The sequence below is a fragment of the Rhinolophus hipposideros genome (assembly GCF_964194185.1).
Source record: "Rhinolophus hipposideros genome assembly, chromosome: 11".
Classification (NCBI taxonomy): Eukaryota; Metazoa; Chordata; class Mammalia; order Chiroptera; family Rhinolophidae; genus Rhinolophus; species Rhinolophus hipposideros.
Genome location: NC_138057.1, coordinates 43,810,414 through 44,098,771, shown reverse-complemented (window position 1 = coordinate 44,098,771; position 288,358 = coordinate 43,810,414). Strand labels below are relative to the sequence as shown.

Below are 288,358 nucleotides of genomic sequence, written 5' to 3'. Positions count from 1 at the left end.
ATAGTTTAAAATAATATAAAGAAAAGGAAGGGAGCATATGAAAAATAATCACCTGTTTAAGTTACCTACCTGTACAAGCAATATAAGCAACTGTAAAAACTATTTAATTGCCTACATAAATAACTATTTCCAGCAAAACAAAAAAAATTCTAAAGTTACATTCAAAACACTATTTTGTGAGTTAAAAATCACTATAATATATTTAACATATATAAAATTTACATTTATGTCAATTATATTTATATTAAAACATATGTTTACAAGTCAAGTACATCTTTTATACATACTGCTTATTATGTGTTAAGACCCTTTGTGGTTGAAGTCTGTATAGGCTGTGGTTAGATTCCCAAAGGCCAGTTCTAGCCCAGGCATTCAGTTCAGTTCCCACCTGCTCCACCCAGGAAAGAATGAGAAATTTTATCCAGAGCATTTAAACCAGAGGCTCTGAACTTAGTGGTACCAGACATAGCTGATCATTGGAATAATGCAAGAAGCTGAAAAGAGGGTGATTACTGTGAAAACTTTCAGACTAAACAGTTTTCTCACAGTCCGTTCCCTGCTTGCTTTTCAGAATGCTGGTGGGAAGTCTCTTAACCTGCCCCATGCTAACAGGAAACTGGAGAAATTTAGAAGACCCAATGAAAGAGTCAGAAAACCCAACTAGAAAAAACCACCAGATGACAAATCCCCATCACACCCTAGAGTTTCCATTCACCTTTAATGCCTTATTCTTAAATATGATCAGTTTGGCCAGAGATCACCAGGGTTCACCAACAACAAATACGAAAGTCCACGACCAAAACAAATAAGAAAAAATTGCAGAAAAGAGAGAGAGAGAGAGAGAGAGAGAGAGAGAGAGGAACTCTTAAAAATATATAATTAAACTTTCAGGACAGTAGAGAAACTCACATCCATGCAAAAAAAAGAACAGAATGTTATTTTTAAAAAAGAACGTGGAGAGAATATTTTAAAAAAAAACCTCATAAATAAAAATATAACAGAAAAAAAAATGTATAATCTAAAAACTTAACCTCCTGTGCTCATTTTCTCAGAAATCAACTGGATGATGTATTCCATCAAAATAAAGAAATAAATTAAAAATGAGGAGTACATGTCAGATAATTCATGTTTATCCTCTTTTACATCAATCTATTTATCTATCTAGTGTTTTATGTACTATCTTGCAGTAATGATATCATACTTTGCATACTGTTTTATAACTCACTTCTGTCACAAGACAACACATCAAAGTTCTCTCATAGCAAGTGATACAGATTTATCATTGTTTTTAAATCCTGTGTAGTAAGGCTTATAAACATTATTGCATTTTATTAATCCTAATGTCATTTATATACATGAAAAAATCGTAGCATATACAGTATGGAAATATTTTGAATTGGGCCTCCTGATGGACTTGAATGACTGGGGACACAGGGAGCACTGCAATATCTCTGCTCCATGACTTCCATGAGCCACACGTTGGAAACTACAACATTACAGAAACAAGCTCATTAGCCTCAGGTAGGAATAAAAGTCTCTTAGTCATGTGAGTCATTTATTCATTCAACAAATATTCATTGAGGACCTACTATGTGGCCAAGCATAGTGCACCTTAAGGTAGTAGGATCTACACGACAGCAAGGCACTGTGAGCACCTTTGGGCAGATGGAAATGGGGGTAGAGATGGGGGTTGAAAAAAATGAGCTAAAATAAAAGCCAAAATAGAACTGTGCGAAACTTTTGTGAGTTGGACATTTTACTAAGAGTCAACCAACCCTGCTTGAAACTTACCACGTAGCCACTGAAATAGCTATGGAATTCCCTAGACTTCCTTTCTTCCTCAGAGGAGACAAGCATCGGTTTAGGGGAAACCTGGAGAGAGATGTGCTATTGGTTTTTGTAAATGAGACCCCATACGGTCATGGGTTAAAGCCAGGATGTCTATAGTTCCTCTGTAAATGTTTTATGTGCAGTTGGTATCATCACTAATATACATAGAAGGAGTTCTTTTTTTATGCTTCCCCAGATGTCACTAGTCTCTTTTTAGGGAAAACTTTACAAAGTAAATTCAGGTGACAGAGCATGGGGTAGGGGGGTCGGCAATGTGGTAAGAGAAACTCTCCAACTGACAGTTACGCTTTTGGAAAATGTTATGCCAGACCTGGCCACAGTCCCCAGACAAAATGCTTTGAACACATATTTCTCAGCAAGATAAAAAAATCTGTTTTGCTTCCCTCAAAAAAAAAAAAAAATCATGACATGTTTATTTTGACAAGTGACAAATAACATCTTATGATTAAAGCAGAAATTTATATATATGTTCCTGAGAATAAATTGTTCAGGATAAAACATTTGAAATTTTTTTTAAATGTGCATCTCAGCCTCATGTTCCTTATTAAAAATGTTGCTAAATGTCACAACTGTGTGCCTTGATGAGGTTAGGCAAAAAGAGGAAATTACCCGAAGATGCATTAGGAAAGGATGATAGGGAAAGTGTTGATTTACTCTGATGGTTATAGAATAAAATAGAAGTTGGAAGCCACATTCAGAAAAAAAAGGGGGGTCCTGTCTATTTAAATGAGTTACCTGAGAAAAAGATATTCAGATGACTAGAACAGCATTTAAAGTAAGAGTGACTACAAGGATTGAGAGGTGGCAAAATTTCATGATGATAATTTGAATTGAAGTCACTCTTAACTGGCTGACTTACTGACCAAAAGACACAATGAGGGCGTAGAAATCAGATCCCCATTGGACAGATATTTTTATTCCTTGAGTGATTTCTGTCCAATGGGGGTCTGACTTCTGTGCCTTCATTGGATCTTTTGGTCAATCAGTCAGTCAATATACACCACACAAAGCATTTTATTTAATCCTTATAAATAAACCTATAAGCTTTAAGCTTATAACCTATAGGCTTAGTGTCCCCATTTTAAAGGTAAGGAAAATAAAACCAGAGGAGTTAAATAAACAACTAGTTCACTGGATGGGCCAAACTCAGAAAAGAGCCATAATATACTGTCAGCTTTCTTTCCCTTGCCTACTGACAATATCTGAAGCAGATTTCATAGCTTTCCAGTCATTTTTAGAGTTACATTTTCAGGTATTAGGAAGTTCAACCCAACAAAAAAATATAACTCAAAATGAGCTAAAGATTTAAATGTAAGACCTAAAAGCATAAAACTCCTAGAAGAGAACATAGGTGATAAGCTCTTTGATATGGGTCTTAACAATGATTTTTTTGGATATGACACCTAAAGCACAACCGCAAAATTAAAACAAGTGGGAGACAACATAAAATTAAAAAGCCTCACATAGCAAAGAAATGACCAAACAAAATAAAAAGGCAACCTATGGAATGAGAGAAAATATTTGCAACTCATATATATATCTCATAAGAGATTAATATCCAAAACATATAAAGAACTCTTACCACTCAATTGGGAAAAATAATACTACTACTATAATTTAAAAATGGGCAAAAGACCTGAGTAGACATGTTTCCAAAGAAGATATTCAAAAGGCCAACAAGTACATGAAAAGCTGCAACAGGTACATGAAAAGGTGCTCAGCATCACTAACCATCAGGGAGCTGCAAATGAAAACCACAATGAGGTATCACCTCACTCCTGTTAGGATGAACATTATCAAAAAGACAAGGGATAACAAATGCTGGCAAGGACGTGGAGAAAAGGGAACCCTTGTGCACTGCTGGTGGAAATGGAAACTGATAAAGCCACTATGGAAAACATATGGAGGTTCCTCAAAAAATAAAAATAGAACTACACTTTTGGGTATATATTTGAAGGAAACCAAATCACTATATCAAAGAGATATCTGTACCTCCATATTTTTTTCAGTATTATTTACAAAAGCCAAGACATGGAAACAACCTAAGTGTCTATCAACAGACAGATGAATGGATAAAGAAGATGTGTTTTTTAGCACCATATATATATGGTGCTAAAAAAGCATATACTTTTTAAGAAAGAAAAGAACTATATTAAAATTATGCTGATGGTAACCACTTTGAGCACCTCTTGTGATTGCAGAAGTTAAATGTGACTTGTATTCATCTTTTGTTTTCAATATATATTGAGTATTACAATTTTAATGCAGTTTTTTCCTTTCTTAAAATGTGTATACATTTTTGGCACCATCTGTATATTATATAATAGTATTCATATGTATATGAATTTAGCCATAAAAAGAGAAGGAAATCCTGCCACTTGTGAAAACATGGAAGGACCTCAAAGGAATTACACTAAATGAAATAAGTCAGATAGAGAAAAGACAAATACTGTATGATCTCACTTATATTTGGAATCTAAAAAACAAAACGAATTCTCATAGCAAAATATAGTTGTGGTTACAAAGATGGATAGGAATGAATCAGATGAAGGTAGTCAAATGTACTAACTCCCAGTTATAAGACAAATAGTTCTGGAAATATAATGTACAGCATGGTGACCATAGATAACACTGCTGTACGCCATAATTGAAAGTTGCTAAGAGAATAAATCCTAAAAGATCTTATTACAAGAAAAAAAAACACATTTTTTTGTAATTATATGAGATGAATGTTAACTAAACTTATTATGGTAATCATTTTACAATATATGTATGTCAAATCTTATGTTGTACACCTTAAACTTACACAATGTTATATGTCAAGTATATCTCAATAAGACTGAAAGAAAAAAATTAAAAATTAAATAAAAAAAGAAATCCAACTCAGTCCAAATCAAAACTTCAATCTCTCAACCAATTAAGAGCTTCTCTCCTCCTGCACCCCTAATGCTAACGTATAATTTTATAGACCATGAGTGAAGAGGGGTAGGTGGCATGGTGTCTTCCTCTCCTTCATCTAACGCCTCACCTATTCCTGCTGATGGCTCTAGCTCCTTCATGGTCAGGAACAGTAGGTGGAATAAGTGGTAAGGGATCAAAAGCTTATTTTCTTAGTTGATGCTTTTTATGGCTCTCTTTTAAATGTCTAATGACCTTTGCAAAACAGTCATCAAATTCTGGCTCTTTTATGGGGTGCACTGTAAATGTTTCCAAGTTCTCCTCAGAGGCCTCCCATTGCACCACTCCTCAGGGCAGGGAGGCCAAGTGCAGGCTGATCCCTTTTACTCCACCTCAGCTCCTGCTCTCTGTACAATTCATGCAGTCTTTTTGTGTTAGGACTTCCTCATTCCAGCAAACACTCTTCCAGGACAGGGTTGTTCTTTCTAATAGACATCATGCCTGGCTCTCTTGTTAATAGTCAATTCGGCCCCCAGGAAACATTATAAATGCTTGTCCGGCAAACAAAGTGCATGTCTCTCCCTGTCTTAGCCCAGATTCCTCAAGCGTAGGGCCTGAGACAGAGGCTTGCATGCGGGTAGTTTACTCGGGGTTATGATCCCAGGGAACAAGATAGAAGGAGAGGAAGACAGAAACAGGAGGCAGAGCCAATCCAGGTATGCTTCAGCAAGTTGACCCCCATGCAGGTCAAGAATGGACATCCTGGCAGGACAAACTACAGACCTTTAGAAAATGCATCTTTGAACTAGGGGGTAGGGAGAACTGAGGACAGTAGAAAGTATTTATGTATTGTTTTTCATCCCCCATTTGACAAAGCATGGCCTCACTCATACTAACTCCCCACAATTCCAAGCTGAGTTTAAATGAGTACAACACCACTATCTCAGAGAAACCCTAAGGCAGAAAGGCAACGCTATGCAGGTGGGTCCGAGGCCAGACTCTGTCTTATTGGACCTGCAGGAAACAACAGCAGTGACTAGAGAAAGAAGAGAATTTTGAAGTGATGAACGGGAGGTACTCAACATACTTTCTCAAAGCCTTCTCTCCTTTCCTGGATGCTAAAGGATGAAATCATGAATCTCATACAAATATAAAATGAATATATGCCAAAGATTATCTTTAACTTATTAAAATAATGAGGGAACAAGCGATAATGTTAGAACTAGTTGAAAAGAAAAACCAAAGTTCAGATTCACATTTAGGCCCTTAGGAATATTGAAATGAAAAGAATTTGCTTAATTTATATAAAACTGGGTTCTTTGGAGGAGAAGAGGGAGGAATCAATTGCATCGCCTTTAGACAAAATTCAGTTGCATCTCTGTGAACAAGAATAATTTGTATTACTATTGGTTTTCTATAATTTACAGAGTTGTAAAGTAACTTAAAGGAAATGAATGCTGCAGACTCCAAAGAATTACATAACCAAGAAGAATGTTCTAGATGAAGCCTAGCTTCCATTGAAAAAGACCCAGTTATCTTTTTTGCCCATTTCGGTCTTTCACAATTTTTCTTGACAAGGTCATCACAGGATATTCATTTTTTTCTTTTTCACATTGGGACATAGTGAGCACTTTATTATCTTTTTTTTAATTTATTGGGGTGACAATTGATAGTAAATTTACATAGATTTCAGGTGTACAATTCTGTATTACATCATCTATGAATCCCATTGTGTGTTCACCACTCAGAGTCAGTTCTCCTTCCATCACCATATATTTGATCCCCCTTACCCTCATCACCCACCCCCCAACCCCTTACCCTCTGGTAACCACTAAATTATTGTCTCATCACAGGATATTCTAGTCTTTGTTTTCCCATATGCCCATCAGACATTCTGCCAGGAATTCACTTGTGTCCCAATGCTAAGAACTAAAGGGTGAATCTCTAAGTCCAGGATCAGCAAACTATGACCCACAGGCCAAATCTGACCAGTAGACTTTTAAAGATAAAGTTTTATTGGAATGTAGCCACATTTACCTCTTGTCTATGACTCCTTTCACTCTGTAACTGTGCAGTTGAACAGTTACAACTACGATCTCATGGCACACAATGGCTAATATATTGATTATTTGGCTCTTTATAGAAAAAGTTTGCTGACCTCTGCTCTAGGTAAACAAACAGCAGGATTGTAAAATGGCAATTTTCCTTCAGATGGCCCCTATCTCTACGGTTTCCCAGGATTTGAGGTGAAGAAGAAAGTATAGGAAAGACCTCCTGGCATTTTCTAATCCTGTTTATACACTTCAAAGAACACTCTTCTTCTCTACCACATTATCTAACTTTCTTTTATAGAGACTGGAGCTGGGCAATAGGGGAAAGGAGTTTAAAGGCTAGTTTTACCATTTCCTAATTAAGTCTACAGAGAAATGTCTAGACTTCTCCTTACGAAGTATGGGCACTCACTACCCATTGCCTTCAATTGTGAGCCTTAATTAAAATTCCAAGATCACAGGAAAGGTCTTGTTCTACATTCTGTCCCATCGTTATCCCAAGACAAAGCTGCTTCTAAACCATTAGGGCCAAGATTCAAATCCAAGTCTGACCCAGTTCAAAGCTTGTCCGGCTCTCAGGATAGGCATGATTCACAAGTTTAGAGCACTTAGGGACTCACCTTACATGATGCCATGTACATTTGAGAGCCATTTTGCTGCTATTTTAAAACACATTGGATGTGACAAGAGCCCTGGGGTGAGAAAAAGTGTTTTAGGCAGAATGCTTGATCTCTCCTTGCTGCTTCCCCCACTGTTCAGATGGGAGAGGAGCCATGGGTCTGCTCCACACCAGCCTGGCAGAGGAAACAGACATCTGTCTCAGGACGGTATTTCTTACTCTTGATAGCAGCCAGGAAATGCTTTCTGATCCAAAGGAAAAAATGTGCCTCAGCTAAGAAATATGAGATTAAAATTCAAGCATATTGAAACTCAATTTTGAATTAAGTTTTTTCCTTTCGTTTTTTTTTTTTTTTTTTTTTTTTTTTTTTTTTTTTTAAGAACTGCTTAAACAACAACAATGAAAAAATTTCACATTGCTAAAGCACCAGGTAGGGTATTTCTGATTAAGTCTTGAGGAAAAGCATTCAGAAGCCAATTAGTGGAAGGTGAGGGTCAAACCATACCATTGAAATGCAGCATCTTCACAATCATCCATCTCATCTTTTCTTTTCAATGCACAGAAAAATAAGCATAATGCTTTCCTTTTTTCTTTGGTTATAACAGAAGAATAAGAGACTCTGGCTTTGAGATAGTTGTTTTATGGCATAGGTGGGGATTGTCAGTCTGACTATAAAGACTGGTTCTTGGGTTGACATTTGGAAACCTTAAATTGTTTCCCTCATTTTCTGTGTAGGTAGGTAATCCCTCTGGTTATTTTCACTTGGGGAGGTCAAATGTCATGTTTCACGCAATTGTTAGGATGTCTTTGCTCACTCTTTCTTGAGGCATTGTGAAAGAAAACAGTCTAAGGATACTGTATGTAGTTTGGCATTCATAATACACTGGAAAAACACAAAGGTTTCGGATTCAGATTTGAGTTAAATACTGGCTATTTCATTTACTAGCTGTGTGATCTGACGTAGATTGTTTCACATCTTTGAACTTTAGCTTTCTCATCGGTGAGGTAGGGATAATAATCACTTCTTAATCACTATGTTTCCCTGAAAATAAGACCTAGCCCAAAAATTAGCCCCAGTTAAGATCATCAGTCAGACGAATGCATTTAGTACGTTATGACGATGTTCCAGAAGAAGATGACATGACTGTATTTGAATAAATGTAGATTGTTGTACATGAAAAAATAAGACATCCCCTGAAAATACAACCTAATGCATCTTTTGGAGCAAAAATTAATATAAGTCCCAGTCTTATTTTTGGGGAAACACAGTATGTTGTGAGATTTAAATAACAAAGATCAAGAGAATCTTAGCACAGAGCCTCACACATGGTATTTCAATAGGTGTCGACTCCCTCCCATGCTGTTATACTCAGAAGTTATGCTTCACAGAAATTTTATGAGTTCTGATATTGCCACCACGCAAAGATGCACTCCACTATATGAATCTCTCCTGCCTATTTTCTATTGCACCCGTATCACAGATACATTTGTGTTTCTCCTCAGCTTAACTGGCAACTTCTTGACCAAGCAATACAAAAGAAAACTCAAACTAGCTGCCTGCGATAAAACCCATCACTAGGATTGAGTGTGGTTTAATAACTGGCCTATAAATAAATCTTTGGTATTAACATACCAGAGATCACCTGAGGAGAGAGTGTGATGCATTTGAAGATAATCAGTAATGACTGGTTCTAGCAAACAGTAGAACATGGATATAAGAGATGCTAAACTTTGTAAAAGTTAAGCACTCTTTGTGTGTGTAACTGACCAGCAGCTGCTTTGGTGGAAGATAGCTTCAGAACAAAGTCCTTTGGTACCTTAAATTCAAAAGGAAAAGGAGTCCGAAGTAACATGACAATAAAAAATTAAGAACATTCCGAAAGTCTAGAAGCAAATAGTCTATGAGAAGATGTTGTCTGTTTATTTTGATATAGATGGACTTTTTTATTTTTAAGATAAACGGGGGATTTGTTTTTTTAACAACATTGGTGGGAATGTTCCTTTCAGGTTGATTTTTAAGGTCCTCAGTAGATTGAAAGTAAAAGCTGTGTGACAATTTAAAATTTGCTTTTCTGCATCTTTCCAAACCAAATAATTTGGCAAATTACATTAGGGTTAGAATTTGCTGGAAGCAAGAATGTCTTTATATGTAACCCAAAATAAAGCACAGTCTCTGCCCAATATAAATATTACCAATGATGTCTGCTTTCAACTGCATGAATGATTTTGTAGTATTTTTCCGAGTTATTCCTCTGGAAAGTCCCTATTAACATTACCAAATAACTCCAGGCCAAGAAAGAAGTCAATCAAGATAATCTAAAGTCCAGAATCCTGGCTCACAGGGATCCAGTACAATCCGTAATGTATAAGAGCCAAGTAGACCAGAGTAAGATGACACTTCCTACTTCTTTCCCTCCTGGCATCTGTCTCAAATAGGTTTTCTGCCATTAACAGCTGTCATCATAGAGGACTTCCCAATTGCATCCTACCCCACTGCTATATGTGTCAAAAGAGAAAATTATTTTCTCATCAATCTTGCTACCCTAATACCAAGATAAACACATACTCTTTCCAAGTTGAGAGGTAGGAAGTCTGCTGGCTCAAGCTGTTAACCAGTTACTCATTCTTTCCCAAACACTCATCATCTTCAGAACACATATTTTATGTTAATGTAAATTTATACAATAATATTTGAATTTTGGTGGTGATTACTGCCAGTTGAAAATAAAATTCACAAGCATAAAACCACTAAAAATGTTAAGCTATAACTGTGTCCTCAGCTCTTATAAGAATGCTTGGCATACAGAAGGCACTTGATAAATGTTTGTGGAGTTAATGACTATTCACAATAAATAACAATTAAGCCAAAAGAGGGGATAAGATTACATTTGGAGAATGTGGGAGAAAGACAGGGAAAATAAGGGAAGAAAAAAGGACGTAAAAGGAAAGGGAAGAGGGCTTTAGAAGTAATTGTGGAGAACACCAAAAAGTAAGGGATAGATAGAGCAAAAAGAGGCTACAAAAAAAACTAAGTAGGAGAAGCCAGAGAGATAGAGATAAACCTCAAAAAATACTATTATGTAAACATTAAACTATTTCATGATAGCGTATAACATTTTCCTTTTTCTCACCAGCCTTTTTCTTTCTTTCTCTAGTCTTCTTAATACACAAATGGATTCATTTTCAATTTGAATTTTCATTCTGGTCATTTGTACAAACCAATTTCACATAACCATAATTGCTTTCAATAGTAAAAGGACATACAGTAAAATAGAATTAATTCCAATAGAAGCATTTTCTCTCATATTAATAAAGATTAGATAGATAGATAGATAGATAGATAGATAGATAGATATAAGATACGTCAATGGCTTCATTGATCCTTGACAGTATCGATTTCATTTGAATAAAGTGAGAGTATTCCAGCAAACACTTTCATGTCTTAGAAATCGCACAGCATTCCTTTTGTATATTCTATTGCTTGAAATGGTCACAAGCCCACCAGATTCAAGAGTAGAAAAATTAGACTCAAGCCCTTGATGGCGCAGTAGAGGGTCCCGTTGTGGAAGAGAGCAAGGGACAAAAGATACTGTTGTGAGCATCTTTGGAAAATGCTGTCTGGCACAGTGACTTTCTGAGGCTCCAGGTGGGGTCAAAGTTCTGCGCCATGTGTTGCTACAGGCCTAACCCTGCTGCCTTTCCCTGGGAATGCTCCTTACTCCTGGACCAAGAATTCTTCAATTGCCAGATTTTCTTGCTGAGCTATTATATTCAGTACCATCAACTACATTCCTCAATCACTTAGGCTCCTGAATTTGATAAGAAAAAAAAATATTTGTTTTTCATGTCCAGGTCTTATGGAAGAGAAATACTGCCATTAGCTAAAACTCCTCCTAAACACAAGAGCACAAACTCCAACCCACTCCACTCCAACCCCTGACGTGATAAGCCGTCTTTTCCTCAGAGCCTCATTCTAGAGTTCTTATTATTGTCCTCAGCAAAATGTACTGCTAAAGTTTCATGCCTTTTCTCTCTCCCAGCTGAATCTCCCTTGAGAAAAGAGATGATGCCACGTTCATCTGTGTATGCTCAGGCCTAACCCTAACTAATCACTTCTTTCTTGAAAATCAAACTGGGGTAATGTAAAAAGTCAGGAAATAGAGACAGAAAACCTGGATTTCTATCCTCGCTCTTCAATATACCAGTAGGATGACACGGACTAATTCACTCAACCTCTCTGAGCCTCAGTTTTCTCATCATTAACACGGAGATATGGCAGCCCAACCTGCCTATCGCACACAAGGATTATTTTGAGAATTGAGATGATAAGTTACAAATTTACAGGGCATTACTTTCTAATAGTAGTTTCTAAATATAGATCTTTACCCTTTATTGTGAAAGCTTATAAAATTTCAGTACTTTGCACTAAATATTCTCTCTGCTCCATCAAGCATACCAGACTCAATACACTGTTGACTTTGAGGGTTTAGGATCATAAATCTAAGCTACACAGGAATATAACTTCTTAAAAATGCATTTTAATGAACCAAGCAAGCGTTTAACCCAGATATATACAGTGGTTGCTCCATAGAATATGTCAATTTGAAGCAGAAAAAACATACCTAAGTAGATAAGCAAGGATTCCTAAGGAGCACGAAAAAAAGTGCATAGCAGAACAGTGTGAACTTACTAACAAACTATGCAACTTCTGCCGAAGGTTTTCTTCGCATGTTGTGCTTAGAGTCTTCTTAAAGCACTTGGCAAGAAAACACATATCAGCCCTCACTCAGTGTATCCTTTTTTCAGAGAAATAAAATAATTCACCCTTCAGTCAATGAGTATTTGCTACTTTGAAAGCAATGAAAATTAAATCATGCTAATAGTCTCTCTTCTTTCAATCCTTAAATCTCATTTCCACAAAACAAATATTTATATCTAATAAAAATTGTGAGGTTACTGTATTAACAAGAGCAGGAACTAAATTCTGAATATTCCGCGCTAATATAGAATTGGTATGATTTCTCTCTAGGGAAATTTGCAACTCAAATGTAAGAGAATATATGATGAGTCAGATGCAATTTTTGTATTCATTATTTCTAAGGCAAAGAAAATTAACAAAATGTAACAGAAAAATAAAGATTAACTAATGTTCGTGTGTGATTAGTTTTCATACAAGATTTCCAAACCAATCTTAGCTCTATCAAGGGGCAGTGTCCTACTCATACTAACATGTACCTAAATCTGTAAGGAAACCAGCTGAGGAACTGGATTTCTGTCTCTAATGTTAATATGGACCAGAAGTTCCCAGTCCTCACAGGGAACTAAGGAATGTAGACTATCGCCAGGTGATTCAGATGGTTAAGCAGGCTTGGAAACCATGACCTGAGTTACGTTCCATTTGCCAACTTCTTCCTGCCACTCCTTGCATGTCTTTCAAATTCGCTAACCCCCATTTGGCTCTGTGCCTCTTCCTGCCAGCTTACCTTGTCATTCTTACAAGTGATTCTGGCACCATTATACCCCACTATTCTCAGAGTTAACATTTATGATTTTGACTCTTTGAGACCATGAAAAGCCAAAAAAGGTGACGAAATTTGTCATGTTGCCAAAGCAGGAATTTGAATCCTCTGAAGTGGAAAGTTTTATAAGGGCAGGAGTTATTTTAGCAAGGGAATATGCCCACTTCTTAGCTTTACCTGCAAGCAGAAACCAAGGTTCTCAAAAAATGTCAGTATCTACTGTTAGTAATGCAGGTGAAGAGAGCCTGAGAAGGAGCATTATGAGTACAATGGTCCTTAGCCAGAAAATAGAAGTTGACAAAACAGCCCACATGGTAGGTTGATCGCATTACTAGAACCATCCCTAGATCCTTGCTCTTTGCCATATAACTTGGCAAGGCCTCCCACTGTGGGCAGGGTGATCTGCTGTGCCCCTCCACTCTGGGCTCAGCCATGTGACTTATTTGGGCCAGTAAAAGAAAGTATAATGTTGCCAGATTTAGCAAATAAAAAGTACAGGACATCCAGGTTGAAAAGAGGTATGATGGTTCCAAGCCTAGGCCAAGTCCTTGCATATTACTTACTCTCTTTTGTGCCTCTATCTACCTAGCTACCCTGTTATAGGAGTATATATATATATATATATATGCAGCAGAGCCAGATCCCCCCCGTCACTCCAGCTGAGGTCAGCCTGAATCAGCCAAGACTCACTCAATCTCCATCCAAGTGAGCCCAGCCAGATCATCAGAACCATCGGACAGGTTCCAAAGGACTCCCTGGAGCATGAGCAATAGGTATTGCTACAGATAGGCCACTGAGATTGTGGTTGCTTGTAATGTAGCGATGTCATATTAATAGATAGCCAACATAGCCCATAAAGGGAAATATTATGCTATAGTGGGATTTGTGAACTTGCTGACTAGAGATTGTCATTAGTGATTTCCCATTAAATGCCAATGAATATGCATCTCTTCCTTCCCACCTCATCCTGTACATTGAAACACTGGGAGTGGGAGGGTGGGGGCGAATCTTATTTTCTATTTTTCTATTTTTCTATTTCCCCCCCTCACGGAAATGAGCTGAGACCCTTCCTACTGTCCATTAAACCTTACTACCTCTACCTCTACCTCTAAGAATTGGGTAGAAGTGCTGGCATCGCCTAGGGTAATATAAATAAAAAGGACTGATCCCAATAGGCTTATTCTTCTGTGGCTTCTGAAGTTGGCAGGCCCCAATGGCATACCTAATATCCCTGGGCAGTGGCAGAGTAGAGCCACATACCTAGCCAATCAGAATCACTTTGGTCAATATGTGCAGCAGCACAGTAGGATTGAATTCTTCCAGCCTCAGCATCGACTGGAACAATGCAGCAGATACCATGTAGTGAAGTGAGTGTAGTATAAGACGTTCACCTCCATATACAAATGGACTAAGGAAATGGCTTCGGGAACTTATCCTACGAATCTTGAAGCTTTTGGCCAGACCAAAAATATAAAAGGAGATCAGAGAGGGTGGAAAAAAGGAAATTGGCAAAATTTTCTTTTTTCCTTTTCTGATTTATCTTTTCTCTACTTTTTTCTTTTTTTCAAGAAATGTTGCTATGCTATGAACCCCCATCCTTCCTTTTGTGAAAGAAAGGTGGGGTATCACTCTATAATCAAGCATATAAAGTGATAGACTGGTAAAGAGAGTTTTGAGGACCCCCTCAGAAAACTTTGAGGCTCATTGGGCAAAAGATCCTGAGAATCGATGGGAACCATGCCAGAGAGAGGCCCAGCTCCTCTTGTGTTGGCTACTGCCTAATAGGGTAATACAGAAAGTGAGGAGACCTCAGCAGAAGGAGTTAGAAGGGTATCACTGGATACATATGGGCTGAGGGAGGAGTTACAAATGACCAACTGAAATAGAGATGAATCCACATAGGTAACGGAAGCTGCAGGAGGAAGAGCTCATCGGGGTATCTCAAAGAGCCCAAAAAAGCAGCCAGGGAGAAAAAGTCTGTTTGAATCATCAGCAACCTAACTAATCTGGGCAGCTTTAGGCCCAGCAATCACAAGGCTTCCAGCCTAGAGAAAACCATAATGTTCCCTTCTTCTATCTTTGATCTTGACAAGGAACTACAGGTAAGGAAAGTGTGCCAGGAGGACAAGGTGAGTAGAGAGGGGAGCTAAGCAGGGAGGGGCAGCTGAAAAGGAGTAAAGACTGAAGGATCATACTTGAAGCAGATCAGAGATGAAGGAAGGCAACGATTGAATGCTGTCACATTCAAAGTTTGATTAATATCTTTGCGGTGACATTCTAATTACTGAACTGAGATTGTGTCTGCAACCTAAAGTGACCTTGAAGTGTCTTTTACATAGGACTAGAGGCAAAAGTGGTAAGATCTGCCAGAGTTGACATTCCAGCGCAGGGGAAACTAATCCCACGGAATCGAGCTTAAAGGTACGTTGGGTGAAAGGTATGTTGTGTTTTGTTTAAGTCACAAGTGATGCTTGTTGAAGCCTAGTGTTCTAATCTTGAGGATTTATACACATTCTCTCCAGTGTTTTGAGACAATTAGGAATAGGTGGAATTTTTTTACTTTCAGTCACTGTATCATGGTTGTGATGAAAAAGAGGCTGTAGAAGGTGAGAATTATTAGGGACCAACAACATTGGGGTCTAAAATATAAAAAGTTGACTGAAAGGACAAGGGGACATTTTTCACCTCCTTCCAGGTTCCTATTCTACTGACCACATGGACTGAATAAATGTGTCCACTCCAGCCACCTACTTCCAAAGACCTCTCTTCTTAATATCAGGATCTAGAGATTGTCTAATTATTTCATTTAGCTAGGGACATTACAGATATAGAACATTCCCTAGGTTTTAAAACATATGGAAAATAAATAAAGTAAAACTTAGAACATTACTGTAGAAAGAGAAGAAGAATCCTGTTTTCACTTTTAATTTTTGAACTATGGGGACCTGTCCTTAAGATATACAAAAATGATCATAGATTATCATTTGAAAACAGCAAAGCAAGCTTTGCCTTGAGGCTGTTGAGGCTAATCCCCAACCAGCTGGTATTAAAGGTAAACTGTTGCTGACATTATCCCGTTATCTCCTCTTGCTGTACAAGTCCAAGCCTGGTGGCCAGATCAGAGCCTACCTGGCAGGGAAGAGTTCATCTCCAGACTAAGGCTAAGAGAGGGGAAAGGAGGAGAGCAAGCCTGCTGGAACCCAGAGAGCCCTCCAACCCCCACTAGTAAAACTCTCTAAAAAGCAAAGTGGGTCCTAGTGAGGCTTTTAGAGCATGCATGGGGGCAAGGGGGCGGGGAGTGGCTATTTAGTTAATCTCTAAAAAAAAGCAAGAAGGACAACTGGACTATCCAGGAAAAAAATGAGAAGGATCGATGGTTTAGGGAGGAAATATAGTTGACCCTTGAATAGGACTTTGAACTTCACAAGTCCACTTATCATGAATTTTTTTTAATAAATATTGTAAATGTATTTTCTCTTCCTTTAGATTTCCTTTTCTCTAGCTTGCCTCATACTATAAGACTATAGTATATAAAACACAAAACATACAATATATGTGTTAATCGACTACTTTTGTTATCGGTAAGTCTTCCAATCGATAGTTGGCTATTAGTTAGGTTTTGGGGAGGTCAAAGTTATATACAGATTTTTGACTGTGCCCCTAACCTCTGACTTGTTCAAGCGTCAACTATAGACCTGAACTGGCTTGGTGTAGAAACATCCAGACCTGCAAGTGTCTCTCCCCCCTTGGAGGGCTCATCTATAGTTGGCTCAATCCACCACAGAAATCTTCAGGTTTTCAGAAATGTTTGATGTTCTCAGTTCAACCTGGACTATGAAAAACTTTTAATCTATTTCAACTCAACAAGAAGTTATAAGCATACACTTTGCACAAGGCACTGTACAAGGTGATAAGGAAGCAACAAGGATTAAGGAAACATGAATCCTACTCTCGGGGAGCTTTCAGTCAAGGTAAGACATGAACACAAATAATAAAGACAAATACAATAGAGTTGGGTGCATACTATAATACAGGAAGCACAAAAGAGAGAAAGATTAAATCCAGCTCAGCACAAGGGGAACCAGAAAGCTGGGGAAGATTTACAGAAAAGCAACCTCTGAGATGCACATTGAAGGGTATAAAGGATTTCCAGAGGTGGGGGGAGAGGGAAGTGAGATGGAAGAACCCGCTACACTACCTGAGGATAACTGAAACAGTAGCATTTCCAACCTGCGTTGGACTAACCCATCGTAAGAGGACAAATGGGCAGAATTCTTGAAGATCGAGGCATTGGGGGGAAATTGGAAACACACAGTGTGTTGTCACTAAGATCATGCGTAAGAACAGAGCAGGGAACCAGGCACTTGCTGCTCCTTCTCCATCCTTTAAAAATGGGGGAGGGATGAATCAAAAAATAAATCAAAAATAACTAAGCATTTCTTTGGCTCATAATGAGCTAGCCAAGTGCCACGCAGCCTAATTTCCTGGCAGTCCTCTACTACCCCTATAGTATAAACCAGCTACTATAAAAACAGCATGGTGACAACACTTGGATTAATAGCCTAAATTTTGAACCACTTGTCTTATCAATTTCACCTGCCCTCCACATCCTAGTTTTCCAATGTTGTCTGACAGCAATCTCCCAGTAATCCCAGTTTCTCATTCCGCTGCAGTAGTGTAGGTGCTTTGATAATGCCATTGCCGTTCATCCAGCACTTGGCTCCAGCACTTGGCTCATCCAGCACCTGCTCATGTCTGCAGTCAAATTTCACACCAGATTCTATTGAGTTCAAAGGGCAGGAGTGGATCTCAAACGCAGTGTGAGAGCTACTACCAGCCTGCCCGCATTCTTCCTCATGGTCAATAGAGTAGTTGCATATTAAATTCCATTTTTAATCTCTATTTGTAGTCATGACAGAAGATACAATATGCCATTTGGAATTTGCTCCACGGGGATTCAAACTAAATGGGCTATTGAAATTCCTTTTAAAGAGTCCTCTGACAAAGGATGCATGCGGATGCCTTTGCTTTGGAAGGAAATGTGGAAATGTGGAAATGTGGTTCTGTTTCACAGAACCACAGGCCTGAGGTCAGAGACCAATAAAAGATCTGAAAACTACAGGTGTCCCCTATAAACATGACCCTTCAGGCCGCCTGCGCCATGGCATAGACGGGTCTACCATCAGTGACTTTCCATACTCTCTCCTTGGCTATTTCTGCATTGTCTGTTATTGTATGAAACAAACATGTTAATAGCTTAGTAAGCAAATGGTTTGGACAAGATCATTTAGGGGGGGAAATCCCTAGAAACTGCCACCTTCAAGTCAATACCTATACAACTAAACTGGCTTTTAGCAATAGAAGGGCAGGAAGAAAGCTAGGCCTCTCTTTGCCTCAGTTTCTTTCTCTGTGCAGCAGGGATAAAAATGATGCCCACCTCACAGAGGGGCTGTGACAAATAAATGGGTAAAGATCAGTAGAATAAACCAGTTAAGACCATGGCACGCAATAAGCACTCAGTAAATGTGCACACAGGGAGACTGTGGCAGCCTCAGATAGAGAATTAATACCAAGCACCCTGCAGAATGCCCTGCCTGAGCAACATGGAGCGATGGAAGCTGGACAGAACCAAAACCACATGCAGAGAAGAGGAGGAAGACTTTCTAAAGAAAGAACTCCTCTTTAGTAATAGCTCCAGCTCTTTCCTCACATCCAAACCCACTCCTCTGAGCCGTTGCAGTCTAAACCACAAGTGTGGTTATGTGGCTTTTCAAATGACCACAAGCCCCACCAATCCTTTCCGGGGCTTAACAGGCATCTTAGGTTAGCCCATGCTCTGTTTCTCAGATCATAATCAACAAGGAGACATCGGAAGTTGGGAGGAACCTCACGCCAATCCACTTGTACACCTTCAGTGATGACTCCTGAACAGAACTGTATCAAGAGAATTTCGCTCTAACCTTTCTTCTATAAGGGAACACACACCAACAAGCATCCTTCGTGAAAGAAAACTCAACATTCTAAATGAGTTGCACTTTTCAACCCCTCTCCCCTGATTTCCTAGGGCTCTGTTGGGGACTGCTATAAGAGAAAAGAGAACAGAATTAACCTTGCAGTGTCTCCACCACATAGCTGACTCTGCTGAGCAATCTTCTATCAATTAATGCAACTAAACTTCACAACAACATATAATTAGAAAATCTCTAGATTTTGTTACTAACTTCCATTTCAGCTTTCTTAAGTGAGTCTGGCTTTTAACTACTAAACAGAACATATGGTAATTCTTTAAAAAGAAGCGTGGAGACTACACGAAAAAACAAGCAATCCTATTTAAAAAGGGACAGAGGACCTGAACAGACATTTCTCCAAAGAAGACCTACAGATGGCCAATAGACATATGAAAGGATGCTGAACCTCACTAATCATCAGAGAGATGCAAATGAAAACCACAATGAGGTAGCGCCTCACACCTCTCAGAATGGCCATCATCCATAAATCAACAAACAACAAGTGTTGGTGAGGATGTGAAGAAAAGGGAACTCTAGTGCACCATTATTGGGATTGTAAATTGGTGCAGCCACTACGAAAAACATTATGGTGGTTTCCTCAAAAAATTAAGAATAGAATTACCACACGACCCAGCAATTCCACATCAGGGTATTTATCCAAAGAAACCCCAAACACTAATTCAAAAAGATATATGCATCCATATGTCCATTGCAGCTTCATTTACAACAGCCAAGGTGTGGGAGAAACCTAAGTGCCCAATAGATGACTGGATAAAGAAGAAGGGATACATTTATACAATGGAGAATTACTCAGCCATAAAAAAGAAGGGAATCTTGCCTTTGGTGACAACGTGGGAGGACCGAGAGGGTATTATGTGAAGTGAAATAAGTCCAACAGAGAAAGACAAATACCATATCGTCTCACTTATATGTGGAATCTAAAAAACAAAATCAACAAACAAACAAAACAGAAATAAACTCATACAGAGAACATTTTGATGGTTGCCAGATGGGAAGGGGTGTGGGGGTGAAAAAAGATGAAGGGATTGTGGTGTACAAATTGCCAGTTATAAAGACAGGGCCAGGAATGTAAAGCACAGCATAGAGAATATAGTCAGTAATATTATGATAACTATGGATGGTGCTAGATGAGTACTAGACTTCTTGGGGTAATCACTTCTTAAGTTATATAAATGTCTAATCAGTATGCTGTATATCTGAGACTAATATAATATTGTATCAAAACTAAAAAAAAAAAAAAAAGATGTATAGATGTATGGAGACTAGTCTGAGGGGGAACCCCTAGTGAAGAGGTTTCTGTTGGCTCCTGCTGACTCAGTAGGGTCATGTGCACATCCATTTTACAGATGAGGAAACTGAATCTCAGTGAGGTTAAATGATATCTGAAGACACATAGACTAAGCTTGCACACCAGGAGCATTGAGACAACTATCTGTCTGACTTCAAGTTCAAAGTTCTCTTCATTCCACTTCATTGTCTTAAACTCCAACAAGCATCTATGCTTCGTGCAGCAAATAAACAAAAGGCAGAACAGAAAGCGGTTATCAGAGCTCATATGCTGGGGTCTGTCAGGCAGAAGAATGCAGGCTGAAAGCACTTGGCCTGTGGTTAGGTGCAGTTCTACTGCACATTTCTGAAGCAGAGAGAGGAATTGTTTGAGTTTTTCTCGTGTCTGCTTTGTCCAGCATGTAGATGGAGGCAGGAATGGGCCGGCAACACAGTGGTAAGAAGGAAAAGCAACACTTCAGAAGCGACTCTGAGGGGATTTTCTCTGCTTCTTTCCTCCAAGTGGAGTGCACTGTAGTTCAGGAACCAACACAGGGAACCCAGAAACCAGGCAAGCAGAACCCTCAATGCAGATGTACGTTTGTGTCTTGAAGAAGTCCCTAGGGGACTCTGATCAAGTCAGAGCTAGGAGTAGAAACCCCCAAATAAGGCAGCCTTGGTTGAGGAGCCCTGGAAAGAGAACCTCCTGCTTCCCAAAAGCAGAGTGAGCAGAATGGACCATCAGGCAGATATCTGGACAGAAAAGAGCCTGTAGGTATAAGAGTTGTTTGGATAGTCTTACATTGTCTGTATTTATGTATGGTTTTCCCTCTAGTAATTGAATTTCTTTCTATAAATTTACATTTAGAGTGCTGATATAAGATTTTCCCATGCCTGCCTATCTGGAGAAGACATTCCCTGGGAATGCAAGAGAAGATAATAAACCTGAACTAGGGGACCTGATAGAGGTTCTGAATGCTTCACTTGTCCTGGCATAATCCAGGAGAGATGGTACCCAATGCTCTTCTCAAACTTTGATTTTCTTGCCTGGTGTGTGGGCTTGGATGCCTGCCAGGGCCCTTCCTCCTTGTAGAGTGGCAGCATGAGCTGCAAATGAAAGTGGGGCTGCAAAGCTGGTGAGTTATGTAATTGACTGTTCATGAAAAATGTACTTCATGGATTCACGGATAAAGAAAGATGCCGTATTCAAATCCAGAAAATCTTCCTGAAGAAAAGCAAGAATATAGATCATTAAAGCAGTTTTGTTTTGTTTTGTTTTGTTTTGTTTTGTTTTGTTTTGTTTTGTTTTGTTTTGTTTTGTTTTTAAAGAACTCATAATGAAAAGACACCCCAGATGAAAGGCTGGTTTCTCCTGTAGGTGCTTTTGTATTTTTCTGTGTTATTAGAGGTGAAAGCTGTTAGGTATAAAACCTGGCCTACTTCAAAGCTGGAGGTCTTGCCTTAAGGCATCATAATTATTTCAGTTCCAACCTCCTGTGGTATCACAGCTACAATGTAGAAAGGGAAAATGCCTCGAGTTCAGATTTATTTTAAATTACGTTAAAAACATACAAGATATGTTTTTAAACTATAAAGTACGCAAGGTATGAACTCTAAAATGTGGAAAAAATATGTGTCAGAACGATGATAAAATGTAATGGGAAGAAACACGGAAGGCTTGATCTTGTGCAAACTGGAACACCATTTTAATTCCATTACTATTTCTTTAGAAAATGTTTCTTTGCTATTCCTTCAGGTGATTCATACTGACTGGTAATGTCAAAGCAGTAGTAACATTGAAAAAAGAACGTTACACTGAGAAAATTCCATCTATTTTATTCAGACCCAGGATGGGTGTTTGAGCCGGTGTAACAGGCGGATTATGTGAACATTGAAAGTAATTTGGGCACAGTACTATAAATATGTAAGTGAATGTCACTACTTCAAACTATTTACAGATTCAGCAATTATTAGATATTCAGTAAGTTATTTTGTAAAGAGATCACTCTTTTTGTACAGGCATTATTACTTTAAATATATCTGAATTTTCACGTACTGAGATTTTCTACAGTGAGGCAGGACTGTGCTTTTGATCATCTTCTTATTTCTGATTGGCTTGATTTTTTTTAAAGAGTCTTGTACAATTTGTGCTGCTAGTATAAAATGTAAGTATACGAGAACTGACCCTGTAAGCGAGAAAGAGAATAAATTGGAGGCCACTGGGGTACAATTCGGTATATTAACTTACCCCTGATTTAAATTTTAACCTAATAAAATGAAGTCACAGCTGGGTGGAGAGAAGAATGGTTTCCTGCCAGTCATTGTAGCTGCGGCATCAGGAGAGAGAGGAACCACTTGCTCCCCAGTGGGTAATACCATGGGTGGAATGGTTCAAGTTTCCTTACCTTGCACATTACCACAGACACACACAGGCTCAAGCCCTATCACATGATTTAGAATAATAGATTTAGTTGCGGATAACAAAGATCCAAAATAATCGGGGTTGAAAGAAAGCAATTTATTCGTCACACATAAATGGATAATTCCAGACTATCTGACAATCATTTGTCTGGGACTCAGGATGTTTCTAGACTTTCTCTCCTCCATCCCTGGAAAGTGGCTGCCATCCTCATGGTCCAAAACAGGGAACCTACAATCATTCCGTTTCCTAAAAAGTATTATAAAAAAAAGTCTGTGGAAGGAACTTCAGATTGTTATCTAATATCTAGTCTCCCTTTCCAAAAAAATGGAAGCCACAAAGCCGGCTGGAATAAAATTCCATTTCCAGTCTCCATTGCAGCTGAACTTCTGGCTAATGCGTGAGGAAAAGAGATGTGTAATTTCCTGGTTGTATCATTAAATGCAGTGGCAATATAATACTTCTTCTTCCCTTTCCTCCATCCGGGACAATGAGGTCAAAAGTCACTGGGACCCACAATGGAGCCATTACATCAATCTTAACCTGCATTTCTTACATTATGGCTTTTTACAGGGGCCCAAGCCCCACTTTTCTAAGCACGAGTGACCAATAAAGCTGGTGCTCCTCGAAAAAAAAATTTTTACATGGGAGACAAATAAACTTCTATCTTTTCAGCCCTTGTTATTTGGAGTCTCTGTTAAATGCTACTAAAACTAAAGCCTACCTAATACACTCTTCTTAAGGGAAATCTCATGAAGGGAGAAAGGTCAGTATTTTAATTTATTGGGGTGCAATGGTTAGCTCCAAAGCCTCACCGAGAGCCCTTTCATTTGCACATTTAATAACATTTATCTAGCATCTGCTATGTTCCAGGCCCTTAAGGCAATGCAAATAAATGTGCCCTGATCCTTCCCTCAAGGAACTTAATATCAAATAGAGGAAAAAATTAAGGGAGCCAATGTAACTGAATGCTAATATGCCAAGCACTGCTGTAGTTGTTTTCACATGTTTCATATCATTTGTATCATTTACATCTCACAAAATTTCTGCGGAGTCTTCATTTTATAGATGGAAGCTCCCAGAGGTTACAGAATTTTTCCAGGACTACACCTATAACAAGCAATAGGATCAATATTTAGGTTCAGATTTCTGACTCATGAGTCAACTAGTCACCAGGCTGCTTCTTGGACGTGTATTCAAAAAGCAAGAATGCAAGGCTCCATGTGACAGGCACTTCAAATGCTTCAGCTGATAGGTAACTAACTTCTCTTGAGAGGCCACCTACCATCACAGTTTCCCAATATCACTATGTGTCCTGTATCAAGCATAGCTTGTCCTTCCCCTTCTGAAAGGAAGAGTAAACCAACTTAGGGCCACCACCCCTACATCATGGGCACTTGCATTTCTAAATCAGTTTATCTCACATCCATATTGCTTAGTTTGGCACATTATTTAATTTTATTCAAATGAAATCTTATCTTCTAGAACTTGCTTTTCAATCTAATGTTATGCTTTTAAGATTCATCCTTGTTAATGCATGTCACTATAGTTTATTCTCTTTTTCTGCAGTTGTGTGAATACAACAGTATGAATTTATCTCTTCTATAAGATGGCCATTTCAGTTTCCTGTTGGGAATATTTGCTATCAGAAACTACACCTCTTAGTGTGTTTATCCTAGTGCACATATGCAAGAATCTCCGTAGGGCGTGCACCTAGGAAGGGAAATGCTGAGTTGTAGATATCCACATGCTACACTTCACTACATAAGATCAAATTGTTTTCCAAAGTGGCCATACCAATTCATGCTGTCACCAGCTTGTGTGACAGTTCTCTATTCATCGTGTCCTCACCAACACTTGGTATCATTGGCCTTTTTCTTTTTTTTTCTTTTTTTTTTTTCCCCCCAATCTGGTGGGCATACAACCGTATCTTACTGCAATTTTAATTTGCACTTTCTTCAGGGTATACTTTCATCCCATGTGAATTCAAGAAACCAAGACGAGAAACCATTCAAAGCGATTTGCCATTCTTAAAAAACTGGATACACGCCACAAACCAAGCCGCTTCTTATAGAAGAGGTCAAATAATTGCAAAAGGCCAATTATTCATTTTTGGACCTTAGAAAATACCAAAGGACTTATGCTACTGTTTGTTTTGTAGGATAAACAGCTATTTCTTAAATGGCTCCTTTTAGGGGGTTCGTAATATTATCCACAGCCATGGGAAAAGCAAATACATTTCAGAGAAATTATAAACATTTCTTTTATCTTACCAGATAGAGATTTAGTATAAATCCTAATGCACCCACTTGGCTGTACAAAATTTATAGCAGATGAAGAGTTTGAAACACTTTCATGTAAACAATCATAGATTTTTTTCCCCAAAGGTTGCTAAAAGGCTGTTTCACACTCTTTGTAAGTGGGGAGCATCTCAGAGTAAGAACTGGTTCTGGATAATATCAGAATTCATTCCCCACTAGCAAAGCAGCTCCATTAAGCACTGTTTTCATCTCTGAAGCCTTTACTTTTATGTAATATTTACATCATTGACACCTTCTGTTACTGAATCCCTAATATAAACAAGAGGTGTAATAAGCCCTAATGTATTTTAACAAGATTTTAAGAGATGTGGCTATGGGATGAGGATAACCAAATGGAGTACAGATTAAAGCAAAATTTTTATAACACCTCAATCTCATGTGACAAAGACAACTGTATAATTTAAGTCCAGAAGAGAAACATTCTCCTTGTGTTTATTCATCAATTAGAATCTGATGGACTCCAAATGTCAACTGACCAGCCAAATTCCTTAACACAGCCTTTTAGCAGAAAATTAGAAACTCATTTCCATTTAGAAGAGAGACATGAAAATAAATTTACTTTGCTCCATAATATCTGCATACTCATGGCAACTGTGAGTTTCATGAACCACAACAGTAATACATGAAAAGCAAATCTTTGTAATTCAACATCTTAATGCAATAACATGAGATGATCCATCCATGACTAAAATTTTTCCTGGCTTATTTCAGCTGAAAAGGGTTATTTGAAAGTGTGTTTAGCAATTGCCTGACCAATCTAGATGGAAGGGTGCTTTCTAATTAATTCTCATCTCCATAGTTCTATTCCTTGTGAGGCTCTGTGGTGCTTCACGGCAAAGATCCATGAGTTCCAGGCAGTAACAGTTATCATTCTGGATGAGGGAGGCCAGTGTACTGAGAGGTATGGCTTAGATGAGAGCTACTCAAAGTGTGGTCCATGGACCCGTGTTAACCATGAATTCTCATTACAACAATCCAATAGGAAAGGTATGCACGTAGAGAGTAAATGTTTAAAACTTTTATTGCAATGGACATTGCTGCAACACTCCATGGAGTGATTGCTGGATTTATCTCGCTAAATAGGATGTCTTATAAAAAACGGGTTAGTGACAAATTTGAAACAAAAAAGTCTTGCCCTTTGCCACAGGTAGTTTGAGAAGTCCTGGTCTAGGGGTATTGTTAAAATGCAGATTCTTAATCACCAGCTCCAAGCATTCAGACTCATTAGATTTGAGGTGAGGCCTCAATCCGTATTTCTAACTAGACCCCAGGTGATGCTTGTGTTGCTGGTCAGAACGACACTTTAGGTAGCACAGATATAGATCAAACCGAATGCAATATGCTACCCGTCTGTCACTGATGGCTAACAAACCTGGACATTTAAATTTGGTGGTCCCCAAATGTAACACCGTTCAGATATCTATATTTGGCACTTTCTGTGCTTTTAGGAGAATACAGAAGTGACCATTTGTCCATCTCAGAGTGTTCTGCTCTTCAAAGTCTTTCCATGATATCACCTTCTACCCTCTTAGAACTGGCATATGATGACATTCTCCTAAATTTTTACAGCTTCCTCTTTTACTACTTGAAAGGTTTGCCAATGTGTTAACAGTGTACAGCAAGCATCTTATGACCACAAGACAATGGCAATGCCTTCTGGAAATAGACATGGATTATAACTGGCCATCTGTACTGACCCAAACTTTTAAGACATACTTATAAAAGAGGGGAAAGATTTGATCTCGGGAACTGAAAACCAACAGTGCCTACCATCCAAGCTGCTCAAGTAACTTGATGATTCATCTGAGTTTCTTTGTTGCAGCTTTTGGAACTCCAGACAATTCAAGTTCTCTTCAAAATGAACAGACCCTAGCACTTAGGAATTAACTGTCTCTGAATGCAATATTCCTCACCTTTTCTCCTTCGGTGACTATCTAGGAAGAGCAACCCAGCAGCTCCTGGGTCTCTTCAAGACTTCCATTAGCAGCACTGCCATAGAAATGCAGGTGCTTTCTGTAGGGGAAATTCCATGGCTACATCAATTACCACAGGGTGCCACAGACTTTTAGAGACTAAACTACCCTTTCTACTGAAAAAAAAAAAAAAAAAGATGAATTCTCAAACGGGACCCCTCTAACCATCCATTTGCTCAGCTGCAGTGTATGCCTGTTGGCCAATTAGTTAGTTTGATACACATTATTTGAATCAATGCCTTAGAATTCTGGGAAGGGAAGCACAAGTTAGAGAGCTGCTTGTGCATGGAAAAAGGATTGGTGTCTTAAGAGAAAAAAAATGTTCTCAAGAGTCTAAGAGGAAAGATCCAAGCTGTGAACACATTAAAATTATAACTAAATTATATAACAATCAACCTGAAAAAACTATCTGAAGTCTAGCCAAACAGAAGGCTATACCTAAAAATATAAAAAAAAACCATGTCGAGACTGGTTGGAGGGACAGAGATCTGGAATGGGCCCCCAACCTCCCTGTGGCGGTTGAGAATCAGGAGGAATATCTTGGCCGTGGAGGTTCCCCTTGGAGGAGTGAGGGACCCAGTCCCCCACACCAGGCACCCCAGCCCAGAGTACTGGTGCGGGGAAGAGAAACCCCCAAAACATCTGGCTGTAAAAAACAGTGGGGATTCCGACTATTCGGGTGGGATGAAAGGCTGTGTGAAACCCAGACACCCTCTTAAACAGCCCTCACACAGACTCATTCACTTACAGGCACTCACCTTGAGCTCCAGTGGAGGGGAGGTGACTCTGGAAGGCCTCAGAGACATACAGGGGGCAGACTGAGGTGTGTGTCTTCAGGGGGAGGACTGGAGGACAGTCAGCAGTTTTTCAGTGAGGAGTCTTTCTCCCACGCAGCCAGCAGGCAGGCACCATTTTCCTATGTTGAGACCGCCCCACAAACCAAATCTGAAACTGATTGGCCTGATGAGCTCCACTACTCCACCCTGCTGATTCAGCTGGGACCCTGCCCTACCTAACTCCCTCAATGCTGGAGGCAATTTCTCCTCAAGCAGCCAGGTCCTCTCACATTGCAATCTTTCTTGGAAAACGATCAGAGTCCACAGGCCCCAGGAAGGCAGCAACTAGTTTCAGTGTGCTCTGAAATTTTTCTGAGTCACTCCAGGCTCAGCACTGGTACCAAACCAGAGTCTACATTAACCTGGTGACCACAACTCTTCCCACTCTAGTGACTCCCTGAGACCCTGCCTCACCCAACTCACATACTGCATGAGGCTTTATCAGTTGCTGAACCTTAAAGGAGACAACAGGTGGTAGCAGGCCTGCGGTGTCATGACTTTTTGTGAGTTACCTCAGACCTGGTATTGGTGACAGATGTCCTTGGTTCACAGCATGCCCTCTCCTACATGCCTCCAGGTTTAGCACAGGACAGGTAGCAAAGAACCATGGATTACTTTGTAGCTCCTACCAGGTCACAGGTAGTGGCTGACCTAAGCCTGCACTGGAGCTCCTCCCAAAAGGCCCCAGAAGCAACATACTTGGATGTTGGCTTCAGACTATAGCAGAGCACTGCCCAATTAGCCCCACAAGTGGCACACACAAAGGGCAGTCTCAATAGACACCTGAGCCCACTGGGGTAAATCATTCTCAGTGGGGTAATCTTCTTGCACAGCAGCCCATAAGCTGTAGAAAAGGCCAAACACCACAGCCAGTCAGCTTGAGGGTCAATCCAACCCACTGACATTCCAATAGCAGTCAAGGCACAACGATAACAGGAGAGCACACATAACCCACACAAGGGATAGTCCTGGAGCACTCAGATCAGGTGACCAGGAAGACTGTGTCACTGGACCCCATACAATACCTATTACATAAGAACACCTGGCCAAGACTGGGAGACATAGCATATCTGCCTAATACATAAGACACAAACACAGAGGGGCAGCCAAAATAAGGAAACAAAGAAATACTACTCTACAAAGCAAGGCTATTATTTAAAATCAAAGGACAAATACAGAGCTTCTCAGACAACAAAAAGCTAAAGGAGTTCTTCATCACCAAATCAGCATTACAAGGAATGTTAGAGGGACTTATTTCAGATGGAAAAAAAAAAAAAAACCAAAATTATGACTAACAAAATGGCAATAGCCACTTATATATCAACAATTACTTTCAATGTAAATGGATTAAATGATTCAATCAAAAGACATAGGAGGGCTGAATGGATAAGAAAACAAGACCCTTACATATGCTGCCAACAAGAGACTCACTTCAGATTGAAAGACACACACGACAGAAAGTAAAGGGATGGAAAAAGATATTTAATGAAAATGGAAATGAAAAAAAATTAAAAAGCTGGAGTAACAATCCTTATACAAGACAAAATAGACTTTAAAACAAAGCCTATATGAAGGAACAATGAAGGACACCGTAATCCCACTTCTGGGTATTTATCCAAAGAAACTTAAAATACTACTTCGAAGAGATGTGTGTATCACTATGTTCATTGCAGTGTTGTTTACAATGGCAAAGATGTGGAGGCAGCCTGGGTGAACATTGGTAAATAAATGGATAAAGAAGAGGTGGTACATATATACAATGGGATATTGGTTGGCCATGGAAGGGAATGGGTTCTTGCCATCCACAGCAGCATGGATGGACCTGGAAGGTACTGTGCTGAGTGGAGTGTAAGACAGAGAAAGACAGATACGATGTGATTTGACTTATATATGGAATCTAAGAACAAAATTAACAAACAAAACAGAAACAAACTGATAGATACAGAGAACATTTTGATGGTTGTCAGATGGGAGGGGGGTCAGGGGTGTGGGTGAAAGAAAGAGAAGGGATTAAGAAGTACAAATTTGTTGTTACAAAGTAATTATGGGGATGTAGGGTATAGCATAAGGAATATAGTCAATAATATTGTAATAACTATGTATGATGTAGGATGGGTACTAGATTTGTTGGGGTGATAGGTGGGAGGGGATAGGGGTAGAGTGAAAAAGGTGAAGGGATTAAAAAGTGCAAATTGGTAGCTACAAAACAGTCATGGTGATGTAAAGCAAAATATAGGAAATATAGTCAATAATATGGTAATAACTGTGTATAGTGCCAGGTGGGTACTAGCTAGTCAGAGGGATCAGTTTTTAAATTATATAAATGTCTAACCACTATGCTGTACACCTGAAACTAATATAAAATAATATTGAATGTCAACTGTAATTGATAAACTTAAAAAGGGGGGGAAAGGGGAATGGGAATAAGAGGTCCAAATATCCAGGCATAAAACAAATAAGTCATGGGGATGTAATGTATAGCGTGGGGAGTATAGTCAATAATATTGTGATAGCATGGTACAGTGTCATGTGGTTGCTGGACTTATGGCAATCACTTCTTTAGGTATATAAATATTGAATAGCTATGGTGTACCCCTAAAAGTAATGTTAGCTATATTTTTAATAAAAATCTTGAAACAAACAAACAAACAAATGAGTCAGAAAGATTGAAACTAAATCTCTAAATCGAAGCCATTTAAAGAAAGTTATGAAAGACTACGTTTTAAATTTTGAGTATATACCAATTGCTGTAGTTCCTTTACTTTGATCTAGGTTCTACTAAATATCTGTGTATGCACCTCTATGCCTCAGTTTCCTCATTTGTAAATGGGGATAATAATAGTACCTACCTCATAGAGTTTTGGTAAAGGTTAAATGAATTAATAAATGTCCAAACTTGAAAATATTTCCTGGTACATAATAAGACCTACAAGTTTCTTAGAATCTCACAGTTACAAATAATCCTAATGATTATGTGCAACCATATCCCAATCCCCACCTGGTAACTTGCGTCCCCTACCCTAAACGTTAATATTATCCATGCTGGGATATACTGGAAAGAGCTAGACCAATTCTAAGTCCAATTGACATGAGTCATATGTGTAATATTAAATATCTTAAAGTAAAAAAGAGGTGAACAAATTTTAATATTTACAAATTTAAGCCAATACATCTAGAATATTATAATTTCAAATTTTCATCAATATAAAATCTATCAATGAGTGATTTCACATTTTTTTCACAATTAGTCTTTAAAATGTGTCTATTTTACAATTATGGCACATTACAGTTGGGATGCTAAATTTTCACTGGGAATATTTGATAAGTATTTTAGATTTCATAAAATTTACAGTTGAAAAAGTAGATTCACTTACGCAAGTTGTTACAAATATAATTAAAACTTTTCCAGTAACTAAACTGAGTTTGGCAATAACTGAATTGAATCAGTTTTTTTTAATTTAAATTAAATACAATTATAAAATCAGTTTTTCAGTCATACTAGTCATATTTTAAGTGCTCAAAGCCGTATGTGGCTAGTGGGTATCATATTGGATGGCATAGGTGCAGAATTTGAAAACAGAAAGGACTGTCACTTAATCATATGTTTTGAGACAAGTTTTTTGACTTGTCTTAGCCCCAAGTTCCTGATTTACAATTTACAAATTTACTAATTTACAATAGAAAAAACATAATCTCTACAATAAATTATTTTATAGTATTAAAGGTAATATACTTCAAATGCATAACACAGTGACTAATAAATTGTAATAGGTCTTTAATAAATAATGACTACTGTTTCCTTACGTAAACTAAAGGTATCAATATACTCCACCCTTAAAACTCCAGCATGTATATCATTAACTACAGTTCCTTTCTCGTTCCTTCCTTTCTCTTCTCTTCTCTTCTCTTCTCTTCTCTTCTCTTCTCTTCTCTTCTCTTCTCTTCTCCTCTCCTCTCCTCTCCTCTCCTCTCCTCTCCTCTCCTCTCCTCTCCTCTCCTCTCCTCTCCTCTCCTCTCCTCTCCTCTCCTCTCCTCTCCTCTCTCTCTCTCTCTCTCTCTCTCTCTCTCTCTCTCTCCCCCCTTCCTCCCTTATCTCTTTTTAGATAAAATGTACATATAGTGAAATGCACAAATATTAAGTGAACCTTTGGATGAGTATTGACAATGCATATACCTGTGTAAGACAATCTCTAAGAAGATATAAAATCCCAACCCTCACCATCCTGCTCCCTACCCCAGGCAATCATTGTTCTACTTCTCCCATATAGATTGCTTTTCCCTTATTTAGAATTTGAAGTAAATGGAATTATACAATATATAGTTTTTTTTGCATAGGGCTTCTTTCACTCAGCATGTTTCTAAGATTCATGCATGTTGTTGTATATTTACTCCTCTTTATTACTGAGTGGTAATTGTGGCTATTTTTAATCAAGAGAACTCCTGACCTGACCCCATCCTCCAAGCAACTCATTCCACAACTCAAAAAATTCTTCATCCGGTCAATCCAACACAGATCTCCCTTAAGCTTCTAGCTTTTGATGCTTGCTTAAACCCTTAGAGTATATGAAAGTTCTTTTTCATATGACATCCTTTAAAATTTATGTACAGTTAAGAAGTTTTCTGAGCCTTCCACGGAGAAGATAAAACCTTCCTGATTCCTTCAGTTCTTCATACAACAATATTTTAATATTCTTTCATATTCTGGTCATTCTCTGTGTACATTCTCAGCACAATTTGTAATTCATATTTATTGGATATAAATGTTTGTTTATTGGGTATCTCCCTTATTGAGCTGTAAGTTTCGAAGGACAAAATCATATCTATTATATGCATCAATGTACACCTAGCACCTAGTAAAATGCCTAGCAATTAGAAGACCCTCAACAAATATTTGTTGAATGAATAAGTGAATATACAAAATAAGAAGGAATTCACTTTTGAGCATGTTGAATTTTGTCTATACATAAAGGATGTGTGGGACAGCAGACGTGTTGGGGGTGGGGTGGCAAGCAATGGAGCTTGAAGAAAACACTAAGAGATACACCTCAGGGAATGCACCAGCAAAATGCACAGGCTTGATTCCTGGCCAGAGTATAAGCTTGATTCCATCTCCATCCCTTTTCCAGTGAGCCAAAGGGATAGTCTAGACCAAAATCTGAAGTTTCCCTTTAAACCTAAAATCAGTGTAATAAGCTGGGCCCCCTGCTTTTATTTTCCAACAATCACTAGGGCTCCAGAACTAAGTAGGACACTGCCCTCTTCTCTTTGTTCCCCAAGTCCAAATGTGAGAGAGAATGTTTTACAATATTGATTTGTTTTGCCCTTTCTGTATTTTTCTTTCCCCACTGTCAAGCAGATAGCCAAACCTTTGTGTTTACTTCCTTACTTTGGAGGAGCTGTGATCCATAAAAGTAAAGATTGCCTTCAGACAACTTGACTCTGGGGCTTGTTTTTCCAGAAGCACAGGATTCTTGAAAGAATCATTGTGGGGATGGGGAGGGAGGGGGGAATTTGAAGCTTGCTAAAGGAAACAGAAATACTTCTCCCAGACTGGAAAGAGGTTAGCGTTAGCAGACCCTCAAATAGTGTGAACCACACCTAGCTCTCCTAGCATCTTGTGGGTGGCAGGACCTCCGAAAGGAATGGCTGTGGGATCCCGGAGAGGCTGGACTCCGACCACCAGGCTCCAATAGCAGTGATGACAAGTCCTAGCTCTGCCAGGAAGCTTGTAGAACTGCCTGCCTTCCGTGAGTCACCTAGCTAGGGACCCACGATTTCAGGGGTCAACCTGATGCCCTGAAGTGAAAGAGCCTTTTTCTGATTTCTGTATAAACTTTCTGATTTGTTCTATGGCCCCAGAGAAAGAAAGAGGAAGAGAAGTCCAACCTCATGTCCTTTTCTGTAATGACTAATATTGGATTTTCCTGCTCTTTAGGAGAGATGGAGACTCAGATAAGAAATAATAAGGATATGTTATACTTATTAAGCACTTGAGATTATGCAGTAAGATTCACAGGGAAAGAGGAGAGAAGAGAACAATAAGAGGAAGAAATAAAGTCACATAAAAGGGAGAAGGGAATAAAGAGAGAATGAAGGGAAAGAAGGCAAATATGGCAAGGGTTCAAATAGAAGCCCACATGCCATAGATGTAGATAATTGTAAGATATAAAACAAGTTAACCAACGGCTAAATAATATATATTCTATGCCCTTCCTTGACGAATAAACATTCACAATGGTAGAATGAACAACTGTTTGAAGCTATTGTTTTTGTATGACTAAAAGTCAACAAACTCTCAAAGATGACTGGATTTAATTATTATTGTCTGGTGTTTTCTTGATGGGCTAGTAATGTTTGATAAGTTATAAAATAACTCATTAATTCATAACTGTATTCCATAAAATTTGCTTTTCTTGCCTTTGTTTCAGCAACACTATGTTATAATCGACACTTCCACATTACTTTATATCCTATTGACAGTAACGCTAAAATAGACACGTTTTTTGAAATATTATTAGTTCACAGGTAATTTTTTATTATTAATTTTATATGGAGAACATTTGTTATACTAAAGCAGTAGTAACTGAAGTTGTTAACAAAATTCTTTTATATATCATGCTCAAACATTGTATTTGATTTGCATATAATAGATTACTGTTACACAAAATATTATGAAGTGTTTTAATTTCAATATACAAATTGTCATAATTTCCACCATCATTTGAAGCAATAGATAGAGCCGTATAATAATGTAAAGAAAAACACTTCTCACATTATATTTATATCTACATCCATACAGATTTAGTAGTAATTGGGATTATTTTAGAAAATGTTCCTAAGATTCCATGTGCTAGTGTTCTGAGTACTGTGCTAACTTGTAAATACCTCTGGAACTACAAAGAGAAATAAGAAAGTGGATGCCCAGCACTACTGGGAAATATGCGATCACACGAGATTCTATCACATTCACACTATCAGAGAAAAATGATTTGACACGTTAATTAATTTGCCTTTCTCTTACCTAAGCTCTTCTGATACTCAAATGTTTCCCTACACTCCTAGAGTTCTCTCTGATGTAAACAGCAGCCTTATAGCCTATAAGTCTTCAGGCCATTTGGATGGAGCCACTTTCTTGAGGACAAAGGGCAAGGATAGTGAAGTATTTCTCTGGTGCCTGAACGGTGTTAGTTCTAAGGTGAATGTGTAGGGTAACCCTGTCCTAGCACTCAACACTGGATCCCATGGGACAGAGGTGCCCCTGTGGTCCTCAATCTGTTTATGTCTTTGTAATAAGTGGAACTCTCTAAAACATGAGGCCAGAGATCGACCCCTTTTGTCTGGCCTAATCTCAATGCTGAGGAGAAAGGGTAATGAAGAGCAGGAAAGACATAAGAGAAGGCAAAAGGAAAACAAGTGAGAAAGAATCTCAAGCAACCTCCCACACTCGCAAGAAATTAAAGCTTCTGACCTAACAGGCTCAGTCAAAAACACTCTTCAGCTCCAGAGCACCCAAAGAAAAATCTTCATTTCACCTGTTAAAAAACTTCTCTAAACAAATATATGTATATATGTAAATGTACATATTTTAAGTAACTTACATAATATATAATTAGGAATTATAAATATATAGATAGATATTTCCTCTTCTTGCTTTTCTATAGCAAATGGGACTTTCTTCCCAGTTCCTTGTGCTTTACCCTTGTTAGAATCTCTCCACTGATAGAAATTTGGGGAGTATAGGTATAGGATAGTGGACATGATACACATCATATTTGGCATTACTGGTTCCCAGATTTAGGATTTTAAGGAACACTAGGACATTTTTTATATAAATTTAGAAATCCATACAGAATTGACCATTGGCTGAGGGGGAAAGGCAAACTAGGCCATTGAAAATAACTATCAACCATCTATAATTTCCATCAATTCATGAAAAAGACACTTCTAATACACACATAGTCATGAAGACCATAAACTCAGACTAAAAACCATTTAAGTTGATAATTTTTAAAAATTTATTGATTATTTATCTATTTGTTTGTTAATTTGTTCATTTGTTGTGAAGATGTGGTCAAAGCTTCATCAGGAACAGGATCTTGTTCTTGCACCAAATTTGGGCTCCAGTGCCTGGGCCAATGAAGCTGTTACAAGATCTCTGCAGAAAGACACCGCAGAGCTATGATACTACAGGACATATATTTTTGGTGAACAGATTGGTGAAGAATTTATTCCCAGATTGATAGAAGTCTAGAAATCATTGAATATCATTCATTGCCGTGGCTTCAAAATATCCCTGTGACGGTGGTCCTGAAACATCAAGCCATCAAGATGTTTTTGGCTTATTTAGACATTAAGGCCTAAGAAACACATTAGTATATCCATCTAAATGGAACCAGGGACTAGGGAAGAAGAGAGAGAGAAACATTGCTGTGAGAAATATGACCAGGTGAACTTGCACTCTACATCACAGCTGGATGACAACAATCCTAAAGGGCTGAGTAAAGACTTTTGCTCTCTCTGAAAACTGAAAGAATCACAGAGTGCTGACAAATGGCATACAATCCCCTCTATAAAACTGGAGCCCGACTACAATATGCGTATGTAGCCTCTCAACAGAATTGCCAGAGTGGCTGATCCCTGAGTTCCTGTTGCTCCTTCTTAGAAGTGCAAAGACATTAAGTCATACCCCAGGCTACATGGCAAAGGCTCACTGGTCTCCTAAGACAATCAGGCTCTCAGTGCAACCCATGGCATGCTTTCCTCATGGAGGAGCAGGTGAAGCAGCTGATCATGAGCTGTCAAGCTCAAGTTGGGTAGATTGAACACACCATTGATTGGTGATAGACTTTGGACCAATCATTTCACTTCCCTGAACATTCATTTCTATGCACTTAAGTTTGGCTGATGCCACCTACATAATTGTATCACTGGGGGAATTAAATAAAATGTTGTAAATGCAGTAACTTAGTCAACAGATACTATTATCTCTTTTCTAATGATTTTTTCTGTTTGAATACAAGCAACACACAACCCTCCAGAATTTTCTCTAGACTTATCATCTCATAAAATGACTATCACCATCAAAAAATAAGGAGGAAAAAGATATGCCTGTCATAGTAGAGGACGAGTTTTCACCAACTAGCTATGGGCAGCCCTGATGCTCTGGCACTCCAGAACTCCGCTGGTCTCTGTGACACTCCAGCCAGCCTCGAGTCCTAACCCAAGCATAAGGATTACTGCTACAGGAAACATCCCAACTTCTCAAGAAGCACATTCAGAGAATGGTTATTTGCCCTTTCTTCCTCTGTCCCTACTTGCCAGCTCATGACAGCTGAGTTGTCCTGTCAAATACACACTAACTGCCTTCATACACACACAAAATCAAACGGAAGCTCCTCCTCTGTGGCAGAAACCAGATTCCTTCTATTTATAAGCAGCAGCCCAACAGGCAGGCTTTATTCTGTAACTTGCATTTCTCAGCAAGCTTTACCAGAATAGAGATGTGTTCATACTTTCCAGTCACCCAGATTGCCACTTCAAAAAGAGAGTGATAGACAAATCTGGTGCAACCCGTTTATAACATTTTCCCATGTTTAACTTCCAAATTCGATAGTCTTAAGCACAGTTGCCAAAAGCAAATTTTTTCTGAACGTAGTATTTTTTTCTTGGTCTCTTAGTAAATGGTAACTGAATTTTTTTCTCCCACTGTTTCTTCTTAGAGGCCAGGAGTTTTTCACTCCCGGTCTGCAATACCCTGCCTGGGCTATCACCCAAATGGCTTTCACACTTAAAGTGAGAAAGAATTAAGTGCTTCTGCAATTGAAAATGGATCTGTCTGCCTTGGAGTCACAAAGCTCTCTTTACTGAACTATTGCTTTGAGACTCCAAAACCAAGTGTACCAATGAGCCTACGAAAGGTGCCAAGAAGATAAGTAGAGAATGAAGAAAATCCCATTCTTTCTCTACCTGGAGCACATCCAAGTAGTTTTTCACCTAGTTTTTACCTCCTAATGTTTTGGGGGAAGAAATTTTCACAGCTGTTCTCTGGTTTTCCTACAAATGAGGTTAGCACAACTTCAAAAGTTTTCATCTTTATATCATTTCCACACAGCAACAGTCTAAGCTCGTTGCTGACCACATTTTCATAACGAGTTATAAGAAGAAGATTTTACCTGTGCTTCTAATATGTATGGAATTTATGTTAATGACAGGAAAAGGCAGTTAAACTGATCTCCATCAATGATTATTCTCTTTGGAAGTCTAAACAAATCTCTTTATATCTCAAAAGTATCCTGTATTCTGTATATGCCTTTTGCAAAGCAAGCTTACCAAGGGGAAGGAATATTTGAATCAATTTTCCTTAAACATCTTTACCTACTTCACTAAGCATTACTTACTGTCCTGTATGTCCCTGGAACGGTAACCTTATGAATCCTAGCTTTGTTTAAGGCTAGCCTTAGAGCTGTGGATGGTGACCTAGCAAATCTTTTAGGAGTTTGCCAATTTGTAAAAAATGCTGTATTTCAGTTCTTTGTTACCATGTTTTCTTTTTTAAAATTGTAAATGTTCAAGTTGTCATTTCCTTTAAGTGTTTCTCCTTACATAACTTCTAAGCAAGCCTAATGATGTTTTTCGAAAGCAATTTAAAAAATTCAGTGGGGATCAGTGAGGCCACAGAACAGTAGAAAACTAGAGATAAGATCTATATTTGAAACAGAAAGGGACAGCCCTGAAAATCATAGAGTAGTCAGTTTAGTTTTCATACTTGGAAAACACTAGAACAAATCATCAAAAAATCAATTTGCAAACACCCATACCATCATAGAACACTAGGTAATAATCAACATTGCTTTGTGAAGAACAGTCTTGTCAGAACCATCTAATTTCCTTCTAAAACAGAGTGACAGGCCTGGTAGAGCAGAGGGATGAAATAGATGTAATGGAGCCTGAATTTTACAAAGCTCTTGATTCTGTCTCCCATGATATGCTCATCAACAGATGACTTCAGAAGAAATCTGTTGTAAAGGCTTACTAAAAAGCACAGGTCTCAGCATCTCAGCATTAAATTGATGGGTGGGGGTTTGGATAGGATCTATTTGGTATGACATTTGGCCCAGGAATGAATGGCTCTTGGACGGTTTACTAGGTTCATCAATCCCAAATACAATCCTAGCACGTGCTCAATCAACACTTGCTCAGTAAAAGAACGACGGGTAGGATATCACTGTTTGGTGAGTTAACATGACTCTAAAATTAATGGATAGGCAGAGAGCAGCATATTAGAGATGAAGAATATTTGCCCCTACCTATAAAGAGCCAGCTCCCTATGGGTACCTGGGACATTTAAGGTGAGGGATTTACATTGTTTGGGATATATTAGTTCAAATTATTTTGACAGGTTTTATAAATATGCAGAAATAATGGTATAAAATTTATTTGGGGGAAAATCAAACTACACAAACAAAGTTTATAAACTACAAAAAAGAATGGTGTATGAAATGCTGGGTAAGTGAAAGATATGCCATATCCTTAAGACAGCTTGGGATAAAAATTTTGAGGATGATTAAGTGATATAAGGAACCAGCACATAGGAGACTGGCTTGGCCACTTGTTAGCTGTACATCTTTGGGTATGTTATTTAACCTTTCTCAGCCTTCCATGTTCTTGTACATAAAATGGGCCTCCTAACTCTTATAGAGTTGAAATCAGAAATGAGATTTCACATCATGTATATTCATACTCACATATACAACGTATTTAGGTATATAGTTACCTCCCCGGTTAGGCATACTGTAGGCATGTGATAAATATTAGTTCCTCACTTCCATTCACGTGCAGGGACGTACATCTCAAAGAAACAATTTATAGTGAATGGATGCAGTAACACAGCTACTAACTTCCTATCTTCTGTCATCAATCTGAAGTCACCATTAGCCATCTGATGGTTTACCCCGTTTCTCACCCCCCACCCCCAGTATCCATATTTTAGACACCAAACTCCATCTAGTGTTTGGCTTATAACATGGAAAACAAAATAAAATTTTCTGGTGAGAATCTATGAGGTTGTCTGACCAGTCATTATACCCCTTCCCTTTCTCCAAGGCTACATGGCTGTGTCCATTTGTGTCATTTACCCAATTCTCTATTGGCACATTTGCTCATTGATTTGTAAAAGCTACTTCTATATAAAAACATTAAAGCTTTACCTGTCATATATGTTGTAAATATTTCATACTATTTTGTTATTTGTATGGTTGCTTGTGCTCTTCTCCATAAGAGTGAATTGAAAGTTAAAGGAAGAACTAAAATCCCCATTCCTTTTTTTTGAAAAATAGTACTATAATTGCTCTTTCAGGGAATTCTTCAAGGCAGTAATACCCACCAATTCTTAAATATCATTAAATTATTTGAGTATAATCAGAATATAATCAACACTGACATTTTCTTTAACCATCTAAAATCTCCAGATTTCATTTAACTTTCTACCCTCCCAGGGAAGAATAGTGCAGCTACCCTCTAAGAGTTGACCGTTTTTTGTTGTTTTTTTTTTTTAAGATTTTATTGGGGAAGGGGAACAGGACTTTATTGGGGAACAGTGTGTACTTCCAGGACTTTTTTCCAAGTCAAATTGTTGTCCTTCAATTTTAGTTGTGGAGGGTGCTGTTCAGCTTCAAGTTGTTGTCCTTTCAGTCTTAGTTGTGGAGGGCACAGCTCAGCTCCAGGTCCAGTTGCCTTTGCTAGTTGCAGGGGGCCCAGCCCACCATCCCTTGCGGGAGTCGAACTGGCAACCTTGGGTTGAGAGGACGCGTTCCAACCAACTGAGCCATCCGGGAGGCAGCTCAGCTCAAGGTGCCCGGTTCAACCTTAGTTGCAGGGGGCGGAGCCCACCATCCTTTGGGCGACTCAAGGAGTTGAACCAGCAACCTTGTGGTTGAGAGCCCAATGGCCCATGTGGGAATCGAACTGGCAGCCTTTGGAGTTAGGAGCACGGAGCTCTAACCGCCTGAGCCACCAGGCCGGCCCAAGTTGACCATTTTTGTGTGAAGGAAACACTCACGTACTTCAGTATGCTCTGTCCAATACTGACCCCTTTCCATCTGACAACTCTTCTTTCTTCTTTCTAGCAGGTCAACTTCCTTGGTTATTTTTTTTTTTTTCCACAATAACTAAAGAAAGTCTTTGGATAGTTTACTCCTTCGATGTTAAAAAAACTAAGCAATAAAAACCCCAAGAAGTTACAGTTATAGGATTACTAAGCTTACAGAGAAAAATAAGTAGTTATGTCTATAAATGAACAAGTAACCCTGAAAGTCATTATTGGTTTGATAATAATTTGGAGGGAGATCAGAAATAAAAGGTGATGCAAAGAAAACTAAATAATGGAACTGAATTAATGTAGGAGGAAATATATCAACAAGATCCAAGTTACAGATAGCCTGTGTACTAGATATTTATTGCTATATAACAGATCAACCCCCAAACTTAATGTTTAAAGCAGCCAAAAATTGATTATCTCACAGCTTGTCTGGGTCAGAAATCCAGGAGCAGCTTAGCCAGGTGGTTATGGTTCCGGATCTTTCATGAATCTACAAAGTGAGACCTGGGGCTGGAGGATCTGATTCCGAGTTTACTTACATGGGACTTGGCCAAAGGCGTGAGGTGATTGCTCATCCCATGGGCTCCATAGGGGGCTCACAACATGGCAGCCGGCAGACTGAGTGGTCCAAGAGAGGGAGGCAGAGCACAACAAAAGCCACAGTGTCTTTCATAAGCTATTATAACCTAATACGCCATGACTTCTGCACATCTATCAATTACACAGATCAATTCTGGTACAGTGTGGGAGGGAGACTACACACAGGTGTGAACACCAGGATGCAGGATCTCAGAGGCTGCCCACTACAGCCCATGTCCAACTTACAGTCGTTGTTTGTCTTTAGTTCTGTGCATCTTAATTCTGAGGATTCTGTCCAAGCCTCTCTTCCTCTCCTACTCACACTGTCCTTACATCAACTCCTCCATTCCTGTGGATTCTATTCCAGTATGAATACTGAGGACTATCTCCTCAGCCTAGATGTTGTCCTGTGGTTCCAATTAGTATTTGTGCTTTCCTGCGAGACCTCTTCATGTGTATGTCCAATACTAAATGCCACTCCCCACTGCTCCCTTCAAACCTCCTTCAGGATGATACCACCATCCTCCCAATTGCCCAAGCCAGGGACCTGGGCTTAATGCCTGACTCCTCCCCCAACCGCCTCCTTTGGTTGGCCCTGCTCCACCTCCTTCCACTTCAGGCTAACAGAACATACCAACCCTGGCTGCACGGGGGTGGGCAGTGGGGTCTGGGCTGGCGCATTCAGATTTTCTCTCCCAAGACTGAGTTCTGAGTAAATATATCTGAAAGATGGGAAATGTTTGATACCAACAAATTTTTTGGTGGCCCTCTAGGAAATAATGGCCTCTTGGGCTTTTGGAGACTGAAGAGATGCAGTTCTGTGCTTCCTGCATCCCCCGCCTGCTTATTCAGTTTGCTCTATGATCCAGTGACCTAGCCTCATGGCCTTCCAAGATATCCGACTTTTTTGTTTGTTCTTTGAAGTTTTCATGCTCTCTGTCACCTCTGGGCATTTGTACTTGTTTCCTCAGACTGAGTTTTCTCCCATATTCATAAACTCCTTATCTGACCAATCTCTACACATTCTTCAGGTTTTGGCTAGGATGTTACTTCTTCCAAAAGCCTATTCTGATCCTACTTTCCAGAAGCCGATTCCGACCCTACAAATGAGCTATGGTCCCTTCCATGTGCTCCTAGTGTTCTGAACTCCCCCAGCATACTACTTATCCAACTACGATTCCTCACATGAAGTCCTAATCCATCCTAAACTCTTGGCGGTCAAGGACCGACTCTGTCCTGTGCATTTCTGTATCCCCAGTGCCTAGCACAGTTAAGATTAAGCGTCTTAGAAAACACTGGAATACAAACTGAATTTTCTTTTTAAACAGTTTCCTTGATCTTCTTTGTAAAAAGTTGTGCAAATTTTCCTTTTTTAACAGTTGCCAGCCTGCTTGATTATTGCCATACGGCAACTTCTACCGAGGATACCAAAAAAATGTATACACATGACTTGTATTCACCTTTTGTTATCGGTATATGTTATTACAATTTTAATATTTTTTTTCTTAAAATGTGTATAATATTTTTTTGGCACCCTGTATACATGTAAGTTAGTCAAACAATAGTTGGGGTAGAAAATACACACTAAAAATGCTATCTTATCTAACAGCATAAAGGGAGTTGGATGAATCAGGGGAAGAGCTAACATTTCTTACTGCCTGCTGTGCCAGCCACTGGCCTTGTATACAATCGTTACCTCCAAGGAGAGGGTGAAGTGAGCAAGGTGTCAGTGTTTAATTCTGGACATAGTGATACCTCCCTAGACGGTGGCAGATTTCATGAAAGACCTTTCAGGGACCAGATGAACAGGATGATAGTTTTCCAACATCCCTAAAATATGACCCTCAAAACACTTAAAACACTCATAGCTGCTCAATTCTCCTCCAGGGACACAATTATAGTCTTGTCTAAACAGCTCTGCATCCCTCCACGGGCTCTGGCAGCCCCTGTTTTTCACAGGAAAGCAATTCAGATAGTAACTTAACTGGTCCAACTTCTGTGATGAGATCTTAATTAAAACGCTACAGAGTCATCTCTCTGAATTCCCTACGAGTTTCTTTCTTGGCGGTGGAGAGAATTGACCTTTGTAATACAGCTGTGTGATATTAAGCACTCAGAGTACATAATCAACTGTCCCTGAACTAGAGCAATAGATCAAAATGCCTTTGTGGACCCAGAATAGAGGCTCCCAGGATTTCAAGCAACCTGTGTTCTTTGCCTCACAGCTCAGTCTACCCTGTGAGAAGGGTGTGTTACTTCAGTACAATTTTAACATGACTAAACAATTCTGTTTTAACCACCATGGTTGGGACTTTATGAGATCATGAATCAAAACACACACTAGTAATCAAAGAAAGTCTTCCTGTGTGACCTGACTTTCAAACAAGGCTATTCATGCTACAAAGGGCTTTTCAAAACAAACAAATAAATAAAGCCAAAACAAAATACACCATTTTATCAAGAGTAATTCAACTACCAAGAGTAATTCAACATTAAAAAAAAAAAAAGTTAACTACCTTTAAAGTTTGGAAGAGAAAGAAACATGATTAGGACACTTCCAACCGAAATTGAAAGATAGTTTTGGTGCTACATGTTTTTTGCTGATGTTTTGTTATCATTAATGTATATGGCTTTTAACAATGCCTCTTGTCTAAAGATTAGACTTTTAGTGAGATAAATAGCATCGCCAAGAAACAAGCTTCTCAGAGCTGATGACACTGTAGCAAAACCCAAGTCCATTATTTTTTTTTTTTTTAAAGAAAAAGTATGGAACTTTGGGCACCATGAAAGTAATTTTCGGTAACTAATTAGAGGAAGAAATGCAGAGAGCATATGAAATAGTATATGGGAGTGAGACAGAGCAGTATAAAAGAGGACTCCAAAGAAACATTCTGGGAACCTTGTTCTAGTCATTGGCTCTGGAATCAGACAGAGCAAACTCCTGTCATTTAATTCACTTGAGCTCTGGGGATCCACTTTCTCATCTGTAAAATGGGGATAACAGACGTACAAATGCACAAATCCCTTATTTCCAATTCCAGGATGGAAAATTCAAAGAATACCAGGTGTTTGTGGGGAGAGAAATATCGTTAAAATGTCCATATTACCAAAAGCCATCTGTAGAGTCAACGTAATCCTTATCAAAATTCCAATGGAATTTTTCACAGCAATAAAAATAAATGATAAAATTCATATGAAACCACAAAAGACCCTAAATAGCTAATGCAGTCGCGGGGGGAGGGGGGACAGCTAGAGGCATCAAACTTCCTGATTTTAACCTATACTACAAAGCTACAGTAATTAAAATGGTATGTATGGTACTTGAATAAAAATCAGATAGACCAAGGGCCTGATAGAATCAAGGGCCAAGAAACAAATCATGCATATATAGCCAACTAATACATTTGACAAGGACCTAAGGATACACAATGGGGGAAAGACAGTCTTTTCCATACATAGTGTTAGAAAAACTGGGTATTCACATGCAAAATAATTAAATTGGACCCCCATCTTACACCACTTACAAATATTAATTTGAAATGAATTAAACACTTACATTTAAGACTTGAAACCGTAAAACTCCTAGAAGAAAACAGGGAAAAAGCTCCTTGACATTTGTCTTGGCAATGACATTTTGGATATGATACCAAAAGCATAAGCAAGAAAATAAAAAACAAGTGGGAACACAACTAAAAAGCTGTGTGCACAGCAAAAGAAACAATCACAAAATGAAGAGACTCTAATTTGCATTAGAGAAATGCAAATAAAAACATATGGAATGGGAGAAATATTTGCAAACCATACAAGGTCAGACAATTAAGTTTGTGAACTTGTTGCAACAATGTTGCTAACCTTTTCTGATATCAGAGGGATTATTCATTATGAATTTGTACCAACTGGACAAACAGTTAACCAAGTCGACTATTTGGAAGTGCTGAAAAGGATGCATGAAAAAGTTAGACGACTTGAACTTTTCGCCAATTCATGGCTTTTGCATCATGACAATGGCACCAGCTCACACGGCACTGTCTGTGAGAGTTTTTAGCCAGTAAACAAATAATTGTATTGTAACACCCTCCCTACTCACCTGATCTGGCCCCCAATGACTTCTTTCTTTATCTGAAGTTAAAGGAAATATTGAAAGGAAGACATTTCGATGACATTCAGGACATCAAGGGTAATACGACAACAGTTCTGATGGCCATTCCAGAAAGAGTCCCAAAATTGCTTTGAAGGATGGACTAGGTGCTGGCATCGGTGAACAGCTTCCCAAGGGGAGCACTTTGAAGGTGACCGTAGTGATTTTCAGCAATGAGGTTTGTAGCACTTTTTCTAGGATGAGTTTGTGAACTTAATTGTCAGACCTCGTACACCAGATCAGGGGTTAGTCAACATCCGAAATATATTTAAAAACTCACACAACTTAATAGCAAACAATCTGATTTAAAAATGGGGAGAGGACCTAAATAGGTATTTTTCAAAGAATACAGATGACTTATAGGTAAATAAAAAGATGTTCAACATCACTAATCATTAGAGAAATGCAAATTAAAACCACAGTAAGCTATCTATCACCTCCTACCTGTTAGAATGGCCATCATCCAAAGAGAAAAGGGAACCCATGTGCACTGTTGGTGGGAATGTAAATTGGTACAGCCAGAGTTTCCTCAAAATTTATTTAAAAAACTACCTTATAACCCAACATTTCCACTTCTGGGTATATATCCAAGGAGATGAAATCACTATCTTGAAGAGATATATGTACTCCCATGTTCATTGGAGCATTGTTTATAACAGCCAAGATATGGAAACAATTTGTGTCCATCGAAAGATGAACAGATAAAAAAGTGATACACACACACACATACACAAACACACACACACACAATGTAATAGAAGTGAACAGTATTTAAGCTAAACTGCTTTGGGGCAAACAGGCATTGGACTGAATTTCTTCAATTAATGAGAAGTTGTCCTATAAAGAAAACTGCTCTGCTTGATGCATGGTGGTTCGGGACTCTCATTTCATCCCGTGATGGTTTCTGTCAGTGTCTTTTCTGGTCCCTGCAGTGTGGGGCTGGGAGGAAGGGTGTGTGCTAACCGGACAGTTTTCTTTGTGGGAGCCAGCCCTCGTCATGATCACAAGCACTACAACACAATGCTCTACCTTTGACTTTGTTCCCATCACTAACTCATTCTGCTTCTTCCCCACCTCCTATAACAAAAATCTCTAGCTCAACTCATCGTTTCTGCCACATGACACACAATATGGCCAGGGTAGCACCTACAGTACTTTTAGAAAAGGCCGTGGAATATTTAGTAAAGATCGGGAAATGGCCAACTGCTACCTAACGTTGTTTCCCCAAAAATAAGACCGGGTCTTATATTAATTTTTGCTCCAAAAGATGCCTTAGGGCTTATGTTTAGGGGATGTCATCCTGAAAAAAGCGTGCTAGGGCTTATTTTCTGGTTAGGTCTTATTTTCGGGGAAACATGGTAGGTCTGGGGGTAGAAGGCTTGAGCCATTAAAATTAAAAAACATCTGGGCATTAGCTAGGACGCCACCTAAACAGAGTCCAAAAATTTACTGCCCAAATTCTCAAAACCCAAATACCTCACAAATATCTTTTAGTGTGTGTGTTTATTTTGCTGGGCCCAAGTCAAATAAAGCATGCCGTTTATGGGAGTTTAACTCTTCTTCCAAAATAACATAAAACTTGTTAGTTCTGGATGTTCTCATCAAGCCACAATGTGAAGTTAATGGGTGAGGCTCCCTGCCTGTGGCAAGATGCCCAGTGTCACCAGGGTCATGCCTGGGGAAGCCCACTTGCCCATGAGTGCGTTTTTGCCTTGTATGTACCACGTTCAGTTCACAGTAGGGACGCACATCACAGGAAGTCAAAAGACAATTTGTCATGGATTTAAGGAGTTTTTGAGAAATTCTGCGATGCCAAAATTTCCAGCTTTTGTGAAACCGAGGCAGAGACCAGGGAGGTGCAAGGGTCTGGGACACCCCTATTCCGTTTTTCTTCCCATCTGCCATCCTGGACAGCAGGAGCAGGCACAGACTTCTGATGGCAAGTTCAGAGCCCTGGGGTTCGGGTCTGCTGGCCCTCCTAGGGAGGGGAGGAAGTTTGGGTAAATCACTTTTTACTTCCTATCCTTTAAGTTCAGTATTCTGGCACCCAGCCTGTCTAGACCTGCTGTGAGATCAAATGGGACTTTTGTGAAAACACTTGTGCTCATGGCTTTCCTCTGGACTACAGGCAGCCCTGTGGGAATTCTCCTTCTCTGCAGGCCAAATACCTAAGGTCCCAGCTGAGAATTTCCTTCCCTGGGGAGAGGTAAACTAGACCAGCTCCCCCGCTAATTTTATTTGTGACCCAGGATTCTCTCACTTTCTGCCAAAAGCCCAAACACTAAAATAAAGCGTTAGCAGATGCTTATAACTAGAGACTTAGCTCCTACTATTATGATAGCATCACTGTGAAAATGTTCTAATACATGAGAGGTTTTCTGATGTGCTCCGGTTATCGAAAATAAGCCATTTCTATGATCAGTTCTGAATAGAAGTCTGAACTGAAAGGCCAATAATGACACTTAGCTCAAAAGAACAGGGAGGGCTGCTAGCCACTGCGGATGCCCTAGTGAGAAACTGAGGGGTGGCAGATCCGAGCTCATTATTAAGTGCTACTCTACAGGGTGCCCCAGAGCTGGGTGACTACAGAAATGAACATCCCAGAATGAAAGTCAAAGAAATAACTTTTTTTGTATCAATGTCTTTGTAATTTCGTAATTGCTTACTAATGCTGGGCAAGGAATTCCAGTACAGATGTCCTTACAACTGCCAAAAATGATCAGTTGACAAATACACTGTTGCACATTTTGTTTCTGTGTTTTACAACCCTAGTGCAAGAATGTACAGACCGAGGATGCAAGAAGTGGCTGAGTTGACAGCTGAGGGCGTCATTGGTGACCTCACTGCTTATAGTCTCCCACGGCACGGATCCTTGGTCCAGAATGTTGCTTTCTGACTGTGAGGTGTCAATTTCCTTTACTCTTGGCTGTGTTGTCCCGGAATTTCAAAGCTGTGTGAGATGGTCTGAAACGGTTTCGGACTATCCCATGGCTGTCAAATTCCAATCACCTGCAGATGTCATAGGACTGCAGTTCAAGTTTTGGCAGACGCTATTCCAGGACATGGCTCACCTTTTGTAGCTCGCTGCCCAAGAAGCCACCGTGCTAAATAGTGGCCCAAAAGTGAGATGTGTATCTGTAGAAACTTGAAGATCTTAAGAGATTGTTACTCTACATTTGACCTGTCAGTCTTCAAAAGGTCTTGATTACTTCTTTAATCTTTCCCCCCTTCCCCAATTTCTTGGTAGTTTTATATAAGTCAATCCTTCAGTCCTACAGCACTCTGTTCTTTCATTGGAACTAAATTTTCCTTGGTGCAGGATGATTCCTATCTTTGTTCTTCCGACTCTGCAATACCACACTTGGAGTAAAACTATGGTAAACCAAGTTATAATTACATCAACTACATCAAGCCTTCTATGCAGATCAATTCAGGCCTGAGATTTACACCTAAGATATAAAAATCTAATCTGATAAAACTCTGACAATGACAGGAAATAAGATCCTATTTGTTTAAAAAAGGTAGGTCTATTTATGCATTCATCTTAATTTTTAATCCAGTACAACAAACAAAACGATTTTGGCTCTCTCTAAAGAGAACACTAAAGGGCATGACAGACTTGACCTATAAGGCACCAAACGGGAATTTGAATTTCTTGAAGCAGGCACTCTTTCTGAAAGTATAAATGCAGTATCATACACATGTTGTACTCTTTGTGCCACAGTGATTTTTCTTTTCCTCTAAGTCTCATCACTTTTTAAGGAGTTTTAATAAGGATACACTGATATTGAGGTGAGAATACTTTAAAAACGTCATTATCTGATGGAGCCGAGCTCACAGTACTCACATTTGAAGTGCTTCTCCAACCAACCCCACTGGTGAACACTGCTCAACTCTTAGCACAGAGGGTCAATACCTCTTACAGCTGATCACCGAGCACATTCCAGACCACCGTGGGGCTCCCAACTCCCAGCCTTCTACCCAGTGGAGCCTTCAAATGGCAAGTTTCTGAGTCCCAGGTATTTAGTTCTTTAAGGTCCTCCTTCTGCTGAATCTTCACATCCAACCAGTAGCAGTCCAAGAGGCTTTGTGTGTTCAAATGTGTGGGCTGACTCTACAGCAGCGTTGGTCCTATAGAACTTACTCTGATGATGGAAATGTTCTATAAAATCGTGTCATCCAATACAGTCGCCAACAACCATATGTGACTACTGAACACTTGAAATGCCACACTAACTAGTGTGACTGATAAACTGAATTCTTTATTTTAATAAACGTAAAAGGCACAAATGGAGAGTGGCAACCATATTGAACAGTACAATTCTAAAGCATCCAAGGCTTTGAGTAACATGACAACTTTTCGATAGGTACTTTTATAAACCAAAGAGGCACTCAATAAATACTTGGTAGCAACCTGCCATTGATAACTTCTATCCGTTGTTCCTTCTAGCTCTTCTCAAGTAAAAATAAAAACAAAACTAAAATAGCAACAATAAACACTCCACATTAGGTGAACACTGATCTCCCTTGAAAAAAACTAGTAATTTTTAATAGCTCGGAGTGGCATAGTCCAAGATAAAAAAGAAACTAACACCAGCAAAACAAAGAATTAGAAATAAGCATACTAGAAGTTATTTATGTTTAATGCTTAAAAGTCTGAATGCACAAACAATCTACCATTATAGAAGTACTGGTGGTCAATACAATGCATTAGAACTATGTACAATGCACAGTTTAGTATCAAAATCTTTCTACACTGTAGAGTTTTACGAAACTGTTAATGACATCAAACACTAAGCACTTAAGACACCATTGTTTTTTCTGCTACCACATTAGGAACGTCAATGGACAGTCCATTTCAACTTGCAGCATCCATCCATTTCTAGTATGAAATTAAGGAATTTTCTACTTACACAATAAAGTTTATCTACACGGTTCTCTTGATTCTGATCCATAGCAGCAAAGGCACTGTACATCAGCAGATCCACAGACTTAAAAGATTTTTAAAGCATTCAAACAAAAAATAATAAAAAAAAAGGGAGTCACATATCATAGTTTAACAGCAACAACAACAACATAAAAGATAACACAATGTTTCTGGCACAATGGCACAGCCTGTGTCCATTTTAGGGACATCCAACTAAGACATGGAAAGAACCGGAGGTAAAGAAAGGAAGTCCTCATCCCAGGTGAGAGTCCATTCTTTCTGGTTTGCAGAGGGAGGTCCTTGCAAATCCTCCACTGTTGTCCTTGTTTTGTAAAAGACTTGACTTGCACAGCAGGAGGAATCTGTGCGGTTTCCAAAGAACATGCCAAAAAATAGCCCATAATCTCTCCTAATGACAAAACTGCCCAAAGATAAACATCTCCCTTTGCAAAGAAACGTGGCAAAAATATCCAGAAGGGATTAAGTTCTCTCTTTGAGGCCAAATTTGATTTGTTCATATGTCTATACTACAATAAAAAAAGAATTAAAAAACATTACAAAGACACTTATCAACAAGTCAAAAAGAAAAAAAAAAGAAAAAGAAAAGTCCAATTACTTTTATCGAATATAATCTAAAGCTATAGATATATTGGTTAAAGTCGTCCAAATAGACTCAAATGAATATGACGTGGCCTGTCATAATTGTTCAAACTTCCGAACATCTTAAAAATAAGTAGAAAACAAAAACAAAATCTAACACAGCAACATATTGCTTCCATATGTAATTATACATTTCACATCTCTATACAGTCATTAGTCTACATTTAGTGACATTTTTAATCAATTATTTTAAACTTTCCTATCCCCACCTTTGCCAAAAAAAGGGGGGGAGGGGTATCAAATACAACGCTTCCTCATTATCAATGCAGGAGCAGATAGCTTTATTTAGTCGGTCATTGTTAGAAAGCCTTCTTTAAACAAAATAAATATATTACAGATATAATACATAATTAAAGATTCCGTTCACTGTTAAGTATGGTTATTCCATGTTCTTCCAAGTAGATAACTGAAGATTTGGTATCACAGGTTCTTAATGAGTATTCACAATTCAATAGCAAGGAGGAAGTGAGGGGAAGGAAAGGGATTAAACACCACAACTGCAATGAGTATTTGAAATCCTTGGTTTTAGATGCGGGAGGCTGGGGGGAGGTGATAGAACAAAGTGCTACAAGGAGAAGGAGTCCAGTTAGCATGAAGATTTGTCCTTAATAAATAACTTCATAAACCGTGGCCTTCTTATCCCCAGAGCCAGTGACAATGTATTTGTCATCCACAGAGATGTCACAGCTGAGCACCGATGAGGATTCTTTGGACTAGGATAAAAACATATGAACACAAATGTTAAGTACTGAAAGACAAAGCCATGAATACTGAGAGGCAGGACTGGAGGACTTGGGGCAAAAAGAAGCATGACATGTTCCATTGACCAAATAGGAGTCCAAGTGAGGAAAGGCGATCTTGGCACTTCTTTAAAGTGTATGAGCAGGTGCCTTCCTCGGGACACCTCACCAAGTTAGTCTGCAGCCTCTTGCACCAGGGACTTCAGGTGCCAGGCATGTCAGTAGTATGAGAACCTCTGCTGATGAAGCAAGACCGTATTTAAAATCCTATTCTCTAGGTAGTTAAGAGGCACGTATTCTTAATATGAAAACCTTGAACTTCACTCAGATGTCTTGGATTTAGGTGGAGCTGCGAGACACCAGACAAGTCACTAAACCTGTCAGAGCCTCGGTTTCCTTACAAAGGCAAACAGATAAAGACATCTAACCTGACTGCCCCCTCTAGAGGGTTGCCGTTCGCGGTCAAGTGAGGTCATTAATACATGGGTGAGAGCAGCGGAAGCTACATTTTTGACAGGGAATGGAAAAATATTTCTAAAATAAAGCCTAATTTTACCCTGTGTGAAAACAGAACACAAATATGCTAGTGGGGAGGGGTTCAATAGTTAGAAAGAAAAGTGTACTGTACTTCGAGCCCTGGATACCTTGTTCAACTGCACTAACTACAAAGAGTTCGCGGTTAACTTTTAACTGAATTATGCTAACAAACTAACAAACATACACACACAACATACAAACAAACAAAAAACCCAAGGATTTTAACTAGGACTCTGAACACTTAAAAAAATGAATGTTTGACATGCAGCTGCTAACCTACTACCAGTGTTTCTCAAACTTTTTTGACTGTAACCAATCTGAATATATTTTAATTTACAATCCAGTATATACCTAAGATATAATACTTATACTGACTACAAAAGATGGACTATAATATTTTTATTTTTCTCAAAGGTTCTAGTTGGGACCATCTAAAAGGCTGTGACTCACAATACACAAACCCCACTATATTATAAATTTCGTGACAGTAAGAATCAGGTATTTTTGTCCTTTTTTGTATCTTACACAGTATTTTCACTCAAAATATGTATTTTTGGATTCAACTGAATTATAATCTACTCTGTGACTTAATATCACTTGGTCAAGAAAACTGTAGATGTTACATTATGTGACGTTAGTCCTAAAAAAAGAACAACACCTAAAAAATAACATCCTACATACAGAAGATTAAAATGACAAGTCTTTTTTAACTCGCCTAGGAAATTCTCCCATACTATTATGAGAGAGAGGACAGAGACTGTGTGTGTATATCATATCTACAATCTGGTTCTCCTACAAATAATTTCACAAACTACACCAAGTACCACTGAGCTAATAAGAAGAATAGAAGTTTATAAAATTAATCAAGATTTATTGAACTTTTCCATAACACTCATCTTTGGAAATAACAATACTACGAATACTATTCAGCAAAATGCTCAAATTTTAAGTATAAAAATTTAAAATAGGCAATGCAAAAAAAAAAAAAAAAAAAAATCACAGAGACATCAAACGTCTATCTACTCCAGCGTATAAAAAGGCACTGAGGGATGCGAGCTGGTTAGTGCAGCGGGCACATCTTGGCTCTGGGCTGAAAGAGGACTGGAGAAGATCCCCAGCTCCACAGCTGTGGCTGTGACGTTAGCCTCCCTCAGGCACAGTTTTCTTCTCTGTGAAATGGGAATACTAGCTCCTATCTCCTAGATGCTTACGTGTATTAATAATCTGAGAGAAAGCACCGAGAGAGTTTTGTTAAACAAGTACCACACAGTGAGCACACGGTAAGTGAAGCTACTAAACAAGGTAAGTGTTACCTGGAAAATACTGGCCCCATAAGGTGTTCTCCAGGCATTCAGAAGGTTGTCCTTTCCAGTGCTTACAAACCATTTGCCTACAGGAAGAAGGTTTCAAAAAAAGCAATGTTCGTTGTACTTTGTCAGATACCCGAGATTTGCTTTCCAGAGTATCAAGCTATTCACAGAAATCTCATCAAATTTACAACAAACAAGAGTTTCAAAATAAAGCCCATTCTCCTAGGCTTAATGTGTCATTTATACTTATGAGAAGGGCAAAGTGGGTAATGAAAAAAATTACATGGCATTAGGGAAGTGGGCATGCATAAAGAAGTAATGTTATTTGGAAGAGGGACATGTTAATGAGCTAAAGGACCTAACTTCAAATGAATTAGCAGAAGGGTGGAAGGAAGGGATGATTCAGGGTGAGAGAAAATGGACGAGAGGAACTGCTTACCACAATGGGCAAACTTGAGCGACAGCACACAGCTCTCATGAAGATGCAGCTGGTATTTATCTGGCTTGGTGACATGGAGGACTTCCACGTTACTGTTCTCCATCCCCACTGCGAGCCACTCTCCGGTTGGGCAGTAGCCCAAAGAGAAGATCTAGAATTAAAACAGCGGCAGTGATGGTGACTACAGGGGACACGCTTCCTTTACCTGGGAGGTACTGTTTCTTCTGGGAGACTACTTAGATTATGAAGGAAATCAAGATAATTGGAATTGTACAGGAAGAAATCAAAGTCAAATACATGGGTGATCCCAAAGTAATGAGACAGATCTCCACAGTGTAATTTACTAATCAGTTATGTAAAATTCAAATATGTGCAGATGGACTTTTAAATAAAAACCTGCTAAAAGCTTATAATAAATGAGATTTTTAATCCTTTAATAAAATATATACTATTGTATTTTGACAGAAAACAATGAAATTTTCAGCTATCTGATCGAGGTAAAAGTGACTTCATCACGTGGTAAGGGAATCACTCCTTAAGTACACCACGTATTTCCCAAAACCATGTCTCCTGAACTGTCACCGGCACGGGGCTGCACCTGGGAGGTGAAGTCGTGCTGCTGCAGCTGCCGCCCTTCGCGCAGGTCCCAGGACCTGACCGTGTTGTCCAAGCCGCCCGTCCAGAGCTTGGTGCCATCGTTAGAAATGTCAATACAGCTGGCCCCATCTGTGTGGCCCTGGAATTGCCTGAAAATGTCAAAATGGAGGTAAAAGTCTTTAAAATCAGTTTTTAGGTGAATTCACTCTAGAATGGCTCAGCAATCAATTTCATTGAAGGCCTTATTTGTAGATTTCATTTTGTTGTATTATGTTTTCTAAGTATTCAAAGTAATTAGAAAGCATATACGTAGAGAGATTAAAGTTTAACTGAGATGCTGAATTTTCTGCACTTTTTATTTTTGAACACTAGAAGTATTTAAAATGACTCTTATGCTAAAACACTATGTAACTGATGGGAAAAAAATCTCCAACTGAAATGAACAAAATAAAACACACAGCAACATGTATATGAACTAATCAAAGATGTATTCTGAGACCTATTTTATCACTGTGATATGAAGGAGAGAATTTAAGGAGTATTTCCTGTCTACAAAGCTATGGGGCTGGGCACAGGGAGGAGAAGCCACTCTGTTGCAGGGAGCAACAATGCAACTGCAGGTGGCTGTGCAAGACCAGAAGGCCACGCTCTCAGGAAAGGCACATGGCACGGACAGAACCTGAGGGTGACTCAGCAGCACCAGGAGCTGGTAAACTGTGCAAAAGACACTGAGGGGAAGAAGGGATTAGAAGTAGTTCCTCGTAACAGCCTTACTCAAGAGGAATGAAAGTTTTGTTTTTGGACTCATATACAGAGCTCAGTCCTGCAAAATATCTTACGGACAGGCAAGGCAGTAGAGTCCTTTTCTCCTTGCACATTCCTTCTGACTTGTAGCTACACTTGATTACAACCTTCTCACACCATTTAGCGGATCACACCTCTTGTTTCCTGCTCTCAGGTGCTGACATCTGGAGACTTGCTTCAGGGCTTTACCTATCAACACCAATCCTACACAATCTCATTTCTAAACAGACATCATAGTTATGTCTATCCATCCTTAAAGGCGGGACTGTAGACAATCCAGACCTTTTCAGGGTGAAGAGCACCGAACACAATCCTGGGTCCATGGTAGGTGCTCAATAATCGTTTGTTGAAGGAATGAATGTGTCAGGTACATACAGTACCAAGAATAGCCGCACGTACTATTAAACCTCTCAGTGAGTGTCTGTGGACAATGGCAGTGTGTTAGCAAGCACAGATGGCAAATTATAGGTGTTTAATGAGCTCATGAGGTCATGGGAACCTCATGTACATTAATTATGTAAAAGTGACCTCAGTTTTTTAAAACCTGAATTGGTGATGCTCAGTATAAAGTCAAAAAAGAAAAAAAAAAAAAAACACAGAGAGAGAGAGAAGAAAAAGAAAATTACCCCCTCATTTAATAAAATTCAAATAATGCAGAAAACAAGATTTTACATTAATAATTTGTTTCTGGTATCTTGAAATGAGCCTGTTCTTAACAATTTTTTAGTAAGTTAAGCATATTTCATCTTTCAGACATACACACACACACACACACATCTCTGGCACACGTGGTAAAACCAGCTCTTCCTCTCGCCCTGGTGAGCAGCCTGCTGACCCACCTCACCAGCGTCTGGTTATGCAGGTCCCACACGGCAATGTTGCCGTCGCTGCAGCAGGAGAAGCAGACCTTGGAGTCGGGGCTGATAGCCAGGGCATAGCAGGCGGGGGCCGAGGACGTCAGCTCGGCCTTGATGCGCGGGGTGGGAGCGGCCAGGTCCCAAATGGACAGAGTGCTGGCTTCCCCTCCCACAATCAGGGTGCGACCATCAGGCAGCAATCGGCAGGAACGGATGTAGTTATCCCTGTTCTACAGAGACAAAAACCATCAAGAGATTACTCATGAGGAAAGAAAAACAGCATTAACACGAGAGCAGAAATCCATAAAAGTATTGTGTTCCCTCCTGGTTTTAATGAGCCATTTTTACTTATGACAATGATAAAGTAGATTAATGCTAGAAAATTACATGAAATTAGAGAAGTACTTAAACTTGATCTACAAAATTTAGTGCTAAGACATTTAATCTTACTTAGCACGTAAAGGCAAAGACCTAGACCCCCCTACCACCACCAAGTCAACCAGCTGCCTTAGCCACCTGGGCAGCCCCCGTAACGCGGGGATCGCCACGCGGGGGCGTGGTATGCTCCAACTGGCAGGGGAGGTCCTGCTACTGCTGCCCAAACTACCGGGGGGTTCAGGAGACCTCATGGTCTCTTCCATCCACCCGGTCCTCCATTACCTGGCTCAAGGGCATCACGGGTTTTACTGATTAAGCAGCAGCACCAATTAGAGGCAGACAGGATCAGAGAGTGCTAAGTGACAGAAAGAAACAATTTCCTCCCAGTTCATGAGGTTATGTTTTGGACTCTGTGTACATTTGTTATGTTAAACTGACCTAGCTTCGGGCTGCAGCAAAAATCCTACTGCTGGTCTAAGAAAGAAGATCAAACGGAAATTTCCTAAATAACTCAAAAACAGATAGCCATGAAGCAGCTCAGGGGGTGTCTAGTGTTTGCCATGTGAAGTATCAAGTTACTCTTGTCCCCGTGACTAGTTATGATATTTAGGTGACCTCTCACAGAAACCACTGTGGGCTCTTAAGTTTTCTTCCACTCCTTTATCAGATGGGAAAACAAGTGGTTTGCCTGTTCCCACGCGCTGGGCAAGCTGAAAACTGTCCTGGTGCACATGCCTCGTGAAGAACGGGATAATTCCACCTTGAGGAACTGAAAGAAGACACGCCTCCTTGTCAGCACTCTAAATCTCCAAGTGAAAGACCACAAACCGCTGAAAACAACTACCCACTTGGGATCAATACTGCGTGTTGCTCGTCTATCCAGGTCTCTTACCATCCCATCCTATTTTTTGAATGAAGGTCTAAGCCCTGTCCATCCACATTTACTCACCAGACAGTCGAGCTGAGAGACAGGGCTCTTATTGCCGGGGTGGCTGATGTCCCAGACCTTGACGCAGCCCTTCCCTCCCGTGTACACGTGTCTCGTGGGGTTGCTGATGGTCACTGCACACACCACCTCCCCGTGGTTCAGGGTGTTGATCTGGCGAGCGTGCCGGGGGATGCCAGGTCCGATGAGGGCGTCGGGGGGGAAAGGGACAGGCTGCATCTGACCATCTGCAGTAACGTGGAAGGAGTATGCTCTAAGGCAGTAGAGAGGAGAAAAGATAGGAAGAAGGGAATGTGAAAAACATTACTTAACTGGTCAGCGTAATGAGATAAAACAAAAACATTCTCAGTGATACTTAAGATTTGCAAACAAGTCAAATGTGCCTAGTATAGTAGAAAGATCATAATTTTCAGTCATACAACTCCAAACAAACAAACAACCCAATTAAAAAATGGGCAGAGGACATGAAGAAACATTTTTCTAAAGAGGACATACAGATGGCAAACAGACACATAAAAATATGCTCAACTTCACTAATCATTAGAGAAATGCAAATAAAAACCACCTCACCTCAGTGAGATAGCACCTCACCCCAGTCAAAATGGCTATCATCAATAAATCAACAAACAACAAGTGTTGGCGAGGATGTGGAGAGAAGGGAACCCTTGTGCACTGTTAGTGGGACTGCAGACTGGTACAGCCACTATGGAGTTACTTCAAAAATCTGAAAATGGAACGACCTTATGACCCAGCAATTCCTCTCCTAGGTATCTATCCAGAGAAATCCAAAACTCTAATTTGAAAAAATTTATGCACCCCTATGTTTATTGCAGCACTATACACAATAGCCGAGGCATGGAAACAACCAAAATGCCCATCGGTAGATGACTGGATTAAGAAACTGTGGTACATTTATACAATGAAGTATTACACAGCCATAAAGAAGAAAGAAAGCTTATCATTTGCAACAATACGGATGGACCTAGAGAACATTATGTTAAGTGAAATAAGTTAGACAGAGAAAGACAAATACCATATGATCTCATTTATATGTAGAATCTACAGAAAAGAATAAATGAATGAACTAATCAGAAAGTTTGAGAGACACAGAAGAAAAACTAAGGATTTCTAGATGGGGGAGGTGGGGATAAAGGGGAAGGTTAAGGGATTAGAATGCATAATCGGTAACAAGATTGCCACGGGGATTTGAAAGTCAATTTGGGGAATGTAATCAATAGTGTTGTAAAGATTCTGTAGAATATCAATGGACACTTGTCTCATTAGGGAGACCACCTCAGGGATGATCTAGATGCCTGATCACTACACTGTACGCCTGAAGCTGAACAATAATGAATGCCAACTACAATTTTATACATATTTATATAGTTACAAGAAGTGGAGTACAGCATTAGGAATAGAGACAGTGGAAATGTAATGTCTGTATGCGATGTCAGAGGGGTAATAGATTGGAGAAGGGGAGTTATCACCGTGTGAGGGATATAAATGTTTATTAAAACAAACAAACAAACAAAAAACTGAAAGACCAGCATTCTAGGACACCCCTCTGCCCTGGGCAAAAATGAGATGGTCCAGAGGGTAAGGGGGGTGGGGGTGGGAGATGAGGGTACGGGGGATCAAATATATGGTGATGGAAGGAGAACTGACTCTGGGTGGTGAGCACACAATGGGATTTATAGATGATGTAATACAGAATTGTACACCTAAAATCTATGTAATTTCACTAACAATTGTCACCCCAATAAATTAAAAATGAGTAAACAATAAAAAATGAGATGGTCCGTCAGCTTTGTCAGAATGTAGCCTGCTATTACTAGTTAGTAAGTAAACAATAAATGTTGCAAAAATAAGTGAATTAAAAAAAAAATAAGTGAAAATAATTAAAAAATAAAAATCATTTCAGAAAAGCAGTGGATCATGAGACATTCTGCTCTGAAACCATTATAATAATCTAGAATTTAAATGAATGCTAAGTAGTCAAAAAAAAAAGAATCTGCTTTGTGCGTCACTAATATGATATCTTTCAAAGGCTATTCACCTAAAACCAATATTCGTTTAAATTTTTACTATCCTAATATTAATCATGGCTTTATTATGTATACTTTTTGGACTTGTTGGATGCACAGAATATTAATAAAGCTCAAAGATAAATAAAAAAAAATGTCAGAGTCACAGATCTATGATGAAATTTCAGGTCAACTCTTCACTAGCCACTGTGTGACATCAGTAGTTACTTAGCCTCTCAGAACCTTTAAAATGGAGAGAACGCTACCTATACTTCACGAAGAACTAAAACAGCCAATGTTCAGTATGGTACCTACTTCTGCAGGGCACTCTGCAAATTTGCACTGCCTTCTACTTTGGGTGATTCAGAGGCCTGTGATGAGACTTTTGCCTAGAGATCACGCCAATAAATGCCTTACTAATAGAGATCAATAAGCCAAAATCACTAAGCTTTAAGGAGTCTCCAGGTCTAGATGGTGAAATGGCTGATGTGAGACACACACACACACACACACACACACACACACACACACACACACACACAGTCCTATGAGACTTGACAAAACAAATTCTAAATGGAAGCTGAACCTGAAAAAGTATCCCATGTGACTCCCAAAGACCCACCTGTGAGTACCTATCAGCAGCTCCATCTCCAACTCATTTCCAGGGAAAACCCCCCAGTTGTGAAGCATTTGGTTCCAAATGAAACTTAAATTAGAGCATCTCCCTTAACAGACATCTCTATTCTTAGGGCACTGAAGTCAGGGAGGGGACAACGAGTGAGGCTTTTATGAGACATCTGGAGGCAGGAGATGTTAGCGGTATGTGGGAGGGAGCAGGGCCTGTCCTGAGGGTATCACAGGCATAGCCCATTTGGAAATGATGTCATTCTGCTTTGGCATGGAGCTTTGGAATGTGCTCTGTTTATGGAAGAAGTTTACAGAAGACATACCAAAGGAAAGCATTTGTGGGTACACAAAGGATAGGAGCTTGGGCCAAGCTGCAGAGAAGTTTTAGAATCAAATTACAGCAGTTTATGGTTACTTAATGCAAAAATCTACAGGCTACTCACATTCATCAAAATTCAGCCCATTACTGATTGAGGAGCTCCATGAAAGATGAAGCAAGCACATGGCTCTGAGAGAGGTAGGCACCAGACAATGAGGGCTTTCTCTTTCTCTGTGGACTACACAGAAACACTCAGAACTGGGTTGTAAGAGAAAAGCAGTATGTCAGAGGTGGGAAGCTAGGAAGACAACAGATGTAAAGTATTTCTTTGGTCAAATCAATAGATTTGGACGGACATTAGACGTGGGACCTGAGAGAGTGGTACTGAGGACGACTATAAGGTTTGGACCCCAAGTGACTAGGTAGACTGCAGTCCATTAGAAGGTGACAGGTAAGCATAACCGAAGTGTACACATGTCAGGAGGTAAACAGTTTGGTTTTCTTCAACTTGAGGGCATGGGGAACCCAAGAGCACATCCAGAAGTTAAGCACTGTGATTCAGGAGAGAAGTCAGGTTAGACAGATCAAGGTCTGGTCATCCACAAAGAAGTGATAGTAGAAGCTAAAAAGAAGAAAGAATAATCCTGGAGCAGAGCACACCATGAGTACAACAGATGCAGAAACTAACAGAATGCTTACATTTAAGGAACCTCTAGCAAGAACAGTCAGGGAGGTTGATAACCAGGAAGAGAGGATAAAGTGGAAAGGGGAAGTGGGGGAGGGATGGGAAATGAAAGGGGGAGGAGGGAAGATGGTTAATTACATAACAACTTACTAAGAGATTCATTCATTCAACACACATTCCCTGAGTACCCCTGAGTACCATGCTTGAGGGTACAACAGGACTGAGGATAGAACAGAAAGAAAAAACCCACATACCACCTGTTCTCCTGACGTCATAGGCTACGGGGGAGGGCGGGGAACAGGTGGGAGGAGAAGCAGATTCATTAGTGAGATATTCACATAAATATTAAAAAATGTCAGCTAGCCTATGCTATGAACAGGGCTCGTGCCATGGTTCTCTGGGATTTTGACAGAGTGAGAAAGACAGGAAAAATGGCAATGGTGCTGCGAGATGAAGAAAGGGCATTAACTTCCTAGGTAAAGTAAGAGAGACGGCATGAGGAGGATGAGTACGGCAAACTGAAGGCCAGAGTCATATAAAATGCTTGTTACCATTTAGTCGGAAAGTGTTTATTAAATGCCTAATACGAGCCAGGTACTATCAGGTGCTGTGGACTCAGAGGTGAGTAAGAGAGGCAGAGTCCCTACCCTCCAAAGCATACATCCTACAAGGGAAAACATACAACAGATGCAGAATAATAAGTAACTTCAATGGTGGTTAAGTGCTGCCTCTCTCTTACACTCACTCTCACTTTTTATTTTCAGATAAACGAGACTAAAGATGCACAGAGAGGCATGAGGTGGCGTATGAGCTGACACCTGAGGGACAGGGGCCTTGCACATCTGCCAGGGAGAGGAGGAGCAAATGCAAAGGCCTTGAAGCAGACCCATGGGAGAGGCCCGAGTGCACTGAGGGGAGGACGACAGGCAGAAGAGAGGCAGGGGGCTGGTAAAAGAGCCTTGCAGGTGGTGATGAGGAGAGTGATGTTATTCTGAGTAGAATGGGAAGTCACTGAAGACATTTCTGCAGTGGAGTGACATGATTCAGTTAATGTTTTAAAGGATCATTCTGGTTGCTGGGTGAAGAGTGGATTGTAGGTGGCAGAATGAAAGAAGGAAAACTAGTCGGGGGGTTAGGGCAGTAATCTAAGGGAGAAGCCTGTAGCTGGGGCTTGGGAGACTGTGAGAGAACTGGGAACAGATCTGCAACTGAAACAATCAATCTGGCAAGGGGGAGGTAGAGGCAGCTATATTGGGTGGGACATTCGGATTTCTAAGGTGACCCAGTGAGGGATGATGACAAGGTCTTCTTTGTGAGTCTGTAAGAAGATAAAGTTGAGAAGGGCACAGGTTCACTAGAGATGATGCGGTCCAAGTCCCAAGACAAAATTATTGGAAGGCTGACCTTGTGAAACCAGAGGTACCCAGGGTGATAGCAGGCTCTGAGGGGAGGAAGACCCTAAGCCAGTGTCAATTTTTTAATAAATTGGGGAAATTCCTCCAACAAGGTAGAGGAACAGGTACAGTCCAATGGCATAAGCCTGAAAGGTGCTTTTCATAAAAAGGTAGAGTTCAGTTCTACAAGGCACTGGAGAAGTGGGGGTTAGGGGGAGACAGTCTTTATCATCCCATCACTGAGGATTGTGGGTGTGAAACAAATGAAAGGGCACTCTTTAGAGGGCTGCAGGTGGAGGGGTCCCCTCAAGAGAGAGCCAGGTGTCAGCTCAGGCAAGGAAGGGAAGTAGGAATGCTTATGGAGAAGGCTGAGATTCTGAGGGATGATGACCAAGAAAAAGGCTAATTGTATTAGCAATTAAGAGGTTATGAAGACTAAATTTTAAAGGAAGGGAAAGAAAGGTTATTTCAAGTTTAGATGGTGTTATACATTCTTAATGATAATTTACTTGAAAAGACATCCTTTCTCTCCTCTCTATAATCACTAATGGTTTTTAAAGGGCCTAATAGTTCAGAAACCAGACACATAATTTCGTTCGAGGTTTTCAATAGGACATTCTTCAACTCAACCACAACCACCACTCTGTGAACACCTACTATGTTCCTGGAACTCCCTTATTAAGAATTTCAAGTGCTTACTTACATTAAGGACATAATGTGGCCCTGTTTGCTGCAAGTATATGTAAGATACTCAAGACTGGAAAAAGTACAGCTAGCACATACTTATTGTCAGATGTCAACAAACTCTTTGATGTGTACACAGCAAAAAGGATTGGAATGAGCAAAGTCAACCTTTCTAGCAATCAAAGAAACCCAGGCTTGAATTTAAAGAACTATTCTTTTTCTATCCAATTAAATGCATCAATAAGTATCTCCTATCCACATACTCTGTTATGTGTCAGGCTAAGGATACAAAATCAGGTAAGGCACTGGCCTTGCCCACAAATAACTTCTCGTGTAGGAAGTGTGATGAGAAACATACAGAAGTGACGATTTTTCCAGGGGGAAGATGCAAAGCATAAAGTTTTGTGGTGGTTCAAAAAGCTTATGCCTCATGAGAGACACGGTCCTCGAGATGGATTTTACACGATGGAAGGATTTCACCAAGGAGGGAGGAAGACGGAAAAATGATTCCAGGGGGTGGGACTAGCAGAGAACAAGGGCTCTCTAAAAGAATGAGGTGAAATGATGTGGGTAATTTCTCAATAGGTTTTAATTCAGGGATTCATTTATTCAGAAATGACTCCATAGTCAGGGGTTGGAAAAGCTGGCCAAAGCATATCTGGAAAACACACGCACACACCTCAATATAATGCTACAAAAGGGAGGGCTTTAAATGCCAGCCTAAGAACTTCACAAACAGAATTTAATTTTTTCTGTGGGGAGAAGGGGTGGGATATTATTGGAGCAAAGCCATGCATAAAATAAATTTGGTAAAAAGGAGTATGAGTAATAGGAGGAATAAAAGACAGTTATTTAAATGATCTAGATAAGAGGCAATGGGGTACCTGAATTAGGCAAAGGGAAGGTTAACAAGCCAGATATAGAATTCTGTAGGACTCAACTTACGAGAAGTGAGGAAGGAGCCAATAATAACTGAGTTTCCGATTTCAGGAAAAAAGAAACAATACTAGTAGTTACTGAAAAATGGGCAAATAGGAAGGAAGATGTAGTGTGGGGAAGGATTTTGTGACTACTATTGAACTGGAATATGAAGTGGAAGTAATATATACTTCAAGATGCCTAGCTGAGATGTCCAGCAAATAACTAGAAACACAAGGCTCGAGGGAGAGGGTACGGGGAAGCCAGAGCAATACAGTGACCTGCCACACGCGCACGCACACACAGAGGTACAGCTACTAAGTTCTAAGAGTGGCTCTCTAAGGGAGAGGGTGAAGACAGAGGGAGTTTGGAATTTCTGATAGAACTATACTTCAAACAATCAAGGCATCTGCAAATTGTTCTTTTTAAAACATGCACATTGAAGTCACTTTATTTGGCTCATCACCTTTTGTTGAAAATCCAGCTTAAAGAAAGTCCTTGGCCTTTCCTCCTCCATTTTATTTACCCTCTCTAAGAGGCCAAATTCTGTAACACTACCCATATCTTTCTCATACTTTGCAAAATCTTCTCCAAGTTTTTAATGTCTAACAAGACTGAACTAGATTTTGAGTTCACAATTAAAAGTCTGGTTATCACACTTTTTAAAGCATGATAGAAAATTAAGTTCTAAGCAGCATATGAACCCACTAGTAGGTTAGCCAGTCAAAAAATACTGTTGAGGGTTTTCTTATGTCAAGCATTCTTCCTATTTTGAATAATCTTGCTTTATAAAAACAAATAAATACAACAGAGAAAGATTTCTAAACTGTGAGCAGCCTAAAACCCATAAACCTGAGGTCTTACGTTATGGCTGTATTCATATGCCATAGCCTATAATACAATGAGTATCATGATTTTAATCGAATAGTTTCATACTATTTATAGAGGCCTCATTTAAGTAGCAGGTGAGGAAGAAAGTCCAATTTTGGCTTATGTTGAAATTAAACCATGTTGTCATTCTAATTACAGTGAGCGGAACCTTTGCTAATTCACCAGAACAGACAAGAGGGCCCAATGTGAATTATCAAATAAATGTATTTTATTCATTACTTTGGAACATGCATTTAATTATAACTTTTGATACTATCTAGCAATTCATTATGTAAAAATAATTAGGACAGAGATGCTCAACTCTTAGGTCTTTCTGGAGCAAGGCAGTTACTTTGTGCGTGCATGTGGTGGGGGAGACCTTAAGATGATTTATTATGTTTTATGTTCTAGCACAAAAAATAGTTTTTATGTTGAAATATATGCACAACATAAAGTTTCACAATTCTGTATAATCTGAAGAACCACATAATCATTATAATCATGTCTTCTGTAAAAATCTATAATGAAAGTATATCACTTCTATATGTGTAAATTAATGTGAATTTATATGTCTTGAGGCCCTGTTATATAAAGACATAACAGTAACAGGAACATGGAGTCTAATTTATTACATCTAATCTTCTTGGGGCATTTCTGCCCCCTACAATACATTCAATTGTATAAGAGGCTGAAAAACTGATAAAACACCAGGGCAAACTGAACAGAAAATAATGCTATAGTTGACTGAATAGCCACCGTGTACTAAACATATAACATATTGTCTTATTTTATCCGCACACCTTCTTGTCAGGAAGTGCCAGCCCAGGTTTACAGATAAGCAGACTGAAGCTCACAAAGTTAAGAAACTGCAGTCACTCTCTTTCTAGTTGTCAACTGGCAGAGTCAGAATCAAACTTGGATCTGTCTCACTCCAAAACCCATATTCTGTGGACGACACCACACTCTTTGGGATTCCTGGTGTCATTTGTCACCTGCATTAGGTGTGACTCTATCATTCTCAGAAACAAAAATTCCCAGCTATCCTCCAACCCTCCCAAAAGTATCTCAAAATGTTTATAATGCTTAGAGTCAATAGGGGAAAGGAAGGGCGCTCAGCTCAAAGCTCGGAAGCACCACCTGAATGAGACCAGCTGTGATTCTACAGTGGTTCAATTGGCCCAAACTCCCAAACCAAGGCTATCACTGCTTCTTTAAGTACACCTAACACAGGTTCACGTCTTGTGGCCTCTGGGCAGCAGCTGAGGTGAGAAGCACTACCTCATCTGCCTTGGTGGTTATACGTAGCTGTGGCGCAACTGCTGACTCACTGAGGACCGTGCAGTACCTGAACATGGGGTGACGTCTCTTCCCTAAAGGAACCCCTCCATCCCCACAGCTTCCTACGGGACTTGCAGGTGTTTGAGTTATTTGATTAATCCTTTGATCTTGTTATTTATTCTTGCTTTAAATAAGACCAAACTTTCACCTTCACATACATCACACTTCTCAGTCAACAACACTTGTCAGTCAGTAAAAAACTATTTGCAGAACACACACAAGTACACAAAATTTTATGATAACTGATTATACCTTCAACTCTCAAGGAACTCAAAGACCCTAATTTGCCTGGCCTCCACTATTAATGAGTCAAATATTTACTAAGCAACTTGACTATGGAGGCAGCATTGTGTCTGATCCAACAGGGAAGTTTAGGGTAGTTTGTAGCGAAGGGAATTACAGAAGGAAGAACAAAGTTTGATGCCCCAGGTGGAAAGGGAAAGGTCAAGGTCAGGAATGATTAACACTGAGGGGCAGGAAACATCGAGAAAGAGGGCACACAGGAAACAAAAGGGTAACAACTACGTTCTGAGTGTATAGCAGTGAATAAACAAACAATGGGAGGTCAGAGAAGGGCAAGATTGGCACATATTTTCTCTCTTTCTGTCTCTCTCTCCCTCCGCCCCCCCCTTTCTTTTTTTCATTCAATAGGTACATATTGTGATCAACTATAAACCATTCTAGGCACTGGAGCTAATTCTATAACTGAAAAGCAAAGAATTCTTCTGCTCTGCTATCGTGGACCTTATATTCAAGGGGGGAGAGGCAGATAATGGCTAGAGACAAGTATGAGAAAGGCAAGGCCCAGAAAAGAACGGTGATGGGAAGAAAGGGAGAGAAGCATGCTACTTCAGATATGGCTGTCAGGGCAGAACACTTGTAAGGGACATCTTAGCAGAGACCTGAAGTGAGACAGCAGGCCACAGAAAAAGTGTGTAGGAAGAACCAGAAAAAGCAAATGCCCCAGGCAGGCAAGCTATTGAGAGAATGGGATTCAGCTGCTATTGAGGGTCCAGTTCAGAAAGCAGAGGGCAGGTGAGAAAGCACTAGAGATTGAGGAAACAGCATGTGTACGGCATATATAGTGACAGACTGGATGCCAATGTAAAAACCAATGAGAATAAAAATCACATTTGACTAATAAGTTGGGAGAATCTGCAGGGACGCTTCCCAAAAGAGAGGAGAGAGGAAGCAAGCTAGGATTTTTAAAGGAAAACCCAGTGTTATTTTACAGTAAAGTCTTTGGGAAGATGAGGCCAAATAGCAGAGAGAACTGTGCATAGGTAGTAATCAAAAGGTACACTGGACTGGAATGAGATATGGTGAGCTGAGAATGTACGAGAAGAGGCTGGAACAACGCATGGTTGTGTTTTGCCTTCATGACTCAGGGGAGCTGTGAATACAGGGACTCCAAACATCCGGCTCACAAGACAAGAAGCCAACTGAGCAAGTCACCTTTTTCGGAAACACAACGGAGCATAAAACCACACTTCTTTCTTTTCAGCCTTTGAAGTTTGGTATGTCTTTTTTCAACATGCTCAAATTTTGAGCATCCAGGTTTGCATATAAGAGGGTTTCTTTCAAGGCAATAGAATTGCCTTGAAAACAGTAACAGACATACAGAGAAAACCTAACTGCTGGAGATGCCTCAGCAATTTACATTTCCATATTAGAAGCTCAAGATTTTAAATGGAAAACACAAAACCCCACCTCATTACCTCTTTACTTAAGAGAAAATAGAAAATGCTTTGCAAGGGAAAAAAATGCAAGCCATGGGGACTCCCCCTCACTGTCTAGCAGTGCTCAAAGTCTAAAGGGCCAGCAAGGGCCCAGGGCCTGACACAGAGGTACTCACGGTTTTCCTCCTGGAATGCCTGTCAGGTTTGGAGGTATTGCTGGCACGCGCATGTGATGGTGTGGGTCAAATCCAACCTAAAATTTTTTTCAAACAAAACAATAAAACCAGACAACAGTTACATTCATTCATTTTATCCTACTCAATATCTTTTCTAAAACCTGGGAGAACAGATCCTTCAAAAACCATGTTTCCCCGAAAATAAGACCGGGTCTTATATTAAGGTTTGCTCCAAAAGATGCATTAGAGGCTTATGTTCAGGGGATGTCCTCCTGAAAAATCATGCTAGGGCTTATTTTCTGGTTAGGTCTTATTTTCGGGGAAATATAGAATTTTAGAAATATATACAGAAGTATTTATTGATGAAATGATGCAATGTTTATGATTTAATGGTACCATAATTGGGAGTGGAACATACATTAAAAATATACTAATAATTATTCATGCTCATGTTGGAAACAAAGCATTCACTATATCATTATACTATTTGCTGCACTTTTGTAGGGTCACAATTTTTTTAATGGAATAAACTATAAAGAAGAAATTCCCTCAGTTTACAAAAGAAAATGGATCTCAATATAATTACATATAATTTAACTTATAAATACACACCATATCAATACTTCGAATTAACAAACCCCATTAAAAGAATATGTATGACAATCCTCCGTGCTCTGAAATAGTTTTCTTTTATAAAACCCCACAAACGTACCACTGGTGATCTTCCGTAGGCGGCGGCGGCGGCGGCAGCAGCTGCCGCGGCACTCATCTGTGGGGAGATGTTGTGCAGCCCTGCGTAGGCAGCTCCAGGGCTGGTCAGCTCTCCATTCATCCCAGTGTGGGGCACTATCCCAAATGGGGTTGGATATGGACAAGGAACTGCCATTGGGGTCCTTAGGCTTGAGGCTACAGACCGAAATGGAAGGAGGAAATCAAAACAAGAACACAGGAAACAATAGTGCAGTAAGACACTCTTATATACATTAAAAAATAGGATCAGTAGTTTAAATTAGTTTGTTTCAATATTCTCAAAAGTCATTCAAGCCTTCATCAAGGGTCATTCATTCAACCTTATTAAATTGAACACCTACTATGTGCCAGACGTGGTAGGTGCCAGGTGCTTGTTTAGGATTAAATAACTTTCTGAAAAAGCCATTTAGTGCTGGTTATTAATAAATACTCTTAATGGACTGCACTCTTTAAATTGCTTTAATTTCTTTAAAAACAAGCAACATAAATATGTAGACAAACTTTTCTCTTACTAACCCAAAGGGTCGACGCCTGGCGGTTTTCCAGGTACAGGCCTCAGTCCAGGAGTGGAATTACTACCAGGGGTGGGTGCATCGGTTCGTGGAGTAGGGGTATTGGACTTTGAAACAGGAGTAGTAGATTTTTCATTCTAACAAGAGATATAATACACTGGCAATTAGAACACAGTTTTAACAATGATGTTGAAAAACAATGGTGTTTAATAACAATGATGCTTGACATTTAAAAAGGTAAAGAAAGGAAAAAATGGAAAAGATTCTTTAGCTTAGGCCTTTATTTTCATTAATTAAAGAGAGCTGGGGGTGGGGGGGGAGAGTTCCCTGAGACCACAAAACCAATGTTCAGGAGGACATAAACTGAAGCTGAATTTAGAGTAGAGTAGACCATTTCCAGGACACTGGTTAGTCGGATGAAGGCTGAAATATCATGCATCCTGACTATGACCGCCACTTGCTGGTGGCTTTGATTTAAATAAGACTGAGTGGCTTGAGTTGGGCTCCTTGTGGATTGCTCAAGTCACAAAAGACTTCCTGGTTAACAGGTCCTCTTAGAGACGATCCAAGCCTGAATTGTCCTACAGATCAGCACAAAGCAGTTGCCATTACAACAAGGCCAAAAGGCCAGGAAAAAAGAGAAAAACTTAATCGGACTCTCTGTCAGACATATCCCTCTGATTTGCACACAAACTGACGAATTTTCTTTCCTTAGCTGTGATTCAAAAGGTTATTGAAAAACTGAATCTGTCTTTTTTGTTGTTGTTAATGTTATATTATGGTGTAAGGAAATAACTGGTGAGGAAAAAGGAAGGCACATGATACAAAAATGGAATTAACTACAAAGCCACAGAAGAAGGGGTTATAGGGAGATTATCCTGACTTGCAAACAGTTACATTTTGCGTTTGTGTGTGAGTCAAGGTAGATTTTTATAAATGACAGATTCCTTTTTAGATAGGAAGGGAGAATCATTGCAATCATACATAGCTTGGTAATTCAAACAAAACTCGCAACTAAATCACATCCAAGCCAAAAACTAAATTTACCATAAACCACAGCTGACAACACCATCTCTGTAACCCGTGTGTACTTCATCTTCACTAAGACACATTTCACTCAATTTCCCCATATTCCTCCCCAAGCCTTGCAAAAAGACTCACAAAACAAACATCCATCACTGACAAGTAAGTAAACGCATCTGTTCCAAAAATATTTTTGTCAATTAAACCCAATTACCAAGCATATACACACACTTGGAAATAAAAGTCCTATAGGAAAATGTAAAAAATACAAAATGAAAAAATAACAGTCAAACCCAACCATCCTGAAACAGGGAACACTAAAAAAGATGGAAAAGAACTGCTTACAAGGCTAAGTTCTTTGGATTTGGAGGAGGGAGTACTGCTGGAGGACGCGATCGACGCCGGGCTGATCGGAGCATCCTTCTTGAGCAGGCGCGTCTTGTCTAGGCCATTCTCTCGTGGGGAATGTGCTGGGCTCCCTCGAGGGGAAGATGGATCCTACAAAGGAATATCTCAGGTATTAATGTAGCATACACATTCACAATGCTGGAGTACTTGGGTGTGGACGTTTCTAGCCGAAAGTAGTTAATAGGTTAGAACTGCAAAATATTCTGGAATAGATAAGACTCACCAAATTGCTGAAGAAAATATTTGGCATTGAGATCAAATAAAATACTACAAATTTATAGTATTTATCTAAAATAAAAACAAAAATTACAACTCTACAAATGTGCAAGTCACTTATCAATGAGATCTGTAGGCGAAGCACAGACATTTGGTATGCATTTATGGTTGGTAGTAAAACACACGTGTGCATCACAGGAAAAGAATAGCAATTGTAACAAAAGGCTCATTCACATGTAAAATCAGTAATACATAAAATTTTCAGGTAAATAAAGCGTGCGGGTCCTTTTAGAAATTAAGAAAACATTGTGGATGCTAATTGTTAGGACACTAGTCATTGTTAGAGCTGGGTAAGAAGAGGAAGTTAAATGAGCCATAAACATACCTCATTGGAAACGTCAACCACCAAGTTGTCATCACTCTTCTCACCATCGCTGTCCTGCATCGACAATTGACAAGTATTATCTCCTCCCCCAGAGGAAAAAAAAAGCCAGATTTACCCTAGATAAGTCCAGACTAATCCCTCACATCTTATAAAATTGAACTGCATCAAGAGTACTAAACACTACAGTGTACTATGTTCTTCAATCCTCATGATGAAGTTCTGAAGTAGGTAACATGATGATTCTATTTTACAGTTAAAAAAATTGAAGCTTATGACTTCCTTGATTCTCTCAAGTACCAGCTGCAAACTGACATGCCCACACTAACCCTGCCTACACATGGATGTGACTCGTTCTGTTAGCATTTTTTTAAAAACTGGGTAAATAGCCACAATTTTTAAATTGGGAGGTTTCACATGGAAATTCTAATTTTCAGCCTTTTTTCTGAGATCTACAGTCTTGTGGGGTACCACAATGGAAAGCTGAGTGGGGACTGCATGCCTCCGTATCAGTCTTATCTAGCTGGCTCCCTTCACTATGTGACTGGAAGGACCAGTCACTGAAGAAAAATGAGTCAATCCGTGCCAGGGATATCCTGGATGTCTCTACAAGTCGTATTCCACAAAACTTGCTAAATTGCTCAGCACAGGACATTTTAACAGGCTTTCTGTAATTTTACACTTTTCCTTAACATTTCTGGCTGACCACAAGAAATTCAGCCACCTTGAAATATATGGAGGGAAACAAATACATCTAGAAATAATAATATGGAACACAAATCTTCTATTAATATTAGTTGCCAGGTAAAGCACTCTGTTCTTGCTCACGGATATGTTGCACACTCACGCACACACACACACAGGACTTTGGCTAGCCAACTAACATGGCTCTAACTGCAATAAAAATTTTCCCCTAGGATGTTATCTTCTATTCTAGTGTTGGTTGGTGATAGTGAAAGGGTAAAATGGCTATTGATAAAAAAGCCAGGTAAACCAGCCTCCCCCAAAGCAAAGGTGAATGAACCTACATAACGAGCTGCAATTTCCTTTTCTTCTGTTTTCTGCTTTTTGCTATCAGAGGAGTAGTCTGTGGAGTTCCTGTGCTTCTCAGCACCTCGGAAACTGGCTGACGGGGACACCGAAGAACTCTGAAAATAGAAAGGGAAGCAGGGTTGAGAAATGATCAGCCATTTAACAGTGTGATTCTTTAATCATTTGAGACTTTATCTACTTTGTGTTCATTAGTACACACTTGCAAAGCTGTTAAGAGGAGACGAGAGAGAGGAGAAGAGGAAAGGGAGAAGAAAACAGAGGTATAGAGAAAAAAACAAGGAGAAAAAGAAAAAAAGGAACGGGGGAAAAATGAAAGAACAAGACAGAGGAAACAGAGATGGGACAGAAGGAGCAGAGAGATAAAAAAGGAGTTAGGAAATAGTGTAAACCAAAAGGACAGAATAGGTTTGGTCTAAAGGAGATGTTTATATTATACTATTGATGCACCTTCAGAGAGTTGAGAAAGAAAGCAGATACAAGAGAAAAAAGGAAGGAAGACAGGCTATTTTTTTTCCTCAAGTTTGCTGGTTAATGGGAAGCTAGTGTTTCAAGCCTCTACAGAGAAACTGAATTATTTAGAGTCCAGCTTGAGAGATAATTAGTAATTCCTCAATGAAAAAAAAAGGAGGTACTCTTTCAGAATTACTTAAGTACCCCCAAAATGGAGATCATGCGACACAAATATCTTATTTACAGAATTGTGCTTAGCCTTGTACCTTAAGGGCCTGGGAGATGCACAGTAGAATGTAAGAACACAAAACAAGGAAAACACACACACACACACACACAAACTCACACATACAAAAATGCACTTTATTGCTTTCTGACTTCTAGAGTTATCATGAACCTGCTCCTTCGTATCTCTGGAAACCCAGGAACCCCATTAGGACCACAGAATGGGGAAAGGTGGTCCCTGCCTCTTGGGATCATGGTAAGGACGATCTGTATGGGCTCAAGCTACGTCTGTCATCTCTGCTCTCCCAAAAAGCTCTCAACACAGAAAACAAACACTGGTGACAAGATCTGAAGCATAGAGAACGAGTCTGTCTGCTGTTAAGGCCAGGTGGTTACTGAGTACATTTAGGTGTTATGAGAGCTTAAAACCATGGATATAGAAGTGATGAAAGTTGGAACTAACCTTTGGATTTGGCTAGTGACTCAGTTCCAAAAAGACCGAACAGAAGGTTTACATAAAGGTGAAGAGAGTATAAGAGAGGGAACAGGGCCGGGTGCAGGGCTAACCAGCCGAGGGTGGGTTGTAAAAGCCTGAGGAGCCAAGTCCCTCAGTAAGGCACCAGGGCAAGACTCCAAGTACTAAATTAACCCAGCCTGTGCTAGGGAAGGGCTGATCTCAGAGGGTAGAGGAAAAAATACTTGGAGATAAGAAAATAAATTCTATGAAGAACAAGAATCACCAGAATATCTTTGCCTGGCATTCAAATCAATTCAGAAAACTGTTCATTAAGCTCTTCCTCATTTATAACTTTATTTATCTAAAATTAATACCTTGTACTTTTTTTCCCTTTATCTTAGTCTGTTAGTAATAATTAACTTGTATAAAGATACACAAAATTTCCAAGGGCCTTTTAATTAACTATGGGAGGCAGCGTGATTGCCAGAACTTTTGGCTATATATTCCGTTTTACTTCCATTGATCCAAAGTGATAGGTTCTCTTTTGTGGCTAAACTTTCAAAGCTTGTTGTGAGAGGAAAATAAACTTTTTCCACATCTGTGTCAGTATGGCTACCAAGAAATCACCCCCTAGTGGTCAGCTGTCCTGATGGCAATTCCACCACCAGCTCTAAAGTCAGGGGTGGAGGGTGGGACTTCGGAGAAGGAGAAAGATGAGATCATGACCAGTGAGTAGGTTCCCACTGATAGGGAGGGGCTGGATACTTCTAAACCCTTCCTTCATGTACCAGTGCCTCTTGCTTTTATATGAATACTCTACATGTATACACATTGTATACTATCCCTACTTAAACATATCCTGTGACTATCCCTACTAAAACATTCGCCATTCAGCTTAATGTAAGAAAAGATGGCAGGCATTTATTTAGTAAGGCTGAAGACTGAATCAAAACATTAGAAGCCAAACAATTTTAAAAAGTGGATTAATTCTGGACTTTCATATATCTCCACTGAGTTCCATTCTTCATTCCCAATGTGTAAAACTTGGTTCAATGCCTTTGCTTTCACACCATGACCCAACGCAATCAGGTGTTTATGACCATTACTGCATTGAAATCATGCACACAAACATCATCTGTGAGCTATTATCTACTATATTTAATACCAGAACCCCATATCTAGTTTCTCCCCCTCCAGTCTATTCTCCACATTTCTTGGATTCATATTTCCTAAACAGAGATTCAACAAATTGAATCCCTAAAAAGTGACAAATGGTTTCCCATCATCCACAGAAAACAAAAGCCCAAATTTCTGAGTATGGCTACTTTCTAAAGTCCTTCATTCCCTGTGGCAAACAAGGGTCCTGGCCTTGTCTCAGCACTATGAGCTTGTTGTTCTTTCCTGTGCTCTGTGTATTTTCATTGCATCTGTAGCTTTTTTTTTCAGGGTTTGCGAGAATGCCCTTTCCCTGAGTATCTTCCTTTTGAAATCTCATTCTTAAGAACCAGCTCTAATATCACCTTTCAAAGCTCCTTCAGATTCTGTCAGGCAGAATTAATCACTCATTTGTCTTTGTTCCCTTAACATTTTGCTCACCCAGTGAGTAAAGCACTCACAACCAATTTATGGCTATTTGTTTGCAAGGCCACTTCCCACTCCTGGGTTCTTGGGGTGATAAGGACCCCTGGCATAGTGAGTGGCATAGAACTGCCCAGAAATGTTTTTGAACATAATGACTAACCCCCCCCCCCCCGGCACTCCTTAATCTCAATCCAAAATTCGTATGACACATTCTCTTTCAGAGGGCCTCTAGGCTGAACAGTTCAGTTCCATGGGAAACCATTCACTAAAGTAAAGTAAGTAAGACCAGAATAGTGGCACCCCTTGGAAGTGGCAATACGAAAGCTCTGCCCTTTTTTCACCTTTACTCCTTTACCTACTTCTAGATGCCTTCATCCTACTAATTTGATATTTTATAGAAAGAAAAAAAACTGAATATGCATGTGTATGATTAACAAATCTCTCAGCCTTTTGATTCTGATGCACTCTACTGAAAGTTATTTCCACTCTGTCCAAAACGAAAGACTGATTTTTAAACAATGAAATACTTTCTTAAAAATTAATAGTAAATGGTAATGCTTATTTTGACTTTTATGCTTATTTATTGGTACACATATACATATAGTTTTACTTTTTAAAAAACTGGCTGTTTCAGGCTCTATGGGCAATATTATTCGTGAATTTTACTGTAGAACAGTTACATGTTGGAGTTTCCTGGTAGAATGATAAAGTAGTTAATTATCAGTGGCACTTAAAGGTTAAGCTGAACAACGGACACTGGGGCAATAAGCAGCATTTTAATAACATAATTGCTCTGCAATCAAATTGGACTTGGCACCAACTCTCGTCATGAATGTCATAAGTCCACTGTTCTGCCACTGGAAGACCACTTGGATCTTTGCTGGGCATGTGAACAGGAGGAATTACATAAATATTAATAAAGACAAAGTCACGCTTTTATAAGAAAAGCTTAGTTTTATTTCTTTGTTGTTATTTTAAAAGTTTAGCTAGGTTAGATATTTCCCTGGCTTATTACATAAGAAACTTATTGGAGCTGCATCATGACTGTATAAATCTACAAATTTAGAAACATTAAACAAATCTTTTCTCATTACAGTTTGATCATGTAAATATACAGCAAATTTATAACAAACAGAGAGTCACAATCAGAAGTAGTAGCCGAGCCAGAAAGGGCAAAATACCTTAAATGTGAATGTCTAGTAAAAATCTCTGAAAAATAAAGCAATAACCTAGAAGTAACTTTTTAAAAAAGCTCTGTATTTGTAAGAAGTAAACACGTGTATTAGGGTATTAAAAAAAAAAACAAGGTAGATGTTCAATGAAAGAAAAAGAGGAGAGGAACAAACAAGGAGAAACCAAGAAAAAAATATTAAAATTTGTAAGTCTTATTATATGAAAAATCCTAATTGCTTTGGTAGTAAAAAATAAGTTTTAAAAATAGTTATTCCTAACATTAAAATCATGTTATCTCAAAACGAGAAAAATTTTAGATCCTAGTTTGAAATCCAATCTAGACTTTATTAAGGGTATTTGACCAAGTCAGCTGGAAAACTGACACCTCCAGCAATCTAAAGGGCTGGGTCTGCCTCTTTCGCTTTCCTTCTCTGCCACCTCAAGATCAAAGATGACCATGTATGAGAAAGAGTTCTATAAAGTATATTATGCCCCCCCCAAAAATAGAGGGGTAGTACTGTTATAATTAGCTAATTTTAATAAGAGGTAGCCGACTTTACTAGCAGGCAAGAGCATCTCTCTAGAGTCGGAATGCCTGAGTTAAGAGTGTAGAGTCTTCCACTTAATAGGTGTGTAGCCTTGGGCATGTTGCTCAGTGTCACTCAGCCTGGTAGTCAACGACACCCTTCCCTCAATTGGGCTGCTTTGAGGACTAAATGAAAGAATCCACATAAGGTACAAGGTACAGATCCAGGCAGATAACTGAGCCCTCTGCAACAGCAACTCAGCGTTATGACTGTACCACATTCTACTTACTACAGACCTGCTGTGGATCTTCTATTTTAAGCCTCACATAAGGAATATGCTAGGCATTTGGATAGCACTGTCCCTCAATATAGATATACAGAAGGTCCATAATGATAGGGTTTCAATAGGCTGCTATTAACCAAAACACATTTCCTATTGCAATCACAACAGGTTTTGGTTCAATACTGCAGGCTATAAATACCACCTTCACATTGAATTGTCTAATTTGATTTCAAATGCACATCAAGCTAATTCAGCTTTCCACTGGCATAGGTGCAGTGCTCGGATGCCCTGCCCACTAACAAGATTCCAACCAGAAAGAATACACTAAAGCTCAAGCAGACAACCAAGATCGAGAACTCTAAAACTCATTCATTACCATTTGTTGGCTCATCAGCTGTGGCCTTCAAACAACCCATCTACTTGGCACCAAAGGGTAAATTCCTTTTCAAACAGATAAAGGGGATAATGATGGGGCAGAGGGCACCATGAAAGTCTGGCTGAGGTGACTGCAAGTCCTGGTTTGTTCCCGCTTTACAGTGCTGACCAGGCCTCTTTACTCTCAAAACCAGCCCAGGTTAAAAGAAATTATACTGCTCTTCTACCTGTAGTTCATTCAGTACAGGAATTAATTCAAGTCAGGAACCATTCAGGGGGAGTTTGGTTATGGCGGTGGGGGTGAGAGGGCGGGAGATGGCAGGCTCCAGAGCCCTGTAGACTCTTTATTGATGCCATAACTTCCATCATGATTCCCTCTGCAAAAGACCAATACCTAGAACAGAAATGAAGACCGGTGACTTTTTTGAATTCAGATAGGCCAAGGTACTGTTGGAGATCAGCAGGGACTCAGCCCACCCCTAAGCAGAAGGGCCGTCAGGAGAAGCCCACCAATCGTAAGTCATCCAGAGTCAACTATGGTCCTACTCCTGACAGCATTTCAGGCACAAAATTCTTTCAACCAGTACACTTACCCCAGTAAATTTCTAACTGACATTCTCTTATACAGTGTTACACACACTGTAATATATTACAATTTGTATGTTCCTGTTCATGGAACTCTTTTTTTTAAATGATAAAACATTTTAAAAATGTATTATCTCATTGATAAGGGAATAACCAGGAGAGATGGAGAAAATAATCCTCAACCAGGAAAAATTAAATGTAAGAACTTTACAATAAAAATTCTTTGGTCAAAATGTACATGTCTTATATACTGACTCATAACACATGCAAATTTATGTAAATTAGCTTAAAATTTATTACATGATAGTGGTGAAATACCTAAATATGGTAGGGCTCTGAGCCAGTCACTGATGTCAGCCTATTGCTCATTACGGTAAAACTTTTTAAAAATAACCTGCTTGATTAAGGAAACCATTAAAAACACAATCTGTATATAACCCTCACAGAACTTGCTTTTTTCAAATTAATATAAATCAAAATTCACCTTCAAAAATGACTGGGACTTTCTGAAGACCTGCCCTTCTTAAAATAAGATTTAATATAAACTCCATATAAAGTAATGAGTCTGTTCTTAATAAATGTTTCACCTTTATAACATGTCAAGAACAACACGCTCTTTAAAATGTTCTAATGTTGTCTTTGTCTTTCAGCTTCTCTCCCAGTAAGAGAAATTTGGTTTGAGATAAAGAAGGAACTGACAGAGGAATCGTTAAGAACTGGTAGAGCTGTGTCCACAATGGCCGTGCTGTGGCTACTGGAGTCAGACAGCCCTGGGTTCAAGACCAGTCTGTACCACCTGCTGAATGACCATGGACAAGTTAAAGACCCTCTCCCAGCTTCCGGCTCCCCAGTGGGTAAAACGAGGCTAATGAGAGTGCTTCCTCAGGAGGCTGCTGTGAGGCGGACAGAAGAGTGCACCCTGCGAAGCACATGGACCTAGCACTATGAAGAGCTACTGCTCTTCGGCTAATGTGGAAAAACCACCACGCACTCTTAACCCACTAATGGCTGCGCTCACTAAGTATTTACTGAACACCCACCAAGTACAGAAATACAAAGATGCATGAAATATACACCTTGCCCTCCAGTAAGGGTCCACTATCCGTATTAACTTAGTATACTGAAGTCCTACATATTTTTTTCCTTCGTGCAGTAGAATATACAACACTTCAATATTCAGTCATTCATATGTTTTGTTTCCACAGCCTCAGTATTATGTATTACTTGGTCAGGATAAAATGCTGTAATAATTTATAAGGTATCAATAAAATTGATTTTAAATTAGAACATTATCTTAATGTCCTCTTGGGGTTTCTTGACTGTTATTTCCTCTTCCTGGAATAAAGAGGTTGGCTCCACCCCAGAAATTTCATTAAATACAGTTACTTTAGCTGGTGAGCTGAGCTGCTGGAACATGATGTTTTGACACCAAAGATACAGGTTTAATTCTTGTGTAGCCACCTTAGTTTCCTCTCTTGACAGCCAATGACTGCATGTAGTCCAAACTGTGGGCCATAGGAGGAAGGAACTGGGGGAATCAGAGGGGAGACAAGTACACCCCCTCAAATACGTACCCTGACCACTGATGGAGAGGAGAGCCCAAGCACAAACTAAATTAATCAAGTAGTTATGACTCCTGATTATTAGAGATGGCAGAGTATTAACAGTCTCCTAGAAACTATAAAAAAATGTCCAAGTGCACACAAATAATAACATTCCTAAGTGCACTTGTCCTCTACCAAGAACTCTTTTCCCTCATTCATACAGATTCTATAAATCTGGTATGCTATGTTAATTATAGTCACATGCACTCGCCCCCTTCTTCTGGGAATACATTTTTCAGTATAATACCTATAAAATATATCCTAAACCATTCATTCACCTATTGCCTTATAATCGATGCTATTAAGTCTCACTGCTGAAAATGAATCAGTTGAAAATGAATGAGTTTGACTGCCCTAAAAAAAAAAGTGGGGGGGGCCGACAAATTTCTTTCCTGAGTTTTCTGGGAAGGTGTACTGGCTTTAGATTTATTCTTGTACTGTGCTCTGTTCTTGAATGAAAATATCAACATACTTCTAACAGCTGCTTTGAAAGAAGCTGAAGTAGGATAGCTGCTCAGAGGAAATAAGTGACTCAGCTTTAAGACTTGGCAAGCTGTACCTTAATGGACCAGAATTCTCATTTAGTAACTATTAAAATTTATTGGAAAAGAAAGTCTTTTCATGTTGCTATTTTTTCCAGTAAATTGTTTTAATCTATCTGAAAGGCCAAACATTTTTTTCTTCCAAAAAGTGTTAATTCCAGAGAATATATATATTACATATTATGTACGCAAATATACTCTATACAATATTGGATGGTAATTCAAAAGGAAACGACAGTATACTAATTTGAAGGTAGGTTGCCTAACAGTTTTAAGGTTGCTAATCCTTAAAAATTCCAAATCTTCTTCATACCACCTCAAAAGGGCAAAACAGTTTTCAGGGATCACTTAGCCTATTTGGCCTTAAGGTCCTTTATTAAAATGTTAAGGTGAGTTGTACTCTAGAACAGAATTAAACTGACAAATGGAAATATAATGTGAGCTACATATGTATTTAAATTTTTTCTAATAGCTAGAGTTTTAAAAACTAAAAATAAAAGACAGGTAAAATTATTTTTTAATCACATATTTAACCCGGTGTATCCAAAAATACCATGTCAACATACAATTGATACAAAAATTATTAATGAGCTATTATATTATACATTTTTTTTCAGTACTAGGTCTTGAAAGTCTACTGTGCGCTTTACACTTACAGTACTCCTCAATTTGGACTGGCCACATTTTTGGTGCTTAATAGCCACATATCACTTGTGGCTATCATATTAGGTAACAAAGGTCTAAAAGTTCTTTAATTCACAACAGAAATCAATATTCAGTTAAGAGAAGCATCGAGCACTTTATAGAAAGTACAGGTCTGATCTGGCTGCTGCCTACCTTCTCCAGTCTTAGCTGAAAGTCTCTTTCTCAGAGTGCTGGACACTCCATACTCGTTCACTACTCAGTGCAAGCTTCTGCCAAGAACTCTTTTCCCCAGACTCTGAGTGGCTAGCATCTTTTCTGCAACCTTTAAATGCCACCTTCTCAGAAAAATCTTGTTGGTGATGCTATCCGAGATTCCTCCTGGAAATCTCTAGAATAGTCCCTTTTTCACTTCCTAGTATTTTTATCACAGCTATTATTTTGGTTATTTGCTTTTCTCTCCTACTTGATTATAAGTTCCAGGAAGGTAAGGACCATGCCTAGTTTCATCACACAAAAATCCAGCACTTGGTTTGGTGCCTCAATTAATGGCAGCTGAAGAAATGAATGAGTACAAAACTTGATCTGCTCAGACATTAATGCTATGCATGTCTTCCTTGTTCCCATATATTGTCATTATGTTGAATACATATTCCTAAAGGACATGTACAATTATACCTTATTTCTTTGTATTCTCAGCACTCAATACAATGACTGTCACAGTCAGAAGAATAGTTTTGTGTGAATGTGGGAGGGGAGAAATGCAGGTGCATGTATGAAGGCATACCAAAGGAGGGAGGCAGCCTCCCAAAGTGGTACTTTTTGAAAAAGATATAGTGGCAAAACAATTTTCCGAAAAGATAACTCTTGAAAAGATATTAAGAAGCAGTGCAAAAAAAAATAAAACTGAAACAAAGGTCAGAATGGTGTCAGAGAGAAGAGGGTAAAGGTGGGTGCCTTTTCCCTGTTTACCCCCCTACCAATCAAGGACACAGCCCCCGCCCCCATCAGCACCAGGCTTCACCCCTGGATGGGCATGCAAGGAGTATTTGTTGTAGAAATGTATCAAGGCTATCAATTCTTTTTATTCTGAAAGAGATAAATCTTCAGCATAAGGGAGACAGTTTCAACTGGTTACCCCTCTTTCTTATCTCTCATCATATACTCATCAACTATTTATGACTGAGGAAAAACAAATCTTATTCAAGTCTGACCATTGAAAAGGCAGGATTTAAATGAATCCTGCCTGACCCACCACCATGTGAAGAATGCAGCATCAGCAGTTTTTCTGCGGCTGATCACTTAGAGAACAGATCCCTGAGGATCTCCTGGAAATGTTTATCCCTCAAGGAAGTACCTGGTAAAAGGAAAAACCCTTAGTGCTTACTTTTTTTTTTTTTCTGGATAGTAAGTCAGGTGATAAAAGAAAAAGCCAAATATAGGGCAAATACTTTTTTTTTAAGCTTCACATTCATTGATTTTTAAATCAAACGACTAGAGCTTTATGTAAATTTTTAGTATGTAAAGCAACATAAAGCATTAATGTTAGTTTAACAAAGTGACTTCAGTATACTGAGGGATGAAAACAAATGAGACAGATACTTAGAGGCATAATTCCAAATCGTTCCAAAGAAATGATTTCAAGCAGCTTTCACTTGACAACTGTATCTAAAGATCCAGGGGTCTGACAAAACACGTAAAACACTGGAAGAACATGTTGATTTACCAAGTGTGTGCCAAGATTACTCTGGTCTAACCAGGAAACAGCATTCCACTAACTAGGGCTAAGATACTGAAAAGGGAGTCAGGTCACGGTTACATCTCCCTGCTCCCCTCAAACGATCATAGGTCAGAGAGCTAAATTATAAGGAAACTACTGAAAAGATCTCAGAGCTTTGTCTACTTGCCATCCCAAGTAACTGTGAGTGCTGGTCTGTAGCTCCTGCTTCTCTGACTTTTCCCTCCTCCGTTCTCCCCACCCCTCACGCTGGCCCCCCGCCCTGCTAGCAATACCTCTTGTCAATACTTCCTCCTGCCGGTGGCACTATGGGCTAAAGAGGTTGTTGACCCTTATTCTAACATGTCCTTTTAGGTTAATTACTTTTGTATACTCGGTGTACCCAGTGACATTTAATCATTATAGTGCTACTCGGGTAAACAGAACTGAATGGAGCCAACTGCAATTTGGCATCGAGCTAAATGGTGCGGTAATAGCAGCATGCTGAAAATGGACTGGAAGAAAATACTCTCACTCACCACACTGAGAAACGAGGTGAATACCATTCGATCAATCACTATTTTATTAGAAAGGAAGGACACTAGCTCAGTGGTAGTACGCTTTGTTATTTAATACAAAATATGGCTGGAAGGACATCCTGCACTTTATAATGTAAGGACAGTCTTTTGTTCACTGAACGAATGAATGGAGACAAAATGACTTTTGTGGTGTCTCTCTCTTTGCATGTGTGCACACACACGAGAGCACACACACATCCCATCACAGGACAGCCCTTTGCTAACACAGCCAACAGTGTATTATCTTGCTAGTCTTGGTTTATAAGCGTGCACAAGCATCTAGAGGCGGGAGGTCCCATGACTTAGTGTGTACAAGAAAGCATCCAGCAGCACAGGATTAATAAAATGTCATGTCACAGACCTTTGAGCCACTGACAAAGTTTGTTAAAACAGACACCCATGGCCTTTTTCCCACTGGGAATGGTGTGGGTTGGAAAGGCCATTAAGCAGACTTCACAGAGCCAGGCAGATGGTAATTCTGTGGACATACTTTCAATACTATAGTTGGTAGATGGACAAAATGAAGCTTTACCCCTGTATCTCAAGAACAACAGACTGAGCAAAGTCTCATGTGTGAACCAGTTGAATCCTGAGAGTGTAACTGAATGGCTACTTTGTTGCAAGGCGCTAGACACCACAGACACAAAGGGCATCAAGCACCACCAGTTTTACAGTGGTGGGGTCTAAAGGAAGTGAATGAAGTAACTACGGGGGCTCTAGAGCGGGTACTCTGGTTTCAAATCTCAGGACCAGGACTTATTAACCGCATATTGGCAAGTTAACCCCTCGGAGGCCTCAATTTTCATACCTGTAAAATGAAGATAAGGATATGTGTCCTACAGGATTGTCATAAAGACGAAATGAGATAGCTACATGAAGTGGCAGGCTGCCGTTAGTATTTATTTCTGGAATCTGCCCTAGAAGGCAAAGGCCAGGCCTCTAGCAGCAACCCTACCCAATCCGGGGCAGCAGGAGGCCCTGCAGCGGCACTGTTGCCAATGTCTCCTCTGGGCCTTCCTTTGGAAGAGGTCAGTGGGCACTTCCTCAAGCATCAGATTCTGGGGAAAAGTCACTCTGTCCAGATTCAAATATTTCAGACAGCCTACTCTCCAAGCTAGCCATCTAGCTGCCTTCTTGGCTTGGTGCCTCTCTTTCAATGTTCTGCTCTTTTTCCTTATTTGTAGAACTTTCGTCAAATGCACTTTTTAGGATGACCTTGAGTTACCGTGACAGAGTGAAGACTAGACTTGCAACCCCAGCTTCACTAGAACTTGACAAATGACTCTTAAGTGAGTGAGGTATCAGGACTAATGGGGTGAGGGAACACAGCCCATACCCCTTGTCCATAAAGGAATGCTATCAGTTGCTGAACTAAGTCCCATCTACGTGCCAGGCAGTCTGCCGGGCCCTAAGGCTCCGACTCGGAACACAATTAAAAAGACTGATGAGGAGCCTGCCCTCATATAGCACTGGTTCTAGTAACAGGACATAAAAATAAAGTCACTTAAGTTATTATTAATAAAATTAATAAAACAAAATAAGTACAAGTGACAATGTGGTACAAAGGCAATAAACAGGATGCTAATACTGAGACTAATGAGTGACAGGATGGTCATGGACGGCCTCTTCAAAGGAACGGCATTCAGGCTGATGTTGGAAGCAAAAGTTGAGATCAACCTTTTGAACAGCCAGGAGAATGCTGCAGATAGAGAAAATGGCCTGTGCAGAGGCCCCGAAGAAGGGGGAAACTAGCAGTGATACTAGAGAGGCATAAGGGCTGAGTGCCGGCTGTGCAGGGCCCAGCAGGCCATGGTGAATCTGTGTTTCTTCTAAGTGCCACTGGGAGCAATGAGATGACACGTGTTCTAAATACCTCCCAGGAGGCCTTCGAAAAGTTCTATGTGAGATGGGAGCCAGAGTCAGAATAAAACTTTTAGAAGCACTTTAGAGAAGAAAAGATTATGTTGCCTACCTCCACCCTTGGTAATTAAAACCAATACTAAGTATACAATATAAACCTTACACGTGTGCTAAAATTAAAATACCAAAATTCTGAATCAGAGCATCAAAACTGAGCTGTCATCACTTTTGATGTCCCTGTTTTACTAGTGCTGTTAGCGTGGGCTTCAGTGGGCTGCCAGGTAATAGAGCTTTAGAGGAGAAGCAGTGATGGGGGACATGATGGTGTCTAGGATTGGACGGGGTTCTGGAGAAGGAGAAAGAGGATGGATCTGATAGAGATGTAGAGGGACAACCAGTGACCCATACAAATATATGGATGTGTGTGCACACGTTAAGTATGCACGGGTATGTGTAAATATCTACCGTGTTTCCCCGAAAATAAGACCTAGCCGGACCATCAGCTCTAATGCATCTTTTGGAGCAAAAATTAATATAAGACCCAGTCTTATAGTAAAATAAGATGGGGTTTTATATAATATAAGACCGGGTACAATGTAATATAGTATAATATAATATAAAATACCGGGTCTTATATTAATTTTTGCTCCAAAAGATGCATTAGAGCTGATGGTCGGGCTAAGTCTTATTTTCAAGGAAACACGGTATGTATGTATATAATTAGAATGGAATCAAGTTTGTCAACATACTGATGTCATCTTCATGCATCTGCAATCTGATACAGGTTCTTACTGGAAAAGGAAAGGGCAGGAGTCTTAGGTATCCCACAAGAATGCTCCCAACCTGAAGGGGCTCATGGGACCTGCATCCTCCAGGTTTATCACAAAAGGAAACACAACAGGGAGGTTTGGAACTACTGATCTCATCAACCTGATTTACATTTCCACAAAGTGGTAGACCAGGCATTAGAGGTAGATGCTAAAGAATAAATGCTGATCCTCACTAAAAAGGAACTCATAAAGGAAAGTAAGATGCATTTCTGTGATCCACAGAAAACTGAATTATAAGAGCACAGGGAGATATTAATAAGAAAGAGTGCTCTCAGGTTCCAAGAGAAGTGGGATTTATTCAGAGACTTCCCATGAGAGACACAAGCCCAAGAACTGCTTGGCATGGAGGAGTAAACACTGTCAGGGCCCAAACATGGACTGCGGCATTTCAGGCACGTGAGGAGACCAGGTGAGGCTTTGAGGAAATGGAGGAGTAAGGCACAGAGCAGCAAAGCCCCTCAAAGGTGCCCTGTTTCTGGGATGGGTAATGGGCTGGGATGAGACAAGATGGCAGGTTGCAAACAAAATTCAAGGACTGGGCAGTGGTTCTCAACCCTGGCTGACTGTCAGAATTACCTACGGAGCTTTACAAAATAGGCCCACCTAGGCTCTGCCTGACTCTCCTTGGAGGGGTGGGGCCTGGGCCACTTTACAAGCTCCCAGGGGATTCTAAAGTTGCAAACGTCTGATCTAAAGCACACAGAGAATCAGCAGGCACTGCGATTGCTGTCAATCGGAACTCCTCATCAACTAGAACCTCCTACCAATTAGCGACATGTCACCTGCAGCCCTTTCAGAGAGCACAGTTAGCTCAATAGCAGTGACAGCACCCCAGACTTCATCTACCTGTGACTGTTCCCCTCAAGACAAACTACATTTAACTGGTAAGAAATGACGTATTTCAAAATCAAAGTTTGGAGCTGGGAGAGAGAAAAAACTCAATCACAACCATGTCACAAGATGAGGCAAGATACTCTTTACACCTTTCTGAATGCCTGAATGTGGTGTTCCGATGTGTGACTCTACAATGCTGACAAAGGAATGTATTTTCAGTGCCGTAATTAAAACAAGAATCTCAATAAAGTGGGCATTACGAGATAATTGGCCATCCTCAGGTATTAAGCAAACTGTGGTAAAAGCCAAGGATACTCATCGCCAAGGTCAATTACAATAATTGCTTATCTGAATTACATTATTGCTATTGTAAACCCCACTTGATTTAGAAAAGAAAAAAAAAACTATAAAAACTGATCTAACACACAGCACAGGGAAATGACCTGCGAAGGAGTTCTTGTTGCTTGACTACTGGTCATTTAAGAATTCCTATAATCATCTTCGTAGCGCCCCCCACTCCCTTTAGGCCTATCCTTTTAAAATGTTTCCTCAGCTTTGCAGTCTGAGTTTATTACGGAAATATGCCTATCAGACGTCAGAGAAGTAAGTGGCCTAGAAGGGCAACATATTGTAACACAGGGAAATGGAATGGCTCTAAACTAATAAAAACAGGGGTACAAGAGAAAAACCAACGCCCATTCTCTGTGAGTTGCATTCCAATCCAGAAACGGAGTCAGTTATGCTGGTTTATAGCTTGTGGGAAGATATTTCAGCTTCCACATGCCACCGTCAGCCTGTCTACATTAACACCCAGACTCGAGTAACAATGGTCAACCAGAAGAGAGTCAGGAAAAGCTTTGAAGACCAGAAGAGAGAAACAGGCATTTTAACCTTCCTTTGGGTAATTGGAATGTGTCTGGCAATCGAAGAGTATAAAAGTTCTTTTTTAAGCTGTGATTAAACGTCAAGACTTTGATGTTTTATATGGTATTTTCCCCCCAGTAATTAACTGCACTAATGAAGTTAATTAGTGGGGAAGAATGCTGTATAAAACATCAAAGTCTTGATGTGTAGTGTCACCATCAGTCCAACTAAACAGTAATAAAGAAATCATTTCTTAAGCGCACTTATGCATGCTCAGCACTTCTATTTACAAGCTCAAGTTGTATGACAGGAACATTTTTCAAAATATCCAAAGATGCTTTCCACAGTGCAATGCAACTGCACTGACAGCAACAACATACCATTTAATATAGTGCAATTAAGTGGCCAAGAACGCCACATAAAGCAAAAGAATTGAGACATTTAATCATAGTTAGGAGGATGGTTATAAATCTACCATTACTGTGAGATGAAGAAATGGAGGAAAACCAAGGCAAATAGCCACAAGAAGAACTATGTAACCCGAAGGCTAATGCTAATTATGCATTAGATAGTGGATTTAGCTTCAGTCTGAGGACAGAAAAGGGGGGAGGAAGCAAGCTATGGAACTACAAGAACTGCAGACAGCAGGTCCTTTTAAACACTATGGGGAGGCACCAGGTGTACTTTGCCCTTTCCTTTGGAACACAGTGTGCAGGGATGGTAACAATACCAGAACGTGAAGACCAGCGAGCGGTGGGCCTTCTCAATGTGAAGGTCACAGCTACGAACAGGCTCTACCAAACAAGGCAGGCAAGTTCTCATCTTTAGCTAGGATGAGAGAAATCACTTAGCCTCTTGCTACACAAAGGTGATCCACTGTCCAGCAGAATCAAGATCTCCTGAGAGCTTGTTTGAAATGCAGCATCTCAGGCCCTACCCTCCAGGCCTATAGAATTAGAATGTATATTTTAACCAACATGTGTGTTTTTTATGCTCATTATAGGTTTGAGGAGTACCTGTCAACTTCAACTTCCTCACTGTGTATAGTAAAAAACCTGACTCTCGAGGGATGAAATAACTCATCCTCCATCTAGTAATGCAGGGCACACACTGGAAGACAATCCGATCCTCTGATTCTACCAGGCACAGGAAACGATCCTGGATACTGTCAACAGAAAACAACCTGTATACAGAGCAGCAAAACAGTCAGGGGAATGACAACAGGGCTTGCTTCACTAGGTCTGACAGATCTGAGTTCAAATCGATTTGACCTAGGCCAAGAACTCTATCAAACATGTACGAAATGAAAACTTACAAATTCTGTAAATATGAAAGATGAAAAGGACATTCAAATGTGTGGAAAAAAAAACCCAAAAAGTTTGCAGGAAGGAAAAGCGCTGCGGTCTCCACTTTATTTTTTTCGAAAAGAGACAAGAGAGAAAATGTGGCATCCGTGGGGCCACCACATGTGACTACAGAGGACGAGGACTGCACAGCTCTGGGAGTGTGACTGCTGCCGCACCGCTGCACGGGGCCAGACGTACTCAAGCCCGGGAGGCAGTGAGAAGCATGGGAAGGCTTGTTGCAGCATGTAAGGCTGGATCCAAAGGGCACTTAGGATTCAGGAGGATGAAAAAAAAAGGAACACGAATGGAGGTAGGCTACATAAAAGCCAACTGAAGTAACTTCATCAGAATTGTTAATCAAATAATAAATGTGTCTCTCCCCAATGAAATGTGAGCTCCATGAGGGCAGACATTTCTTTGTCTTTTTCACCACTATATCCTCAAAGACTAACTACAATGCCTGTACTTGGCTAGCCACGGAATAACATTTATACATAACAGTTTTGTGGCTTATATGTCGACGGTCACTGTGTTTAGTTAGCATCATAGAGCAATTACTACATTGATGATGAAACAAAACTGACAGATAAACTTAATTCTTGGGAGCTACATCAGTTTCCTAGGACTGACGTAACAAATTCCTACAAAGCAGGTGGCTTAAAACAACAGGAACTGATTCTTTCACACCTCTCCAGGCTAGAGATCAAGGTGACAGGCAGGGCCATGCTCTCTATGAAGGCTCTAGGGAGGAATCCTTCCTGCCTCTCCAGCTTATGGTGGTTGCTGGCAGCCTTGCATTACTGGGTTGTGGCAGCACGACTCCAATCTCTGTATCTGTCTTCACATGGCCTTCTTTGTTTCCCTCTCAGTGTATGTACTTCCCCGCCCTCACCCTCACTCCCAGTAACGGTGACAATGCCACTACAGTGTCTTGGCAAAGATTCCTTCTAGATGACTTTCCCACCACATCCACACAGCTTCAGTACCAAGGTAGAGGCATGGCTTTTTTCATGTTAGGATCCCTATACAAAAGTTCTCCCACCGACTTCTTATTTCTTTCAGACTCTCGCCTCATCTCCACCTTTGAAAGTACTAAGCAATTCAACCTGTAGCCCTTCTCCAAAAGAACAACATTCATAACGCAAAATGATGACTATGACCATCCCAAACATTCTCTGACTCAAGACCTTGAATGAGTGAGGGCAGCAGCAAACAAGGTGTGACAGACTCACAAAAACATCCCTCAGGCAATGTATGGGGGGGTCCTTTGAGACACAGGGATACTGGGTTGAGGATAAACTAAGAGTACATGAACTTTTCCTTTAAAAATTAAAAAAAAAGTTTTATGATATGCCTAAATGATGGGAATGATACATACATTTTCTTATTTACTTGAAAGTCAGTATCTGAAATCAATGAAGTCTCAATTACAAAGTCATTCTATATTGAAAATACTCTTTGGTTATGTATAGGCAAACGCAAGACATTTTTAAAAACTCAAGCGACCGTAGCTGAAAAATGAAAATCCTACTCTTATATCCTAATATTTTGCTAAGTAGTTAAGTGTGATAATTGACATTCAGACATATGACCTTCTGTTCAATTCAAATGAGTTAGCTTTAGATATTTTGTGACGACTATTCTTGGAATTTAAGTACCTCATAATAAAATCCATCTTTTGTTTTGCTTTTGTTTAGAAAAGGCTTAAATAATCTCTCTAAAACAGTGCTCTGGCAAACACTTTTAAATTATGTAATTCACCAAGTTCAGCGCTGCTGGTACAATCACTTTCAAAGAAGATGGCTATAATACATTATCATTACAGCTATACAATCCAAGTTGAATTTTCTTTGGCTGAATTCCTAACATTTTAATGCTGAAATTGATCTGTTTTAAAAACATCATGTGAAGGGTTTTTAAATACCATACATGCCCAAGCTCTTTATTTTAAATGCTTTAGAAATGAGCTTGCATAAACAGAAAAAAAAAAATCTGTTCTCTAATCTAGCATTAAGCGTATTTTAAAGAACAGGCATGTTTCCAAACAAACTACTGCAATATACAAAATACCCAGCAGGGATGAGGATAATAATGCTTCTTATGTGGGTTTAGAACCTAGAGAAAGCTGACATTTCATCAAAGTTGTCTTGGAAACAATATTCTTAGCATTATTTAAAACAGAAGAGGTGCATATTTGGGCGTGGGCTATTTTTCCGGAAGCAGTGAGATTGTGATGTATAGTGATGAGAAATGGGAGTATGTAAGCACGGAAATTATGCGAGGCATTCACAAGAACATGGGACCCCCATGACTCACATGCCAGGCTACAATCCAGTTTCCACTTGGGCAGATTTTTCTTTACCTAAAAGAACACTGTACAGATTGACTTCAACAGTACCCACAATTTTTCACACTTCCCTGTATCTATCTACATTTGGCAGCACCCTGCCATACTGATGCTAGACTTGGTCATGTAACTTGCTTTGGCCAAGGACACAGTAACAAACTTGATGCAAAGAGTAGCTCTCTTGGACTCTGCCACTGCCCAAAGAACAAGCCTGCTGGGGGGGTAACAAGAGATCCCTCAGCGAGAACTAGGTTATCCGGACTGAAGACATTCTAGACCATCCAGCTGACTGCAGACACATGAGCAAGTGAGTTCAGCCAAGATCAGTCAAGCCCAAGTTCAGGTAAAAAGACTTCCCCCACAGTTGACACAAAGACTAATTAGATGTAACAACTAGTTTTCATTTTATACTGCTATGTTTTGGAAACATACTAAAGGTTTTTTACAGAGCAATTGCTAACTGATACAACCATTTAACTGAGATTATACACTATAGGAATAAATGCTCCTTCACCTTTTTAAGTCATACATATTGCAAATAGATAAAAACAATGTGTATTAAAAAGCAAGCTCATTCCTTTCTCAGCCTCTTGACTTCTCTAATATTTTAAGAAATAAATCAACATAGTATAAATGAATTCATTATTGTTTCACTAATACCAACTAACAGTTGAAAAGCATTCTGTAATTTTCAAATCATTTCCACATGTATCACTGTATTTGCCCTCTCCCAAATTTTGTTAGGATAGTATTATCACCACTATGTTAGTGATGAGTGAACAGAACTCTGTGACTGCTTAAGGTCCTACAGCTAGAGAAGTAAAGCTAGTATTAGAACACAGGTCATCTTACTCTATACTTCAACTGGTTTTCACTAATACCCTAAACACATAATAAGGATACCACAAGGTCAGTGAGATTATTCACACTTTATCAATTCATGGAGTAAAAACACAAGACATAAAAATTGCATACTAATATAACTGAAATGATGTAGGAAAAAATAGAATGTTTCACAGTATGAATCCTAAATTACATTGATATTCCAGGATTACATAATTTAGGTATGTATCTTAAGTTTAAAAATATCCTTTCTTAAAAAAAAATATATATATTTTCCCAAGTCAGTATTTTTCAAAATATTCTCAGTATTCAAACCGTGTACACAATTTTGTGCATCAAAGAAATGTTGAAGATAAAAGGACCAGAGTAACGATGCCTTCATAAAATTAGAACAGGCACCATGGAAGCTCTACAATTGGTTTTCTCCAGACTTTATTATTAAAATAACTCTCAACTTCATGTTTATGATCAGCTTAATTCTACGTCTCATCTTCATTTAAATTTCTTCCTGAGGAGAGTTTTAAAAGAGCATCTTTTGGGGTTATCATTTCATGAAAAGTGCCACCTAAGCCCTGGGATGGGGTCAATAGACTCTTGAAGCCAAAAGACAACAGGCTGAGAGAAGGAAATAATTCACCCTAAAGAATAGCAAGGAGCAAACTGGGAGTTAAAATCAAAGGTTGGCCATCTTTTTCTATAAATGCTTTGGCAGTAATCACTTTAGGCTTTACATGAGGCCTCTGTTGCATATCCTTGTTTATTTGTTTACAACCCTTTAAAAATGTAAAAACTAGTCTTAGATCATTAAAAAAACACACACACACACAAAAAACACACCCAGAAAATGGATTTGGCCTATGGGCCGTATTTTGCCCAGCCCCTGATCCATATAACTACAACAGAATGCAGTCATTCCTACATTTTGTAGAATTTAAAGACTATCACCAAACCTACTGTATCACAACTGTCCAGCATTCTCTCCTCAGCGTGGACCCAAGAGCGGAGTGAGGAGGGTCTGCGTGGTATCATCTCCAGTTCCACACAGGAGTCATTTCTAAGATGCTTGAGCACTTTGATTTCCATAACTTTAAATGCAGGGGAAAGGTCATAAATTGTCATCGGATAACTTCAGTTATTAGTCAACTCAATTTCATGGCTTAACTTATGCCTAGGATATTAGGCGGGAAATTTTTGGCCGACTGGTTTGAAGTAGACCAGGCTAAAGTTGCCTGAACGGTCTTCTCTCCCTGCACTGATGTATTCAAAAGTGTAACAAACGGCTACTATAACAGAGGTACCCAGACAAGAATACAGAAATCTTCAAAGCTGAGAAGGACAAGCTCTTTGCCCTCAAAGAGTTTTGTCCGGGAAAAAGTTAAGAGATAAAGTTAAGAGATAAGATAAGCATACAAGTTCCAAGGGTGCAATTAAAGACTGCATGTCAGAAAATCCTTTGAGGCCAGATGTGCTTTGGAATTCAGTATTTTGAGAATTTAAGAAAGGCAGTTATGATGCATTTACTGTGGCAGGGTCTAGAATAACACTCCATAGTCAAACATGAATATTTCTATAGTCAATTCAGTTGTTACCAAATGAGATGCAAAAAAACAACAACAAAAAAACAACAATCTGTTTTTAGAACATTTTGGATTTCAGTGTAATGGATAAGGGATTGTGGGCCTGCCCAGTATCTTAGAAGAATCTGAAAATTTGTTTTATCTATCTCCTTTACAATAGTTTTAACTTAAGAGAATCAAAGAATGCAGTGATTTCAGATCCAAATTCTAAGCAATTGCCAACCTCTGCTGTACTACCTGGCCTTTACAGTACCAGATCTTTACGACAGGCTGCCTGAGACACCGGTGAGGTCACGCGAAATAAGATTTGACTCTTTGTATCATTTTCTTATGCTACCCAAGAGTCATAAGAAAACAAATCAGATTTAAAAAAATACATCCAGGAGATAGTTAAGGAATCCTTGGAAATTAGGTAGTTATGGCTTTCTTAACAAATTACCAATGAAATCACTAAGTACCTGTGGCTATGTGACCTTTTAGAAGGGCCGTCTTAATGTGGTTATTACATCAATTCCCAAGAGGACACTCCAGTATCTGATAATAGTAAAGTTAGAGATCTTCTGACCTTCTCAGTATGTATGTCCTGCCATTCTGTGTGGAAAGAGTGTGCCCAACTGACCTTTGCTTCTGCTACAACACCCCATACAAAGCAAGCCCCTTATACAAAATCTAACAAATATATGAAAGCTATTTTTATTTGTACACCTAAACATGAAGAACAAAATATATTGTTCATTGAATTGGCAGATGGCAAGTTCCTTCCGCCACAGTAGAGAAAGTACATTCAAAACTCATTCTAATTCATCAATACGCGTATATAACTTCCCAAGATTGAATCTTAAGTTTTAGATGTAGACACAAGTTTTGAGAGCTCCTAGTCCAACTACTTTGATGTTAGTACTAAATTAAAACAAGTGAAGCGACTTGTCTAAAGTCGTATAGCTAGTAAGAGGCAAAGCGAGGTTTAAAACAAGGTCTGCATGTGGTTGCCAATTGAAGCTGGCAATGGAACTCTGTTGATAAACAAGGACAATTACCAACATAATGTACAGAGATCATTGTTTTTGACCTTGCTACATTAGGCTTACAGAATAAGATTACAGGAAACAAAGGTGCTAATTATCAGAGAGGCAGTATCACATACATAACTGGATGAAGCTAGTCATCCCTGGATCTACGCAGCCTGGATCCTTGATAAGACTGCATAATTTGTTTTCTGCCTCATTATAGTTCACATACATCCTACCAATTTCTGTAGCAGACACAAGGACTGTATTCATTATTAAATAGTTCCCTAAACTTGTATACAAATTGCATCACTATTTGTTTTGTTAAGTAGATACTGATTTGATACTCAACTTTATACATAAACACAAAAAACACAAAAACAAGTTTTACTAAGAGTACCTGGTAAGGTTAACCTTTCAATAATGTTCCTTCTGAAGTTTCTGAGTTTGGTAAATGTAAAGAACCTCTTACACTGCCCACTCCTGATTCTGTAAGTTTAGAAGCACCCACAACTGGACCACATTTATATAGGTATAAAATTAATGATAAGCTTACAAAATTCGGAAGCAGGATAGTTTGAGGATGTCACATCTTAAAACTTTTAGGATAGTGCAGACTCAATGTAAGTTTGTTTCCAGTAAAGAAAACACAAAGTTAAGTCTATCAATGGTTATATATAAATTCAAAATGCAGAAGTGTCTCACAAAAAAGCTTTATGAAGAAGTGACTATACAACAGGTAATCAGGACCTGCAATTATCAATTAAAAAAAAAAAGTTAAAGTTCCCACCTACCAGGTCATCTTGTTCCTGCTGTTATCACAGTCCAGTACTTACAGGTAATTAAAATTAACATCTTGAAGGAAAAGAACAGACTAAAATGACCCAAGGCACAGAAAGCGCGTGGTCCAAATGCCTGGTCCGCAACATGTGCTCCAGATGCTATAGTCATCTAGCTGTTACTATTACTTCTACTGTGCATGCATTCTCAAAAGAACAGAAAATCATGAAGATGCCACAAACTGAATTAATCTCAGGCACTACAACTCTTAGCATGTAAAGAGTGTTCTGAATTAGCCAGAATAGCATTTTAAATAAATGATAGGAGCATTCATTGAGAATTGACTGAATGCCAGACACTTCACAAGGTACTAAGGTACTTTACACACATTGTCTCATTTAATCTTATAATGACCCAATGAAATGGATATTATTACTGTTGTCATTATCATTATAAAGAATCTAATTTGGAAAAATTGACTAATTTGCTAAGTTCTTTATCTCTAGTCTATGAAAGACTGTGTTTCGAACCCTAAATCTATCTAATTCCAAATCCACTCTCCTTCCATTATACCACTGTTTGATTCATGGCTAAAACCATCATTCTCACAGGAATTTGGCCGGTGGGGGAGAAGGGGAAAAGGTAGGGGAGAATGCACCTTCAAACACACAAAGTAAATTAAAGTATCAAAAAAAAATATTTGATTTACATGTCTGAGCTGAATGTATAGAAGAATAACACCACCCAGCTCTAATACACTGGGGCTTTTGCATAGTAAAGTGCTGCTATTAAATAAACAGAATTCTTCATAGGGTTTATAATGTATACAATAAATTCTAGGTTCAGAAGAACCCAATGGTCATGCAATCTGATGAGAAACCTGAGGCTGAGAGAATAGAGGGCATGTCCAAGGTCAGAGGACGGTGAGGATCCCTGAATCCCAATCCAGTGCTCTTTCTACTATACCCTTAGTTGGCTTCCCCCCCAACTTCTACATATTCTAGTTTAAAAATAATGAAACACTCACTGAACCAAGACAGTTTCAGTGGTAACAAAAGCAATAATTTACTTTATCTGTGGTGCCCTTTGCTAAAAAGGCCCTGGGGAGCAAAACCGGTGAAGAATCCCATTAATTAAGAGTATCTAAAACAAACATCAGTGGCAATTAACAAATCATCAAATATGACAGTAGAATAAAATGAGCCTAAAATAGGTTCCCTTATTGCCAGGGCACTGTAGCTGTAAGAGTCTTGCGTCTCGCCTGTGATCCAATCACATTAAAGTGGCTTGTATAGGATTCTAAGATGTCATAGCTTTCACCTCACTTTAGCTCCCTAATGTATGCTGAAAATTGCATTTAAAAGAGAAGCAAAATGACACATCAGGGTGGCTCTAACTTTTGTGCTAAGTTAACAAAAGAGGAATCATGAAAATGATGAAGCCCCCAGTCGCAAATAGCTGTTTGGTAACTATACATCTGGATTTACAGGATAGCTTGGTAGCATGCTTTATTTTTGTTTTAAATAAAGGTGGCTTGTTAAATGTAGAATAAATGAGATTTAATTTTTATGTCTTAATTCTTTTCAAATGGATTCACAAATCGGTACAGAAATGCTTTTGTCAAGCTATGGGGCCTAATTTGGTATTCGAAAAGTATAAATCACCATCATATACAGCCCTCAACTTAATTCTTCAAGTTATGCTCAACAAATTGATACAGCACTGGAACCAAGCATTCATTCCTCTGTGACTCCCACCTAACTAGCCTATCTGTTCTATTCTAAAGGTACTTAGTTGTGGGGTCTTTCCTCAATCCATGTCATAAATCTCCAAAAGTCAGCTGACAGGATCAAAAGCCAAAACACTGAACGCATGAGCATTTGTTCATCAATTAAGGAAGAACAGAAAGCATAAATAAATTTAAAATTTGTAAATTATTATAACACTTAAGTTAGGATATATTATCACTAAATGTAGTTAGTGGTTATTAAAAAACAAAAAAAGGAAACACTACTACCCTTGCTTCTCCATGAAATAAAAATGACACCACACTATAAAATCCACATTAGGGAATTCTATTATTGTAAGAGTATTCCTATTAACCTCCAGCAAACTGATGAGGCTACAAGTTAAACTCTGTCAGAGTTTTTAATCTGCATAAATTTTAATTAATCAGATAACAGATTCTGAGCTGTTAAGAGGAGGAGGATACATCTGCTAGATATGAGACATTTAACATAAAAACACACAAGACTGTGTGATGACATTCCAAAATGCTGTGAAATAAAAATGGCCTCAAATCACCATTTTGAAGGTACACAAAACAGGAACTACTAAGAACACACGCCAACTCCTCTCACCATGAGCAGCTTCTACTCTAAGAACATATGATAGCTACCATCACACAAACGAACACACCACAACAGCATTAGTACAGACACACACAGTCAGCATATATTTCATTTGTATTATTATTTACATGACAGACAAGAAAAGGAAGACGCTCATGTACCATTTATTAACTGACTTTCTAAGTGGCAAGCACTTTGCTGGGTCTCTAATCCTCACACTTATCCTATACCAGTAAGATCCATCTAGATGAGGTTTAAACAAACGGACCCTCCTGTAGAGATGAAGAGGATGGGCTCTGGAGACTTAGCTCTAAACAGCTCATCTGACAGGCTATATTCTGGGTGACAGGGGGTAAGTCACTTAGCCTGTGGTGTCTCACTTTCCTCATCTGCAATTTAGAAATAAAGATAAACACCACCTTAGTGGGCTGTTATGACTAAACAGAAGGATGGCTGTACGGATCTGGCCAGCACACAGAAATGCACCCTCAGTGCTAATTATTTTTATTATTATTATCCAAGGTCACATAGCTAGCAGGTGGCAGAGTTGTCTTTAGAACCCATGGCAGTAGCTACGGAGTGCATGCTTTTCATTCTGTACTAAGCAGCCTTCTAGCCATTTTCATAAACATGGAGAAAAGCAACAGGCCACCTCTCCAATTTTCTTATCAGGGAAGAGAAGCCTGAGGCAAGTGTCATGTGAGGGGACTAGAAGAAGGTGAGGGCAATTAAGAGGAAGATTCCAGGGTGACGGGCCCAGGGACAGCCAGAGGCAGGAGTCACCAGCCAGAACTGCTCCCTCTACAAAGTCAGCGTGCTGAGAAAGGCAGACACAGCCAGGATTGGAAGCGACTGCCACCAGGGCCCAGAGGCAAAAACTACTCCCATGTGATGATGACCATTCACTACAACAGTGTTTTGAGTTTTTTTTTTTTTTTTTCACATTTACTGCATTTGAACAAGTTGAGGCCTGTGGTTTTGGTGGCTGACAACAAGTAAAATGTAAATTTTGCTAATATTTTAACTTATTTTTAGGGGTAAGTTCTACATGAAAAACTTTCTAAATATGAAAAATAAGAGAAACTAAAATATGCAAAGCAGGGAATCAGATAGTAGCTTTTCATTTGGGTGGACTCCTCACACAAAAGCAAATACTTCAATCTGGAAAATAATTTGTAAGGGAAACTACACTTTAAAAATGATGTAGTATATTCCAAAGGTAAACAATTTTGAAGTCAATCCACGTGTATGGATTCCAGGAGGTAAGTAAAACCTCATGGAAAAACCTCTAAGACTAACACACATTATTTTGACTTAATGGAATCGGGTTCCATTCAATATTGTTTTAAGTAAGTAGACTATTGGTTGGGGTTCTAGAAATTGTTTGGTTATAGGGATATTTTTGTTGTAATGATATTTGTTGTAATCAGATTTGATTTGTACATCGTCCAAAACAAATGTTTTGACAACCACAAAAAAATTTCAGGATCTTAGGCCAAAGAAAACTAGCTCTTTTAAAAATTTCATTCCTTGTAAAATGTGCAATGAAAAATGTACAATTCTCTCTGATATTTATTCTGAATATTTCAGTGAAGTAGCCTCCATATTTCTGAAAGCCAAAGGCAGATAATTCATAGCAGGGTTTCTGAAACCGTGCCCTTTTCACTGGTTGCTGGCATTTAAAGCATGTTTTCACACATCTTGCAGTGTTCTGGGACTATCCAAATTGATTGGAATTACATTTTTAAAGCAATTTTAATTGAGTCCCTGGGCTGAGACCGTTCTACAACCCCACCTGCCCTCACTTGCACTTGTTTCTTTAGCAGAACTCTAATTGTGGCTACAGAAAGTTTCCACTTAATCTAGTCCTTCCTCTTAATGAGTTTTCTGAGCTAGAGAAATGTATAGTCCCTTTCCTTATATTTTAAATAAATCTCTACAAAGAAATATTGTTGTTTAGTTTTGATAACCAGAGAATCTAAAACCCTCTTGATCAGATTCCAAACCTGAGCTAACAGCACTCCCAAAGTGGCATCTAAGATATGAGAAAGTAAAGAGAAGCTAAGACCCAAGAATTCTCAAGCACAGTCAACCCCACAAAGTCTTCTTGGGTCTCCGGTGAAGATGTCACTTTTTTAAAAACAAAGGTTTGGTGGTTGGTAAGAATGGGCTGCCCCAAATATAGCCTGGTGGTTCCCAGGTTCTGTGTCTCAGAAAACATCATCCAGGAAGATGGCTCTAAACACCCAGATGAGTTAATTGTCTATCAAAAGAGTCATGTGAAAGACACCCTTCTAAGGCTTTGCCAGACCAGCACTGGCCCTTGTGGGCAGCTGAAATCCTATCTGCTCAGGTGCCCTTCACTGCCCACTCCCCGTGGGAAACATGGCTATGTCAGCACACTCCCCTAGAGGGCAAGCACCACCCCATGCCCAGAATGCATCTTGCTGTCCAGAACTCTGGCCCTTTTGTCATTCCTGTTAAGGAAATGTGGAATATGCTAGAATCCTCTTGATATGACTGAGTAATGTGAATTTGCATTCTGGGCACCCTCTCCTGATGACAGGAGGGTTCCCTAATTTTGTAAGCCATGGGAGACAGCTTACGCAGAGCACTTGTCATTAAAAGGGCACACACCAAAAGATAAGCAAAGGAAGGTCAAGTGGTACTTCAATAGCCTAACAAGCATAGGCCATACGAAATCTTCCAGACTGACATTTTTACAGAGAAACTGAGGCTAACCTCTACTCAAAACCCAGCAACCAGGAACCACCCTATGGCTACCTGTCTCTTCTCAATATTCACTTCCACGAGTGAGAGAGCACTTGTCGAATAGGTGTAGGGGCACTTCCTTGTCCTTACCCTCCCTTGCTGGGCCCAGGCTGACTGTCCCCCAGAGCACCCTAAATACTGCAAATGTCCTTTTCCCCCAAATTCACCCCTGCCAAAGCGTATACCAAGACTGCTTGTCAATGCCTTGTGAAATTCTGTTAACTCAGCCTGAAGAAAAAAAACAAAGGAGCTGCAAATAAATCAGTATTATAGTACAGGGATGTGTGTTCCTTCCCCAAACAGCCAACCTTATTGACAGGGATTAGGCGTATGAGTAGTAAAATAATGAAAAGCAGCAAGAGTCTCTCCTGTTCCACAAGCATCTATTGGGCATACTCTCTCTCCCCACACAATTAAAGAAACGCTGGAATTGTTACAGTTTACAACACTGATGGGAGAAGTCCATTTTACAGATAATCTGACATAAAAATAAAAGAGGCACTTTCCAAAACGCAAGGCATGCTGGGACCACTGTCCGCAGGCCACTCCTTCAGTGTTTGCAAGGCTAGTTAGCAGCAGCTTCTCCTCCCAGCAGAAGCAAATGGTGCCAGCACAGCGGGGGGATGGCTGTTAAAAGGAGGATTTAGATTTAGACTGACAGGAACCCACAAGGTTCTCCCTGTCTGATCTCCAATTTCATCTATTATGAGTGGCAAGTGGTTTTTGTTGTAAAATACATAAAAGTCACGTTCTCAGCCGAGGTTGAACTATCCCGAAACACGAAATCCCCTTTGGAATTAAATATGTGCTCAGATAAGCTAAAGTTAATTCTCAACCATCTGCACGTACAAGATCCATTTCGTAGATTTTCTTTTGCAGCAAAATTTTAATCCCAGAATAATTTCCCCCATAACCCAGCAAATTTCTAGTGTGCGTCTTTCTGCTGCAGAATGCAAGTTAATTTAAATATTAAACCCTCAAAGAAGAAATGGAACTAAATTATTTTCAAATTACCCATATTGTGTACTAAAAAATAGTAAGAGTCACTGAGCGAGCACCTACTAAATGTCAGGCACCTTTGAAAACTTACCTTTACCATCCCCCTGCTAGAGTAAATAGAACATGAGAGAAGTAGCTCGCCCAAAGTCACAGGTTGGTAAATGGCAGAAGGCACAGTCTAAACCCAGGTCCCCTGACTCAAGAGTTTGAGTTTCTAACCCGCATCGCAGCACTGCCTTTCACCTGTGGGCTGGCTAGAGTTCACAGCATGTCGCATGCACAGATGTGGACAGGTCCCAACACACACCAGCTTCCCAACATTAAGCAATGTGGTTCAAACAGAGTGTACAAAGAGCCACCTTGAGTCACCCTTTACAAGCATGTTATTTTAGCTTTAAGAGCACAGCTAACACGAATACCTGCTTGAGCAGTGGGAAAGGAGGAGGAGGGAAGACTGCGACCAATCTATCAGTAAAACAGGTCTGTTGCAAAATATGCTTACCCTTGTGGCTCTGGCCACTGCCTGAGGGGTACAGTGAACCAAACTATTTGTCTTGGCCTAGGTCGATTTCTCTTGAACTCGTTCCTTCCACTTATGAGCCTTTTATTGTGTTTTTGCCTATGGTCTCTCATAATTTTGGAGTCCTGCTCAGTCAAGTCTGTGGAGTCTCGGTCTCTTTTCTTCTTCTAGCTTGTTAATGATGATAAACTCCTTGCTTATTGTCTTTTCAAGTTTTCTAACTTGTATGATTTGCCCACCTCCTCCTTTTTAGAGGACTAAACTCTGGAAGAAACCGCAACTGCTCAGTCAAACAGACACTTTTATCCCCACTCAGTACCCGTCCTTTCAGGGGTTTCTTCCTTGCGAACTTCAGCTCTAGATCCCCACACTCGATCAACCTAGTATTAGAATAAGCAAACTATCACATATGAGTTGAAACCTGGGGAGCATTCATTTTGCATTTCCTTTTAGAACACTGCAGAGCAGTTTTGTGATACACACCTCTATTTCTGTTTACCCATAACGTCTGTTTACTCACCTCACAACTGATTACTAGTCTCTAGGACTAAAGATGCGGCAAAGATTAAAACAGTCTACCATTCCCGCTTTTAACAGGAACAGAATATGCCTATACTTTCCCACTATAATTCCTTAAGGTTTGGTCATATGAGGTACTGGGACCAAAGAACAATGACACAGATACAAGTCGTTCTTTCTGTCACTAGTAGGGGCGGGGAATCCACCAGATGAGGTTGGAGAACAGAACACAGAAGGGGAAGCACCAGCCTCCTCCTTGCTCCAACACTGGGTAAAGGAGTACTGACAAAAGAAGGTCCTACTGATGGTACCCAGAGCACTTCGGACCAAAATGGGAGATGGAATACAAAGACATGGTTTAATTTCTGCCATTCAAATCCATTTTAGTAAACTTTTCAACTATCATATCATTGAAATGTACTGTCCCAGAGAGCATTTAAACTTCCAAATATAGTTTGTCTATCCCTGCCCATGTTTTATAAACATTTTTCTGGTCTCACTATGTATTCCAAGTCCATTACTTGCCAAGGAAGACAATTCTATGAAGGCATTTCTATGACAGTTATTCCACCTATTGCATTGTGGCAAGTTTTGCTGGTTAGAGCTGTTCGACAACTCCCACAGACCTGTTTGGATGAATTGTTCAGACCTTTCTCTGAAGCCTACACCCACCTCCACTGACCATCTACAACCTACTCCGCAGCTTTTGAGTCAATACTCAAAGAAACTTTCACTTGAAGAAATTTTAAAGGGAGAAATATGCATACAATCCTCAACCAATAAGACTTTACATATGGGTTGTGATAGGGAAAATACATGCACAAATGAAGCTTGAGGAAGGACTAAATGCAAAATGAAATCATCGAGCAGAAGGACAGCGTCTTCTCCGACACTCAATCATTTTCAGTCACACTATGTTGTCCGGTAACCTGCATTGATAATTCCTCATGAATAAAATGCCAGCATTATCATCTGCAGCTATGTTGTTGACATGCTTTTGCTATTTCACTAAAAATACCATTAATTTTCTGGCTTCACAACAGCTGAGCTACTCTCCATTTGAATATACAAAAGAGTATTTTGTTTAAACTGAATTAAAAGCGTTCCGGTAAATGACTTCCGTTTTGCCAGCTATACTATTTTAGCATATACTGTTTTTCTTAATCCTCCCTCCCTCAACGCCATGCCTGTCATCTCCCCAAGCCAAAATACTTCCATTAAAAATGTTTGTTTGTTTTTAACTTGGGGAGGGGAGACCCAGAAACTATTTCTGTTACAGCATGCCTGGCCAGCAAGACACCTGAAGGGCGTTAAGTATAATATGGCTTTTTTAAGGTTATAAAACATGGTGGCCTCTTTAATTCTCTCACCTCTTTGAGCCAAGGTTTATAAACAGGAACTATTTTCCAGTTTAGTGCCTGAAAAGAAAACAGCTCTCCACACACACACATTCTCCCCCGCCCCACACCTTCCATTTCCCATCTAGATAAGTTCCACATCCCCTATTTAAGTCAGACTGAAAACCACTACTCCTGCCAAGCCCTCCTGGCATCTCACCACTTTATTTGTTCCCATTTGTATCTAATGCTTTTGTCAACAGTTCAACAAAAGTCAAAGCAAACAACCCACTGCAAACACTGGGGGTAACAGCAACAAGCATGAATCCTTCACAATTATCTGGCCCAGCTGCTCCAAGCTCGTCAGGGCTGCTTTCATTTACAACAATGTCAACAAAAGGCTGAAACCCAATAACTAGATGGGTCAATACGGCCACTGTATCCCTTCTGGAAGGGGAAACACTGAGCTCCTCCTCTGCTGCTTGGGCAAACACGTAGAGTAATTCAGTCAGATGGACAAGTGCTTGTCTAATCATTTGTTATGTGAATTATTCAAAGACTTTCCACGTAAACTACTAAACAGGGCTCTTCAAATAGTTCTGTGACAATTCCAGCTGTCCAACTGCCCATGCGGAAGCACATGAAAGGAACAAAAACATGAAAACAGAAATCATGACCCAAGTTAGTTCCCAGTGATAATCTTTAGTCTAAGAGAGCCAAGTGTTCACAACTAATCCTTTTAAGTCTAACCTTGCCTGGCACTGTCACCACAGGCCCAACCTTCACTATGGACCAGACTGGGTTGGGGCCAAGCAGAAAGCCACTAACTCGGCTAACAGAACCACACACACCAGGCCATCAGAACACACAATCATGGCCTTCTATCATCTTTTACCTTGTTCAACTTTTAAAGCTTCCCCCCTCCTTTTCACAAGCACCGCCAGGAGTCACAATGTGTGTCTATGATTTTTAATGGAGTATTTTCAAAGCACATTTAGACATGTATTAACAAGCTACAACGCACAATTTAAAAGTACCTGTTCCTAAAGATTATATTTTAGAACCTCAATTCCCTGGCCTAATTTTGATAAAAATATTAATGTTTATTTTAAAAAGAATTATTTTGAGATGGAACAGATGAAAATTCCCACTTCTCTTTTTTTTCCTCTTCGATGTATGTACGGCTTGTGAAATCATATACAAACCAAATAGCCTGGTAAGTGGGATCCCTGACCTGAGTCCAGGCCCTCATCCAGCTAAGCCCTCCTCAGGACCAAGGGGATATGCCCACACGCACTCTCTGCCCACCCACTTTAGGCCACGAGCTGGGTACCAGGACCCTGATATTCCTTGCTCAAAGGCCCAAGTTCAGGGTTCACCAGTCCTCTTTCTGGGGCCTCCCAGTGGTAGACTAAGCTGTAGGTTTGAGCATACCTAGACCTGAGGGCAGCTATTGGGGTGAAATAAAGCTTTGAAGTGAGAAACAAAAGATGCCTGTGTGAGGATCACATGGTTCCACCAATGAAAGGCAAGGGGCCTGAGAATTTAAAAATCCAAACCTGGCCTTTCAAATCATGATGTGTATTTATTAACTGAATTTATAACTTTTAAATACTTAGACATACAACATGAGGGCTTCTACTTTTACTCTTTCTCAGGCCCCACAAATGTTAGGGATAGTCCCAACAGGAAGGTGTCATGTACAGTTTTGGGAACTCCACCTTTTGAGATAATTCCTACCACCAAATGTGCCACTACAATGCTGTGTATAAGAAAACCGTGTGAGAATTTTGTTTTTATATATCCACATATCCACAACAGTAATGAAAATACTGATTTTATTTCCATAAGTACTTTACAAGAGTTAAAACGTTAAAAATAAAATTCAAGGATTATTGTTTGCCAGGCTGGTATATACAGTAGGGATAAAAAAATCTGAATGCTAGAGACCTTTTGTCTTCTAGATTATTTGTATTCTCTTTCCTTTTCCAGCCTTCAAACATCCAGATTACAAAATTACTGCATTTAACACACTTTGTCAAACACAGATGAAGGAAACAGTAGAGATTCAAACTCGTTTCCTCTCCTCACTATAGCCAGTTTACTCACTGCCATTTATTACTGTGGAATTTTTACTTCTTAACACATCTAAGAATTTTTAGTTTTGGTCATAAAGAATTGTGCTTTCAGAAAAACCAAACAAATACTAGTCCAGGACATGAAAAATACAACTTGAGAATTCTACTCTTTCTAATGGTCTCTAATAATGCCTGTAACTCTTGTACTTCTGAGGCTGGCTTCAAGTACCAAGTAGAAAGTTTGTACTCCAAAAAAGAAAACTTCATCTGAATAGAAATGGGCTATTTACTGACAGCAGCAAAAGAAAACTTTTTTTTTTTTTTTTCAAATCAGAGAAACCACCTGAAAAGCAAGTGACGGGGTTCAAACACCCACAAATCCCACGTTAATATTTTGTTTTGCTGATTCCTACAAAACACAACCTGAATGCCAGTAAAAAGCACACCATCCAGACTTGGAGTCTACAGAATGCTGCCACTAGTGTTGCTGTCAGTGTTTGCTAAAGGTTCCGTATTAGCATGTATTTGCACATCAGCCCTGGCAGCTTCCTGGGAAGACTGCCTCAGAAGCTAGTCCTCCAATCATCACAAACTAGTTTTATATGCACATTTAAAAAGAATTCAGGACTAACTGGAAGCTCAGAGAAATGAAGAGGAACAATCCATTAATATATTTTACTCTACTCAGAAGGCAGCATATCTCAGTTCCATACTTTAATAGGAAAACAATTTGAGGGAAGGGATTGTATCTAATCTTTACTATGCACCCCCAAGGACGTGGTGCAGGCCTATTTGCCCTCCAGCTGCCAAGTCAATACCTGCCGACTAACTTTAAATATTTTATTTAGACTGCATTGCTCAATTTCAAGTTCATCTATCAACACCAATAGGTTTCCAAGTCATGAACCATTCAAATAATTTTTGGTTAGTTGTCTAATATAAAATCAGGAAAATCACTCAGCTACAAAGGTACAGCTATGCCTTTTGAATATCCAAAGGAAACATGTAGGGATCGACAAGTAGTTCTTCTTAAATGCCCCTCAAATTAATGACAATCAAGCAAATCAAATGGACTAGCATGGAGCACACACTTGTCTTAAAGGCATTTGTTAAAGAAATTTCTCACCCTAAATATTAAACACACATATTACATCTACCATGAGACATTCCATATGTAATCTTTCTTTCCTCCCCGGGAAGGAAAGAGGGTTGACGCTTAAGGAAGAATGCAGAAAGAGAAAAAAAAGGGGGGGGGGCAGGAGAAAAAAAGGAAGAAAAAGAGAAGGGAATTGAAAATGACAAGGGTGAGCAAAACAGTTTACAAGTGGGCATCTGGCACTGACAGGAGGAAATGAACACAGTCTGTAGAGTGGTGCAGTCTGGAGGGAGGGGTGCCAGTTTGAAAATGGGGGAGGGGCGGGTAAGGGGAAGAACTGAAGACAATCCTGTTAGGAGTGCGTGTGTGTATAGGGGGCGCGGGGGTAATCAAGGTATTGCTCCTGGATGCTTTTCTTATCTAGTCATAGTCTGTTCTATTCTCCCAAGGGCAAAACTGTCACCAGCTTAGTTTACAATTTCTCTAAGTAAAGTCAGACTAGGATACTACCAGATTTTATTATCAAAACAGATTCCAGCCTAAGCATCTAATTCAGAAGTCTCATTCAGTCTAGTCCAATATGCTTTGGTTATAATCCCTGGGGTGGAGACTGGGCCTGGAGCTGAGGCAAAGGTGTGGAATAACTCAGAGACCTTTCAAGTCCTGCTAACTGTGGTATAAACACAAGTGACTTATTTCTAAAGATTATTTTTTTCAGGGCAACCCAATAAAGCCAATAATGCTCAGATTTACTAGAAAATTTTTTTATTCATTTCCCCATGCACCACAAAAGTAAGCTAATAAAGTCCCACTGAGAGTGCTATGGGGCCAAATCCCTGCACTGCTGAATGCACTACTAGGATAAATCTCCCTTCACTTGCCATTCTACCATCCACTTTAGGGTAAGGCCCTGGGGAACTGCTCCAGATTACCCCTCCACACACAGTGGCAGAGGCACAAACCCGAGTGGCCCAATCAGTGCCAAGAAAAGAACAAACTAAAAAAGATTAATTCACAGATGTTCATGCATTTCACATACACTGTGTCCCATGGTCCGTTGCTAGGGCAACGGGAGACCACCAGTGTGCGCTTTATTGGCTTTATGAAGTGTGTCTCAGGGACCACAGTCCAAGAAATGCTGCATAATAATAGTGTGGCTTTTCTGAAGCCTTGTTTTGTGTTTTTCCTCATTTAACCTTCTGAGTATTGTAAAGAACATCATTATGCATAGCCTTCAACCCCACCTCGCACTACTCACTACCACCACCACCACCACACCATCACCATCTCCAAACTGCCTCAATTTTCTATCTAGAAACATGAAAATGCATCTCCTGGAGGTCCATTTTGGGAAGAACCATGTCAAACTTCTCAACCAGTTCCACAAGGGGAAAAACAACCTACCACCATTGAAAGGTCACTGCATTAGTGCAGCCGACTGTGTCAACCATGCCTGAGCAGTACAGAAGCTGCAAAACCAAAATACACACATGCCCCTTGTGTTGTTCGCATCAGGAGGAACCTTGCTTTACACCACTGGAAGTAGGTTTTCAGCAGCTGAAACAGCAGACCCAGCAAGCTCCTTATCAGGCCCGAGTCTCTCCCTGTCTAACAGAACCCTTGGCCACGATGGGAATGTTCTGTATCTGCACTGGTATGGCCATCACCACAGCCTCATGTGGCTACTAAGCACTTCCAATTTGGCTAATGCAACTGAGAAACTGGGTCTTTCAATTTTATTTCCTCTTAACTAATTTACATTTAAATAGCTTCCTGTGGCTAGTGGCTACCATACTGGACAGTGCAGTTTTAGAGAATTACCAGGTAATCATGCAGAGTTTAAAAATTCATAAAAAGCTGTCTCTTCATACTTAATAGGTAAAAATGTAACTCCAGGTAATGTACACAGAAAGGTACTCAGGACCAGGGCTGCTCGCCATGCCCGTTCCAAACAGCTCTGGGCATTCGGCCTCATCAGCCTGGTTCTTCTGTCCAGCAGTCCCTGGGATGAAGACTGACTTCCCTTCCCGCCCCCAGGGTGGGAGGTTAAAATCACAAATGTCACAACTCTCAGAGCAGTAACACAGATCAAGTGGTAATCTAAAGGGAAGGGGTAGCTGAGGCAGGAGAATACCAATACTGGCTGGCAGGGGTGAGCGGGGATCTGCAAATGAAGAGGAGAAAAATAAAGCCAGTGAATAGATCAGTAGAAGCAACAGCTTACATTCAGATTCACAGGAGAAAGAACATACCGAGACAATCATTTCCTGGGAAAAGCTCAAGCCTAATGAGAATTTACTCTGCTCCTTTATGTGACAACCAGCCCTTTTGTGGCAAGGGCTTCCTGACTGACAGAAACCCTGGGCCCCTTAATAGGATTTCCATATTATTTCCAACACCTGCCCAGAAGTTATTTGTTTACATTGAAGGAGGCAAGATTCTCAAATCAGACATCTGCTTCTAGTTCAGGCATATCTTAGGAAACCATCTAGAAAGCAGCTTTGTTACCATGGTGACATTTTTATTTTCCTCCTTTAGTTGGCTCAAAACATTAGCATTTCCAATTTTATTTTGTTGTTCAAAAGGCCAAATGTCGTTCAAGAAAACAGAAGTTTAAAAAAAGATAAATGAATGGAATAATCAAAAATTTCTAGAATAATTAAAATGACCATAAGGAAAAATAAATAAAAATGAGGTGTTATTCTATGGCCCTACTGGCTTGGCTTCTCTCATTGGGTGGCATCACTAAACCTGTTTACCTCCCCCACCTACTCCCCTTACATCTCAACACTGAGCAACTACAAAGCACTCATTTCAGAAAAATGGTTCAAGAATCCTTAGGGTGTGATACAAGTAAATAATGAGTCTATTTCCATGAAAAAGACTTCCTCATGCTCACCCTATCGCCATATCTTATAAAGTTCACTTACAACAAGAATACTTAAGACATTTTAACTTCCACCTCACTGCCTGCAATTCAGTCAAGGGGAGGGTGGTGAAGGACAGGAAAGTAAGTGTAAGCTCTTTGTGAACACTTAGTGGTTGAAGAGGGGATGGAATATACAACTGTAAGGGAAGAAAGGCAGACTGCACACGGGTGGATTACATGCATGTGTATGTTGTTTTCCATTTCTTGTGAAGCAAACCCAGGAGCATCACTAAACCTAGAGGAGCGGGGAGACGGGGCTTAGCCACCAATTACAACTACCACACAGAAACAAGAATTAAAGTTATAAAACTACTAGTACTTGAAGCTTAAATGTTTTTTAAAGCTGTATAATTTATTACACACATTAGTAAATGGATTGGTTTTGAATAATGAATCTGACCAACTTAAATACTTTGTTCAACATTTAGTTTCAAAGTAAAACAACTAAATATTCATTTCTAAGACAAAGTTTAGATTTGATAGGTCTAAACAGCATTATTTAATCTTGAAATATACTTTCATCTAACAGCAAGCTTATTCAAAATAATTACTCAAGAAAATAAGAACGTAGTATGCAGCACTCAGCAAACTTCCCTTCTAATCTTCTTTCATGTAGCCCGAATTCTGTTCAATCCTGTCCCAAGACAACTGCCATATTAATAATTAGTAATAATAATGACTTCTCTTCATGTCCAAAATTACAACCCTTGTTAGTGGTGGCCCCAACATATAGTCTTTAACCCAGCAGGTTTCTAAATTATATCAGACAAAATGTACCAGGTTGAGAGAATCACAGAATAAATGATTAAAGAACGCAAGAAGTGAGAGTATTAAGCTTCCTCCTGAGTGACTTTATGATTTTTCCAGAGTAGGTTATGGGAAATTGTTTATCAGATAATAAAAAAGATAGTGAACGATTCTTTAGACTAATTCTTTTGGAGGAATTATCTACATTTTGAGAAATAAATGCTTTTGAAATTCAAGTGTCAGTTACATATTAGAAACTTTATGGTGTAATATTTTTGCAAGAAACAAAATGCATTCTAATTAAGAAAGTTAAAGACATTAACAATCAGGATAAAAATGTTTCTCGTGATTAAAAGGGTGAGTTTATGGTAGAAAAGAATTGAACCACCTTTGCCAAAAATCAGCTGGGCAAGACAGACCCCACAACCAGCCCGCTCCTGTTAATTAATATTTGTTCTGCTTTGGTGATCCGTGCAGGAGGGCACACAAACAAGCACGTCTGCTCTACTCACATCATTAATCCATTCATGTTCACCACCTGAGGACCAGCTATGCCCTAAAGATATTTACTCATCTGTTCGATAAACAAACAATTAAAACATATTTTCTGGAATTAGGGCACCTGTTACATTTCACACAGCTTACATGCCTAGAGGCAAGTATCAATTAACACTGAACAAATTAATGCATCATAAACCCATAAAGTTCTTGATTGTTCTTTGATAAGGTAATTCTAGTAAAATACATGGTAGAAACAAATACCTCTACAAAGAATTAGTAACAGTAGTATCCAAATGTTTAACATCACATTACCATCTTATTTCTGAAAACTGAAGGAATTAAACATTAAATGCTTGAAAGGAATGCTTTAAAAATTAAACTATTCCCTTATAACCCAACACCCAAAATGAAATATCACCATTATGTTTATTTGGCTAATGCTATGGCCAACTTTTGCTGAAACATACTCTTTGTTATACGATTTTTATTGTAGAACTCATTTCTAGGATGGGACTGAATAACACAGGAAAACATCTACATTCCAAATGCTTAAAAAGAAATGCCCAGAATAGCTTTGAGATCCACTGACACACAGCTTACCTAAAAGGAGAGACAGGATTTCTAGCGTAGTCAGGATTTTCCTAATTGTATTACAATTCCCTTCTCAAACTAATACTTGATTTGCCCTTCTATGTAGTTCCATAAAGATTAAGATTGTTGCCCTCAAGTAGTTAACAATTTAGTAGGAGAGAACTTGACTGTTGGGGAATAAATCATCAGGGACACCACCAAAGGGAAATAGTTGTACCTAATATATTTTTAAAATCCTACTAAAAAAATGTATTTTAAAAAGCCTATCTTAAAGAATACTTATGTTTGGAAAGTAGAGTTGGATTTCAAATACATCTTAGCCTGTGTTTAAAGGTAAAAGGATAAAAAAAGAATTCCATTTATTGATTACCAGCATATATTTTTAGACACTTCACTCTCTTAATTATTGGTAAATTCATTAAACTGTTCATAACATAACCAACATAAGAAGCCTAGACTTCTACCCACTCGCCCATCATGAGAAAAAAGACTTTTCCTGATATGAAAGCATTCGTGACACTGCAAGGAAGCACAGAGACATTGAAATAGGGGCCGTTCTACAAGAAGGCTGGCCCAGGGTCTTCAACAAGTCAGTGGCACAGGAAACATTTTTTAAGTGAGAAAAGGTCTTAGATTAAAGGAGGCCTAAGAGATATGACAACAAATGAAATGGATATTATCTGAATCCCATTTCAAGCAAACCAATTATTTGAAATAACCCAAGTTTGCTTATAGACAGAGTATTAGGAAATATCAAAGAATTATTTTTAATAAGTGATTAAAATTATTAGGGTTACCAAAAAAATGTCTATTATTTAGAGAAATGCTTTCATTTTACTTACTGAAGTATGCAAGGGTAAATGAATGCTATCTGGGATTCGCTTTAAAATGTCTCAGCAAAGAAAGAAATAGATAAAAATGTTGTCAAATATTGATACCTCTTGTACCTGGATGCTGAAAAGATTAAAGATCTTTGTGTCATTTCTATTTCTGAGTATGTTTCAAAATTTTAATGACAAAGAATGAGACAAAAAGCTTTCCTTTGAGGATGGCATTGGCTGTATCACTCTGGGCAGGGCCTTAACACCTTCACCTTTATTGGCGTAGGAAATAAGGAGAAGCGTACAATCAGCTACCTTCACAGCTGCAATCTAAACTATGAGCAACACATGCAGTGGGTGGGGAGTTGGCTCACATCAGTGGGGTTGAGTGGGTACTAGGGATCCACCTTATTTTTTGCTAGGTTGGAGTGTCCACGTCACAGCCCTTACCTAGATAGCTTCTTTTCTCAGGTTATTGATGACTGAGAGGAAAACAGGAGATCATGCAAGCCTCACTACAGTTTAGTTTGGTGGTGGTGTCTTCCTCCCTCCCTACTTCTCTCTTCCTTTCTCTTATACCCTCTTTTTAGTGTTGTATCAACTTCATCTATTACATTTTTTAATCTAGCCTTCTATTGCTTTATGCCTTGCTCTTTCTATAACGTGTCCTTCTACAGTCTACAGTAATACAAATTTCTCCCACCAAGCTTTCTCCCAAAGGGTAAAGTTACAAACACTGCTATCTCAAACAGGTGAATGGGGGCGACGACGAGAGTATTAAAACTGCCCTGGCCTTATGGTTATACCTGTCCTGCTGGCCCCACTTTCCTCAAGTGGTTTCGTTCTCTGCTGTTCGCCCATATAGTACATGCCGAGGAATTAAACATATTAAAGGCACACTATTTTCAGACTGATATATTCCTTGAAACAGGAAAAATGAGGGTGGGGGTCGGGTGAACCATGTCCTCCTACAGGTCACACAAGATCCTGGAACAGAACCTTGACCATTAAATCTTGATGTACAAAGTGAAGTGCCAAACAGAAGCAATCCTTCTGTTGATTCAGGCTAAAAACCCACTTTCACCTGTAACACCCAACTAATGAGGGCAAAAGTGCTTTCTTGGCCTGAAGCATACACTTCACTTTGAACATAAAAAAAGCTTTAGTCTAATTCTCCATGAGTAAAACTTTAGTGCCAACAGAGAATAACCGAAGAGACAAGAAGAAAAGCAATGAATGATATTTTAGTCAGCTACATAGAATAAACACCAAAATATAGCTGGGGCAGAATAAACAGGCATTGCCTTCGATATAACTAATGAATGATCATTACGAAAACCCTTAAACAAAAACAAAACAAAAAATCCTAGCACATACACTCAGAGAAAAGCATTTAACTTGAAAAAAAACCTATATATGTAAATTTTTAAAGTACACCATCCGTATTTATTATTATACTAGCAAAAACTACAATTGTGTGAAAAAAACCCAAACATAGCACTTGGCATTTTAAAATGGTACAGTGTTTCTGGAGTAACTAAAAATGATCATACAGTTGGGAAAGACGTTCCAATGAAATAATAAAAATAAAAACACCATCACTTAGCAGTAAAAAATGTGCTTATATTTTACCAAAAAAAAAAAAAAAAAGGCAAATCCTTCATAGGTCTGACATGAGGAGGTTGTTGCATTCAGAATAAGAAACAAGAGGACCATGTAGATACATAAAATGAAATTATTAAGCAATAAACCATGCACAATATCAACTTGGGAGAGGTCATAGGGCTCATCTATAGCTGTGATAGTGAACTTTGCTCTTTATATTCAAGCTGGTCTAGATTTCGGTGCCCATTTTTTGTTAAAAGTTATTATCAGAACGTGTCGACATTTGGGTTAATTAGACTAATTTCTCAACCTCAAATTCCTCCCAAGCTTTAGGCAATTTGTCCTTCACAGCTCTGCATCATTACCCTCACTGCAGCCACTCAGATGAAAACTGAGTATTGAGAAGAGCCAGAAGACTCCTCTTCGTGAACTGGTACCTTCAGCAACTGTGAAGCAACCGGCAGTAGGTGAGGATGCCTGTCTGCCGCCACTTTGGAGCCAACTAACTTTTACCTCTTAACCCTCAGTGAGAAGGAAAGGCAGGGGAAGAAGGTATCATAATCTCAGAAAACCTTTCCTTGGTTTCACCTACATCTTTTCGAGGGATGGGAGCAAAAGTTCTAAACAGTCCAGAAGACTGTGAGAAAGCCCCCACTCAGGAAAAAAAAGGTAGGAAGTTATTTTGGGGGCCCTTTGGAGAGCTAAATTTGGGTTTTCCACACTATCACTAAGCACGAGAGTGGGTCCTAGTCTGTTTCTTGCCATTTTCAGGCCCCAAATCTGGGGCTTTACTCTTGGGCACACGCTGTCGCTGATAGCCAAGTTACCAGCGGGTGTCAACAGCCCTAGACCACACACCATTCTTGTTTCTCATCACCAAATAAATTGATTCTTGGGACCCCACAGTGATTTCTCCTTTAGGTCCATATTTACATTCTCCACCCTTGTTGAAAAACTTCAGATACAGGTCTGCAAATAACAGGCTTAGGAATGAACTTGACCTCTGGAACTATAGAAAACAAGATCAATAAAGCCAATAACTTGTGGTTTAGTGGCCACAGAACTTCCGAGGGGAGAAAGAAAAAGGAGGAAAAGGCTCAACACCTTAACAAGAGATTTTCTTTCATTTTACTTGACACCTGAAGGAAGCACCTTAATTACCTGAATCTTTACATTAAGTTTAAATTTGTATTTTATGAGCTATTCTGAAATCTGCCCTGTTTAATAATCTGTAACGTCAAGAAAACATTTTAAAGTCTCTCTGACAATTAAGCCCATGCACAACCTTGTATAAATCAAAACTTTGCTACCATATCAAAATGTTACACTGGGGCTGTATAACATTGCCCACATCCTCATTACATGCAACACTAATTACTACCAGCAGATTCAGAATTTTCTGCACATTAGAGGCTTTTAGAGGAGCTATAAAAAATTTCAGGCACCATTAATTTAAATTTGTATTGAAATTTCCTTTTGACAGATGGCCAAAAATTACTTATTATTTAGAGTACCAGAGCTGCCTGTTTGCACGTTAGAAGAGGAAAGGGAAAAATTAAAAGCAAGAAGGAAATTTATGTCACGTTCATTACCTGTTAAATGTTAAGGAGCATTATCCGGCATGAATAAATTATTTCATACAAGCCTGACTCCAGCTGCAGGCAACTGGCATGCTCTGGCTGATAAAAACCATCTCAAGTCACACAGCAGACAGTCATAAAAAGCCCCTCTTAACCGGGAACCACTTACAGGAGGATGAAGACGATGCATGGAACAAGCAACTAGCTGCTTCTCTGAGCATCACAGAACATTTATGAAAATTAGCGAACTATTTCCCCTTACAAAGCCATAGGACAGCTCCAAACCTGACACAACACAACTTCTCATTTGAGAAGAGTACTCCCCCTCCAAAATCTATTTATGGTTACAATTCCATAATAAATCATGGCAATCATCCATCTCTATTTCCTTTTTGTTTTTCCCTGGCGTCTAGCTGTGTAGCTATTCACTCCCAGACTCATACTGAATGATTACAGATGATTTCAAAATACACCCTACTCTGACGTAAGGGAATACAAAAGTGTGCACTAGAGTATAAATATTTTCAGTCTTCTGAGAGGGAGGCAGGAGAAGAGGCTTTTTGTTTAGTTCACTGGCCCGCCTAAAGGTACGGATTTATCAGAAGGAAGGGAAGGTTTACATTATGGCCTCAGAATAACTAGACAGGCTTTGCAAAGGCTGCTATCAGCTAAGCGCGGTCAGTGCATTTACTTACTACTTTGCAAGTACACATATGTGGAACACTTCCTACACTTTAGAATGCTTCTTAATCTAGGTATTGATATGCATATTATGCAACAAAATACACAACTATACATGTATAATTAAATCACTCAATGTGTGAAGTTGCAATTATAAATGCTGATGACATTTCTATGGGTGTGCAGATGCCCTTTCAAATTACAAAGATTCTTAAAGGGAAAAATAGATACGCTTAATTTTTAGTTACCATTATTTAAGGGCTTTGGAGAAAACCCTACTTCCCTTTTACTATAAAATGACACGGAATAAAGAGGCATTCAAAGTAACAGCACATGTGGTCCCAGGGGAAGATAGTAGTCTTCATATACACAACCTCATTAAAAGCTGCAAGAGACACAACTGCCTATGTTCCCAAACATTGTACTGCAAAATACAAGGAAAGGCATTGACTGCATCGCTGATTTGGCCAATGCCTGAGAACAGTCCTTTCCTTCTAATCTATACAAAATACAATGGCATATAAAACACACTTATGCGTAATACAGTAGTACATTTACATGGTGTCTGGCTCCAAAGTGATCAAGTAATTTTCATATTTTATTAATGTCCTGCCATAGGAGCCTGTCTTTCTTGTTTGCTGGCTGTATAAATCCTTAGCACATCCCATTCAGGCGTTACACAAGCATATCCAAATAATGAGGGCCTGAATACTTTTCCTCTTTCCTGACGACTTGTCTATAAAGAGATAAAGGAGGCAGGTAAGACAGATGCCAAACCCAAGGAGAGTAACTTGCTATCCTGGAAACCAAGATATTATTAAATTTAAAAAAAGTTATTTTTGGTGAAGAAAATGCTCTTATACAAGCCTTTTGATAAAGAGGTTTGTAGGATGAAACTACTTACCAAAATACAAGACTAATGTGCATTTCCTTACAAACCAATTTACTTCCTTTCATTATTACTTATCTTATATCCAAAGCCTAACTGAAGAAAAGCAGTTACTCTTTTTCACGTGGCAAGACATAATAAAATGAGCAATGCAAGCCAGATCTTCTAATTTAATCGTGGTCTACAAATCTGATTCTGATAGGAAAATGGGACTGATACTTGCAAAAATCTCAACCACACAACTGAAAGTAATCCAAAAATACAGTGAACCACCATTTGGAAAAGCCCACCAAATCATTCTCTAAATCTTGAATCCATTACTAGATATATTCAGATGATTCTAAACCCCTCGAAGAGATTTCTTCATCTGTGAATTTGAGTCCTACCTTGATGGAGTCTCTGTCTATAGGCAAAACAGCAACAACACACGCAGATCATGTGGTGGGGAGAAGAAAAAAAGAAAAGTACTTGTTAGTTCACATAAAATCACACATTTATCAAACCTGATCTCTGCTAAATAACAAGAGGCACAGATGACAACTTTGCAATAAAGTTAATTATTAATAGAACTTGATCAGACTCACAAAGCGCCCATCTACCTTTGACACAAGTTCAGAAACCAAAGATGGATATTCCTATTATAAATGTTCCTTATCAACTTTCCCACTTATAAAAGTGTTTATAATTATGCCTTAGCTCTGAACCATGGTATTAAGATAACTGATGACAAATATTACAGTGCTTCCAACATCAGAGATGGGAAATTTATTTTATGTGATAAGTATCATTTACCTAAGATTATCATTCATGGTAGTGACACTGCAACAGGAGTAGATATGAGGTTTTAATTATGAACCACACCCTTCCAACCAAAGAACCACCCAAGTGCTAAGTAAATTCCCACAAAGGAATGCTGGGAGAGACTTTTTAACTTGCTTTTCTGTCATTAACTAATAAAAATTATTAGCAAGCACCATATAAGCATATAGTCACATTAAAAGGTCTCTGCACCATCACCTGCTTTAGTGGAGAAAACCAATCTAGAAGGAGCATAACTGGCCCTTTAATCAATTAAGTTGCATTAACAATTGTGTTCTTATCGGAAGAAATGAGTTAATTTCATGCTTCTAAACAGACTGGGTGAGAGAGGTAGTTCAACAAACAGATTTCACTAAATTGAGCTGTACTTTTCTCAATTACTAAGACTACTGAAATTGTTTTCTTACCTGTGAGACTTACTGCACTATACAGGCTGATCTGATTTATAAATAATGATTCTGTCAAACTATAAAGTGAGCTTTAAATCAGTAAGTCTTTCACCAAAATAGATTCGGTCAAAATTAGCTATTAATGTCATTCACTATCTCAAACTCAGAGATTCACGGGATTTCATTACTGATTTAGGGGAACATGGGAGGTAGCAAGGGATCAAAGGCAATAACCAGAAAACAGAACACTCTGCCACTGGGAGAGCGTTAACTCTTGCCAACCACTAGGGTATCTACCATTTGGCAAAAGATGGCTTCCAATAATTAATTTACCTTCTGGTGGAAATCCTTTGTTTAGTCGATGATAAAATCAAATCCAGAGACAGAATAATCAAAATGGCATCCAGAACCGACCTTCAGCAGCAGGTAGGTAGTATCAGATTTAACATCCGAGAGAATCACTCACCTCTTTGGTGATCATTGTCATGGTGCTTCTTCTCATCTTTAATTGGAAGATGGGACTGGCCTCCCAGGGCACTGGAGAGGGCCAGTAGGCCGGCACTGCTACCAATGGGTGGAATGGCAGGGGGCTGGAGCCCTGAAGGGTGTGGGGTCAGAGGCACTGGCAGACCATGTCCATGTGATAAATGCTGGGCCTGGAGTTGTTGCTGCTGTGAGAAATGATACAAAGATATTGAACTTGTTCCCTGTATCTGCCCCCCCAAAAAACAGAGAGAAAAGAGGTGCAAAAAGATCATGAAAAACCCAGCATCCATGAAGGAAAGATATATTTCAAGTGGGAGGACAGAGATGTATAATGGAGAAATGCTCTTTTTAACTTAGATTTCAGGGTTTTGCAAAGCACAGTAAATACTTAATTTTTAAATAGTGAAATTATCTAACTTTTAATAGCTGAAATTCACATTTCTTTACTAAAGCGTCTGTATTTTGTTCTCCAAAACATAAGGCCTTGCTATCATACATTTCTAATCAAAACATATACGTGACTAACTGTTAAAGCAGTTATGTTGAACAAAAAAAAGCTGAAAATTGAGAAAATTAGTGTTAAACAGTTCTCCCAGAACCGCTGCACAGCATGCAGTGAGAGTTAATTTGAAAGAGAAAACCTGAATTAACAACCCAGAAAAGGAAACTGGTTGCAGCCACCGTTTTAAGCCCTTTAAGTGTCCTCAGCGGTACTTGAGCAAATTACTAAAGAAAATCTAATGTAGCAAGGCTTGGGTCCTCCTGTAGGCTTGCTCAATAATGCTGAAATAATTGGGCACTCTGTGCACGTTTAGTGATGCTCGAATGAAAAGCTAGAGGCCTGCCCTTGTACTCTTCTCCAGCGGCCGCCTCTGTGTTGTGACAGGTTTATCTGAGTGGGACTGTGATGCATGCACCAGTAACTGTGCTGACAAGAGTTTCAAGTCATTTTTACCAGCACACTGGCAACACATGGAGAAAGCCCTCGAGAGGCTGAAATGGGAGTGCTTGACCTCGGCAGAGGCAGAATCACGATGCAGGCTGCATCAGGCTTGGCTGTGAGCAGGCCTTGCTGCCTCTTCTAGTGGCAGGGGGAAGCAGGGAGGTGACAGAAGGATGTCAGTGAGTATGTCCCTCAACAGAAATCCCTTCAAATTGAGACCCTGCTTAACAACATTCTTTGAAAACAAGTGGTGAGAAATTCTCTTTTGTAGTCATTGTATTTCAATTAATGCCTTTAAACAAATCACTTTTCAGGCCCACCTTATGGTAGCCACAGTCTCTTCTATAATTTTCTAAGCAGGATTTCACATTTTTTTTTAAAAATAGCTTTTTTAAAAAAATGTGTAGGGTAGCAAATTCTGCTCCCCTTCACTGGTAAGAAGGATCTTGGAATGCTTTTATTTTTCAAGAAAGTACATCAAAGAAAAAAGCAAGCATTTTTTTCTCCTCCCCAAATTACTTTTATCTTCTTCTTCTCCTTCTCTACATGTCTTCCTGTGTCTGACTATAAAAGCTGAAGTATAGCACTAATTATTAGCTCTTTTCTCCAATTGACCTGCACCTATTTCCTAGCTACATGCACTTAAAATATTGTCATAAAACACAGTACTAACACTTATAAGTCACGTTTTACACACATAAAATGGAAAATCAGTGCAGTGGTCTAGATACTCCACCAACCAAAGCTCCCCAAAGTCTAAAGCACTACCTAACTGGATAGTTCAAAATAATGTATTTCTAATCATTTGTGTGGCCAAAATCATGTTCATGATTCTTTAAGGTACTGTTATTTCATTGTGACCAAAAAGTATGAACACACAATCATATTTTCTAAATGTGCTGAAAATAACATCTATGAAGAAAACACGGCCTTCAGGTAAACATATGGTAAATTTATTTCAAGACCTTGTTCAACTGAAATTGCCAGGAAATTGCTCCAATTCTCTTTCTCCTCTAAGTCACCTAACACTTAGTGTGTCGGACACATAGCTACTTTCTGTCTCAGATCAGAGTTCAACTGGCAAGGATTTATTAAGAGCCTGCATGCAGGTATGTCTCTCTGATCACCTTTCCGACACTCTCAAGTTTGTGAGAGTCTACGTGTGACACAAATCCTAGTTAATTGCAGGTACTGAGACATTCACATCATATCTGAGCAATTAAAAATACATATGACTATTTCTTTAAATACTAAAAAAAGAAGAAAATAACCCTCAGCCAAAAGCAGTACCCCTGATGATCCTGGTATTTCACTTTTAGTTTTCTCTCACAGGACAAAAGTAAGCACTAACAGCCTCATTTCTCCATCTGACCAGGAACTTCGTTCAAGAGTAGAAAATATACCCCTAGTCTGTCTGTTGCACATGCCATTCAACGTGAACACTTCTTGGGATCCTTACTTGAACTCTATTCTACCTTAAAATAGCTCTAACACTACTTTGTGTCTCACAGGAAGGAGGGTCCCCCTTTTCCCTCCCGGACCTGCACAAGCTGCATCCCGTTTTCTCTGTTTCATTGCTCAGTCAATTCTCCATCTCTCTCCCATCCCCAGTTGTTGTCACTGATTTTGACCTTCTGTTTGCAAGCTTAATACCAGTGTCCCTAGCATTTTGAAATGAATCAGCTATCCAGTGCCCAAAGAACTTGAGGTAGCATTTTTTCCAAGAAGGAAAAACACTATTTTATTAATCACTTTTTGTGTCCTCCACTGCCCCAAACATAGTGCCTTGCACATAATTGGCACTTGATAAATGTTTGTTAACTTTAATTAAAACCACCTTCTTTTGCCCTCTTCAGCTACTTCCCTGTATGTATATATAATGTATCCTTCTCTTCGCACAGCCAAACTTGTTTAAAAACCGGAGTAAATTTGCTGTCTCCGCTTAACACCACCACCACCACCACCCACACCCACACCCACCCCCCCCCACACACACACCCTCACTCCTTAAGCCCCTGTAATCAGGTCCACCATTCTCATAAAATTGATGACCTTTAAGTGTCCTGCAGGAGACTCTGCTCGCTGTACCATTTGTCGTGTGAGGCGGCCTGCCGGGTCTCTAGTCCCGCTCCCCACATAAGAATGCAGGATGTGGCTAGGCTAAAAAAGAACACCCACGGAGCCATAGGTAGGGGAGTCACACCACTATGGTCTCACTGGAGGCTGGAGTCACACGACCTGCAACCTGCCATCTGCTTCTCTGCCTGCCAACCACCAACTCGACTCTCCACTCGACTCCCGACTCTACTCTCCAGTGTAGCCACGGTAGTTCTATCAGGGGCTAACTGGTAACAGCTGATGGTCAATTAGCCACAGCTAACGGCCATCTACTACCTGAGCCAGCACCTTTCCACGTGAGGCCGAGAGCCTGGAAACTGCTCTCTGGGGCTCTGTCCCCACAATTAAGAAAACAGTATTTCAGTGCTCTTTCTGACATATCTGCAACGATAGACAGCATATCCTCCTTGAAAACTTTCCTCCAGCTGCTTCAGTAACACTGTAATTACCACAGTGTCTCTTTACCTCTCTGAAGCAGTCTGTTAAGATTTCCTTCTTGGCTTTTTCTACAGCTGCTCACTAAAGAGGAAGAGTCCTAACCGTTTGTTTGCTCCTCTTCCATGCTCCAGTACTCTGGTCTAACTTCTTGCCAGACAATTCTACTTGGCAGTCCAGCATCACCTGATAATGAAAAGGTTTAACACAAATCCTCTAAGTAACTTCCACTGGGTAAAGTTATCAGTCACCATCGATTTGTTTTCCATCTGTGCTCCTGTATCCAACATAATCACTGAATCCTATCAATGCTCAAATAATTCCTTGTATTTCTACTGCCACCATATTAGACAGACCCTTATCACCCCATACTTTGATTACCACAAGTCTCCATTAGCTCATTTCCATTCCAATGAAACTATCCTGCATCACCACTGGCAATCCCCACCCCCCCAAAAAAAGTCATGTCATCTCCCATCTCTTAGAACTACCTCTCCATTACTTATCTAAGTAGAATTCACCCATCCCAGCTCAGCTCATGTTTCACCTATTCTGCCAAGACTTCTCCAAACATCCCATGTGTCTACGATCTTACAGGACTTCTGTATCATTCACTGGCATAGGCTGCCATGTAAAGGTACTGTTACTCATCTTTTTGTGAATAAGAAGACCTGACTTGCTAATGAGATTGTGAGACTGTTGAACAAAGAAACCAGTCTCTGGCCTCTTTGCACTCTTGGCATCTAGAACACCACTATTTAGTCAGATGGCCATGTATTTAAAGCGTTTGATGAATTAAGTTTCTACTAAATATGAAGAGTTCCTTATATGCCCTTTACCTGGTTTCCATAAATGTTAACATATAACCATAGAATTTGTCAAAATTTAAAAATTAACATTACTATTAATCAAACTACAGATTTTATTCAGATTTCCCTAGTTTTTCTACTAATGTCACTTTTCTGTTCCAGGATGCCACGTGGCATATAGAGCGGTTCTATTTTTTCACTTTTTATTACACCAAATTACAAAGCTCTTTCAAAGATTTTATAAATGACAACATCCAAATTACAGCCAAATTGTTTAACAGAATATGCCTTGAATTTAAGTGACAAAAAAGGGAGGGAGCTACCATTAAAATAGGAGCTACCTATTTTACTAATCATCCATTATATATACACACCAAATATAAAACAAAAACAGTGTACTCACTAGTGAAACTTTTAGGAAAATTTTTATCAAGTGTTTAAAACAAAGTTATAAGATAAAATAAGAAAAGTTATGAAAGGGTAGGATAAAACTGCAAGACAGATAAACTGAAACACCGCAGTAGGTTTTAAAATGTTTATACCAATAAGAGAGACTATTTGTACTTAGTGGTCATTTTTAAGCTTCTTTGTAAGTTCATAGCTTAGAAACTATCCTAGCAGTAGAGTGGCAGATGACAAAGAATTGATAATGACTCCTGATTAGTCAGTAAAACCAATGTAGTAGAGCTAATCTTTAAGTAAAAACATGTCACCAACAGCTCAAATGAACTTCACCCTTTCCTCTAGTTTTAAAAAAATGGCATTAATTTATCAAATTTCAAATAATGTTCAAGAATTCAATATAAGAAAAAATCTCTATCAAGTATTCTTATCAACAGAGGAAAACTCAAAGCAGACTCCCTGCAAAAGGAGTAAGGTCTCTCTGGATATTATGCAAGGAACTGAGTGTAGCGTCACCTAATGGATTATCCCACAATACAGGGAAAGCTTGCTGATGTTTCCCTGTAACTTTAATGCTGTCCTCTGATCTTTGCCCCATCTGTGTTCATTACAGAGCACCTAACCTGCAAAGCTTTACTATTTTAATCTATAGTCACACTAAGAAACACAAAACCTTACTTTTTAAAGATGGAGGAAACGAAATGCATATTTAGAGTATATACTTCAACACTGATTTGTTACTAAATAATTTAAGATAAATCACCACTCTAGGTAATAATGATAAACCAGCAGCTGTAAAAAATGTTGACTTCAAAAGAAAAAAGGAAACTATCAAGCCAAAGAATCGAAGAGGAGGGCACAGACCATAGTACCAACTAAAAATCAAAATAAAATACACTCTATGTAACTATAACTGAGAAGCACCTACAGGTGCGTATCTTCGAAAAATTCTTCTCACTCAGATTCCTAGGCCATTACTACTTTTGGGTGCCTTATTTCATTAAAAAAGAAAAAGAAAAGCTCTCCTACCTCAAACTACAATACTAAATAAAAATCCGTTTTCCTGTTCTCTTGATGGGCTACTCAAGAGGAACATTAAATGGAGTGAACTTTAAACTTAGGCAAGTAAATGCTCCATTAAGATAAATTAATTTGAAAAATAGCCAGTAACGATTTCTGAAAATATACAGCAATGAGATGGTAGACATAGGCACAATTCTGTTAATAGCTTTTTACTGGAGTTTCTATAACAAAGAGTTATTTCCTTGCAATTTCATATTTGTAAGGGGGTAGAAAAAGGATCACTAGCAAATCAAATTTACAGGAAAAGTCTTTTAAAATGTCTTCTGTCCTCAAAAAGAGGAATTCTTTTTAATAGAATGTCCCCAACTACTTGACCACCAGGGCCTGACAGGCCAATGACCAAGCAGGAACAGGGAAAAGGGCAGAGCTGCAATCCACACATATCCTTAGCAATTCTGGACAACTCTGTCCGACTGGAAACTGAGCAGAAGTTTTCTTTCCACCACCCTTCATTACTTGTACCATGTTTCCCCGAAATAAGACCTAACCAGAAAATAAGCCCTAGCATGATTTTTCAGGATGACATCCCTTGAACATAAGACCTAATGCATCTTTTGGAGCAAAAATTAATATATGACCCAGTCTTATTTTTGGGGACACATGGTACGCTATCAACAGCAGAAGAATCGTCAAAAAAAAACCAAAAAACAAAAAACATCTTTTTTAGAAGCCATGACACCCAGTAGCAATGAGCACACTTAGCGTCATACCTTGGTTTCTTTAAAAATAAAAGTGCAAGGTGAGCAAGGAAGCTATGGAGACTAATGGAGACTGAGAAATAGGACAACATGCCAATTTGAAGGGGTCCTCACTGACAAAACATTGGACATTTTGAGCATCATAAAGAATAATAACTAATAGATTGTAACACATTTTTAAAAGTTTCCAAGAGTGGGGTCTATGGTACCCCAAGAAAACAGGTGGAGCTGTGAAGCGTTCTGGGGCCAAGAACTATAAAATGGCTCCCAAATCCATAACCATTCTTCCAACCAGCTGGCCAAGCTGGGTGCACTGAGCATGTATGTGTGCCCAATCCAACCAGGAGATACCCTACTAGGAAAGAAGTGCGAGAGGGCCTAGACTTTGTGAGGGGCCAGGAAAGAGGCAACAGACTCTGAAATGGAGCCACAAGCACAGGGGGAGGGCCCAGGAACAGGCTGGTGTCTAGTCGTTGGACTGTGAAGATGCCCTTTAGTTAGGACACTGCCTGGGGGCTGGGCTGAGCCTGAGAAGTAAGATCCTGGACAGCATTCAGAGATGCATCATAGTGAAGCTGCATCAGAGCTACCTGGCTGGAATCCTTACCACTCATGTGAGCAAGAGTCAATCACTTAACTTGTCCAGGTGTCAATTTCTTCATGTAAAAAGTGGGAACAGTTATAAACTCTACCTCTCTAAGGATGTTGGAAGAATTACAGGAGGTTGTGCACATAAAAAACCATTAGCACAGTGCTTGGGTTAGCACAATAAATGGTGGCTGCTATTATTGGAAAAAGGTATCCCGAACTTCGTATCTCAGTCACACACACACACAGGGTGAGGGGAAACAGAAAAAGCTCTTCTTTACAGAATAATGTTAATTTAAAAGGAAAAAGTTTAAAATTTACCACTTCACTACTCCTAAAGTATTAACAGCATCAACAGATACTAAAACTGCTGGGTAAAAAGTTTTGGGGTAAAAGTTTTGGAGGAACAGGTTATCCACAGTGTAAAACCCCAGATTACCTAGCTTTGCCAATAATATGATACAACTGGAAATACACAACACCACGTAGGTAGTATTTTCACTACAAATACTTAACCTGAATCTACATAAGAAAACAATCACAAAAATCCAGATTGTGGGACATTCCACAAGACTGGCCTGGAATTTTCAAAATGCCAAAGTCACAAAGTAAAACAGTTTGGAGACTGTTTTACATTATAGACTAAAGAGACAGAAAAACAAAAGCATTTTTGAATGCGAGTCCTAGATTGGGGAAAAAGTTCTATGAAGACAAAAGGGCCACTAAGGACATTTTGTGGGCACTTAGAAAAATATGAATATGAACACTACATTGGATGTATGGATGTGTTCATTGTATCATGCTTACACAGGAAAACACCTTTGTTCATAGAAGATGCATGCTGATGAATCAAGGAGTGAAGTGTCATCATGACTGCCGCTTCCTTTCAGTAAGTTCACCACAAAGAAATGCATGTATGTTTGCGTGCATGTACACACATGCAGATATCAAGCAAAGGTGATAGAATATTAACTGGTGAGTCTAAGTGATGAGTCCAGTGTTTTATTCTTCTTTCCACTTTCCTGTACTTGTGGGGTTGGGGAAAATAAGATGTGCCCTTCTAGCCAAAAAAACTGGGAGTTCTTAACAAGTATCTACCAAAAGCTAAAAATGAATATGTAGAAAGAAACAAGAAAACAAAGGAATGAACTTTTCAAACTAAACTTATCTGTAACTCATTCCTGGTGCCTTAAAACAGGTTTACTACAGGGGAAAGACCTGCCTTGAGAGATTCCCAGAAAGATGATCAGAGCAAGGATGTGTCTCGCAGCAAAACCACAGGTCTCTGTAGTCCTCAAGGTCCCTGGACTGGTGACAAGGGGAAGACAGGTGACAAGCCAAGAGAGCAAATCCCAGGAGTCCTGTGCTGAGGAGTCCATTTCCTTAACTTGCAGTTTTACTTATGAAGTCGTAACAACAAGAAAAGAAGGGGGAAGGGGGAAATCCAAAAAATTTGATTTGTTATATTAACTCTCCCATCAGAGAGCCTGTTAGCATTTTTTCTGAATTGGTCCGAAGTTTACTAGGAAAGGCTTTCTAAAGAAATAAATTAATAAAAATACAATTTCCTGGAGGCCTGTTTAAACAATTTAATTTTTCTCAGCGATTTGAACACATTATCCTACTGAAACCAATGCTTCTATTTTGTATCTTACTCAATAAAGTCACCACGCTAAGGGATCATGCTTAGACAGACTTTCTTTAGTTACTTCAGAGTACTTAAAAAAGGAAAGCTGCATTTAAAAAGCCTATCTACTTTAGGCTCTTCAGTAATCCTGCGATTGACCTTAGAACTTTAGAAGCAGAATGCACCTCAGACGACATCAAGGACATCAGGACATCAAGATGAATTGCTTTCCAACATTTTCACTACAACTTATGTGTTGCCCATGTGTGTGCATGCACGTATGTATCTGCATAAAATGCACATGTAAATGAAACAAAAGTTTGAGTCTAATCATCGATGGCCAATGATTGAATCAAGCATGCCTATCTAATAAAGCCCCGTAAAAATCCAAAAAGACAGGGTTTAGAACGCGTCAAGGTTGGTAAACACTTGGAAATTTAGGGAGAGGGGCACAACGGGGGGATAGTGAGCCCTTTCCTCACACCTTGCCCTCTCCCATCTCTTCCAACTGCCTGTTCCTTTTATAATAAACAGGTAATCTAGTAAGTCAAATGTTCCTCTGAGTTCTGTGAGCGGCTCTAGCAAATTAATCAAGGAGTGTTAGAAGCAGACAACAACCTGGACTTGCAACTGGTGTATGACGTGGGGGTGGAGGCACAGTTTTAGAGCGCTGAGCCCTTAACCTATGTGATCTGATCTATCTCCAGGTAGACAGTGTCAGAATTCAGTTGAACTATACAATACCCAGCTAGTATCAGAGAATTGCATGGTGGTGTGGCGGGAAAACCCCACAGTGGAATTGGATGCGTAATTTTATAGGCCAACAGCAGCCTGTGTGAGGACCAAGATAAGGTCAGTGGGAGACTGTATCAGCATCAAGAATGGAGCACAAGCCCCCACCATCTAGTCCTGTGGTGTATACCGGCTGCCCTATCAGGACCTTTCTTAACTAGGGACATCTTGCCATTGAAGGTAAGCACTCATCATAAGAATCAATAGCGATAGCCACTCTGGGAAGTGAGCTTTGAACTGAAACCCAAAGAATCAGAGTACCACACAGAGAGCTGGGAGAAGAGACTCAGAGATGAGAGAAAAGCAGTTGCAAAGGCCTAGAACAGAAAAGGCCCTGCAGTGACCAAAGAAGAAAAACGAAGTCTGGTAGGAACCCAGTGAGCAATGGAAAAATGTGATAGACTGTAAATATTATGGGAATCAGATCACGATTTTAGACTTTCAATGAAGAATAATAATAACTTTAGGATGTGGCGAGTGTTTTTGGTTTTGTTTTGTTTTTTAAGGTGGACTTTTAATTTGTTAACTGTTAATAAGCTGGAGCATAATTATTTGTTGGCTATATGTGCTATAAATATCTTCTCTTGCTTCTGGCTTCCTTTTCATTTTCTTTAAGACAGTTTTTGATGAACAGATGTTTTTCATTTTAACTGAGCGATATTATCAATCATTTTTCTTATGGTTTGTTTGAGCTTTCTGTGACCCATTAAAGAAATCCCTTTCTACCCCAGGATAAAAAAATTTAAAAGATCTGTCTTTTTATGTTTTTCAGATTGACTTCCATACATGATGAGACAGGCAGATCTAATTTCACTTTTTCCTCAAAAATAACCCACTATCCCCCTGGTAATATTCACTAGTGTCCACCTATTCCCCAACTGATATGCTTGTCCCTCTCATATACTGAGTGGATATGTTTGAGTTCTTTATTCTATTTCATTGGCCTACATAAAGAGTAATAAGTCTTTGAGCTAGTGTATTATATAATTTAAAAAATTTTAATCGTCAGCCTGCTGTGTGGAGACTGGATATGAGAGTGGACAGATGAAATGAGTTTAAAAATAATGATGATGACTTGAGATTAGGGCTGTGGCACTACAAGTTGCAAAAAGTTGAAGGAGTTAACATAATTTGAACCAGCACTGAAAAGACAGTTATAGACAAAGAAGGGGGTGAGAATAACCGGAGGAATCCAGGATACCTTGTAAAGCTGACGGTGAATTGGGTAGATGGCTGTACCATTTACTCAGATGGGGCAGAAGCGAGGAGGAATGGGTCTATAAATACAATTTTGTTTCATAATTTTTTTAAATTAATACTTCCTATAGAGCAGGTTTTAAGTTCATGGGTTTAACTTTAGACTAGTAAAGTTGTATGTTAAATGAAGACAAACAGAATGGAAAGAAATTAAGTCATACATAATCCTACCAGCCAAAGAAAACTAATATAACGTTGGCCAAGTCTGTCCAGTATTTTTTTCAATGCATATATAAGCATTTTTAAACAAAATGACATCATGCTATCTTGTAGTTTAAAATGTTTCTTCTTTTCCTATTTAGTGTGTATCAAAGAACACTTTCCCATATCCCTAAGTAATGAATGTTTTGACTACACCATTCATAATGCCTGCACAGTTTATGCCATTGTACAGATATATACTGTATGAGAGTTCACCTAAGTGATCCTCAATTATTGGGTTAAAGTTTAGGTTGTTTCCAATTTTGATTTTCTTCCGTTGTGTGTGTGTGTGTCTCTCTCTCCTCTCTCTACAATTCCTCTGCAAGTTACAGAATGCCCAAATAAAAGTGGCCTAAATAATAGGGGTTTTTAATTCATACATAAGTGGTTGGACAACTTGGCAGTACCAAGGTTCTGGGTTACCATCTCTCTGATTCTCATGGCCTCTCTCGTACCCCATTTCTCTCATCACAAGATGGCTGCCATGGCTCCAAGCATTAACTCATATCCTCACACAACCATGTTCAAATACAGAAAAGTGGGTAATTCTCTCTTTATGTGTGTTTCAGTTAAGGAGAGAGGTATCTCATTTCATCTCACTCTCCTGGACAGGGTCATATGCCCACAGCTCAGCTGTGAGGAAGGCTGGAAAGAGCACCTGGAATGTTTCAGCCTCTGTAAGAAGGAGGTCAGCTCTGCCAGCAAGAAGATACGCCCCCCCCCCCCAAAGCCTGCCTTTACACTTATCTTTGCTCAGAAGCCATTCTGGGGCTATAAGCAGAAGGAAACCCAAAAGCAACCTGAGCTTTCAGTCGAAGTAGACAGCAGCTTAAACTGTTTTCCTCCCCTCAAGTTTCTTCTCCCAGATATTACTTTGTGAAGAGCTCTGTCTGCAAATTGCTTTGGGTCAACCCAGAAACACTCTGGGGGAATAAAATAAAAATACAATGTGACTGCCACTTTGCTTTGGGACCAGTGATTCTGCCCCTGTTGGTCACAGAAGACAACCTGGGCCAAGATAAACTCCACTTTTTTTATGAATCTACCAAGGGGGAAAATGTACGAGCATCAGAAAGGGCAGACCAGCTGTAGAGCTATGCTAGAAAGGGCTCAAAAATGTGCCATTTTTAGTTTTACTTAAGTCTTTTCTGGGAATCGGGGAAGAAGGGGGTTAGCTCTAACTCTTGCTTATTAGGTCAAATCACTATTTAAGTTTGCAATATTACTATATCCCATGAAGTTGTTATTCACAAGATGGAGAAATGGAAGCAGAGGAAAAGGCAATGAAATAATTTCAAAAACAGGACTCCCTGGAATATATTGGCAATGCCTATGGTTCTAACTTATTTATGTCCCTTGACTGGCATCTGGTCAGGCCTTTTATTGTCCTCTACTAGTCCTTCCCCTTCCTCACCCACTGCTGCCTTCAATTAGCTTACCCTCACTTTTGCTTTTCAATGGGTAACTGCTATCCCATTTGCCCTTGTACTTGGTTCATAACTTTATATAAACATGATTTCTACATCTATTGGTCTACCCCGTCCCCGAAACCATGAGCACCACAGAGGCAGAGACCAGTTCTTAGTCATTGTTGTATCCCAGAACTTTAAAGGATGCTTGTATGAACAGGAAACCAACAAAAGAACAAGTATACTGAAGGAAATTTTACTTGTCTGTCTTTTCTTTTGATATGACTGTAACGAGCTGCTTGGCTCCAGTTAATTCTTCTTAATATAAGCATATACCAAGCAGTCATTACCATTAATTGTTAGTTAAAGCTGGAAAGTTTAATGTGGCTAACTTATTTTCCATACCTATGATGATATGAACAAAATGTAGTTTTGGTATTTGGTTTTGTTTTTTGTTTTTAACCCATCAGTAGTTCAAGAAACATCCCCATCTCCTAGGCAATATTTAGAAACAAAGTCAGTAAACCGCTGATTTCCAGGTTTCTGAACAATCATCAGGCAACATCTCCTTATAATGTTACAGACAGCTTTTGGTCTATGTGTATTCCACCAAATATTTTGTTATTTTGTATCTGGATCTTGCATAGTTCTATCTTGTAAGGCACAGACAGGCTCAAATGTATTTTTGTGTCCTGGGATCCTTTGTGAATCTATGACTAAAATTTCTTCTCCAGGAAATGCACCTATTCCCTACCTGACCCCTCCCCCACCCATACACTTAATTTTGCAAACATTTCTGGGAGCTAATGGACAGCTTAATACCCAAGCATGAAATCTGAGAAGATCCACGGACCTAGGTCTAAAACATTTGCCTTGGTGTTTCTGACAACTTTTGATTTTTACACACAAAAGTAAGTTACAAACACACAGGAAGAAGCATAGTATGACATGAGTCAAGAGTATCCAAGCAATGTATGGAACTAATATAACTCAGATAATTTATGCTAACCAATTAATTAGTATGGGCCTCAGGCATACCCAATTTCCAACTCCCTGTTGAGCTCTGGACACTAAACACTGGACCATCATATTAGTGGACAGGGATAAAGAAAGACGAACATGTTGAGGGGACAAATAAGGGGCAAGTATAATAGAATGGTTAAATGTGTGAGTTCTGAAGTTGGTCTAAATTTAGATCCCAGTTTTGCCACTTTCTCTGTGTGGCCTTCAGAAAACTACTTATCCCTTCAGAGAGTTGGTTTCTTTATTTGTAAAGTTGGGAAAATAATCCTACCACCATCCACATGGGGTTGAGGTGAATATTAAACAAAATAATGCATGCAAAAATTCTTAGCACAGTACTTGACACATGGCATGTACTCAATAAACATTTGCTATTTTTAGTTACCTGTTTGGGCAAAAGAATGTAGCCTGGGGATACGAAAAATCTAAAGAAATAACTGACACAAAGGCTACTAAGTTAAAAAAAACAAACAAAAAACGGTGTAGTCATCAAAACAAATATATTTATAAAACCAATGTTAGAAAACTAGATAGCATTTCAGCTCCATCCCTGTACTCTACCAGTGAGAAAACTTTTAAATGAAATTCCTAAGACCATAATATAAGTGACACCCAGGATTGTGTATTTTCTACCAGTCTGTGCTTCCTCTCAATCTTGGCTCAAAAATTGTGCTGGGAAAAATCCAAATGGGAAAAAGCTCAAAATAGAGTATTTGTTCATTTAACACATATTTATTGAATGTATCTTTATTAAATATTATAAACAAAGTATTGCATGTTTATTAAACAAATAGTTACTGAGTACTTATTGTACAAATATTTATTGAAAATGATGAACTACATGCTGTTCTAGGCACCATGGCTATAAAAGTGAACAAGATCTCACCTGCTAGTGAAAGCAAAGTGACACACACATAAATACGTGGTAAATGCTCTGAGGAAACTAAAACAGGCTAATGGGACAGAAAATGACTTGGGTGAAGGAGCTACTAAATGTGCCAGACAGGGAAGTCCTTTCTCAGGAGAGGACATATGAGCTGGGACCTTAAAGAGCACATGAGGAAGAGTATGTCAACATAGGGAGGATGAGTGTTCTCAAGGTGGAATAGCTGATGCACAAACCCTCAGTCAAGATGCCTGGGGTGATCCAGGGACAGAAGAAAAACGCCAGTGTGGTTGAAGGACAATCAAATTAAGAGAAAGAGTGGTATGTCAAGTTGGAGAGGTGGGCAGAGGGTCAGCTCACACAGTCTAGTAGGCCATGGTACGATATCTAGACTTCATTCTAAGCAAAATGGGTAGCTATGAGAGAAAGGTTTTAAGCAGGGGAGCAATAGCATCTAGTTTATATTTTAGAAAAAGAGCTCTATGGCTGCTGTGAGTGGAATGAAGTATAGAAAGACAAATGCACAAAGAAGAAGTCTTACAAGGAAGAGGCTGCTAGAGACAGAGGAGGGAGTACCTGGGACCAGGGGGTGATGGAAGGTACACTCACCCCTGAGAACAGTTTGGGGTCAGAATAGACACCATTTTTGACATAAGAGAAAGTTTCTTTATTTTAACTTGTATTCTTTCCCTTCATCTATCAGTCAGACTATAGACTAATAATAGTAAGGACCTGAGTTCTGAGGAGTTCTGGAAAGAGGGCAAGAACAGTAAAGAATAAGCATGAAATGAAATGGAAAATTATCAATAATGATAGTCACAGAAATAAAGACAGTGTGCCACTGACAAAAGAATAGACAACAGTTTGATGGAACAGAATAGAATCCAGGAATGGACCCACACATATAGTCAACAGTTTTTCAACAATGGTACAAAGGCAATTCAATGGAGAAAAAGACACTGTTCAACAAATGATGCTAAACAACTGAATCGGATGTCCATCTGGAAGAAGGAAGGAAGGACGACGGCCGGCTGGACAGACGGACAGAAGGAACTCAGCCACCTCTCACACCATGAACAAAAATTCACGCAAACTGGATCATGGGCCTAAACATAAAACTTCCAGAACAAAACCTAGGAGAAAATCTTTGTAGTCCTGGGTGAGGCAAAGATTACTGAAAGACAAAACCAAAAGTAAGACTCATAAAGGAAAAAAAAAAAAATCATAAATTAGACTTCATCCATAACTGCTCTTGAAAAATTACCATTAAAAAAATAAGACAACTATAGATTGGAAAATATTTGCAAAATATATAAATTAATTATATCCAGAATATTAAAAAGCTATCAAAACAAAAATAACAGAAAGAATGAGGTAAAGACACTTGTCAAAGAAGATATAGGGATGGCAAATAAGTATTAAAAAAGACACTGAACGTCATTGGCTATTATGGAAATGCAAAAAACATGAATACCACTATCCATCTATCAGAAATAGCTAAAAACTTACAATTCCAAACGCTGGTGAAGATGTGAGCACAGTTTTTCTCCCATATATTAGTGAGAATGAGAAACAGTAAAGTGACTTTGGAAAACAGTTATGTCAGTTCCTTAGAAAGTTACACAGACTTACTGTAATATAGAAACTCAGCAACCCCACTTCTAGGTAATGACCCCAAAGAAACAAACACTTATATTCACTGACAAAAACCTGTATGTGAACAGCTACTGGAGTTTTATTCAAATTCACCAAAAAGTGCAAATAAATCCAACTATCCTTCAAGGGATGAATGGCTAAACAAACAGTTACAGCCATACAATGGAATATATTAACCAACTATACAAAGGGTCTAACTACCGATACAGGCAACCAAACCATGCACTGTGCCAAATGAAATGGGAAAACTCAAACAGCTACGTAGTGTATATTCCATTTATATGACATTTTCAAAAAGGCATACTCTGGGACAAAAAGCATTATGGGCGGTTGGCCCAAAGACTAGGGTAGGGAAAAGAACTGAGTACAAAGAACAAAGGAATTGGAAGTGGTAGGGTAAGGCGGAAGAGAGAGATTCTAGAGCTTGACAGTGGTGTTAGCTACATGACTAGATTCAGTTGTCAAGACTCATAGAACTACATACTAGAATGGGTAAACTTTACTTTATATGTGTGTATATATATATATGTATATATATAAATTATACCTTGATAAATCTGACTTTAAAAAAGGATACAGAATATACCAATAATGAATGTGTACTGTTAGATTCCTAATTCCAAATATCTACAAGTATAAAAATGTGCAAATTTGTAAATGTATGCAGCCTCATTTTTATTATGTTTTCTATTATCTGTTTTTCTTTACTCTGTATCCTTGGAAAATAAAGTCACATTGAAATTAAAATGCGGTAATTAAAAGTTGATTAGGTGTACTAAAATGTAAAAGCAGAAAGTTTATAGCTATCAAAACCTTAATAAGGCTTAATGTAATTTGAAGATCATTTCAGAATATATTTCAGAAAACATTTAGAAATATCATTTAAAATGAAAATAAAATGCACCCCTTTAATAGGATTTGTGAAGGTACTCAAATATTTGCTGAATGAATGACTACACATAATCATTAAATCATCCTTACTGTTCCTAAAAGGTTTTAACCTTTTTTGCAAAGGTCCTTAAAACCTGTAAGATTACAAATGCATTTTTAGGTAAAAATATGCCCAAACTGATTTCTTATGAGGAGGACACACGCCAACAGCCCTTAAAACTTAGCTTAAGTCATTAGTCTTCTAGCTGCCTGTTTGGGGTGAGCCTGTCTCGTCCCTCGCTCCCAACTTTGAGGGGTAGGAGGCAAGCTGAATCTACTAGGGAAAAGGTCTGACTAAATAGTAGTTAGTGATGCCTCTTATAGGAACACAACTGGGAAGAAGTCAGTAAGAAAATTAGAAAAGGGAAAGTAGAATGGAAAAAAATAAGCAAAATGGAAAAAACAAACAAAAAACCCACTAACCAATAAAAAGGGATAACAAGGTACAAGCTTGCCAACTGCCTTGAATGTAGTCTGCTTTTCTGTGTGATATTTCCATTGGGACCCCTGGACCCCTACACAGGCCTGGTGTGAACAAAATGCAGACTCACAGATCTGGGAAACTGCTTTCTTCTTAGTAGAAACCCAACGCCCACATGCTTTAAATTATGTCAGATGTACCCACCCAGACACATTCTGCAATTCTTGTAACACTCCACTGTGTGCTTAACTCTCTCCTGAGCTACAGAAATGCATTTATTAGGGAGAAGGAGGGAGAGAAGGGTTCCTTCCCTCAACAGAAAGCAAAATTGTAGCACTCCATGTTAGCACAATAAAAAAATATATATATATCACACACACAAAAAAACCCACTAGCTTCTAGAAATTTCTTCTAGAGAAACTTTGTCATAGAAATTAATGGAGTGCAGAACATAGGACAAATTAGAAATTCTGTTCTTCACCTAGGTTTTTTAGGGAGTTCTGAAGTGGAGCCAGAGCTAAAAAATGACTTAAATATATGAGTCTTTGTTATGAGAGAAGGGAAATTACTGCCTCTTAGAGCCTCATCGAATTGTAGCACAAAGATTACATTATGACTCCACCACTCAATAACATTGTCTCCTGATCCACAGTAAATGAACCAGTTTTAAAAAAACAAAAGAGGTGAGGTGCAGGCATGCCAACGTAAGATACAGAAGGTGCAGACTTATAATGTACAACTGCTCTGTCTTATATAATCACAGCTTTATCATACTTTGTGAGAGCAGGTAAGCAAAGCCCTACAATTAGAGAAAACCTGACTTCTGCCCCCAAACCCCATCCCAGCAAGCTTTGTACAGCATGAAACCAGTGGCCAGCATGTTTTCCAAAGCCCTTATGCTCAAGGCGTAAAAACAGTAACAAGTATAGCTGGAAAAACAGTAACAAGTATAGCTGGAAAAACAATCTCTGATAAAACACAAATCTATTTTACAGCTCACTTTTAAGTTTATTTCATATAATATACATTTAGGAAACAGTAATAGCAACCAGTTGGGAGAAGAACAAGAAAGGGAAGATTACTTATAAGTTTATTAAGATTTATTTTAAAAATATAAACGTTAGCTGTTACAGAAAATGTTTCATGTACAGAACTCACATCAGAAAACAAATCATGATTCTAGCATAAGATGAGCACAAACGCCTACCTACACCAGAAACACCCCCTTACAGAGCTTGAGGTCTATGAAGTCCAATCCCAAGTGTCTTAATTCCGCCACAAAAGCGCAGGGACAGGGCTTGGCTGCAGGTAATTTTGAGAAATGAACCCCAAACAGGAGTTGGGGCCTCGGGACAGCGAATGAGGGAAGAAGGGAAACTCAAAACAAGGATGGGTTCTTGATCACTACCCCAGGAGTTCATCATTAACATGGGCACTGAAGCTCCACTCTGCTGGGACACTTGGTGAAGGAATGTAGAAAGCACCTCAAAATTTTCCACCCAAGGGACAGCAGGGGAGCATTCCACTGACAATTGTCAGCAGGACCAGGATTACCCCACTAGGTGGTAACTCCCTCACCTTTCAGAGCTGCATATTCATAAGTGAAGGGTGGGGTCCCACCAAAGCCCCACAAAAAGCGATAGGGAATGCAAGTATTTCACAGTGTGGCTGGGCAGAGCTGTCAAGCCATGGGCCACATGTTGCTATGGCAGTGGCTAGAGAGAAAGGGGTATGAGGTGGGGCCAGAAGGACGACACTGCCCAAAACAGGGTAACAGCACAACTACTGCAAAATTAACAATCTCTCTGGAAAGTCCTTTATTAGCAAACACAGAAGAGATGAAAATAAGGCTCTTGGATACTTAATGCATTTTGCTTTTATTAAAAAAGCAAAGTTATATTTTTAATTTATTTCAGTTGTGTGTTGTTGGAGGCTGTGTTATAAGAAGGGGAAACACAGAATACACACGTTTTTACATATGCCCACATATTTATATCTTTCAGTTTTTTGCCTAATGCTAATTATTTTTAAAAGTCTATAAGGGAAATTACCACAATCGTCCATCTAAATGCCTCTAAAACTTAAAATGGCAGTTTTGAAATCTATAATGGAAAAAGAGGAACATATATTTGAAAACTGTCATACTGCAAAATCCTCTGCCAAAGTGCCAATCTGGAATGTGTGTATATAAGTGTGTATGTGTGTGTGTGTAAATTTAATGGCCAATCTTATGACAAGGACAATAAAACAAAATGCTAAGAGGAAGAAGCAAACCCCAAAGGTATTGTCTTTCTTTTTTTAAAGTAACTCAAACACATAGGATAGTAAAGGCAAAGTCATTTAAATCATTTCCTTAGTAATACAAGTAATATTTAAATAGATTTAATAGTGCTGCTCCAAACCAATGAATTATGGGTTTAAAACCTATTAAAATGTAATGTTTTTTTCCTGAGCTGAGAGGAGAGAGATTTAAATCCACTGAATTTTAATATTTCAGCTTGAGCTGCAGGAGGTAGAGAAAGTCCAAATGAACTATTCCATCAGCACCATTCAAGCATGAACATTTTAATCAGTTTTACTTCCTTGGAGTTCTCTAACACAGTTTACGCTGTCATTCTGAAAGCACTTAACACAGAGAGTGTGAAAAACCACCAAGGCTTGTTATTGCCTTCACAATTGATGGCAAATAATTTTGCAGACTTCCTATCATTAAAATGTCACTGTTAAAAATTGAGGTTCAGCATTTCTTGTGCTAAACTGCATTTTCCTACAACACCATAGCATACCTGTTCTTAAGGATTTTTTGAAAATGCATTATTTCTATTTTTTTTTCTTCAAAGAGTTAGTTTAAAGGGGGGGAAGGGGAGGCCTGTCCAAAGCAACCCATTTTCTATTTTTACAAGCCAAACATTTTCTTTCCCCATGTTCATAGTAACAAAACTTTCACTGCTTCTTGGTAGCTTCTTTGGTGAAATTTCATAAGATTCCAAGTCAGCCTCCTTTATTAAGCATAACCACATTCACACAGCATGTGCTGATTATATAGTGTAATGGATTTAAAAAGCATTTTAAGATAGTCAGATGACTCAATTTAATAATACAGGAAATGAAAACATCATTTCTAATTAGATCATATTACTGATTTAAAACTACAATTTGTGTGTTGTTCCAACAGTGCGATCTCGCAGAGATTCTAATTTAAAAACGCAGTGGCTAGTAGGACACATGACAAGATCAAACGAGATACACGACATTCCCTTAGCTCATTTGGGGGAACTCCAGGAAATCTGCAAGGAAACATGAACTGCAACCAATTCAAAACAAAACACAAAATACTAACTATAAAAATCATCACGGGAATTTTCCTGTTTTTTCCTTATAAATAAAAGATAAATGATATTTAACTTATTTCAATCTATCAACAGTTTTAAACTGAACATGACCTGTGAAAGAAATCATTATAACTGTGTTTCATTCCATTAAGCACAACTAGCTTATTGTCAGGAGAACAAGCCGACTCTCCAGGTTTCAGGCTCACTTCAGCATTTTGCATTTAAACGGCATGGATCACTGGTTTGGCTCATTTACCAATGAAGGTAGAATAATATTGCAGAGTTAAAAAGGTGCTTCATCAGATTTCATTAAATCTGGGAACATTTGCACTTGTCTGGATGGTGTGCATACATATAAAAAAGATACATATGGAGCGATAAATAAATGAAGGTCGGCAGGGGCTTAGATGGGGCCTTGTTTCTCCCAAGGAAAATTTTCATTCCCTTGGCGCAGAAAATCATTGCCAACTACATTTTAAGACTCAAGTAACAAAAATCGAAAATTGACCCTTCATCAGTTCTAGAAGCAGGTCAAAGTACTATCACCTCACAACACAGCCATGCCCAAGGGCACACAAAACAGCAGGTGTGTTGAAAATTCCATGTTACCACTCTGCAAACGACTGGACACAAGGCACTACACCAAGGTCGAGACAAAGACCAAACAGAAAACAGCATGAGCAGAAATGCATGGAGTTTATAATCCAGCTCTTTCCTTCTGACTTGGTTTGTGGTTCCCTAAAACTGTTGCGTTTGTTTTCTACTTCTGAAATCTAGTTTTTCAGAATAGTCAGATTACGTGATTTTGACTCCATTTTCTGCTCAGATACAACTAATTTGGAATTTCCACCAAACTATGGCACATGCTGCTTTGAGAGCACGCAGCTCTACTGAGACAGTTCTTCAAATAAATTTTGAGGTCAAAAAATTAAATTAGCTTTATTTTAATAATTAAATCCATATATATGCAATATGTCAGTTACTCGGCTACAGTCTAATAAATCATTCTTTCCCTGAGAAAAGGCAATCCACCATCCCATTCAAAACAAAGTATATAAAATGAAATAGACATAAAACAGTAATAAAATGTACTTGATGTGATGAAGGAAGGAAACTTGTTCGGATTTTTATATCTTCCCACATATTTTTAAGCAACATCCAACACAAAACAATGTGTTTTTTGATGTAGATTAATCACTCCACTGTACAGACAGTAACTAATAAGACTCAAAAAATAAACAAAAGAGCATTGTTTTCCTAGAAAAAGACTTCCAACCAGAAATTAGGTAGGAGGGCTACCTGTACTTTAGCACTTCATACAAACAATAAACACTAAGCCAGAAACGACCCTGCAAGTTCTTATCAGACCTCACTGCATCTATTTTCTCTCCAACAGCAGACAGTGGTAGTGCCTGACAAATGTAGGTTGTATCCCCAGTGACCTTGGGAGGTGCGGTGACCAAAATACATGCCAAGGAAAATAAAACAAGTTTCAAGCAAATGCTGCTGGTATTATACATGTACACTAACTTTAGAATTATAGCTTTCTCAGCATTTACAAAATTTCAATATACTTCTATTTTCTGGAATTTATGAAATAAAGACTAACTGAAACGTATTCATCTCTCATCTTTCCCCCACCCTCCGAGTGGAGAAAATGTATGACAAACGAGTCTACATGGCTTGTTCTGATTCAGATTCAGTCTCTTCTTTCCAAGGGGCACTTCTGAAGAAATAAAGGTTACTCTTTCCCATTTGTTGTCTTCTAATTTACTACCAGTATTTTCTCATGGTCAGGCAGACACAAAATAGAGCTCAAAATAACCCATTAAGAAACAAGCTACAATCAGGCTATTGCTGCACCACCATCGGCAGTCATCCCAGAGTTCTGATTTCCTTGTTAAAAGACAGAGGCATAATTGAAGCAATATCTTCACTTCAGATTGATTATCAGGCGACCCTTATATGCATCTTCACTCAGCAATTTGAATTTTAATGAAAGTAAATGAAATAATTAGCATTTCAAAGTGTGTTTGATACACTAAAGGGAAAAAAGAGAAAAGACTTGTGTGTATAATCTATACACAAAAGAAAGTATTTGGGAGGGGACAGACAGAGGCAAGAACAGTTGTAGTGTCTTCATTACAATAATCTAACTGCTTGTACCAGCTATACAGAGATGTGAAGATTGTATTCTTTTCAGCTAAGACTCCTTGCTTTTATTTGTAAGTTTTTAGCACCTTGTTTTAGTACTTGTTACCTTAATCTGGGAGAACAAAACTACATGTAGTGTTGGAATGACTGTCCAAACCCATGGATTCCAGCAGGGTTTCTATGCAACATTAATGCTACTATCACCAGCAAGGATTTTCTAACTGGGCCACTGGTTTTTTGAAAAAGTATATAGTTCATCTGCTATTTCCACTAAAATGGACACTAGCCTGTAAAATCACTCATCACAGGGTAGGAAGAGTAGCAGGGAGATGTGAAAATGCACATTTTATTTTACTAAAAATGACAGTAAGATACTCTGTATTTGAGGAAAGATAAAAGCAATCAGGTCATCTTAATATCAGGGCAATCTGTATCTTTTTTTCTGGCACAGGTTAGCAACAGAAGCTGATTGCAAATGAAAGAAATTATGAAAACTATCCTATCTCCATAGGGGAGTTTTCAGGAGCATGTCACCTTGAATTGGTGAGAATGTGATCCAAAGTTTCTGAAGTAGCCATCCAATTTTACATGAGATTAAAGGCAAAGGGCTTAATTTCATTTTGTGGTGCTCTACTGCCTTTTGCCCTTCTGATGGAATAAAATTTCAAAAGAGAGAGTGAGAGAGCTGATGACAAACACCAAGATCAGAGCTAAAATGGAAAGGCCACGTACCCCAATGATGGCGTTCAGTTCTGCCATGGTCACCTGCTTGGCCCGTTCCACAGCCTGCACCACTTGTTGCTGGTGCTATAAATGAAGATCAGAAACAGAATACAATTATTTGTTTTCTAGTCAGTCAAGAATAGCTTTTCCTAACATGTCTTCTAACTTTAATTACATGCAAAACAGGATTGAGGGGTCTCTATATTTCAAAGAAAAGCCCCGGGGTGGGGGGGTGGATGACTGAATATCTAGGATACATTTGGGTCTGTACTGCTGAGAAGTGACTGGGCATCCAACTGTGTCCCCACAAAGGATGGATGCTCCCTTAAAACTGGTAGAAGCAGCTGAAATTTTACTTTCGTGTCAGTAGTGCTCTTTGACTCAATGTCTTCCCACTAATACTAACAAACAAAATAACACAACCTTTTCACCTGCTTTCTTTGTACCTCCTTTTTTCTGCCATCTCCATACAAATTTTGAAAATATTTCCTAGATATACTTATTTTGTAAATTTCTCCTGATGTTAAACACTAGAAGGACATACAGAATTAAACGTTTGTTTCTTCTGTAAATGTGAGATGTGTTCGTATTTGAATTCCTGTCATGAAGGGCTGCATATTTAAGATAAAAAATGTACAACTCTTGCTAGCAGTAAAGTTTAAGGACTTCGGGTATTTCTTTCAAATGCAACAGAAAAACGAAAACCTAGAAGTTTTAAGTTATTTTTCCTTGGGAAAAAATAGAATAGGCAGTATAGGAAAATTCCTTTATCCATGACTCAGTTCTAAAGAGAAGGAACAAGAACTGATATTAGTAATTTTTGTAATATTAGAAAAATTAAAAAGCACAAAAGTCTCCACATGGAGGCACTCACATCTGGACATACACAAGTGCCCCTCAAAATATAATTGCCAACTAAATACACTTCAACACTCTAGTGTCTCAGAGAGTAAAATTTGATCTAAAAGGGGTCTCTTTGGACTTCTTTCAACTAGGTTTAGTGAATGAAGAGCCAAAGAAACTACGCCGTGAAAACAGGCCTCAGCTACCATAAGTAATGTGTACAAAGAGCTAAGCCATCAGTGAAACAAGATACTCCCCTTGAGCTGCCTGGTACTACATTCCAAATGGCGCAAATAGTTATTTAGATTAACTAGAGTGACCACCCTTTTTACCTGCCAGCTGGGTATGGATAGTGGGGGAGGTGACGTGGGAAAGGAAATGCCTTTTATCAAAAGTTATCTATTAATACATATAGTGTTTTCACCCTTGATTTCCTAACAGAAATTAGTATTTTGTGCCTACAACTAATGGCAAGAAAAATGTCAACAGACCACTGTATTTGAAGTTTTTAATAAACTCTGAACATTAAATATATTTCTGATTTTTTAAATTGTACGAGTTTCAAAACAAGGGCTTAAGAAGCAGTCCCAAAGTCTTTATAGATATCTCCGTCCATTCTCTTACTCTTTAATAAAATATTTGCCAAAGTGAAATAATTCCTTTCTCTCTTTCTCTGACGAATGTAAAAATCTTAAAGATTTATGAAACCACTAGAAGGAATAGAGGCACAGTCAATAAAATGACCAGTAATAGTTTTCCCTTAAAGTCAGCCTGACCATGTATGTTTACTGAGCACCTACCATGTGCCAATTACAGAGCTCGTCTTTAAATTTAAGGCAATATAGTTGTGAAAAACTGCAGTACTTGTAAAGCAGAGAAAAAGACAAAACATAGGACAACCCTGGGATTTATCTAACACCCAAAGTGCGTCTATGGACAAAAATGTTTATGAATTTCTCACCTTTTACTTTCAACAACGAAATTGTTGAAATTCAACAATGGCTGCTCAAAACTTCCAAGAAATTGAAAGCCAAAGGACCGCATGTACACATATCGAACATGTACGAGTATATCATTCATTCTCCACATCCCACATGTATATCATTGATTCCCCTCCTGCATCCATTCATTCAATAAAAGCTTTTAAGCTCTTAGTCTGCACCATTTCTGTATATTCTCCATATTACTGTAATATCACCTACTTTATATTAAGTATTCAAAGAATAGCTCCATGAGACATAGATGCAGAAAACACATCTAGTTAGGGCCTTTCTACCATGAAGATCGATCAACTCTTGCTTTGTAAAGTGGAGTCCAACTGCCAATATGGGCAAAGATGCCTTAGGCAGTGGGGGTAACTTTCTGGCTTGGCATTAAAAATGAAGTGCCTTTATCGAAAAATCCAGAAATCTAGCTAGGATTTGGGATCAGTGGACGGTAACACTGACATCTGATGTTCCTACAAAAACTTGTTAAAAAGCTAAAGTGACAATTGAAGTCATGATTCAGCTCCTTCCTTTTCTCTCATGGCAATCGCCATGTTATGCCATATCTGAACTTCACCGGTAGTTCAGGATTTTACTTCCCTATTTCTGTTTACAACTGTGAATCATCTGCTGTTCACTGGCGTTTTGAACAGAAGGTCCCTAAGGCAAAGAATGCCTCCTCCCCTGTGTGCTCTGAAAGTACCAGAAACACCCTGACATTCTTCACTCAGCCACACAGTAACATATCACAGACTAAAGAAGCATTCACCAGGTAAGGTGTGAAAATTAAAACTCAGAGAAGGGGCAAATGAAAAGAAAAAAACAAAAATGAAGAAGCAGCAGCCCAAAGTACTCTCATAAACTGACCCAAAGAAGGGTTTTTTTTCCCATTTTCAAATTTTAACAAACTCTGATTCAGAAAGTACAGCAAGTTTTTCACATCTTCTTAGTAACACGATAGCTTTCTCATTACGCCATCTCTTCCCTTTTTCTTCCCCTTCTCCATCTGTTCCTCGCCTCCCACTCCACCCTACATCTCATTTCCTCACTCACTTCCTGCTTATCCCCTCTGCCACCTCACCACAAGTGGTGACAGCCACTCTAGACCCAGTAACTCTGCAGAAGTCAACATTCCTATGGCTTCTCTTATTGTTCAAACTGCTCACTCAGATTATAAATTCCTGGTTTTAACTTTCCACCAGCACCACCAAATAAAATGCGGCTAGGAATACGTTAATAAGTAAAAGGTAAGAGACGAGCCGTCTAGCTAGGATTTGGGAGGGGGAAAAAAAGCCCAATTATTTATTCTTTAAAAAATTGTGATTTATAGTTTTTAAAGAATTCTTAAAAAAAAAAAAAACCACCCTACATTGTGGTTATAGTTACACAACTCTGTAAATTCACTAAAAATCTTAAACGGTACACTGAAAATGAGTGAATTTTATGATGTATAAATTATATCTCAATAAAATACTGTGATTTAAGGAATACAAGCATGATTGGGAAAAAGTCAGTAAAATGAAATTCTATACATTGTCGCTTGCCTACTCACTTTCATATTATTTTTTTTAATTTGTTCAGGAAAAGTATTGAAAATATAAACAATATAAGCTTGTAAGTCCAAAAAAACCTGCTGAAAAACAGACCTAACAAAACACAAACAGGTGTACAATAGGTGTTTAATGTATGTGTCTCAGAGGAGGTTATAATGGCAATATCTGTCATGCAAATAGATGTGGTTCTTCTAATAAAAATAGTAATAATTAAAAAGAAAACTGCAACAAGTTAGAATTATTTTTAATAACTCCGCTTATTGATAGGGATAGTGAAGGGGTAGTAAGGGCAGAGACATAAAATGAAGTAGGATTCCTACAATGAACATTAACGTTGCTGACATGTGGAAATGAAAAAGTGAACAAGAGATAATGGCCCCTCCTCACAGACCTCTCAGACATACTGGAAAGTAGGATATAAAATACCAAGGGAGGTTATAGAAGGAAATGGCAAAACACACTTCCTGGGGCATCATTTTCTTATTCATTCATTCGTTCGGCACCTACTGTGCACAACTGTAGTAGGAACTGAGATGAGAGCAAGGAATAAGACATTCCTTGAGTAACACTCAAGAGGCTCTGTAATTACAACTGGAGGACAATCCACATGAAGAAAATTACAGGATGCTATGCAACCATTTATCAGGGAAATATCTAATGGAATCTTAGGGCTAGGGGAAGATACTCTAGGGAAGCTGACCCAACAACTGAGACCTACAGCATTTGTAGGAGTTCTGTGAATGAAGCACAAGGAGAAAAGAATTCAAGGCAGAGGGAACAACCTGGGTAAGGTCCCTGAAGGAGAAAGGAGCATGTCTGTCAAGGAAGAAGAAAAATGTGTGGCTGGAGAAGTGTAAGGTAGGCGAACAGTTTGGAGAGACAGGCATGTTGGATTTTGAGGGCCACCTTGGGAATGGCAAGATGCACATACCAAACTCTTTAAAGTGGAAGAGGTATTCAAAGAAAGAACAACAAAGGCAAGTGCATGGAGTAATCTGAGTGTGGCGTAGATGTATTATACTAGAACCACATACTAGTGGGAAGTGAAATCTGTAACGCAGGAGGAGGCCAGAGAGCAGGGCTTCACACAACATGCAAAGAAGTTGGACTTTACCCTAGCAAGACATTTTTCATTAAAAATGTTTAAGCAGCTGTGTGCTATCAGTTCATTTTAGTAAGATGGACCTGGGTATAGTAAGAAGCTGGGTGGCAAGGAAATAAACCAGTTAGGAGGGAGAACAGAGTGCTAATGTAATATTCTAGGGTGAAAGATACTTAGGCTTGAACTTGGACCAAATACCCTTCCTACTAATAGGAATCAATAGCCACATGCACAAAAAAAGCCACTCAGAACTAGAAAGGACCTTTAGAAATCATGGGACCCAGATACCAAGAGTCCCCAAGCACTGTAACAACAACCAACACAAGACTCTCCATATTTCCAAATGCCTACAGATTTCTAAAGGCTGCCAAGCTAAGTGGAATGGGATGGTGGTACTACAGTACCAACCACAGGCCAAAGGCCATTAGTATATCCAACAGATGAATCTCGTCTTATACCCTAAAGAGGAGTCAGTCAGTCCCTGCTTCATCACCTCCTCTGAAAGGGAACTCATTACTTCATGGATAAGTTTTTTCCATTCAGGGATGAGTACAAATCTAGGCAGGTAACTTTTTCCAAGTGGATTCCATTTTTCTTCTATATTCTCCTCCATTGCAGTGCAATTCAACTATTTAAAAATGGCATAATAAATGTTTTCAATTTTCTCTATTCCAGGTTGAATATCCCCAGGTCACTGGCTCTAGGCCACTCATCCTTCTGGCTACTTCACTGGTCACACTCAATGTAACTAGACACAATATTCCAGGTACAGCTGAGCAAATCAAATCTGAGTTTGTCATTCCATGTCCTTAAGTAAGGCAGGCTAAAATCTTACTGAGCCTTTTTTCAGCAACTTTGCTAAGTTTATTGACACAAATAAGCTTTAAATTTAACCCAAGCTCCTCATATCAGCCTAGGTATTCCAATAAATGTTACTTCCACAAGAAATTAGGTATTACAAAACAAATGAACAAAAAATCCACCAAATTTAATTTGGCTAATACCTGGTAAACTGCAGGTCTTCTCTGAGCTTCATATCTTAGAGAGTGAATACTTATGCAAGGTTTTCCAAACAACTGTGGCTACGGAACATGAGATTAAAGCTCTTGGGAATACACCTTGGGATTTGGGCTTGGCCTTGCCTTCTCCAGTCTCTCTCATATGGGGGACAAGGCATTCTTCACAGATATGTCCAATAAGCTCTACATGTCTGTGCTTCCCAACAGAACTTTCTGCAATGTTGAAAATGTTCTAGATCTGTGCTAATAATAGCTACATATGGGTGGACACTGAGCACTTAAAATGTGGCCACTGTGACTGTGAAATTGAATTTTTAACCTTATTTAATTTAAAATAAATTTAAATAGCCACATGGTAGTTATGGCTAGTATATTAGGCAATATAGCAGCCCTACTTAAAGTATTTTAAAGCTTAGCTCCAGCAATAAGCTAACCACTACTTAACTGAAAATCAAAGAAATGAGTCAGTTTCTCAGATACATGTTAACTGCTTTAGACACATACATGTAGGATTGGCATTGCTGCTTTTGGAAGGAGGCCCACATTTAAACCTGCAGGAAAAAACTTCCACCTCCTGAGAATCACCTTTCAGTGGCTGAAGGCAAGCGGTCCATAATGCCACCATAAGGATCTCACCAAACATCCAATTGTCACCAAAACGTATAATCATGTAGAACAAGCCAATTAGTCAACCGTGGAACACGGGACAGGGAAAAAAGGTATTTTAAATGACGTGTCCTGTAAAGACTGCTGACATTTCATGAAATCTCTGAAAATGGTCTTCCAGGTGTCACTGCACACTTATCAGGGGATCTCTGGTGATTTCAGCCAAGTTCCCTTACATCAGACCATGTTAGCACAAGCCATTGACTCCTTACAAAGTTAACAAGCAATAAGACAAGTTAACCTGATGCCATTATGAGGCGAGAACACTGCCACCAGTGCATGTAACCACTGTATTTTGTTCATTTCCTCCCTGAGGCACAATATGAAAGTGACTGGTCACATTTTTCAACTTCCATTTTACAATTATTCTATACATGCAGAATGTGGTAATTCAGTACCATATTAACCCAAGTGCCAAATAAATAGCATTTGAGATATACCCATATCTCATAATGTAGAAAGGGTATGTTTTCCATCAAATTAAAAGGACCAAATTAATGGCATGTCCAAAATAGAAATTCATGTATCATTTGATTTGACTAGCTATTCTAGCCTATTAAAATTAGAATTTATGTAAAGGCATATTATCATGATTATGTAATTGTGTCTTATTTTCTACCATTAAATGTAATGTTGAACACCAAAATAAATCTACAGAATTCTGAAGAAAGACACTAACTACTTGGTGCTTTGTTCATTAGAAAAGCTAACAGGGCAATAAAAAACAAGTTTTGAGTTTAAATTTGCACCAGCAAGCATTCAAGTTGGAAAGTTCTTATGCCTAAGTAAGTATAAAAGTAAAAGGCTTAAAATTTTCACTAATTTCCCTTTTATACTCTAAAACTTCTAATGATCAGAGAACTATTGTTAAAGGTGGTCAAAAGAATGATCTGAATTCTTTATTTCATTTGTTAAATCAATATTTACAGATACAAAGAACAGCTGCTCACTAATAAACCCAGGCCTCCAAGCTGGGCTCCACCAGGACTCTGGGAGGACCAGTCCATACACAGGGCTTCTCCACCAGCCTCTAATCAGCTTTGCTTCCTCTTAACTCAAGGAACAAGAAAACCTAGCCATGGAATTATAGGAGTGGGGGCCGAGGGGTATATCCATCTTCCTCAGCACTGAAGCAAGTTATAACAATCTCCTGAAAACAAGGTTAAGATGAATGTCACTTCTCCAAACATAATGACTTAAACGTGATGAATTAAAATATGGGATTGAATAAGTGGGGAGCAGGAAGCCACTGGTCATAAGGAACCAGTGTTCTTTATAGTCTTTCACTCTCTCCAGTAAGGACACACATTTCAGGTTACTTCAGGCTGTGGTTGGGAAATGATTGAGGTTCAAGACATGAAAATGGATCAAGTCTGTTGTACAAAACAATCAACCTGTGCTAAGTTTTCTGATGTTTTAAAACTCCACAAAACAGTGACTTACCCAATATGTCTTTCATGATTTCTGGAGGAGAGAAACAGTCAACATTTTTTATCCCATTTTCTCCTGACCAAGGACAATATATATCACAAGAATATGTCTGAGATGGGTGAGGGGAAAAGGACTAAATTAAGACTTGCAAAATGTTCCCCTCATAAGAGATTTCCTTAACAATCACTTTTTCAGTTTCAAGTAGCATTTTTCTTCCAAGTCTACCACAAAATAGCGTAAGTCTATGTGTGATCTACTATACACCATCCTTGAATGAAGAGGTAGGTGTCTTCAAGAATCTTTGTATTTTTTAAAATACAGCTTCAAACATGAGGTGTGCATCGAGACCTAGGTAGCCCACAGGACCTATAACTGTTCATCTGGGTTCCTTTCCACCCCTTGGGAATGTATGAATGATAAACAATAATTGATTGGTGTTCTTTTCCTTATAATTCAGACCTTGCAGGAGATTTCCATTCATAAGAAATATGCATTATTTTACATTTTATGTGCTAAACTAAAATACGAGTTGTGATTATACAGTTGGAGCTAGAGTTTGTCATATAAAGCCACACCATTGGTTCAATATGACTTCCCTTCAAATCAACACTGGCAATAATAATTGTCCACTATTTTTATTTTATGCACAGAGCTCTGTCTAGAAGAAATTGGTCATTGTCCCCTGATACCACTCTTCCCACATTAGTATGAGGGTTAGGTGAGCATAATGGCCACTCGGCTAAGATTACATTTCCAAGTCTCCCCAGAAACTAACTGTGGGCAGGTAACTACTAGGCGTTGGCCACTGCAGAGTGAGCAAACATATGAACATCTTTCAACAGCATGCTCTTTGAGGAAAAAAAAACAAAAAGCACATGCCCTCTTTCTTCTTCCTGTAGGCTGGAGAGAGAGATGATGGTGCCAGGGATGATGAACATCAATACTAGAGGAACAGGAGTTCACAGCATCATGGAATCACCAAATTAGCTACAGCTGCTTCTATGCAAACTGTCCTGTGAGACACAAATGAGCTTTTAATCTTGACTAAACCACTGTTCCTTTGATCTATTAAAGGAGCCAAATATCCAGCTAGGTTCTTTACATTGTCACAAATCCTCATATAATAACCCTACATTATTACCCTATAACATACCTATAGTGCAGGTATGCAGTGCAGGTTTCCCATGACATGGGTGAGGAAACTGCAGAACAGAAAAGTGAAGTATTCTGCCCAACATGACAAAAGGAAACAGGTGGCTTGAGCCAGGATTTGGTCCCAGGTCTGCCTGACCTTAGGCCTTATCACACTGCCTCTCACATAACGTAACTCTTCCAATGAACTCTGCTCCTTGTTAGAGGAACAACAAGTTTCTGAAAAATACAACTGCACTCTGAGGAAAAAAAGATTTTCAACTATAATGTAATAAATTTTCACCTACAGCCTATTAGGGATTTTGAAGTTCTCAAAAGTCTTAGAATACCTTGTTGATCACCATGAAATATAGCCTGCCTATTTCAAAAATAAACTATTTTATAATCTAGAGAATTAAGAGTACAAAAAACACAACTGTCCTCCAAATCAGGCCCTCACCTAGTGCCCAATATTGAATGCTTAATCTATTAAGTTAAGACAATACTTACTGGCTTGCCAAAAATATAAAGTATCCCCTTCCTTCTGAAAGATAGTCTGTGTGGAACTACCTGCCTGCTGTTGGAAGCAGCCCCTGGAGCTGCAAGGCCTAACTAACTTTACAGGAAGACTGCCAGTCAGCTCACTCTGAAATATTACCTTGAACTCTTACCAGTTTTCACTAAGTCCTTCCTCTCCAAATGTCTTGGGACCCAAAATAAGCTGGAATAGAATCTATTCCCAGAAAAGGGAAAACAAAACTGGCATTTATTATCCCAAGTGCTTTATAATTTAGTACATATAATACACATTATAAATATGGGGTTATTCTCAGTTCTATAGGGCTGTTAAGGCTCAGATAGATCAACTCTCCCAACATCAAGCCGGTAAAGAGACAGAGTTGGTCTGATTTCAAATTAGCAGAAACACTGTACCTTGCTGCCAGGGTGTAACAAGTGACACATAGTGTTCAATATACATTAGAATCTCCTTAAAGGTATGTTCTTGGAAGACGGGGAGGAGGGTATTGGAGACAAGTTGTACTTACTGGCATCCTTCAACTTTCCTGAGGGCTGATAAGGTCTAGTTTTATAGACCATGAGGTCTACAAAAGCTATATCCTGAGATCACTGATGAAGAAAAGAGTATGTCCACATAAACTACTTGTACAAACACAACTAACTTCAGCTAACCAACCAGGTATATTCTGAAAACAGGCAGTCCCCAACAGGACTGACAAGTTTGCTTTTCCTGGTAGCTTTGTGGGTAAAACACAGACCCCATCCAAAACCACTGCTCCTTGTGAAGTGGGCGTTACAGGTTGAGCACCTTGAAAAACTGTCACTTTACAGATCTTTCCTTGCTGGTTGGGGAGAGACAGGTGTTTGCTAAATGGGAAAATTAACTTGTGGAGCTAGAAGAGAATCACTTTGGGGCTACCTACTGCCTCATCGAGATTCTTAGCTAGTGTCAACCCTGGGTTCAGTTTTCATTTACATTGTCCCCTTGTATCAGGACATTAGAGAGGAAGATAAGCAACTCTGAATCTTCCAAAAAAGCAGTGACTAAAAAGAGGAGAAAGGGCCGACTCCAAGTCCTCTCACAAGGAAATTCGGAGCCTCACACAGCTGCTGCAGCTAGCACTACTGCTACTCAACATCAGGAGGTGCTTACCATGTGCTAAGCTGCACGGGTATCATCCCAAGTAGTCTTCAGTGATCATGTGCATGCCATGCTATTATTAACCTCGCCCTACAGATGAGGAAACTGAGGCTTAGAGAGGCAAATCACTTGCCAGAGGTCACCCAACTTACCTCAGTTACAGTAAGCCACGAATTTGTAAAAGGGAGGCCAATACTTAACCAAGATCCAACTGTCATCATTCTGGCATCTCTTGCTTATGGGAATGCCAACGGGAAGCTGAATATTTATAGTTCCCTTCTCTACAAATGAAACCCAAAGTGGGATAGAGAAGAGCTTCCCACTTACTACTTTGAGATTTTCCTTTTAACAAAGAAATCTGAGGATCAGTGTTTACCCATTCCTAAAAGCCAAAAGAAAGGGGAGGGGAAAAAAAACTTTAGACAGGTGAGAACTCCCTCATAAGGTTTCTCTAAATTCTGATATTAGAGATCCTATAAAATTTTAAAACTGTAAGTGATAGTTCCTCACTTTAATGACAAGAATTGGCAATAATTTTACCTACAGCCTGGGACTTTGGAAGTTGTCACATGTGAGCACCGCAAGCACATCATTAAAATATATATTGGTACAGTTTTTTAAAATGTTAGTGAAATCTAATAGAAAAATACTTTTTTGTAATTGTTATATACATACACTCCAAGTACTTTTGAGCTACAAGATACAACTTATTTCTAAAGAAAAGTCTTGCAGTTTAAACCAAATTTAATAGTTGTCATTCAGTACTATATATTTTAATTTTACAAAATGTGTACAACTAGACACAAGCGACATTAAGCAGGTAAGTTAATCAGCACATGGGGGCTAAATTAAAAACAGACTTCATCTAGATGTATGTAAATTTACCTCTTGTTCCTGTCAAATTACAAAAAATCCCTCCAACCAGAGTCCTTTAAGCTTATGCACTAGTCTTTGGGGAATGTTTTCCTTTTCTCTAAATACGATCATTTAATTTTTAAATAAAAACATTTTAAAATAAATTCTAATGCCACAGCTGCCGTTTTGGCAGTGAGACTGTCACACAGAGAGCCGGTGTTAAAAGATCAGATTAAGAGCCTTCAGTCCTGGCACCAAGTGATGCTCGCAGCCATGCAAGAGTGATTTTCCATGCCTCTGAAGAGACAGGAAATAGAATTCATCTTCCTCTAATAACCCGCCTCTTCCCCTCCCTCCAGATCACGGTCCATCTGGCCTGACGGCCTGACGGTAGAGAGGCGAGGAGTCTGATGCTCACAGAATGCTCAGAAGAGAAAAGAAGGCTGGCAATGTTCAGACACAAAACATCAGAGAGGACTGGATTGGACAGGAACAAACATGTCTGTGGCCCACACATTAGAAGATATAAACACACCTTAAGAAACTAAAAAAAGAGCCGATTAAATCCAAAGTAAGCAGAAGCAAAGATATACACAGGATCACAATTTAGAAAACCATGACATAGGTCATTCATTACACCTGAATCAAGGATTTCAACCAAGAAATATCAAAAGTACCGGGGAAGTAAATAGTAAGAAGTGAGATTATGATGCCTCCCCTTCCGCCTAAAGCAGCAAAGGAGCTGCTGGTATCTCCCCATGGCTTTCCTCGACAGGGTACAACTTTCTCAGCCAATTAATTCCAGTCCAGTCTTGCTCAGCACCACCGCCATTACACATTCTGTTCCTACGGGGCCTGCTCACACAAACAATATAACTCACATGGGAAAACGACCTACTGGCAAATCAGCCCCAAGACCTCCTTTCACTTCTGAACATAACCCCACAGATCCTGCAACAATGCTATGGGAAGAAACTGTCCAGTGATTTTATATAAGGGTCTGTGCCTGCAGAGGCCTAAGTTCTAATACTACCCCCCAGGGATAATTCAAATGTCCCCCTCTACCTTGGGCTATATTTTAGCATGGTTATAGTTCTGTGGGTTACCCATTCTTCCCATTCTCCATCTCCATAAAACAGCTGCTTCAAGTAAGAAGAAACACACACTGGTCTGGAACAGGCAACGGGCAGCCGGGCTTCCTAGAGAAATTCAAACAGACCTCTTGACCCTCCTTCACCACTCCAACTAATCTAGTCACAAGCAAATCCTCAATAGAATAGGTAAATGGGGATATAGTGGGTGGTGGTTTTGTGGTCACAGCTAATGGAGGAGAAAGACAATACATCCTTTGTTGTTTGTGATGCAGAACAGCATTCAAGGTCAGGATGTTTACTTGTGAATATGAGCACGCCTGTGGGATATGCACCTGATGAAAGGCACCCATAGTTACTGAAGTCTAACCCAGTTCAGACCAAATAGAAAGTCACATAGGAATTCACATACCTATAAGGCCAAATAAGAAGTCACATAGGAATCCCTATCTCTAGAATACACACGCATGCTCAAATACCAGCTGCTCACTAACGTCAGCTCATGCCCACTGGTAGGCAGGTGATGGAAAGCTTTCCTGAAAAGCAGTGACACCACATACTTAAAAGAACCAAAGGGTAGGAGGACAGTGCCTCGGTGACTTCTTTCTATCCCACAACACAAAGCACTGTGGCTACAAGACATGCAGATGCTCCTTCCATTAGTTAGCTTCTTCCTTCTCACAGCTGATTTTTCCTGAGCAATGAAGGATTCAGTAATCCAGAAGTAAAACTATCCCTTTCCGGCGCACTTGCCTGAACTTCGTAACTACCAAAAGCAAGGAAGCAAAAAAGAAAAGAAAAAACCATGAGGCTTCCATGTACTACATACGCACTTCCTCCTCCCAACAGGCACGTCTGTGGACAGTGTACACTTTTCACAGGCAGTGAGAGGGAACGCGCGGGAGCTGCACACAGAGCCTTGCCAACCCACGAAGTCCCCAGTATTCAGAGCACTGGGTCCACTGAGTCCACCTTGCATGTCTGTTCCCAAACGCACAGGCAACATAAAGACGTTGTCAGGTAATAAGCAACTTTTTAAGAGCAGCTAGCCAAAAGTTACATTAGTTTGTTTACTATGTAAAGCACTTTCTATTCGACATGTCTTCTACCAGCTTTTAATGCCCAGTGACACAAGTGTAGGACAAGCTCTTGTCTTGGGAACAATTTTTCAGCTATTAAGATGAACTGTCATTACTCTGAGTAACACTACATCGTCCAATGACAGCAAAATATTTTTACAACTGAATTTCACTTTGCACTTTAGAAAATATTCCATTATGTACACACGATTATATCCCACTGAACGTTAATAAGGTGTAGAAGTTGGAATGCGAACACTGGATCTTAGATATGTGCAATATAAACACCAAGAGACCAACAAGGCCAAAGAGTCAGTCCCACAATCCCTTTTCTGCAAAACCACTAAAATGCCACCTTGTAGCCTAGTGCCCGAAACCAACTGCCTTACCTCTTGGGACAGAAAAGGAATGACTTGTGCACAGATGGCATTCAGCCTCTTGACAATCTCTGCCTGCAAAAAAAAGAAAAGAAAGCAATAAAGAGAACAGTCAGCTGGTTACAAATTCCCGAAATATTAACAGGATGATATTAAAACACACTTTATATTCTGGCTGGCATATTTCCTAAGGAAGAGGAAAACTCTCATCAGCAAGCCCATTAAAGGGAGGCAGTGACAACAGTGCCACATTAATAGCACAATTTATTAACCACAATTCATCTTAAAAAGTCAGCCTTCAAGCAAGCACCAGGACAACATAAAAAGAAATTTCATTTTCATGACTGAAAATCAGTTTTCGAAAGCCTTCAACAGGACCCTTGTTCATTCTAATGTGATTTTTTCTAACACCTTGAGTTTTTAGAATTTAGATAATAAAGACACATTCTTCCCTATATCCTAACGTCTCTCAAGCAGTACTCCTCGACATCTGTGGCCTTTCCTTTAAACACAGGCACTGGGATTTTAGAATCAAGTTCCAACCTCCCAAAATAGCACCCAACCAACCTCAAAACGTTGGAGAATTGCATGTTTTCTTCAACCATCAAAATTTCCAATTGCATCCCACCAATTCTTTCTGTGTGCAGAGGTTTAGAACATGCTAAAATCTTCCTATATATACTTAGCATACGGATGCATACGGAGACTAGCCTTGGGAACATTATCATTGTACTATAGATCTGCGAACGTCCCAATAATGCCAGAAAACAGAGATTGTTCTCTAATATTTTTTCTAAGTATAGAAATTTTACACCAATAGGATGTTACAGGAAGCAAGGCTGGCCACACTCCTATGTTTTCTTTTAAATGCTACCCAAAGCTTCACCAATGTTCATCTTAATTTGTATTATAGATGGCTCCTTATATAGACTTTGGCATGGGACATGTAAACACATGGTTTTTATACTAATACATACAAAATAGCTTTTATTTTAATAATGAGGTAGGCAAAAGGAGAGAAGTGTTGAGAAGCAGAAAACATAAAAGCAATTACTATTCTTGAGACACTCTTAAAACAAATTCCATCCAGGGTCAGTTCCTCATTTTATAAAAGGACAAAAATGCTTTTTCTTGCTAAGTCATTACCAGAATGACAGCGACATTGTGCAATCTAGGTTTCCTTCTTTCATCAGCAACCCTTCTGACTTTTTGTAGCTATGCAATCTTTTAAATGCCAGCACCTTAAAAACTTTGCCAGCCAAGAGAAAACAAATTCACCATGAAGTTTCAAACCTAAGCTTTCTATTTCAGTTCTGCATTCCTAACAGGATGGACAAAAACCCAGCACCAACAAGCAGCAGTGAATAAGGACCCAACTGTGCTGACCTGATTTAATTTACTCCACTGGCCCCATGGAGCATTTAGCTATCCTTTAAGAATGCTTAAACCACCATGAAAAGCTGCAATGGCAATCACCAAAAACCACTCTCCACCTGGACGAACATACCACAGTGGTTATGGGGTGAAATTCCAGTGTGAGCTGAGAAAATAGAGTAGCATTCACCAGGCTGAAAGCACTTGTCTCAAAGGCATTTGGTTGTTAAGCTTTTTGTGGAGAGAGGTAGAAGGAGAGAGAATAAAAGATAATGAGACACTTTGGGGCAGACCAAACTGATGATTCTAATGCTTAGAACCATCTGCCAAGCATATTTTTCTCATTATGTTGTTTACATAAATAAAATAGTCCCTTGCTGGAGGGTTGAAAAAATGTGTGGGCACATAAGAAAACTGAATTCTTTAGTTTCCCTACATAATCTAGGTAATAAAAACTACTCTAAGGAAACTTACTCAGCTGGCAAAATAAAGACCAAGAGGTACTGATTCAGCTTCTTTATCTTTGGACCTAGGCTATTTTAAGTCTGAGCAACTATTTTAAAAAAAAGTTATTGTCTTAAAAATAAATGTAGAAAAGTTGTTTTTATTGATTCATGTATGTTAACACACATATGTAACAGAAGGGGGGAGTCAGGAACGGCCCAAACTTTTTCTTTAAAGGGCCTCCTTTTGTTTAAAAGACTTCTTAATTTCTTTAAGTTGTCATGCCAATGGATTTTCATGGTCAGGCTAATTGGCAGCAGGGGGGGTGGGATGTGTATATGATTTCATAAAATTAAGCAGGTCATTCCTCACTTTGAAAGCTAAAGTTGCCTCGGAAACACTGGCTGCTTCCGTGGTCATCTAATTTTGCTTCTTTTGTCCCACAGGACCCAGCTTTAGAGAGGCATCATTTATTTACAGGCCTTTCCACTGGGCTTCAGTGATCAGCCAATAATACTGTGGACACACAGTTCTAATGGCCTATGTTTTGAAACTGAGTCTAATCTAATGGCATGGAGCCCAAACTCCTTTTCCAGCACAGCCATTAAAGGATGTAGGTTATTGCTGTTGTCACCATTGATATTTGTCATTGTAATGTAATTAGGGCCCTAAAATGATGCATTACAGCCCTTGGCACAGCTTCTATTAAAATCTTTTCTTCTGCTCACTGAACTGCGACCTGCTTTCTGATGAATAACAGACAGACAGCTTTAGGGTACGGAGCAGATTCATCAAAGAAGTATTTTTCAGCTTTGGGGAAAGGGGAAAAAATGGCAACCCAGGAGGAAAAGCACTAGGGGAGGAAAAGCCACAATACACATTTGAATTTCATCTGACCACTTGAAATTCTGATTGCGTCTGATGAATCTTGCTTAGACAATATATTCCCAGACTTCGAATCACATGGTTAATCAGGGCTCTAATCTGCTATCCATCAGCCTATGCCAGAACTGTAGCTTCCAATCAGATTTATAGGGGATGGGGCTCATGCATCCCTGAGCAAGTATGTTCACGTATAGACCACTGAAACAGGCAGAGAGGCTGAAATGCTGCTGTTAGGGTCACTAGATGCTATCACGGTATTCGATGCTTTATGGACACTGTTGTCATTGTCTTCAAATGCCTAGGATATGCCCAAATAGCATTAACGGCCCCAATAAAAGAACAACTGTTCATGTCATAATATAACAAAGATTGTTTATGCAGCCATAGTTTGTCAAATACATGAACAGTTTTTACACTTGTACTACATCTTCCTTTATGCATCAAAATATTCATTAAAAATAAGTTATACACATATTTTCCCACCTTCAACTCACTACTAGTCTACTTCTTCTTTCTACCATTTTCCACCTCTATGCCCTTCTTCAATAAAAAGAACCAATAAAAATGATATCCCCAATAAAAAATGTTTGAGTAAAATATTTTAGAAAAAGGTCCACTTAAAAATGGGCATTCTATGAAAACCCCTTGCCTATGCACTCAACACCTGGCACATGAATGCTGACAAGCTAAGTTCAAAGTGGTGGTGGCTAGTGGACTTGTATGACCAGTTAGTAATCAAAGAGAAAAACACCAAGAAGAACCTTTTATCCCTTTGTTCTTCACACTCCAACTCAAGAACCACTGGACAATTTATTAACTACCCTGCATCACGGGAAAGCAATGCCATGCATTAGAAAGAATGCCACAATTCAATCACTAGATTAAAAAAAAAAAGTAACAAAATACAAGCAACACAATATCAAAAACATATTTTCTTTATCACTTATAACAAATTACATTAGTCATTTAAATAAGACAAAAAACTAGTTAAGCACATACTTATATTGAATTACAGCCCCTCTAATAGTCTTAATATAATAAAACCTAATTTTTATTTAGATTATTTCCGCCTATGATTTCCTTAAAAAATTAAACAAATTTTATTTAACCACATAATAAACTTGAGAGAAAGTACAGATGACTTTATTTTAGTAACCAAAGAGATGTATCAAAAGCAACGGTTGGTTTAAAAAATGTTTCTTGGAATCTTTAGTCTCTCATTAAAATAGGAACAACTCTATTACATAGTAGTGTTGAAATAAAACAGAATAACAAAACATTATTAGAAAACCGTTTCAGCAGCCAACTGAAAAAAAAAAGAAAACCCAAACAACTATAGTTTCAGAAAAACATTCTTGAATAACATTTCACGATTAATTTGTTTTCTAGCAGTTTCTTTGCCAAAATCTTTCCTCAAAGATGAATCTATTTATTTTATTACGTGTTTATCAAGAACATAACACCCATATAAACACTTTTTTCTTATTCTGTCTGGAATCTTTTTTGGAATAAGGACAAACAGATCTTGTAACCCCCTTCTTCACCCTCCTTTTACCACTATAGGACTGAGACTAATTTCTAATTCAATCAGAAAATAAATCCATTTGATTTGTTCATCAACCTATTCCAAAATTTAAGAGAAATAGTACAACTTCTGGAACTGATACTGCCTGCCCCTAAATTAAAAAGCCAGCGGACTAATGAGAAATTCTTCCCAACTTAATAAAAATCCAGAGTAAACATAAGGAACAATATTCAAGTCGTACTATTTCTCTAAAATGACAACTATGTTTTTATCTTGTCATCAAAATTCTACTTTGCAAAAGAAATAAGAATATGTAACAGAATAAATTGTATGTGTTAAAAAAAAAAAGCCAGACTGGCATAATGCTTAGAGTTTTAAATCAAAAGTACTGTCAGCATTGCTAGCAAGTTGGTAAATCAGGTGCCTACGTTTTTCTTTTTTTTTTAATGCAGGTGCTTATTTTGCACAAAATATTTTCTACTGCTTAACAGAACAATAAAATGAAGTGATAACATATTAAGAATCAATTTAATAGGACATCTATCAGTTCCCTAAAGGACGGATTCAAACTACCGAGACTTTTTTTTTGCAAAGCATTAAGACTTTAAAAGCTCATCGTCCTACTTCCTCCAAAGAGCCAGAGGTACTGTCTACAGAGTGCTCAATTACTATTACCTTGACACCATACCTGGATGATATGAAAGTGCCAATATCTGCCCCTGCAGGAGTTAGACTAAAGCAATGACTCTACTAACGTTAATACCTCCAGCAATGTCAACTGGCTTTGTGTAGGAACTCATGTTTATGCTCTTTTCCTGCATGCTAAGTGTGCTATAAAGTACCCAGTCAGCAGGCAGTTCAGCTAACTGCATACACCGAAGTGCTCCATTTGTCCGTCCTAACAAGGTATCAGGTGCTACAGTGGGAATATGCAGGGCAATGTCCTTTCCCAGAGGAATCACAGTACACCTCCATTTCATGAAACTTCCAATGTGTTCCCAAACATGAAGTGGTATTTTACCGAAGCATTTTCACAATGGTTAGAAAAAAGTACCCCTTTCTCTCACCTTTTAAACTTTTTAGGTCTTTAAGAGAAATCACAGATGTTTGCCTATTATTATACCTACATCTTCTGGGCTCTGGTTATTGTGCTTCAATACTGCTCCAAATGTTAAGAGTGATGTATTATCAAGGTTGAGAATATGATGATCATTGTGTCTGTTGTCCAATTACTCCTACAAGGTCAAATCATTTCAGTTCTCAAATAATCACGGTTATACGCAACTCCACTAGAGGAGTGGGGCAAGGAAAATGGAAAAAAGATGGGAGGGAAAAGTGGAATGTCAGGAGTAGGGCAAGAAAATAGCTTTCTCCAGTGAGAAGGCTGACGTTAAGTCAGCCTTCACGGTACAAGGTGGGGCTGCTCAGAGACCCTAATCACTCTGAGTACTAAGACACCTAAGTTCTGCAAATGCTCATTTCTTAGCACTCCTGGGCTAGTGTGTCACAGCAAGCCCTGCCAGCTACTTTTTTATTTCTCTTCGGACTTTCCTCTCGCCCTCTCTTGCTCGCTCTCATTTGCCCCGCTACTCTTTCCTACTGATATAAATGTGCAATTGCCTTTGAATGCTGATTCACAATTACACTTTTTAGTACTGAGCCATAGTGAGGGGACAAATATTCCTTGTGCCCATAATAGGTGAAGATCATTCGCGCTGAGTTTTTCCCAACATGATCTATGTGATTAAAATGTATGTGCGAAATACCTAAAGACTGAGGAAATTTGGATATTGGAATAAAATCACAAAGAAAAAGAAAAACATTATCTTCTGACTAAGTTCTCATCAAGGATACCTATCACCAGGAAAGCAACAAGTCACCTTGCATACACTGAAAGAGCCATGCTATGTTTCCGTCTATTCTCTCAGGTTAAGCTCAAGACTTCCTTGTCTCTTCTTCTTGTTTATCTCCATTTTTCAACAAAGCTCCAATTATATCCACATTCCTCCACGTTTTTTCCTCTTGTCCTTTCAATTCTGGCATGGCCTTCCTCATCCCAATTATATAAAATTTCAATTCTTTGAAGACATCATTGCAAAGATACCCTTCTATCCCCTTAGATTATGTTCTCACTTTGATAAATAACCAGCTCTTAGTAAAACCAAAGTTTTACTCCTCTGCTGTTTGCACTCGTACTGGCCAAACACTTCCATTACCAACCAGGTCCAGGCACCACAGACAAGTGAACCCGTGGGTCCTGGCTAGAGCACAAAGGGGGAGAGGAGAAGAAAAAGTCTGACCCTAGCATCAAAAGATGGGAATGAACAAAGCATGGCAAGTATGAAGGAGCGCCCCTCCGCCTGGAACTGCCTTGCCCAGATCTTCCCACGGCTATCCCCTACTCATCATTTCAGTCTCAGCCCACAGGACATCTCCATGGACATCTTCACTCACCATCCTCTATGACGCCCTCTCCCACTCTGGCCCATTACAGTCTTTTCTTCACAGCAATTATAACCATCTGAAATTAGCTCACATATGTTTTTGTTTTCATGAACTAGAGTAGTGCTTCTCAAACTTTAATGTGCATACTAATCACATGGGAATCTTGTTGAAATCCAGCCTGGAGTGGTGCCTGAGAGTCTACGCTTTTAACAAACTCCAAGGTGATACTGACACTGTGGGTCCACAGACCACACACTCTGAGCAGCAAGGTTCCAAAGAAGGGTGGCTCAATGAGTGCAAAGATATTTTTTTAGTCTATAGCCCCAATGCCTGCTATGTATAAGACACTAAAATATATTTGAATGAACAGTTCAGATAAGGTGATTGGAACTTCCTGAAATTTTCTGCAAGCATGCTAAAATTGTTTGGGAATAGTTAAGGCAAGACCTGCTTATACTCTGCTTTGGTTTGTTTACCTTCCCAACACACATCTTTTATGGCATTTAGGATACAAGCTACTCAAAAAGAATAATAAGTAATCACAGTGGGCCCCCCAAAGAAATGCAAATTTACTCTGGACAATTCTTGACTGACAATAAATGATTAAAGCTTCCATTTTGAAACCTTTGCAAGATACGTTGTAAAAGAGGATTTTAGAAATATGATAAAGGAGATGCCACTCAACCTCCTTCCTGAGATTACTCACACCAGATTGCTGTCACCTGAACCACTGAGCTGGGGTAACTGTAAGACAACACACTGGAAGGGCTCCTTGGATGCTGTTATGGTAAAACTGCAAAACGGTTCCTCCAGAGAGAACTAGTGGGATGATTCCAACAACCCAAGGACATGTACCGGCATCCCTGGTGTCACAGAAAAGGGCAGTTCCTGATAATTCGAGGTGTAGTGGTCACAGAAATTATACACTCGACCACACAAGCAGACCTGTTCACACTTATCAACCCTGCTCAACACCTGGATAGTCAGCGTAGGCTTGGGGAGCCACGGACACAGCTGTAGTGTGAGGATTCATAGGGAGAACACACCGTTCAAATCCCTTCTGAACAAGGTCCAAGAATTGCTACAGCTCCACATGTACGGGATCTTACGTTCGTACGGATACGTACACTAAGCCCCTCCCCACCATCTCTGACAAACCTGTTTGCATATTCACAGTGCAGGAGGGTTCTAATAATTAGAAGTTTTTACCTAGAATCTACTAATTCCTTGCCATACTATATTGTATTGTATTGATATATGTGTGTGTGTGTGTATGTATGTATTTCTTTGGTCATTGGTGCAGTGTACCCCACACACAAAACAATCTACTATTGTTCACTGATTCCTCACCCAAACCCTTTTAATATCTCACACAGGTGTGATCCCTGTACTCTGGGAAAAAATGCCTATGACAGGCTGGTTAAGAAATTAAAAGAGAAAGAAGTCCCATACTACAGACTTAAAGCTCTTTATAATCAGAAAAATAGCATTTTCTCTACAGTCAGGCTCACACAACTTTTGCTTGCTTTCTTCTTTAATACTTTACTAGGCAGGTTGAGAAAATTAAAGGTATACAAAACTATTGTCATTGTAGGGACAGAGTCCCAAAGAACAATTTCCAGGCTCTCGACCTCACATAGAAAGGTGCTGGCTCGGGTAGGAGATGGCCATCAGCTGTAACCAGTGAGCCACTGGCCACTGATGTAACTGCTTTGGCTACGCTAGCAGAAAATGGGGGCTAGCAAGAAGATGGTGGCTGAGCTAGCAAGAGTGGATTGCAGCTAGCAAGTGGGGTTTGGTGGGTTGGCAGAGAAGCAGACTGAAGACTGCAGCTAACAAGTGGGGTTAGCAAGAGTGAATGCCGGATTGCAGATCGTGTGGATTCTACTTCCTGTGTCTCACCTAGCAGCCAGCGAGACTGGGGAGCAGAAAGACTCCTCGTTGGGGTACTGGTGGATGTTTGCTTCTGTGTCTCAACCAGCTGCCATTGAGAATATAGTGATATTGTGAGGACAGAGCCAGGAGTGCAGTTTCCAGGCTCTCGGCCTCACGTGGAAAGGTGCTGGCTCAGGTAGTAAATAGCCATCAACTGTGATTGGATGGCCATCAGCTGTGGCTAGTTGGCCGTCAGCTGTAACCAGTGAGCCATTGGCCACTAATATAACTGCTGTGGCTACTCGAGCAGAAAAATGGGGGCTAGCAAGAAGATGGTGGCTGAGCTAGCAAGCGGTGAAGTGTGGACTGCAGCTTGCAGAGAGGTGGATGCCACCAGCGAGAATATAGTGGTATGACTCCCCCATCTATGGCTCCGTGGGTGTTCCTTTTTGGCCTCACCATATCCCGCGTCCTTGTGAGGGAAGTGGGAGTGAGTCCCTGCATTACTCATGGCGCAACAAGTAGGGTATGGTGGCGGCCCAAGCTCTCTGAAGGGCGGTGGAGCAGTTTGTGCGTATGAACACTCAGTCTCGGGAAGACCAGGAGGAGCGGCGCTGGGAGCAGGAGAAGACATGGACGGTTCTCCGACCAACGTAGAAGGAGTTGTGCAGCTGCCGGAGACCTGGACCCCTGTGGAGGGGTGGGAGGATGTGGACGGTTCTCCAACCAGCAGAGGCCAGAGAAAGTGTAGGTCGTTACAGCTGTGGGGGCTGGGAAGTGCTTGCCGAGGCAAAGCAGATGCGGGATTTGTGATCCTAGGAGGAAACGCTTGCTGAGTCCTCGGTGAAGGAATGCAGGTGAGGTCAAGGTCGTCCCTCACCCCCAGGTTGGGGAGGACTTGGAGCCCTAGCCCTGCGGAGAGGGCACACGTTGTGGGGCCAGTGCACAGCCCTGGTGAATGATTGTGGACTATGGGGAATTGAATAGGGTACAGAGTAGGACCATATGGGGACAGAGCCCCAGAGAACACTTTCCAGGCTCTGGGACTCACGTGGAAGGGTGCTGACTCGGGTAGTGGATGGCCATCAGCTCTAACCAGTGAGCCAAACAGCCCCTGATGTAACTGCCGTGGCTACCCTAAAGGGTTGGTTGGTTGGCAAAAAAGCAGACGGGCTCCTGTTTCCTGTGTCTCCAACCCAGCCGCCAGCGAGAATATAGTGGTATGAACCCCCATCCATGGCTCCGTGGGTGTTTCTTTTCGGCCTCGCCATGTCCTGTGTTCCTGTGCAGGGAGTGGGAGCTGAGGCCCTGCGAGTCATCTATTTTTGCTCCTGTTTCGTATTCCTAGTTACTTTTAAAATGTTTTTCAAACTTTTAATTAAATTGTGCAGCCAGTTTAAAATATTGAAACACATCTACATGTTTAAAAAGCCAAAACCATGTCCATTCAACAAATATTAAGCACCTAGTATTTATCAGGACTATTTTAGGCTGAAAGGAAACAGCGGTGAATGAGACAAGTTCCTGCTGTCATGGAATTCACATCGTATGGGTGGGGACAGAAGCAAACATATAAGTATAGAAAGAGGAATTTCAGATACTGAAAAATTCTGAGAAGAAGATAAAGCAGAGGGTCTAAGAGCGAAGCCAGGGGCAGGGGGTGGGTATGGTTTAGATAAAATAAAGGAAGGACAAATAGAAAAGTGACTAAAAGCTGAAATGTGGCTGGAAGCAGCATTGCCCAAAGCAGGTTCTATACCAAGTTGGCAGATTTAGTAACAGGTATTATATATATATCGCGCTCCCTGATCAGATGACCTCACAGTGCTTAAACAAAGTTAAATGGGATTCTTTCTTGTTGGACATCTCAAGAGCCTCTCATTTGATAATGTTAGTTATAAATCTTTGGAAAGGAGCACACAAAACGAAGTACTAATCAAACTGCTTTGACTGTAAAACCTTTCTTCTCAAAGCTCTTGGAGGAGATTGTATTTCATGGGAAACATGGAGCTAGTCAGTGGTTTCCAGGCCTGGCTTTACACTAGCATTACTAGTGGGTCTTTCACAAACATCAATGCCCAGGCCTCACCCCAGACCAATGAACTCACTCTTGGAAGGTAGAACCCACATGTCAGTATTTTATTTTAAAGCTCCCCAGGTGATTCTAATGTGCAGGCAGGATTGAAAACTATTAAGCCTGAGCACAGGATGCATGCAATGAAAAACAGAGTGGAAAATAAGGACAGAAGGGTTCACCGGGGTCAGACTATGGAAGGTCTTGAATGCCACGCTCAAGAGCTTGAACTTGATTTGCAAGGCAGCAAGGACCTATCAAGGACAATTCCTAGGAAAGCTATGATAAATACCAGACAGGAGGTTAAGACACTCCAGTGCATTTCTGCCCTCCACCCCCCTTTCTTGGCACTGATTATATTTGAGCGGCTGTGGAAGGACAGAAGAGATTTATAACCACAATACATACCACAAGAGGAAAGATGGAGGATGAAAGATAATTTCAGAATAGGAACAATATGAATTCCCATAGCACCACAGACTTGGGAAATTCAACAAGATGCTTTCATATATTGGCTCATTCAGTCACTCCTACCCTAAGCTAACAGCTATGGTAGAAACAGCAGTGAATGCCAAATTAATCTGTGCCCTTGTGTTTACAATCTAGTACAAATGGAAATAGCACAGTAACAGATACCATGTGACAGAGGAGCCCCCTGGAGAAATGAAGGGTGAGGGTGGCAGAAACCCCTTCTGACTGAAGTCATTACAGTGGCTTTGGGGAGAAAGCAACACGTGAGCCATATTAACTCCACAGTTATCAACAATTGTTTACTATATTGTCAGGCACTGTTATTACAGTCTGAGAAAAGAGTAGGGAAATAAGACAGGATTTATGGAGCCCATAATCTACCAAATGAGACAGAGATTGAAAGGAAAAAAAAAAGAAAAGGACACCAAAATGTCAGGTATTTTTAAGTGCTTAGTAGGGAACTCTCCTTCCCCGAGTAACTGAGGGTGAAGTGAGCCTGCTAGATAGAGAAGGGCAGGGAAAGAGGGAAAAATATCCCACACAGGATCAGGCTGCTGCACCAGTGGGAACAGTGATGGCCTAAGTTGAGGCTGAAGAAGCAGATCCAGAAGAGCCTAGTGTACCGGGATTATCTCGGCCTAGGTTAGATCAGTGAGTGAGGCGACAATGGCATTACTTACTCGTAGTGAGATTCACCTTAAACATGGTAGCTAAGGGTACCCATCATCATCATCCTAAAATTCCTGGAAAGCTCCCTCTGTGCTAGATTTCACATAAACTCAGAACAACTTTAAGATGATTACTTTTGTCCCCAATTTCCAGATAAAGTGAAGAAAGAGTAAGGTGGTTAAATAATTCACCATGATTAGATGCTGCAGAGAAGTAAACAAACGCAGGGGTAACCGGGAGTAGATTCCAAGAGATCAGATGATTGACTGGGTGTGGTGACTGAAGGAGAGGGAAAGGCAATCATCACCTGCCTCTGGGTTTCTGGCTGGAGAAATTGGGTGGATGCTGCTGGCATTTCCTGAGATAGAGATCACTGGGCTATGAGTAGTAGGTGTGGGGAGGAGGATGTCATTTTAGAACATGATGAGTTTAAAGTACCTGTGAATTCTAAGTTACACACCATGGTCTCAGAGGAGACACTGGGCTACAGGAAAAAATTAGGGGATTCACCTACTTAGCAGAGTGGACAAAATCATCTAAGTAAAGGGTAAAAGGAACAGAGAAGAACATAGAGGCAGGTTGGGAATACTGGCTGGATTTCCAGGAGTAGAGAAGAGCCTCTAAAGCATGACCCAATACAAACATACAGAAGTGTACCCTGAACTTCTTAAGCCCAGATAAGGGAGCAGAGAAGGCAAAGGCTGCAGCCCCAGCCATCACCAGGAGGCTAGCATAGCAGTACATGCATAACAAGTGTCTGATGAAGTGACGGGGAGGGCAAAGAAAGGACACATGCTACACGGAGAATCAAATACCCTGTGACTCCACTAGATCTGGACAACGAGAGGAGGTAAGAAATCCACGATTCCAACATGGAAAGCCTGAATATGATGCTCCCATTCGTTAAAATTAGAAAGTCACAAGGTTCGCTTCGAGGTTTGTTTTGAGGGACAGTTATGGAAAGGCGAGGGAAGAATCCAGACTCCAGTGACAAAACATTCTGAAAAGCAAGCAAGATATTGTGAATGATACAAATGTGGAATCCCAAATCCCAGGCTGACTCTCTAATTACTAATCCAGCTGAACCATGGCTCTAAGCAAAGCCCTAAATGATTTGGGACTCCATTTCTACAACCATGAAATGGGAAGAATAATAGCTGCCCCATTATCTTGTTGGCAGAAGTATTTATGAGGGCAGACTTATGAATAAAATCCCTTAAGGTAAGTAGTTCTGTTCTAAGACAGAACTGAGATGAGAGAGTGCTACAAATTGAGTAGCCGTGTTGTTAGGTATCGATTCAAGCTTAGGGCTCTTTCTGTCTCAATTAAGAAGGCGTCCCTCACTGGGGTGGCAGGGAGACGGGGGTGTGGGGAGACAGACTCTCTGGCACAGTAATAACAGAGGACAGACAATGCCTCCCAATTGATTGGAAAGAGAAGTGAGGTCACAGGCCTGGACCCAGAAAATTTGCTATTTCTCCGCTTTCTTGAACTGTGACCCAGAAAAGACATTCTTAGTATTTATGTTTCGCTACTGGCAAAGGCTCTCTCTTCCTCTTTTCTTGGTAAACAGATACTTGTCCTGGATGCAGTAAATTTTATATATAGTAGTAAAGAATAGCAGGACGGGGAGGGAGAGGAAGAGAGGGGGAAGTCAGGATTAATTTCAAAGCTTCTTGAAATTATTTCAAAGTTTCTTGCAATTTAAGATTACAGAATAACAGTTATGTGAGATTTACAGAAAAATCTTCTTTCCATTAGGTAGATGGTGAAATGAAAACAAACATTCCAAGGAAGTTATTCAATTAAAAATTCAGAAGTACTCAGAAGAATCTAAACCAGTTTTGCATTAACCAAAGAACTGCTGTGTCTCTTAGAGCTTCCTACTTGGGAATATGTGTGAACCGTCTTGACATATCCCTACCACCTTGAACTTGATCTTACCTTTAACCTAACTTGCTTTAGAACTTACCTTTTATTTTTTTAGGGTATATATTCCTTTGTTTTATGAACTTCAATTTCAGTCTATTCCAAACTTAGAAAACAACCCTAGTAAACCTTTTAATTGATTAAATATTCTAAAGCAGTGTTACTGAAAGTAGTTAATCACAAATTGTTTTCCATCAGCAAGATAATAGGCTTGTGTTGGAATTAAATCAACTGCTGTTTAGTTCAGTTAAAGGGTTTTTTTTTTAATTTTTTGCCTTTTTTGTTTTGTTTGTACAATTAAGACACTATCCTTGAAGAAGTAGTGTAGTGTGTTGAGTTACAGTCTGGTACAAGCTCCTTATCGTATTGCCCACCTTTTAAAAACAGTTCACACCTGCTGAAGTACATGGACCACACTGAGTAGTACTGCTCTAAAGCAACTATTCTTACTGCCTGGGACTTCACAACAGATGGTAGGTATATTCCTTTTGGAGCAACAAAATTCTACCACTGCCCTATTACATAAATGGTACATTCCAGGATCCCCTGCCTAGCTTACATTGAGAAGCTAAGTATTCACAGTTACACTTAACTACTTAAGGGTCTGCAGACACTCCAGCCAGGGGTTTTCGCACTTGAAATCATGCTGCCTGCTAGTGTGTCACTGTGCTACAACAAACAAAAATAAGGGACTACAGTTGTAAACAGTATTTTGTTATTTCTAAATGACAAGGTTAAAGAAGAGAATGAAGAACGTCACAGCTTAAAGATGTTTGTGCTTCTCCCACAACAAAATACACTTTAAAATTCGAGTTTTGCTTGCTTTAATTTGTGTTTAACAAATTTTCTGCAGAGAACATGCTCAAATGAGAAACCAAATTAAAGTAAAATGTACTACTTCATGATTCTTTTTGCCCATTTATCTAAAATATTGCTCAGCAATTAGAAGTCAAGATGGGCAGGGTGGCCATTGAAGGATGTGAAGAAAGGAGACAGAATTTGAAAGTATAAGTACCCGTGAGAGGTCTCAGTGAGGAGAGGAGGGAGGTATGAATGTGCCCCTCTTCTCTATAGCAATGCACCCACCTATGGGCCACCACCAAAAGCAAGGCACCATTAAAATTACCAGAATTTGCTGAATTGTTTCAGAAACACAATGAAGAGGTTATGCAGATACCACACTATGTATCAATCTTGAAATCCTAAATTGCGGGTCTCAATGACGTCTCAATGACGCCGCATGTGGGTTCCCATGCGCTGCATAAACTACACCATGGAAATAAGAAATAACAGAAATGGAAGAGACTGTGGCGATCCTTTGGCTCCAAACTACTCAAACTGTGGTCAGTGGACCAGCAACATCAGCAACACCTGGACATTAGAAATGGAGAGTGTCAGGCACCACTCCAAACCTGCAGAAATAGAATCTGATTTTAACATGATTCTCAGCAGCTTGTATACACACTAAAGTTTGAGAAGCACTGCTCTAAGTTCAATCACCCCTGGAGCTTTCTGAAAACACTGAGGCTTCAGGTTAGAGTACCCAGGAACCAGCATTTTATAAAACACACTGATCCAGTCCTGTCCCCTTTGTTTTATGGATGAGAAACTGAGACTAAGAAAAGTTAAACGATTTACCAACATCACAGGAAGTTACTGGCTGAATATTAAGAGTAGATCCTAAAAAATATTCGGGATTGTGTTGCCTATAAAAAAAAGTTGAGGAAACCATAGTTACCAATAAATGAAAATCAATTTAGAAGATCAAAAATTCATTTTACTGTATAGTGTGTTGTACTTTTATACTTTTAAAAGAAATAGACATATTCGTATTTATTATGTACTACCCTTTGAATCTTAACCTGTTATTTTTCAACATGGGGTAAGGGGGACATAATTCTCCATCAACCACAACACAGCTGGTAGAGACACAGTGAAGCCTCAGCCTTTGGCCCCTGCCGAGGTCAGCAGTTAGGTCCGAGTGGTAGGACCATGGGCGATTCTTTCCCTTTCTTTCGCTTTCTAACATTTCTTTAATGTGACTATATTACTTTTTTTTAAGCAAAAAAATACTAGTTTTTAAAGATCTCAATTTAACTTAGGTTGAAAAGCCCTATAACAAGGACAATCGTTGTGTTCTGATTACAAGTTTCCAAAAGCAGAGGACTGATATTTAGCATACCTAAGACGAGAAACCTGCCCCAACTGCTGACCCTTTTGGTGGTTGATGATTATGTCATTACATTTAAATTGCCCATAAATTGGCAATAGATACATTGGTGTGTGGTGGGAGGTGTGGGTGGAGTGAAGGAAATTAAAAGCTGCGGTCAGACTTGAAAAAAATACTCCATAAAGCAACGTATGTTTGTGACAGTTGAAACAGACTGCATGACAGACAGCAAAACCACATTTCCGCATTTTTTTTTTTGTTTTTTTTGGAATGGATCTGTGGCTTCATGCCACCAAGCAATATTTTGGTTTACCAAAATGTACTCTATGGCCTTTTTAATTTCATGTTTACTTAACTCTCCTCACTATCACTGCTGTTCTTACTCAACTACAGCAACTCCAGACAAGTGTCTAAAAGGGGGGAAAGTTTAAAATACAGAATATACCTCACATTAGGAAAAAAAGGAAGAAAATTAACCACACACATACAACTCACAATGACTAAGAGCATCCACTGTAATTCCAGTATTTAGCTCATACATAATGAATAATGAGAATGCGGTATTTCTTTTGAAGCATAGTAACTTCTCAAGATAATTACAGATTCAGCCTCATATTTACATGACATTTTCACACAAAAAGAACAAGTCATCACTAACCTATCCATAGTTCTTGGCTAAATGATATACAAATTAAAAAAGAAAAAGAATGACTGGAGCAAAGAGGTTCCATAGCTGATGAATAATTTAGGATTCTGTGACTATTTTTAATGTTAAAAAAACTTTAAAAGGAAAAAGTGAAAAAAATCTGATGACTGGCCAACTCCCTATTATATCTATATAAAGGTAATGGCAGTAATCAAGCAAAATGAGTAAGAGAAACACTCCCATAATACTGACACAAAGGTCAAATACCTTCCTTAAAATCCTAAGTTCCTAAAACCACAGCCCACAAAGGGCTGCCTGGCAAAGTCCATTGTGGTCTGGGTATAGAATAAAAGCATAAAAACAGATCTTAATGAAGAATCCTAGAGGTTCTTGGCAGGAACACAGATTTGGCAGGAGATGAAGGAAGGTGCTGATGTGAACACATGATGGTGAGAGAAGCAACAAACTCAGTTTCCTTCCTTCCTCCTCCTCCTATCACTCTCTCCTCCCTAGGCACTTCACCCCCTAAGCATAATCAAGACTAAGTTTCCCCCTCCAACGTCTCTTTTCCTATTAATGGTGCTATGATTCTGCCAGTCTGCACTGTCTTAGGCCTTTCCCGTATGCATTTCCACACCCCTTATACCATGAGCTGCTGGCTCACTTGGGTTCCTCCTTTCCAGCCCCAGGTCACCTACTCAGCCCTCTCTCCCTCCAGTCATGTCCTTCTCCACTCAAGTCATTTCAAACCAACATTTACTGAACACTTGCTGTCGGACCCCATACTTGCTGCTGAGAATTAAGCAAATTAACAAAACAGACAGGGTCCCTTCCCTACCGTCTGATTAATCTTCCCTTTGCTTTCCTTCAATAGCCCATGTACTAGAACAAGCATTCAAGGCCTGTTATTAGGTTGGTGCAAAAGTAACTGCATGTTTTGCAATTATGTTTAACCTTTTAAATCATAATTATTTTTGTACCAACCTAATACAATGCATCCCAAACCTACCTTCTGAAACCATTCTCTCCTCTACCATGCAATCAAGGTGGAAATGGTAAGCACTGCCTGAACATGAACAGCATTTTCCTATCTCTGTGGCTTCCACTTGGAATCCTCCGCTTTCCTTTCTTCCTGTCGCAGTGATGACCTTGAGGTCAGACTAAAACGTCCCTATATCCTCCATAACGGCATCCTTAATCACTCCTGAGCCAGAAAAGACTTCCTCTTATTTTACTATAATATTTTACTTCCTTCATATAAGATAACTTATTTTAAGTCATAATATAACTTACTTTACTTCCTTCATATAAGACCCGGTCTTATATAATGTAAGACTGGGTCTTACATTAATTTTTGCTCCAAAAGACGCATTAGAGCTGATTGTCCGGCTAGGTTTTATTTTCAGGGAAACACGGTATGCTTGACCCAGCTTCTCCTAAATCTGAAACCTCATAAATGTAAGAAAAAGGCTTACAAGGAAGTAAAGCTGTCATCTCCACATTCCTGGGACTTAAGAAGGGCTCACTATAACTTTTTAGGACACAGTTCCTCTATTAAGAAGCCCAAAAAAGCATTTTGTCTCCCCCAACCTAGCCAAAAAATGTTGAAGCAAGTAACAGTGGTACTGCCACCATGCTTTTTATTGGTCACTTTTGGAGAACTCTATTTTTTGAGGTTAACCGAGACAGACATATTTAGAGGTAATAAGCCACACTCCAAAACAGTTCTATGTCCCCCCAAAAATCAAAAGCCTTTAAAATAGTCACCCACATACAGAGCACAGCACAATGGAATACGCAGGCAGGAAAAATAAGTCCAAGTAAAACTTATATTCACTGATCAATGCCCATTTTTCAAAAATAAAATGAGCCCATATTCTAGACTCTCACGATACTTAGAAAATTCAAGATTCCATTTTGTTTATTACAATGTGATCAGGACGAGACAAAGACAAGTACAATGCACTCTGCCCTAACGGTGAAGCTTAAGGGAAAGAGCAGGACTACTCTGCAGCAGGATCTGTCTGCCCTGATCCCTTAGCTGGGGCACATTAGATCCAGGTGTCATGATGAATTCTCAGGTGCCCAGTCCATCAAATACATCTCGGTACTAACCAGGTCGGTGTCCAGGAGACTGGCTGGAATAACTGAGAGAGTTCAGCATGGACAAGGAAGGCTAATGAAGGCAACATTTCTGAAAAACTGTTACATCGAAAAGAACTAAGACATTCTGAGGCCCTCAATGGGTAGCCAGGACAACTGGGCTTCACTTAAAGCAAGAAATTTCTGCTAGTCCAGTCAAGAAAAAAGTCTATCACTCTCCCTTCTTTAGGAAAAAGGTGGTTACAGAAGACCATGTAATAGCTTCATTCTGAACTTGAAATAAGAACCTACTACCACCAACTCTACTCTGCTCATCATCATGAGAAAGGGAACAGAAAACCTGAAAAGACAAGTACAGTTTGACAGGTTCTCTCAAAATAACATAATTAACTAAAAAGCCAGACAAGGCTGATTCTTGGCCTCTACCCATTAGATGCCATTAACACCTCTAAGTTGTAACAACCAGAAATATCTGCAGACACTGCCAAATGTTCTTGAGAGAAAAGAACTTTCCCAGTTTGAGACAACTGGTCTAAAGAAAGAGTTCTCAAACTCCTTCGTCTGGGCCCCAGTTTCCTTACTGGATCAGTGAGCGCTACAGACTCTTCTCCCACAGAAAAAGGCACACAATTTTGCATATAAGTTCAAGGACTATGTAGGTCCTTTAAAACCCAGCCAACGACCCCTTATTCCCATTCTGACCCCGGGTAGGCACTCAATGGTTTTCCAGTCTTCTGGACATTCCCATGTGATTATAAAAGTACTGTGCCTGTTTGAGAAATTTCATGATCAAAAGTATAAAAATATCCATAGGCTTGTAATCAGGCCATGAGCCAGCTGTGTACTTGTTGACACACACATACTATCTCACAAACCCACACATACTATGTGTGTGTGTGTGTGTGTGTGTGTGTGTGTGTATACATACACATATATATCAATCTATCTGTATATAGATAGATATACTGTTTTCTCCAACCTGGACTAATTAATCAATTCATGGCCAAGTACATGGCTCTGCAGCCCTGAACTACCCCCTTAAAAACTACCCCCAAAGCATATTTCCACTCAATAGTTACACTGGTAAAAAGTCCTGAAGCAAAAAGTGAAGGAACTGTGTTGCAAATGAAAAACTGAATCTGAAAACCAAAGCTATTTCCCCTTATTTAAAGAAAAAAAAAAAAGAAAAAAAAAGTGTGCCTTCTACTTGTAGACTGGTGAAGCAGAGCCAGAGCACGTGCAGAGTGCAGAGGTCTGGCAGCTAGGTGGAGAACGCTGCTTTAGTTAACGAGAGGAATGCTCTCTTCCTCACCAAACCAATGGAAAACTATACCACGCTTTTCAAAAAGGACTAGCAGCAAAAAACTTGATCTGAGAATTCAAAAAGCATTTTTTTCTGATACAAATGTATAGCTGAAAGGAGATCCACTATTATTTGTAACACTTAAGCTCACTGGGTACAGAACACAGTGGACTAACTTGGTACATTTAAAAAAACAAAAACAAAACAAGTTTACCATATTAAAATGGTCACATAGGAGGCAGGTGTTGCCAAGTGGGTCAGAACATGGGCTCTGAAACCAGATGGCATGGCAATGAATCTTCCCTCTGCAACTTGCCAGTCATAAAGCCCTGGGCTAATTTCTTAGCTTCTTTTTACCTTAGTTTCCTCATCTCATACACAATGGGGACAACCAGATCCCTTCCTCCAACGTTTATGAATTAAACTAATACATTTGAAGCACTCAGTGCATGATTGGTACACAGGAGGTGCTCAATAAATGTTACCTTATTATCATTAATATTCACCAACGATACACATACGCCAGTCTGTAACTACATGTCATCACTGTATACGCTCTTAGCCTAAAAACGAACATTTAAGATGTGGCCATGCCTGTGAAAGAGGCAAGCTACGTAGCACATGGTTCTATCGTAAACCACTGGCAATGTTAGGATTTTTTTGCCGTCTACAAAGCCTAACTTCTCAAAGGAAGGTTCTTTAAAAAATATTACTATTTCCTCATATATAAAATTGATTCTAAACCTTAACTTACTGAAATGGCATGCCCTCTAATATCGGCCACGAAATTAGGAACAGAGCTTTTGTTAACGCTGATCATTTTTAAATCATATCATGCAAGAGCTGAAAGAATAAATCATCGTCTGGAAACAAATCCAATCCTAATTTTTAAAAATGCCCAATCACCAGCTCAAGGACCTGTGGCAGAACTGCGATGAGAACTCCTAACCTTGGATTGCCCTCCTACGGAGGCCTTTTTTCCTGATCCTAAAGCCGAGTCCCGCACAGAAACAAAGCTTACACCAGGGTGGTCAGCACTCAAACGTAGAGTGCTGTAGGAAATACAATGAAATGCAAACTTAAACCATTCCTAGAGCTGTTCTAGCACTGATTCATTCATTTCCTCTACCAAATATTGTTTTAGGTGCCAGGGATACAGCAGTAAGAAAACACGTCTTCCCTTTAGGACTTACACCTTAATGAAGTGCAAAGACATCTCTACTATGTCCTTGAATCATCAGCTCAAAAAGGCCAAGATTAAACATTTTCCTTTTCTTTTATTTGCCTATGATTCACTTATTATGAACCAAGTTGAAATGTCCAAACTTTCCCTAAGAATCCTGATGAGACAATACAAGAAACCTGAGGACTTTAAGATCTCAAGCTCATTATAAGCCAATTTACAGACATGCTTTTTACTCTGGGTGTCACAAGGTAAATGTTAGCTAGAGAAACTGACATATACATTGATTCTGAAAGGGGAAGTAATCCTAGGAGCTAAACAACAGGTAATTAACTACTACATATCCCTTCAACACTTTGGGAGAAAACTATTGGATTACATTATAATTCACACAATTTCAGAAGTTGTATGATTCGATTTTCTAATATAGGCCAAAGGAAAAGCGTAAAAACTGACCACTTTAAAGAAGCACTGGTATACCGTTTGTGTGTGTGTGTGTGTGTGTATTTTATGACATGTTTTACAATAACTGCTCTAGTTCTGCATCAACATTACTTTAGCCTATATACTGGCCTTAAGAGAATCAGTGAATTAGGAATCATCCACTAATTAACTGTGGGACTTTGTCATTTAACACCTGAATTATTTTATTCATCCACAGGATGAGGGAAATGCTTTAGCAACATTATCAGGACTTAAATGATAAGAAAGTACTTGGTAAAACATAAAGGTGTGTGTCTCCATTTCTATTCCTGGCTTCATTAGGTTAATTTTAGACTTGGAGAAGGAGGGGGGGGGGGACTCTGAAAATAGGTGTTAAAAAGGACTTTCTGTGACTAAAAAGAAGTGATATGAAGTCTCAATTTTTGTTCACTAGGTCATAAAAAATAATAGACTAAAACTAAACAGTCATCTTAGACCGAAGGAGCTCAAAGAGATCTTGGCTTTCACTTACACTCTAATTTTAAGCTGAGAAAAAGAGGTCCTGAAAAGTTAAGGAACTCAGCAATACCACACAGCTGGTTGCCAGCAAGGTCAGAACTAGAATCTGAACGTCCGGACTCAATCAAGTATTTTGGGGGAGGTAGTAGGGTGTGCTGGTAGTACAGTATGCCAAACACAGCATTTGGAATGCGGCAGAAAAATTTATCATACCAGTGATCTGAAATGGAATCAAACCTAGGACCTGTTTTATTGACTGGCTGATCCCCAAGAAGTTATTTAATTTCTCTATGTCTCAGGCTCCTCATATATAAAATGGAAACAATACTAAAATCTCATAAGGCTGTTGTGAAAATAAGTGAAATATTACCCATACAATAAGCTCTCTAAAATTGCTTGTTATGATTATTACTATTACTATTTCAACAACACTATTCCATCTCCACTAAAAAAACTAATATATCTTCAAAGTTCCTTGTCCCTTGAAAAGAACTAGAAGCTTGCATTTTTACTGATTTAGAGGGAAGTTAGCTAAACATACCACAGTGTAGTTAAGATCAGTATCTCCCCACACTCACTCTAACCACATGCATACTGGCCTATTAATAGTACAAAAATTCTTCATATACACACTTAGTAGTGATAGTGACGATAAAACTGAAATTTTAAATTCAGTTAGGAAGGATTCATGTTTGCATCTTTAAAAAGGTGGACTCCACATGCTAAAATACACATACACGTATTCTGCTTCCACTAGCCTACCTTGCTTTCAAAAAGCACACCAAGCTCAGTGGCTTTTATGTTCCCTTTCTGCCTGCCATTTTTCCACACAAACTTAGCAAGTAGGCGCCACAGACCTAGCTAGGCTTGGAAGTTCTGCATTTGTTATCCTGCAACCTATATATGCCCTTGAAAATACCAAATCACACATATTCTTGGCTAGCTCAATCTGAATGCAAGTATTCCCTCATTCAGCAAATATTTCATGAGCACCTACTCTGTGATAGGCACCATTTTCAACATCGGGCACACGGCAGAAAACAATACACACACCTGTTCCAGGGGAACTTACGTTCTAGCAGGGCAGAGGAGACTGGCAAGACACAAGTTTATATCGAGTACAATGTGTTTGCATTGTACACTTTAGGAATCCAGAACAGCTGGGTTTTTTCAGCGCTTCGCTAAAAGGGGATCTAGGTTTCATGTTTTAACTTGCGCATCTTAGCCTCCCTTTGGGCAAGGCCCAGACATAGGAATGAATGGTAGAGGAAAGAAGTGGGAGGCTCTGTACTCATACACAAACACACAGATCCAATCTCTAGCTAGAGATGACACTGTAACACTTCCTAGATCGCCAGTAGCACCCCTGTGCTCCCCATGCTGCATAGTCAAGAGCATCACAGAAACAAGAACACTATTTGCTGTTGGCAAACAGCGTGGTCAGTGAAGGAAGCCCTGGAAGGGAAGTAAGAAACCCATTTCCTTTTCTGCCATGGACTCTGGCTACGTTGCAACCTCTTGCCTTTCACAGACCTGCGTGCGCCCTGATCTCGCTGCCTGCATGCTGATCCTCCAGTACTGTGACGCTGGGCTAGTCTCTTAAGCCCTTAAGCCTCAGTGTCGTCTGTTCAAGAAGGCCAGTGGAATGACACTACTTGGCAAACTGTCGGGTACTCCACGGACAGAAGCTATTTAAATAAATACATGGATCCAAGCTTGCTACTTGCTTTATAGGAACATCAGGAAGATTAAGGAGAACATGTAAAACGCATTAAGATCTCTGTAAAGAAAGAGCACTGGTGTTCATAATTTATACAATTGCTGTTCTTTCCAGTTATGTTTCCTTGCATTTTCAAATTCTTTAACCAAAATAATCCAGACCAGAAGCAGAATACATAGTTAGAAAATAGTTAGAAAATAAGAACAGAATTCTAATTAGAATAATAAGTAAAATAAGCTTGCTGAAAAATCAGAACGTCAATATCCATCTTTCTTCCCGCAAGCTCTCACTGCCTCAGTTGCTGCAAACACCAGGTCACTGCAGGATCCGAGGCACACCATGGCCAGTGCGGTTGTGGATGGAGCCCAAGTCCGGTACCAGGCCAACAGGCAGCCATCCTTTCTTTCCATGAAACGCAGAAGCTCCCTTCACAACACAAACTGTGACACATTTGTGGGCAAAATCCTCACAAATGATAATGTGACCCACTCACCAGAGGACAGAGTACCTAGGGGACTTCAGAGGGTATTTCTCTTCTGCTTCTTTCACAATCCAGCTAAGAAAATCACACCTTAACCTTCACCCCCCTGGGTAGACTATGGGTTACACACTACCGCTCTCTGAGGAACGTTTTGGCTTGGTGGTAGAGAAATAGCAAGAGCTTGGCATAAACGCTGGGTCAAGTCCAATGAAAACAGAGAGGGTATACACATTTGTGTTGATGAATGCCAGTTAAATCCCTCTTTACAGATATAAAACAACCACCACGGACAGCTGTTACTAAGGCAAAGTCAAAACAACTCTAATGTTCGCTTTTGACTGTAACTTCTGAGGTCCTTCCCTCTTAAAGGAGAGCAATTTCAAGAACACTGCAGTGCACTTACTCCAAACAAGTCCAGTCCTAAGCCTTGCAAAACGTCATCATCAGTGTAAATACTCAGCTGCCTACACCTCAACGTGCTGCCTCCTACTTCTCTCCAACAGCCACACTCGCCAAAGTGATGACACCTTAACCACAAGACCACTGGATGTGCTGCCACTGCCGGAGTGTTTGCATTTTCTAAGAGAAGGTATGGGGAGGGATCAACGGAAAGTACCTTCTAAATATCATGTCCCTTTCATTTGCTCCATAACCAAATATATCACTGCTGTCCTGTAATGATACATCAGACTATCCAGTCACATCAAAGGCAATAAAAAATGTTCTCATTAAAAACAAATACAAGTAACTTCTAACTGTATACGAGTATTTTAAACATTTAATTCCCCATTGACTTTACCTATTCAATAGTGCAAAAAGAAAAAAAAAAAAGTAGAATTCTAGAAAAAGGAAAGATGAAATGAAGAATGTCAGAATGAGAGGCCGGTGTCTGCAGCACTATCTAGACTTCACTGAGGTTGCAACAGTCTACCTAAAGTCTTGTTAGTTTATTAGTCCAACTCAGCTTAAAGGGATTTTACTTAGGCTACAAAGAATTTTGCCCAGCAAAACAAAAAATAAAAATAAACAATATCTAGTAGGGAGTATACGGCAGTAAGAAGGAAATATCTCTTTGTTTGAATGCTGCAAAGAAAATCTTTTAACCGTAAAAGCAAAACATTTGCCTTCATTTAAAAGTTTGAGTTGTGTGTGATTTCCTGCATCTAAGAACTTCTTTCTGAACTACAAAGAGGCCACAAAACATCACATTTTCCTCTCCTAGCTTCCCCCTTCAAGAACCCACAAGCTGGTGATTAACAAACAGCCCGTTGTCTTCAGGCATAGTTTTAGAAGCCACAAGGAAAAGATAAAAGTTAAATGGAAGAAGAGCAAGTTTGTAAACAAATGAGAAATAGGCTGCCCAGGGAGGAAGCAAACCAGATCATGATAAGCAAACAACTCTCCTTGCCCCATTTGTGGGAGACTCCAAGTGAAAGAAAGCAACCCCTGCCCTCTCATCCACTAAAAGCAGTCCGGACAGAAAGTCCAGGACAAGCCTTCAGGCCCTAACTCTATCTAAGCAGGGCTGTAGAGAATACCTCCACACTCCAGGAGTTCTGAGGATGAGCCTGAAGTTCGGTGACTCAAGGAAAAACCTAAAGACTATCCCAGTCTCCCAGGGAGCTCCCCATTCCAGGAATGAACTGGGGCTGAATCTCCAACCCAAAGTAGACCTATGTGCTAAGAGACATCCTCCCAGGTAAATTCATCTGAAGTCCTGAATCCACTACCTAATAACCATATCACCATGTGCAAATCTGATCCTGTTTAATCATCTTTTGATTGGACATAATCCCTTTCTTAGGATCATTGTGAGAACTAAAGAATTCTGGCAATGTGCCCAGATCAGTGTGGCAAGTATATGCCAGATATATAATAAACATTCGCTTCCATTAAAAGGAAATTCCCATTCCACTCCACAATCACTGCTGTAGGTGAAACACCTTTAGATATTCTACGAGACCTCAAGAAAGAAAAAATTAAGAGCCCAACATGCAAGAAAAGGGGGAAACCTATGCCATCCAGAAAACACTCCTAATTATGCACATTCCCTGACAGGTCAAATTCCTCCACCAGATCTGCTTCTCTTGAAGGTCCTGTGACAAGGAAAACAACAGCTCACTGGGTCCTGCCAAAGGCACTGCCACTTGGTATCAACTATCCTAATGCTAGATCCTCTCACAGTTTTGCTAATGCTAGATCCTCTCAAAAATTTGTAACTTAAAGTCTACATATACCTTGATTTACTAAACAAGGCTGAAGTTGGCTTCCTATCCCCAAAATGTGCAAATCAGAAAGGCAGGGTAGAAAATAACACTACCAATAACCTCCACTTGGTCAGTATTCATTGTGGAATATTATCAAAATATGAGTAATCTTAAATTAGAAAAGGTGGCTTTATACCTTAATGAAAAACTCAAAAACACAAATAATCCCCCCCCCCCACACACACACACACACACACACGATCTCCTAATTGTATCTGGAGTTTTTTTGCAGTCATCAAAATTTCACTTGTAATCTCTTAGATTTTTCAGTCTTACTGGTCTCCATTCACTGTGCAGCCCCTCTAGATTATCATTTTCCAATGTTTATACAGCAAAAGAAAGTTTTATCAGCAAAATTTTCATTGGTTTATTAGTTACTTTCAGCCAGAACACCCCAGCTTTGACAATAGTTCACTTTCATTATTATACAAGAGCTCAATCACATCCATTTCTGAAAAACATACTTAGTCACCGCCTAAGAATACAACAGACACATTTTTGCCTACATTCTCAAACACCACTCCTCTATCTGCTACTCCAATTCTAAGCATATACAATCTAAGACAGGAGATAGGCAAGAAATGACTAACGCACAAAACAAGTTTTCTGAGAAATCTGGTCTACACAGAACTTTAAACAAACTGACTTTCATTGCAAGCACTGTCCCCAAATAAATTTACTACACCCTAGAATCAAGTACACTCAAGGCTGGAATGTCATGCCAGTCGTATATTACTTCAACCTCAATAAATCTCTTTCTATTCTCTAAATCCTCAGCTGCTTTCTAAAATGGTTCACGAAAAAGCACCAACCTAATTAACAACAGCTTCCTCTGCAACTGTGGCCTTGATTTCACTTATTTACACATTAACTGCAGCCTCCTTTTGGCCAATCCAGTCTATTCCCTGTACCATGCCGAGCCTTTTATCTGCCCTGGACAGCATTTTCTCCAGCAGATGAAGTAGATGCCGATTGATTTGCTGTCGAGCATGGTAAATTAATAGCAACAAATTGCTGAGGGCCCGTCTCGCTGCTCCACCATGCTTCGGCAGTTTTGCTTTATTTGCTCCATGATGGGCAGCAGTCGGCCTCTTCAAGTCAATTTCTTCTTAACAACCTGCAATACTTTTCAATGGTGAAAATAGAGCTGTTCCTTGTAAGTCAGAAATCAATATCCTATTGCCCTTAGAAAATGCTAAACAAGCAGTATTGGCAATCCACTTGGTACTAGAGGGTATCAGATATAATGCAAATCCATACTGCTTCCCTCCTTGTAGTTATTACAGTTTGCTAAAAGGTTCCTAATGTCATTTATCATCATTTACCATCGACCAGAGAGGCTATGATTATGATATCCTATCAGTTGGCAAGGCCCTTTCATTTCTATTCAATTAATATTTTAGCAGCACTCAAATGGTTGTGGCCCAAGTCTCATAATAAAATTTACATGGCTTGGAGTGAAACAGGAGTTTTCTTGCTCTGATTAAAAAATAATAATTTTACGTATACACATATATACATGCATACACATTATATACATGCATACACATAATATATGCATTTACACACACATAAACACAAACACGTATATATAAATATGCAGTACTCATTTCTTTTAGGTACTAACTACAGATTTCTAAAATGTTCTAATTTCCAAAATTCAAATGCTAAACTAAATTTTTGTAGAAGCAAAGAGCGCTTCAGATTACAGAATATTAACGATGAAGTAATCATGAGATGTTCTCGAAATGTGTTATGTTCACCTCCATTTACAGTTCACATTGGATGAATTCACATACTACCTATTACTCCTAATCTACATCCAATATTCACTTTTTAAAGTGGTAACTACTGCTGTCAGATTAAATCAGGGCAGTCTTCTTTAATTACAGCATTACAGGTGAAGGCTGGGAACAAGCAACGTTTAGCAATGTTATCAAATGCATGCATCACCCTGTTCTGCCCACGGTCACTGACCCATTTAGAAGCCACTCTGTATTTATAAAGAGGGAACAATCAGCAAAAAAAGTAGCAAGTAAATGGTGGGTCAACTATCCCATCCAAAAAAAACCAAAAAACCCCACACTTAGGGAAATCCTTAGGGAATAAAGGCCAATGTTCTTTCATTTTCAAAAACTCCCTTATAAAGACATCACAATAAAACATATGCCTTCCAACCATGTCCCATTTGTCATCTTCACTTTCATGCTAGAACTTAAGACAGTGGTGAAGCACCAGGTCACACTATAGCCTAAAACACTCCTGTCTTTAACTTTTCTGGGTTTTTTTTCCCAGCTTCATCTGCTCAGCTCTACAGATCCTACTAAAGATTACCAAAAATTAGATTCTTATTTTATGCTCTAATTCCATGTCATGTCACCGAGTTCTCCTTTAAAAAAAAAAAAAATCAACTAATTCTACCAGACTAATGCTATTTACTCAGTTACCAAAATTTAAATTAATTATGTTCTCAAACATAATTGTTAAAAATTGGCAACATTCTGCAGGCTTAATTAAGATTAAATCCAATTTACTAAATGTACTTTAATTGGTACTAATTACATTAGCTTTCATTTCAGAATGACAAATTCCCCAAAGGTTTCACTTTATAGTCCTCTATCAGAATCAACACAGGGTGACTGACGATAAGCATCATACAGAAAGGGGAGGGGCCATAATACCGGACCCTGACCCTGTTTGTCACTGCTCTGTGCTTTTTATCCTTTTATCAATTTGCTAAGTCACAGAGTCATGACTCCATCACAGCCATCATTTTCTGTTCCAATGAAAAATTTCTCTAAAAATAAATACGCTGTGGCTGGCAGCAGCCAAGAAGAACAGGAGCATTAACCAAAAAATACACAAAGGTTTCAAATATCAGGGCCACCAATTACTAGGGTACTTCCAAGGACTCCGGGGACTCCTACTCTTGAACCCTTCAGAGACACAAATCTAATAAGTGAATAAACCTAACCCGATCTTGAGAATGAGACCCAATTATGCCGCAGGGCAACTTCCCTGCATTATTGCTGCTTTCCATTACGAGGGTATCCAGCAAGTGCATCTGGAAGAGAGGCCAAGAAGAACCAAGGCTGTCTGCCTAGGAAAACAAATAAAGACAGATATGCCTCTGTGCTTAAGGGGTAAAAGAAAGAAAATATAATAAGTAGGTGGTTTTCAGGCCTGTCTATATTTCATAATGTGATAAACTGCCCTCAGGATTCTTGATATGATTGAATTTAAAAGCAAGGAAAAAAAAAGGGAAAATGTACTCCATTCTCGATTTTAAATAGATGGTATCTGAAGTCAGTAGGACAAGATGACAGAATTACAGAGGTATAAAACGTGTAAAATTAAGGGATCTCCCATACAGCCTCCCCCAGCCCCCCACCAAAAAAAAAATACAGCCAAATACTACAAACTCTGTGCCTCTCTGAACAGTAAATGGTATAAAGAGATCTGTTATGTTAAATAAGATACAGGAAAAAAAATAAAGGGACATTAATCATCTGATCCAATCTTTAAAAAGAAATCAATTAATCTTGGGTGGGGGTGAGGACAAAAAAAAAGACATGCACAAGATCCAGGCCTAAAAACGAATGTAATAAGGACAACTAACAAACAGTATCTCTCATGTAATTTATTCCTGTAGGGTAGAACTAAGGGAAGTCCATCCATAAGCCTGATGGATTTTGTTTAAGCATGAGATATTTACATTATTAATCTAGACAGAAATGGCAAAGATGCCAAAGTAAAAAACTTAATTTTAACACAGAACAAACTATATTATAATGTTAATACTGACATAACCAAATAAATACACTTAAAAAAAAGTATCTGAAACAGACAATCCTCGGTGTAAGTAATGACTTATTTTTTCCGCAACTTTTTCAAATACTGCTTATCCAATCGTTTTATTATCTAACAGTCATGTTTTAAAGCTCTAGCTCTACTATGTGAGTATATTCTGAACATCCATAAAGGAATCATAAGTAGTAAAAGCCTAATAATATGTGGTCATATTTTTTAAACTTAGAAGGTAATGACATCCACCATGAGTGTAATAAGACATGAAAAGCATTAAGTTTTCCCTTGTCTTTTTCCAGCAGGTAAACACATACACACCTACTCTGAAATGCTTGAGTCAGACTTGAAGTACTTTCCCTAGGCGATCACTAAAAATGAATGCCTCCTAGAGGAATTATTATTGCCAAATAATATTTTATATATATGCTATTTTTCTATCTTGGAAACTCAAACCATTTTATTCCGTCTCCTTCCAAAAAAAAGGCTGTTTGAATCATACTTCTCAATGCTTTCTGACTAATGATTATCCTTTTTTTTTTTTTTTGGCTGAACTAACTGCTAGATTTCAAGATCCTGTGTTGACCTTATCATATCCTCCTCTCAGGCTCATTTACTTCGTACAAATTTGGGGAGTAACAGTTACAGTGCCTGGTAAGATCCAACTAAGTAGGCTCGGGGGACCAGTATAAGGATTTTACATCAATTTCTTTTCTAGTGCCACAAATTTCATTTTGATCCTCCCAGCTGACCCTCTATTCATTCTTTTACACCAAGTCAATGAAGGCTCCACACAATTTACAGTTATCCTTTTTAATATTTTCCAAGAAAAGCTCTTTCATAAGACAAGTTTGCAATGCCCAAAATGCATAAATTAACTCTATCAAAAGAAAAATAAGAGCTATTTTAAAATTTAGCATCCTTTTTTTACAGTGTACAAAGTTGAACATGCACTGAGACATTTTAAATCACATTTTTAAAATTATAAAAATAAGGATACTATGCAAAAAAGATGGGGAATCACATGTAATTCTCTCCACTAGTCTTTTGAAATGCAGGTAGCCACAAAAATAAATGTGCAGAATAAAACGTAAAACATACAATTTTCTTTCTAAAGTGCATTGTATTACTGTCATTTAATATGGTTATAAAGAAATAAATAACTCACCTGCTTGTGCATTTCTATATTCAACCCATAGGACATTTCATAATACTGTCAAAGAAGGAAAAGCAATTATTTCATATCTTTCGTCAATCTCCCTTGTTTGTTCAAAATTCCCCCAAATATGTTTAAAACAAACATAAAAGCCTCATCTAAACCCAATATCCATAACACCTCTGCTGTTAAATCAGGAGGTATATTGTACTACTACCGTTAGCCTAATAAACTAGCAGCCTTAAGACAGACTCCAAGAGAATAACTCACAAAACTAAGAAAATCAAGTTCAAACAGAGCATTCTTAACATCTCCAGTTGTCTTTATACATCAGAAGCAGGTGAATGAAAAAGATCTCATGAAAATGTGGTAGCATATGGACTAATTCCTGGGCACAGCGAGCAAGTTAATGGCAAAATGTGTCTCATACAAATGCTGATGCTTTGAAAGAACTGTTCCAAAAAGTGATGCTACCTCCGAGTTCAGTTTCTCATTTTCAGTGTACTGCTAATGTTCATACAGTCAAAGGGGAAAGGCCTGACAGGAAATGAATGAGCTACTCCGGAGCCTTTGTGAACAAGCATAAAAATATGCTTGGTAATACTTCTGAAAATGCAGATCTGATTTTTTTGGAACATGTAGTGTAACTGGCATTACAGAAATTCTGTGAGAACAAATGAGTGTATACAGGAGACAACACTCCTCAAACCAATGTAACACTATAGAAATTGAAAATACACAAATACATAGGCGCTACTAACACAAAGAGGGAAATTTTAAATAGGTATCTGGTGTCTTTTTGTTAGCCATCAGTATAATATAATAATCAGTATAATAACATAATAATACCCATCTTTAAAGAAATAAAACCCATTGAAATGTTAAGTTGCCAGAAAAATTGGTTAAAATGGTTTAGAGCAAGAGCAATAAAACAACAAAGAAAACCACTAACACAAAGATATTTTGCTTGTGGCTCTAAACAAAACATAAATGAGGTTTTGTGCTTGTTTTTCAATCTGTACAAACAAAGCACAGAAAATTATACCCCACTGTAGCTGAACTTTTTGAAAATTCTTATCAAAGCTGGTTGTCACGGGCAAGTTATACCATCCTAGAATTACAGGTTGCTAATGGTCACATTCTCACAACCCCAACTGCACTGGCACTGACTGGGAGCTATCCCGCAGCCTCCAGCAATATGAACGTATTCTTCTTGCTTTTCCGTATCCCCAACTAATAGACACGATGAATCTATGACAGTTTTCTTACCATGACATAATGCCGCTGCATCTCAGTCTTCTCACTGGCGAGTTTCTCACATTCCAGCTTCAGGCTGTTCAAGACATAAAGAAATCTAAGTACAACAGAGATCTTCTTGACTTACATCCTTCAAATGTAAATTAAACACACATTATTTCCCTCTCCTAAATCATCACCTACAAAATGCCTAATCAACTGTCTTAAACACCACCCTCATTATTGAAGTAGAAAGGGGGGGGAGGGGTGATTGGAACCATCCTAGACTTGCCCTTTCAATAAGGATCAAATGTGGGGTTTTGTTTGTTTAAAGAAAAAAGAAACCCTCTAGCCAATTTAATTCCGGAAACTCATCCAGAAATGAATATTCACTAAATTCACTTAATAAAACAAGAACAATAAAATCAATAATGTCTACATATCCAAACACAACCAAGTCCCCCAAAATGTCACAAGGGAGTTTTTTTTTTTTCTTTAAATGTTCCACGAAGAGACTAATGAAAATATGAATCAAGCACAGCTTATGAATGATGTCTCATTTTTTCCCTCCAAAACAGAGACAAGTTGAATACCACCACCCAGGGGCAAAGTGTGGATTGGGTTCAGTGGCTTGTTTTGGGTCTTGCATGTATGAAATAAAAACTACACGTCATTAAAAAGCCAACGAAAGAAAAATATTTCAAAAGCCCTCCACGCCTGACGATCGTTCCTAAAACAAAAGCATTTTTTTTCAGCGTAAAAGTAACGAAACCGCTCACTTGCGACTTCCCAGGGTTCGCAGCTCTTGTATTCCAACGGAATGGCAGAAAGAAGTGAGGAGGAATCAAGCCCGTAGTAAGAAAGAACCAAAGAAGTCAAAAGGCCCCAGAATCTTCCCCCACCTTCCATTCTCCTGGCCCCAATAAATCAATACCGAAAGTTTGGCCTCAGCGTTTTCCAAGTCTTCCTCGGTTTCGATTGTTCTGCCTGCCTTTTCTTTTTTTTCTTTCCTTTTTCATTTACGGCAGAAGGGGAGGAATGGTTCATTTCTTTACACCTGCCCCAGAAAAACAGGCCTCGACTTGCCCTTTCTGCCCACAAAGAAAAATGATAACATCTCTGTGGTGGCCAAAACAAAAACAAAAACAAAACACGGGGGGTGGGGGTGGGAGTGGGGGGGGGCGGGCACGAGCTAAGCAAACAAGAGGATCCGCTAAAGTCAATATCGTTACCTGTGGTATTGAGCCTGTAAAAACTGAAACTCTTCCTTAATCCGATCACAGGACTCGGAAATTGTAAATTTAAAGGGTTGAGCAGGCTGATGCGGTGCCTAAAGAACAATAAGATATTTAATTAGCCCACATCACAGCGAGGCAAGGAGAGAGAGAAAACACCCCGCGAGGAGCTAGCGGGGGCAGGGGATTCAGTGCAGGCGGCAAAGAGCGACGGGAACTCCTGCTGCCGCCCCACCTCGCCGCACAGGCCGGCAGGAACTGGTTTCGGGGTGCCCCGGGCCCCCGCGTCCCCCTCCCATCCCCGGGGTCGGGACCCCGCTCTCCGCCCCGGGCGCGGCGAGCCCACTCCCTCCCCACCCGGAATCGAAACTGGGCCGTCGGGGGGACTCGCGCCATGGCGTCGGGCCGTGGTCAGGCTGGGGGCAGGCGGCACGCGGCCTCCACCCTCTTCGGCCGGACGGCTGGCCGGCTGGCTCGCGTGTCCCCGGAGCCCGCGGCGCAAGGGGCCGGCAACTCGCACTCGCCCGCCGCCGCGGGACCGGCCGCGCCGCCGCCGAGGGCGCCCTCCCCGCCCCGGCGCGGAGTCGCGCCTCTTTCATCGCTCGCCACCCCCCCCCCCCGGAGTCGCAGCGCGGGGACGGCTCACGGCTCCGCGCGGCTTCCAAGGGCTTCAAAGACAACAATAAGAAAATGGCTACAACTCAATTGCCTCTCCGCACCCCATCTCACAGAGTGCCACCGCGCCGGGGGGCGGGGGGCGGCCGTCCGCTCCCCGAGCGGGACGCGGGTGGGAGCCGCCCTCCACGCCTCTGCGGCCAGAGACGCCACTCGGAGCGCAGGGGGCGACGCGGGGAATCCCCCGGCACCCGACGCGTCTGCGCCCCGCCGCCCGCACTCACCGGGTGTCTGGTCTGCGGGTACATCTTGCTCAGATCGCGAATCATCCAAACCGATTTACTTGGCTGCGCTGGGCAGAGGCGCGCGGCTCATTTGCTTTAATGGCCCCGAGGAGGAGGCAGCGGCGGTGGCGGCCGGCCGGGTCCGAGGGGCGGCTCGGGCGGTCCCGGCCCCCGCCGGGTCTCGCGTGACGCTGGCGGCAGGAACGCGCGGCGGCGGCGGCGGCTGGGTGCGGGCAGCCGGCCCGCTCCGCATTCCCCGCGGGCGTCACTGGCCCGCCGCGGGCATTGTCCGGCGCGCGTCTCCCGCGGCAACGCTCCGACGTCCGCTCCGCCGAGGCGCGTGTGCCGAACCCGGCGCCGCGTCCGCGCAGCTCACCCAGGCCGGGGAAGTGCTAGCTCCGCGCCCCAGCGCCCGCCGGCAACGCCGCCCGCCTGCTCGCGCTCGCTCGGCGTCCCACTCCAAACTTTTTTTTATTTGTCTTTTAATTGGTTGGTATTCCTCCGAATGAATGATCTCTCTCTTCTTTCCTAAAAGCAAACACAAACTCCTTTGGTTCGGAAGAGGTCTCGGCGGTGCTTTTTGGTTTCTCTGGAGATTTTTTTCACTTCACAGCAACGATTTTTTAAAAGGCACCTTTTAGCTTCTTTTACCACATCATTTCCTTATTTTTCTTCCTTCCTGTTTTCTTGTCTTTTTTTTTTTAACCCCAAATTGAAGGGGATTATAAAAATAAGAGAGTGAAACGCTTGCGGCTTTTTTTTTTTAATTCTCTCCCCTTTCAAACTCCGCGAACACCACCTCAAAATAATATACAAGTGTGTGAGAAGGGGAGGACGGCAGCCAACAGCCCAAAACACCCGCTCAGAACAGCTCTAACAACACGCTCTGTGTAGGTGACTTCTTTGACCAAATTTAGCATCAGCTAATCATTAACATTCTGATACATATTCACAACCGTCCGTGGAGAGACCGCGGAGCATCCCGGGAGATGTAGTGCGCCCCTGGCGACCGCGACTGAGGATTCGGCCAGATTGACTACAATCACCGGCCGGCCACGCGACCGCTCTGGGGCACTCTCCAAGCGCTCCGCCCACCCCGGGCGCAGCAGGCGTCTCCAGCAACCAATCAGAGATGGCTGAGCATTAATCGCCGTTCTGTGTTACTGCCCATCATTTCACTGCTGACAAATGGCGAGCCAGTGGGGAGGAGCCGGTCGGGCTGGAACCCACGTGGGGGCCGGGCGTCCTCTGTAGCTCGGACCAATGAACAGAACGTAATGTGGTTGGAGGAGGCGGAGCGGAGATGGCCCGCCCAAGGCGGAGCTACGCCTGAGCGGACGGTCCTTAGCGCGAGCGTTCGAACCGTAGAAACATTTGTTCAGCTGTCAATCAAAGTAACGTGGGCCTGGGAGAAGCGGCGGCGGCGGCTGCTGCTGTTGCTGCCGCCCTGGCTGCCTCTTCAGGACTGGGTGTTGGTGGCAGTGGTGGCGGCAAAATAAAGAGGGTGGAGGGGGCGGTGAGACTTCTGAGTCTGGTCCTCCCACCCAGCCCCCTCCAACCCAAACACCTCGGCCCCTTGCTCCGCGGCCGCGCCAGGAATGCGGACTAATTAGGGTCCAATGTCTCCTTAAAGAGACAAGCTCGGCCTTGTGTAACGCGCCGAAACCCCTGTTGAGACAAGAGAGGGAGGATCAGGCCGATCCCACTTCGTTCAGTTCACATCAATTTTACGCGCGGCTGGAGCCGGCATAATTTTCCGTGTGAACGCGGACTCGGGCCCCTGTTCTTGTTTGGAGCCGGAGACAGAGCCGCGAGACGCTGCCCGGGGCGGGGGGCGGGGGGGCTCCCCGAGCCCCGTGAGGGCTGCGATGGCCATTTAACCCCGAAGCGGAACCGCCTCCCGCCAGCAACTCTGCTCAAAGAAGCGCCCCAAGGCGCTGCGCCCCGGGGCCGTGCGGGCCTTAACGGCGGGGTATCCGCGAGGGGCGGGAGGCCCGGGGCAGGGGTCGCCGGATTCCCAAAGAAACTTTCTCGAGGGGGCCATCCTCACCCCGTACACTGTCAATGGGTCCACACCAAAGCAGTGACAACTGGGGGCCAGCCCCTGCGCTAGGAAGAAAACGCCCCTGTGCGCCCCAGGATGCTCCTTCCCCCTGTTCAGGAGGAAAAAGACTGTTCCTCTTTTTCCCTCTTTTTGGAGGAACAAGTCCAGTTTGTCGCGGGTGAAATGGGCAGGGGCCACGCGTGCCACGAGAGATGGCGGGTCGGCCACCGCAGAGACAAGGGCTGGGAAGGTGGGGGAGGTCGGGCGGCAGAGATGGGGGGGCGGGGAGCTTAGGGAGTTAAGGCATCCTTAGGGAAGGGGCTAAGGAGGTGGGGGACGACTTGGTGGCAAGAACAGGCGACCCAGGGCAGGCAGCACCTCCACCCTTAGTCCTCATCCAACGGGCAGCAGCTCCTGGGTTTAAGGGGAGGCCATGCCGCTCACACCCTTTCCCAGTGAACCTCTGAGCTTTGAGGGAGGGAGGGTTTTGGAAAGCGACAAAAGTCAAAGGGGTTTGGCTAATTTAAGAGTCTGGGTTTTGGACGTTTATTTCTGAGTGCCCTTTGCCTAACCTAAGGGTGCGAGCGGCATGGCCTCCCGTTAAGACCCAGGAGCTGCTCCCCGCTGGATGAGGACTAAGGATGGAAGTGCCGCCTGCCCTGGGTCGCCTGCTCTTGTCACCAAGTCCTCCCCCACCTTCCCGCCCCATTCTTAACCACACTTCTTGCCTCAGTAGACAAATCAAACAATGACTTAATATCCAACTTAGCACATTCTATGGGCCTTTCTGTGTTGGGCACTGTGGATGGCTGGGGCAAAGGAGGGCTATGGTGGTCATCACCTTCCTCTTTTTTTTCTGTTTTTACTAAAATCCGTAACTAGAGTTCACAGAATGTTTCAATTAAGCAAATATCTTCTCCTCCATCCCCCAAATAAGAAGATGGAGGACTCTGGACAGTTTTCTGTACCTCCTCAGTCCATTCCCCACACATGGCTGTTGGGCACCTGAAATGTGGCCAGTCCAAAATGAAATGTGCTATTAAGTACCCATAGACTAATTTTGAATAGTACACAAAAATCCAAGTGAAACAGCTCAATAATTTATAATGATTACATGTTGAAAACTTCTAGTATTTTGAATGTAATTGATTAAACAAAATAAATTAATTTTGTCTATTTCTTTTTACTTCCAATACTAGAAAACTTTAAGTTACTCTATGTGGCTTATATATTTCCTTTGGACAGCGCTGTTTTGAAACATTCCCAAGAACCAAAAGGTAGAAGACTTGAGTGTTACCATTTCTGCACTAGGACAGTACATTTATTAAGAACCCCAGCAAAGACCACATTTTATTCTAGTGCTGGTTATTTGCTGAATAGTTTGTTAAATCACCCACAGTGCCTCTGTAGGAAGTTCCATGTTATCTGTTCTAGACAGAATGTTAGCAAGTTCCATGAGAAGATGGACATGGTTGTGTTCATGGCTGCACTCCAAATACTTAGAATGATGTCTGGCACATAGTTGGCACTCAGCAAATGTTTGTTGATGGCATTATGAGTGAACACCACGTTGTGTCAATATAGAAAGCTTCCACATTATTTGGGCCATACTCTTGAAATTATGTGCAGCCACTTCGCAGGACGGAATGAGAATCCTAATAACAGAACCTGAAGAGCTATTGAATGGGTCATGGACATAGGGAAAAACTTTGCTCTCTTAGGAGATATCAAATAGCTTGTAGCAGGAACATTTCTCCTAAATTCTCTCTACAGTCGGTGTCAACAGAAGAGTGGCTAGAGAAATCAGGATGTTTATTTTTTTATTAAGTACAGTTTTAAAATACAGCCCTTGGATGTTTCACATTTTGCCTCCACAGCAGATCTACATAATTCACAGTGATGTCTCAGAAAGATGTCAAGTGAAGCAACCAGTGGCTCAGCCTGGGGCTCAACACAGAAAGTGAATGGAGCTCATGGCTGCTTTTGTCTCTTCTGCTCTCTGCTTCTGCTTCTTTCATTGTGCTTCTCACAAACTGATGAGCCAAGATGTGAAGTCACTTGAGGCTTGTCTTATACCAGTGGAGAGCTCCAGAATTTTCATGTGGATGGGGCTCAGCAATAGCATTCCTGTTAGAAGCTAGGCCTGGTGATTCGTATTTTAAAGTGATATATGCAAGCAATCCCATTCTTTTCACTTAGGTGATATGTTATAAATCATTTATTCTTCCATAGAATATTTATTGAGCACCTAATATGTGCTAGGATAAGGGAATTTAACAGTAAATGTGGCTATTTTTTTAATGTATTGTCTTTCAGCTCCAAATATATCCTCTTTGCCTGCTGTGTGAAAATGTATCTGGGCCTTTTAAATAGTTTCCTCTGCCAATTGGTACCAAATATTTGTCAATACAGGGTGCTGGAGACATTATAAGAGGAAAAGGTTATGCTTCTTTGTTCTAGTATGCAAGCCAGGCAGGTTCCTACAGCACAGGCCGCCATTAGTAGCAACCTACAGCCCACAGCTTCCCTAAGTGATTTTGGAGTTGAGTGCCTCTGATGAGACATCTCCCTGAACACTCCTGGTACCCCAGCTTTCCCTGGCACCCCAGGGGACAGATTTCCAGTAAGTTCTGGAGAGTGGATATCTGGGAAGTTCCAGAAGGCAAATTCCAGCAGGGTCCACCTGCCCCTCAAACTAGATCTGGATTTCAGCCATAGGGTATGTGTGGGTCTTGCGGAGGCTCTTTCCGGATTCTGATCTCAGCCTTAGGTTTAACAGCTGCTCCTTATATATGCTAGTTCTATATTCTTTAGGATTCTCTCTACCTCTTATTCACCAATCCTTGTTTAGTTCCATTTCCTGTCATAGTTAATAATTGTTTATATTAAACTTTCCTTATTCCAATTACTGTGTGCTTTTCCTTCTAATTGGACTCAGAATGATACAGTAAACAGCATAAGCAAAGTCTCTTCCTTGGGCTCATATTCTGATCGAGGAAGGTAGACAAATAGTTGAACACGTAGCAGCATAACATAAAGGTGGTAATATGTGCTGTGAAGAGAGATAAAGCAGCAATGGGGTGACTAGAGTGTTGGAACTCGTATAGATGGGAGGTGGTGGAAAGCTTCTCAGAAGAGGTGACAGTTAAGCAGAGGCCTGAGTGCTAAGAAAGAGCCAGCCATGGCAGAAATCACTGAGACGCAAATTTCAGGTGGATACAAAGGTCTCATCTAGGGAAGTGTTGGTTAAAGTAAGGATTTTTAAAAGACTGGTGTGTGTCTAGGTAAAAATAGTGTAAGATCAGGTCATGGCCACATCTATGGGTCAACATCACGTGGAACTTCTTACACCTGATAAAGGCATTCATTTTTTTTATTCTGAGTGTAATGGAAAGCCATTGTGGAGGGAGGAAAGACTGTAAGCAGAGAATGATAGGATCATTACAAATATGTGTGTGGTTTATAAGTGACCTTATTCACACTTAGCCTAAGATTAAGAAAACATCCATTTCCATGTTAAAGAATATCTATTATTTTTATTTGAGGTAGCTGATGAAGATTTTGGAGGCACACATGCCTATGATACTATCACTGCCTATCCCTACTAATAAGTGATGGGTAAATTTAAATTTGAACAGAGGCCATCTATGCAATCCAGAAATTTCAAGATGTGTTTTAAACATACAACTAGAACAGCAATGATCATAGAGAATCAAGCACATGATCCATTTCTAGATCAGCAATTGACTTGCTCAGTAACTGACTTGTCACCACTCTCCCTTCTATGAGAAGATGGACATAACTGAATAGCATATTCCTTATTTTAAAAGATTTAGTATATCAATGTCAAAGAGAATGCCACATTTCTGAACTTGTCTGGTGAGACAGAGCCTTATCTTTGCCAGCTGTCTCTATGTTTAGTGGTGGAGATTGCCAAACTATCTTTTTATTGGGATTTCCCTTCTTAACTTGATGGATAAAAGGCAAGTGGAAACCCATTGCTTTTTATTGTGGGGGGTGGGAGTGGGAGCTGCTTGATTTGGGAGTAGGGTGGACAAATTTACACAGGGACTAAGGAGGTTTCTGGAAGAAAGAACTTTATTAAAATGCTACATTTGTTTGAACCCCTCGAGATAGTCCCTAATTAAGTCTGTTGGCAAGAAGGAACACTGAGGCCTTTTTCTTCCTTCCCATGGGTTGGGGTGCAGACACTGTGGGGTGTGGAGTGTTGTCTAGAACTCCCCATGAAGTCAACAGGAGAATGTACTGGTGACTGGGTTCAGCATCTGCTGCTGCAAAGACAGGGACTTGTGGGTTCTTTCTCATTCTGAAAGGACTCTTGGTGGAAGATAAACATCCCCTTCTGGGGCTTTCTTATCCTGGCACTACCATGTTTCCCCGAAAATAAGACCTAGCCGGACAATCAACTCTAATGCATCTTTTGGAGCAAAAATTAATGTAAGACCCAATATGATATGATATGATATGATATGATATGATATGATATGATATGATATGATATGATATGATGATATTAATTTTTATATTAATTTTTGCTCCAAAAGATGCGTTAGAGTTGATTGGTTAGGTCTTATTTTCAGGGAAACACGGTAATGAAGTGCTTTGGGATAAATGGCTGAGTGTGTGAGGTTGATAAAGGTCTGTATAGGACCTCTGTCTTCAACAGTCACACCTATGTCAGCAATCATCCTGAATGTCTGAGAGATATCCAGGGCTTCTGGCTCGTCTGAACAATTAATTGTCTGAATATTTTAAAGGATTTGTGAAGTTTTTGTACTCCAAGCATAAAACAAACCATATTTAAGTAATACATTATTAAAATGACCCTCTTGCTGGAAAAATACTCTTGTTATCTTTACTTTCCTTGACTTTAGAAAGGACCTTTAGAAGATTTTACTTTTCCATTTCCCTGCCTTTAAGCAAACAAGGTATTATTCCCATTTCGAAGATTAATCAGCTGAGGCTCAGGAAGAAGTTACTTGCCTGATGTCATATAGCTTGTCAGTACTGAAGCAGAGAGAACTTCTCCTCCCGGCTTTTTTCATCCCTGTATAAAACCACCAGTGGGTAGTCAATTAAAGTATGCAATGTAAGCACCACCCAACTTACCTGCATGGTTTACTCCTTTTCAAGCAGATGTTTTATTGTTTCAATGGAGGTGGAGGATGAATCAGGGAGATGACTCTGTTGCAACTGCCACTGGGCAAAATCTGCACCTGAGGATTCCCAGAGCTGCGGAGAGCAAACCTGGCTCCCTCCCTCCCTCCAACCCCCAACCTCTGAGTCTCTGAATGTGTAATAAACTCAGTTCAAGAGAGATGAATGGTGCTTAAGCTCTGGTCCTTAACTTTCCAATACCAGCAGGGTTCACACCTATTCAGCTGCTCTCTCCATGCCTTCACACTGGTTCCCACTCCTGCTAACTATCACAACAGCCTGCAAAGCAGATATTACAGGAGAAAAACTGGGTATTTACTTTCTGAAATGGGTGGCATAGGAATGGGGTAGGTGTAGGAAGGTATAACTAGATACCACACTGCTTTGCACGAGAAAATAATTTATGTAAGTCCAGTATTATTTTCCCAGGGATGGGGGCTCACTTCATAATCTACTATGATCTGGTTAACTTTGGTTATTCCCTTAAACTTTCTGACTTCATCCACATGATCTTTACTTTCACGCATAAAAGAGGTGTGATCTCTAAGTTCACCTCCACTAACTGCAAATATTTGCAGCTCTGAAAATGTTTCATTTTATAATTTGAGGGTTGCATTGGTCATGGAGAATGAATTTTGATTCAAGATCATCTGTTAAACTTGATCACTTTTTTCTTTCCTCCTTTTTAATACGTCCAAAGAAATGAACCCTGGAATGAATATTATTTGGGGAAGGTAGAAGCAGGCATATTTTGTTGGAAATTGATTAGTCATCTTAGAAAGTGATCAGAACTATAAGTATCTATAGTCTTGATGTTAGGTGTGGGTTGCCACAGCTATAATTTAATTCAAGACTTGTCCTCAGTGTTATGTAGTGTTATGTAGCCTGCAACAATTCTGGTAAATCACATGACTTCCTTTAATATAAACCCTTATAAAATAATGTGAATGAGCCATCATTCATAGGGTAATACCTAGTCCAGGGAACTACTACTTTTTAGAAAAGACTATAATATTCTGGGAAATTTTCATTCATGGAGACACCCCCTGCTTCCACTGCTTGGTTTTATATAGAACAAGAAGTGAATGTTTTTATTACAGATTTTTATTAAATATGTTCACAAAAGAGACCATTTGATGCCTTATATCTATATGGACCACAAGTGTTTATATAGGCTGTCACATATTATAACATCTGGTAAAATGTAAAGGCACCAAGAGATAAGAAGGATGTGTATTAAAATCCCCGTTTTATAGAATATGAAATGGATGTTCAGAAAAACCAATGACCTTTTAAAGATTATGCAACTTGTAAGCAAACAAGTTGGAAATCAAAGCTGGGCTTCCAGATTCCATTTCTTTCTACTCCACTAGCGCTTCCTTTTAATGACTTACATCAATTATAATGCTTTGTGCTTCACAAAGTATTTCTACTTGCCTCTTCTTTCCTTACAAAACCCTGTTAGGTAGGGAGAGCAAGTATTGCAACCATCTTAGAGATGTGGAAAACTGTAACACAGAGAAAAGTGACCGATCTAACTCCTCTGTATACATATAGGTAGACATCAACTCTATAATCTGAATTTATATGTATATCCATATATAATAACAAATATCCTAAATATATATACAGTTAGAAAATATATTAAAAAAGTATTATCAGTATAACTCATACGTCAGCTCATTGGAAACCCTTATCTTCCAGCCGGCTGGATTCCTTACTCTTAAAACTTTCAACAGGAATGATTCGTTATCAACCCATGTTCAGTAAGAGACCCAACGTCCTTCTTAGTAGCTCTAGGGATTCTGGAGGGACTCTATTTCTCTGAATCATCACTGGCTGTGATCTCTTGCTTCTGATGAAAGCTTGATCTCCATTCAATGCCTTCCACTTATCTGTCCCTTTTCCACACCAGGCTACTCTTTAGGACATTCTTTACTTTTTCTTTTGAAGTACCCTTGACACAAACTGTGTATGGTGAGCACTTTTATTGAAGGTTTGGGTGATGGAGATAGTAGTAAACAACTCAGAAGGGCGAAAAAGGAAAGTAGACTATTAACCATCCCTGTCCCTTGGTTATCTCCATCCCCTTGAACTGCTTAATCATTGACACCACCCAGCTTTGTTCAGTCTAGCAACTCTCCTTCCCTCATCTCCCCCCATTTCATAGGAAAGATCCCAATAGTGTGGTTGGCATACCTTTCCCAGTACCATTACTACTGTGTAATGATTTTACAGTTTAGGATTGATTTCTGAATCTAATTTTTGCAACATCTATATATAAAAGAGAGAAATGCAGAAATTCTCATTCTCCATTTTCTATTTGTACTCTAAACTGAGTCGCTTTGTATAATTCATCCACTTTTTATAATTTAAAAATAAATTAAGGCTTTTAAAAAGGGAAACCATGCTGGAAATAATCTTATAATCTTCAGGAATGACATTCATCAAGGACTTAAACAGCAGCATAGACTCTTTTTCCTTTGCAGGCTTAAGAAATTTGGCACTTATATTTTCTTGAAAGGAAATAGTTTGTTTTTTAGTCCTTGGAGGATTTTATATTCTTCAAAAATTGTAAGATATATAATTAATCATGTAGAAAATGATTTATTATGATGGTGATTGTCACGTGTAAGTATAATTTAATAAGACATTGAAAATGTAAAATAAAGAATTGTCAAATATTTATTGCAAATTGTATTTAGAAACATTTAGATTTCTATAAAGCAATGAATGTTCTCTAACAACTTGCTCCCAAAACAGTAAATGTGAATCATCTTGTAAAAATTAGATTCAGAAATCTACTTTAAGCTATAAAAATGCTACATAGTAATAACTGTACTGGCAAAAGATATGTTAACAGTACATTTTCTATCAGTTCTAGAATGTTTACAATAGCCTAACATAACCAACCATATTAACACTAAGCTTTTGAAAATTCCTTTTTTCTTGAATGAAGTATGTTAGTCACATACATTTTTGAATTATTTATGCAATGCTTAGGAAATTTTATAATCAAAGTTGCATCAAAGTAAGTTTAATTAAATTTTTATTATCTGTAAAGCTACTGCATGCACAACTAGAACTTTCCTAATTATTAAAACCAAATATATACAGTCATAGCTTAGGGAGGAAGAATTGCCAAATAAAATATTCACTAGTCAGTTCAACCGGAAATTTAAATAGTGATAAAAAGGGGTGTATAATTTTGTTTTTAACATTTTCAGTATCAAGACTTAGGGTGTTGGAAAGCCTCTGATTTTTATTATGAATCTTGCTTGACTCATGGCCTTCTGTTATATCCTAGGAAGGACTTGTATTTATCCCACAGATAGGTTGCATGCAATCAACCCCATTGGTAACTAACTTTTACTGAGTATGCCAAACACTGTCATATTAATACTGTCTCATCTTCATTTTAAATGTAAGTCCATGGATTCTTGGACAGGTTCCCTAACTTGCATAAATTCACGCAACCTGCAAATTGCAGAGTAAGATTCAAACCCTGCACTGTTTCTCTAGAAGGTTTTTTGTTTGTTTTCATGGAATAAGCTGTGGTTAGTAATACATTTTATATATCTCTCTATGCTGAGGGATCTTCTTTAGAGGAATTTTGATAGGAACCAGTGAGTCAACAAATAGTGGCTAATTTTATATTTCCTCTATTGAACAAGATTAAATCCTAATTCATTCAAATTGTTTTCATGTTCTAATGAATGATCAAATGACCCACTCTCTAAACTCATGTTTTTATTTTTTATTGATTAATTCTCAGCAGAGGAATAACCACTAAAATTAATGTTTAAAATGAAGAACTAGGAACCATACTCAAGTAACTATTCAGAGCCGATTTCAACATGCTACCCTGGGAATTGAAGTATTTTCCAAGTTTCAAGCATGGTAACATGCAAAAACTCTAATCATAAAGGAAGTTATCATGACTAGCAGATACTGACACAGAGACACAGACACATAATCACCCCTATGACTATCAACTTTTGATTTCATAGATAATTTCCTGCCCTCTGACAACTGTCCCCCAACCTTCCTTTAATTACAGAGGAAAATTGATAATAATAATAATATAGTTTAATTAGCTTCATTTCTTATATTTAGACCAATAAACAGTATTCTGATACACTTATTTTGATTAGATGAAAAATAAGGAAAGCAAGAACAAGGCTCCGTATTGTTTGAGAAGACTCTTGACGCATTTTAGGTTGACTGACTCATAAAGATCACTTTTCTCTGCAAGGTTCATTTGAGATACCGTGTTTCCCCGAAAATAAGACCTAGCCAATCAGCTCTAATGCGTCTTTTGGAGCAAAAATTAATATAAGACCCGGTCTATAATATAACATAAGATAATATAATACCCAGTCTTATATTAATTTTAGCTCCAAAAGATGCATTAGAGCTGATTGTCTGATTAGCTCTTATTTTCGGGGAAACACGGTAGTAGTCTTATGTAAAAACGAAAAAAAAAGGAAAGAAAAAAAGAATATCATATTTATAACTGTTTTCTGCTAACAAACTTCGATTAATGAGAGCTATGAATGTCTGAAAAATCAAAATTGTTATCAAAGTCGAGGACAAGAAATAAGCTGAATTCAAGTGTTTGTTTTCTGAAATGCAGCTGAATACATTGTCCAGATAGTACCACGGAAGGCTGAAAGCAAAACACGGGTGGGTCTATCAAACAATCCCTGACTCTGTTTATAACAACTGAAGCTGTGCCTTTCATATCGAAGTCCCATCAGAAAGTGGAGGGGGGAGGAAGAGATAAGCCCATCAGTGAAATAGTAGTTTTAACAACAACCAGTTACTTCCTGCAATCAAAACCATGCTAACATGTGGCTTGTTCAAATAAAAATTGCTGGACTAGAGCCAAACAAGAAAAAAGTAATTGATAATGTGGTTTTTCAGAAACCATCCATCCATCAAATGTGTCAGTCCTTCATAATACTTTATTTCCCTTCTGAACAAAGATCTTTAAAATTCATTGTGTGCACTTAAAAACAAAGTGTCCTTGTGCTGGTTTATAAAGATTCTCTTTTAGTTTGGGTTTGTTTTGTTATTTGATTACATTCCCTCCCATCCTGCATTTTTTTTTTTTTCCAGATAGTTGCTGGAAATTTCTGCCATTCTTAAACAAAGCATCTTTGTGCTGTATCAGCTTGCATTTTCCTTGGATTGTATTTTGGATGATCCAAGCCTTTTCACTGACTTCAGCACTGGAGTATTGTAGCCACGGCTTTAGTAAGTAGACTGTAACAAACAGATTCACTGGCCCTTTTTGTGTGTTGCATCCTATTAACCTGCTTGTGGGAAATGCTACTCAGAGTAAGGCACAGAAGTAACTGCAAACAAGGGAAAAGCAGATGAGGAAATACTGGATCATACTTGCAGCTAGAGAAAGCCATAATAGTTAGTTACTAGTATAAAAAAAAAAAAAAACTTCCACAGAATCTTTCCAATAGATGCAGAAATCTTTTAACTAAAATGTTTGCAAAACTGATACTAGCGTAGCTCAGCATCAGTATCCAAAAGAAATGTCTATAATGTGAATTTCAGCAACATTCACTGACTTCCGATCTTGATAACTTCCATATTAAAGACAAGCATACTAGATAGTTGGTCACACACACACACACACACACACATTTTGGTAAAGATACGGTAAAGATCACACTTTAAAATATATATTTAGAGAAATATGATAGTTTCCCTGAAGTTATGTTTTAAGTGATTGTTATGTGATTAAAACCCTGCAACTGAAAATAGGACAAATAATGAGGTTTTGGTGAAGAAAAATATGAAGGAGAAAATCTTTGTGATTCTGTAAGTTTTTTACTTCTTTCAGCTACTGATTTACAAATCAAGACAATCATATTATGAATCTCTTTTGTATACTTCTACTATTGTCAACTGTTTACCTGCCAATGACTTTAGGTTTATATTAAGATTTTGTTTTCAATGTCCCGGGACAGGCTAGCCAGCAGAAAGGCCCTTAGCAATAGTTGTTCCTCGTGAAGCCAGCTAAATTCTGGCCAGAGAAACCACTCCTACTACCTCACCAGGCATCTCAATAAGGTATCTTTTCAAAGACTGCCAGAAACAAAAATCGTTAGTGGCAACACCAATCCCCTACCTTAAAACAAGTTCTACCCCTGGAATTTCTCTTTTGGACTGCTCCAATATAATAGTTTTTAAAAATGTCACATTTATATAAGATAATAATAACAATTTTCATGTGTAACCTCTATTCAGCCTATGAGATACTAATACTAAAATTGCAAAAGGAATAAAATATTCGCTCCTTATCCAAAGATTACAACACAAAGAAATACAAATATATATAGGGCTCCAGGGTTATTTTTGGTGGGAGAGATATTATCAGTTTGGAAATGGCAAAGAGGTCAGCTACTAAGTCAACATCCACAGTAGGTCCCTTGAAAACAGGAACTAATTTAGTTTTTCTTGTGTGGGAAATTGCCAAGAAAGTCAATGATATAAATTCTGTCTTCAGAGGTCCTCACAAAAAAACGGCTGTGGGAACAAGTGGAAATATTTTCATCCTTTGTTTTTCTGCTAGAATTTACTGCAGGTCAATTTTGGCCATTGCTCCATGCTAGGCCTTGTGGAGAGGTGAAAATAAAACGAGATAATTTTTTTCTGTGGTATTTTAATGTGCTTTGTTTTTGTTTGTTTATTTATTTTCTTAAACTGAACTCCTCCCCATTTTGCCACAGGCATCCAAAAAGCATGTTTCACAGAAGTTTAGGATTTTTAATAAGCGGTTTAAAAAGAAAAAAAACTAATATTCAACTTCTGGTATCCAAAAAGGATTTTGTCACAAGTCAATGCAGTCTTGAAATCCAGGTTTTGCTGAAACAAAAAGGATTTTCCAAATTCATCATGTCATCGTTATCAAGAGCTAGGCATGGCTGAATAGATGAGTTTCTTCTATCGCGAGGGGAAGCTAGGCAGGGTAACTTGCTGTCCTGGGATAGCAGAAAGATGCAATGACAGGAAATGAAAAGCCCAAAGCTTATTCCTCTTGGTCTGAGGAATTGTGGAGAGAAGGAAGTGAGAGAGGACGGTTAGTAGTGGTCAGGCCCAGTATTCATTTTTCTTCTAAAGTCCAACTTTCAGTGGGCAGGAACATATGTTACATAAATAATTCACATTTTAATGTACACATTTTTTCACACTTTTACATCCCTTGAAATCAATGCATCAGGATGTGTCATAGCTTCCTAGGCACTGTTATTTTCTGTTTTAGCAGTACATAGAACAATGGTAAATCTTAAAATCAGTGACATCTTCAATTCAATGAAATGTGCTAAGTTGAGGGAAAAGGTGAAGAGAGGGACTTCTGTTCACCTTTCCTCTTGGGGCTCCATGAGGACAAAGTCTTGTAGATGACTCTCAGCCACCAAGAATGGCCACAGCAATGTAAACATACAGATACCCCAAAGTGAGGCAGAAGGCAGACCTCCTGAATCAAATCTGTTTCTCCGTGGCATGAATGAGACCCATAAGAACCAAGGAGAGTCTGGAAAGTTAACAGAGTCTGATAGGAACTTTCTAGAAGCAGGGCAGGCACTGTGTAAGAGGCAGCAATTGAGGACTGTCAGGCAGGCTGGCTGGGTCAGGATCCAATGGGAGTTCTCAGCACCAGCAAGAATGAATAGTGGGCTATGTCACCAAGGGAATGACCAGCTCCAGACCAAGCTGAAAGAAAAACTAGCCCCAGGCTAAAGGATCAGTTCCCAGAAGAACCTTCAAGAAGGAGAGTCACTAAATGTCTGTGGATATTAGTTTCTGGGCAGCCCAAGCCTTTGTAGCAGACCCCAGAAGGATCCAGGGTGGTGAACTTTGCTCATTTGGGACCCCGTCACCCCACTCCCACTACAAAACCACAGAAACCCCACCTCTTCCCATGTAGACAGAGGCTATCTAGGGAAAACAGGGAGAAAAAGCAGAAATCTGAAAGACATAACATTTCTTCCAAAATAAGCTGAAAATTAGGTAGAGAAAGTGTAAACGTTAATGAAGAGGATGAAATTTTATCGGTTGTTAAAATAAATTTAATTTTTCTTGATGCTCAGTTAGACATTTATAAAGGGGATCAGTTAATAGAAAAATGAAAGAAACAAGGCTTTCTATCAACATCTGATTTACACTATAAGTGAAAATGTGCCTCCAGAATACCAGAATAATAAAGAGACTACTCTTAAAAAGTCTACAATCTAAAGTGATACTATGAGAACCTATATAAATATAAGGTACCCATCGACCTGAGTCTACGAGATAGACCATATTTCAATTATGTATAAATTAGCAAATTGTTATTCTATGGCCTGTATTGTAATATTAATGGTATTTTAATTGAAGCAAAGGATACTGTCATTATTAACATTGTTCACACATCTTAATAGTATTCCTTGATCCTGGTTAAGAATGAAGCAGATACTGTGGGTGGATTATTAGCATTTAATAATAAAATATATGTGAACACAGAAGTATCAGAGTTGGAACAAATCATTGTCTCCTTGTCAATGGCCATTTTCAAGAAACAATACAAAATAGCACAAGAAAAAAATGTGCATATGTCAGAGACATAGGGATAAGTGCCTTTTGAGAGCCTGACAAGACAAGCATAGAATGACTTTGTCAGAGTTGGTAAAGGATTGGGAGAGGGCTAGAAATGGCACCATGGTTCCTTCTTGGACATGTCAGCTCAGTGATTTGCCCCTGGCATCTTAAATCATCCCTTGTGGCCCCCTGATGGCTGTGCTTCAGGGAGAGGAAAGCAGGGGGCACCTTCCACTCTCCCTCTGGAGTTGAATACCAGGGTCTCCCCAGCCTCAGCAGGGTCTCATCAGCTACTTGGAAATGCTTCCTTGGGTGCTGAGTATAACCGACTTTATTCTTCCTTCTGCCCAAGACTCCAGATTCCTACAGCCTTCCTGCAGCCCCAAAGTTGGGGGATGCTGGTCAACAGAGTCTCTACCAAGTAGATGGACCGTTTTGTCACAATGAGACAGAACATATTGAACATCTCTTTTACTGCAAATGAATCCCCTCTTTAGAAAACTGGGCTTATTGACTAAAGACCATTATCACGGTGAGGCCCAATGAGAGGAAGCAGTTAAACACGCTCTTTTTCCCCTTTTGTGTTTATAGCTGCCCAGAAATGAACATCAATATTTAAATGTCTGAATTATCTTAGGCTTGTAAAAAACCAATTAGCTGTTCCCTGGGCTCTGTGTTTGGGGCTTCTGCAAGGCAGAGTATGGGACTGTTTAGCTCTTGTGGTCAGAGGCAGGGAACTGAGGAGAGGTCGGAGTGGCAAGGGTCATTGCTGGGTTAGTGAAATCTCCTGGGACCATCTATCCTAAAGGGGCAGGCCAAGGTGGGGTCAGGAGTCTGTGGCAGTCCTTCGAAGGCTGTCAGGAGGGACCCAGCGGGACTGCTGGCAGTGCGCGGGACACTTGGCCAGCATAGCTGCATCACAGAAACATATCACAGATTGGAGCCTCTCCTTCTTGGCAGTTTAAGGCCACCTCTGCCTCCAAGTAGAAACCTCTAGGCTTATATGACCTTGGTCAGCTATAGTAATTCTGGTTCTTCTTCTGAAGAAAGTCCTCCTCTCCAGCCAGAGCTTGTATGTTTGTATCAGAAAGTAGGGTCCCATCTTCACACTTAGCATATCTTCAGCAGGAACATCTTTCTTGGCTTGGGGCAGAGGGAGTGGATCATGGGAACCACTGCTCGTGTTCATTAGGAAGGTTTCCCATTTCCTTAGTGGTTCAGATTCCCATGGTCTCTAACTCTCAGAGGGATGTGTTATTGTCTCTTTTGTACGAGATTTTTTTTCTTTTTTCTGGCAGACATCACTAGTTCCCTACCCAATATTCATTCACCCTTTTCTTCCTTACTGCGCTCTTTGCCCTGGGTCTTATTTTGGGGGAAACACGGTACTAATTGAACCCCATTTCTGTTTGTGGAAACAAAGGACCCAGCCCCTGGTGGGATACATGCCTTCCCAACCTCCATGGCAGCTGGAGGTAGTGAAAGAAGAGTCAGTGGAAGCTTTCAGGGTGATGGTTTCTGGGAAAAATTTACCTGCCTCATTGAACAGGACAGAGGCAGCAGGTATGGCTCTTCCTGCCTTGACCTCAGACATCCTGTCTGTAGGTGCAGTGGGATCAGCAAGTGGCTGATTAGAGTCAGAAGAGTTGCCTTCCACATTTGCATTTATTTAACAAATATGTATTGAGCGCTTACTACATTTGTAGCTCAATGCATCAGATACAGACATGGGGTCCATATTCATTTCTCCTATCAGGTATTGCATCACCCAGGCCTCCTTGTTTGTGATAGAAATTACTGGAATAAATACATTAAAATATAAAACAAAGTGAGGAAGGGGATTCATAAGAGATACTGGATATTGAGAATTTTACCCGGGGATTGGAAAAACGTGACTTAGAAAATGGAAAGAAGACAAGGAGGGAGGCTGGGCATCAGAAGGCACAGCCATGGTCACCCTCAGGAATGGTCAAGTTAGAAGCAGGTCAAAGCCACCATCACAGGTCCCGCTAAGGCTGTGGCCACATCTGCTGCTGCTGACTTCCCCTCACATTCTAGAGCCAATATTTCAGAAGTAAGCGTCAGATTCTGTTGAGCTTTCTCACATGACTGCACACTGGCAATTTCAGAAATGAGTGGAAGCAGGATCTGATGCCTCCACTCTTGCCCTACTTTTTGCAGATGAGAGTACTGGAATCACCATTCTGCCAAGGTCACACTCCCAGTGCCCAAGGGCAACTCTCAAGAGATTGGAGCAACATGGGAAGAAGGATCAATGTCAAGTAGCCAAAATAAAAAAAAGTGCATGATTGTAAAAATAATTTACATACAGTATTACAGTTTTCAAAGTGGAAAACAGTAAAAATAACTTTCATACAGTCTTTTAAGGGTTTCAAAGTCTGATCTTCACAAGACTGAGATACAGGCAGAGCAGGTATTATATCTGAGCCACAAAAAGATGAGATTATTTTTATAGAATATAAAGTGTTCAATTATTATCTGACGTTTTATTCAAAAACAAAAGAGATCTGTAACCATCCATATGTGGCAATTTCAACTGGGGATGAGTTTAGCATACTTGGAGTGCAAACAAAATTTTCTGTCAACAATATTGATTTATATCTACAAATGAACTAGTTTACTAGAAAGTGAAGGTATTCTATTTGGAAGTTAAAGTGATTATTTTTCAATAAAATTCTCAAATTTTATTTCAAATGCTCATCAAATCCTCGAATTCTTATCTTGTAAAGACAAAGCCATATTGCAGACCTGATCTTAAGCTTAATTGGTATAGAACAAGGATGGGGAAACATGACATATGTCTTGATATTGTCTTCTCTCTTGACCTTTGCAGACACAACTAATTAATCATGGTGTTCTTTCTCATAGGGTCCAGACATGGCCTCAGAATCTCTCTCAAGGCAGCACTGAAAGCAGCCCCTACCAATAAAACAGAATTGGCAACCCTAGAGGAGCAGTGTTCCATACGGAGTTGTAGGAGTCAGGGATTTCTTTTGTTTTTCCAGAATGTCGATGTTCTGGGAAGAGCACTATCCTTCCTCTGGAAAAGTCTTCCAAGCATGTGTTTTAAATCCTGGGCTGTTAAGCAGATTTGAAGCTATTGGTTAAACTGTAGCCTGTGGTCTTTTGGAATTCAAGCCCCATGTCCATCAAGGCTAAACTGTTGAAGGATGTGGCAGAAAAATGTCGTGATAGTAGACTGTAAAGGCTTCCTCTTAGGGCATTCAAGATGGTGCTGAGAGAAAAACGTGCTTTGCCCATGTTGAAGGCAGACCCGTAGGAGAGAAAAATGGCTTTGATAAGAGAATCCCTTTTTGTCCCTCAGCAGTAGTGCTGTACTGCTGAAGGTCTAGCATTTATGCAAATTGTAAAAGTCCATTTCTCAGCCTAAGCTAAAGTGGGGTACTGGGGAAAACATAGGAGTATTAGGAATTTTGATCTCTCAGGCTCTCCCAAGCATTATCTGGGGCAAGGGAAGAGATTAGTTTTGCCCCCCCTTATCTACACTCCTCCACAAACATAAGACAGAGGAAGACATCTAATTTTTTAAGCTAAGACTAGGCAGATAGAGGCTAGAAGAAAAAAGTGATGCTAACGTTTAGTTCACATATCAGGCTGGACCACATTTCTGGCACTGGTGAATAGGCAGTTACGATATTGCCAGAAAAATCTCAAATTTGGACACAGGACCCAGTGAGTGCTCACGCCCCAGGGAAATCTTTAGGCTTCTAGGTCTGCACCAATTATAGGTGAGCTGAATGGTTGAGGGGTTCAAACTTACCAAAGCCTCTGTCCCTTCTCTTGGGGTTGCTGCTGAAGAAAATGGAGGAGGCAAATCACCCAGCTGGCAGAACCTGAGCTACCAGATTGGCCAATTAAAGAGCTCAATATACTGCCAGGGAAACAATTCAACACTTACATGCCAAAGAGACCTACTAAAGTCATCAATTGTCTTATTATCCCTGACCAGCAAGATTTTATTTATTTATTTATTTATTTTGATGAGGAGTGCGGGAATCATCCTCCTGCCAAGGTCACATACACATAATTCCTGAGGGCAACTCCCAAAGGTAATTGGCACAGTCTGCGTAAGGATCAATAGTAAGAATCAATGCTGGGTAGCATTTGCCCCTGCATGTGACTTCTCTATCCCCAATTTCTAAGTAGGAAGCTTTGATTGGCATCATCTCAATTTTCTCTCACCATTAAATATTAATAGTAGAAAAGTCACATTTGTACCTAATGGATACCAACAGACATCATTCTGTGATACTGGACATCCACCTATCTGCATTGCGATGGGCTGGATATATCTGTGTTTATGTGTGGGATTATTGCATTTCTAAACTGGTGGCTACATTGGTTATCTATTTCCACAAAAATTCTATGAACATACAACTACAAAATTTAGTGGCTTAAAACAACAACAATTTATTTAGCTCATGAGATTGTGGGTTGGTTGGGCAAGTCTTCAGTCTTGGCTAGGCTTGATTGATCTTGGCTGAGCCTACTCATGTGTCTATGACTCAGCTGGTGGGTAGCTGGGGGCTGCCTGGTCTAAAATGACCTCACCTAGAATGATCTGGCTCTGCCTCCAGAGTCTTTCATTCTCTGTTAGACTAGCCTGAGCTTGTTCTAACGGTGGTGGGGTTCTGTTAGAAAGGACAGAAACCTAGGCTCAGAACTAGCTCACTGTCACTTCTGTCCTATTCTATTGAAAATAGCAAGTTATAGGCCAGCCCAGCTTCAAGGGGTGGGAAAACAGATTCTATTTATTGAGGGAAGTTGCTGCAAAGCCACATTGTAAAGGGCATAGATAGAGGGTAAAATAGGGAATTGGAGCCATTTTTGCATTCAGTCAACCACAGAGGGTTTGGGGAAATTATTTAACTAGGAAGAAGGTATAGGAGAGAACTAGGTGGCCAAGAGAGGATAGTGGTGGAGATTTGTCTCTAAGATCTGCCCAGCACTCTTCTGTTCTTTTCCAATCAGCACTCACCTCCTATCTTCTTAGAAATGCTTATTTCAACCAAAGGCCTTACTTAAAAGGAAGCTGACATTTTCCTATTGACGCTGCTTCCTTGGCCATAGTGACGGGACAGAGATGAACACTTGACTCCACCTAGGTTAATCAGAGTACCCCATATCTTGCCTTACTGCTTGGTCTAGTTATGGATAAGGCCTAATTCAAGCTATTCAAAATGCTTCCACAGGTGAGTGAGATGAGAACCTGTGAATCTAGGAATTGACATTAGCCATGGCAGCGTGGGCAATATAAGACTGCAACAATGAAATTGACATCCAGAGAGAAGCAGAGAGGAAAGAAGGAGAATAAAAGCTTGGGGGTGTTCCGGTTTCTGGTACAGTTATCCCTGAACAATGCCATATCTGTCCTTCTTATCAGTTGGTTTGGGGAAATGGCTCTCTCTCTCTCTCTCTCTCTCTCTCTCTCTCTCTCTCTCTCTGTTTCTCTCTTTTAAAATAATAACTCAGTTGGAAGTTGGTCCACTGCAACTAAAAGTAGTCTACTATTAAGTGTGTTTGGGGTAACAGTCCTCCTGCCCTAAAGCATCCTTACATCCTCTTACAACCATGACGTAGGCAAATAGAGTTGCATTTTTCTCTATTAGCAATTCATTCCTTGGGTTAGGAAGGTGTATGGATTACAATGAACCATACACTTTGGCACCTCCATATGTGGCCTGGGAAGTCTTCTCACCCCTGACCTTGCAAACCTGTTTTCAACTTTCAACACTCAGCTCAATGTCACCCACATTTTGAAGCTTCTTTTCTTCTTTGTCTGCCACCTTCAAATAATTGGACCTTTCCCGTTTGTGCTCCCAAAATACTTCAGATATATTTCTAGGATACTACTCATATATCACATTCTATGCTTGCAGCTTTATATGTGTGTTTCTAGTTAAATTATGATTCTTTCCTTTAGGTAGACATTAAAAACAAAATCTTACTGACTTTTGTATTCTTGGGGCATAGTATTGCATTGCATTTAATAAAACTGCAAGTATTCTAAAGGTTAGTCCATTAAAACTTTAAGCCATTAATATCTTAGCTTAAATTTGTTGATAAACATTGTTTAAGAACATAGTCATTCAAGCACTGGTAGTTCTAATTCTTGGCTGCACATTAGAATCACCTAGGGAGCTTTTTAAACATATTGATGCTTGAGCATCACCCCAGACCAATTAAATCAGAATTTCTGGGATAGGGGCCCAGGCATCAATATTTTTAATAGATTTCCAAATGGTTCTAATATGCAGCCAGGATTAAGAACTAATGCTGTATATGTGGTTTCTATCTGTTACAAAGAGCCAGAGTTGAAAGAAAGATTTCATCTAGTTGGAAGGAAGCCTTCACGAAAGCCATGACTTTCAAATTAAATCTTCATGAATGGGTAGAATTTCAGTAGGGAAACATAAGGGTAGAAAATGTAATCTGTAAAGATGGGGAGTACCAGCTACATAGGAAGTGGTACATCCAGCTTATCTGTAGTGTAGGGGTATAATGAGAGATAGTATTTACTGAGTATTTACTCTCTGCGAAGGATTTTACAAACCTTTCTCAATTAATCCTCACAATTACCTTCTGAGGAAAGAACTATTTTGTGGATGAGAAGACAGAGGCATAGACAATTGAAAAATTTGCTTAAGGTCATACCACAAGCTGGAAATGGATTTGGGGCTTAAGCTTAGATTTAGGTTGGTCTCCCAGCCAATGTATACAACCCCACCCCAGTATGGGAAGATGGGCTGCACCTGTTGGCAGCTACCTTGTTTCCCTGCCTCTGTTTTCTCCAGCTGAAGCTACTAAAGGGCTCATGTGACAGGCTCAGGACCATCTGAGGACTTCTTGAGTAAGTATCAACAGGGTTAGTGCATTTCGTAGTAGTTTATGTTTTCCTGCCAGGCTTACATGGTTGTTCTCCAGAATGAGCTCTGGTGACCCAACCACATGGATAGTTGGCTTCCTGCAACCAACCAGGACCAATGCACTGAGGGAAACTCACCTAGCCTTTGAGCTTCAATGTCACTACTATTCCTTTTGATCACCAAGCTTTCCCAGAATGATGTCTCTGAAATACTTGTTTTATGTCTCTAATCGTCCATGTTTGTTTTACTCTTGATTTTAGAAATGCCCACAGAGCACTGTTCCCAGACACCACGATTGTTCTCTCCCAAGCAGGTCATGGCCTTCTGACCACTTCCCACAAACTCCTATTTGTTCTTTCTCCCAACTCGCCTCATGATGCAAACCACATACCTGTGCCAGCCAAGGTAAGGCAGAGACCAGATTGTGCCTGTCAGGCTAAGTGCTGAAGAGGCATTAGTAAATGTTCTTTAACAGGAGGGTATTAGCTTAAAAGAAAGCTCAACAGTGGGGCTTTTCTAGAACTAGAAGGTGAGACTAAATATAGTTTACCTGTATTTAGTAAATATAGTTAGGAGATATTTAGAACTTGTTGCCTGTGACAGAAAACTCAGTCTAAACTCATCTGGGCAAAAGAAGGATAAATTAACTAATATCAGTGACTAATATCAGTCCAGTACTCATATCTTCAGGTATGGTTCGATCCAGGGCCTCCAAACAATGTTATTAGTTATCAGTTTCTCGGCTTTGTCTGAATTACATTCACGTCTTCCTTCGTGAACTCCATGTAGGTGCCCTATAGCAATAAGATGCTATCTATCATCCTTAATGCCAGTAGAAAAGACTCTTTTCAGTACACCTTCTTAAGTCTCTGAATTAACTGTGGGTGGATTAATTTGGGCTTATGCTCATCTCTAAACCAATCAATGTGCCCAGAGGAATGAAATTTTGATGTGAGGGCAGGAGCCCATCACTGAATGAATCAGCATGATTAAGGAAATTCAATGCTTTGATAGCCTAAGCGTGATCCATCTCAGCACATGATCTGAGATTGGGGTTGGGGTAACTTCCCAAAGGAAGTGTAAAGTAACCTGGAAAAAAACAGACTGGATACAAGAGAGTCAAAAACAACAAACAACCACTACAGGAAGATATTGCAAAAATCCAGGTCTGGCCTAAAGTCTCTTCTACCATGTGTCAAGGACGGATATAACAAGATTGTCTTTAGCAGCTTACAATTCACACATCTGCACGAGTACAGACTGGCACACAGCCACTAGACAAATCAGATCAGTTTGGAGCCAATGAATTCTTTCTCATCTCTTCTGCGAAATATGGTTTAAACTATGGGGGAGGGTGGTCCAAGCTTGAGGAAATTTACAGCAACATCTCAGCCTTCCATGCTAATGGATATCATGGATAATTGAATCCCACTGTTAACCTCAATATGTCATCTTACATAAACATTTTAATTTCATCACCAACCTTTTTGTCAAAGCTGTTAACAAGTCACTAAATTAGCTTACTGAAGGGTTCCATTTTTACATATTTTTCTGGACTATCATCTGATAAATAGAAAAATGGGCCAAGCAGTGCAGAGTTGAAGTATCAAGCCTCAGTAATTTATAATTGTCTATTTATCCCTTGAGATTCCAAAGTGAGAATCGTTATTTCTTTATAATGTTTTAATGTTTTGAGCATTAAAGACTTTATTTGGTTGGTTTGTTTGATCAGTATGTTTTACATGTTAAGCTAAAAGTAGCTTAACATGTTAGTAAAGCCAGTTTACACTGTCAGATGCAGTGTGGTCATATGCACATTATACAGTTCTATCACATTTTCAGAATTTCATTGCATAAAGCTGACATGGGACAAGTTTAAGGCCTACGGCAAAACCATTTTATTAGAGCTTTGTATGTAGGACTTTAATATAGGTTCAACAAAATGATTAAACTTTGTTCCCAAGAATTCACAGAAATCATTTAGGAAAGGGAAGGACAAATAGTCTAGTTTAGATGGAAAGGCACAGAAGAGACATTTGTGAATGGCAGAAGCCAGCAAGTAGACGGAGATCAGTTTAGAAACTTTTTCATCTGAAATTTCCCCTCCATTCACCGTACCTCTGATGTCTTTTTTTCTTGTTGTTTCTCTATCTTTGGTGGTCTTGCATTTCATTTGATTCGTTTTCAAGCAAAACTTTAAAGAACACCAATCATACTTTCAAAAATTTTTTTTAAAAAAAGTGTATAGTCCACTGTTTCCAGAAAGAAAGAGAGAGTGGTAATACAGGGCTTAGAATTTGGGGCTTTGTGGTCTGACTGCCTCCAAAACCACAGTCATTTATTTCTGGTGACTTGACATGAAGATGTTAACGAATTTACTTTAGCCTCAATTCTTCACCTGCACAATTTTAAAATAGAGACAATCAGAAGGCAGGAATTAATAAGAGGCACAGGAGGAGACTTTTGGGACAGATATGTTCTGTTCCTTGATTTTGGTAATGGTTTGATAAGCATATACTTATGTCAAAAACATATCAAATTGTACACTTAAATATGTGCTATTTATTGTATTTCAATTTTAACTTTATAAAACTATAGAAAAGAATGCTGTTTTGTTTCAATCTCTGAATTTTCTATTTTTCTGTGAACTCTTCAAAATAAAAACAGAATATAAGAACAATAACAACAAAAATAATAGTACCTACTTCATATGTGCTTTGGCACATAGTTAACATTTAATAAGTGATAGCTATCATCATTATTATCATCACCATCATCATTCATTTATACTTCGAGTAAAACTAAAGTATCTTTTTTTGGGTGGAAAGTTTAGAAGTCAAGAGAGTCTTAATGAGAGAATAAGGGGGAATATACATATATATATTAGATCAGAAGAGATTTTTAAACAAAGGTCTCAAGGTCTGACTGAGATTTTTTTTATTTCAAGATCCATCAGCCCTTACTATTATTGTAAAGGAGAATGCAGGATGTCTTGGAACATTTTATTTCAGCCAAGCAAACACAGCATGAGCACTCTCGTACATAAGGAGAAATAAACATATTGATTCAGTGCTCCAGGTTTTCAGAAATGCCTTTAGTCATGTTTTTCTTCATTATCATGAGCCTGAAGCACTTAGCATGAGCCCTCATGTGAACCCACATGGAAATACACAGATCCCATTCCTGCCCTGTGGTATATCCTCTTGTTCTACTCTCTGCCACTTATCTCTCCAGATCCACAGTCCACCCTTCTGTATCCCTGCTCTGGGCCTCAGACACTGATGTACTCCACAAGCTTTCTTTGGCTTTGGCTGGGATCTATGATTAGGATTTATCAGTGGAAGATGAGAGGGCATGTGAGGGTGGGGTATCTATTCCTTGGGCTCTGCCAGCCAGCTGCCTTCCTTCTTTAGTGACCCTTTACATTCAGTTGCCCAACCTGAGTCCCAGGGACTGCTCCATCTTTGTTCCTTCAGGCCCAATGATGACAACAGCTCTCTGCTTACTAGCCCCCAGGACTGCCCTAACCTTACTGGTTTCCCTAAACCCTGTCCACACCTTTGTAAATAGTCTATTAAACCCTCCTCAACCATTCACTTTGGGTATGCCATCTGTTTCTTGCTGAGTTTCTTATCTGTATGGCTTAGTCTTATATACTACATTGACAGAAAGTTCTGATCAATCAACATTTTTCCCACTCTAACATGTTAACAAAATTTACGAAACAAATGATATTTTTCCAAGTCTCATTGACATAACTAGTTTCCATAGACCCATCAGCAAGAGCTGTCTCAATAGACTTATTTTAAATAATATAATGTCTACTAATAGTGGAAATACAAAATTAGCAGAAATATTAATAACAATGCTGGAAAAATACACTTATGATTTCATCATCCCACATTCTAAACTGCTTTAGTTTTCTTATGTCTACTTATATGAAAGATACACTTTTGTTTATTATTTTTTCCACATAACATTATATCATAAAATTTCCCCAGATTCTTACAATTTTAAATGTTTTTGACAAAAATTATTTTTCCATTGAGAGCATTCAGTGTATCTTCTTTGACGTTTTTCCTCTTACTATCAAGAAGGTTGCAAATTATTTTTATTTTGGGATTGGTATGAAATTTTATTATAGAACCAAACATGTTAATTTGGAAACAGGTTCAAAGAACTTGGTATTGGACTCAGATCTCATAATTGGAAACAAATTCACACATATCAAATTTCTTAATTAGCACATGCCAAACTGTTTTTTGTTTTCATTGTTGGAAGTAACTTCACTGATATTAAGTTTTTATGCTGCTGTAAACTCATCTCCTTATAACCTTTCTACCTGATCTCACATGCCATTCTATTTTGTTGAAAAATTCTGCTACACAACTGTTAGAGCAGAGTGGGGAAAATGATTTGTGAAAACTAGGCCCAGGAAGTTCAAATCTGAGCCAGGAGAAAACAACAACAAAAAAATTTCTGGAGAGAAAAATGTTTAGTCATCTTTCATACAAACTATATAGGTAATAATCTAGTGAGATTAATCCCTTCTGCTGGGTTGAATCACAAATTATTTGTTAGTGTCTACCAGAGGTGCCAACAAATATATACACAGGACTTGTATTCATCTTTTGTTATTGGTATATATATTGAGTAACAATTTTAATACCATTTTTTCCTTTCTTGAAATATGTATACATCTTTTTGGCACCCTCAATTTATTGAAGATCCTGACCCTGTGTTCAAACTTTAGTTGATGAAAGTTTGAAAGTTCAAACTTTTAAATTGGGAATAGGTTACATGATGGTGCAGAATCTCAAACTGATACCCATGTATTTTTCTAGTAAGTAAACATGTCTCTAAATTAATCAGGTAATACTGAGAAATGCTTCTCCAAGGTGTCTAATATGCAGCCACAAGTTTGGACAATTTTTCTTTAAACATATAATAAAAATTTGTTTGCAGTAATATATCCTTTACTAAATGTCTTAAAATAATCACCACAAGTGTGACTATTATTGTGACTATTATTTTTTCAAATCCTCTGTTGTCTAGACCCTTCAAAGAATGGTTTGTGGACCAGCAGCATCGAGATAATCTGACAATTCATTCAAAATGCAGAATATCATGTCCCACACAGACTTTCTGAATCAGAATCTGCATTTTAACAAGCTTCCCAGGTGTACATTAAAGTTTAGGAAGCAGCAAGTGTACTCCCATTTGTCTAATAAATGAATAAATGTGTTTCTTATTTATTTTCAGACATTTGAATCATAGATGCATAAAGAGATTTTAGAAATGATCTAGTCCTGCATTTCCCCTGCGTATTCCATGGAACACTCATTTCATAGACTGTCAATAGAGGTTATGCAGAAAAATTTTAGGAAATACTGCTGGTTAAATAATGCAAATAATTTTCTTTACTACAGGATTTTCCAGAGTCTTTAATAAACTTCTGTGCATTGTGACTCTCCAGGGAGGGAGGGGGAATACGATTTAAACAGTGAGTATATTGCAAACATATTTGAATCTAGAACATTATTTTTCACCAGATATTGGATAGGACTAATGTATACTCTGATATATTTTGAAAATATTTATCTAATTCAATCCCCTCATTTAACAGATTTATAGTCTTTATTTTCATCATCTTATTTGACAAAGATGAGTTGATGTACTTTAAGATCTTACTGATTTTTCAATAAGATGTGACGGCTACTGTGTTGGTTAAGGTTATAAAAAAAAAACAGGCCCAAAATGTAATGGCTTGCTCACATAAGAGTCCAAGGTTTTTCTGGGGTGGGAGAGTGGGTGGGTATCAAGAACTGTGAATATCTCAGATCTCAGCCTACTTGCAAGCTCACAAGTTAGCCTACCACAGTTTCATGGAAGCTGGCGGAAAACACAAAACATCTGGGTCAGAGACAAATGACTTTACTACTCATGCTACAGCAATAGGGTAAGGTTCAGGTCAGTGTCATTTTACCATGTCCCCCAAGTTTCACAGGGGTGATGTGGAGTGCCCTGGTGAACACTACACATAGAGTGGGCTTGAGTCAAACCTAAGGATCCTGGAGCTTAGGCTTCCCTGATCGTTTATAGTGAGCTGCGAGCAAAACTGCACTTTGCCCCAGAGGAGATATTACCTGAATTATATTGGACAATAAAGAAACCTGTCCTTTGCTTCTAAGGAGACACTCAGTCTGTCTTCTAAAGCTGTTCACTACACCAACATCTTTGAAAAGACAGTCTGAAACAAAGGCAACCAATGCCTGTGTTCACAGGACATATGGAAACATGTGAGACCCATGGAGAATTGTCTCCCAACACTTCTGGGGTGCGAGAGTAGGTGTTCTACTACACGAAGTTATTCAGAGATCCAGATTGATGGTGACTACTATGTTCAATAGATGGCTTCTAATGTGTGTGTGTGTGTGTGGGGGGGGTCACACCTGGAAGGGGAAAGATTTAGAGGAGCATAGGAGCATGCGTGAGAGGTTTTATGAGGCAAGCTTGAAAGTGGTGCACACCATTTCCTAACATTCCGTCCACAGAACCTGAATATGCCTGCACATCACTGTATAGGAGGATAGGAAATGTAGCTGAAATTTATGGCCCCAAAAAGGAGGAGAAGTTTTGGAGGACACTGACAAATCTCTACCACATTGCTGGTTTTGATAGTGATTAAGCGACAAGTTTCTCTGTTTTTATCTCAAGTAAAATGAATAAATATATACATAAATGCCTGGGGTGGGGCATTATATTTCACAAACTGAAACTCGAGGGAGTTATATGGCTTACGTGTGTGACTTGATAAACACAGCTGGTTAATTAGCTGAATTTGTTCAGATCTTCGTTCCATAGCACTTTGACCTGCATCAAACATGCAGGCTTATGGGACCCTTTTGTATTTTAAATGGTCATTCTCTAATTATCTGATTTTCCTATTTGAAAGTTTGATTATTGGGATTTCTTAAATCACTGCATGTCTATATGAATTGTTCATTTTATTTAAAAAATATTTATTGAGTCCTACTATGACAGACTCCAGTGGTGAGTGGGCCCACCCTCACAGAGCTAACACTGAGGTGATAATTCATGATATTTAGAATATGGTTGACTTTTCAGTGTGGGAGACACTATATCTACTTTATGATATAAGACATTACAGATGGATTCCAAATAATTTACATTTCTTATTCCCAACTTACATCAGATAGCACAGACTTTACAGCTTTTAAATTTCTTGACAATCAGTTTATAGCAAGATTCCCATTGTATTTCACACAACAACTAACTTTTGAAAACAAGTCTTATTCATTACTTCTAGAACAAGTAAGTTATTACTATTTTGTTGTTGCCTTTGAGTTAACAGTTTTTATTATGTTAAAGAGCTTTATTTCAAGTCTCAAAACAGATTGGAATGTTTTTAATAGAATTTTCATTCACATGTTTTGATTTATCAAAACATTTTATGTTGACTCAAAAAACATTTCTTTCTGTTCCCTAGAGAAGTCCATAATGTACTCAATGCAACTTGAACATCAGAAATATAATGCAGTCAAGTGAAAGAATAAAATTTAAGAGAAACTGTTGGAGCTTTGCTATTTAAAAGAAAAATCTGTGTTTCTATGTTACATTGTGTGTACATATTATGGAAATATCTGAAAGCTACACAGCACCCCATGCACAAAACCATTGTTTATGAACAAATTTATGTATATATATGTATATATGTATATATATATATATATGGCAGTTTATAAAAAAGGATTCAATTTAAACTAATAGTACATGAAGTAAGCATAACCTGGCATGTTGCAAAGAGGTCCAGCTCGTGAACCTCAAGAATCAGGATGTAATCATGATGGTGCTTAAAAAAATCTATACAATATAAACATTTGTATAACATTTTGTGGTTGGCAAATCTTTTTTCCCCCCCATTTAACAACAAGTAACATTTATTGAGCACTTACCATGTGCCAGATGTGGTGATTTCATTTAATTTTTATAACACCTGTATGAGGTAAGTGTTTACTGCCTCTTCAACACCCTACTCTCCAACCTCACCCTCTCAGGTGATTATAAGGTCAAGTTGACCTGATCCACTGACTGCCTGGATCCCAGACTGGGGCATTAGGGAGAACTTCTGCCTTCTTTCAGTGCACCGTTCACAGATTCGGACTTGGATCTAGTACATGGTACTGATTAGATGGTGGAATGGGTGAGGCAACCTGGATACACGTCACATTATTTTCAACTTCTGTACCTCACTAGGGTCAACGGGAGAATTAAACAGGCCCACAATTTTCCTCAAAGTTCTCAGACATTTCACGCTTAGATTTACATATTTTACAGACCTCACAAAACCCCGTTCTTATTTTGTTGCTTCTTTTGACTTCATCCAGCTGCTGGCCCAGAGGCAGTCTGTATTCCCTGCCCTGTCTGGGTGGTCTCCAGGGCTGCCTACTTCCATGCCCAACTTAGAATTGCACATCTGCGCCTACCGTTAACCTGTCATTATAAGACAGGAAATGGGTTTCAATTCTTCGCCAAATTATTTGACACCAGTGCATGTCATCTTGGGAAGTAACTCCAATTCTATTTTGTTTATGATTTTTTGTTTACTTCCACATATGCAAACTATCTTCCTTGATCCAAATTGCACAAAGACTGAGGTACTTACTTCCCATATATCCTCACTTTTTTTCTTTTTACCCCCATCCTTGTACTGTTGTTTTTAAATACTATCCTGATTTTCTTCACTTATGTTTGCTTATTTTTCAATTCCCATTGGACCACCTTTTATAGTACATAGCTTTTCTCTTTAGCAAATACTATTATATTATATTAATTCTAAGATGCATTTTTTTTTTCACATTTTTAAAACCTCCGAAATCAGCCTGCATCTTATGGTGGTTGCAATCTTACAATTAATTGCAGCTCTTTTAAAATTTCTTAACGGAACATAAAATAATGGTGCATTTTAAGCAATTTTTGTCTTCTTAGGTTTGATGAAATAAAGTGAATGCTATCATAACAGATAAAGTGTCTACAGTTTAGAGAAGTCAGTCAACTTGACCAAGATTATGTACCGTGACAGGTGAAGCTGGGCGGGGCTTGTCCCTGAGCAAGCACTCCTAAGCCCTTGCTTTATTCTCTGCACTACAGTGGAAGAAAATGAGGTTTACAGAAGCAAGTTGACTTGCCCAAGGGCACCAGGCTGCCGTGACATAGAATTAGTATTTGAATCCAGAGCCCTTTCTCTTTCCACTGCAACATACTGGTTGACTCTATGACGTTGAAGGTCACTTACATTCTCTAGTCCTCAGTTATACCATCTTAAATTCAAGGATTTGGCTTAGAAAAATCTCTAAGGTCCAAGCAACTTTTAATATTATGATTTAAAATAGAGCCAATTCTATTTTCTTAATGTTTAAATATTCTAAAAATACTGTCTCCTACAGGTAATATGAGCATGTGGTACAAAATTTTAAAGTAGCAAAGAAAATACATGGAAAAGTAATTTTAACATTTCATGCCCCAGTCACTTAATTTTACTCCCTAGAGGTAAACACTGCTACACCTCTCTTGTACATATTTCAGAGACATTCTATATATTTGGATGCATATAAAGTAAACATACATATATATGTTATATATATGTATGTTATATATGTTATATATATGTATATAACATATATATACGTAACATTTTCAAATGATCAACCATGAGTTCACATAGATATCTCTAATTCCAATCCCACAATACAGGACTCATTCCAGTTTTCTCCCTTTTCAAACTTGTAACTCCCATCTCTAAAACAATCCTTAATCTATTTCTTTATTTGATCAATTCCCCTGTATATAACCAATCTTCTGGGCCATCATTCCTTTGTTTCTTGTTCTGTTGAAATACCCTTGCCAGTTATTGAGAGGATCCGAAAGAAAAAAACAGGACAGTCATTCTCAAAGCCTGGTTCCTAGATCAGCAGCCCGATGTGGAATCTTGTTAGAATTGCAAATTATTGGCTCCACCCTAGAACTACAGGATGAGAATCACTGATTCTATGATTTAATGAACCCTTCAGGTAAATATGGTGATTCGAGAACCACTGAAATAGGAAAAGCCCCTGGCACAGAGTCTAAGTGCAAACGTAGTAACTACCTTTATAAGCATGTTCCTTCTTTGTTTGTTGTCTTCCCCTGTTTCTCCTACTCTGCCTCTACTTTTTCATTATTAGAATATATTATGTTGCCTTCTGTCTTCACTGTTGTAAAGAAGGAGGGCTGAGAGCAGAACTTGGACAGAAACTGGGTTGTCACTATCTACTCACACCTTAGAGGCCTTGATATTCACCTCCTAATGCTTTGTAAGTCTCCAGGACTCCTGTTAAATGCCACCCCACCCAGCCATACATTAACAAGCCAACTCCTAAAACCCCAAAGGAGAGGAGCTAGAAGCTTGTAGGAAGAATTGTTCTCATTGTCTGGCAGATCCCATCTGGATTTGTGACATTTCCTCTTCTCTCCAGCTAGGTATCTTCCTAAATAAAAAAGTATCTGATCCTGTCACTCCTCTATTAAAACCCTGAGTAGCCTCCATAAGATTTTGTCCTTAAGATTCCACCAAACACCTTTATGCAACATGTAAGGCAATTTCCTATGTGATTCCAAAGGACCTCTTGAGCTTCATGTGTCACTTCCTGTATAACCCTCCCCTCCCTCTCAGCCCCCCACAGTCCTCTCCCCACCCCCAACACATATAAGTACACGTGCTCAGGCTGGACTTGGACTGGTGGGAAAGCCAATGGTGACATAAGGCTTCCTAATGGATGTTACCCTTGATTGAATCATGAAGAACAGAGAAAGTATTCTAGGCAAGAGAAAGAAATTTGTGAAACAGCATGGGGAACTACAACACGATCTTATGGGGATTATCTCTAAAGTGTAAGTTATTAGGGGAAGTGTGACTGAAAAGCAGGCTCAGGGCAAATCTTTAATGACATGCTAACTAAGGCACACAACAAAAACCAATCTGTGCACGCATATGCAAATTTCAACTCAATGCCAGGTTAGATTGTTTTTGTTTAGGTCTTGGATAAAAGTAGAATTTATCATTTCCATTAAATAGCTGGAAAAACTGAGATTTTACAATGGGATGTTCACACTATAAAATATTGAGTACATGCTTCAAGTCTTCACTGTTCTCTCAACCACTGCAATGTTCTGCATCCAGGCTTTGCCTGGCCCTTTAAAACCCACAAGATGGCCTCGGGGTTTTGAAAATTAATTTGGGGAACATAATCAATAATGTTGTAAAGATTTTGTAGGGTATCAGATGGACACGTGTCCCATTTGGGAGACCACCTCAGGGAAGATGCAGATGCCTGATCAATGCACTGTACACTTGAAGCTGAACAATAATGAATGCCAACTACAATTTTATATATATATATATATATATATATATATATATATATATATATATATATATATACTTACAAGAGGCGGAGTACAGCATTGGGAGTGGAGACAGTGGAAATGTGATGACTCAGTGCGATGTTAGAGGGATAGTGAATGGGCGGAGGGGGGTCCACAGTGTGAGGGATATAAATGATAAATGTCTAAGTATTACTTTGTCTTGTGCACCTGAAACTAATAAAAAAAAACACACACACAAAAAAAACAAACAAAAAAAACACTCATAGACACAGACAATAGTTTAGTGGTTACCAGAGGGTAAGGGGGTGGGGGGTGGGAGATGAGGGTAAGGGGGATCAAATATATGGTGATGGAAGGAGAACTGACTCTGGGTGGTGAACACACAATGGGATTTATAGATGATGTATTACAGAATTGTACACCTGAAATCTATGTAATTTTACTAACAATTATCACCCCAATAAACTTTAATTTTTTAAAAAATGTAAAAAAAAATACAGAGGTTGACTTCAAATTTGAATTATAGCTCTAGATTCAACTCAAAACCTTTTCACTGAGATCCTCTATTTAGAGGAATTTCTTTTTTGACCATAAGAGATTTATTGCCTTGTAATGGAGTCTTAATTGTTTGTTATTATTTATTCCTTAACAACACTGGCTAGGAATAGTCTGAGTTTTATACATTTATTTATTTTGTGTATCTCCTTAATAAATTCTTAACAGAGAGCCTCCTCTGTCTGCACAGCTGGTATCAATATCCACAAAAGGCCATTTATGCAATTTGTCAGCTCTGTAAGTGTCAATTTCCTAGAGTGGGTGTCTTTAGTGGCCTCCACTTATGTTAGAAAAATTTTTATGAATGTATTTGCTTCGGAATTCTTTTCTGAAAATATGTGGAAAAAAACAACCTTTGAAAATAATATTGTGTTTTTGAAGAGATGCCTGTTTTTCTCCATCTTTCAGGAGCTTGTTGACAAAACTTACATATAGGGAAACACAGTGAAACCTTAAAGTGTAGGAAAAAACAGAAGTCAAACTGCCAACTGGGTGTAATTGAAATGACCATAACAATGACAATACTAATCAATATAATATTAATAGCAACAGTAAGGCTAATAAGTGATTTTAGTGAAATATTTAAAACTTTTTAGGTGTTTCCATTCCATGTTGGCAAAAATTTTATATATATCTAAGGGGGAAAATGGTTATTAATTCTTTTTGGCTTTCATTTAAAATTTTTCAATATTAAGACATATCTTAATTTGAAAAAAAATTTAATTAACATCAGCCTGCTAAATCTCTCAAACTTTCATGTCCTTTGAAGGAAAAGATTATGGTTGTGTTCTAGAATCAATAGAGCTTACTCTACAGCAGCAAGGCAAAAATAAATTGTTGAATCAATGAGTGAAAATATTATTAAACCAAATCAGTCAACCTAAAAATACTTTCAGTAAATATTTCATCACTTTTGCATTGCGCACTCTATGTCTTGGAACATGGCTTCCATTTAAAATCAGTTAAAATCATTTCTATTTTTAGATATTTATTTTACAGATAAAGTGGACATGTGCAAAACAGTATAAGTATAAGTACTTATACTTATAAGTACTATAAGTACTTATACTTATACTATTTATACTTAAATAGTATAAGTACAGAACAATCTTGCAGCATAGATTGTAATAGTCTAGGATTGAAGCAATCTAAATATCCTTCAATAGAAAACTAGTTACTTCCACACAATAGAATACGATGCAGCCATTACAAAGAATTGGCATCTCGATACAGGTATAGTTTGGAGATATTGTGGGTTCCATTCTAGCCACTGCAATAAATCAAACATCCAATAAAGCAAGTCACACAAATGTTTTGTTTCCCAGCACATGTAAAAGTACTGTTTACACTGTACTATAGTCTATGAAGTACGCAACAGCATTACACCTGAAAAATGTAAATACCTTAATTATAAAATACTTTGTTGCTGAAAAATGCTAATCATCATTTGAGCCTTCAACGATTTGTAATCTTTTCACTGGTGGAGAGGCTTAATTTGAATTTGTGAAAAAAACATTCTCTGTGAAGTGTAATAAAATGAAGCATATCTGTATATCACTAAGTGAAAACAGCAAAAGAGTGTTTTTGTTTTGAAACAGTCTCAACTCATAGAAAGCTTGCATGGATAATACAAAAGTCTTTTTTTCTGACCTTTTGAGAATAAGTTGCTGACATAAATCATTTAATGTATGTTTCCTTTAAAAAAAAAAGGGGGGACATTCTCCAGCATATCATTAATACAAATAGAAAAATCAGGAAATTAACATCAGTATGTTCCTGCCATCTATTCCTCAGACTCCTTTCCAGTTTTGTTAATTGTCCTAATTAATGTTTTTATAGCAAAAGGATCCAGTCCAGAATCACGCATTGCATTTAGCTGTCTCTAAGTTTTAGTATCTGTGCTCACTCCCGAACAATTCCTGTCTTTTCTTCACTTCTATGATCTCGACACTTTTGATGAGTGCAGGCCACTCAATTTGTAGGCTATCCCTCATTTGGGCTTGTCTGATGTGTCCTCATCATTAGATATGGGTGACACACATTATGCAAATTATTCTTTTAATTGCATCCTATTGGGTGGAACACGGTTTCAATTTATCTCATGGCTAGATGTTACCTTTGATCCCTTGTTTGAGGTTATGTATGCTAGATTTCTCCACTCTAAAGTTATTTCTTTTCTCTTTGTAATTTGTAAGTATGAATAAGGACAGAGCTAGGATATGTGTATATTTATTTACATCTACACGTATTGTGTAGTTTACTATAGCTTTAATAGAGCACAGGTTTTGTATTCTGACAAAGCCTCAGTCTAGCCAAGTATAGAAGCCCTGTTTTCCTATCCTCTCCTCACATATAGTATCTAAGAAATTAAGCCTCCCAATTCTTTCATTTTCTTGTTCCCATGAAATTTTCCTCTTAATTTTGAAAAATCTGCATCTTTGGAAGAATATATTAAAGCAAGGACACCTAATGGAACAATGAGCAGGCTGTGCAAAGATGTAATACTCGTACACCCTCAACAGATAATAGAACCCTTAGACTTTTCTAAATATACAATTTTATAACATTACACATAGTAGTCTCTCCTTCTAGTAGTGGATGTTGCCTACCTAATAATCATTCTTGACCCCTATCTTTCTTGTTCAGGGAGAGAACAAAGATCTGTGGATATCTGGGAAGATAGGATCATACCTTCAGCCCCTACCCTCAATCAGCCCCTGATTGCTTTATGTAAGCCAAGGTGACTTTATTCCCATTGGACTGTGATTGGTCTAGGAGTAGGTATATGACTCAGTTCTGGCCAGTGGGGTGTAATGGGAGGACTGGTAGGGAGGATTTTCCTTCCTGAGTAATATAATACAAAGCTGCTTGAGAAAAGGGTCTTTGAATCTCCCTTCTCCCAATGTAGATAATGCCTGAAGTCATAATACCCTTTTACAATTTCAAGGAGACAGCAAGAGGATAAAAGCCAACTTTCAAGAATGCGAGCATGAAAAAACAAGATCCAGGTTCCTGATTCATTGTTGAGCTGCTGACTCAATGCCAGCAACCACGTACCTCAGGGCTTCTTGTTATAAGAGAAGAATAAAATGTCTATTTGTTCCAGTCTCTATAAGTCAGGTTTCTGTAACCTAGAGTCAAACTGAAGCCTTTCTAACTGAAAGCCTGATTAAAGACCTCTTTTCTATAGTCCCAATCTCTGCTAAGAAAAGACCATTGCTAGTATTATATCCTTCACTACAAGACAGGAACTGGAGAATTTAGAGAAATAGGTAAGGGATTTCTTTAGAAAGGCAATGAAGTAAGCGAAAGTACAGCTCAGTGTCTATAAGTTAGTTTTGTGTTTAAGAAATTGAATAATGTATTCATTTTATCTTGTAGTTACATAAAGAAACACCTAAAGGATAAATACACACATAGTCAAATAACTAAGGGGCAGGGCAGGGCAGAACAAGGTGAACTAGGAATGCTGTCGGAATGGAGAATAAAAACTGAACAGGAAAGAGAAGAATAAACTTGTTATGGAAAGTTGTATTTACAAAAAAGACTTTTTTGTGTGTGATAAAACTCTATTTTGGCTCTCTTTACACCACTTACTGGCTGAGTAATTTTGGGCAAATCCCTTAAACTCTCAGGGTCTAGTTTTCTTACCTACAGGATGAGAAGTCAACAGTTTTCTAATTAAATCTTTCATTTCTAAAACTATACAGTTCTATAATGTACCATTCAATATCATTATATACAAAGTTAAATTACTAAATTTTATAATTTAAATTATTCCAGTTAAATAGTTCTAACTGGAAATTCTCACCTGGACAACTTTATAAGTTAGTGGCAGCACCTTTGGCAACAATGTAGGTATGGGTCAGATTAAACAATTCTGACTTGTTTCCATTACTAAATGTTAAGCTATTTATACTACTTAACATGGCAACCTACCTTCCCCTCCCTTGTTTGCTATTCTTGATTCTCTTTTCTCTACTTTTTTTCTCCATAGCACTTGTGCTTTCAAGCATCCCCAACAATTAACTTATTAATTATGCACTGTCTTAATGACCTCTCTCTCTCCACACTAGAAACTTTGTTCTTAGTGTATATCAACTACTCGGTATAGAGTAAGCACTCAACAAATGTTTGCTGAATGAGTGAGTGAATAAGTCATGGTAGTATACCAGACCCATTTAAATGTCAAGCAAGCTTTCACTTATATTTGGGAAGAACAACATAAAAGATAGTAAATCATCAGTTTTCACATTTGGAAAGTTGGATAGTTTTTCAGGAAAACAGTCTTATAATTTGTTTGTTTGTTTGTTTGTTCTTGGCTCATCTTTTAAAACAGAAAGCTATGGAGTAAAAGTTGGGATCTCAAGAACTCAATAATAGAGACCAAATCCAGTAGAGTAGTCTGTTCAATATTAGTATTAGCCTAAATGTCCTTAGTGCCAAGAGCGTGTGGATCTGAGAACGAGTCATTTTAAGATTTTACTCCTAAGACTCAGAATTCAAGAGCTCCTGACCCTCAAAGACAGAAGCTCAGTCCTTCTGTTTTCTCGGGTATCCATCTAGGCTTCCAAGAAAGTTTTCCTCATGTTAAATGCACTCTGCAGTCTGCCTGCTCTTCTGCTCTCCTTGGTTGTAGTTCTTCCTCAGCCTGTCTCACTTGGTGGCTGAGTGCGGGACTAATCTGATGCCACTAGTCTGCTGATGTCACTTAGGCTGCCCAAGTAGTGATGCTAACCCACCCTGTACCTCACACACAGTTGGGGTCCCCGCTTTCCCCACTGACCTCTGGTAGTGCCTGCCCCTGAATTATCCCCCTCTTCAGTTGTAGTGGGCATGGGAGAGGGCCACCCTGCAGTTGCTTGCATCTTCAGTTGCATTTCCTTTGGTTTTGCAACTTTGTCTTCATCTTCCCAGGGTAGAAAGACAAGTGTCTCTCTGATTCTAACTTCAGGTGGATTCCAGTGCAGTGTCCTTTATATCTTGAACCACTGCTCCCTTTCCCTTCAAGCGGTTACTTAGGTTGCCCTCAAGTATGAACCTCAATCTCTCTCTCCTCTCTCTCTCTCTCTCTCACAGACACACACACACACACACGTACACACACACAACCTTCTTGATTTGTATCTGTACAATTTTGCTTCATAGTCTTCCTGCCCTGCAAGTGTGTCAGACATATCTACGAGGTCGGACAATTAAGTTCGCGAACTCATCCTAGAAAAACTGCTCCATACCCCATTGCTGAATATCATTGCTACGGTCACCTTCGAAGTACTCCCCTTGGGAAGCTGTGCACCGATGCCAGCACCTAGTCCATCCTTCAAAGCAATTTTGGAACTTTTTTTCTGGAATGGCCATCAGAGTTGTCATCGTATTATCCTTGATGTCCTGAATGTCATCAAAATGTCTTCCTTTCAATATTTCCTTTACCTTTGGGTAAAGAAAGAAGTCACTGGAGATCTTCTTTCAGGTGAAGATCAGGTGAGTAGGGAGATCAGGTGAGTGGGGAGGGTGTTCTAATACAGTTATTTGTTTACTGGCTAAAAACTCCCTCACAGACAGTGCTGTGTGAGCTGGTGCACTGTCGTGATGCAAGAGCCATGAATTGTTGGCGAAAAGTTCAGGTCATCTAACTTTTTCATGCAGCCTTTTCAGCACTTCCAAATAGTAAACTTGGTTAACTGTATGTCTAGTTGTTACAAATTCATAATGAATAATCCCTCTGATATCAAAAAAGGTTAGCAACATCGTTGCAATAAGTTTGCGAACGTAATTGACACACTCTTGTGTGTGTGTGTGTGTGTGTGTATATACCTGAATTACAATAGTGAACACGCTAACATTTTTTCTCATTCAAATCCCGGGTTCTATGAAAATTCAGGAAATATAGCAGGTGTGTTTTGGTAGAGGCCGACAGAACTGCTAATTCAACATGTTAGGCTGAAAGAGACATACAGACCTGGGTCTGGGGCCTGGTTCTACTGGTTCTGTGACCTCTGGTAACTTACCTGTTACTCTGGAACTGTTTCTTCATTTATAAAGTGGGCATAGTGATAATACCTACTTCAGAGGGCTATTTTAAAGACTAGATATCTAAAGGGCATGTGAGATACTTTACGGTGGTGTCTTAATATAAAGAAGGGCCTACGTGAACTCTGAAGTGTTATACTTATATTCATTAGAATCATGTTTTTATGATCCTTGACCTCCCTCCTCCTTCACCACCATCACCACCACCATCATCACCATCATTTTGGATCTAGTTGGGACCTCTGTAACACTAGATTTCTATCCAAAGTAAATTAATGAATCTTCCCAACACAGCAAATGTGTTCATTTCTTTGCAGGGAGATGTTTTTAACTTTGTAAAACACAATTGCTAATTGATCAAGAATTTGAAAACTCAGAAGAGTATGACATAGAGAAAATATCGCTTATCGTAGTTCATAGCACAAATACATATTGAAACTTAAATATTTTTAAGTTTTTAAGAATCTTTTAAAGATTCCCTTTAAAAAAGATTGTACCTAGAAGATAGTCTTAAACATTAGTCATGAAACACAATACCTAGAATTAGAGAAAATCAGAGAGAAAACATGAAATTGGCTATATTACAAATTCTTGTTGTGAAAAGGAACAGAGGGTGTAGATATTCAGTATCTACTCAATATCTTTTCTACCTACCATCTGAGGCCCCCTCCTTTAAGTCAAAACTCTAGGGGAGAAAAGAGATAATTTTGAGGCACAATACCTCAAATTAAAATACTAGGTGTTGTCTAGGAATTGTCTAGGAATGTAAAAATCTTTCTGTTTTCCTACAGGGGAAAACTATGATAGATAGTTATACTGAGAACATTTATAAAGATTTAGATAGGATATTGGGAAGGTGGCCTCACTGAGAAATATTGAAAAAGAATGCCTTTGCCAAAATGAATCTTTTAGAAACTAGAAATCAATAAATTGAAATAGAGAAAAGTAGACGTAAATTGGGGACCCAAATTTTGATATTCATCTTCTGGAAGACAAAATTGGGTGAAATAGACAATGATTTTTCTTTGTTATGTTTGATAGTTGGATACAACCCTGAATTATTTTTTGTGGACTGTCTGGACTATTGCTTCTGTGTGTGTGTGTGTGTGTGTGTGTGAGTGTGTGTGTGTGTGTGTGTGTGTGTTATTTTGCTTTTTAAAATCATGGTTTCATGCCATTTTTTTGAGGGGTGAGAAGAATTAAGTTTTTTTCTTAACTTTTCATTTTGAAATGATTTTAAGCTTACAGAAAAGTTACAGAACAGTATAAAGATTTCTGGTATACCTTTCAATCAGGTTCCCAAGTATTAATATTTTAGTACATTTATCATTTCCTCTCTTCTCTCTCTCTCTCTCTCTCTCTCTCTCTCTCTCTCTCTCTCTCTCTCTCTCGCGCGCGCGCGCGCGCGCGCGCACACACACACACACTATGCATAAATGTGCATATCACAATATATTTTTCTGAAGTATTTGAGATTAAGTTTCAGATGTGATACCCCATTGCCCTTTAATACGTCAATGTATAGTTACTACAAATGAGGACACTCTCCTACATAATCACAGTCAAATCTTTAAAATTGGGACATTGACTTTGATAAAATATTACCATCTAATCTACAGATCCATTAAAAATTTGCCATTGTCCTAAATTCTTATAAAGTCCAAAATCTAATCCAAGATTGCATGTTGTGTTTAGCTGTCATATTTCTATAGTTATCTTTAATCTGGAACAGTTCCTCAGTCTTTCATGACCTTGATATGTTTGAAAAGTAAAAGCCAATTATTCTGTGGAATATCCCACAATTTTGGTTTGTCTGCTGTTATCTTGTGATTTATGCCTTTTTGGCAGAAGTGTCGTAGAAGTGATGTGTGTTCTCAGTGTATTGTTTCTGGAGGTATGTTGGTGTCCATCTGTTTTATTCTTGGGGCTGTTAACGCATCACTTGCTTTAGATGGTATTTACTAGGTTTCTCCATCTTAAGGTTACTTAATGTGTTTTGTACTTTGCAATTAATTAGTAATTAAGTAATTTGTGGAGAAAAGTGTTTGACTATGTAAATATTCTGTTCCTGAATCAGTTATTTCTGTAATGGTTGGCAGATGGTGGTTTTGTAAATTGTATTATTCCTTTTATATGTATGGCTTTCTACCATAAAGTAGAGCTTTCTCTTCTCTATGACAAAAGCTCTGTCTATCTGCCTATCTATTAATCTATCTATCTACCTATCTATCTATCTATCATCTATCTATCTATCATATACTGTCTATCTACATCTATATCATTATTGACTCATGATTCCTGTTTTACTCAGTTTTATAATTCACAATTATTATTATATATCTTAATGATCAAATTGTTTCAGGCTTTTTAATAAAAGCCCCTTCAGGGTGCCTCTTATGTCCCATTGACATCATATTTGTGTGGACATTTTTAAAGTTTCTGCCACAAGATATTCTAGGCTTATCTTGTTGTTTCTCTACCTTAGTCCTTGAGTCAGACATTCCCACAGGGCACTTGGTTTCTCCCTCTCCCTATTTAAAAATAAGGTATAGTTGATATACAACATTATATTAGTTTCAGGTGTATAATTTAATATTTGTATACATTGCAAAATGATCACTGCAATAAATGTAATTAACATTGTCCCATACATAGTTACAAATTTTTTCTTCTTCTGATGAGGACTTTGGTTTCTTTTAGTAGAGAATACTACGTAGAAATCAAGATCTGTGTACCTTGGATGCTTCTTACTATGAGGGTGTCATTATATGTAGGCCTTCTGCAGACAGAGCTAAGGAATATATCCATGTGTACACATACTCACACATGCATACATACCTCTATATCTATTTTTATTTATGTGTATTTAAAAACCATGATTGCACACTGACACTTCCAATTCCAATTCAGGGTTAATTCTATATTTGTAACTCCCTTCTTCAGTGGTGAGAAACCTGCTTTCCATTTGCCTCAGTTTATTTGTTTACAATTTGTTCAATACCTCAAATAGCCAATATTCTAATCTCACAGGCTTTTCCCTCAGTCCTAGCTCTGCCAAATGTCCTTGCCCCTCTGAGTGTGCCAGCTGACTTCTCAGCTCCACCCAACGGGACTAGGCGGGAGGTTGGATATTTTATACTCTTGCATTGTTAATTAACATTACTTAGAGAGAGGATGAAGAGAAACCTGAAATGCTAACAAAACATGTTCAGATGCATCAAATATTAAACCAAATATTTTGTTTGATTTATACTAAGCATATTTTCGTTGTTACATAGGCTTTGGTGCTAGTCTACATTTATATAAATATCTACTCACAATACAAATGGCAACTTAAATACATTTAAATTCACTTTAATAATTTCATAATCCAACTTATCATGTATGACTGACAAATGGACTTATTTGGGACAGAATTTATGATTTCATTGTTGTAAGTCATTATGAAAGTTGGGCAATGTAGGCATGCCACTGCCTCCCAGAAATGTGTAAGGACTGCCCAATGCCTCATTCTTCTTTCTTCTCTGATGCAAAGGTACTTTATAAAGCTGAAACTTGAAACTCTACTCTTGCCTCTGTTTTTTTAATCCCCCTCAGAAAGGTGTCTTTCTTTCTAAGCATACTTAAGAATAGGAGGTGTCTTGTTTTGACATCTGGATTCCAAATGTGCTCTGTGAGTCTCTCTCTCTCTATCCTCTCTCTCTCTCTCTCTTTCTCTCTCTCTCTCTCTCTCTCTCTCTCTCTCTCTCTCTCTCTCTCTCTGTCTCTCTCATACCCGGGGGTGAGATTGGTGTTTGTTGAGGATGATAGATTTAAGAAGAAAAATAAGTTTCACATTTTTCCTTTTCCCTTTTTTCATTTTAGAGTGACATGATTAGAGAAATGAAGATAGGATATAGAAGTTTTTGGTGAATAAAGGATTATATCACATACAAGAAAATCCATGAAGTATTTATTGCACCCTCCTCCTTTTCCAAATTAGTCACAATGTACTGAAAAGCTTAAGAATATTAAAGTGATATGATGACAAAGGGACTCTAAGTAAATGATTGCTTTATGGAAGATTTTATAAAATTCTGTTGACAAAATCTGTATTCATTTTTAACAACAGAATAATTACACTGAACTAGTTTCCTCTTACAGTGTCTTAATGTCTTTTTAACTTATTAACAGTCTATTTCAAGGATGTACAATAATGATACTACATGTTCACATTCATTGAATATTATTTTCTAGTTAAATTTGTTCAAATAAATTGAGTCCTCAGAACAGGAATGGCAATTATTATGAGTTTGTTATTCTAATGTTTGACTTTTCATGTTTCTTTTTCCCCCTAGAATTCTGAGAACCTATTGGCTCTCTGAATTGGAAAATCTAGCTCTGGGGAATGTATCAATGCACTCAAATAAATTAGTGTAGATAATTATAAACATAATGGTAATATTTGGTCATTGTCTATTATATCATCCATAAACCATTATTTTGTTTCAATATTTGGGTACATAGGAGAATGCATAGTGTAGAACTTTACTAATAGAGCTTTCTGGAATAGATTAATTAGCATCCAAGAAAGATTCAGAGATCTTTAAACAAAAATGGCTCCAGATTACAAGATTGATTACTTGATAGCATATACTTGAAAGGGTCAGTCTAGAAATGTTCCATTAGTCAAGAAAGAAGAGGCACTCTTAGGGATCAATGGAAGGGAATTATATAGAAATATTGTCAATTGTGTTTGTTTAAAGAGATCAGATTATATTTTGTTTACTTACAATATTAATACAATATATGAGTATACATCTTTATGTGTAAAGCACTTTTCATATACATTACCTCATATAAATCTGCATGGGCATATTTACAACATGAAAAGTTAGAACCTTGCAAAAGGTTAAATTCCAACAGAAGGATTCTCAAAATAATATGATTTCTGCTTGCAAATCTTGTGCAAACCTGTGTTTCTTAGGGTATAGAACATTAAATAATGGTATGAAAATAGCCCCCAAAATCTGTCAATTTAAAGTATTCTGCTATTTTCTTTTTTGGTGGAGTGCTTTCTTTTGTTGTTGAGGTTCAGATACAGTGTAAAATATAGATGACTTTTACAAAGAGAAATAGATGATTTTTCTTTGGACTGACATAAGACTGTATTAGGTTTTTTGTTTTTTTTTAATGAATGTTGAAGAAGCATCATCCATAACTGGTCTCTTAAGGCTGGCAGTTTCATTACTTTTAATTTTGCCAATAAAAGTGAAAATCAGGCTAAAATATGCTGGGGATACTGTGCTATGGTGCCCAAGAAGCAGGCGGAGGCGTGGAGTGATTGAATATTTTATGGAGTCAGCCTTGATCATCTTGGACAGTGGCTGAGCAGTCCTGATGCAGAGCAATTGGGTGGAAGAGACCTGTAGGCAACATTTAGGAAAAGATTCCAGAAGTTTAAATTGAGGAGTTTGTTCTATTTTTATTTCACTTAAGGATGCCTGGTTTCCTATCCCTTGTGCTATAAACAAGCTGCAAATTCCCCCAAATTTAAAATTGAAAATGCTCAGGCTGGGTTTATGAGGCACCAAATAATTGGATGAGAACCCTCTTTACCATGGAGCCCTGCACACATTCACTCAAATACCCAGAAAGTTTTGCCCATAACCTGCTAAGCAATGGGCTTTTAGGAACATTGGAGATGTTTGACTGAATTCCTCAGTCTAGGCAGATGCTGTTATTTTGTGTCCAAAGTTGGAGGGTTAGCAGGGATGTGTGTGTGTGTGTGTGTGTGTGTGTGTGTGTGTGTGTGTGTGTGTGTGTTTGTAAAATCTTGGGTCTCTTCACTTCATCTATTTATTCTATATTTTTTACTGATGTTAATTCTACCAGCTAAACCAGTGGTTCCTGAACATTTTGGTCTTAAGACCCCTTTATGCTCCTAAAAATGTTCGAGAACTTGAAAAAGCTTTTGTTTTTTTAATTTTTAAAAAAATTTTCTTAACTCATTTGGGTTTTATCAATTTTTTACAATATGATAAATGAAACTGGCAAATTTTAAAATATTAAATTATTACAAAACAGCAATAATAAACTCATTACACGTTAACATATTTTTATCAACATACCTATATTGTCTAAAACAAAATATTTAGTGATAAAAGTGGCATTGTTATACAGTTTTTGCAAATCTCTTTAATGTTTGGTTTACTAAAAGACAGCGTCTTCATTCAATCTATTGTGACGTCACATGTGGTATAGAAATTGCCCTCACACCCTCATGAAATAATGAGTGTGAAAGAGGCAAAATAATGTTAGTACTATGATCTTAGTATTAAAGATTTGCTCTCCCTGCTCCTCTGAAAGGGTTTCAGGACTCCTATTTGTTACCAGACAGCACTCTGAGAACTACTGAGATAAGTAAAACTGAATAAAATCATGATTGGGTTAAATGCCCTAGCTCAGAATTATGCAAGAGTAAGAGTCTTGACTGGCTCGCATTCTTCAGAAGTTAACTTAATTATCACCTTCTCAGACAGGTTTTCCCTGATAATTCTCTCTCGAGTAAGCATGATCCACTCTCAATGTTCTGGAGCTTAATACCTTTTGTTTTTCTTCATGGAAGTTATTGCAATTTGTAATTTGAAAATTTACCTTTCCCCCCTTTATGTTAACTTGTTAACTGTCATTCTCACTAGACTATAAACTTCTTGAGTTTTCCCGTCTCATCCACTGTTGTATCTCTCATGGCAAGCGTTGTGCCTATTCAACAACTATTTGCTGACTTAATGAATAATTTAGTGGCATTTTTGCTTTTCTCACTTTTCTTTTGGTCCTTAGTTCTTATGTTAAGATGATCAGTAGACATAGGAGAATTGTACTAAATACATTTTCATTCATTCGAACAAACAAACAAGCAAACAAACAGACAAATGGTGTTTCTAGAGTGTCTCTTATGTGCCGGTCAAGTTTACAGGATAAAAAATGAGTAAAACATAGTACTATCCCCAGTCATATTTCTCTATAGTAAGGCATACCAAGAGAGAAAACTTTAGCTGAATCCTAAATAAAGAATATAGGTGCTATCAGGAGAGAAGCAAGTCACAGTCTCCAAGATGAGTGAAAGCCTGGCATATTGAAAGAACTGTGAGGACGTCAGTATGGCTGAATCATTTAGATTACTAGGATTGCACAAGAGTGACATGTGAGGATAGAAAGGTATATAGACACTAGGCCTCCACTTGGGTTCTGTATTAGGGACTTTGGACTTCATCCTAAAAGCAGACCATTACATTGATTCTTCATACCCATATACAAGAGAAAGGGGTGGGCTCACAGACATGTCTAGTACAGAGCCAGTGACTCCATTCAACCTCCTGCTATGCACACCCATAGCCAAGGAGAGGCTCATAGGACTCAGCTATATTTGCTCAGGGACATCTAAACCTTACTTAGTATTTCATAAGAGACAGAGCACTGAATGCCAGTATTCTAATGAAAGAAGTTATTCTGTTTAACAAAACATCTGTAGGAAGTTACTTGATGCTACTAATTCAGAAAAGGGACTGATTATTTCGCCAATATATATTTTTTATTAACATAGAGGCAAAGATTTTAAACACAATTCTTGCAAATTAAATTCAGAAACATTTAAAAAGAATAACAGGCAGCAAGTTAGAGTTTTCCAGCAATAAAGTTGGTTTAACATTTGAAAAATGAATCAATTAATTCACTTTTTACAATAAAGGAGAAAAAATATATGATTATGCTTTAGTAGATGCATTATGATTTAGTACATACATTAATGACATTTGATAAACCCACATTTACTCAACATTTATTCATGATAATAACTCTTAGTAAAGTAGGAATAGAAAAGAGTTTTTTCAACCTGATAATGGGTATCTTAAAAATATACACACACAAAAATCAACTTAAGGTTGAAATATTTAATGTTTTAACCCTGAGTTTGGAAAAGAATAAAGACGTCAGTTATCATCACTTTTATTCAACATTGTACTGGAGATCTTACTCAGCAAGAAAAATAGAAGGTAGAAGAATTTAAAAAAGAGAGAGGAAATCATTTATTTGCATATGGTGTTATTGTGTACATAGAAATTCTAAAAACAGAGATAATAAGAAATTATTATTATACATCTACATGTTAACAATAAATTATTAGATTAATATCTAATCTAATTGAATCATGTATCTAATTGAAAAATGATACATGCACAATAGTATGAAAAACCAAATACCTAGGAATATATTTAACAAGATTGCACAAAATTTCTGCACAGAAAACCAAAAAATATTACTGATTCAAAATTTAAAATACCTAAATAAATGAAGGGGCATACCATTTTTTGAGGATCAGAAGACTCATTATTGTTAAAATGTAGATTTTCTCTAAACTCATCTAGAAATTCAATGAAATCCTAGTCAAAATTCCAGACTTTTTTGTGGAAATTGACAACCCGATTCTAAAATATATATGGAAGTGTGAATGGCAAAAGTTAGCAAAGATAATCTTGAGGAAAAGGAGAAAAGAGGTCTTATATAGGAACTTATTAAAATTACATTAATTAAAATAATATTAATGCAGAGATGGACAAGTAGATCAATGGAAATAATAGAGTTCAGAAACAAATTCACATAGTGTTTTACAACAAATGTACCACTTCATTGTAAGGTAAAACAAAGTCCTTCTCAAAAAAAAAAACAGTGCTAACTCAATTTGATATCCCTACTTAAAAAAATAAATGAATCTTAACCCCTAACTCACACCATACACAAAAATCAATTCCAGAAGCATCATAGAATTAAATGGAAAAGTTAAAAGTAAACTTCTCAGAAGATATAGGTGTTTTTTTGTTTGTTTCTTTTTTACCTTGAATTATGCAGTTTTCTTAAACAGAATGCAAAGAACACTAGCCAGAAATGGAATGATTAATTGGACTGCATTAAAATTCAGAACCTTAGTTCATCAGGTAACATTCAAATAGTGAAAAGACTAGGATGAAAGTGGAAGAAGATATTTGCTATACATGTATCTCCAACAAAAAACTCATCATATTTGTAACTTCTGTGTATCAATAAGGAAAAAATAGACAAGATAATATAAATGGACAATAATTTGAACAAGCATTTTATGAAAAAGGATCTAAATGATCAATAAACTCATGAAAAGATGTTTAATACCACTCAGTATCTGGAAAATGCAAAGAGAGCCACGCTGAGATGCCATTACATATTTACAAGCATGACTAAAATAAATCAAAGCCAAAAAATTCCAGAATATATCAAGTGTTTGAGGGGATAGAGTAATTGGAATTCTCATGCACTTTGGTAAACTGGCAATACCTTCTAAAAATTAAAAATCTGTTTCTCTGTAACCCCAAATCTGTTTAATCTGTAATTTTTCTCCCAGACATATGCAATAGAAATGTTACATATGTGTACCAAAACATGTACAAGAATGTTCATAACAGCTCTAAATTGGAAAAAAATCTGAACGTCAATTAAAAATGAATGGAAAAATTTCTATTCAATGGGATACAATGGGATACTATACAACAATGAGAATAAATGAACGAGAGCTACCTGCAACAACGTGAATGGATCTCAGATAAAAGACTGAGTGAAAGAAATCAAACACAGATGAGACCACACTATACAGAACACTTATAAAAAGTAAAAAATAGGCACACTGGTCTTTGATAATTGATTCCAGATTTCCTTTGTTGTGGAGTGGGAATGGGGTGAGTGATGACTAGAAGTGGGTATTGAGGGAAGCTGCTGATTTGCTGGTAATAATCTATATCTGGGTTGTGCGGTGGTTATGTTTCTTTTGTAAAGTTCATCAAAATGTATATTTTATATTTTAGGTATGTGCATTTTATGGTATGTTTGCTATACTGCAATAAGGGAGTAAAACAAAATAAAACAAATCTGTTGTTTTCTAACTAGAATGCAGGCATATATACTTAGGATCCCTCCTATACTATTGATTTGCCATATTACCCTTTGTCTCAGAAATACTTTTTATTAAATATGTGTATACTGAAAAATGTAATTAATACCTAATTTTCTTATGACAGGGCAGCCAGAGCAGAAAAGAGCACTGGAATGCCAGGCTCTGTCAAAGGCTGGTAGCAGACCATGAGATACTTGGCTCAATGTGAATGGTATTTGTCAAACAGTTTGTTGACTCTCTTGAGCATCTAATTCTGCTGTTGCTTCATGTTTAGCTGAACAACGTTGACTCACAATAGCTAATAGTAAGTGTATTTGTAAACATGCCAGAGGTGGGTAACAGTGCAAGTAGGAGCATCAAGCAGGTTTTTAAAATGTGAGGTTGGCAATGGCTTGAGGTGCCTTCAAGGGACAAGGTTGCAAGTGGGGAAACAGAGGGTAAAGATCAGCTCGCACCCATGACAGGCAGAAGCACTCAGACAGATAAACATCTCTGCAGACAGGGAGAGAGGCTGCAGTGGTGTGGCTATTTCCCAGAAGAAACAATGCTCGAAGGAAGCTGACGTGAATGGATAATCCATTCATTCATTCAACAAATATTTATTGAGTGTCTGCTCTTGCCCCAGGACTATTTTAGGCACGATTAATAATTGAACAAACGCCATGTAGGAATCACATCCTCACAGAGGCTATGCCATAATGGCATAGAGGGTACCGATTCACTGAGCATTCCCATTTCCAGGAATACATTTCCTGTGCTAATGGGGTTATACCTGTATTTACCTGAAACAACATATTCTTTATTTGTAAACATTATCTATTGCTGACTTGTACAGAAGACATGGTAGGGGAATAAGGGATCCTTGATTGATTCATTCATCCACATTATTACTATCTGGTCCCTCTATAGGCAAAATTATGCATTTGTAAGAAATTTGGGCAATAAATAGTGGCCTTGAGTTATAGTAAAATACAACACCTTATACATGATTTGTACCAATGCCAACTGAATACAGGATTTGCCTATGTAACACAGTGAATTATTCAATCATTCTGTGTTAAGTGGCTTTTGGAATCTGTATATTTGAGGTTTTAGTGTTTTAAGTGGTACAGTTAATTTGTGCTTATCCTGAAATTATACGTGTCATTCTGACATGCTGCTTTTAGCAAAGCATGTATTCTTATGTATGGAAATTTTAATTTAGGATAAAAGAACAACTCTTTTAAACACACATATTATACTTAATTGTTACCATGTAAGCATAGTGTGGCAATCCTGTGCACACTGCATATTGCGGAATATTTTCATCATGTTCAAGGATCCAAAGATTTTAGAAGTAAAACATAGGCTATGGTTGGGTTTTTTAAATTACACTATAAAGTAAGTGTGTGTGTGTGAGAGATGTGTAGAAACTATTCCCAACCAAAAGAATGAGGAACTAGCAGGTCACCTCAAAGTGGTGACCACAGGCTGGCCTTGTGGTTAGGTGGGGCTGAGTGTGGAGCTGGACTCAGCTGCTCATTAGCTGTATGGTCTTGACCAATATACCAAACCTCACTCACTTAGGCTCAGAAAGAAGTCTCAGTTTCCTTCTATATAAAATGCGCGTGAAAATAGTATTCACCTCATCAGGTTATTGAGAAATTTAAATGAGATAAAATATACAGAATTCCTGCCTCACAATATGCATTAAAAAGGGGACTATTAATTTTTAGGAGAAACTTCTATGTCTACCAGATTTATTTTATTACTGTCTGCTGAGTTTAAGTGTCTCAGTTATTTAAGGTCCAGCTGATAAAATACTTCTACAACACTGTGGGACATTTTCACATTTTCCCCAGAGGATGGACGTTCCTGCTGTCACATCATCACTCCTAGCCTATATCATCTTGGTTATCATCTTTGTGAGGTTTAAATTAAATGAGAAGATATTTGTGTCATGATGTAATTTATTTAATTGCCAAGTGAACTGAGAAAATAGATTGAAAGGGGGTAGAGGCATTTTGAGCTACAGTTCATCAAATATACATCTCATTTATGTCTTTGGTAGTCAAGCCCGGAACACCTTAGGAGGCAATTTTAGATATTTTTAAAATTTTAAAAACTTAGTTCTGATTCAGGGTTTACAGTTGAGCATATATGTAAAACTTAATCAGATCCTTTTTTCTGGGGCTGAATTGTGTAACCCTAATACCCCACCCCAGCTCATGGCCTTCAACCATTTTGCACATATCATTTGAATTATAGTACTTAAGATGAACATTTGGATACTAAATGAAAGGGGGACTAGAAGTCTATTTTTAAAATGAATTCTCCTAAATTTATGTAAATACTTCTATCTGTATACTGTTCAGTCTTTCCAATCTAATTCTTCTCATTTTCTGCTGCAAGAATTTAGACAAAGCTTCCTTTTCTAAAGCGATGTTTGTTCTTCGTTAAAGAGTTCTTAGAGCTCCTTGGTCATTGGCTAAATTCTGGAAACATTACAGAATCTCTCACCCAATTAAAAAAAAAGTTTAAGTTAGGGTGAATTCAATAACTTATTTCTGGCTTCTCTATGCCAACAAAAGTCAATAGTAACTTAGTTCATGCTGCTATAACAAAAAAAACAAAACAGACCGGGTAGCTTAAACGGCACATTTATTTCTCACAGTCCTGGAGGCTGGGAAGACTAGTCAAAGAGAGGCTGATCTGATGTCTGGTGAGAACCACTTCCTGGCTTATAGATAGTGCCTTCTTGCTCTATCCTCATATGGGAGAGGAAGAGGGAGGTAAAGGGGAAGGAGGATAGGTAGAGGCAGGAGAGAGGGAGAAGAAAAGAGTGTTAGAGGGGCACTAATGTCATCGCGAGGGTCCCACCCTTATGAGCTGATGATCTCCCCAAAGCCCCACCTTCAAATACATTACACTGAGGACTTATCCTTAAACCTATGATTTTCGGAGGAACACAAACATGCAGTCTGTAACAGGAACATATTGTCCTGTGTGCTTTCCTCAACTTTCCACTTCTGTCGGGTAAGATAATCACGATTTTAAGCCACCTCACCAGTAATATCACCCATAGCACAAAAAATGATAGTAAAATTATTAGCAATACCTGTTGGCTCTCTATTGTTCAGCTTGTTAGAAAGTGGGAAAACAGGAGGCAGAGGTAAGGAAATTATGTTTGAAATAAAGCTGACTTTCAACTTGCCAAGGTTTGGTATATTCTTTCTCTTGCTTTTACCCAGAGTTTTCTTTGCAGTGTGAAGGTTACCGTTTGAAATGCAATTTGAGTGATGTAAAGTCAACCCCAGGATCCAAAGAAGGTTTGATGCTCGTCAGGAAAAACCTGGCATGTTGGAGTTCTAGTACACTCTGGTTGCCACAGAATGTGAACCACTCCAATGCCACGTAACCTTTGCGAAAACTCAAGAGAGAAATTAAACATGAAAAGAAATACCTTTGATCAAACGAAAAGAATTAGTATCTTTCTTAAAAGCTCATCTGGAATATTTTTTGACCCTTCTTCCTTAAGAAATATGTAGGCATTAAATTCAGCTCTTATTTCAAAAAAAAACATTTGTATGTCAATTGCAAGAAATATGTAGACGGGTGCAGTTGACTTCAATATCTTATTGAACAATGTGACAAGAATTGTTAAATGTACAAACTAACCACGGGATGACCTTTCAAAACTGAAATGCATAGGTGTGGATGACATTTTCCCATTCAGTTACTTATTTTGAAATCTAAATTAAAGCACACACAGCACCAAATTAAATATCTCCTCCTGAGAGTGAATATCCCAATCATTTATAACTAAGCGACTTAAACATCCAGTAATCAACAAACATTAACATGTAAATACTTTGTTTTAATAAGCCATAAACATTAATAAGCACATGGCTGAAATTACGGCTGCTAAAATTATTCATATGCAACCCAAAATATCAAATGAGGGCTGGAGAGAAGTAAAACTGTTAAATTTGATTCTGAAAACATTCGTACGAGTTTGCATAAATCCTCTTTATTTTCTAGTGGATTTTTTAAAATATTTTTTTCTCTCCCCCTGCTAGGAGACTTATGAAACTGAAATGTCAAGTGAGGGTTGCTTTATATCATGTTCTGTCAATCAGCGGAAGGGAGGCTTTATGCATCTCTTGCTAGTATATTGGCACTTTTTGAAGAGTGTTTCGGTGGGAGTGAGAATAAATAAAGATCCTTCAGGCACTTTCTCATTTATGGATGAGGAATCAAAGCAGTCTGAAACTTCATTTTCAGCCTGATACCCTGAAGATTGTTGGCTGATAATTCTGGATGGAACAGCTTATCTGGGAGGATTAGGGAGAACATGGCCTTCCTATTACTTCTGGCTTCAGCCTATTCAGCTGGGTAGACTTTGTCACACAATATCTGGGCCTTTACATATGTCACTAATCTTATCTATATCTTTTCAGCTCCTTCTGTTGGAGCTGTGGTTTCCCAAGCCTAAACCTCCCATTTCTTCATTACACCATCTGTGTAGGCATTAGCCTTCACTAACAGCCTTTCTACACCATGTCATTCAGTAATGGCGAGCTTTGCAGACATGCTGCTTTCATGAGCAGGTTGGGGTAGGATTTTATCCCAAATCTTGAGACTCTCACACCAGTTATACTAAAAAGCTCCCTGCAGTCCCCAAACAAACTCATTTTTCTCCTTTACCAAATCGGCTTAACAAAATGAAATAATCTCCACAATACATTATCTTTGCAACCACTAAAGATAACGATGTCTCCCTTGTGTCCCAGTGTGTCTTTGCAAGGCTGTCACTTCTTTCCCACAGGTATGACACAGTTGTTCACCTATGAAACAAATATTGAATCCTTAGTGTGTACAAGACTTCAAGAGACCACAGACATGATTTCAAAATTGACTCTGTCCTCAAGATATCTACAGTTTGGTGGGGAAAATGTGAACTCACACAAATAACTAGGATGCAGGATAAAAAGAGTGCAGACCCAAGCAAGGCACATAACCTGCTTGGCTAGTTCATAAGGGGCAGATAAGCAAGAGGAAGAACCTAAGAAGGCTGGGCAAAGGAGGTGGCATTTAAAAACAACAAAGGTTTGAACTGTTGTGATGGTGTTTGGGGATGTCTGTTTCCCAGTTACTTTCAGAATGAGGGATGTAAGTCAAAAGTGGTAATGGCGTAGTGACTGAAGCTGGAAGAGATCTGTAACAAAGACTGCTTCCTGTCCATCAAATATCCATTCTCCACTTCGCTTTCAAATTAACCTGACATTTTTGCTGGGCGTACTTCTCCCTGAATATAGACCACATTTGTCAGTTTCCCTTGCAGCTCTTCGTGGCCATGTGCCTGACTTCTCCTGGTAATGAGATGTAAGTAGCGAAAATTATCTTTAAAGGCAGAGGGTAAGCCCTTTTTCTCTTCTCTTTTTCTGGTTCTTGGAATATGTATATGAGGGCTGGATCTCCAGCAACCATTTGAAACATGAGGATGAGAGCCACACTCTGTGGGTGCTAGAGTGAGAAGTTGGAAGAAGCCTGTGTCTCTGACCATGGAGACTTCACACTAGCCCTGCCCTACTGATCGACAGCTTGCTTTGATGTAACAGAGAAATAAACTTCTGTCTTGTTTTACGGATGATTTTTTTTCTTGTTGGTCTCGTTTTATCCTAACCAATATAGTCTACCCACTGCTAAAAGATTAGTTTCATGTGCACCTATCATATAATGCTACCTGATAAGGTTTTTAGTTTTCAAGCATAGCATTAAAATGACATGATGTATCAGTCACATAATATTTATTGTTCAGGACACTTTTCTAGGCAAAAAGAACAAAAACAATAGGGCCTGATTCTGGCCTCATGAAACTTAGATTCTATTTGGGGGTTTAAAATATGCTTGCTAAAACATAATTACTCAAATACAGTTATTTAACACAAGTACCAAAGGAGGAATACAATTCATAGCATCAGAGGCGTTGAGACAAGGCAGCAGACACAAAGCTGAGGGAGGTAGAATACCTAGTTAAAATTGGAATTCAGATATAAAAGTGAATAATTTTTAGTATAAATATAGTCCAAATATCACAATTTAATAATTAAAAAAAATTTGTTGTTTATTTGAAATTCAAATCCGAAGTTTAAACTAAAATTCTAAATTTCAATTGTCTAGAATATTGCATGGGATATACTTATACTAAAAATTATTATTTTTGTGAAATTCAGATTTAACCAGGCATCTTGTATTTTCATTTGCCTAACTGGTAACCCTTAGCTACCAGTTTCTGTGAGGTCTTCATAGAAGAGGTGGGAACTAAGCTGAGTGAGTGGAAGGATGAGTGAGTGGAATCAATGGAGAGGCAGGGACGGGGCCATGCTTTTCAAAGCATGATACGCTGCCATGGGTCAGGACCCAGACCAGGGCATCAGAAAAAATATCATCCCGTTTTCTTTCAGCGTGGATTTTACTTATAGAAAAATAAAAACATGTAAAATAATATTATTCTCAGTATTGAGTAGAATGCACAATTTGCACAAATTTTAATATATAGCAGGGCTTCTCAACCTCAGCACTACTGACATTTTGGGCTGGATAATTCTTTGTGTGCGGGACTGTCCTGTATCTTGTATGGTGTTTCGAAGTGCCCTGGCTTTTACCCACTAGATGCATTCTCTTCCCAGTTGTGACAACAAAAAGTGTGTCCAGACATTGCCAAATGTCCTCTGGGAGTTGGGGACAAACTCACACTTGATTGAAAACCACTGATATGAGGCATGACAGTTCCCAAAAATTCTGTGGTTGTGATGGACCATTTGGGGCTTTGTCCCCAAAGTGTCCATCGTATGTATTCATTCTCATTGCTGAAGTTCTTCTGTGGACAATTTTGAGATATACCTGCAGAGGGCATTTCTGATGGTGAGACAGATAAGCACCTGAATGCCAATTTAAGCCAGGATTTTACCTTTCTTTCTAAGTTACTAGTTTTTTTTCGCTAATTTTCCAGATTGTAAACTCTATGAGGCAAGCACAATTCACTTCCCAAACCACCTAATACCTAGCACATGACAGATACGCCATCAACATAAGCTGAATTGTAGAACAAAAATTTTAGCTTCCATTTTGCAAATCCCAGGGATGAATGAGAGAGGGAGGGGGGAACAGTCTTTAAAATGACCTCAAGTAAACTGCAGGTGAGGGCAGCACAGCCAACATTAGCAACACAGAAGATTAATTTCAGCAGTACGACTTCAAATTTAACACTAACTTCGCAAATACCGTGTTTCCCCAAAAATAAGACCCAACCAGACAATCAGCTCTAATGCGTCTTTTGGAGCAAAAATTAATAGAAGACCAGGTCTTATTTTACTAGAAAACCAGGTATAATATAATATAATATAATATAATAAATATAATATAATATAATATAATATAATATAATATAATAATATAATATAATATAATGACTGGGTCTTGTATAATATAAGACAGGTCTTATATTAATTTTTGCTCCAAAAGACGTATTAGAGCTGATTGTCCGGCTAGGTCTTATTTTCGGGGAAACAGGGTAGATTCCCCAGACACATTAACACTTGCTGTTTGGAGTCTTTGACATTGTCTGCACTTCCTATTTCCACAAATAAATTTCTAGCCTCTCTTCCCCTAGTCAGGAGCAATATTCCCTTTAAGCTTTGTGCCACTGTGTTTGCACCAGCCCTCAATTACCACTGCCTAAGGCCTCTATTTGTAATCTGTTGCCCACTCTGCTCTCCTGGCAACACACACACCTAAAATGAGAACAAGCCTCTACAGCATACTGATAAGAGAACAGGCAAGCTTTTGGACCCAAGGATGCACAAACAATTCCCAGTGACAGGAGAATCCAACAGAAGGATATTTGTAAGAAGTGTGACGATCCAAGCAAAAGAAACTTGAATGAAGAAAGATGACACTGTGTATGTGTGTGCGTGTGTGTGTCTGTGTGTGTGTGTGCTTACATGTATGTAAGTATGTGTTTCTGTGTGTGCACATGTGCTTGTGTGTGTGTGTGTATGTGTGTGTTTAGGACTGTTTTCACACACATTGAGAGACTGGCGCCGTCACTAGATATTTTTTCCTTAGGCCTAGTTTATTTAAGAGCTGTTCCCATAAAGATCATGGACATAGAGAATGGATTTTGCAGGCATGAAATGTGCCCGAAAACAGTTCCTCTTGCTCAAATGGTTCTCTCACTCTTTCCTCTTTTCTACATCTTCTCAAGTCCATCCCCATGCTTGCTGTAAGCCCATTCTTTGGCAACCTTCTCTCTTTCTTACTGCAGACTGAAAGGATATTCTTGCTGGCCTGAGCCATTGCACTCATGTCCTTACTTCTGGCTGTCTTACGTTCTCCAGTGGCTGTGGCAATGAGGGCAAGTTGTCCTTAGGAATGGGGATGATCAAACAATACCTTCTAAGAATCATTGATATGAGGGAAGATGGAAGATACGAGACTCTCTTTTTGCCCAGAGTAGACATTGCTCATAATTTTTCTAAACACAGCTCTTTTACCAACAAGTTTGATCCAGTTGGAGTTGACACCTCAACCCAAACTCCTTTGTCATCCATGTCTGAGGTAATAGGAAATGGGAAGGAGTGGAAAGGGCAAAGAAATCACCAAGAATATGAGGGGTGGGTGGGAAAAGGGACCTTCACCTTGAGGCTATAAGGGTAACGCACACAAAAGATTCTAACAATAATGGAAACAGACCCCTGAAATTTCTCTGCAAATGAGCATCCATGACTCTTGGTATGAATTGTGCTGTGTGAGTACATGTTTTCTTATGTGTGATGGGATAAAACTATACAAAATTCTAGCAAAGGTAATTAACATGGACATCGTTATAGGTAATGGTAAATTAATAACGAAAAGACAAATTGTGAAACCTTGGCTTTGCTACATAAGATTAATAATAATTATAGCCATGTACATGAACTGCTTACTGTCTTTGTGTTTTTACCATGCAGCGTGACAAATAAGCGTATTATTAATGGTGTAATAGATTAACTTTGTTGTACATTTTATTTGATGACAACATTGAACTCACACAATACGTGATCTCTCAAAAATTAGAAACAAAAGGCATTTATCGTTTTCTTTATTTTGCTACAGACAAAGCTTTGCTTACCTAACTCACTGGGGTGTTGCCATCTGCTCAGAGAACATGGCCATCAATTTACAAGTTAGAAGAGACTATAACACATTATAATACATCTCTCATAAAACAAGGGACCAGAAGATGAAAAACCTAATTTTCAACAGTTGAAATCTAGCCTCCAATTGTTACTGGTGAAGTACCCATAGTATGAGTCTGTTTTCTCATTTTCACTGAAATTTCTTTTAAATTTATTCAAATTTTCCAGGGCACTTTCTCAGTGGGACACTGATAACATTTTTTGGCTAACTCACTGTGATGCAAAAAGATTGGATCTAGTTTTTTTCCCATTCCATGGAGCATGCAACAAGCCCAAGAGCTGTGGGGGAGGAACAGGCATTGTAGCTTGAAGGTCTCAGTATTTCCCACAGGGAAAACAAAGAGTTAAGGTCACAGAAGCTTCAAATCATGAACATTCCTTTCTCTTATTTCTAGTTCTTCTTCCTTTTTAATTCAGACTCCCACTTTTTATTTTTTATTTATTTATTTTTTTACTGGAAGATTTCTTTAACTCTGCCTGCAAGCTCTAATATTTCAATTCAAGAAATATTCTCAAAGCCGACTGAATTGCAGGCATGTTCCAGATACTGAGAGCACCCTAATGAATAAGGTATGGTCAACTTTGAAAATAGAAGTAATTATTAATACTTTCCATGTCACATGGTACGTGGTAAGACAGAGGATTTTGTGGGAATACAGAAACTTCATCCTACCTCAACGTGGCTTTGAGCTCAATTTCCCACAAAACACTACTTCTTTCATTAAAGGGAAAGTATCCCTCAGTGGCATATCCATCAGTCATCACTCCACATCTGCTTTGCTAATAGAATCCTAATTTTGCTTGGACTAATATGATAAATGATTCCTATGGACTGATTATTTGTGTCCTAGTCAGATTTATATGTTTATACTTAAATTCCCAGTGTGATAGTATTTGGAGGCAGGGACTTTGGGAAGCCATGAGAATGGAAGTCATGAGAATCCCATGAATAGGATTAGTGCCCTTATAAGAGACACAAGTGAGATGATCACTCTCTGCTCTTCGTTAGGTGAGGATACAGCAAGAAGATGGCCATTTGCAAACGAGGAAGAGAGTTCTCACCAGACACTGAATCTGCTGGTGTTTTGACCTTGAACTTCTTAGCCTCCCAAACTGTGAGAAATAAATTTCTGTTGTATAAGCCACCCAGTCAATGGTGTTCTGTTATAGTCTAAACTGACTAAAACAAATTATCTAAACCAGTTATGACAATTGTATTTTCCTTTGCAATGCAAAGATGTAGTGTGACCCAATTTTAGCCAATCGGTAGTCTGCTGAAAGGCTTCTAAGAAAGCATTTACTTTCTGACAAAAGAGACTGATATCTGGAGAAAGCTTGTTGGTGAACAACCTTTCCCTTCTTTCATGCTGGAGATGCTATCATGAGGCCATGACGCCTGGAACCATAGCAGCAATCTTGGCACTATGAGGTATCAAGCATAAATATTGGAAAGCCAACATGCTGGGAATGGAGGAGAAAACGGATGGAAAAAGTCTGGGTCACTGATGACATTGTTAAATTTCTAAACAGACCCTGGAACTCTACGTTCAGATTCCTTGTTAACTATACTATAAAATTCCTTGTAGTCCAAGCTGATGTCAATCAGCTTTATTGGTTCCTTGCAGCCCAGAGCACTCCCAATTAATATAGCCTTGTAACCCTCTTGCTAATGAACTCTAGTGACATTATGTTGTTTATAAAACATTACCCACACACCTAAACCACTTCATGAGTTTTCATTGCGCTGGAGGAAATCTGCAAACTATGTCCTGTGGACTTACTGCCTATTTTTGGATGGTCTCTGGGTTAAAATGGTTGTTATATTTTCAGATGATTCAAGTAATCATCAAAACAAGAACAATATTTTGTGATATGTAAAAATTACATGAAATTCAAATGTCAGGGTCCATAAGTAAAGTTTTATGTGAATTTAGCCACACACATTTATTTATATGTGGTCCATGGCTGCCTTCATGAAGAGTTGAGTATTTGAGATAATATTTGAGTATTTGAGATAGTATTTGAGTATTTGAGATAGAACGGATGGACCACAAAACCTAAAATATTTACTCTCTGGCCCTTTACAGAAAAACAATTGCAGACCCCTGCTCTATCACATGAAAACCCATTCGACATAGTGTGATCCAAACTGTCACTCTCTCTTCCCTCCTTGATCATGTTTTCTCTTTGTAATTATCCTTCCTCTATTCTCTCTGAAATTTTCACATTCATTTATTATGATCTTGGGTGTATAAAATGCTTTCACAAATATTTGTTCATTTAATTCTTACAAAATAACTCTTTGTGAAGGTTTAAAGGGAGATTATTATTATTATTTCATGAAGAAAAAACTGATGACAGGATGCAGTTTGATATTGAGAATTTTAGAGATAGACTGTTCAAAATTCCACTCAGTAGCTGTGTAAGTTTGGGTAAGTAACTTAATTTTTCTGAGCCTCAGATTTTCATCTGTCAGATGTAGATAAACTACTTAACGTACTATATGTTAAATCATTACGTGCGTGACTGGCACAAGTTCCCAGAACTGGAAAGAGCTAAGGCTAGAAGTTAGAATCCACTTGATAATCTCAAACTTGTATGTACAAATTCAGTTGGCTTTGAGAAATAGCATTAGGAATATAAATGCCTGTTCAAAGAGGAATAGGAAAATATCTCAGAATTTCCATTTCTTAGACTGGAACTGATAAAGCAGATATGAAGCTACTTGCTTGCCTGGAAAATTAGCATCTTAAGAAAAAGAGAAAAGGGGGCAGGGAGAGAATACAGTGTTCTCTTTCAACCAAAGTATACTTGCCTCTTAATCAATCAGTGATCCTTAGGGAGTTTCAAAATGGTGTGCATTCAAGACTCTCCAAGGCTTCCAATATTTCTTTTTATGTGGTTTTCTAGTTAAAAATACAGCAAAATAAAAGAGCTAACTCACTGAATTCCTTGGCCCAGAACTACCTCTCTGTCAGCTACTGGCTCTCTCCTAACTCCCATGGCATATTTTGAAATTGCATATTTCAATCACCTATCAGCTAACCGAAGCTGAGTAATGAGTGTCTCTGGGAGGTTTACACAAGGTTATTAAAAGTTTCTTAATCTGCCACCAACTTCTCTTTTAATATTGTTTGTAGATTTCCTAAAGCACAGAAATAAATTCCCTTGAGCCTTTTACTCATTAACTTGGAGAGTATGGCAGAAAATCAAAGGTACAAGGCTGTTAGGGTATTTGGTCCCTTTTAATAACCTCATGACTGTAACATGGAAAAGATAAGGCTATCACGGCTGTTGATCAAAAAGACAAGAAAAGGCAACTACAGCAACACATACATCATTATGCAAATAGTAGTTTTAAAACCACTGCCTCTCAATTCATTTTCCTAACAGTATCTTTTAATCGTGGGATACTTTAATTAAAAATATAGGATAGAAAACTGGCAGCTTTAGAATGTGTATATCCTAGGGACTTTGAGTTGACAACCTCAGAGTAGGGTGACAAAGGATGGAGTTATATTAAAGTGGTGTGTGTATAGCGATCACAGAGTTTTTACTGAGATTGCTTCTATTTTATGAAGAAAATAGGAACAAGCGAATTTTAAGGCAAAAGGAAAGTGTTTGTTTTTAATTTCCACCACTCGTATGCTGTGAGTACTTAGGTTATTTAATTTCTTTGGGATCTGGTTTCCTCATTTGTAAAGTGAAAATAACAACACCCAAAATAAAAACAATACCCATCTTTTCTTGAAAGATACCTACTGTGTACTTTTAAAAAGTCAGTTCTTTCACTAAGACTTTTAGCTACTACCCCCGTTTTACAAGAGGAAAGTGAAGCTCAGAGAGTTCAGTGATTGAGTCAAAGTTTACTTGGCCAGTAAGTGCTGGAGTCAAGGCAAAAACACCTGTGCCTGTGCAACAGGGCTGCAGTAAGCGTCTGGTGAAAAAAAAAAAAAGTGTGATTTTCTTCCAAACCAAAGTTGTCAGCTTGTCGAACGTTTTTCAGAAGCACCTTCCAAAGGGTTTTGCCTAGAATGTTCAAAGAGAAAGTGGTTCAAAAGTATGTTCTAAATGCATTCATATTTAGGGAAGTGAGAGAAAGGAGGTCTGTGTATTCTTTTAAATGTGTAAGTAATAAAGAATAAACAGAACATGTCTTTTTGGTTTGTTTAGTTTTCAAATTATTCCAGCACAATTTGCAGTAAAAACTGCTTTCATTTTTAAGTGATCAAAGCAGTGTGTGATCCAATCAGGTCAACAACTGCAACAAGCCAGAACAATGCAAACATGCCTAAGATCCCTGTTTACTAAAGATGTCCACAGAAGATAATGATGTGCATGTCCCAGGATATTTAAAGAAAAATAAATACATACGGAGGAAACCAGTTCCTTGGAAGATGACTCTGAGGCAGGCAAACATCTGAAATGAGCCATTGTCATTTATTGCTCTTATTGTTTTAAATTATAATTGAGAGGGGTAGTTGAAATCTATTCTTTCGTTTTTCTTTTCTTCCTCTGGAATTTCTCTTCCTTTTCCCCAAAGGGCAGTTTAGTGCTGAGGAACCTAACTTTCTTTGAGTCATAGAGGTCTTTCATGGCCCTTGGAGGAAACTCCTACACATTAACAAAATGCTCTGGCTTCTCACATGTCCATTTGGGTGTCAGCAGGGCAATAGGACTCAGCCAAAAGGTCAAGCAGGCCACCAAGAGCTCAGCTCTAAGCATTTTATTTCTTATTCACACCAAATCCATTGGCGCTGCCCTGGGACAAGGATAATGGCTGCAGTGTGTGTGCTTGCCAAGTACAAACAATGCTGCCCTGTGAAGAATAAAAGTAAAAATTAACTTTTGGAGGACTCTGTGATTTGGAATTTTTAATCCAAATCTTTCAAGCAGTTGCATTTTTGTATTCTCACATGTCCCTTTCCAAAACATTTTAATTCATAGAGAGCCATAATCATGGAAGGTTTAGACCTAAAAAGGCATGAGTGATTGCTTAGACCCAATGGATGTAAAAAGCCAGTATAACATCTTGCACGTAGTAGGCTCTCAATCAGTGCTCACCATTATCATGACACACTACAACAGCCTCTTCTATTTTAAGTGGAGGAAACTGAGACTGAGAGAGGTAAGCGATTAACCAACGTTACAGACTGATAACGGCAAGTTACTGAAGATAACGGCAAGCTACTGGGGTCTGTGTCATTATGTGGGCATCACAATTCCTACTATATTTTTCACCTGTAAATCTTTTATTTTAAAATTGTTCTCTGTAGATGCCATAAAGGAATAACTTTATGAATGAATTTCACGGGAAAAATGAGTAAGCAGACCTCTCACTGATTCCCATCCTTGACTGCTGTGAAACCTTGCTAAGGGTACCCGTCAGCAAGTATTCTCGAGGAGTAAGAGAGAACAATGGTTTGGGCCACAGGGTCTGGAATCTGATCTGGTTCTCTATATTGCCAATTGCTACCAGCTTTGTAACCTCTGGCAAGTTACTGAACCTCTTTCTGTCTCTGATTCCTCCTCTGTAAAGTAGGAAAATAAGGACTACATTACAGGGTTGGTGGTATCATTAAATGAAATAATACAGAGAACACAACATAATATGTGAAAAGCAGTAAAGTACTAATCACTGGTAGGTGCTATTAATATTAATTTTGCTGTTATTTTAGTCATTATTGTAGAATAGCATTTGGTTAAAGTGGGTTTTTCCCAGCATTTGGTCAGGTAAGTGCCAAGATTATTTCTTTATAGGGTGTTTCACCTATAGGTTGGTTCATGGCATCAATTTACCCATGGCTGTCCAACTATGCAGTGACCAGTAGGAAATATTTTCAAGTGTGTCCAAAGCAGTTGAACAAATGAAATCAAGGGAGGAATCAAGAGTATAAGAAAAGCTCAGTGTCACACATTTCTTCTGGTAAAGCAATTTCTGTCAAATAAAAATATTACAATGTGTCCTCATCCACCTTATTCACCAGATCTGGCACTGTGTGACTTTTGGCTCTTCCCCAAAGTCAAAATGATTCAGAACATTGAGGCAGCCATGACAGGGCACAACTAAAGACACTCATGAAAGAGGACTTCCAGAACTGCTTCAGAAAGTGGCAGAATGATGGGATAAGTGTGTTCAACTTGAGGGAAAGTATTTTGAGGGTGATTAATGGCAATGTGTCTTTTACTGTAATAATTTTTTTAAATTTAAACATTCACTGTGTTTTTTAATCACACCTCATAGATTCTGTTCTGAAAAGATGTTTTCTGGATAGACAAAAAGAACATATGCACTCTAGGTGGGGACGGATATATTTATGGGCATATCCCAAATGACTGTCATGTCTATATATTTTGTTTTTATTCATAGCCATTCTTCCATCTTTAAATAAATGAGCACTTTAATTTTCCTGCCGATAGGACCTGAATCTTTCCAATTGTCTAGCCTCTAGCACCCATTGCTTTAACCATCACCATTTCATGTTTGCTAGTGGAGCTGGTATGAGGAGGGAAGAGCTGCAGCTAAATAGATCCAGTTGGTCATTATCTTATTATCCATTATCCATATTTCATGCTGTCTTCATTATATATAATGTTGGAGCTTGAGGGAGCCCCCCTCCCACCACCAAGAGTAACTACTCTTACCTAAGTTTAGAATAAACTGAGAAAGAGATTCAGGACTCAAGCAGAAGGAGATTAAAATGTTCATTTTTTAAACCTAATAAGGTTTAGGGAGTGCAGATATATGAGCTTGCCATCACTCCTCTGAATTGAAAACATACCCCTAAAATGCAGGTCTACTCTGTGGGTGGCAGAACCTGTCCCATTAAAATTACCTGATGGAATAGCTCAAACTGTTGGAAATGTGTGTTCTCTGTAAGCAGGCAAATCACAAAAAGAAAAAGAAAGGGCAATGGACTTATTTAAGAATCCTCAACCACTCCTGTTTATCATTACTTTAACTTATAGTAGATTGGGTTTGCTTATACTTGACATGATTGACATTTTGAGCCAGATAATTTTTTGTTGTAAGGGGTTGTCCTGTTCACTGTAAGATGTCTTAAGAGCATCTGAGGAAGAGAGAGAGAGAGAGAGAAATAGAGAGAGAGAGAGGAAAGGAGGGAGGGAGGGAGAGAGGGAGGAAAGGAGGGGGGGAGGGAGGGAGGGAAGAAGGAAGGAAGAAAGGAAGGAAGGAAGGAAGGAAGGAGAAAAGGAAAAGAAATAATGGGTTCTTGAAGAACAACTAGGAATTTTAAGAAAATAAGTGCAATGTCTATTTGGCAGTGACTTAAGGGCGGAGTGATCTCTAAATGCTTGTTCTAGATATTTTTAAAAATGTGTTTATTTTTGATGTGGAGAAAGAAACTTTATTATAGAATCTAGAAATAAAATATTGGATTTGAAAATTTAAAAAATGAAGCATTATGGAATCTGCTGTCCATGGGTTCCAACTAATAAACAAACAAACAAACAAACAAACAAAATAAACAAGACCATAATAAATTCTATATGGAAACCAGGAAATTAGGTTTATGAAACTGTTCAGAAAAATGTGCCAGCCATTGCCAAAATTATCAAGTAAGATATAAACTTCAAATTTTGAAGCAGTGATTAATATGATATGAAGATATGTTCAACAAATGTATGACTCTCAACAGGAATGTCTGTACTAATATTACTGAATTCACAAATTTGAGGATTCCAATGGTCTCAGTCTTATCTCTCATGAATGGCATGTCTACTCTAATTACATATAATTACCACTGTATTTTCATTAATTTATTATTTAGGTCCACAACACTGCTGTTATTTCTCCTTCACCCTTATTCATGTTGCTTTTTAATCAAGTTTCAAAGCATTTCACAAGATTGCGTCTGATTAAAACCCAATAAAACTAGTATCAAGAAAAAGTCTAGGATAAAAGTGATACCATATAATTCCAGTTGTCAACAATATATTTTTTTAACTCAGCAAATTACCCTGAGGTTTGCTGTTCCTTGCAACTTCTGAAGAATCTGGAAACCCCAGAAAGAGGGAAGACTTTTGTTCTTGAAGGGAAAACATTGGTGTTGTCTGTAGGTCTGCCACCTGAAGGAAAATGAATGCCTAGGGCCTCCATTAATTTTCTTCTTTAATCTACAAACTCCTAACACTCCACTTTCCAGACTTTCTCACTGTTTGGATTGGGTGCTATAGAGTTGGTAAAAATAATAATTATACTTCTATTTTCAATGCGGTATTAACTTTTCAAAGTGCTTTTGTATCTATTTGAGCTTCTAGACACCCAGGAAAGGGTATTATTAATTTTATTTTGTATATGAAGAAACTGAAACTCAAAGAGTTCTAAAATTTGCTGAAGAGCTCCCAAGGCTTGCTGTTTATATCATCCTTACAATAAGCATTTTCCAGTACCTCAACCACTTCCTGTCAGCCATATTTAATTTATATGGCAAACCTGAATCATCCATGGTTTAGAGCATTGGCTGAGGCCCAGGGTAAGGGGGGAATGAAAAAGGGGTTATCTCAAGATACCTGGCCAGAAAAAAACCTTTTGTTGGTATTATGCATTCATGCATTTAATAATTTTTTTCACTCAGTAAATATTTACCAAGCATACACCATGTGTTAGAAAACCTTTAGGTATCTCTACAATATACCCTCACCGTCTTTAACCTTTTTATGATCAGCAGAAAATAATCTCAGCCTACAATCTGCGTGTATGATAGTCAGAAATACGTAGTTCACTTTTCAGCTTATAAAATCAATAAGTCTCACAGGGCACATACATCAGGAAACTAATAATATGTGTACCTAGTACAGTGTAGAAATATATTACTGATCATGTATTGGTTGGTTTTCTCAGCCATACTCAAATCCAAGAGCAGCAGTGATTGTCAATAGTATCATAAATGACTCCATGGAATGATGTTATATTTGCTAAACTATATTTAATACACAGGTGAAACAATTGGAAAGCAAATTTGATAATATGTAGCAAAGACCTTAAAAATATATAAACCTTTCCACTTGTTTTATTTTTTTTTAACTTCTGGGAATTGAGCCTCTAGGAATAATTCTAAGTATAGAAAAATCTGTTTGCACATGATGTTTAATCTTAATTATTTATTATACAGAATTTTTTTTTTTTACAATATAATTATCCAATAATAAGGAAATGGTTAAACCATTGTTTTCTAAAGTGTGGTCTGGGGAAAAACAATGTTGTACAATGCTCCATGGTGAAATGGTTCCATGTTTAATTAAGTTTGAGAAATGAGCACACTAAGCTTCTATCCTAGAGCTTTATAGGACATAATAGTATAGAGTAGATGTTAAAAAATAACATCTATAAATTTTCCAACGAGGTGTATTCCAATCTGTTTACTTTTGGACCCCAGTTATTGAACTAACATATATTAATATTAGATGGACTTAATACTAGGTTAAATTATAATCTACTTAGAAGTAACATGCAGCCATTAAATTTTATTTTTTAAAGCATGAGAATGATGAAAATATAATTTTATGGAGCAAAGATAGGATAGAAAATTTGTATATATAACTATATATAAAATTTACATATAATAGTGTGATGTATATGAATGATAATAGTAAATATAAAAATGCAGAGTAAAAAGAAAAGAACAAAAAAAAATCAAAGGGCCATACACAAACATTTTTAAGGTGGTCATCATGTTACATTTTGGATACTTTCTGGTTCTCATTTTCACTACTATACAACATTTTTAGCAACATTACTTTTATGGTTAAAATTTTCCTTTGGACTCAGGAATAAAGGAAAATATGCAGTTACAATAAATATCTTGGTAAAGCTCAAAAATACAATTTTGTGAAGTTAACATCTTTCCATGTGTGTAGATAATAAACAAATCAGTAGACTAAAACTTCAATGCTCATATTGGTATGATACATAATTTTACTTATGCCTGAATGAAAATCAACTAGTTTCAACAGATGAAATTTAGTATATTGTTTACATAGAGCATAGTCGACCAGCTCTAAGTTGAGCTGATATACACCCCCACCTATGTTCTTAAATGTTTATTTTATTCTCTCTTTTCTACTCCCCCCACCCCTGCCCTCTCTCCTTTATCCATCTCTTCTCCACTTCTTACAGAATCAACAAGCATTTGTTATCAAATGCCCATACCATCACATTACCATTAGTATCAACTTGACTGTACTTATCCAATTCCTTGGAAATGTGCAGCCTTTGTTTTAACTTTGCACATGCTTCGTACTTATAATAGAAAGAGACAGGAAGCAAGATGTTTGCTTTTTCTAGTGAGAGAAAATAAAACAAGAAGACAATCCAAAGGAAGCCATAGTGAGATCACCAGTAGATAAACATTTCACAAGAGAAATGATAACCACTATTATGAGAAGCAAATGCAGCTTTTTTTTTCCTTGGCCATAGAACTTTAAAACAGTCTCTAAAAACATCCCGTTATCCCTCAGCTAGCAGACACACATCTTCCAATATTTGACAAATACCATCTTGAATCTTTCTTAGTGCAGGTGGTTCTAACTATGTCATGCTGTTACTCTCTTCTCAGTTGAAGTCACATTTCTTTTTCAAATCCCTTCTGCACAGCAGAAGAAAACCTTAGCAGATGGATTAGGGTAAAGGAAATAGTACATAATGAATCACATTTGAAACCCTAGCATGCAGATCAATATATAAATATACGTAGTCCTCCCCCTCTCTGTGTTCAGTGAATCTGAGTGTGTCAGAGACTCAAGAGGCCAGAATCCTGCTATGTGCTAAGAAAGCTTCTCACTGCAGCTGTGCCTATCTCCTTCAGGCTTACTTCTTTATCCCCTGCTGCCATTGTGCCAGAAATGCAATAGTATCTCCTAGACTAAGCCCTCTGAGCAAATGCAGATATGAAGGCCAGAATTCTCATCTTCTGGAACTCAAGGGAAATTTTCCAGTGAAGCATTTGCTGTAGACTGAATGTTTGTGTCCCCGCCCCACCCCTGCCCCAAATTCATATGTTGAAACCTAATCCCCAGGTGATGGTGCTGGGAGGTGGGGCCTTTGGTAAATGATTAGGTCATGAAGGTGGAGCCCCCATGAATGGGATTCGTGCCCTTATACAAGAGACCCCAGAAACCCCTTTCCCCTTCCACCATGTGAGGACACAGCAAAAAGGTGACTGGCCGTATATGAACTAGGAACAGGTCCTCACCGGAACCTGATCTTGGACTTCCAGCCTCCAGAACTGTGAGAACTAAATCTCTGTTGTTTATGTCGCCTTGGTATTTTATCATAGCACATAAATGGAAAAAGTTTTGTTGTTGCAGCCCAAACTGACTAAGAGAGTATTATTTTCCTCTTTTTAGAAAATGTATGACAGTGGGTGAGTTAAAGATACTTGGCCAAAGTCACCAAACATACTGGCAGTCTAAAGCCAAACTGCAGAATAGAAATTGCTCCTTTGACCAACTTGAATTACAAAAAAGTACATTGTCGATTTTTTCCCCCTAAAGTTTTACTGTATGCCATCACTGCTTATTATTCTTCCAGTCCAACCCCAAGGTGAGTTAGTCAGAAGATTTCCTTAATAAAATATCATGGAAGGTCAAATTTTCAGGTACCCTACTACCTATGGGTCCAGCATCCTGTTACCTAATTAAAATTTTGGCATGTTGAAATTATACACTAGGTGAGATTGCCATTACCAAGCGTAGGTGAGGTCTAACCTTGCATTTTAGTGTTAACAGGACTAACTTTTAGGTTGGAATATCTGTTCAATGGGTCAATTTGTAGAATCCCACAGCTTTCGAAGTCAGCCAGTGGACTAATCTTTTCGAACAATACTGTTTGCAAAATACTTTATTCTTAGTCAACTAAGGGAAAATACATACATGTTAGGGAGAAACAAGTTGCTACCATGCATTTTAAATGAGAGACTAAAAAGAATACCCACAATTGACAAGTTTTGTGATAAGCCATTTTCAGTTCTTTAATTTGTAGGTTTTACAGTTAAATGAATTCTGTTATTATCTTTCCTTGATATCACTTTTGCATAGAAGTTTCTTTAATATTTAAAGAGTTTTGCTATCACTATTTTTCTTTTGTATTTGAGAACAAAACCTCTTGGAAAGAGTGTGATTTGTATCTAATTGCAACACACCAAACAATTTCCATTATAAGCTATCTACAGGCCTCTTTTGAGTCAGGAGTGAGGCAGAAACCTGTCAGCTTCTTTCTACTAGAAATTACCAAACAGGCAAAGATGTTGTTGATGGTACACACAAGGAAAGCATTTGCTGTGACTAATAGTTTTGAAGAAACAATCTTCATGCCATAGTAGATCAAATTGTGAGAAAGCCATGACTTTCGGGGTCAATGGTAAAGCTGAAGGTAATTCTTGCTGCATATGGTACCAATAATGAACAGAAAGACTGAACTGTGTCAGGTCAGGTTTTTGGATCACCATTTAAAGAGCTTTGGGGTGGGGGTGGGGATAAAATATCCCATTAGAGAAGCTCCACCCATAGAGCATGTGATGTGTCATCTTCACTCCCACACAAAATTTAAATATCAGACAAAACTGGTAAGACTTTTGAACACACACATACACACACACACAGTGACTTAGTACTTCTTTTGTGAGTACACTTACAAATAATGCTAAGAAAAGCTGAAACAGAAGTGGGTGGGCCCCTTATAATGTTATCAGACTTGTAGTCTCTGTCTCTTAGCTACCACTCCACTCAATTCCTTCATTCTACATCAGCAAGATAGTACTTGGTGGAAAAGTTACCCAGAGCATCCCATTGAGATGTTGTGTTCTCCATGGAAAGCAAATCAGAATGGCATAGAGAGGACAGGTGTGGGTCAGCCCATACCTATTTCTTTCAACGCCCATTAAGCCTGGTGCTTGGGCTGGGGCTTCTTTCCATGTCTGTGTAACTGCCTCCTTTATCATTTCTAATTCTGTTGCCTTTATGTTGTTTACATGTTGAAATCAAATGAGAGCATTTTGGCCGATGCCAGAAAACCAAATCGGTGGCAGTGATGGTGAGCTCTGAAAAACAGCTGAAGAAGAGCAGTAAGAGGTTTGACAACTTGTAAATTCTAGTAATTGGGACTGTTTATAAACAGAAAATAAATAGTTATTTCTAGGAAGTACTTTTCAGTGTTTTCTGGGATTAGGAGATGGTATGGAAGACAGGCAATAAAAACGTGAAAGTCAAATGATAGGATTGCTGCAGCTGACTTCAGTCATTCCTGGGGGTAGATTTGTTTAAATTGAAATTCAATTCTGGATAGTGATGTGTTGGTAAATGAGTAGTAACAACTGACTCTCTGGGGAAAAAAGAAAAAGCCGACTTAAATGTACTTACGTTGTACCTTACTCAAGGAACACACCACACAGATCAAACACTAGTAGTTTTAATGAGTATATAGGTACAGGCTCCATATGTGACAGGTAAAAGGCCCTCTGGAAGGGAGGTATAGAATACAAGACTTATGAGAGTGGATTTTGAAGTCGGAAAACATCTGCAGTGGAATCCTATGGCCAAATCATTTACTGAACTTATGTGGAATTTAGTTTTCTGGTAGGTAAAATATAATAGTATATTCTTCATACTCAAGGAGGAAGCAAAACAACAAATCATGTACTGGTATGGAGTATTTGTAATTCCAATGATGTAAATGATCTCATCATAACTGATTTCAGGTGAACGCCATGAAGCCACTGAATGTAGAGTTGGGAAGAGACGTGCAGCATGCCATTATGGTCCCATCCCCAGTGGATGCCTCAGACTCTGCATAGAACTGAACACTACATATACTATGTGTATGTCCTATACACACACACCTATGATAAAGTTTAATTTATAATTCAGGCACAGTAAGAGATGAACAGCTAGCAATAAAATAGAACAATTATAACAATAAACTGTAATAAAATTTATGTGAATGTGATCTCTCTCTCTCTCTCTCTCTCTCTCTCTCTCTGATAAGTGATCTGATAAACAAGTCGGCTACTAAGTGATGGAAGGGTGGGTAGTGTATACAGTGTGGATTCACAGGACAAAGGAATGGATGATTCATGGCCTGGGCAGGACGGAGCAGGACTGCACGAGATTTCATCATGTCACTCAGAATGGCACGCAATTTAAAACTGAAACCTTGGAAAGCAAAACCAAGGATAAGGGGGCACTACTGTATATGGTATTTCCACCATAGAAATATAGTAGATACAAATAACCTCAAGAACATAGATTATAATACAACGAAGTCAGAAAAACCTGCAGTGGAATCCTATGGCCAAATAATTACTTAAGGATTAATAGTAAAGTATTTAGTTTTGTAGAGAAATGTAGTAAAATATTTAGGAAATGATGAGTTTTGAGTATTTATTACCTTTTAAAAATATAGTTTATTTAATTAAAAGTTTAGGCACTTTGATTTTTAATAATGGCTATGCTTAACAATGAGTGTATAAAAATCCTGAAAAATTGACAGTTGACTTCCACGAGCCTGGAGCAGGCTCTCACACTCCACTTTTTCTGGGTAAATGTGAATCTGCTTTTTTTGTCAAGGAATAGGCTGTGAGTGGGAGCATCACTGGACTTGACTTGTGAGACACAGAAACTAGTCTTCTTAGACTTAGTTCACATATGTTAATACTTACACAATTAGCTTTTTCAGTGTAAAAACAACAATCCTGTAATTCCCTCAGGCTGTACTTAAAACCTGAGATCTGCCGAACCAGACCCAGATGGCAGCAGCCAGTAACTTATGATGGGATTAGGAATGAGAGTGAAGAAAGGTTACTTGTTAATTATGACTGTGAAGACCACACACACCATGAGAAGAAACATTATGTACCAATGAAACGATTCCCAGTTAGCCCAACTTGGAGATAAGTAGTCAACCGATATTTCCTCTGCTCTCGGCAGCTCCAACTAGGGGCTTCCCATTTGCCCTTTTCTAATAGAAAGCCCATCAGTAAAATGTCTTAACAAAAACCCTAGCAACTGTGAAGTTCTCAGAAACAAGCAGTTGACAAAGGCATTACTGTACCATGTCAGGCAGGCTGTTAAAATAATTCAGCCCTGGTGATAATGTGTATATTCATTCTGTATAAATGATTAAGTTCAAAAAACCATACAATGAATCATGGTAGCAAGGCCAGACTTGCTGTGATTAACTACACTGGTATAATGAAACCCAAAAGAGCAATCACTGAAACATTTCGCTCCAAATGTAAATCTTCTTGAACTATGAAAAAAAAAAAAAAAAAAAAGAAAAGCATGTTAGGCAATGAGAGGTGGTGTAGAATACAGCCATGTTTCATATAATGAAAGTAGAGGCAGTTGTAAAGAAAAGAGAATGTTGAAAAGTTGTTATGCTGTGTTTGGCAAGAATGAGTCATTTTAAAAGTGTCAATCATGATAATCCAACATATTTTTAATCTAAAGGTCAATAGAAGCTGTTTCTAAGGTGGTACAATAGTTATGCCAAATATGAAAGCAAGCAGTTATAAGATGATTTCAAGTGTTAATACTAAACCATAATGTGCTTGGAGAATTAATCTCAGCTCTAAATTGTAGAGTGTGGATTGATCAAGGTGGAAGAATTTTTATTAAAAATGCACTGAGCTAGCTGGTGACACTGTCATTCCAACCAAAGTGCTCTTTGGAGTTTTTCCTATTCAAATGTGGATCAGTGATGGTGATGGTGGTGTTTTCTATGGAACAGTAATGATTTTTCTCTTGGGGTTAGATCTTCATCTGTTAGTTCCAGTGTCTACAGAATGAAAACTCTTTCCTTACAATAGCCTGCAAGTCATTTTCTCAAAAGCAAGAGAAATGTATGCCTATGAGACATACATAATGTCAGTGGTCCACGATAGAATGGCCTGCCCTGTATGAAAACAGAACCATTCGATTCCCTGCATATTTTCAGTTTTGTCGTTAAACAGCTTTCAAATGTACCTCAGACGTGCTTGGGTCATGTTGCACACTTAAGCATTAGAAATACTCCACAGAGAAAAGTAAAATTACGTTCTGTCTTTAAGGTTTACGGGAACATATGGTCTTCCTTATAGGGAAAGCAATTGCTACCTTGGCAGTATTGGCTTTCATCTCCAGTGTTTCATATGTACAGGTTAAACATATGAGAAGTTTTATAAGGCTATAGAAATTGTGTCAGAGAAAACAATCTATAAGAGGTCTGAACCATCTATAAACCACTGGGCACATTCAGTTTCATGACAAAATCTCTTTCCAAAGTTATTAGATTGCATATTTCAATCTGTGTTATCACAGGGAACTTGGAACCAACCATTGCTATAGATTGTAGTAATAATTCTACACACACACACTCGGGTTACACAAATGCTCTCTCAGAATTAGTCGTAGACTAGAAGTAGGATATTCTTTTCTATTAATCCTCAAAGATCTAACCAATAATTTATTTCTATTACAACATGAATTAAAACCACTTTCATATTTAAAAATGCCTAGCACAGGCATATATACATACATGTCATCCTTTCTGGTAATCTCTCAAGAGCATATTTTGCATAATTTATCAGTTAACAAATATTTGTGGAACTTTATGTATGTTTTCAGAATGCTCTTGATGATATATGGTCAAAGAAAACAAAAGAAATCAAAGGTGAAGGAAGGACGCTATCACATTCTGTCCTCTTCCTAGGAACTCAATCTATAGGAGAAAAATGATTACATGAGATTATTATAAATGCATTAGGAGACAAACATTTGGACCCTCTAGTACTTCTTCTTAGTGCTTTTTCCCCTTTGCTTCTTTCCTCCCTTGATTCTTGAAACTTGTCATTTATCTTCGAAGTATGAGCCTCACAACCATTATTCCAAGGAGCTGAATGTGTCTACAGAAGAATTTATCTACCGGTCCTTATATTGCGTGGTAGATATGTGGACACATAGTCCATCCTCCTGTTTCTTCTCTATTTTTTTCCCCTCAGCACAAAGTAACACACGCTAGTGTTAGAAATATTGGAAATATCAGAGAAACAAAGAAGAAACTAAAAATGGTATCTCACAGAGAAAAACACTGGTAAAATTTTGGTGTATATTTTTCTGGTGTTTTAAATATGCACACATGTGTACATACATTAAAAAATAAATTTGGGGTTATATTGTGCAGGGTGTCCATAAAGTCTGAAAACACAGGTGAAAAAAGAAATTATCTGCATTAACATCAGTATAGGCATACCTCATTTTGTTGTGCTTCTCTTTATTGTGCTTCACAAGTGTTTTTTTTTTTATTGTGTTTTTTTTTTTTTTTTTTTTTTTTTACAAATTGAAAGCAAGACCCTCTACCAGCAAAACGATTGCCACTTGCTTTATCATGATGGTCTGGAACTAAACCCACAGCATCTCCGAGGTGTGCCTATGTTAATATTAGTAGAGTTGCTGACATTAGCAAAGATATGTTAATATTATTCCATATTATTTTATTTTTCTTGCAGATTGGAGATGGCATTATATGCATTCACATATATTTTTATACTTTTAAGGACACCCTGTATATGAATGGTATATATTTCTTGACAGTTTTTTTTTTTTTTTTTTTTTCCTGCACCATTGCAAGTTCCAGTCCTGGCATGAGTAAAGGTCCTCAAACAGGCAATAGTCGTAAATGTAGAAATACTTATATTTGCCATTACAGAAAAGGAACATTTCACAAATATCCTACATTGTTTTTCTAAAAGGCCAATTCACAAACTCTGCAGATATATCCGTTTCAGGCTCACTAACCACAATATAGAAATATACTTGGCCAAAATCCAAGGACTGGAGACATTTAAAAGTAGTATATTTTAAAAAAATCGCTTTCCTTTTCCAAACAGCATTTATTGTAGAAAATTAGAGGAGAGGGAAAGGAGGTAGGGGAAAAGTGTTAACCTTGGCCTTAGCTGTCTGTTACACAGTCACACATGGACAGGGAGGGTAGCAAAAGGAGAGATGCTAGAAAACCACTCATAGCAGGGGTTCAGTTATATTGACTTTCACAAAACATGTCTGCCCTGTCATGCCAATGAAGTTATTAACATTGAAATTTAAATTTATCCCAGGCTCTTAGAAAACATTGCAGGACAAGGCCAGTCTGCTTCACCTTCCAGGGAAAGCCCTCACTTACTTCACAAACACCATTAATCAGAGCAATTATTTTCGAGCTCTATCTGTCCCGATGTTTCTCTTTTCTAGATATTTCTCTTTCAAAAAAGTGTTATTACTCTCTGAGACACTGTGGTTGTAGTTACAATCTTTGGGCTGTGTTTTCATTTGGCCTGGCTCCTAAGCATTACAATTTGGATACTGGGAAAAATCTTTAGCATGAAATAGATTCAAATGTTTGGTGTTATCCTAATTGTGGGAGGTGTAAATTTTATATGGCATTCCCATCACTGCTGAAGAGAAAGATATGCTTCTATATAATATGAGCCCATTCCCATCTATTGTTCTGGAGCCAAAAGCTTAAAACAGAGTCGAAGTATTTTGTCTATATAGACTGTTATCTGAAATGTGAACAAGGGGCAAATGTGACCTGGGCCCTTCTGTAATGTTGAAATAGGAATTTTTCAAAGTGCTTTGAAGTCACACTCGTAAGAACTCTCTGTTGAATATGCATAGTTTTGAAATAGATGTATTTTTGAGTTATCTCTCAAGATATATTACCTGGTGGGCAAGTCAATTTCTCTCACTACATCTCATGAACACATATACCTTTAGGAAATGGAGGACAGATGTCACTTTGCAACCTGATGATCTGAGAAGGGGAGAGGGGAGACTGAGGCAGTGGACAGACAGGGTGAGAAGTGTGCTTGGCCCTCCCATCTTGAGAGCTCTATTGGATGGACTGAGAAGGCTGGCTTGCTCTTTGAAAGGAGAGAGATGCTGAATGGAAAGTTAGGGGCCTCTGTGGCCAACCAAAGGAATCCTACATTGGAAGCCAGAAAAGGAGAGAATCAGGGAAAGAAGGAGCATTCTGGAAGACTGACCAGCTATCACAAAGAGCCTGAGTCAAACCTAAGAAGGCTACTGAAATATGGAACTGGACCAGGTTTGAAGCAGTGAAGCTTTCCTTCCCTCACTACCCATGAAGATCATAGCAGCTTTAGGGAATAAATCTGTGTTTGGTATGAATATTCTTGCAACATCAGGACACTTTCTTACAGTGAAATATGGGGTTATTTTTCAACTTCCTCCAAAAAGTTTGTCTTCCTTTGTTCTTATTATTCTCAGAAACTAAGATATCATCCTCCCCTTCCTCCAGCTATTGTTCAGCTATTTTTCCTTTTATCAATTGAGTCCCACCTGTTCTTTTTGGGGACTGTCTGATCCACACTCTTGTCACTATTCAAGCATGCAAAATTTCCTTATTTGGGTTCTCTTAATGTTTTAAATTCTATCTAGCATCTACCTTATCGGTTAGAATTGGAGGTATTCACTTGGAGATGTTCTTCCCAGTCTGTAGAGAGATCTCGCTGATAGGAGGAACCATGATCTGAGAGTCATCTGCCCATCAGCAGAGGCCCAGGCATAAAAGTTCTCAATAAACAAGTGAATGAGTAAATGATGAATGCCTGGATGTTAGAGAAGATATCTACACTTTGCTTGTGGTATTTTATATTTGTATGTGCAAGTGACCTTCTTCATCTATCACTGCTTGATAGCTAAGAAAGCATATCTTAATCAACAGCTTTCAAACCAAAGAATCCTCGAACAATCTGACACATAATCTGTGTTGTTGTTCTGATGCTGAACACATGTTCTACGCCCCAAGGAATAGAGAGGGTGTTATGGAGCACAAAACATAAAAATCTCTGATATGCTCTAATAATCCCCAAGCTTCATTTTAACTGCTTAATCCCTTCATAAATTTTTTTAAAAAGTATTCTTAACCTTCCTGTTGTTCGGATCAATGAGAAAAGGAGGAGAAAAGAAATAAGCAGTAATTGAATATGATTCAAGAGGATTATACACATTATCTTATTTACGCCTTGGGACAATCCTGAGAAAGAAGACGTTTTCAACTTCTTTTGAAACATTTGCCTTCCTTTGTTCTTGTTATTATCCCCATGCTACAGAGAATGAAGCCTGATCAGCAAAGTTAAGTAACTCGATATTACACCGAGAATGAAAGAGAAATTGGACGTAGAACATGGGTCTCCTAATGCTGAATCCAATTTTCTTTCCACTAGACAGTGTTTCCTGAGACTAGAAGCATCATAGTGATTGAGACTCAGTTATGAAACCTTTAGAAAAACTCCTCATATCCTCCACTGATGTGCTGGCACATACTTGAAGAAACTGCTTCTCTGGGTTGCAAAGCTACTGAAGCACACCAAATAAAAATGAGTTGGTGTTGTGCACTCTTTGCTTTGGAGAACACATCTATATACCTTCCTTCTTGCTTTGGTGGCAGTTTTCATCACCAGCAGTTTCACAGGTTTGATCCCTTACTTGAATTTGTTGCATAAGAGACAAAAAAAAAAAAAAAAAAAAAGTGAAAGCCCGCATTGCAAAACAGATGGCCTCGGAGCAGACAGTGAGGTGAGTGTTAGTTTCAGTTCTCCCCCACCCCCAAAAGGAAGGTTGCATATGGGCTGTATTTTATACAGGGGGCTCCAATGGGGGCAGTTACTCTCCACCAGAATGACAAGTGGACCCTTCGACCTCATTGGGTGATCCAAACACAAACTTTGCTGTGAAGGTGACAGTCTAAACTTGAACACAAGTACAACTGGTACCAGATTACTTTTTCAGAGTTTTAAAAATTTTGGACAGAAATACACATTTGCAAGTAGGCTCCATTCATCCTGAGAGAGCTGGCATCCTCCCAAGGGGGCATGAACACTTCACTATTGCAAATCTAACAGACAACTACTGGCTGAATCCTGTGCTGCCAGACCAGTCTCTGCTGGTCCCTGTGATTGACCAACCCCTCATATCTGATAGCTTGTAAATACATAAAAATGATAATAGTAATATTATGTTTGTCCATACAGAATTACTAGTTACACACTTGGCATATGTGCCAAGATTGAAACATTCACAGAGGTCTGGGTGAGCAGGGCTGATTAAGAATCAGCCATATTTGCACATTGACTTTTCAAATTTCTTTACCACATCTGACTAAGGAATGGTAAAGATGCTTCAGTTCCCCTATCTGAACAAACAAAATCCTAAGTTCAAATCTGAGAGTAGAGAGCAACATGGATAACAGTTTTTCTGCCTTACAGGACCAGCAGATTAGAAAAAGAGAAGTGTGTGTGTGTGTGAAATATGAGTTTCAGCAAGATAAACCCTACAATAAATCCTGAAGTATCCCCAAGTTATGGGGCACATTTAAGATGCTGATGGATCTGTACTGGGAGAGAAAGAGTTCCCACAAGCAGAACGTCCCAGATAATGTTGTTTGCCCACAGCTGTGCCCTATGTCTGATCCTCCGCTGCCTCTGGTGAGATCAGGCCCATATTGGCAACATTAGGACTGGGCCCCTATTAATTAACATGAACAAGCTTTTTGATCTTTACTGGGAAGGATCACGAATTGGAAGAACTAAATACAGCAAATAAATCCAATAACTAAACCCTCACAGCCAAGACATAAGCAAATATAAATCCCACGTGTGTTATTATAATGCCTACCAACCTAATTGAGAACACATTCATTTTAAGCTAAATAAATTACTGCTACAATTATAGAAACTTGAGGTCGCCTCCTTTAGGAGAGGGCCAGCACTTGTATTAACTATCCCACACTTTACTGTAAGTGGCCTCAGCCAATCAATGCCAGATAAATGCCGTTAAAATATGCATTTAATTAACTCAGTCCTTCAATTATTTGCTATTTTAGCCCAGGGATGAAGATGAAAGTGAAGTTAAATTGTGTGTGTTCTCAAACAAGACCGGAATGAAGAGGTTTTCCTTCCCAAAGCACTGCCTTCCTTGTTAATTTGGCCACATGAGCATTTCTTAGACTTTAACAGAATAGTATATCCATCTGAAGAGTGGGGCTTGCCTGTGCCATTTGTAACCCCACATTCAAGGAAGTAACTCCTTTCATTTTCCTTTGAGAGATGGATTTACCAAATGTCTGATGGTTCGATTCCTCTTGGGTTATGAACAATTATTACAGTGCCACAGGAATAGAATGTCAATTATATCATTAACTTATAGATTCATGAATACTTACTGTTTTCAAGATACAGAGCTGTTTTGGGCTATGCTTTGGAATATTCTGCTCTTTTCCTCCTCCCAACGTTTTGCAAAAATTCCTAGCACTACTTACCTAGTAAGTAATATGCTTTTAACTAATTTCTCCTTTTGGTTTTGATACTGCTGTTGCAGGCACATTGTTATTAACTGAATATTCATCTGCTTCCCCCACATATCCCAGATGTGTTTGTTGAAACCATGTGACATTGGGCTGTGAAGAGAAGTGATGTGTGTTACTTCAGGCTGAAGCATTTAAGAGCTGATACACAACCTTCTACCTCTTTTCTTTTGTTCCATGATGACCTTAAAGGTTGAAATGGTTTACAATAAAATGGTCTAAAATGGAAGCAGCATAGCTTGCTGAGTCACTGTAGAGAGAAGAGCTGTTTTGAGGGGTACTGTGACTTACATCACGTTTTGCAAGAGCGAGAAAGAACGCTTTGTTTTATTAAACCACTGAGGTTTCAAGGTTTGTTTATCATAACACAATCTAGCCTATGCTGACAAATATAATTGGCTTCTATGGTAATAAACAAATCCATAATCTGTAGCACTAAATAACCACCTAAACTGTAGTAATTTGGATCTAATTTGCATGAATATTAATTCTTTTAAACAAGAAAGGAAATTGATGGTATTCCACAGACTTTATACCTTCAGAATAAGCTACTTGTTCATTAATTTTTAATGAGGAACATTCATTATTATGAATTATTTTACAAGAGTCTGATTTTCTTTTCTTTTTTTTTTTTTTTTTGTAAATGATGACCATAATTAAGCTCCTCCTAATGAACACAGCAATTTTTAAACAGTACAATTTATGTAATGTTTCTCCTCTGGGAGGCTTCGTTTTCTTAATAAAAAGCAACAGTGGATATATGATTAAATTTTCATAATGCCAAAGTTTGTAGTTGTTATTACATTCATTTTTGCTTTCATTCATTCATTCATCAAGTTATATATATCCTTTCTGCACTTTTTTGCAGAACTGAGTTTTACTCAGTCCAAGACCCAATTTGGGCCAGATTCAGCTGACTTTAATCCATTGTACCCCATTCGCTTTACCAAGTCTACAGGTCAGATGTCAAATAACATTCTAAATCCCAATGAATTTTTACAAAGTCATTGTTTTTATTCACTGTTTCCTCTAGGTAAAGCTTAGAACTTTTAAGAACTTAAAGGGTTTAAGAACCGTTTTAAGAACTTTACCAGCTGAGTCCTTCAATGCTCTGCAATTTAATACATAATCCTCTGTCCATCCCACTTTGCATTCCTGATGCCCCTAAGCCTACCCATTTTTTTTTCCATAGTGCTTCTCACTTTTTAAAGCACTATATACTTATATTTGCTGTCAATTTTTACTACCACATTAGAATATAAGTTCCATAAGAAAGGGTAATGAGTTTTTTATACATTTGGTTCATTGATGTAAATGCTGATACATAGAATGTATTCAATAAATATTTTCAAGTAAATAAATGAGTATGTGAATGAATGAATGAATGAAAGTTTCTCTGGTTCAATAAAAAACATTCTAAGACTTATTTTCCCAACACGCACCTCCCCTTTCAAATTCCATTTTGCCTCTTGCCCTCTTGTTCCTGAATCTTGTTCAATCTTCAACTGACCTTGACAGCTTGTCACATGGATGACCTATTTCAAAATTCTCAAGCTTTTCTTCTTTATTTCATGGACCTGATGTCTTTCTTTTCTGGTGTGATGTCTTTCTGGACAGAAGATCTAGATAATTTTCACTGTGTACTCTCATGAACAGGTCCTGACCAGAAATGGTGAGGTCTCATGGATAGATTTTGAGGAGCATTATAAATTTTATTTAATTGAAATTATTTGAAACTAATTTAAAAGTTATTTTTAAAAGATTTTATTTTGCAAAAGTAATATACGCACAGTATGATTTAGGAAAGAAGAAAATAAAATCACCCATAATTCTACTACGGAATAAGCCCACAGTTAATATTTTAAACTGTATTACTTGTTATTTTTCTTTTAACTGGACTGACTGTTTAAGTAAAAACCAACCAATTAATTCATAAAAACAGAGTTCAAGTAATCACATTTTAAAAAATTCTCCAAAGCTTATAAATGGATGCAACAGAAAAGGGATAAATATAGAATGCCAGGAATTAGAAAAAGAGTATTTCATGAATGAAGGGCAAACTTGCAAGGAGTTCTCTGACCCCAGATCACTACTAAACAAGTTGAACTTGTTCATATACAGGAATTAGGAAAAAGAGAGTGTTTCATAAATGAAGGACAAACTTATAAAGAGTTCTCTGACCCCAGATCACTCACTGTTCCACAAGTTGAACTTGTTCCTATACAGTGCTAGAATCTATAAAAAGAGCTTTGTGTGGAGATGATTTCAGTTAGGAGAATCTAAATTTAGGCCAAATTAATCACACTGTTCAGCAGTGCTAGGGCGACCATCTATTTTGGTTTCCCTGGGACGGAGGAGTTTCTTGGGTTGTTGGTCTCTCAATGTTAAAACCAAGATAGTCCCAAGCAAACCGGAACAAGTTGGTCACCAGAAGTATCTTACGCTGGGTGGGCCTCTGGGAAAAAAATCTAAACATTTGTATGTAAGACTTGCCTTAAATAATTGCTTAGTGTTTGGTCAATAGAGGTGTTATTAGGGAATTCTTTATGGTTGAAATTTAAAATAAAACACTACAAAACAACCACAAAATGAAGATAAAAGAGGGGCGATTCATCAAAAGCACTCCTAGGCATCTACCCGGAGAAATCCAAAACTCCAATTCAAAAATCTGTATGCACTCCTATGTTTATTGCAGCACTTTACACAATAGCCAAGATATGGAAACAACCGAAATGCCCATCGGTCGATGACTGGATTAAGAAGCTGTGGTACATTTATATAATGGAGTATTACGCAGCCATAAAGAAAAAAAGAAATCTTATCATTTGCAACAACATGGATGGATCTAGAGAACATTATGTTAAGTGAAATAAGTCAGAAAGAGAAAGACAAGTACCATATCATCTCACTTATATGTGGAATCTAAAGAAAAGAATATGTGTATGAACTAATCAGAAACAGTTTTGGGGACACAAAAAACCGAGAGTTGTTAGATGGGTGGGGGGGAGGGGGTTGGGGATGGGGGGAAGGGTGAAGGGATTGGGGGGCGGCTGGTGACCACAGGATGGCCTCAGGGTTTTTTGAGAATTACTTTGGGGAACTTATTCAATAGTGTTTGGGGATTTTGTTGGGCGTCCGATGGACATGTGTCCTGTTTGGGAGACCACCTCAGGGATGCTGTGGATGCCTGGTCATGGCATTGTACACCAGAGGCTGGACATTAATGAATGCCAACTATAATTTTATGTGTATAATGTGATGGCTCGGTGTGAGGTCAGGGTGGGGGTGGATGGGGGGAGGGGCGTTCACGGTGTGAGGGATGTAAAAATAAAATAAAATAAAATAAAATAGAAAAAAAAAAAAAGCAAATCAAAAGGTAAGGTGGGCCCAAGCTGATTTCAAAAGTACATAAAAACCTCCATCTTGTTAAGCTGTGGGAAATCAGTACCTACCAATGTCCTTGCAACTGCAAATAGGGCAGTAAGGGAAGAATGTAGTTCAATTTGGATGAAGTTGATAAACAGGAAAAGCCCCCTTTCCTCAAGACCCTGACAGGAACAAAATGGTCAGCTGTGGCATCCAAAGCAGGCCTCGGACTGAGTCAGTCTTAAATCAATTTTAAAAAAAGAAAAAGAATTGTGTATTTTCTACTGAAATTGCTCTTAGTTTGGTTTAATGGGCAAAACTTTCTGAAAGTCACTTTCTTGATGGAAATTAGTAACCAAACACAGAGAGGGAGGCCTTCTGTGGGCTCAGAATTTTCACTTTCTACCGCCTCTCTATCACACATCACCCAGAGACAGCACAACCATCTAAAACAATTTCAATTGCGTATTTTCTACTGAAAAATTGGGATTTAAATTAAGAAGAGATTTTCCTAAAGTTAAAATTTCAAGGGTTAAAAGAAAAGGTTATAAAGTTGTAACACTGTCATTACCAAAAACTTTATTAAAAGGATGAGATTTTTGAAATAATCTAAACACCAGTTGTATATTAGATATCACCAAGGTACTAAACAGGTACCTTTTTAAGGAGGCGGGTACTTACCTGTTGTGTTAAGAAAGTGATAAAACAAGACTGTCTTGGACAGAAGCACTTTCTACCACAAGAATTCTCTTGAGCTATCACTGGTATACTAATAACTCACAATCAATAAAATATAAACAGAAACATAAAGACAATAAAAATGCTAACATCTAACAGATCACCCAACCTTACTGAGTTCAAAATACCAGTTTCCTCTTTAGGTAATTGTCACTCATATTTGAATATCGCTTTCAAATTTATTCATATTTGAATATCCCTTTCAAACCACTCTGATTTAGATGTCAAGCTTATTCCTATTTTATATACAAGGAAACTGAGGCCGAGGATATTTGTGGCTTCCTCAAGCTTTCACTGATACTAAGTTCAGAGACTAGCATTGCACTCAGGTCCTTTGCCTTTAAATGTTATCCAATTAACATAAAACAAACTCTCAGTTTAATTGTATAAGCTTTTGACTATTAAGGAGACAGGACTATTTAAAGATTATCTCCGCCTTACATTAGGCATCGAAAGTCCTGGTCACACACATCAGCATTTGCAGTGACCAGAGACTTATTACTGCCTTCATGTTGAGATACTCATGAAACCTCAGGGGTTGTAGCTGAAAAATCAATGCCAGATGGCTGTAGGATAGATACTCCTGAAGATTCTGCTACTGTCAAGTCACCCCCACAGAAATGTCCAAGATGCTGATAGAGATAACACATGCAGGCCATCTGTTCTAGCCACATGGTTTTTAACAAGTAAAATCTCTTAGGGTAAAATGAATGAAGACTAGATACGGGCAAAGGAGCATCTTGGATACATTTTTGTGTGTCTTCTGGTCATCGGCTAATTATGGATGAAGATAATTAAGACAAGTCTCCAAAAGTTTCCCCATTTGTCAGGATTAGCTACTATTGCTGAACATGGAGAAACATGTTGAATGATGCAAAATCAATTTTGTTGACAAATCTGCTTCAAAGTAGTCCAAGTAAGTGTCACTATAATTTTTTACTGGAATGTATCGCTCTGATTTTTTCCATGTATATTTGAGATGGCCTCTAGCAAAAGACACATGAGAAAAATTGGACTGGAAAAGCAAAACATAGAGAATGTGGTCAGAAGTGATCACTGGTGTCTGCAGATGTATTGTAACCACCTGGTACAGAATTGAGATTGTAACAGAGAACTTTGAAATCTAATTAGTGGGTATTTCAAGCATTTGAGTGTATCTTACAATCAAGAACATGCTTAATAACATATTAGAAAGTCCAAATCACTTGGCTTTTCTTCTATATGAAAGCCAACATAACTTCTTTTGTGAGCTTCATCATGACATTGTAATCACACTTGGAATCCTGGAAACTAGATTTCCAGGAAAATGTGCAAGGCAATGAAAACTGTTACCTAAAGGTATCTACCTGGAAGTGCATCTCTGTGAGAGATGATTGTTGCAGGTGCCCCTTTGATGTTCATTCGTTGATACCTTTTGACATGGTCATGAAATGCCAAGGCTAAAGGGAAATTTGTGTAGGGCTCCTGCATTTGTTTGCTTTCAAATAGAATTTTAATGATAATTTTAATTTCAATGAGAATTTCTTAGGATATGATTCCAAGAAGCAGAGTCACCAATGGCTACACAAACAATATGCTTTAGAAGCATCATCTAAACAAAGAATAAATTTAAAAGCCATATCCAATTGCTTAGCAGTGGTATTTCTGAACAGCTTTTCATCCCCTTCTGTTGTCCAATGTTTTGGAAATAGAGTTCCTCCTTGTCATCGCTGTCACAAAGTGTGTTGGGGCACCAATAATCTGGCACAAAACAAGCAAACCTTTTACAACAGTTCTTTGAGGGAACTCAAACCACTTTAAAGTACCATGATGTCAACTCTGAAACCTCCTAGAGAAGAAGTTCCTGAACTTTGTCAGTTCATGGCATCTCTAATGTCTTAGTAAGTTTTTCAGGATGTCCTTAGGCCAAAGGAAATGCTTAACATTTGTGTGTTAAATACTTAGGTCCAAACAACTCAATGTGTATTTATGTCCTAACAACTTGACAACCATTGGGGGAAAAAAAATACACATATGTCGAAAGACAAAAACACTGTTTTTATTTTATTCTTAGGTAACCACAGTTACTTACTAATAGGGCAGGTGTACGTGTTGTGCACTGCACAACTTCTCAAACTTGGAATCAAATTGGACACTGTCACCCTCATTTCTTGGTTCACATTGATTTTGCACAGCACTTGCTTTATATCACAGTTAACACTAAATACCTATAGAAAGGTATGACATCATCAAAGAAATGTCATGGGATCTAATGTTGAAACTGTTAACTCTCTGGAGCTAGTAGTTTGTGTAGTGTCCAAATTTCCTGGGCCTAAAGATTGCTGTGTTCCCTCAACAATTAAACATTTCGTGGTGCTTTCTGAGTTCACTGCAGATGCTCAGATTGCCTTTGGTGGAAAGGTGGGGAGCTGCAGTTCTAAAGAATTGTGAGCAAAACTAATAACACTATTATTGAGATATTGTGCTCAGAGACTCAAGAGACTGACCAAATTAAAAGCGAAAGCCATGTTGAGCATGTTCTTGGAAGTGACAATTTGTCTGGATTAGAGAGAGAATGTGGGTGTTGTGGATGGTTGTGAACCTTGGGAATTGTTTCTGTTCTCAAGGAGGAAAACGGAATTACAAAAAAAAAAAAAAAAAGTGCTTGTAAGAGGCCTGTCTTTCTGGAGGGCTAGATAGGGAATGAGATAGAGGTAGATTAGACATTTTAGTATATGAATGCATCATCCAAAGTTTCTAAGTAATGAGGAGGAAGCTCTAATCATGCATGCTCCTCTCTTTATCTTTTTCTTTTTCTTTTGTTTCAATCTTTTTTGGTAGGTATTCCGTACAAATAATTATGGTTAATCACAACTCTTTAAAAATCTGCCCTTCTAAATATGCTAGTCATATGAACCTCACAATAGGCCAATCTTACAGTTTTGATGTTCTCTGAACAAATGATTCAGCAGTAATTCACATTAGTGTTGAAGAAGATCAAAACCATAAAAATTGAATTGCTGAAGTCTAGAAATTCTGGGAAGTCATATACTAATGAGACCTCATCATTTATATGTTTCACTCTGTTCACATTTGCTAAAGAGCTTTGGGGCAAGAAATCAATTGATAAAAACAAGACCTCAGCAATGATTAACACCTAAGCTAGTTTCTCATTAAAAAAAAAGTTTTATAGTAATATTCAGGGAGCTTTGCTGGGTCACAGATATGTGTAAGAAAACAGAGTACTGTGTTGTGAAGAAATTTAATTTTTGCCCTGGCCAAACTGCCAATTAATTTCCTGGTCTTAGGTCAAAGCCATTTTCCTACCTGGACCTTACTCCCCTTACCTGCATATATAATGGTGGGTGTGGGTTAGCTGTCTGTGAATGTGGGTTCACTGTCTCTGGGCATGGGTTAGCTGTCTCCAAGGCTTTTGAATTCCAACACTGAACACTCAATGAACTTCCTTGCCAAATTGCATTACTGATGTCTGCAGAAGGGCATGAATATCATTAACTCAACCAGCCAAATTGTTGAATTAAAAGAAGAGGGCATTACTGCTGAGTTTTGTTTGTTGTGTTTTTTTTTAAATTTTAATTGTGGTAAAAAAAAAAAAAAACCAAAAAACATGTAACATACAATTTATAATCTTAACCATTTCTAAGTGTACAGTTCAATAATGTTAAATATATTCTCATTGATGTGTAACCAACATCCAAAATTTTTCATTTTGTAAAACTGAAACCCTATACCCATTAAACAATAACTCCCCCTTTTCCCAGCCCCTGTCAACTACTCTTCTACTTTCTATGGGTATCTTTATAAAATGTCTACTCTTGCTACATTATATAAGTGGAATCATGCAGTGTCTTTTTGTGACTGGCGAATTTCACTTAGCATAATATCTTCAAGGTTCATCCATGTTGTTACAAATAGCAGAATTTCCTTCTTTTTTAAGGCTGAATAATATTTCATTGTCTGTGTCTATCACATTTTGCTTATCTATTCATCTGATAATGGATGCGTAAGTTGTTTCTACCTTTTGGCTTTTGTGAGTAATATTGTTATGAATGTGGGAGTGACTACGTTGAGTTTTAAAGGAGAGGACTACATATTTATTTTCTCCAAGACCCAATTGAACTACTGTCAACACTCTTCTGATTTCATCTAGAGAGTTTCCAGTGGTAAGGGAATTAGGTCAGCAGGGTGCTTAAACTCCATTCTGGGAGACCCATGAGGGGATTATTTGAAATAACACTCCAGATGTGTTTTAGGGCTAAAATGTATTTCCTTCTGTTTTATTGCCGGTCATTAAAGGCAAAAACAGGGAAGAGAAAAACAAAGCTATGTTTTCCAAAATGTGAAAGGTCTTTGCCATTGGGACAATTTTATCGTGAACTTGAATCTCTATAGACAAGTCTAATTTTTAATTAGTTACAGGTCCAAACCTTTGTGAAAAAAAGGTCTCTCAGAGATTAAACACGTTTAGCCCCACGGTATTACATCTGTCCCACTTCAAACGTGCTACACAAAGGATATTGATATTTGTGAATAATTTATATGTTTAAGTCAAGACTGGCCGTTTTTTTAACCAAGAGGCTTAAAACTTTTCAAGGAAGTTCTTTTTTTGTGTTGTTTTTTTTTTTGAAGAAAGTCACTCTTTGAGCCAGATTAAGATGGCTACTTCTAGAAGTTCCATCACTAATTAAATACAGAGTGTATATTTTTGACTTAGAAGCAGCAAAGTGCTGCCTGGTACCTGAAGCAACTTCTGTACTTCCCATATTTGTATTTTGTTTGTTTGTTTTTGTACATTCTGCTACCTCAAGCACTATTTTTCTAAGTGAGCTCTATAAAGCTTGTGCTGAGTGCATCTAGAAAATCTTTTAATGAAGAAAGCCTTTCAACATCATGGACAACATTTTTTTTCTATCATACTCACATATAAAAATTTGGGGGAAATGTCATCAGGGGCATCCATTCCAAATTAGATGTTCACTTTGAAATGGGAAAGCCAAGTTTTACTAAAATAAGAAAATAAATCACTCAGAATCCTTAATTTCCATTTTCCTGTACCTGTGACAAATATAGGTGTAGAGGTCCCACACATGATCAGTCTTATCCACAGAAGTGTTATGTAAACCATATATACAGTTCTGCTAGTAGCCACATTAAAAAACATAAAAAGAAATAGGTGAAATTAATTTTAATGACATATTTAATTAACTTTTCAAGAAGTAATCAATATAGAAACTGTTAATGAAATATTTTATTTTTTCAGTATTAAATCTTCAAAAACCTGTGTATGTGTTGCACTTACAATACATCTGAATTTGGACTAGCTATATTTCAGGACTCAATAGCCACGTGTGGCTAGTGGCAACCATATTACGTAAGACAGTACACTCAATACTAAATGACTATTTTCATTTGAACTGTGCTGTTGTTCATTTTATACACTTCTATATTTATATACATTTATATTTATGTACATACATTTATATACATTTATATTGATATGTGCAATTTATGTTTATATCATTTATACTTATATATGCATTTACAAGTGTCCTAAACTTTTAGAAAGCCCAGTGTTTTGACACTGATGAATATTTATCCTACCAAACTTTCCTTCATTCACAAAGCAATTCATCACAGGCATCTTTTGAAGAGTGAGAGCTCTGTCTTATTTCAAATGACTTAATTTGTAGAAATGTAATTTTCAAACAATTTTTAAGGAGCGACACAAGCACTATCTAAACTAAGAAACACCTGTATATCCTTACAATAAAGGGTTCTAATTGAAATTCAAACCTCAGTTCTTCTGGGTAATAGAGAAGAGGTGAAAAGTGAGTCAGAATAACATAACATCTGTAATACCTATTTATTGTGGTTCTCTTATCACTGTGAGAGGACAGGTGCTTTACCTTTACTCAGATATTTAAATGGCTCTTATTTTACTTAGTATAGAGATTTTCCTATGTTCAAGGTATAAGGGATGTACCATAAGATCCCTTTGATTCCAGATTAGACACACATATACACGGTTAAAGTTGAACGACATAAATGTAAACTTACATGTTACAATTTTTGGCTCTTTGTAGAGAGACTGATAGAATGTTAAAACGTGGATCTCGTATATTTTCTATTTCAGCTTCCTCAATTTTACAGATGAAGAAAGACTAAGAATTACTGACTGACTTGTAGATGATCCCACACCTAGTCAACATCTATTTATTTAATGCCTAGCCTCCAATCATTTCATTTTCATAGAGACAAGTATTCTTCTTTCCTGCCTTGTTCTTCTTCCTGGCAAATGCCAAGCCCACTGGATAGTGATCACATCAACCTGGATGGATTTAGGTTTGAGGAGTTTACATCTCATAACAACTTGTCATTTGTCTAGTCACAATGGGCAAGTTTTGATGTCTTCCAGGGTGTTCCAAATATGTTTTATTTTTCTACTCCTATTTCCATGAGACACATTCTAGGGACATTAAGTAATTCACAAGAACAGGCAGCAGGACTTTGTTATGGGGAAAAAGAAAGCAGAGAAAGGGCATTCCCAAAAGAGATAAACAAGGAGACATAAAAATGCTTGGCACATTAAAGAAGGACAGAGTCCAGTACCAGTGAACCATTTGGTCTGTGTCAAGGAGTGGTGACAAAACAGTCTAGGTAAGTGGAAGGGTCAGTTTGTGAATGGTATTAATTACTGGTATTAACTACTGAAGTTGCTCTCTAAACAATGGGGAAATAACCACTGATCTGTGTGTGTGCATGAACAAGTGTGCATTTTCAGCAGGAGGGTAACACGTGTAGGCCGTATTCGAGAAAAATAACTTGAGTTAAAGCCACAGCCGAGGGATTTGAAACAGGAAGGTCAGATGTGAAATGGTTTCAGCGTACCACAGGAGATTTAATTTTGATATTAATTGATTGCAATAGTGTTTACCATTCATTGTATGTATTGTTTCATTTAAATCTCCCAATAGCCATGCAAGGAAAGTTCTGTTATTATTCCCGTTTTACAGTTAGGAATTCAGAGAAGTTAAGAAACTTATTCAAGGACAGTAACTGGTCTATACCACTTGTGTTCAAACTTTCTTTTAAAAAGTTTAGTCAAAAAGTTTTGAGCAGCCTTCCCCAAGTTACATTTTTGATTTATACACTTACATATGCATTACTATCTATCCACACATGAAATATTAATATAGCTTATTATTTTATTGCAGCCTAGTGGATCATTTTGTGTACACACTAGGTTGTATTAACCCCACTGTAGAGACCGCTGGTGTATATAATTGAATTTGAATATCTTTAGACATTGCATATGCCTTAAGCTGAGAATAGACCTCATCATACTTGTTAGACCTGCCTGCCTCACAAATTGATGTTATCTCTTTGGGCCCCAAAGGCACCTGAATTTGACTCTATATTATATCTCACAATCAAGCTAAACAGGACTATTTGTGCATCCCACCTGCATACAATCTCTGATTTATTTATATATTTTGACTTGTTCTTACAGAAATAGTTTCAGTGGTTAAGTTTAAAGCTTCTTCTAGTGATAATTTAGTTCAGCAGATTTATACTACAAGTGAGAAGAATAAGTCACAGAGGAATTAGAGGCAGAGCCTGGTAGAGAGTCAGAATTAGAATTCAGATGTCCAAAGCTCAGTGTTTTCCTTTTAGATACACAGGCTAACTCGCTTGTGGCTTAATATGTAAATTTCTTGCATGTCCAGATAACATTTTACCCACTTTTTAATGTAATTGGCTGTAGAATTATTAGTGAATTGTACATGATTATAATAATAATTTAGGATAGTGGTTTGCAACTTTGGTTCCATTAGAATCACTTGGGGGAACTTTTAAAAAATGTGAAAGCCCAAACCCTCTCTTATAAATATTCCTTTTAAACAGTCTAGAATGGGTGATAAGGCATTCATATTTTTTAAAGCTATTCAGACGAATTATCAGAAATAAAAATTAAGAAAATCATCCCATTTACAGTTGCATAAAAAAAATACTGAGGAATAAATTTAACCAAGGAAGTAAAAGACCTATACTCAGAAAAGTATAAGACATCAAAGAGAGAAATTAAAGTACATACAATAAATGGAAACAAAGCTCATTGATAGGAAGAATTAACATAGGTATACTCAGAAAAGCCCAAAGTTAAGAGAGGGGACAAAAACAAGGCCACAGGAGGAATTGAAAGACTCTGGCATCTACAAACTACAATAAATATTAAACACAACCCAAGCCCTGGTCAGATTAATAACCCTAGTCCTCATCCTTAAGGCCTATTTACCTCAATTCCTATTACCTGATATAAAATGTCTGGCTTTCAACAAAATATTTCAAGGCGTACTGAAAGGCAAGAAAAAACACAGCCCGAAGAAACAAACAGCATCAGAACCAAACTCAGATATTACACAGGTGTTAGAATGATCACACAGGGAATTATACGTAGCCAGGACTAATGTTAAGGGTTCTACTGGAAAAAGAAGTAGGTAAAAACTAAAAGAAAAATCTGAATAAAGTATGGACTTTAGTTAATAATATGTTTCAATAGTAGTCCATTAATTATGACAAATATATTCTACTAATGTAAGTAAGGGAAAATGGGGATATACGAGAACTCTCAATGCCATCTTCATAATTTTTCTATAAATCTAAAACTGTTTTAAATAAAAAGTTTATTTAAAAATATTAATAGTGGTTTTCTCCGGGTGGTGGTATAATGGGTAATATAATTTTTTTCTTTTTACATTTTTGTGTTCTAAATTGTTTATAATGAGCCGATATTACTTCTAAAATCAGAAAAAAATGTTTTCTAATATTCAAAATTATATATTTTATTTAAAAAGAAACTATTTTTATATGGTAGGCTTCCTGAGGATAAGACTAAAATTCTTCTTTTGTTCTCTCTTTTCCAGGCATTCCATCCTCTTAATATCTATCATAGTGCCCTATTTGTTGTACTATATTAATACATTGACTTAACTTGTTGACTTAACTTGTTACACTGAAAAATTATTAGTTTGGTATTTTTGCTCAGTTTTAATGAGATCAACTATATGGTCAAAACATGCATGAAGGAATGAGTCTATAAAACACAAAAGAACTCAAGACGAAGTCCAACATGGTTCATTATTGGATGTCTTAGACCTGACTTTTGTTTAAAGAGGGGCACCTAACTCTTTGAGGGTTTATATCTATGCCAATGCATTTGGCCAAGTTGAGCTATATGGCGAATTATGTCAAAAATCATAAAGAAAGACCACAAATAAAAACCACTGTTCTGGCAAGAGCTAATTTTACAATCTTCAGAGGAGCCAATCCTATAGTGGGCACTGAAAGAATTATTTCAGTATAAATCAGTTTTTCAGTGAGAGCATAATTTTCAGAAACTTGCCTTTGGGACCAATTCCTCTTTCCCCAGCCTAATGCTAACTTCTTTGTCTGTTTTGTGAGGACAAAAAGTTTGTACAAAACACTCTGGCTCTGTTTCTGTTATGCGAGCAGTCCAAACCAAATTCCAGTCACAGTTGTCTTTATTTTATGAAGATTTAAAGCCAGTGCTGCTCTCTTGCCCTTCATTAATGTCTACAAGAAAGACTGCAGCCAACAGCAAGAGGCCCAAACACAGCAGAGGCCACCCAAATTCTGCCTGCTGCCTTCGAGTGGTGAGAACACATTTAAGTCCTTTAAGATTTACTTCACACCCAGGAGGAGCATAGTGGAAAATGCCTCTGGGTTCAGGGTCGTGCATTGTGTGTGGACATGTAAAGTCGCCTGTGGCCTTTGTGACCCAGAAATGACCCTTCGGCACCACTACCACCCCTGTTGTTTAAGAAACAAAATGCGACCAGAGAGAGCTGGACTGGAGGCTCATGATTATGAGACTCACATAATTGCTCTCACCTGCTCCAGAAAGTCATCCTTATATATTCTTTAGGTGTTCTGGAGAACTCTAACTTTGGTTCCACTGCGCCTTTGCACGTCCAGACTTGGCATTTGAAAATAATAGCTGTTAATGGTTCTAGCATCGTTTGCTTTTTTCCATGGGGGTTTTGGTAAAACTAGAATTAAGTTAGTCGAGATGAAACTCCCTCATCTCCAACTGGTGAAGAAAGAAAACTGACTGAATGTCTCTATCTTTTTTATGTTTTATATATAGATATATAGATGATATAGGAATAGATATAGGCAGATATCATCTGAGAATACAAAGTAATTTGCTGTAGTAA

At 38.8% G+C, this 288,358-nt stretch overlaps 1 protein-coding gene across 9 annotated transcripts; it reads right to left on the bottom strand.

Annotated features, from left to right (window-relative positions):
• Positions 1 to 50,220: 50,220 nt before the first annotated feature.
• On the bottom strand, positions 50,221 to 192,622 carry TLE4 (TLE family member 4, transcriptional corepressor). 9 transcript variants are annotated; one of them, XM_081066080.1, is made up of 20 exons: positions 191,702 to 192,622; positions 190,800 to 190,897; positions 189,601 to 189,664; positions 188,344 to 188,388; positions 156,878 to 156,940; positions 143,082 to 143,156; positions 119,566 to 119,770; positions 118,278 to 118,294; positions 72,824 to 72,943; positions 71,799 to 71,852; positions 71,135 to 71,287; positions 69,771 to 69,903; positions 69,217 to 69,410; positions 68,505 to 68,581; positions 57,794 to 58,043; positions 56,449 to 56,696; positions 54,807 to 54,954; positions 54,209 to 54,359; positions 53,773 to 53,849; positions 50,221 to 51,895 (listed from the first exon to the last, which is right to left on the bottom strand). In XM_081066080.1, the coding sequence occupies exons 1-20, from the start codon at positions 191,744 to 191,746 to the stop codon at positions 51,788 to 51,790; spliced, it is 2,325 nt and encodes a 774-aa protein (XP_080922206.1). In that variant the 5' UTR covers positions 191,747 to 192,622; the 3' UTR covers positions 50,221 to 51,787. The 9 variants fall into 9 exon arrangements, with proteins under 9 accessions (XP_080922206.1, XP_080922207.1, XP_080922214.1 ...); XM_081066081.1 differs by having other exon boundaries at positions 119,566 to 119,767; XM_081066088.1 differs by lacking the exon at positions 191,702 to 192,622 and adding an exon at positions 191,532 to 191,555.
• Positions 192,623 to 288,358: the final 95,736 nt, after the last annotated feature.

Bases quoted from the DNA above. Each gene is read 5' to 3' on its own strand.
- TLE4 (XM_081066080.1), bottom strand. From the start codon at position 191,746: ATGATTCGCGATCTGAGCAAGATGTACCCGCAGACCAGACACCCG. The intron at 71,288-71,798 runs GTATGTTTATGG...ATTCCTTTGTAG, and splicing joins TGGTTGACGTTTCCAATGAG to GATCCATCTTCCCCTCGAGG. The intron at 69,411-69,770 runs GTTAGTAAGAGA...TTCGGTCTGTAG, and splicing joins GCCAGGCGTCGACCCTTTGG to CCTCAAGCCTAAGGACCCCA.